This window comes from Melozone crissalis, unplaced genomic scaffold, assembly GCF_028551555.1.
Source record: "Melozone crissalis strain CALT ecotype California unplaced genomic scaffold, PUWL_Pcris_2 ptg000042l_1, whole genome shotgun sequence".
In the NCBI taxonomy this organism is placed as follows: domain Eukaryota; kingdom Metazoa; phylum Chordata; class Aves; order Passeriformes; family Passerellidae; genus Melozone; species Melozone crissalis.
Window position 1 is genome coordinate 54,277,267 of NW_026535820.1, and position 257,343 is coordinate 54,534,609.

At 39.5% G+C, this 257,343-nt stretch overlaps 2 protein-coding genes and 1 long non-coding RNA gene across 4 annotated transcripts in view; 2 read left to right on the forward strand and 1 right to left on the reverse strand.

Moving 5' to 3' along the window:
* LOC128942752 (uncharacterized) overlaps positions 1–9,599 on the forward strand; it is a 9,809-nt gene extending 210 nt beyond the window's left edge. Inside the window, exons 2-3 of the long non-coding RNA XR_008483640.1 lie at positions 5,521–5,600; positions 9,413–9,599. This is a non-coding gene — a long non-coding RNA (uncharacterized LOC128942752). The remainder of the gene's footprint in view (positions 1–5,520; positions 5,601–9,412) is intronic.
* Positions 9,600–73,454: 63,855 nt separating this feature from the next.
* On the forward strand, positions 73,455–198,800 carry EXOC2 (exocyst complex component 2). Of its 2 annotated transcripts, none has more exons than XM_054284963.1 (28): positions 73,455–73,517; positions 87,215–87,371; positions 92,028–92,204; positions 93,633–93,759; positions 103,806–103,919; positions 108,294–108,418; positions 119,948–120,028; positions 123,921–124,066; positions 124,164–124,245; positions 124,748–124,850; positions 127,845–127,963; positions 139,496–139,621; positions 142,780–142,904; positions 146,195–146,263; positions 146,526–146,683; positions 149,704–149,825; positions 153,045–153,106; positions 155,500–155,580; positions 156,508–156,567; positions 157,418–157,479; positions 158,396–158,462; positions 160,419–160,535; positions 162,414–162,555; positions 187,784–187,839; positions 190,816–190,938; positions 193,195–193,256; positions 195,101–195,160; positions 197,065–198,800. In XM_054284963.1, the coding sequence occupies exons 2-28, from the start codon at positions 87,254–87,256 to the stop codon at positions 197,156–197,158; spliced, it is 2,778 nt and encodes a 925-aa protein (XP_054140938.1). In that variant the 5' UTR covers positions 73,455–73,517; positions 87,215–87,253; the 3' UTR covers positions 197,159–198,800. The 2 variants fall into 2 exon arrangements, with proteins under 2 accessions (XP_054140938.1, XP_054140939.1); XM_054284964.1 differs by lacking the exon at positions 73,455–73,517 and adding an exon at positions 80,722–80,734.
* A 28,313-nt stretch (positions 198,801–227,113) lies between these two features.
* Positions 227,114–238,974, reverse strand: IRF4 (interferon regulatory factor 4). Its single transcript, XM_054285279.1, has 8 exons — positions 238,771–238,974; positions 238,106–238,292; positions 237,248–237,336; positions 236,559–236,700; positions 234,698–234,805; positions 233,449–233,802; positions 229,437–229,549; positions 227,114–227,487 (listed from the first exon to the last, which is right to left on the reverse strand). Exons 1-8 carry the CDS (start codon positions 238,972–238,974, stop codon positions 227,344–227,346), a joined length of 1,341 nt encoding a protein of 446 aa, XP_054141254.1. The 3' UTR covers positions 227,114–227,343.
* Between the last annotated feature and the right edge of the window lie 18,369 nt (positions 238,975–257,343).

Below are 257,343 nucleotides of genomic sequence, written 5' to 3' on the forward strand. Positions count from 1 at the left end.
CAAATGAAATCTGGGCCCATTCATTATTGCAGGGTGGAACCAGGAATTTCCATGGCTTTGATCAAAATCCTACAAAAGTAATGGTTGCGGAGATGGCTTGCTTTGAAGTTTTGAATTTGAATTTTGAGAGAATCCAAAATACAAGCTAGAATAGGCTGAAATTTGTTTCAATAAAAACATTTGGGAAAAAAAATAAATAAAGCCCCAAACTATGAACTCTCATGGAAATGAAGGTGTTTCTTAAATACTCTTTCAAACTTGATGGAAAATGTACATCATGTTGGAATCAACTTGGTGAAAAGATGGTAACAGTCTTAAAATGAAAAAACTGTAATATTTTCACTGAAGAGTAGACTGAATTTTACACATTATGTTTTCCCTCTTTTTTTAAATAAATATTTTAATTTCAGCAGAAAAAATACAATACAGACTTTCTTTTGATAATTCAGTGTTTTAAGTACCAAGATTGGGAATTTTCTCCCCGTTTTCCAGTTTGCAAAAGTATTGAAACGATAAATAAGCTCTCATATATTCCCTGAACCTTCCTTTGGGAAAATCTTTCAACCTTCCAAACATTTTTTTCTTCCATAAAAATTCTTTTGAGCCAGAATTATAACTTGATATCAATCTCTAGTGCAAATTAAACATAAAATCACTTTGTACAAACACTGCTGATCAGAGACAGCTGACCTTAGCCCTACTCTGTTCCTTTTAGGGATTACTGTAACTGTGGTTATTGAGGAGGTAGGAGAAATATTTTAATGGTAGTCCAGATGTGGTTTGCATCCATGTGTATACATGAAAATATTATATTTATATGTGTGTATGTATATATATAGGTACTGTATATGTGTGTGTGTGCATATATAAATTACAGGGATTTGTGTTTTCCACATAACTGGGAACTCATATTGAGACAGTGACATTTGATTGCATCCTGTGAGTTGAATAGTTTACACATAGCTGAAGAACAGAGTCACTATTTAAGCTGTAAAATATTCTGGTTTGCGCCGCTTTCATCTTGATAGACGTTAATGTAACTTTCTTTTGCCAAACTGAAGATAAACTGTTTGTCTTGCAGTCTCATTCCAAAATAGAGAAATTACTTAAGTGCTTCACCCCTAAGAGGAACAGTATGTGATGAAACAGAATATGCCTGAACTTATATTTAATTTTGCTGACAAATGTCTTTTGAGTGACTGACTGTTCCTCGGCTTCTTTTCCAGTCCTTTATTTTTATGAGTTTTTTAAAAACACTGATCTTTCCACAAACTGGTGACACAATGACATTTCAAGATTGGAATACGTCAGAACACGTTTGATGAAATATATTTAACTAAAATATGCTGCTACTTGGATGCCAAAACATGTTGCAGAGGTGCTGGTGTTGATGAATGGGGAGTTTTATGTATCCCAGGTTGAGGTCTCTGGTTATGTCTGATCTGAAAACTCAATCTCTCTAACTCAGAAATAGATGTTTCAACACAATTCCACATCCTTCCATTTTAAAATTTCTTGTTTTCATTTCAAGACCATACAAAAAAATTGGAAAACCTGAACAGTTTTGGAATGGACTTATTCCACTGTCACCCAGCCAGCTCTGCTCGATACCTTCTCTCCCACAAATGACTTGTGCCAGATTTCCAAAAATGGATGTGGGGCTACTGCTATAGGGTTTTCTTTTCCCCAGAAGTCACCTGTCATCTCACTGTAGCTTGAGCTTCCACAGACTTCTTTTTTTCCACTGAGTCAGGCTGTGAGAGCAGAGCACGAGCTCGCACAGAGCCAGGGCTGTGACTCGGCTGGTTGGCTCCGCGTTGCCATTCCAGCTGTCTGGGCTGCTTTCAGCAGGGCCACCACTGCGGGTACGTTTTAGAAACACAAACAAACAAACAAACAAACAAAAAAGTTTACAAATGTTTGTCTTCAAATTCCTGCACAAGGGCAACTTAATTGGAACCCACACCTGGTTGAACAGGGTTAGGCCGTGCCAAAGAAAGCCTCTGTGCCTGTTTCATTTGAAACCAATGGAGTGGAAGATAGTTCGTTAAGTCTGCGGTTTCCAGAAATGTCTCTGATGTGGAGTTAAACTTCTTATGTTTTGAACTCTTGTTTTGTTAAATGAGCGCAATGTTAGTTGTGCAGCCTGAATTTTTAATGACTTGTTTCTTGGTTTAGAAGATGGAGTCACATTTTCAACCTTTGAGGCTGTGGTTGGAGATTAGGTAGATAAGTTAAAAGTCTGACCAACTTCCCTAATTAGGTTTTGGTTCTTGCAGTATATGCTGAACTTTACAGGTCATGTTTCCACACACTGAACTCTCAGTCCATTTCCCAACACACCTTGAACTTAGAGTAAAACTTGATATTTCTTATCAAAAGTATTTTTCTTTGGATTTCCTGGAAGTCCTGGACTTGACTTACAGAAAAATACTTTTTTTTCTTTTCTCTTTTTCTTTTTCCCAAAATTAATGCATCCTTTGAAATGGTGAATAGTTTTGAAAAGTATCTCTCATGTGAGTCGAAGTAGTAACAGCAAATACTATGTTCTTCTGCGAAAAGCAGTAGAAACTTCTATCACACTTCTTCCATAGAGGACATTGTGTTGCCATTCTCAGAAATACACAAGGGGCAAATTTTCCAAGAGGTCATAACCAGCCAACCATATCAGGAATCAAAAGTATATAGTGCTTGGAGAGGTGGCCTTTGGAGAATGGAGAACTGGTACCTCTCTGACAGGCTGTGGGCTCCTGATCCTCCAGGCCATGTGTGAAAATGGGACTTGGGGTGACCAAAGAGCCATAGAAGAATGACCTGCAGACCTTTGGGAGAGGCATCCTTGGGGATGGGTTTGTGCAGATGGTTTGACACTGGTAGCTGTAAAATTTAGTGTGGCAGATTGTATGGGTTTTAGCAAGTTTAGACTACCTCACATGCGTGCTCCACAGTTGGTGGGCAGGAATCAAAGAGGAGCTTATGGGGGATGTCACTGAGATGAATGCAGAACATTAAGGCAAAAACATCCAAGTCCACTTTCTCCAAGTAGGAATTTATCATTGTGCCTAGCTGTTACAGTGGGTGGTCTCTGTACTACTAATATGATGTAGCTGTTAGAAAAGTATTTCCATCTCTCATAATTTTCTGGTGTTTACTTACCCTTGCTGTGACACCGCTATTGACTCTGAAGTTGTAATTATAACTAATAATTCAGTAATCCTGATGATATATTGCAACAAATTGACCAACAATTACATAGAAAATAGTATTGTGGCAGTCAGCAGGGACTGCCTGGTATAAAACAACTTTAATTAGAGCTGACTTACACCTTATCCTGCCTCCAGGGTGCAGCAGATTTTGAGTGCTAAATGCTAACATTTCTATTAATTTATATGATCTTAGGAAATGTCAGTTTGCTAATTGTTCAAATAAAGGAGTCTCCTTTTGCAGAAATAGCGTAGTTTACAGAACACGGAGGAAAATAATTTCAGTGACTATTAGCTGTAGCTGAAACCACCAGCATCCCGAGTTGCCAAGATCAATCAGTTCTGTAGGGAGGAGAAAAAGTGCTTGCAGAAGTGTCTGGCTCCCCTACAGGCACTAAGTTGAAATTTCTTCTTCCTGCATTCAGAAAATATTTTTAAATTCAAAATATGTGTGTAGCAATTTAAATTGGTTACCCAAAGACAAACTGTGCACATGAATTGGAAAGGAAAACTACCCTTTCCCACTCTAGCCTCTACAAAAATGGTGTTTCTATTCTGGTGAAATCTGTGGCATATGTTATTCCTTTTTTCAATATATTAGTGAGATGCAACATGACAAGCTCTTGAGATTTATAGGCTGCTTGTAAGGGATCTTTAAACCACAAATTAGGAAAAGACAGTCCTTATATTCTGTGTCCAACCTCAAAATACATATACATTTGCTTTAAAAAATGTGCAGTTTCCACAAGGGGAAATCACAGATTGCAACAAACACCACAGGAGAGATCATCAGATACCTACCTGTCTGTCATGTGGAGGGCTGCCATTCCAGGTATCCCTGTGCTTTCCTCCACAGCACCTCTAATACAGGCACTACCATAATCCCCTTCTTCCTCTTGAACTGCACTCTCAAATGTAGCTCTCTACAAAACCAGCCCCTCTGTGGTGGCTTCAGGGCAGTGGAAGAAATGCACTCAATTACACACACAAACATGGAAAGTAAAATGGGCTCAGCTTCTCCCATACCTTTCTTATCTTGCTTGTTTCCTAAGCTTTGCAACAGGAGCCTTGTTTAAACATAAGTTAGCATAACACCCTAATTTTAAATATGGACCTGTAGGCAGCAGTATAACATAAGTGTTAATGCAATAACTTTGAATGCAGACCTTAGCTGAACCCTAGAGACCTGGTGGTTCTGCAGTACAAATACAGTCATTCAGGGGTGATCCTTTGCTTGGATAAAATGCTTCCATTCAAAAGTAACGATAGTGTTTGAATTAATTAAGTTATAACTGAAGTTTTTCCATGATGCTATCTTAAAACAATAACCTAGCAGTGGTACTCACAGCCTAATCAAAATCAGGCTTTGTGGTTTTAGGTGATACACAAACACTTCTGTAGACCTGAGGTGAAAAATGTGGAGCATTTCTAAGGGAATTAAAAACCTCAAACTCACCTTCTGAAGTAATCTTGCTACTTAGGAGCAGCTTTTTCAAAGTGTTTATTGTCCCTTTCAACAGTAGCAAAAGGTAAATGATAAATAGAGAGCTGCAAGTCATGGGTAGGGATTTCAGAAGGCCTGAGGTACCAGTGCACATGTCTGCAGCTATTCACACCTATGTACTTCTAGAAACCTGAGCCTGGATACCTCCCTATCTTTAAAAAAAAAAAAAAAAAAGAAAAAAAAAAAGAAAAAAAAAAGGGAATTAATACCACAAAGTCTAACCATGAACAGAGAAATGTAAGTCTAACCATGAACAGAGAAATGTGAGCCAGAATACCAGAATACCTTTAGAAAACAATTTTCAAAGGTATAGTTTCCCCTCAAATTGTAAATAGGCTGCCTGGGAGAGTTTATTATATGAGGTTAGTTACAGCATTAACTTGACTCTAACAGGTATCTCTCTGTCTGCTTAGCTCTGTTGTTTAGCAAACCCATAGTTAGGCTCCCAAGCCACTGTTGAAAATTGTCTTTAGAGTTGCCCTGAAGCACCTGTACTGTACCTGGGAAAGGAATGCACAAAGGAACAGAGCTGTTAAAAGCAAATACTTATAATAAAATAGGTCTTTTTATGTTAAAAGAAATCAAACCCCTTGTGTAGTATGCCTTCAAAATGTTAGAAGCATTTCTGTCTGAAGCATGCTGTGAAGTGAACAGAAGGCAGAAGGAGAGCTCCTTAAAGGCTCAGGCTCACTTTGAGCTTTCACTGGTAGAACTGGAGTTTCACTGCTGTCTTGTATAAACTAAATTAATGTCATTTGCTCATGTTGTCTCTTGATCTTATTGCTCACAGACACTTTTCTTTGTGTACCAGAGAGACGAGATCACACCATTTAAAAGAAAGAGGCAGCAAGGATTCTCCCTCTTGCAACAACTCTTCAGCCACAGGAGTTTCTGTAAGTGCTGTTTCACTTCTCCCCTTAGCTTCCCAGCACTGTCCTACAGTTCAGACTGTCACTATCACAACTGGGTAGAGGTGAGATTTTAATTAATCTGGTGGAATCAGGAAGACGGCTTGAGCATGGCTGCGGTGTAAGATACAATTAAAAGAATTTTTTACTGTGTCTGAACCAAGCTTGAGTTAATCCTGAAGCTAATTTGAGATCAAAAGCACAGAGACTGTTTGAAATCTTATCTGAATCAGATTGCCAGATCATTTAAGGCAAACATTAAATAAGATTGCTTCAGTTACTCCAATCAGTCAATCTTGGTAACTGAGATTGAGTTCTTCAGTTCGGAGGCTGACCAACTACTGTTAGATTCAGGTAATAAATGGGGTAAATTAACTGGCATGTATCCCTTGCTGCTGTAGTTGGACTTCTGGAAAGAGCTCCTCCACATTTGGACCACACCATGGCACAGACACAGCTTGGGTTCACAGGTCCAGGGCTATTTTCTCCAGCATACAAAGGGCTCAGAGTCAGTGTTTGGGTTTTGACCTACTTTCTGTTTAGGCACAAAAAAATTCTCACCTTTCCAGGGGCACTGCCTTTCTTAGTAGACTTAGACCATTAGAAGAAGCAATACTGTATCACTCTGTGAAAATTGAGTGGCCATAGGAGATGATCAGTACAAAATGAGATACTTATTTAAAATGTTTTAACTGAACCTATAGCACACTAAAGTCTGGCTGAAATCCAGACAAAATCTGCTCATTTAAAAATGTACCTGTGTGTGAGGAGATTGGCTGTTTCATCTGCAGTGGTTTGTGTTAGAAGGTAGATAGCCCAGATATCAGGTTATATGCACAGAATTTTGCAGGTCTTTTTCCTAGCAGAGTTTTGTTTTTTTTTTTTTTTTCTTTTCTCTTTTCATGATTGGTTTTGGCTTGCAGTTCCCATGGTTAGAGTTCAGGTTGGGCAGCTGGAGCTCAAAACTGGAAATGTGGGGCCAAGTTTCTGGCCTCTGCTTTCCAGTGCCCGCTCCAAGTAAGGTCCCTGGGTGCATCCCAGCCTCTCTTCCCAGACTGTAAAATGACTGTCAAAGGGTTTGCCTGCCTCAAAAATGAGTTGAAGCCTCTGATCAACTGCACAGAGAAAAGGGCTTTTACTTTTCCCCATGGTTTTAAGCTGTTTAGGACTTGTAACTCCTAGTTATATCTTTCATTTTGTCATTCTCTTTCTTTTTTGGAGTAGGAAGGAAGCATAAAGTTGTTAAAAAAATTTGTTTGTGTCATAAAAAGACCTGTTGCTCTGAATTACAGATTTTTAGCTCCCAAAACTATACACTTGTGATTCAAACTAGAATCAGGCATAGGTATCTTCCTTTCCTTGCTATAAATGCAGCTATTTCTGTACCCAAAATGAGACTCAAAGTAAGACAAACAGATTCCTTGGGCAGGGTCTGAATTCAGATAAAAGGCTGAGGCCCCGAGCCACCAAGTCACCTCCCATGTAAAAGAGGCCAGAGGAATCAATAACATATGTACTTTACAGCATGGCAGTAATAGTGGAATTTTATAGTGGCTTTCAGTTATAGCCTTGAAATTGATTTCTTTACCTTCTGTGTATTAACTATGCATAACACTTGCTGGGAGCAAACCAAGTGATGTGCATTAGATCCCAGTACTTCAAACAAGCCCCAGAGTAATGTAGCCACCCATTTATTTTGGCTGCCTATGGTGTATGGTAAGCTATGCAGCTCAAATATGCTTGCCTCTCTTTCCACATATACTTCACAAGTTCACAAGACATTGCTTTAATATTATTAGCATATTGTTATTTAAGAAAAAAAAAAAGGCAAATTCTTCGGTAAATTTAATAAACATCTGGTTGTGATTGGGGAAGAGATTGCTATTTGAAGTCATTCTGAGAGGTTGATAATTCTTCTCCTGAAACTATCTAGAAAATCCCCTCCCTCTCATGCCCCAAGGCCTAAAAATATGTATTTCTTTTCCCCTTTGATATCCTGACACTTTCTCTCAGGAAAGGTCTAGTAGGAAACAATGCTTAAGATCCAAGGGAAAAGTTCTTATCTATCGCCTCAAACTACAGTTTTTACCTGCTTAACACCTGTAGTTTGATTGATAACGCTTTACAAGATGAGATAAAGACCCTAAATGCCATTAGCAATATTCACACCCTGGCAATCTTTGCTCAGAGAAATGTCTATTAATGTGTAGTATTGCTATTAGCAATATTCACACCCTGACAATCTTTGCTCAGAGAAATGTGCATTCTGTTATTACAGTAGTAGTTTCTATTTTCAACTGCAAGCTAATTTATCGGGGTGTGCAAACTTTGCTGAGGACATGCAGTCCCAGCACAAATATGACCAAGCACATTCTTGTTTCATGATTAGATCTGTATGAAAATGAGGAGGCAGTGCCTGCAGTTGTTTTGTGCTGTGGAGCAGCTGTAGACAGACCTGTTGCTGGGACAATGTGAGATAACAGTTGGGAGATTTGGCACACAAGCTCAGCCTGAAAATCTTCTCATTCCTGTCTGTGTCCTCTCAGATGTGACGTACAGCCTGGTGAGATCCCACACTGGTTTTCACACCAACTTTCCAACACCTTTGGGAAATGACAGATATTTTAGCAAAAGCACAACCCTGTACTTTGTTCTGCAATTTTCTTAGTTCACAGCCCCAAATTTTGGAATGTCATGCTGGCTCAGAGATCCTGGTTTTCTCTGATCTAGCTTCTTGTGCTGTTACTGTTTGTTTTCACAGAATGAGTGTATGCTGCTCTGTAGTGGTGTACATGAGCTCTCCCAGGTGCCAGGTAGAACATCAGAGGTTCAAACTAATAAAAAAAAGCAAAGGAAAAAGAGGAAGGAAAATCAGAAAGCAGGATCATTTTAATGTCCCTTGGAGCAGCAGTAGGAAAAGAAAACTTCATCCTGGTGGATCTTGAAGACAGGGATAGGTCAACACTATAGGACATCCAGAAGTGGAGGGCTATCACTTGGACTGCTGGCATTTAAGGGCAGACCTGCCAGATGAGGCTTAATAGCATTTACGCCTATCAGCCTACAGGACAGGACAAGGAAGGATTAGTTCCAGGTTCTCTGAGCATGCCAGGTTTGTCTATATTTGGTCTTCTTCCAAGGCATTGCTGATTTCTGTGCCTCCATAGTGTCAAATCCCACCCTGACAAAAATCTTTTCAGCCACTGGGGTTTTCTGTAGAAGCACACATCACACTGATCAGCTCCTGCATTTAGGTTATTAAATAAACAAGTATTCCTACACATTCCAGGTAAAATGGCAGGTGCCAGCTGGCTGGAGCTCTGTCCATGGAAGAAGGCAGAGTCTCCTTTCCACCACTCTTTGCAACACAAAAAAACCCCAAAAAAACTTTCAGGGGTTACAAAGATGGAGAATGCTTGTAAAGCTCTTCCTGATCACTAGTTCTGTAGGGAAGTGTTTTGAGACATTTTTTGGTGTGTGATATTTTTAAATAATAACATCAATGATCTTAGTAAATGACAGAAAGGGATGCCTTAAATACCTGTTCAAAAAGTAACTGTATTATGATCTCATCAGCAGGATAGTTGTGCTTTCTAATTGTTCACTTCCATTGCAGAGAGTTGCTAATTAAAGATGTCATGTAGACCCACAGGAAGGAAAGAATTTCACAAAATATCCTGTTTCCCACCCATCGGATGGGAATAGAGTGGGGGGTGAGAGAATGAATCAAAGGATGAGCACAAGAATATAAAGCTAAAGCTGCAATAGTGACAATAAGGGTTTGTTCTTTTCCACAGGAGCCCGTCCCAAGAAAGGATTCCTGATGGGACATTTCCTGTTCACATTGCTGTCTTTCTCATGAGAATCCACTCTCAGACCCCATGCCTCCTCGTGGACTCTGACAGATGGTGGCATCCAACTGGACCCTGACTGAGCAGAGTAAGAAAGAGTCAGGGACATGAGACAATACTGGTGCTGCTGGAGTGTGAGCCATAATCCACAGCCAACACTCGTGTTATAAGAGCTGCAACAAGAATAAAAAATACCTCTGTGATTGCTTGTGGCCACTCCAAATGAAAACAATGCAACAGATCTCAAGAATGCAAAGATGCTTCAAGAGATTTATTCCAATTTGCTTAATGCATGATGAATTATACCTATGGGGCCCTGTTCCTGTGAAAAGATTTCTCAGGAAGTGTTAAGCATATCTGATGCTTATCAAGAATGCCTAGGAATAAGCAAATATATTTGATACTCTGTATCATTGCCCTTGGAATAGATGTTTTGCCAGTGGCACTTTTGGTCTAAATCCCATCTGCCTCGAGGGTTTGAGAAAGCAATATTTGCTAAGCAGATATGCTAAGGATGCTGTTCAGCTGTGCACTGGCATGCTGTGCCTATGTAGTGGCACCCTGTATCTCTTATTGAGAAGGTGGACCCTTCCATTAGTAATTCATGCCTTCTGGGCCTAGAAACCTCTGTCATTAACTTGGTACCTCTTGTAGATGCCAGAAGAAACCTACTCAGACAACACCTGACCTATGGAAAACATTGAAGATTATTTTTTTTAACTGTTGGGTGCCCTTTGGGAAAGGGAATGAAATAAAAAAAAACAAAAACAAAACCAACAAAAAACCCAAAACAACTCAGACTTATTAACCAGGTATCTAACTCCAGGTTTCAGAAGTTCGATAGACACCAATATGTGGAGAATATAACTGGGGCATAAAACCACTACAAAAAGCATGTGAGGCGGAAATAACAGAGAAATTTGGTAGGTCTGATATAAAATCTAAGATGAATTTCCCTACTCAACAGGACTCTGTTGGTTCTATAGAAATAATCTAAAGGCCACTGAAAAAAAGCATTACTCTTTCCCCTAAAACAAAATTACCACTTTTTGAAAATAATTTTATTGCCCGTAAGTTGGCAGAAACTTTAAGAAGAATTGATAAGAGAATGGCAGTGCTGTTCTTTAGACTGAGGTACTCTTGTCCAGTCATGGTGATGTCTGCCTGGCTGAGTGCAGCCACTAAACCCCTTGGGTACCACATGAATAATAAATGCAAAGCCAGAGTCCTGTCCTGACAGACAGCACAGTCAGTGTTGCTCTGGAAAAAGCCTGAGACATAACCTTGGAATACTTATTGGGAAATTTAATGTATGTTTGAATTCCTGCTTCTGTTAAACTGATACTCTGTTCTTTTACATTTTATCAAAGAGTTTATGAATTACTAATCTTAGTTTATACCATTACTGGATAATTAATGCAGATGGTGGAAAATTGTGAGAGGGTGGATTTTTGAAAACATCATCACGTGCTCAAGTTTCCAGTTTTGTCTCTAGTGACCCTGTTCAGAACGCTGTGACCTTCACAGGAGCGAAAGCTTGGCCATGCACTTCTGCAAAAACAAGTTTGAATTTTCTTTTATTTTTTGGGCCTCTAGTGGTCTGTTTGGAAGGAATTAGTAAGGGCTATAAAATAAAGAATTTCTTTGGAATACAAAAAAGAAAATAATCAAAGGCAATGTAGAACACAAACTTCCACAATTTTTTGTGGACCTGAGGTATTCAATACGCTCATTGCACAATAGCAGCAACACAGTTTAGCTGGTTTAAATACACTTAAATGCTCTCTATTACATCTGAAAGAACAATCCCAGAAGAACTAAAATGGAGAGAGCTTTCTCAGTAATTCCTCTTCCAGAATAACTCTCCTACCACTGTTGTTCAGGAATAGCTGTACACCCTATCTGTGATAGCACCCACTGGAGACAAACCTGCACTGCCTGACACCAAAAGGAATATCATACATTTCCTTATCATATCTGTGAATTGCCCATCAAGATCATCTCAAAAGGGAAAGAGAAATTGCCTATGGGTTGTGAGAGGTGACAGCAAGCATTACTAAAGGCAAGTCCAAGGGATTATGTGTCTCACTGAAAAAATTCACACTTATAGTCTTGTATTTGAGTATTTTCAACTCCAAATCCTTCTCAGGAAATGTGGTTTAACTTGTGGTTTTTTTCTTTTTTTTTTCCTTTTCCTTTTGACTAATTGTTACTTTTTACCTGAAATCACTGTTTATATCATTCAGTAGTTTATCACCAAGAACACCTGTGTGGGAACTGGAGGTGATAAGGAAATTTTCAATATATCACTGTTTTCTATTAGCAAGGTGTGAGCATGTATAGAAGTTGCTATCTGTCTCCTATTTAAATAAGATAAGGGAATTATGAAGTGGGGTGTGTCCTACTCATGGCTAATTTGTAAAATCCCACCTGAAGAGATAAACACTAGGAAGCTGTAAATTAAATGCAAAAACAATGTCTCAAAAATGTTCACTAAGGGATTTTATCATTCAGGTTTGTTCCAGGGCAAATCTTGTATTATTTTCTTATTTCTATAAAACTTGTTAACATAGAGTTGCTTGGGGCAAACAAATTTTGAGGTGTTGTGCTGAGCAAATATGAGGGTTCATCTCTGTAACTTCACTGGAAGTAGAGAGGAAAGAGGATTTGTCCTTGGAAAATACTTATTTGAAAACATCCCTGAGCTGAGAAGGACACAAAGAATGAAGGATGGACTTTGTGGACAGCACTGGCCTGGGAATCAGGATACCTGTCATGTGTTTGTACATCTTTTCCTCTCCCTCACAGATGAAAAGTGCCTAAATAGTGCTGGATTCAGAAGCCTCAATTGTTTTGTAGGTCTGTTAATTTCCTTCTTGGTTTTGAGTTCCCTGATAGAATAACACTATGCTTCTCACTTCTTTTAGACAGAAGGCTTCTAAACTGCTCTTGCCCTGTGCATATTCCTGTGACAGTGTAAGATTGATCTGCCTCACCCAGACTGATGCAGTTGAGTGCCTGTGGTCAATCCTTCACGCACAGAGCTCAAAAGCACAGAAACACTGTTGCCTAACCTGAGGCATTCCCCTACCTCCACGTTTAGTATGCAAATATGGAGTCTGGCTTTTCGATCTGTTGAGTGCCTAAAGCATCTTACCTCTCTTTGAAGAGTTGATTTGGCTTATCTTACTTTTTTGAAACTTCTCAAATATCTGCTTTTCTCCAGCATATGAGGCAAGAATTCTCAATGTCATGATGCAGACCTCCTAGTGTGCTAGCCCATCACTAGCTGGGCTTGGAAAACCTTGCCAGTCTTGCTCTGCGTTGGTCAAGATTTATCACTGTAACTACACAGAGACTAGACAGTCATGTTTCCTGTGACATGAAACAACCAGGAGGCTTTTGTCTAGCCCAGAGATCTTGACTTTGCTTCACTGATCAGCTCTATGGGTTCTTCTCACAGCTCTTTTTAGGGTTCTTCTCGCAGCTCGCTTTGTTTCCAGTGTGGTTCCTTGTCTTCTGGTGACAGGACTGACAAGTCTCTCTGGATGAGCTTAGCTCTCTCTGCCCATGCCAGGCAGGCTCCATTGCCAGCAGCTGCTTTGCTACATGAAGGGACTTTAGTGTTGCTTCCACTGAGCTGAAAAGACTGGACTTGGCAAGCTCCTTGGCTTAATGAGGTCTGCAAAGTGTCTTTGAATCCAAGACTCCCATGATGGTAATTGTTAGCACTTTTCAACACAGCAGTCTTTATATGGAGTAAAATATTCAAAAGTGCTTAAGTGAAGGTCAATAAGACCTAGCTATTAAAATAAATAAATAAATAAACCCCAGACCCATAATTAACAGATGTTTGTGGTCCTGCAATAAGTGAAAATATTTTAACAGCCCTTTGGTAGAAACCAAACGCTGAAGTAACCCTTTGGTTAAAAAGCAGCATAACTGTGTAGCCTGGCAGGAAAGGCTCCTACACTGAGAATAAAGAAGCCTCTGGGTTTGGGGAACAGCTTACTACGCAGACAGACCAAAACACAGCCAAAAGGAGGGTGCTTGGAAGAGCTTCCACCTGCAGAGCTGTACCTTGGGGGAGCATCTTGTCTGCCGCAGGACAACCTGCTGCTTTTGAGGCAGCTGGTTCAGGAAGTGACACCTCACCTCATTTTCCCTCATTCCCCATGTCTGGGGCACCACAAAACAGGCAGCACAGAGAAAAAGGTGCACAACAGACTGGCTGCAGGGAAAGCCACAGCCTGGTGGTCCCCCTCAAGCTGAGGGATGGTAAGTGGCATCTTGAGGGAATGGACGTGGCAGCTTCAAAGACCTCCGGAAACCAAAGGATTTGTCTCTTGCATACTGGTTACTGAATCAGAATGGGGAGAACACTGTTTCTTCCTTTACGAAATTTAGCCTTTTAATTTCCTTTGCTTTTACTACATGTGTCCAAAAAACGAAGTGTTTCATTTTGGGGGTCAGAAGGAGTTTTTCAGTGCACATGAGGCTCTCCTCTTTTCATTTCATGGAAAAAATTAAGAGCAGAGGGAGAAAGGGAAGTTGCATCTGTTTAATGCAAGCTTCCAAAATATTTTGAATTCAGCAGTCACAGTGAAAATACATGCAATTATTCACACGGCTCTACTCACTTTGCACACAGAAGCAGGGAGATGATTCACAACTAAAGATTCTTTTTTTTTTTTTAACATTCATTTACACAGTGAAGTAGCAATATTGAGCATGGGAATATGTGTTTTGGATTCAAGACCTGGGTTTGTGAGCATATATGATAGAAATCGAGTCAAAATCCCACTTAGATTTGAGTTCCTCCTCCTGGTAAAGCCTGCAGCTTGTGCAGTCTATCTGATTGTTACTTGCTTTAGTAGTAATAACCTGGTGTAGGCTGGAATATAAGCTTTTCACAATAAACCTCAGCTCTACTAATCTGGCTAGCTTTGACCCAAGTATTTGACTGCTTTCTCCTGCAGGCTGTGGAGGTATGGTGCAAAATGAAAGAATCATTTGCCTTTAGGTTGAGCATATGAAACCCAATTTATGGCAACAAAAACTTTGGAGGCTAACTTGCTGTCTCATTTATCCTTCTAAACGTAAATGAAAATCACATGTAAAATTTTATTAATAAAACAACTGTCACTTTTGGTTATTTTAAGCCTGAACTCTGCCAAATGCAAATACAATAAATAATTTTAGAGAGAAAACTGGGTAAGCCAGCCCAAAATCTGCTTTTGTATTTTTTTTTATAGAGATGCCAAGACTGTTTGATCAGCATGGGAGAGCAATTTGTTGACTCATGAACCTAGCTCTCTCTGATTACTGCTTACATAGCACTTTGGAAAGGTTGGCCAAATACCTTCAAGTCAAGTACCTTGTTATTATGAACATGAGTGCCAGTAACAAAGAAAAAATAGCCTACATGTCATTGAATAATAAATCATGGAGGCAAATAAATGGCTTTTCTAAGAAATGCTCTATTTACATTCTGTCACGTGACGTGGCTTTGCTTATGCTTGTGGACGTGATAACACTTAAAAGAATACTTCCTTTTCACTGCAGCATCTTGGCATCAATCATCTCAGGGCAACTGCAGATTCTGGGATCTGTTTGCAATCAGGCAAACGAAGCAACAAGGGGGATTTAGTGGTAAGACCAATTGTGAGTGCTGGAGCTGTGTGGGTAAGCATCGCTGGCCTTGCTCAGCAGTCACAAACTACCTCCCTCACACGAGCCTTTGGCATAATTGCTCATAATTACTCATGCAGAACAGGTATTCATCCTCTCCAAGCACCACATAAATGAGGCCATGGTAAAGTTATGCAAAGGAAATATGTATCCAATCTGATAAGAAGTCCCTAATAATTGCTGGTATTTTCCATAATATTAGTTTAGGGCTAGGGCCACAAAAAAGGTTTAGGCATGTAAGCTCTGCCTAACTGCCTCGTAGGCATTTGTGGCCAATATTTAGATCCTCAAAACCCCTGTTCAGCTACTGCCTAACCCTAGAGGCGTCTGAAGTCTGCAAGTGCCTATGTTCCTGCCAGTAAAATTCCTGAGGTGCCCAAAGGTCTGCTCCTGGGCATGCCTGGGACTGCCTCTAGTTTTTCTTTCTTCTTTTTTTTTTTCTTCCTTCTCTTCCCTTCCTGTAAGTAGCTCAGTAAGTAGATACGCAGCTCGTGTTTAACCCCTGATGGCATCCACCAGTGGGAGTTCTGACAAATATCCTTTGAGAAGCCCCAATAGTCCCTTGACCACAAAAAAGCCCCTCCCTCCAACCAAAAAAAACCCAAAAACACAAACCCACAACCCCAAAAGTAGTGCAGCTGCTGGAAATAGTAGTTCAACCTCAGTCTAAGCTCTCCACAGTGACAGGACACCTGACATCAGGTCCTTTCCCTGCCAGAGAGGGGACGCTCCCCCTTTCTGCTGTGCCCCAAGCTAAATGCAAGGATTTTTATCTGTCTAGGGCATCATGAGGGTTTCCCCAGATGAGGCTGATGCTCTTTTGCAGGGTGCAGGCCTGCCTCTCTTGGCTGTGCGAGGGATGTCCCTGGAGCTCTGCCCCAGCTGGCAAGTGTCCCTGTGCCCTGCTGTCCAGCCAGCAGTTCTGTTTCCCTGTCCCAGTTAACACCCTGGGGTGCCAGGCACAGTGCCAGCTTCAGCAGGCAGGGCCTGGGAGCCCTGCAGCTTTCTGCCTCCAGCCTGGTGATCCAGGAATTTGGCAGGAATCTCAGGCTGTGCTTCTGATGGCCAAATCAGCCAAGAAGGGGTGGCCCTACTCCCTCACCCCACGGTCACGAGCCCTGCCCTCTCTTGTGGCAGTTCTGGCATCGCTGGCCTCTGCTGAGGCAATCCAACTTCCTAAAATGCCAGAAAGGTTCCCCCCCCCACCCTTGGCAGGTGTAGCCTTCTGCAGGTTTAGTGAGTTATGTCATCCCATGAAGGGATCCAGCCACCCCCAGAGCTGGCTGGGAGAAAGCCTTGTGAGCAGCCCTGCTGGTGGGGATGAGCTGGTGCCAGCTCCAGGAAAGGCTTTCTTCAGGCATCCCAGAAAACTAACTAAAAGGCCTAACCTTTTTCTTTCTTTTTCAGAGAAGAAATTCAGTGTCTGATCTGCAAAATCAGCCTGTGACCATCTTGCACAGGAGCTCATGTTCTCAAGAAGTGGCTAATGTGGGTACCCTACACCAAAAGAAGGAGGGAACCAATGTCAGACAGCTACTTTTTTGCCAGCAAGATACTTCTTCTAGCGTCTTTTTAACTGCTTTCAGATAAATCATATGAAAGCAGGTGTGGAAATGTGCTCCAGAGTAATATGAGTCAGGTGAATGGGATGGGGGTGTTTATCCCTTCCTGCTTCTCACCCTATCAAATGAGATCTTGGAGTTCAGCAATAAAGCAAATGCCCCATGGAGCAGGCAGGAGATTCAGCAGAAGGAAGGTGAGATGAAAAGTCAGAATATAGCTGGGGTTAGGAGGGAGAAGGACCAGGAAGCTCATGGCTTTCCTGGTGTTTGCTGGATTTAGCACCTCACTGCTTCACAGTAAGTGGCCACCTCCACTTCCTCAGTTAAAAAAAGCTAGAGAATCTCACAGAAGTTTTATTTGTGTCCTTCCTGTTGGGCTTTTAGGAAGGAGACCTCAGCCTGGGTGTAGCTGGGCACCAGCATTTAACAGGCCCAGATGGAGTGCAAATGACTCAGGTATGGAGCTGCGATTTGCCTTTCTCAACGTGCTAGGACTCTTTTGTATTCAAGTTCTTGTGCACAGGTAGGTGGCTACATAATTTCAAATTTGTCACTGATCCATCTTTTATTTTGGTGAAGAAGCAGCAGAAGAAATTTTTCTGTGGCCCTCCAGACTTGAATGAATTGTGCGCACACACACACACACACACACACACACACACACACATACTTGCCTGTACAGTTTCCAGTTCTTGGATGTGTTCTTTGACCCTGGTTGTACTGGTAGCAGTAGGAGATGAATCCACAATTTTTCAACAGACAGCCCAATACATAGCAGAGGTTATGTTTGGACCAGAGGGTGGCTGGGCACTGGAACAGGCTTCCCAGGGCAGTGGTCACAGCACCAGCCTGACAGAGCTCATTTGGACAATGCTCTCCAGCACACAGTGTGACTTGTGTTGTCCTGTGCAGGGTCAGAAGCTGGACTTCCATGATCCTCATGGAAGTGAGGATCAATGATGATCCAACTCAGGTTATTGTAGGATTCTAAGGAACTGGGGCAGTTGGCTGGGATGACTGGTGAGGTTGGACTTTGAGAGCAGTGTCAAACGCACATGATGCAAGTGTAAGAAGGAGAAGACTTGCACTTCACACCTGCTGGTGGCTCCTTTTTTCAGTGCTAGTCCAAGTATGTGGCATCTCTTATTTGGTCTCAAAAATATTTCATTTCTTTGACTTTTCAATATGTGGTCACTTCATATATATATCATGACTTGGTAGATACAGTAGAGAACAGCAGGATAATGCCCCCAACTCCTTTTCTATCACTTGTATGTTTATATTTTCTGTCAATGTTGAGTACTGTACATACTGAGCTGTACATATTGCGCCCTTCTGCAGATCTGTGAATTCTTACAGCACCAAAGACAGAGTCCCAACCACCTGGTTCTATATCACCAGGGGCTTCCTGGTGATACAGAATTGCAGAGCATTATTAACCAGCAGTGTGTTATATCCAGTAAGAAAAAAAAAACAAACAAACAAACAAAAAAAAACCAAACAAAAAACCCCCACAAAACAACAACAACAAAAAAAGGTTTGCTGTTCAAGTGTCTGCTCCTTCCAGCCTCTACCATGAGGTGGGCTTCAAATGCCTTGGATGCTTTTGCTCTGCTTTCTCCATATCTCACCCAGTTTCAAACATGGTGTAAACCATGTTTTTTCTCAATTAAAGAATTAAATGCAGGTTAAATAAATAGTGTTGTCAGCTTCTGCTGTCTTAAAACAGTTTGAATGTAAGACATATACTATAGGAGGTGTCTGGTGTTGCTGCTCTCTCCCCTGCTCTCAGCTTTGCTACTTGGTCTGTGAGAAAATGCGTCCTCCTGGTAGTGCCATGTTAGAAAGGAGGGGTGAGTGTTTCCTGTCTAGTGGAGCTATCATCAAGTTTCAGTCCAAACAAAGCTGAAAGAGTCTGCAGATTGGGAGGCTTTTCTGGTGAGATTTGCTCTGTACATTTGTTTTTATAGTACTATAGTTGCCAATCAAAGAAGCAAGCAAGTCACTGCTTAATCCAATGCAGACTAAACAGCAAGGGGACTGGTTATGGGAATTTGCTTACAAAGAGATTTCCTGTTCTGTTTGGAGGTCAGTCCCAGTAAAAATAAGATAGTAGATGTATTTACTTGGTCCTTCGATATCAAAGTGTACAAGTAATAATCCCAGGTTAGCATGTGAAAAACATGGGCAGGAATCTGAAAAATACCATCAGAGAGAGGCTTTTTCTTGATTGTATTGAGGGGGGACCCTTTCAAACTAACAAATGCCTTAGTTTTGTCTTGGTTGCTTAGTTTTCTGACCATAACAAGGGTGTAGATCCTTGAAAGACAAATTATATCAGGTTATTCTTTTGCAATCATACTGACAAGTATCTCTCTTAGGGATGAACAAAACTGTTAGCATGTTTTACAATCTCATTTTCTTTTGGTTATCCTGAATTTTCATGTAAATGAGGGAGTAGTCACAAAAATCCAGTCTCCAGGCATAATTTTAGAAATTAGTTAGAATATCAAATTGCTTCATCTGATGCAATCACACTCTTCCAAACGGGAAGACTAGAGTAGGTTTGTCATTTGTGTTGCCTTGGGGAATTCCAGGATGTTTTATGTAATCACACTGCCATACTATGGTGAAGTTAGAAAGATGCTGAGGTCAAATTCACAAACTTAGGACGCCCCTGAGCAGCAGTGCCCAGTTCATAAAGAAGCACAGCCTGGGAACTTTTTCCATGAGGCAGTGAGAGTTTGTTCCTTCCATTACCTTCAGAAGAACTGAAGTTGCTTTTCCAAAGGGGCTTTAAATGAACGTCCTCATTCTTCCTACACTGCATAATACAAGTTATGCAAGAAGGATGCTTCAAGGATGCTCAGACTGCATTTTTGCTTGGAAAATTCCTCATTGGAAAATTAACCAGTGACAATTTCTATGCAAGTTAGCTGGTGCACTGGGAGGGCTATGGCTGTCCAGCAGTGTGGTTCACGAGTGATACACTTGTTTGGTTTACTCACTCATAGGCCTGCCTATTTCTTCTGAGGAAGGGAGCAAAGATGGGCTTTTTCACACCTGCTCCTGGGTATGATAGTCCAGATGGGTATAGCACAGGCAAGAGCTACATATTAAGGGCTGGACAAAGAAAAGAGCCGCAGTTCTTAGAGACTTGAGGTGTTGGCACCTGCAGTTACTCCTGGCAATGAATTAACATAGAGGAAGGAGTTCACAGCAGTGGTCAGTCATGTCATAAGAACCACAGTTACAGCCACTTCCCTATAAAAGCACTTTTACTCTTTCTCTCATTTAGAAACAAATGTACCAGCCAGCATTTTTGAATGACTAGAGTCCAGTCATCTAAGCTTACATCACAGGTGAACCTTTCTGTTTAGATGTGCTACAGGCATGAGCATGGCCCCTGCCAGTCCAGTCTGTTTCTGGCTGCTCTCTGTCCTTTTTGTTATGAAACCCCATGAATTTTCCTTGTGTTGAGTAATGTTTTTTGGCCCTGCTCCCCTGTATATCCCTCTCCTAGCAGATGTTCTATATTAATTTTTCATGTATATCCTATACATTTCCTCCTACTCTTCTGACTAACTTTTGGTGGTTAAGCCAACAGAATCATCCTTATGCTTGCCATGGTTCCCTTAAATGTCTTTTTGCTTTCAGAAGTGCACAGACACCTGTTTTTATCTCTGATGCATTTCCAGCCTCCACTTCCATATATCCAAATGGAAATGTTTATTGAAAATCTGTAGTTTAGTTCTTAAGATACAGACTGTTGATGAACAAATGCAGCTTACTCCAGTAAATGTAGTTGTTGCCTGTTGTGACACTAAAATTCCTTTCACATTTTGAGTTCCCTTCAATGTTTCAAGATTCATGCATTTAGACTTAAGCTGGAGTTGAGGTCTGTGAGGATTCTTCTTTAAGGGTGAGGTATGTGATGCTTGTAGCAGACAATTTCTTTTCCAAATATGTTTGATTATTTTTTTGCAACCTTGGCCAAAATCTTCATCTGTACTTGTGTGTACACCACATTGTCAAGCACATGAGCTATATGTTATTATACTCACTGTTTCTGTGAGTCTCCTGGTGAAATGTCAAATCATGTGATACTTGTGTTGTGCTCATCTGCACTTTGTCTTAATAGAGACGTGGATGGCAAAGGCAAACAAGAGCACTAAGAGAAGGTGTCCTAGTTTGACAGTGAGGTCTGTGTTGCATTTCTTGAACTGGCAGATTGAATCTTAATATCAAATTTTGCTCATATCAATTATCTTTGATTGTATATGTTAACTTGGTCAGTAAGTGTCAATTTCTCCAGTTATTTGCTTTACTAAATCTTCCATTTCTTTATTTGGATATGAAATATAGTGCTTCATCATTCTAAGTGTTAATCTTATTGTCTAAGTCAATCCCTCCTTATGACATTGATCCATTTGGCATCTCTTGAAAGCATTCTGCAGATTTCATAATCCTATTCATCCTTACTTGGAGTGCCCTCATATGAGAACAATTACAGTTTTAGCCAAACACACAATGCTGTCATGTGGAAAGAGCTGTGACATATCAATATTGATTGCTGGTGGTGATTCTAATTGTACTAACTCAAATTTGTTAGTGTTTTCTGTTTGAAATTGCTGCATTTATGTTTGGTGAACCAGCTTGTTGCTGTTATCTTCCTTGGCGCTTCTTGGGTTGGCTGGCATTTTTTTGAAGTTAGAACTTCAATTTTTCCACATGTCAGTTAGAGTAATTTCCCATTTCCTCTATAAACTTAAATCCTGGAAAGATGATTCAGATTTCCCTCTAGAGCATAGGTTGGCCAATCTGGTTGGTGGCAATTCTGCCCAGGGAGTTCCATGCATGGGTGCTATTGTTTGGCAGCATTTGTCTTCCAGTTGGGAAGCAGGGCACCTGCCCCACTTCCACCAGTTTTCCTAAATTCTGAGTCCACCCAGAGCAGCTTGAGGCCTAAGAGGAGGTAAAATTGCAAATTGCCCAGAGACATGGCCAGGACCTGCACTTAACTCTGAGCTGAGAAAACAGAGGCACCACCCCTTCTGCCTCCTCCACAGGTGGGGAAGGCAAACACCAAGGGCATGGGAGGCACTGCCCTGCCTGGGAGGGAGAGGGGAGGTTTCTGAGGGACATTTGAGGGCTCTTAGCAGAGCCCAGCCCTAGTCAACTCTTTGAAACAAGAGCTGGCAGAGGTGTCACCCCTGCCGCAGGAACAGTGCAGTCTCCCCAAGTGCCACGCATCCCACCGAGTGCTCCTTCCTTTAGTCCTCAATCTTTCCCCTTCTCTTCTGTGGACTCTGTTAGTGTGCACATTAAATGGACTGCTTTTGTTTAGGTTAGTTCTCCCTCACTGCACAAAGTTGAATTTTGTCCTAAATTCTGTGCAAACTAACAATAAAACTTGCAACCTCTGGACTCATTCTTTCCTCAAGTGGCACAGTCTCTAGGTCTTTACAGAATTTATTGCACTTTATTCTATAAAGAACATTTTTACTTTCAATTTTTTGTGTGCCTAAAGTAGGAAAATATTTCATGTGATGTTTGGAAGCAAGAGTAGCTATGCAGTCTTTCAGAAAAAAATCTCTGTTGACAATTTCTATAAGCTTTCTGATATATTTACTTTAAAATTATTTTGGATTCATTATATGTTTGCTACAAATTAAAGCTGACGCAGATCATGTGTTGAATTAAGTACTTGATCTCCCCCAGAAATTCAGTTACTTTTTACTTACTGGCCTGTCCAAACAATGAATTAGTTTCTTTATTATCTGGATAAAAATGGCCAGCCAGAATGTATTTTATCTTATTCTTTTGAAGTACTTTCTTGAAAGCTTACATTTCACTCTGAGGAGCTTTTTGTAAACTGGTAAAAATCTGAATGTAATTAGGGAGTTTTAAAAGATTTTAGTATTATCACTATTGTAGATTTTGTGGCACACAGAACCAGAAACCTCAGCAAAACTCTGAAGTTAGGGGAATTAAAAACCAACATGTTCTTTTGCATGTGATTTTGCACCATTTCCTGAAATAAATCACAGTAAAAAGTGTCAAAAAATATGGCTTTGGCTACTAAAGAATGTTAGTGAATGCTCACATTAAAAGTTTGGTTCTCTTGATCAGAGTTTGAGTTACACAGAGAAACATGCATAAATAAATAAAATTAACATTTTTGTTTAAAATATGGTTATAGAAAGTCAGAACATGAATTGTGAGCATGAATTCTGGTAATTTTCAGTCTTCAAGATTCAATAACAGCAAAATAGAAGTTTTAAATATTACCTATGCCTAAATATTGAAAAAATGTGCCATGAAATGTGCCACACATAATGCTATAAGTGAGCTGCCTCTCAACAAAGAAATATTTTGTAATGTACTGCGTATCCTAATGTGCAGACAATGCAAATGACAAATAAGAGTTAATGAAATATGGATGTTGTCCTAGAACAAAATAGGATGCTAAAGTGCAACAGATTTTGGAACAGCTGTCCTGTGACACACAGTTGTGAAATGAGATTGAGGGTTTTTTCTGGTTTAGCTCAACAAATTTTGAAAAATTTCTCACTGTATTACCAGAATATGTTCTGCCACATATTTCTTGGCATGTACTTTGTACATGTATGGCCCCTGATGCTCCAAGATGTTCTGAGACCTGCACTATCTTCCATCTGAAAAGGGACAGTGTAAAGGTTGTTTCTCAGCTTTTAAAGGGGAGAAATTAAAGGTTTGTAAAATAACAAGAGTTAGAAAGAATTTAAATCTAGTTTCTGTTTGGTCATTCATAACAGGAGGATTAGAGAACACAGCCATGAAAGGCAACAAGTTTGAACAGCTAGAAGACTTTGTGTTGTTCTTTTAAAGAAAACACCAAAGCTACATTTTGAAAATATAGCCCTATTAGGTTGTTTTACCATTGAACTATGAGACAGAGCAGTCAGTGTACTCTCAGAGATGGTCACACCACTTAAAAGTAAAATTAATGGGTTGGATATGTTATGAGTCAGACATTATCTGATTAGTTGTTTGGACGGTGGAAAGGCAACAATTTGGCAACAATTGCTTTGAAGAAAGCCCCTGATCATAATGGATAAACCTGCTGGAGGGAGGTAGCTGGGCAGAAAGTGATGTGTGAGGCTCACCTCAACAGCCCCTCATCAGCTGGGGCAGTCTGGGATGAGAAATGGGCTAAAGCTGGGCATATCCCATCAGTTGCTGTGTGTGTGTGTCTGCCTCCACCTGCTTGTAAGTTGGCCAAATATGCTGGAGGCGCATCAGGGGGCAACCCAAGTGTTCAGGGTCCCAGAAACCCTTACCAAACTTACCAGTGAGACTGCCCAAAGAGCCCAGTGTGGTTCATGTTTCAGCTTGTGGGGTGGTAGGAAGTTTCTCTGAGAAATTACAGGTCATTGAGGTAGAAAAAAGGAACAACTTTGCCTGCAGCAGCTTGTTCTGACTTCACAAGTCTTTGGGTCCTCTTTCCTCCCACTCGACCATCAGAAGCGGTGTGTCTGAATCCCCCTAACTGCATTGTGGTGGAAGCTCCCAGAAGGTGCGTTTTGCAGCATTTATGGTTCCTCCACAGACCTTACTCCTTCCATGGAAAGAGCTCAGGCAGTCCAGCATTTGGAGTGCCATTTGGAGAAAATGTGACGGTCAAACCACTTCAGAGAGACAGACAAGAAGGAAATTACACAGAAGGTTCTACCTAATCCATATTCAGGAGAAAATTGTTGTACCTCTTACAAGCTTCCTTCAGTTTAGGGGGATAAAATTGCTGAACCACGCCTCAAACTTCTCAAAAAAATCCTAAAAAACCTGACAGGACAAACTTATTTTTAAATGATTGGAACAAAATATATCACTAAACTAAAATAAAAGATATAACAGTAGCCAAAGACATACTTTAGCCAACCTATCTGTAGACCATTTTCTGACCACAGTGAAAATGCATCACATCTGCTTTAAGCATTACATTTTTTCAATATAATAGTTCTTTCATGATTCATTTTTAAGCTGAAAAGATATATTATGAATGGAACAAAGGACTCCTACCACTGTGCTTTAACAGTACTCCATAAAATTCACCTCTGACTTATTTTAAGAATCTTCTGCCTTCTATTATTTTATAGGTGTTATTTATTGTGAGGGATTACCCCTAATTTTAGGGAATAACTGTGGATGTAACCACAACATACAGATTTTTTTTTGGTGAAAATCTTCCTTTGTTTACAATAGCATAACTCATACTAACCTCAGTTAATATGGAAAAAAAATCAGGACATTTTAGAACTCCTATTTGGATTTAAGACCTAAGTTTAGTTCAGTGAAAGTCCTAACTTTTTCCTATTTTAAGAATTTATTTTGAAGTTACTGCTTTTGATTGGAGCCATCAGTTTAAATACCTTTCAAAACTGTTAACCAATATGATATGCTTTAAGTCATACAGTCAGAATCAGCGCTGAGGATGACCCTGGATCGTTTTCTCCTGTTGATCTCTCTTCCTACCTGAGCTTTTAAACCTTTCTCCTGATGTTTAAACACTAATTGGTGACTATGCAGGCATTTTCATACTGAAGAAGTCTAACAAAAAAGCAAAGAATGCCTTTTTATGTTAGGCATTACTGGCTGACCTGGTATTCAAAAAAGAAACAAAATGTGAATGTTATATGCTAGATACAGATATATGCATATAAAAATGGAAAATGTACCTTCTCACCCCTTCCTCAAGAGATGAAATGTTGCTCCATACATGACTCAAAAGCAAATAGAATCCTAATTACAGCTCTTGCTGAAAGCAAATTACAATCTATTTTAATTTTATCACTGATAACAAATACCATTTTAATGTTCAGAACTGCTAGTGCCTCCTTTTTATTCTTTGCATCATGAAACAATCCCAACCCCTTCTCCAATCCCTTAGAAAGGTTCATCACCTGCATTTACAGGTGGAGAAGTTGTGGCAGGAGCTGTGCTGGAGCAGAGCAGGACAGTGCCAGGAAGGTGTCCTGGCTGAGTGAACTTTCCTTCTCCTCACCCAGAGCACACGGGCTTCCTTCACACACAGCTGGTTGTGCGCTCCTTAGAGCTGGGCTGTAACTCTGACAAGATTGCTGAAAAAGCCAAGTGTGCTTCCATAAATGGTATTTTGACCTTTATCACAACCCACTGTTCTTGTGGGTGTGGTAAAGCTCCTTTAAACACTTGGGCTTTGTTTCTGTTGCTAAATAAAATTTGTCCAGGGAGTGTGTTTGGGCACTGACTTCTGAGCATCCGTGCTGCCTAACTTTGAGTGTGGTCCCTGGTTGTTTTGAGCTGTGCTGTATGGTGCTCTCTAAGGCAATACCTACTCCTGGCACTGGGAAAGAGGGAGCAGAAATCAGTTTCAATAGGGAATACAGAAAAGCCTGAGCCACATTTAAATGCCTCTTGCCAGGACAGACCTTTGAGGTTGAGCAGACTCTGCACCCTCCAACTTCTCTGTGTGCTCATGAAACATGTGTCTTGTCCATCAGGCTCACATGATCAAAGCACTGTTTTGGTGGGCCTGCACATTATTTCAGGCACACTGGATGAAAAAAAAACAAACCTAAAGTTGTGTCCATGTCTTAGGGACATCATTGCACCGTGCAAAGGACAAAGGTGGGGTGGTAGAAAGGACCAAGGCCAAATACTGCAGATGCAGTCAGACTGGCCTTCAGGTCAGGAATATCCCTGAATCTGATTTATTTAACAGTCTTGACATAGCATTATAACTTAAAAACAAGTTCTTCCTACTTTTAAATTTAACTGTAGCAATTGCTAATACTTTTATTTATTTTCTGATTTCTTTAGACTTAAGATTCCTCTGCATCATGCCAGCAGACCTTCACAGAAATCTTGGGGAAAATTAATCAGATTTAATGTAAAACACCAGTGGGAGCTTCATTATTAGTTTAATACAATACATCATTATATTCAAATATTAAATATTTAATTAATATTTTTCAAATATTTATGTAATAGCAAACAGTCAAATTTAATTTTTCTTGAGCTAGGATGATAACATTTTCAAAATATGTTCTAATTTTTCTCTCTTTAGTTTTTTCTGGCATTGCCAGTACCTTGAAGATCTCAGTCCAAAAATATATTCAAATCTCAGGAAAGCATATACCACTTTCACTCTCTTAACATGTAATGTAGAAAAAACAATCTTCATTCATCATTCAGGCAAAACAAAGCTGTTCTGCCATTGATTTAGAGGTTGCAATGAAAGCATATTGTCTGATAGAAAACTAGGAGTGTTGCAGATCTGAGGTTTCCTCCTATTAGCCAGAATGCACCTTGAGAAAAGCTGTTCCTGTGCTTGCGGAATAGCTGCTGCTCCCAAAGTGGGAGGTGCTCATCTTCCTTCACCTTCTACCAAAAAGCAGAACTGCATCCAGCATGTAAATCTGCCAGCATCTTAGCCTGGTACATTCATAAATGCTCAAAAAGCACATGCACAGGCTTGGTACTTATTGGAACCAACGAGTTACTCATGCGCATCTGAAGGTAATTGAGTTTCTTTTCTGAGGGTTTGTTCTCAGGAGCCAAAAAGTTTTCTAAGCGATCTAATGTGACTTTGTAAAATAGGCTGGTGTTATAGAATTTTCTTGTCCTTTTGCCCGAAATAGCCCTGTAACTTCCTGAAACAAGTTTTCACCATTTGGGGTTTAAACCATGCCTTCCATTCCACTGCTGCACCAGAAATATGGGCTTGACTGTTCAATCTCCTGGTGCCCACAACATCTGGCTCATGGAGCCTTGGAGCAAGCTGCAGATAAGTGCTGGGGACTTCAGAGGCCTGGGCCCAAAGAAATGTTAGAAGCTGCCTGAACCAGCTGATTCAGGATATATTTTGAGGTTTGGCATTCTCATAAAGAACATTTCATGAACAGAAAGAAACTTTAATGGAAATGTTTGGGAAGGCTGAAATATCCTTTAATCAACTGTAGAAATTTATAAGAGAATAGAAGTCTGGGTCATACCACCAAAGATTCCAATTCTACACAATTCAATCTTGAAATCAATCTGAAATAATCAAAAGTTGGTTATCTCTGAGGTAAACCTCGTGACATTAATCAGTGTGTAAATTTCAGTTGTTTTGATTACTTTTAGTTGTTCTGGTGGGGTCTCTGTTTTTTTTAGTTTGTTTTTGTTGTTGCTATTTCAATTAATTATTGTTTCCAAAAGAACCCACATCAGTTTAAAAAAGCCCAACACTAGACCTTTTTACTCTAAACCAGTTCAATGCTAATGTATTTCACAGAAAGGAGCATGCTTAGGTCAAGACTGTTAAATCACATTAAGTATTAAAAGCAGTCTGTAATTCTACAATGAACAATACTAGCAATCACAATTTAACATCTGCAGAATATGAATCAGAAATATTTTATTTTTCTGCCAAAGAAAATGTGCAGGAAAATTAATTTCTCTTATGGAGGCAGGAATTTTGAAATGGGAAGTTAAGTGGCAAACTGTTTCTTATTTTGGATTTTTTTCTTTTAAATACAAACATTAAATAAGACCAGGTAGGAAACAGTGTGAACATGTTTCAAAAACCTCTTAGCATTTCATCTGGCACAGAAGGTGTGTTCTTTGTTGATTGACTTTTTGAATGGGTCAACACCAAGTATCCTAAATGTGGCAAGTTGAAAAAAGAAGGCAGTGTTGAGGCTCTTTCCAATCTGTAATGCTGAAATTCTTTGCTTTGTTGCTTCATTTCAAGACAAATATAAATATTTTTATAACAGTGCAATTACCTACTGCAATGCCCTAAACTCTATTTCTACCACTAGTTATTACATTTCCTGCAAAAATAGTGGAGTAAAATCCTACGCTTGCTGTTTTGCAGGAAAGAACTGTTGCAGATCGTGCTGTTGTCTTCTGGCCACAAATTTTCAAACGCTTGAAAAGTTTCAGCTTGACAAACCCAGCCTAGGACATTTACACTCATTTCTCTGACCTGGTCTTTTTGTAAAGGCAAATTTATTTATGCACAGGAAAGGTGCTAGGGCAGATTAGGGGCTGTTTTCTGATTTCAATGTTTTTGTCTGCTATGATGTACTTCTACATTAAGCCCAGATGTTATGTAGTAGATTTAATATAAATAAAATAAATGTGTTTCAGCTTGCCCAGTATTGGATTCCCTAAGCTCTGTGCAGATGCCTTGGCATAGAGAGCAAAATCCTTTTTGTGAAATGTGGTCACAACGGATGTGATTTGCAGAGGTAAAATTATGTTTAGCTTTATTCTGGAGACTCTGAAGTGTATCAGAGACTTCCATCAGTTTAAGTGGAGGTAGAATAATTAGGTCAACACAGATGGTTTCTGATGGACTGATTTTAAAGCAGTGGCTGTTTTCTGTAACAGGTCTAACTTTTCTGCCTTTGGTCAGAACTGGCTGTCATACTCTGAGTCACCTGTCAGCAGCCTAATGCTGCTTATTTTGAGGCATATTCTGGGATGCTTATGGACAAAAAGTGCTGTACCCACTGCACTCCTTTGCTTATATAATTTGTTAAAAGGAACCTGTGAGATTGTGGCTACTGCTCATAGGAACAAAACTTTCCTGAAACCATTGCCCAGATATGTGGTTTATTAGACCCTCTGCCTTCATACATTCATCTTCACTCCTGCACAGTACTGTTGTGTCTAGATCCTTTGGAAGTGTTTAAAAACAAGAGAAAAAGCAATATTTCTTTGTGTTGTCTTCAAACACATCCCCAGTCAATGGAAGGCATAAGTGAGCACCAAGGCCAGCTGCTTGATTGCTATGTATGACCAGAGTTTCCCATGAATGAGTATGGGTCAAAAATTAAGCCTGTTCTGGAATGTAATATCATGAGGTTCAGATGCAAACATCTCCCCTGAATAGCAGGAGTGCTATTTTCCCATTTTAACAAGAATTAGACTTCAGTGCTCATTCTCCATCCAGCAAGGCAAAACTACATGTACTACCTTCCATCCTCTTCAATAAGGTTGTCAAAATCAGGGCTGCATTATGAGTTAAGTTTCAATGTCGGGGTTTTTTTTTCCTTTTTTTGTCTGTGCTTTTGCTGTCCATAAACTGGAAAATATCAAAGCTACTATTCCCGAGTGTTTGTAAGGTTCCCTCCACACAAGCAGGGCAGCTCCTTTCACTCCCTTAGCAGGGGTTAGTGTTTTGAAAGCTGAAGACTATTAGGAGTTGTACATAACTGGCTTGTGTGATGCGTGTTTGTACAACACGTGGCTATTGAGTCAGCCAACTCCATCTTGCCCAGAATGTTTTCCAGGCACAGATTGTGGAGGCCAAAACAATTTTCAGGTTAAAAAAAGAATAGGCTAACCTACTTTATAGAGCCTTTTACACACATGATTTAGAGTTGCTCTCAATTCAGGTTCTAATAATTTGAAACTTTGAAAAACATTGTGTGAAAATCATGTGAGGGGCTCAAATGCATCGAGGTCTAGAGGCACAACTTAGAAAACTTGCCATCCTTTTTTTTTCCATTTCTAAGGTATTTTAATGTCTCTGAAGGGGGCTATTTTAAAATTCTTTTTCTTGCTACTCAAGCTTTCCTTGAAACTTATGCGTCAGAAGGGCAATTTTTGGAGAGTCTGGAAATGTAATCATAAATATGTAAATGTAATCTAGAAGAATGGGCACATAAGACATGTTGCTCACTTAGGTAAGACATGAGACAGAAATTTTCACTGTGCCAGTTTGAGAAAAATGTTGAAATAATGAATGGAAGCTAATATTAGTTTTTAAATTATTGTTTATGATTTTGATTAGCATATTTACCTCTCTAGTTGCAGTTACTAAGGAGGATCTATTGAAGGTGTCTGCTGTGTCCAGGGCTGTGCAGGTGAAATGTGCATCCTATATGGTAGTCTCTAGTCTAAACATATGATTTAAGACATCTCTTCATGTTATTCTAGAATACCTCTTAAAATCCACAGAGCTTCATAAAAACCTAACACTTCAGGAGCTATAACACCAAATTCTGAGCTTGACAGGTCTCAGTTCTCTGTTTCTGCCAACAAAATTTTCTATCTACCGATGGTTTGTGAGCTGTTGTCTGTCTAAATAGTTATGGAAAATAACTTATCCAGTGCTACTTACCTGTCTCCATTTAAGGTCTAACCCCTTTTAAGTTTTTAACCCTCTGAAATTACTCTTAGGCTTATGCTTGTTTTAATGTCAGCTCTCAAATAACTGAGATCTAGGCAATTTGAATTAATACAAACTGACTTTTTTATTCTGTCTCCATTTCTCTACTTTTTACATAGACCCCTAGTTTGTGTAAGTTAATACAAAATCAAATTGTTGCAGGGCAGACAACTTGCTGCCCGGCTCTTGTGCTGCAGAATTCCCCACAGTGACCCTTGCAAGCTCAGGGTTCCCGCATTAACAGGGGCTGGGCAGGCAAATGCACAGTGTGGACTTTGCTTTGGCTGACTCCACCTGAACAGGGCAGGGGCTCTTTCCTACTGCCCCTTCCCCTCTCCACGGTAAATCTGCGCCTGTCATTTGTTATAAAGTGTTGCAGGCTGTGCCATGGTGCCCCTCAGGTAAGAAACCTTATCAGAAAAGGCAGAGTGGTTCTCTCCTGGTGCTGTTAATAATGTGCTCACCTGCTCAGCAGTGCTGCGGAGAGCTATTCAAAGTGCAAATCAGAGGAGCAGATGGAATTTGGGTATTGTTTTAGTTCTTCTGGGTTTATATGGTTCCAGTGGTCTCTGCGAGATCATTCAGGGGCTGAGGTGGGACACGAGGTATGGTGCCATGCTCCCCTTCGAGACGTGGGCTCTGCCTTCCGGGAGCTCAGCCTCAGCATCCACCACCAAAGCACTGTGAGATGTACTTGGTGCTAGACACATCCAATTCCCAGCAAAGCACTGCAGCATGTGCTGAGGCATTGAGTGAACAGGGAGAGAATATTAAGATTTCAGATAGGGTTGTGGGCTTTTTTTGAATCAGGTTGTTGTTTTCTGCATGCTTTGCTTAGCTCAAGCCTGAGGGATTTTTAGAGATGCTGAGCACTTACTGCAGGAAAATTGAATAGGAGCAGCAAACTCAGGATGCTTTCAAAAATCAGACCCTTCCCAGAAAACAGAGAAAAAGAACTGGCATTTATAGATGCTTGTGTCCTTAATGAATAAAACAGAAGCTGGAAAAAAGGAATGTAGCAAACTCTAGTCCTAATCTACCAACAGGGTATCTCTGATTTCAGCCAGGCGCAAATAAGCATAAGAGGATACAAATTTCCTTGAAGCTGACCTAGGAGAGCAAGTGATTTATGATCATATTGAGGAAAAGTGGGCTTGAATGAGCTTCCACGCGCTGAGTAATCCTTTGGACTTTACTCGGGCTCTGCTGAGTTCAGAGGAAGTTTGACTGACTCTCACCAGGTCAAATTCTCCTCCTACAGATGTTAATGGCAGTCTTGCCTGGATGTAACTGGGAGCAGGCTCAGAGTTATCACCTATAGGAAAACTTCCCCCTTCCCACATATATATCATAGTATAATATCCAGCGGTTTAATTTCAGTATATATTTCCCAGGTCTCAAACAATGCTCTTATAATAAAAAGGCCTAATAAGAGACATATGTTTTTGTAAATATATAAATAAATTGCTGAAGTTACTCTTCAGTTGTGTTACCTGGCTTGTCCTTTCTAGCAACCAATCCATCCAAGAATTTTTCCCAATTATTTGAAAGGAAGGGTGAGGTACATACAGTCCCAAAAGCCTTTTGACCATAATAGCACAGTGCTTTTCTACCTTTCAGTGGCAACCAAGGGTCCCAGATGTCAAGCTATACTGGATATATTTCCCAAACAGCATCTGGCTGCCTGGCAGAACCTCCCAACTTGTTGCACTGACAGCTGTTAAGTCCCTTGGAGATGCTTCATGCTCCAGCAGCAGAGTGGCTTTGCTGCCTCTCTCAGTAACCATGCTCACATGGATGCTGCGTGCCTTTGACCCTCGTAGTTTAGCTCTTGGTTGTTTTCTCCTTGGCTGTAGAAGTATAGATTGGTCTCCTGCTGGCATTCTTGGGCAGCAGTTTTAATGCATGAAACATTCCAGCAGTCACCATGTACATGCTGGAGTGCCCTCTTTGTCAGGGACCTTTGCTTCAGCCCTGTGAGCAGCATCTCTAAACACTAGTGCCAGCCTGCTGTCCTAACATCCAGATTGTCTGGAAGGAGGCAGAATTCCTTACCCCAGCCCTGAGGAGCCACCAGGCAGGGTTTCTTTGCCAGGATGCTGGGAAGCAGAGGTCAGTCTGAAACAGGGCTTTTCTAGGAGCACTGGCAGCAGAAAAGGAAGGGAAGCAAAGCAAGGCAGCAGCTTTTAAAAAAATATCCACACACACAAGCATGTATATATATTTGTATTTTTGTATGCAGGCTTGCTATCGTTGAACTGTGCACTTCTCCTGCTTCATAAAAGCTTGGGTCAGCTGAGCTGTTGCCTTGAGCAAAAAAGAAAGCAGAATTGGCTGAAATTTTCCAATTTTCCACTTCAGACCTCGACTGGTTTTTTTTTTTTTTATCTTTGAAAGCTTCAGAGGTGTGTTTGCAATTCCTCTTTCCTCACCACCTCTTTTTCACAGTGAGCTATAAGGAGAAGGTATTACTACAAGGAGCAGAAGCACTTCTGGGTGTGGAAGGAAGGGTTAAGAGAGCTGGGGTCTGAGAGGGAAGGTGTAAGGGAGTTGGAAGCAGAACAGTGTGGAGAAGGTCCAACAGATTTCTCCAGTAGAAGAAAAAACTCATAATTTTTGCCAGTAGCAACTGATGTGTTTTGTGCCATGTTTGGGAAGAGAGGCACATTGCGGGCAGCAGATAGGACGTGTTCCTCCCCAGCAGTTCTGCTGTGACCAAGCAGTTAAAATTTAAAAGACAAACTTCCTTCTTCAACCGTTCAGCTGCCTCTGAACCCTGTTACAAACCCTGTGCACGGCAGTCTTGTTGAAATCTTGCTCTGGCACAAGTTTCTACACTGTCTTAAGTCCTCCAAAACTCCTAAAGTCTGCTTAATTTTATTTTAAAAGTTCCTCAATTTTGAGCCATTTCTTATGCAAACAATGTTTCCCAAAAAGGTTTCAAAGCTTCCCATGAAACATATCCTTCTAAAAGTACTGTGATTGTGTCCCTTGCCTTTGATGGAAAAAGGCAGTGTCTGTATGAAAAACAGCATTTAGAACATATTTGAGTGAACCCACCTGCTCGTATTAATTGGCACAACCCCATTGAACTGGCTCAGTCACTTATAGGAAAATACCACCTAGACGTTGGTTTCTCAACATTGTTACTAGAACCAAAGATTTATGGCAGTGCTCCAAAGACCTTATTTCTATAGCTGTGTAGCACAAAAACCTGTGCACATATGCATATGTGTCTAGTAGGGAATGGCTATTGGAAGAAATCTGAATTTTCATATATTAATTCAAGCCACTGTAACTTTAACACTTAGTGTCGACACACTCTTTAATCTACTTAGTGTGATTAGCTTTGAATGTATGTCCAGTCTTGGCAGGTATTGACCTGATCTATCTAATTCTACCTTTAAGTTGGCAATTGATACATTGATAGAATTATGGCTGTGATTTTTCTTCCCAGTCTTCTGTTGACAAACTCTGGAAATAGCATGGACTGACTCCAATTTAGATCACAACCATTGCTCCTGAGGAACAGGCAGAAATGATTCTGAATGACATCATTTTATGAGCACTTACAGAACTTCATAATCTGGAGGTCACCTTTTGTTGTCTCCAACACTGACATAAACAGTTCTAAAATAATTATATGACTGGTTTTTTAGTTAAGACAGAATAAAGCAATAACTGTGTTTTAGATAAATATGATATTATCCTGCACAAGGAAGCTGTATAGCAAACAATGTTTTATTCAGACTAAGTAGTCATTATAACTGAGAGCAGGAAAAAAGGCTGGATATGGAAAAGTTCATTATACTACAAGTATGTTATTATATTTACAGAGCTATTGCATTTAATAGTTTGTATCCCAGGAGGAGGGAATATGTAAGTGTTCTAAATTGTGGTCAAAACATACAAGTGAATTGCTTTTTCCGAGTACAAGCAATTATACAGTCAATCAGAAAATTAGCGAAAAAATATTAATTTATTTGCATTTAATTCATTTTTTTCTATTTGCTTGGTTATCAGAGACATTTTTTGTCTTATTATTTGTTCTGATAAAAAATTTTTAGGAAAGAAATCCTTCAAAACCCCACTTATTAATGTAAGGCAAAAATTGCTTATGTTGGGGTATGTTTATAAGCTTATATTTTCTTTCCATGAAAAATAAAACCATCTGAATATTAATTAAAATAGCTTGATCATTAAAGTCCTCTAACCATTACCACAGACACTGGCTGTGGTTCAGGAAAGTGTTTAAATACATGCTGGTTTATATTTTTCTGTCTCAGGGACTTTCCTAGGTTCTAGTATGTGTGCATAAGCATTCTTCCCAGTTTCAGATCCACTCCTTGAATTGGGGTTGCCAAACCCTCGTCTCCCTCCACGTGCAGACAAACCCAGGATTTGTAATGCAGGTTCAGTTACAGCACACAATTCTCATCTTCTGGTGCTGCAGCTCTTGACTCGTGGAATATAAGACTGAGATATTTTCCTATTATGCAAAGTTGCACGTTTAACTGGCTGTTGTTTTAACCCCCCTGGAAGCCTGAGACTGGAGTCTGTTTCCTTGCTGCTGCAGAAGCTTTGCTTTTCTATTGTGTGTGTGTCCCGGGTTGTTTTTGTAGGGTTGTGATCTCGGGCTGTTTGGCTAGCTGTGTTTCTTTTTTAGCTTTAGTTCAGTGAAACATTTGATCTGGAAAAAAGTGAGCTACATGTGAACTGAATTCTTAAAAAGCACAAGTTTGGCACCTGGTATGACTATATCCATAATTTCTTTTTTTTGTTTTGCTTCAATGAACTTGCTTTGATTTCTACTTCTCCAAAATCAGTTTCTTTTGAACAATTTACACTGACCGAGTTTCTTTTGTGCTCTTATAAAAAACCAAACCCAATATCTGTTGAAAATATGAAAAACTTCAGGTGTGAAAAGGCAAAAAGGTTAGGTATGCAGAGAGGACATAAATATGCATTTCTCCTCTATTTTTTCTAAGAAAACCTGAAAGAAGGTGCAGATATATTTTATGCAATAGGAATTCTTAAGAGTGGACACGGAGTTGCATTGCTACCTTTTCTGAGACAGTTTGGAGACATGAATTTCTTGCAAGGTTAAATATTTTTCTGTATTAGTTTCTGGATAATAGAGATACATTCCCCACACAATCAGTTTGCTGGCTGGTGGGACTGCTTTGCTCGCAAAGTAGCAGCCTGAAATACATCTCTAACGGGAGTATCAAAAAACCCCCAAAAAGCAAAAAAAAAAAAAAAAAAACAAAAAAACCCCAAAAAAAAAAAACCACCTTGTCGTGCTGTATCAGCACAAACTGAAACCCTTGCGAGTGGATACTGCAAGAGCAACGGAATCGGAGGGAATAAAATGCAGAGGGAATAATAAGGATGCGCCGGTTCTCCGCGCAGGCAGCAGCCCGCGGAATCCCCGCAGAGCAGGGTACCAGATCCCCGGGTTGGGGATGGATTTGTCACCGCCGCTCCCCCCGGGCACCGAGCGGGTTTGGGGAGGTCTCGGCTGACCCCTGGTGGCTGCGGGGCCGCTCCCGCCCCTCCGCCCTGCCCTGCATCCCTGCGCCAGCTCTGGGAACCGCTTCCCCTTCCCCGCTCCATCATCTTCAGCAGGTTGAGATCTCGGCCTACCCCTGCATGAAAGGCGACTTAGAATCCTTGTGCAGCTTTTTCTTGTCCTGATAGAATCTTTGCTCGTTTAGTTTTGTTCTTTTTTTAGTACTTTAAAAAAAAAAAAAGGTTTCTATATACACAAAGAAAAATATTTAATGTTTAAAGAAACTCCTGTCTCAGAAACTGTCTCAGAAAAGGTAGCAATGCAACTACATGTCCCCTCTTAAGAACTCCCATTGCATAAAATATATCTGCACCTTTTTCTTGGAAAAAATAAAGGAGAAATGCATATTTATATCCTCTCAGCACACCTAACCTTTTTGACTTTTCGCACCTGAAGCTTTTCAGATTTTCAACAGGTATTGGGTTTTATAAGAGCGCAAAAGAAACTCGGTCAGTGTAAATTATTCAAACGAAACTGATTTTTGAGAGGGAGAAACTAATGCAAGTTGATTGAATCAGACAGACACTTGCTGCCTGGAAAAGAAGGCAGAGCAGCAGTTACAGCAAGGAAGAACAAATGAAAACAGAAGAGAGGAAATGTGCAACAAAGAAAGATTACTAATACACCTTAATACCAAGATTTGCTCTATGGATGTATTCTGTGCAATGCTAAAGAAATGATCTTATTCTAGTTTTTGGAGGGTTTTCTTCTGAGTAAATCAGGAATGAATAGATGTTGTACAGAGTTTATATTATACAAATACTTCCAGATCCAGCCCTGACTTTGTACACAGACCTGAGCACATCTTTTGTGCGTGTAACACTTGGTTTCAGTCTCACAAACTCTAGCTGCAGTAGATTTGCCTTATGATTTACATGATGTGTGTGTAAATGAAAGAAGAATTAGGTCTTTTGTTTGAGTTTGATTTTAATAGAGAAAATCTGCAGAACTAAACTAAACCCAGTGGAATGGCAGACTTGCACTTATGAGTTCTGCAAAAAGCATCTCCCCATTCTTTTTTTTTTAATTTCCATTCAGGGTTGCCAAGATACATACAGTACGTGTAAGGAAGCCTTCTTCATCTGAATTAGCAGCACCAATTTTTTATGTCAGAATCTCCTATTTTTGAAGGGACTTGCGAAAAAGGAAATCCCACAGTCTTGTCACACGTTTAAAGATAAGTAACATTCTTACTGGACTCATTGTCAAGGAGATCAGTGCAGTTGAATTCTCACATTCCCATTTCTTCTTTCAATGTATTCCAAGTTATTTTCTTTTTTATTTTCCATCTGAAAGTGTTGTATATTTTTCATGAGACCTTTCTGACCAATTCCCACTAAATCAGAAGGGTGAAGTGAATATATCTGGCTACGTTACAAGCTTCTCCTAGTGGGCCCTTTGCAGAATATCTGCAGTCTTTGAAAAGAGGACTCTGAACTTGTACCCATGGAGGTGTAAAACTGTTCATGAGAAGCAGCCAAAGCACAAAGCAGAGGTTAGAGGGTTTGATGCAGGTTTTTTGCCTTTTTGGTCATTCTTCATGCCCTCTAGACGCTTATCTTTATACCAAGTGCCTCTACAGTAACCAACTCAACCAGTCATGTCACCTAAATGTAATCCAGAATTTGGCACAAAACTAAATTACTGAATTAGAAATCTTTTTTATTGGCAGTTTTACCCTTATTGGTTTTTTAATTGTTTTCTTAAGAGATGGAGGAAGGCTCTCTGTCCCTGCAAAAGATGGAGTTTCATTGTCTTCTTGAGGAACAATTCTTATGGAATAAGGATGAAACTGAAACCCCTTGGGTTCACCTCTGCAGGTGTTCCAGCTGCTGGTTTCCAGCTTTGTCCCTGTAGAGTGGATAGGCTGTTTGGGCAAGCATCTCTTATGGAAGGTCATACTCACATTGCAAAGACATATGAAGGATATCTTTGGGCACTAAAAATCCCAGTTTTATGGCATCTACCTATCCTGTTAGTTTTGAAGAATTGTGATCTTTGGTTTGTATTGCTATGAATTGATTTTGCTTTATAAGTCAGGCTGAAGTCCATGACTCACGCCTGCCATTAGGCTGCAGCCTGGGTGACAGGGCTGTGAACACCAGGCCATTTCATACCTGATGTAGACCAGGCTCTTTGCCTCAAGCAAGTCCAAAGCTGCTTTAACAGGATAGTTGAGGAATAGATGATTTGGCTGCACATAAGTCGGATGCAGCTGTGAAGTGACGGACAGAATCAAAGATGACACAGATTTTTGTTTTAAACAAGTCTTCAAATAGCTGAACAATTTTCTTGTTTGCTCTTGTAAGCAGCAAAATGTATTGGATCTTTAAAATGGTTCCAATTCAGCCATTATTAGGTGAGGATCTATGTAGAAGAGTATGAGGAAGTTCAGCTTTGGCTGCCTGAGGGGTTTACCTTCTGTCCTTAAAAAGTGTGAGAACTTGTGTGCTCCCTGATGGTGTGTTGATGAACAATGTTAATAGAATTTTTAATATAAGCTGCAACCAGTGGATTCAAATCTACCACTGCTTTGAAATATGAAATAGATACTTGCCTCATAAAGCTAGAAAGCTTTTCCTTAGTAGCCATGGCAATTTACAGGTGTTAAACTAGCCACAATGGAACTGCCTAGTTCCCTGGTGCAACAGAAATTTTTGAGACTTACCACAAAAAAATTATTAAAGTCCTGCAATATAGAGAGTATAAAGTTCAAACAAGAATGGAGAGTGCAAAGTCATATCTGTATTTCTATGAAATTTCATAAAATGGGATTTTACACTGCATAATACAACCTACTGCTTCAACCAAAATAAGGACCATAGTTTGATATTTTCATTAAATGCAAAGTATTTGTGGATACTGGTGGCAATTAGGTGTTGCAAATGTAGTCATCAGCTTGAAACTGAGCATATAAAATGGTATTTTAATAAAAAATACAGTCACCTTGGTACCTGAATCTACCCTTATTGTATTGCATGGCAGACACACTTTGCATTCAACTGCAATCACAGGTTAACAAGAAGGGAAATTTCAAGGCACAGAATTAGCTACAGGAAAGTTCTCCCATTATTGAATGAATGCAATAAAGACACGGCAAAATTTACAAGGAAAAATTTAATAAAATGTTGACTATAAAGGCTACAACATTCTATGTCTGCTCCAGAGCTTATACCCAAAACTGTGAGTGTTCAAAAGTCCATGCAAATTGGACTTAATTTACTTTGCTTCTATTTCCTTCTTCAGGAATATGAAGTGAGCACAATAATTTTCCTTTATTTTATCTATAAATGGTTTCCTATATAGGAGCTTATTAAAAAGGAGGCAGGGTTAGGCTGTCCAGGATGTTAGAGTGATTATGTCTTGGCAGCTCAAGAAGAGGCTGAGTCCAAGGCCCTGACTGTTTGCTAGAGCCTTGCCAACACTGTGGATTCCCCTGATCAGACTAAGAAGTGTATGGACAGTGACAAGTGGACTCTTTCCCAGCTCTATTTTTGTCATTGCTGCCAACTGACAGCTTTTGATATGATATTAATCTTTGGCTGTGTAGAGGGCAATTGGAATTTCCATGCCAAATTCTGCCATGGATCCCCAAGTTTCTCTGTTAAGTTTCCACATAAAAAAAGTTACTTTCACTGCAAATATTTCTATTGTGAAACAAGAGAGGGGAAAAGAGCGTTGCTAGGGAGGCTGTGCCTTCTGTCTTTTTTCCCAGGAAGAGCTCGTAAGGTGTAGGAGACACAAATGGCTGTTCTCCAGATGGCTTTTAAGAACATAAAGGTCCAATCCTAACAGACATAAGAATTAAGCTAATTTCTGCCACACCTCTTGGACCCCTAATAGATTTATCCAGATGTAATTTACTAATTGGTAAGGTATTGAATTTTCTGTTGCATTGTGTGGATGTTTATGGAACTGGACTGGAAATGGTTGTGAAAAACCAAGTTTGCCAGCTCCTGTCTCTGTACAGAAATTCTCTGTGTGCAGCTGTGGTGGAGTCTCCTCCTCAGGCTCTCCTAGGAGGGAGTACATCACACACACACCCCTTGAGCATCTGAAAGGATACATGTAAAGAGCTAAAGGTCCATCCAAGTTGTCCCAGAGAGGTCTGGACAATGTTCCTACTGAAGGTTTACTCTGGGTTGCAGGTTTTCCCCCGATCACAGTTTTCTGGAGAAATGTCCTATCAGGGCACCTGCACCCAGTAAATACCATCACAGGAAGGAACTTGCCAGCCAGAGATGGATGATGTGTTAGGGATAGTGGTAACCCTTTGTCAGCCATGGGCCCAGATTTCACTGCCTCCTTCCAAAAATAAAAAAACAAAAACCTTGGAAGTCAAAGGAAAGTTCTGGCCCAAGGGAGGTGCTCTGTATGAAGTGTTTTGCACAGTTTTACTTCTACAATAGCTTATAGACGAATGGGGGAACAACAGGAGCCAAGTATATTATTTATGTGTAGTATGGTCCAACTGCTTCTCAACCTTATCTGCCATTTCCCTGCATCCTTGTTATCTTACTACCCATGGTGGTCCACAGTGAGTTCGCCTGTATCCTCAGCCAGTAGGCAAAGTGACTTTTAGTTACTTCAAAACCTGTGGTGTTGGTGTGCCAGCATTGTCAGTGACTCCAGGCGGTGATTGAACACAGAAGTATTTTTCCCTACATTTATGAAACATAAAGATATTTGTTTTGATTCCATCACTGTCACCTCATTAGGCACCAGGAAAGTTAGGTTATACATTGAATCAGTTTTGCACTTGGTTTTGTTTACTTTTCATAAATTAACATGGTAATTCACTGTAATAAAATTCTTCGTTTACACAAAGATATCAAAAGGCATCGTCCATTATTCTCCTTAATGTTACAGCTTTAGAATGTGCCATGAAAAGCTCTGTTTATATTGCAGCTGGATGGAGCACTTACCACAGAGCGTCGCATCCCAGATATGCTCTGCTGCTCTGCAGCAGAGAAATGCCAAATCGTGAAGGAAAGAAAAAAGGAACTCACACAACTATCACCACCCCCAAAAAAACCACCTTCTCCATTAAAATGTCTCTCATCTCACTGAATTAACTATCCTAAACTCTGCCTATTTCCATTTGCATTCCTGTTTCTCAGCCTAGCAGGTAGCAATGAGGTGCACTCCTAAAGGCATGAGAAGGCTGAGTCCTATTACCTGCAGTGGTCACAGAGGCTGTTCAAAGTCATTAGAGCAAGAGCCATCTGCAGTGAAGGCAGAATTTGGACAAATTGTGCACTTTTACCATTGTAAACAACTGATCCTCTGCCATGAAAGGCACAAAATGGTCTTCAGTCCCTCTCTGCCTCAACAGATTTTGAATTCAAGGTGCTCTTCCCTACTGATTCAAAATGGGTTTGTTCTTTGAAGAGAAAATGGTTTGTACTGCCTCTAATTTCTGATGCTGCTTGGTGTTTGCAAACATGTTATTTCTTCCTTCTATGTAGCTTTGCTTTGGGATTTAAGGCCATAGAAAAAAATATTGTTCACTTCTCACATGTGGAAGTGAGTTACTGAGAGCAAAACAAAGCCTAGCTTAAGCTTCTGTTTCTTCTTTTTTCTCTCTTTCCTTTTTAAGGACTGTTTATGTTTGCATGACCTGCAGGGGAACTGGAAGTGCACTAGATGATCTAGCAAAGCACAAAACCTCCACAAGTATGTGTGCTTTATTTTTGCCTCCTCTGAACTTTTTTTGGGAAAAAAAATAAGCAGGCAGAAAAAGGAAAGGATCAGATGGGTTGAAAATTCACTATTGTGCTTTACATCAGATAACATTCTGGCCTACATTTGCACCAGGCTCAGCTGATGTCACTGAATGGACATCACAAGGCAAATGAGATCCAGCCACACTTTGCCACAGCACACAACAAAAGCGCCCACAAGAAGAGATTTTCTTCTGGGCTTTCAACTTTGATTCTTTAAAAAACAGGAGGCATATTTTAAAAGACCATTTTTATGGACAAAACTTTTCCAGAAGTTTTATGAGCATGTATGGAACATATATATTGAAAAATCTTCCAGATTTAATTTTTGGGATTAAAGAATAAAAATTATAGCACTTAGAAATAGGCTAATAATTAAACCTTTCATCTAAAACATACAAAAATCTTGTATCTTAGATGGATGGCATGATGACAAAGACTAATTTTTATTAACTTTTGTTTTATCATGCATTCAAGATAAGGGACAATAAATTAGCTGTGTTCTGCACAGCTTAGAGAAAGGCTTCTCACGCTGTTTCCAGCATGTGGTTTGTGGAGCACTGGATGCAGGTCAGCTGCTTGCTGGTGCTCTTCTCCCAGCACACAGGAGAAGCTGTAATGCAGGATGGATCCAACCCCCACGGTAGGCAGAAGTGGGCACAGCAGATGTGGTGGGCTGCCCTGGGTCCTGCAGAGGAGGTGTCACACAGCCACTGCAGCTGTGGTGCAGGCAAGTGTTGAGCTGCAACGGGAGGGAAATTGCCTAAAACTCATCTGAGATCTTCAGCCAGGTGAGGAAAAGCACGGAGCAAGAAGTATTGGCATATGAGGGAGTAACAGTACCCAGGGAAAGCTCTCAGCACAGCAAAGTGTTAATTGGTTTGGCAACATCTTCATGTGGAAGAAGCCTTCCTACTCCATGGGTCGTGTCCCCAGGCTGCCCAGAAGCACATTAGCAGGTGCCTGGGGCCATCCTCCTCCTCACAGATGGTCCCTTGCCTCTCTCCCGCTTCCTGAGAGACTCCTCTTGCCATGACGGCTTCTCATTGGACTTGATCCCAAATCCACACAGTTTATGGAAATGTTTCTATGAAGGTCAACAGCTTTGGTTTGAGTCAGTGCACAGAGGCACTCTTGAGTTTTGGGAGTCCAGTGTGGGTTGCTGAGGCTCCATCACATGTTGAGAGAGGAGAGGAGGATGGGGACAGGCGTGGCAATGCCTGTGAAGGGCCAGAGTGGCTTGAACTCATTCTCTACCTTCCCCCTCCTGCATTTTAGGGATTTTTATGGAAAACACATTTGTAATGTATTCAATTGCATCTATGCAGTGGAGAATTAGATTGGCATAAAGGTAAACAACTGGCAAATTATTCATAACTCAAAATCTGCCCAATGTCTCTTTGTTCCAAAACTTTAGAAATTAGAGACTGCTCACCAGATGTTATAAAAGAAATTACTAATTTAACTGCTAAACTGCTAAAAGGCTCACTCTAGTAATATTTTCTTGCAGAAAATGTCTGTGTCTTGTTAAATGTTTATTGAATACTGTAATTATATTACATTTGCTGTTAAATGATATTGACATTTTTGAATGAAAAGGGGGTTTTTTTGTGTGTGTGGGTTTTTTTTAATCCAAGCAGGATCTATAACATGAACATCTGGTTGCAACCTAATGTGTGGCATTGAAACAAAAAAAAACTCTCCCCACCCTCAAAGAAGAAAGCCTTCTGCCAATGTTTTTCTCTGTGTATTATTTTTTCAAAGTAGCTCCAGCTTTTGTAGCACCAGCTATGATTAAGTACCAGGACTTTCTCACTATCAGCAAATGTTTAAAGGCAAGTAACCAGCAAAGCTCCAGCAAGCTTATGGCTGGTGGAATAAGGATATATTTAGCAATGAAACAGCTGTTTCTTGAGCAATAACCCAGCTGTTTGGCTTTGAAAATACCTGTTAGAGTTATTAATCATATTAAAAAGTAGAAAAAAATGCCCTGACTCTGGAAGGCATGAAACGGTAATTTTAAATGCCTTTTTTTCCTTAATAAAAAGGTGGCTTTGTCACTCTAGCGAGCGTAAAGGAAAAAAATATTAAAATAGATGCACTTAATATTTCTGCCATCTGCCAATCAAGTTTCCTATCATCATTTCATGGACTATGCTCTTGTGAAACTCATGCAAAATGCTTTGTAGCACAGTAGTTTCCCTATTTGTTTCCTTCCCCTACCTCTGTTGAATTACTGGGGAGGGTTCAGATGTGATGCTGACTAACTGCACCCCTCTGTGTACATTTAATTTTTCCCATTTCCTATTGGGTAATGGAGGACAGAAATTTGGCTCCCTTAGGCCTTGGGACCTCTCCATAACTCAAAGAATGTGATTTCTACTGGAGGCTAAGAGTAAGGAATATGTATAAAATTCTGCCATCTAACTGGAATGTTAGAGACAGACTTTCTTTCATGGATTTTCCCTGTCATGCAGTAGATTTAATCAAGAGAACCAATTGCTGAGTGCTGGACCCAAACAGATGTGAGACACAACTCAAGTATTTAAATTGCAACTTTTGCTATTCATAAAGGTGTTGCTGGCTGGGAACATCTTCAAAAGCAAAAGTTTTCTTGTATGTAGCTAGGACCCAATCCTGGTTGCTGTATATGCATAAAAAGTAATTCTAGTGTCTCCATTGTTATTCCAGGTGGTCCTGCACTGCACAGCTGGAACCGCTGCAAGAAAGACCTATGTATGTACAAAGCACATGTTCTTTGGACAATGCATTAATTCACTAAAAAGCGGACAGATACATTTCTTTTGGATAGGTTTTTGGATTTTCTGATTTAGGGTATTTGTGTTTTCTTTTGCTTCATGTCTTTTTAAAGAAGAAAATAGAGTAAAAATCATATATGTTAAACATCATAGACCTGAGCTACTTTTTTCAGCTGGAACTGAATATAACAACAGTTTTAAAGCAGAATGCTGTATTTTGACCTGTTAAAATTACGTGTATCATTTACATGAATCTGAATTGGAGAAACTATGTATTTTATTTATATAACCACTTTTTATAAAATCACCCATATGAACAGAAATGTATCTGTCAACGACACAAATATCTCAGACTTCCATCAAGGAATTAACTCATGCATTGAAGTCTACATGGACTATCATAGCTAAAATCTGCTCCCATTTATCATGGTTTACATTTTTTGTATTAAGAGTAATCTGCCTGCTGTACAGCAGAATGACTTGAGGGTCTGGCACCATTCCCTCCCAGACTCACATGATACAGGATGAATGTGCACACTTTTGCCCTGGGGCTGGACATTCCCTTGCCTCACTGGATATAAGCTTACCTTTCTTCTTGCAATCCTGTCATTTCACCAGACTTGAGAAAGTTTTGGGAAGGAGACAAATAATTAGGAGAGCATATCATGACCCCTTTTTTGGCCACCCCCAGCATTAACCTGCTAATGACACCATGACATCCAGAAAATAAATCACCTCAGCAGCTAACCATATGAAAAAATGTGTTTGGACTCAGTAAATATTATGCCAAGGTATCGTGTCCACATATACACAAACAACTCACAGACCAACAAACTAGTGCTAAGAGAATTTTATATATAAATGGAATCATTCCTAGCTTGCAAAAAGTATTTTTGTTTTCAGATTCTCCATTTCCCCCAGAGCACCATAACCTAGCTTTCACTGCAAGGGTTTCTTACAAATCAAATTGAGGACAAAGCTTATGTTGCAGGCAATCAAATGCTCACATTATTTCAGGTGTGTGAATGTGTGCAGTTTAAGCCTGGTCCTTACCAGGATCAGGATGCCAAAGAGTTGTGGCTTATTCAGTAGTGATTTACATATACTGGCATTACAATACATCCCTGAAGGCTAACAGAAATGACCCAGGGAAAAGGATTCCATAGAAAAGGTAGCAGCCAGTGAGGACTGAAGCCTGTCTCCACCACTCTCTTTGCTGCTCCACATCCCCTTGCAGGGTTGTATGGTTTCACCTGGGGCTGGGGCCCCTGTGGCAGGGAGGTGAATGGGGCAGATGAGCTTTTGCAGTGGCTACTGGGTGCCCTGGTAGGCTCAGTGTGAGCCTGCTGCTGGCTTCTGGAAAGAGCCTCTGCCTCAGAAATAGCAAAATTCATCTCAAGGTACCACCAATAGCAACAGGCCTGACATGTTGGCTGTTTGTCCATTTTTTTCTCTCTCTTAGAAGAGCATGAAATGCTGATTATAATTTAGCACTGCATGTCATTATTAAACATTATAAAAATTACAGTACTATGATCACATTTATATTTTTGTAAATTATAATTATATTCATAAATACGCACATGCTATAGATGTGTGTACATATTTCTCAGAAAGATAAACAGAAAAATCTTGATAATATTTTCTACCTAAAAAGGTTTAAAGGAAAAAAAAAAGCAGTTAATTGCCTAAGTGTAATCCTTGAGAAAAAATCATTGCTTGTTGTTTCTGAGCATTTTCAACACTGTGGAGCAAATGTAGATGTCCATATTTTTTTTGGAGATGATATGGTGTGAATGTTTAAAAAGTTCTCAAGAATAATTCAGCAAGCCTAGTCATTGCTGAACAGCTATCCAATGGGCCAAAGGAGAATTAAGACACTTGCCAAGATCCGAAACAAATCTGACTAACAGCCTGCCAGAGTTCCCAAAGGAGCCCTTCCCAAGTGCTGCTAACTCTTTCTCATTCATTGTATGGGAAACCACAGGTGCATATTGTAAAGGTGTATATTGTCATCTTGACTACTCCTCATGGGCTGGGTCCCAGAACCAGAAGGGAGCGTCTGCGCTCATCTCCCATCCTAAAGCTGGATACTCTGCAATTGTCTCTCCACATGCCAGTCTATCAAGATAAAAATGCTAAAAAATTAAAAGATAATGACATAAACAATATTTTTTATCATCTGCAAAATGCCATCTTTTCTGATGGTAGGCACTCCAGAAAATTAACACTATACAAATACATGAAAAAAAAAATTGAAATTATTAGTTTCTCTGCAGTTTTAGCCATTTTGTCCACACATTTCCAGGCTGATCACAATTTGCATTGTGATAATAATCATAATTTTGCAGAACTGCAGTATTTATGCATTGATTTCTAATGCATAGCATTTGCCATTACCTTCTTTTTCAGTCGTTGTTGGCTCACTGAGAGCAGGGCTTCTGCTGCCTAGACTGGATTAGTGTCCTTGTGAAATATTTGTGATCACATCTCTGTTAATGACACTAGAATGGGAACAGAATAGTCTCCAAACAGTAAGCATTGATTTTTAAGACTGTTCTTATGTACCGTTTATTAAATTCCTGCTTCTTCATCCAAATTCTAACATTTTATTAGTGTTCCTATTTATTTATTGACTTTTACAGAGCAAGGATACCAAGTTAGCTTTCAGGACACAAAGCTTTGTTTTATATACAGTTACTAAGTGTCGCTGAATCCAAGGCAAAATATACTAGAAAGTAGAAGACGCCAACTCTTAGGAGCTTTTTTTCTTTTTTCTTGGGTAGTTTTTATTCAGATATGTTTTTCTTTTCATGCAGAATTCAAACATGCTTGCTTGAGCAATGCCATCTGCAGGATTTATAAAGACAGTGATTCTGTTCTTCCAGGTCTCCTATTTTTGAAGACTTAAATCCATCCTGAATGCATGCATCAACCAGCAAGGTGTATGTCTGCGTCCTAACTTCCCACTGCAGGTATAAAAGTACTGTCAAAAGCAGCCTGTCATGCATGAGGCTCAGGAAAGAGGGAAAATAGTCCTGTCCCTCACAGTGTCTGGGGACAGCAATCCCCAAACTCGTCACAATCAGGAGTCATAAAGGGTGCTCCTCTTGAACAGTGCAGACGATTGACAGGTTGCATGCCTCTTTTTTCCAGTAAGCCTGAACAAGGCCATTGACTGTCACCTTGCATTCATCTCTTTCCACAGTGTAGCTTCACGCATTTTTAAGTTGTTTTATTCCTTTTACCTGAAGAGCAATGGCATGTTCTAAATCTTGTCTATTTTTTCAACTATTTTAGTTTAATGAAAGACAATACCTCTCTCTACTCATCTGGCCTTGGTTTTACCCTTGGACCATCATTGCTACAACACTACTTTTGAAAAGCAATGCATCTAAAAATAATGTCCTTTTTTAAAAAAAAGTCTTATCAAGTATAAATGAAATGTCAACATTTTCATAATCTTTGAGTACCATGAGCAAAAACAGGATGTAGAAATGCTGGTGGTCCGCTCCCTAATTGATTTAAAAGGCAATAAAGATAGATTGTTTCTTTTAAGACTCTGCACTTTCTTTTCCTAACTCATAATCCCTGCTCTCCTCTGTGCAGTGCTAATCTCTATCACTGATAGTCCTTCATGGATCTCACTCCTTTAAAAGGTCCTTATAAGGCTTTGTATCTCCAAAACAGCTTTCTCTTAGTGCCTACATGTTCTTGGAAGAACCTTTTTGTCATGTCATGCAGAGCAGAAAATTAAAGTCAGTTCCTCTTTCTCTGCCATTATGTTTGTGAGCTAGAAGGATCCAGGCATGGATGATATATCATTAACTGTATGAGCATTGTAGTGTTATAAAGTGTAAATGACACATAATCCTGGAAATCAATGGAAGGACCACTGGGAGCCCAAAGAGGGCTAAGGTGCATATCCATTTTCAGTTGTTTTGTATATGCTGTAGTTGAAGTACTGATAAATTATATAAGGATAGAATTAAAATAAATCTGTATTCCCTGGTTTAGGAATTCAGGTGTGAACACTAAATCTGACCTAACATTAGCCCTGCCTCTGAAGGTTTAAATCATTCTGTGACTCTAAGTATCATCTTTTTACACTGAAATGTCTTTTGCTGGTCAGTTAAAAAAATTTCTACCACAAGGGAAATCTACATTGCAAGGATTAGTTTTGTACAGAAGTCTTTAGGATGGAGACCTGTGCACTAGCCTGATCAAATCTTATTTTGCTATTTTATTGCACATGCTCTGTATTGTAGAGCGTTTTTGTTTTTACATCTTGCAACCTTGCCAATTTCTTTCTGTAGCTTTGAAACACCTCTTTCCTCTTGTTTCTTTTACTTCATGTTGCATATGCATACACAAAATGAGCACCACTAACAATTCTTCCTTACTAATGTTATTTACACATAGAAAGCTATGCATCAGTTATGTTCCTTCTTTATAAAAACACAACTGCAGTATTTAGGAAGATAATGCTAAACCTAATTTCTTTCTTTCAAGGCTTGGAAGGACACATTGGGAGCTTGTAAAGACAACTGTAAGTCAGTATCGACCTGATGTGAATATTTCATGAAGAGCTATCAGCCCTCAAAACTTTTTGCTTACTGTTTGTTCTCTAGTATTGCAAAGCTATGTTGACTAAGATACATGGGAAGCTATAAAAGTGCCTCTCACCTGCTATTGTGATGTCTTCAAGATCTTACATAGGAGGGTGATCTCATGGTTGCAGCATAGAGCAGGAAGACCTTTCTTCATTGCCTGCCCTCACACAAATTTTCTGCAGAGCTTCAAATAAGTCATCAGAGCAGGTGGAACAGAATGGACAGTGGAGATTGTTGATCAGAGGTCAGCATGGAAAAAGCTGCAAGGGTAAGAAATGAGTGAGGTAAAATTTTGTCTGCCTTGGGCACCTGCTCTCCTTGCCTTAAAGTAATGGGATGTACTTTGTTGTTTCTAAATATATACTTAAATATTTCATGGTTATATATCTATAGTAAATGAATATTTTCTAGATTGCACTGCGTAGGGGTCTTTCAATGATCTTCTACAGATAAACACATATGCATTTTCCTTGTCTTTTCTCCTCTTCTCCTTCTTTTCAGGTTATGCAGGAAGTTCTCAAGAATCAAACCAAATCAGTGCTTCACCATTGATAAAATGAGCCATGTTGTTATCAGATATTTACGTAATTATTCATTGCTATTGTTCACATAAATATATACATGATTTTTTTTTTTTTTGCAATGCTTTCATAAATCTCCAGATGAGGTTGATTCCTTCTGCTGAGAGATTTAATTGTTCGTATATGTTTTCCATGGGAATGATGAAAGCCAGCTAGAATTACTGCTGAGTGAACTAGAGCAATCCTGGATTATGATGAATGGAAATAGTGAGTGATGTAAGCAAAACATCACTGAGTTTGAAGCACCTATAATTAGAGGGTCATGATACTTCAATTGAAAGTTGCCATGTCAAACATGGGACAAATACAATACTTGTCTTTTACTCCTGAAAGCTTTTGAGCAAGAAATTAGTTAATCACAAAATGGCATGTGGGTATTACACAGCAAGCTTGCATAACTTCGTCAGAACAGGTCTCATTTACATCAGGAACTAATTAAACAAGTGAGAGCTAAAACATTGGGAAATGTTCCTTTGGATGTTGAGCTGATCCTAGATACACAAAGTGCTGAAATCACATTAAAAAAATTTAATCTTGTCACTAACGAAGAGCTAAGCTTTTTTACTACAGCTCTCATACCTGCTAGGCTCCTGGCTTAAATAAATCAGGAAACATTAATCTGAGTTCAGGTTGCTGCCTGGAAACTCCTTGTTTGACTCGTTTAATTTGAATCAATAACTCATTTTTTTATTTGTTTGCCCCATAGAAGATTTGGCTCACAGACTACAGGGTGGTTACGTCAGGACATGACAGGAGGCAGCTGGAAAGCTTACCTCTAAGGACAGTATTTACAGAGATGATGACTGTACTTAAAAGGATCTGACCCGTGTACAGGAAATCATGGAGATAAAGTAGCCCTGTTTTTCTAGTAAAACTCATTTTTAATGAAATCTAAGAATTTCTGAGACATAACTCAAAACTGAGCGTGAGCAAGAGGAGGTTGTAAAAGAACATCACTTCTGGACAAGAAGCCAAGCAGGTCAAAATAATGGGCTTTAATTAGAGGAGACAGAAAGTGGACAGAATACTGGATTTTGGAGGCAAGACATCAGGGGTGCAGATCTTTGCCTCCTGTACAAAGCAGTGTATATAATCAGACTCCTGGTGGCACACAGTGGACCTTAGGTTCACCTCAGTCCTCATTTCCTGAGGTTCTTTTGACACCATTGAAGTCTATTAAAGACAATCTTCTCTGGCAGTATTTCAAGAGAGAAGGGATATTATGAAATGCAGCAAGAGCAGAGAAAAATAAATTATCATCTGTAATGTCCTTTTAACATTGTGTATGTAGAGGGGGAGTGTGAACATGTGCACACATGTAAGTAATCTGGATTTAAACTGATTTTTAAATTAAATTCTGTCAGATGTGCAAAATTAGAGAAAAAAATGTTTCTATTCTGCATTGTCCACATTTGAGTAAGCTTGACTGGTAATAGCTGTGAGTAAAGAGAAATAAGAGAAAAGCAATTCATAGTGGTGGTGCTGCTTTAGGAGAAAAAACTAGTAACCAGTTGTGGTGCTTCACACAGGCTTTGTTACATCTCTTTTCCTTTGCCTCTCTAAAGGGAAATAGATCAGGGCAAGCACACTGTATATATTAGCAGGTTAACATACTGGGCTATACTTGCACTTTATTGTAAATGTTTTTGGTACTTCTTCTAAGTCTGTGTTTACCTTGGGTATTTTCTTAGTTCACACATGTGAAATAACAGCTGGGACTTGCCAAAATATAGCAGTCAAGTGCTGTACATGTAGTAGCTTTAAAACTAACACAGGTGTCCTAGATCCCTTATGCAGAATAAACAGAAGCACACGATCAAGAGTGTGTCTAACTCCTCTCTTCTGGAAATGACGTGTCTTGAAATGCTTGATCTGACAGTCGCGCCCTCTCAAGAAAGAAGTATCACAGAGGTGAAATGCTGTTGATTTCTACAAACAAGTCCACTGTCTTTATTTTTTTCATATAAATGCATTATCATCATAACTTGGATCTATCTATTTCCACCCTTCTCTTTTTCAAAGGAAAGGCAAGTACATTTAATGAGCTCGGTTCACTGCTGGGTCACACCAGAGCAGAAGGACAAGACCTCCATTGCTGGGAAGACCACCCAGAGAGGAGGAAGCTGTGCTTGCGCAGGAGGGAGGTAAGACAAGAAGGTCCCAGCAATTTTCTTGCAGAGCCCAAGGCATGAGCACCAGCAGCCTCACGAGCAGAATCCTTGGGGCCCTGGCCTTACAGAAGGGGTCTGTTTCTTTTCAGTGTGAGCCCACCTCACTTCCTTTGTGCTGGAGAGGCTGTCTGTGAACAAAACAATACCATTGCATTGAGCTGCTCAGCATTTTTATGGCTTCTATTGTTTTTGTCTCCATGATTTTACACTTCACTCCTCTTTCTATATCTGAAAGAGAAATAAAATAGGATGGAGTAGAGCAATGGTAGCTAATATACACAGAGGAGGAACTTGCCATGGGCTTGTCCAGCTGTAGACAACTACAATTGCATAAATAATCAAGAATCCTGCTGATAATGCACAGGAGTCATGGACATTCAGGACAAAATTCAGGGAGCATGACCTACACAAGTGCCACATTCCCATGGGAGCACTTGTTCCATCTTGTTGCCTTCATAAAGGACTGAAGTAGATAAACAAACTCAGGCAAATACAAGAAAGAATAGCAGCAGGTTTCTGCTCCCAAAGAGGTTCTGCTTTGCAAAGATGCCCTTAGAGTAGCGTTCAAAGTACTATAACTGAAGACATTCACTTGGAAAGTTCAGTCAAAAGGAACTTGGATTTTTCATAGTAATTCCATTGACCTACACTTTCTCATGAAAGAATGTGATTCATACTGTCTGTAAGAATAGAAATTAAGTCATTGGAAAAGGATCATTGACCCTCTAGAATCAATGTGCTCAGTTTAAAAATCTGTGAGACTGGACAGAGGCTTCCAATACTACAAATATAACTAATTTTGCATCTGCAAAATGCATCTGCATCGTTAGTTCTAGCATATAAATTCCTATGGGTTGCTCTAATAAAAATAAAAGCTGAAAATTTATTTCTAATTACACCATGAGAATTTTTTTCAGAAAGAGTATAAAAGAAATTATCTTAGTAACAGTTATTAGTGTAAATTCCCAATGCTAAAAGACTTTTTTCACTGTGGGGCTAATCTAAACTAAACTTCTGATGTTGCCCGTAGTTGCACTGGGTCCCTGTGCCGGAAATGTTGTCTGCTTTTTCCAGCTGGATCAGTTGATCTGGTGAAAGATATTGCTTCTTCTTAGAGCTTACTTACCTTGCTGTATTTGTAGATATCATAAACCTTATAGAGTGTTTCATCCTGACCTTTCTGTAGAGGTGAAAGTGTCTTGGATTCAGATCTAGATTCCTGAATGCTTTTCTTGTAGATAATGTGATACATTTAGTTTTCCACATTGTGCGTGGCCAGCACAGGATTAGCATGGCATTAATTGATTGCAGGAGGATCAAGTAAGTGGATTAGAGCTGCTTCAGAACCAAGAAAGTTGATGACCTGAATGTAAACTCCCTCAACTGGGGACATGAGATGAAGAAAAGAAAATGTAATGAACTGTTCTGAGAAATGGGAAAAGCCAGACTATGTCCTTTTTTCCCACTATATTCCAGTTATCTCTTGGGATAACTGTATTTTAATAGAATGCCAACTTTCTTTTTAATATGATCCTTGAAATTTCTTTTAAGCCACCTAAAATGTCATGGCTTTTTCCTTCATCAATCAAAACATATTTTTTTTAACTGTGGGATGTTTGTTCAGTAGAGTTCGCTGTTTTTCTTTCATTGATTTTCTTTTTAACATGCAGTTGTTGAAAACTTAATTTTGAGTTTAGTCAGCTTTGTTCAAGATGCATTACTATTCCAAGTAGAATTTGTGGTATGTTTTCTGCAGTCCGGTGTAAGGGATGTAAGGCATGATGGATGATGTTTGGAATGGAAAGATGAATGAACACAGCCATTACCAAAGCTGCTCTCTTGATCTGAAAAGAGAAATCCATTTCTTTGTTACCTCTTGATAAGGAATTTACACCAACAGTGTGGTGGAAAAAAATTGCATCTGAAAAAAACTATTTTATTTAGACTTTGGCCTAAGATGAGTTTCATGGGGTTTGTCTTTGAAAAACCTTGTGAATATAAAAACATTTTAGAATTGTTGGTGAAGGGAGCGTGCTCCTATTCAACTTTATGGTATTTATTAATCTTTCTATGCAAATTTGGCACCTCTTCCCCTGGAAAATTTTTCTCCTAGCAGTATTAGTGTTGCCCACCCAATGTTAATAAAAAGCAGTGGTTACTCCTGCTTTTTTATCCCTGCCTAGAAAGGTCCATTAAGTTCTCAGTCACAGTGTCAGGGGCAGACAGGCCAGGGCTCAAAACCTCCTGACCAGAAGAGACGCAGCTCTGTAACACCAGAATAGCAACACATGGGAATCTATACACACAGTTTATTTTCTTCACATTCCCTCTCAGTTGTATGGGTGTATTTGGCCATGAAAAGCATCATAATATTTGAGAATGGAAGATACTAATGAAACAGAATCTTTCAACACCACATCCATCTGCATGCTTAATTTAAATACCGTAATTGTCTGCCCAGTGACTTAATTAGCATGGCATAAAATCAGCATGAGAACTGCAAGTCTGCTGTAAAACAACTCAAACAGAGGATCTCTTCCACAGCAACTACTTGTTGTAAATTAACTTGAATTGTCAGCCAGCATGAACCTGCATCGCCCCCTATTCCAGATGTGGCTTTACACCAGCTGAGAATCTGACCCAAACGACGTTATTTTTCCTATCCTAATGGTAAATGGTTCTTTACCACATGTCAAAGAAGCAATAACAGCTTTACAGGTAGGCAAAACATCAGGCCTCAGAGGTCCTAGAGCAAAAAACCCCATCTTTTGCTAAAGCAGTGAAAGGACCCTCATTCAACAGTATAATCTGAAAATACAGTGACAAATAGGATAGTAAACTAACGGCTTCATTCTGAATTTTTGAGTGCAAGCAGATTTGGCCTCTGTACCTGCAGGTTAAGTTGCTAGCCAATGAGATTGCCTTGCTGATAGCACAGAAATCTCCAAGGGAACAAGTTGTGCCTGCACCACCACACAAACCCTGACAGGTCTCCCCCATGCGCACCTCTCCTCTCACATCCGCACTCTCCTCCCCCTTTAACTTTCCTGGTGCTCATTGCCTATGGGTAGGAACACATAAACTCTGCATCTCACACAAGGGGGTATCACAAAGACCTGGGAGCTTCCCAGGGTGTGTCACTACTGGCTTGCCAGAGAAGCTTCTGACACAGTCACTGATTTTAGGAGGGTTCACTGTTGCTCTCCAAGAAACAGTTCTCTAACCTTTATAGCTGTAGAGAAAAACATTAAGTCTGAATTCCCAAAAGATAAAAAAAAAAGAAGAAGAAGGATAAAAGAAAGGAACTCCATTTTTATGTTAATTTTTTTTTTGTTTTACTTTCTTGTTTTCTCTCCAGCTGTGACTGAAGCCACAGGCTGCTGCTCTGTGAGCAAGAGGCAGCAGCTGGTGCAAGCAAGGGAAACTGGGATGAACCTCTCTTTTCTCTCCTCTTCCCTCTGTCTATCCACACCTGCAGGCAGGATATGGAGCAAGAAGCCCCCTTCCAGCCTCCCAGAGCTGAAGTGTGCCAGGGCAGAGAACTGGGGAGGTCAGTGTGGAGCTGTGCATGGCAGCACCACGGGGACCACAGGAATGTGACTGTAAGGTCTTGGCTGTGTGTCCTCAGACAGGAGAACATGCTGCTTCCCAGAAGTTTGTCTTTGGTAAGCTTTTGTCCATGGTAAGCCCAATGCCCTCTTTCAGAAAAGGCTTTCAGACACATACCCCCAAAAAGGAAAAAGGAAGTTTTGAAAGGTGGGATCTGAGGAGAGGAAGTGACTCATGGGCTCAAAGAGAGATGGCCAGGCAGTGACAGCCGGCCGAGGCAGCAGAAGCGATCCCCAACTGTGCCGAGTCGTGGGAATGGGGGTGAGGAGGGAGACTAAGGCTGGGGAAGCCGAGTTTCAGGAACAGCTACAGTCCTACACTTGCCCCCGGGCACAGGATTTTTAAGGCATCCCACCACAGCTGGCTCTCAGGCTCACCAGCGAGCCTGGCTGCACGGTGCCTGTGCCTTGGAGGTGACTCCAGCTGCTGTCCCAGGCAGCAGAGCCCTGTTGGGCCCCACGAGGTGCCTGTAGCCCCTGGCATGCCCACCCTGGGGTGGCCACCCTGCCTTCCCCACCTGCATGGACACATCACCACCTGTCATGGCACTCCAGCCCTGGATGCAGCCCTTCTGGAGATGGTCCAAGGGGAGGAAGAGTGTCTGCAATTTGCATGAAGAACATGAGATTTTTGCCCTCTTTTTTCCATTTTGAAAATTTTTTTTCACACCAAAGCAGTAAGAACAGATGTAGATTGAGTTTTATGGGGTTCATCAGAGATGTGATGCAAGAGTCATGTGTGGGGGTTTTGCATTGGTCCCTTGCAGAAAGATTAATTGGACTTAGTTTCCACTGGTGCCCTTTTTCACCTGATGCAGGCATGAGCATTTTTCCTCCATCCTCTTCTGCAACTTGTAATCTGTGTGCCCTCTGGTAGAGTAAGTTTTCTCTCCCAATGAGGAAGCTCTAGCGGTCAGGTCTTTGTGAACACTAAACAAGGAATTTCCTGGCTTTCAAACAATTTCCCCCCTTAATGATGATGTTCTAATAATATCCTCTTTTTTTTAATTAACTGATCTCTACTTGATCCCTCATCTGCAGAGTACTCAAATAATAAACTGGCTGCAATTCTGTCCTGTGTCTCCTAAAAGGAAGTGAACCAGAGATAACATGATGTTACCTTTTGTTCCTTTTATTTATTTTTTATTTAAGCATCTTTAATGAGTTATACTATGGACCAAGTAAGGTAGATCAGATAGAGTGCTCATTTTACTGTTGAATTAGACCCCTTTTTTTTTGAGATCAGTAGTGCTACAGGGCTCACTGGTGTATTCAAGATGTGCACTGCAAGAATATTATAAATCCAGGTTTTACTGGCTTTTGCTTTGTGGCATTGACCAGTCTATTTGTAATATGCATATAAACAGAACTGCATATTAGTCAAGCACTTCAGGCATTGCTTAAAGCAATTTCTTCCCCAGAGCACTACAGAGCTAAAACTGGGAACGAACTATTTCCTCCATTGCTGAGGTCACAGCAGTGAAACAAGTGGTAAGATTTGCAGTAATAGATGAAATTATGCTCTATGGTTACATCTGTAAAAACTGTGGGCAATTACATTCATGTTCACCTCCAGAACCAGGGTTGAAGTTTGGTTTGAAAAATGTTGCAATTAAAACCTGTGACAATTCATCAAGGGAAAGATGTATACAGTATCACAGCATCACAGCATGGTTTGACTTGGAAAGGACCTAAAAGATCATCTAGTCTCAACACCACTGCCATGGGCAGGAACACCTTCCATTAGACCAAAGTGCTCAAAGATGCTTTTCCTTCTATGCCCAAAATAAACAGGAGTGTGTTGTAGAGCCTTTCCTGAGAGCTAATAAAGGTAAAGGGTCAGTCCTTGGCACAGCAAATGCAGCTCATCTAATCTTCATTAATTTCACTTGGCTGGTCAAAGGAACAGGGCTTTCATGTGTCAGGTCCTGCTATCAGATCTCATCCTTTGTCCATCTTCCCCTTAAGCTTTTCTGCAAATTGAACTTTTAATTTTTTCCCATATCTACAAAACTAGAACATGCATCCTGAAAATACTGACCTGGAAAGGGGAAACAAATTATATGCCATTTCCTGTATCATCATGCCAAACTTCCTGGGCTTTTCCTAGGATCTACTTTTGTTTTACTCAGATATTTTTGAACCTTCTGGAAGAACCTTCATATAAGGTAATTGCAGCAAGAAATCACAACTTATTCTGAACATTTTTAGCTTTCTCTGGTGAGAGGGGTCTGGTAAGCCCACTTGTACCATCCATATAGTTCCTTATTTATTTTATTATCTAGTCAAGGTAATGCTTAGCTGGATCAGTCAGTGACGCTGATGAAAAGCCAAATCAGTAGAAAGTCATACAGTATGTCAGTCTAGATTTTGAAGTGCTTCTCTGTGATAGTCACCCTCTTATCCGACGAATCAGCTCTTCCCCAGTGATTACCTTAGCCACCAGCACTTATAAGGGAATAAACAGTGGCAGTCATGAGAAGCAGCCCTGAGGCCATCTCATAAATAACTTCACTTACTGTTTTTGCACCTGATAGCATTAAACAGATGCAGCAGTGGAGCTCAAAAGTATATTCCTAAATGATTATGTATTGTATGGTATATGACTGCCTAAACATTTTCATCCTCTGCTCTAATGTGTGTCTTTTGGCATGCTCAGACTATTCTGGGTTGTATTCTTAATTGTCAGGACTAAATTTAAAATACTCTTCTAATATAGTTTTATGTGATTCATCCATCACTGTCCAGAAGTTTTGCATCTATGTGGATCTTGGTGAATGAGCAATTAGTGTATTCCTTTGAAACCCAAAGACAGCTTAATTCTTACTCCATTTTTTTTCATTGCTGACTCCAACAGGCCTTTACTCATATTTATGAGAGGTTTTGGGCTCCCTCTGGTGGTTTTTGAAAAGAGAAAGCTTAAACAGAACGCAAATAAAATAAACAATGGTTATGTGCATGAGAAGTTCTTATAATTTGCAGAAGAAAGCTTGTCTAATTCCTCCTCTGGCTTTTACAACACTTAGTTTTGCGCTATTTTTTTGTAGAGGTCTTTTGCTATGGTGATTCATCTTGAGAGAGGAGAAAGGCATAGTGATATATCAGAGAGCAACAAAGTAGGTAATTCAGCTAAGGGGCTCTGCTTTCATTAATGGCTTCACAAACAAAAACTGCATGTGTCTGTTAGCTTTTCACCTATTTCTCCTATTAATTCTTCAGCTCCTGCACTGGATTTGAAATTAGTCCACAGCTATTTACTGTGGAAGAATATAGTTAAATTATTTCATTTTTGATGGCTACTGTGAAAATTAGGCATACCATAAATGGAAACTCAGACCCCACTCTCAAATTTTCATTTTCTCAATTTAGCATTTACACCAGGAGGCTGAAAGGAAAGCAAAAATAATAAAACATTGACCTCACCAACAGGCTTCTCTTTCTCCCCAGGCTCAAATGCATGGGTTTACCTCTTGCTGATGAAAAGCGAACTTGTATAGAAATGTTCCATGTTAATGCACAGTTAATTACAAGCATACAGAACACAGAAGGTGAAAACTGCTTCTGATCATTCTCTGCTTCTGCTGAAGTCAGTGCTGGTTTGCAAGCAGCCTGGCAGTGGGATAGGATTTCAGTGCAGGTGTATGCATGGGGGCTGTGGCCCAAAATCTGCAGCTGAGATGCTCAGGCGCTGGTTGTGCATCTGCTGCATTACTGCTGCAGGAGCGTGTGGGCAGCCAGGCGGCTGCCAGAGCACAGGAATGTCTACAGGACATTCCCCTCACCTTCTATTACCTAACCTTTCTTTAATTATTTTTTTTTCCACAGAGCAATTGTATGATGGTCTGGACAGGAAAGCAGGAAAGTACCTTTGATATCCAGGAGTCCAGAGGTATTGTGGTTATACTTCCTTTCGATTTTCCTGCCTTCCTAAATAGAAGAGCTTTTCTTCCCTCTTTTTCTTTTTCCCCGAATACTTGTAGGACAGGAAAGAAGGGACAAAGACATAGAATTAAGAAAGTTCTACCTGGGCAAAGGTGTGTGGTTTTGTTCAAAATACCTCTAAACTGGTGTAAATTTTTGGATGACTGACTTGATCCTTCTGTCCCATTTGCTTAAAATTCAGGAAACAAATCAGTTGCATTAAAATAACATGACTTCCTTTTTAATTCTTTTTAATTTTGATTGTATTAAGCAGATCTTATTGGATAATTTGGTCACCGGTCATAGGAAATTGCCATTTAACTTAATATTAGAGTTAAATTCAGAGTCAGAAGATGGCTCCAAATCAGCCTGTGTCATGTAAAAGGGATGCACAAAATTCTGGGCCCATGTCAAAAATGGAAATTTATCCCATTTGTTCCATGGAACCAGGTTTTTTACCCAAATGACTTCACTAAAAGTCTTGTTCGACTTTATGCATATAATTGTATTTCTGAAATCAGCTGGTAGATTGCATCAGGTGCTCCCCTTCTTCTCAGGGTTACTTACCTATTGCAGGGTTACAGGTGTTACTTACCTATTACAATTAGGAAATGTATTTTTTGGGTTTTTGTGCTTTTTTTGGGATTTTTAAAAACTTCTTTTTATTAATAATAACTTGTTCCACATAAGGAATTTGTTCGGTGTTGAAAGTCTCTGTCCTGAGTGCCAGCAAAGGGCTCAGTCTTGTGAGTTCCCATCCAGCAAAGCACTTAGGCATATCTTTAATCTCAAACACGGGTCTCATCCCCAGGACTTCACCAAATAGAGGCTAAAGCCCCTGCAGATGTAACCCCCAAGCCTCGTCTCCGCTGGTCTTCTGCAGAGCTTCCATAGATTTGTTATAGTAATATGGTAAGAATTAAGCCAATGGCATTTAAGGTATTGTTACAAAAATACTGCACAAAGATAATACATGCTGTATTGTACAGTGTATCAGTTTTCAAACCAGGCAATGGAGTTTTCTGCAAGCTTGAGCTCCTTTGTTTTCTCGTACAAAAGGGAACACTCTTGTAGCATCTTACATGGTTTTGATTATAGCATTTGTGATTCCTTAAATATTTATTCTTCAGCAGTTAAGAAACTTGGTGAAGGGGAACTTTATAAACATTTATCGTGGATTGAGTGTTCATGTGGAAAAAAAATGAGGTGCTTTCTCCTATAGGGAAGAAGTACCTTTTCATAAAATCTGTGTCCTCTGTTCAGCAGAGCATCCCGTTCAGGACAACTATTGAGAATATATCCAGCCTTACACAGAAATCCAAGTTTCTGTGAAAGTTGTCTAGACTCCCCAAATGCATCAATTCTGCCCTGAATTGATGTCCATTCCACATGGCTGCCCACAGATCCCTTCAGCAGTGTTAGATGTGCCGTTTGGCATTCACAGCATGCAGCTCTCCAGAAGACAGGCGAGGAAACGCTCCCTTCAACACCTGAAAGATTTATTTGCTTTGGGGTGATTGGTAGCAGTGTCATGTAAAGCACCACAGGGCAAATTCCATTTGATGAAATAATTATCACATATGACCAAACAATGTATCATTATGTGTGAACACAAATGCAAATTCCCAAAATTCCCTCTACTTCCTCTCTTGCTCCATTAATTTCTCTTTCTCAGGCAACTGACACAATTACTGACTTTAAACTAAAAAGGTTCCAGGGTAGGGATGGTACTCAGAACTTAAAATACTATGTGATGATTAAAATTTTTATCCAGCTTATTGAAAACAGCTTCCCTGAGAAGAAGTGGAAAGAGCATCACTCAATGGATCCCAAGCAGTTTTCAGCAAATTCAATCCCACAGAACATTTCCTAGGAAGAGGCAGGGACTGGAAAGGGATTGTTTCTGCCTCCTACTGCAAATAATTATAATGGGTCTCTTTCTGTGGCCCAGTTTTTCCAGGCTATATCTGGGCAGATTTCCCAATTACTTTAGTGCAATTAAAACTGTTAAAAAGACTTGCAGCACGGGCTTCCAGTTCTCTGAGCAGTGAACGACAATGAAACCGGTGTGCACCTCATAAATAAACATGATCAGCCACTGGAGGCACAGCCTGTGAGTCAAGTGGGTGCAGGGCAGCACAGCTGGGCACCGCTGGCTGCTCACTGTAACATGGGATCATGCCTGCACAAGTGTAATGGTAGAAACACACCTGCTGATATTAAGATGGATAAACAGAAAAATCTTGGCCTCACAGATGCCAGTGAAGAACCCACTATTTCTTCCCCACTTCCACTGGTGTTTTTTGTGTTCCTGTGCCAGCCACCCTCTATAAAGCCAGCAGAGGTAGAACATGGGTCTGGCTGAGGGGATGAGGGACTCCTGTGATGCTGCAGTGCCACCCTCAGCTGACACTTGCAACATCAGCTGGATAGAGTGACATAGGAGGACACTTGTAGAGAAAGCTTGGCTGGATTCTTTAGCTGGACTGGTCTTTCTCATTAAGTTTCTCTGCTTTATTAATTTTGCTCTTGTTTTAGGCACTTACTTTCAGGATGAGGGCCTGGCACAGCATCTTCTGTCACCACTGGGAGCCCTTCCTCTGACTTGCAGAAAGAGAGGTAGTGTCTTCATTTGTGATTTTCAATTCTTTGTTTTCTGAAGTGCTTTGTCCAACTCAGCCTTCAGATACCTTCCAAATACCACCTTGTCTGCAAAGGCTGTGCTAAAGGAAAAGTGTTTGGTTCCTGATACTGTGTGTATCTGCTTGACTGGGCAGTAATTCTTGATTTCAGGCAGGTTTATTCTAAAAGTGGCATCACTCCATCTTGGTGAGTATCTTTTGCTGGGATTACTCCAAACAAGCTTGACCTGTTGAAATGTGATGTTTCTCATACTAGTTTCCCAAACTAGTGAGGCTGTTGCTATTTCAGGTGGCTTAAAAATATGTGCACAGTTTGTACTTTGAATGTTTAATAAGCTTAAAACATGAAATATATAATGCAGTTTGAACTTTCTAGTGTTATTTCATCACCAAAAAAGCAAAGTCTTGAGGCTCAGCAATTGCCTTTGTCAGAATGTAAATTCCAGCATGTAATACCCAGGCTGTATGTTTCAGGAAATCAGTATTAACCTATTAGTATGCAGTTTTCCTTGGAGAAGAGCCATCTTCACACTGAGCCTGTATTCCTGCTTCAAACCTTCCTGTCACTGTTCCGTATCCACGACCCAGCCTAAGGCTGCCTTTGACGGTTCTCCAGCCATTTCCTGCATACTGCACTAGCACTAATTGAAAATTTGGGTGGCCTTGCTTATTTATTTTCCTGGAATGTAGTGGGTTATATTTTCATGGCACTTTCTCAGCAGTGCAACGTTTCAATTTCAAAACCACTGCAATATGAGGAAAAGTAACCCCCAAAATTAAAAAAATAACAATAAAAAGCAGAATATCTTTGATTAATTTTTACAGTAGTTCTTTTGTAAAAATATATAATGGAAAAAGAATTCAATGTTGCTTTTGTCTCTGAAGATCAGAGGCAAGAAAAGCAATTTAAATACATGTACAAGATGATCACATACAGACACAATGAGGCATGAAACTTTAAATGTACAGATGCCATGGAAATGAAAAGATAATATAAAGTGTGTTCTTTGCAAGTCTTGCAGAGTTCAATAGCTACACACATAATGTGTGTGGAGAGAAAGAGAAACAGCCCCCCTGCACTCTCTAGGAAAATTCCAACTATGTCTGGATGTGCCATTGGCACTAGCATTGTGCTTTGCCCCTCTGGATTTCTGCAGGAATGTAATTCGACAGCAGACAGGGTTATTGTTACCTCCCTGCTTGGAAATGAACATGCTTGGGCATGAATACCCGTTGCAAATTTCAAGTTTTTATCAAAAAAATTCACTGATCCCTTGACAAAATTTCAAGTCCACAGAATTCTTTTATCTTCATGCTCGTTTTATTTTTGTTTGATGGTAATTATTTATTGAGTGTGCAAAAATTAAAGGTTGGCATGATCCTGTTTGTTTTTATCCTGATATGCCAAGTGCAACTATTGAAGTCTTTTGGGAATTATGTTTTGTTCCCAGAATTCAGGCATAAGGAAATGTTTAACAATAAATATACAATTAAGCTGTTGATCTGTATTTCGGAAATTATTTGGAGGAAGAGTGAATTGGAGTTTTTACCTACAGGCACACATCTTTAGGATTATCCAACTATTTAAATTTATAAATGTTCCAGAATGGAGATAAAATTGGATGCTGGAAGGAAAAGAAATTTGAAAAAACTAAATGTCTCTCCTATTTCTGAGTTTTCAGGACACTATTTTGGTATTTTATCTATAACTCTGACATTTGTAGACCTTTTAGTCAAGCACCAAACATTTCTTGCAATTAAGTGAAGTAACAAAATAAGCAGGGTGGGATTTTTTTGTTCGGTTGGTTTGTTGTGGTGTTTTGTTGTGCAGTTTTATTTTGGGGTTTTGTTGTTTGTTCTTATTTGTGGTTGTTGGGGGTTTGGGGGGGTTTTGGTTTTTTAACAGAAGCAATCTCAAATCAAAATGTCAGCCCAAGCATTCCTCCACATTATCATTTTCTCCTTTGAAAAGTCAAGATCTCCCCACTGGGGAAGTTCAGATTTTAACTGGGCCTTTCCAGCTGGTTCTGAATCCTATTTTCAAACTCCCTCATGATACATTTCCCAGTGAGAAAGTTGATTTTGGCAGTTAAAAATACCCCAAGCTAAGGGTTGTGTAGTAATCGATCAAAGTGTATCTTGCATGCATATATTGTGCCTCGTTACAATTACCAGTGAGTTTTGCTTCAGCTGGATATTACAAATTCCCTGAGGTGAATGGCTGAGAGAACTGGGATTGCTCTACCTGAAAAAAGAAAACTCCAGGGTGATCTAATTGCAGCCTTTCAGTACCCGAAAGGAAACTTACAGGAAAGATGCGGCAACGCTCTTTTCAAGAGCATGTAGTGACAGGACAACAGGGAATGGGTTCAAATTAAAAGCTTTAGATTAGATATTAGGAAAAAATTCTTTACAGTGGGAGCTGTGAGGCACTGGCACAGGTTGCCCAGGGAAGCTGTGGATGCCCCATCCCTGGAAGTGCTCCAGGCCAGACTGGATAGGGCTCTGTGAAACCTGGTCTAGTGGAAGATGGCCCTGGCCTTAGCAGGAGTTGAACCTAGGTGATATTTAAGGTCCCTTCCAACCCTAATCATTCCATGATTCTATGAAGGGCAACACAAGTAAGTAACTGAGGACTTCAATTTTTTATTAATGGCTGGTTAATTTTGCCTTGTAAATGAGAGCAGTAATCAATTAGGAAAAATGGGTTGAAATGGAAGACAGTGCCCCTCCAGCTCTTTCTCTCCTCCATGAAGGTTTCTCTACCATGTTGAGGATACAGTCACACCATCAGCTTGGCATTTGGCACAACTGAGATACAGCACAGAGCAGGAGGGATGTTGCGGTGGGCATAGGGGGCACTTTTAGCAGTGGGTTTGCTGCACATAGAGGTTGTATCTATCACAGCGCTGCACAATAACCAGTGATTGTCACATTCACAAATGACCACTTCTAACTCCTCGAATTCTGATTTTGTCTTTTTTTTTCTGCAAATGTCTTTAGAGAAAACACCAGGATTTCTGTCAGATCACAACTGATGTTTTTTACTGCAGCTGATAGCCTTGAGTGGAATGGAATGGAAACTTCTCTAGCCAGTTTTCACATGCCCTCCTTTTTTTCTGTGGCTAGAAATACTTATACAATCAAAAAAAAATTGTTTACTCCTGCTGCTTGCTCACAACTGAATCATGACACAAGTCCTAAGTGGGCAAATGTAATGATATCAGCATAGAAAGCCAGCCAGTGCATAGCAAGAGCAAACACAAGCCTGATGTCAAAACTTAAAAGGCTCACAGAGCTAAAAGGCACCTTTTGAATGTGCCTAGTACATCCTGCCTCTTAAGGAAAGACTATAGCTCCAGGAATAGAATTGTTCTTGGAGGTGCTTCAGCCACTTCTTAAAGGCTGCCAATGAACAAGGTTCCATGGATTCCCTAAAAAATCTCTACCAGTATTTCCTTGTCTTCAGTGTCACAGTTCTTCTGAATGCCTTTGCCATAGTGTTTCCTATTCATCATCCTGTCCCTCCCAGACACGGAAAACTAACTCTTAACCAGTGCAGTGCAACTTTGATCCAGCTTTCAGAAGTGGATGATTATTTCCCACATGCAGGATTTGGGTATGCAAAACACTGTTACTATTATTATTATCATTATTATAGTTGTTATTATTATATAATAGGAACATAGAAACAGGACAGAATATTAATTATAAATGTATTTAAATATTGACCACATTTTGAAATTTGTGTCACAAAGAATAAAGTGAGTCAGGGTCTCAGGTATGAGCTGACCTTATCTGGGGACTGTATAAGGCTAAGTCCAACAGGCTACTTAATGTGCATGCATAATTTTGAGTTCAGTTCTTTTGGTAAAGTGAATAATAGACCTGAAAGTGTTTTCAAGTTAATGGGAACTCATAAGTGCTTTCTTGGATCACAGCCCAAGAGCTCAGCACATTGCAAGGCTAAATACAGATTTAACAGTCTAAATTTAGGCCTCTGTGTTTTAAAACATTGGCTAACATTCTTCTCAGAAATTTCTGTGGAAATTGCTGAAGATCTGAAGTCAAGGCCAAATACCCCTTAGACTTCTGTGTCTAAGAATAAATGTCACTAAGAAACACTAAAGACTAGAACTGTAGTTCATTAAAATTAAATATTGTCATATTTTTAACAGGTTTAAGATGATCATGCATTTAAGGTACAGACCAAGATTCACATTTTAATGTTAATTGCTTGTCTGAGATACTAAAATATTTTTTCTCTCTGAAAGGAACTTAATAATATATCTAAATTATGTAATATGCAACCTGTTGCTAACAGCATAGTTGTGATACTAATCTGAATCTAAATTACCTAAAAAGGTAAGTTTTGAAAAATTAGTTACACTTGGCCCATTTGCATAGTTTATCTATATACTTTTTACCATTCTCATCACCTTTTTCTGAACCCTATTTTATAATTTTCCTTTTCTTTTTCACCCTAAGAGACTTAGAGACCAGTTGGTTAGGAGAAACAAAAGAGGAAATAAGAGAGAGAGAGAGATAAGGAGAATAATGAAGAAAAGAAAAAAAAGTAAACAAGAAGGTATTTAGCAATAAAGGGAACCTTTATTTGTAATATTAAACACAAGAATTCCTGTATAATTTCCTTTAAAAAAATACAGTTTTGCAGAGACACTGAATGGGACAAATAAGGGAAACAACTTGGTTCCATCAAAATGAGTGAAACTGATAATTAAATAATAGTTTTTTGTTACTCAAGTTGATTTTCACTAGAACACATTAGGAAGTGTTAGCTGCTACTGGAGCAGAGATGTGCTCCCTTCCAGTGGAGTGGACCTGGGGTGCTCAGGCAGCAAGGAATGGTCCCATGAGTACAGTTCAGTTCACAACTGAGATCTGATCTCTGTGGTCACTCAACATCATTTCAGAAGTCTGAAAAAATATCTGATGAATAGCTTTTCCCTGCTTATTCCCAAAGTATAGAAATTAAAGCATTTGTGCCAGAGTTTATTCTTGTGGAAAAGAGAAACAGGACCCCACCTGGAATTTGAAGGACAAAACCTGCCAAACAGCCTTTGAAGTGGATTTTTTTTTTCCCCTTTGAGAAAGAAAAGGGGCAAAATTTCAAGTTGGTTTTCAATTTCAACTTCTCCCCATCCATTTTTTTTACAGTAACCACAGTACATAAAGGCTTGCCCCAATAAGTATTTAAACTGATGCAACTTACTAGTGACACCCTTGACAGAGCTGTGGCATCCAGCATTGAGTATTTTTAGCTGCACAAAGTAATTTAGTAATTTGTTTCATTCGTGCTGTTTAGAGAAACAATGCCTCTGGGTCAGTAGTGCACAGATTCCTTGGATAAGTCTTGAAAGGGAAGAATTAGGGTGGTGTTAGCCAAGAAAGTAAAAGAGTGAGAGAATTTTGTGTACTGTTGGAAATGGTTGAAAGTGCAAAGACTATATTTTTTGTTTGATGTGGAAAAAGTGATTGTGCATGTTCTGGAAGAAAACTCAAAATACTGTGTGCATTAATTTATATGTTGTTTCTCTTGAAGCATACCAGAAATCATCTGGGAGAAAACACTGATCAGTAAGTTGTTTCTTTCTCTCTCGCCATTCAGCAAAGATAAATATATTTAACTTCATAATGAAAGTTTCTGGCTTAAGTTCACGAATAATAGCCAAATGCTGCCATGGTCAAAGAATTTATTTCTGCACCTATGTATTAAAAAAAGAAATAGAGCCATAAGATTTAAGTAAATCAATTCCTGGATGCTGGTTTGACAACACAGACCCAGGTGATTTTCAGTTTAGGAGGAAGCAGAAAGCAGCTGGTCTTGGGAGCAGCATATAATGCAGGAAATCTGCTTGGAAATTGAAACATCTATATGAATTTTTTATAAAATCTGTGGGAACTTCTAGAAACCAACATCCACAGGGATGTTACATTGATGGTTCAAGGAAATAAAGGCAATGAGGTGAAGAAAGGCTGTGCAGTGATTATAGATCTGTTAGAGCAGCCAAGGATGAGTTGGGGTTCTTGGCTCTGCTCCTGGTTCTACTGCCATGGCTTTGGTGGGTTACTGATCTCCAACTCAGAAGACACGACATGGTCATGGAAGCAGACCTCTTAATTTCAAATAGGCTTTTGGTTATGTACGCACAGGAAAACAGGAGGAGCTGGTGAGTTATAAATCAGATAGGTTCAGTTTGTGGCAATTATGAAGCATTTGAATTATCTGTGTGCATTTCAAGACAGACAAATAATGATGACTATGGATTTGTCAAGAACAAATCCTACCAAACCAATAAGATCTCCTTTTAAAATAAGATAATAGGTGCTATACAAAGAAGAGAAGTATTAAAAAGTCATATATCTTCATTTTAGTAAGGCTTAAGTCAGTGTTTCTTGTGCATAAGCAAAGACAATATGGTCCAAATTGAAAACCCCATGGTGTCAGAATAGTCAGGACCATTTCTGAGGAAGAGTTAGCAAAATGGGGCCATTATCTAAAGGAGAGATTTATTGAAAGAGGTTTCTCAAGGGTCTACCCTATATCTGATACTCCTTATAAAACACCCAAAGAACGGAGTAGAGACCAAGCTTGATATATTTGAAGAGGACATGAAGAAGAAAGCAGATAAAAGATTGTTAGAGAGCAGGATTAGTATTCAGAGGGAATTTGTCAAACTGGTTATGAGGGTTTTTATTAAGAAAAGCACAAAAAATGGTATTCAATAGGTGCAATAGACATAGCATCATCAGTTCCCCAGATACAGGATGGGGAAAAGTAAACAGGATTACAGTTGCCTGGAAAAAATGTAGAGTGAATCACAGGCTAAGCACGAGTCACCACTGTTGTGCTGTTGTAAAAAACAAAATGCCATACAAATGGGATAGACACAGGAAAACAGCCTGCAAAATAGGCAAAGCAATTATTTTGCTCTGCTACCCCACAGTGAGGCTTGAATTTTAGTGTTTTGTTGATGGTTTTTTTTTTTTTTTCAAGTTTTTCACCTGAATCATGCTTGGCTTGGGGAATTGTGTTTCCAGAATGACATTGGGTGTCTGCAGAAGAGTGCAGGGGAGTTAAAGCTTGATTACCAGTCCAGACAACATTAAATATCAGGATATTAGCGGGACTGTTTGGAATAATGAGGCAAAGAAGATAACAGGGCCTTTAAAAATGGAAAAGACTGCTACAGGGAGGAAGCAAAGAGTCTGTTCTCCAGGCCAGCAAAGACAGACCTTTCACTAATGGACTGAAATTGCAGTAGGGGACATATTTCGAGCATACATTGGAAAAAAAGACCTCTAGTGATAAGGGTAGAGAAACCCTAGGAAAAATTGCCCGAGGAGATGGCAAAAGCACCATACTGGGAAGTCTTTAAGAACAAGATTGAAAAAACAGTTATGTTACAACAAAAGAGTAGTTGATCCTGTCGTGGGGCATGGAAAATAACTGGAAAGGGTGATTTCTTAAGATCACTTTACCCCTTAGGCTTCTTAGTATTTCTCTGTTCCTCGGATTCCCCTGGTTATAATACTCACCTCACAAATTTAAACAGGAGCAGGAGAAGATCTGGTTTGGAAGTCTACATGTCAAAAAAAATTTAGGGAATATCTCTAAGGTTGAAGGCATTCAGAGAACAGTTCTGGAAAGGCACTTATACAGTGCAGAATCAAAGCTAATCCATACAGTTTGTCATGAGAAAGTGAAGGAGTAAATCTGCCGCATTTCACAAACATCTTCAAAAGGAAGATATTTCTGTTAACAAGAAGCAGGCTTGCAGTGGACAGATGCTGCAGCTAGATGAATTTACCTTTTCAAACAACATTTATATTTCTATCAGGGGTTTTTTTGCACATTAAGGTAGTGTGGTACATGTTAGCATAACCACTGAGAAATCTTCAAAAGCAGAATGATTGATTTGCCATTTCTCCAAAATAAATAAATAACAAATTTTATTCTTTGAAATAAAATGAAGATGCCTTTTTTAAAAACAACTACAGAAAGGCCTTGGTGTGGGAATGGCTGGAGGAAATTCTACAGCTTTCAATATTCAGGTTAGACAAGATGATCATAATAATCTCTCTGGCTTTCAAATCTGTTTACCCAACTTTGTAGAGAGATGTAATGTTTACAGATCACTGTCAAATCTGCATAAATGGATTAGAAAAAGGCATGAATGAGCAATTACTCTTGTGACCTCTATGAGGTATAACACTTACTATTTACCAGGTCATTACATTACAAATTGTCACTTCTTTCCTCAGTTTTAACTGCATAGATTAATCTCTTTAACAGCATCTGGAGTTCTATAGAGTAATATATTTATATTCACAGCATTATATATGACAGCAAATATATACTATATATTATGGTATACACATCATAAGTTATATATATATGACAGATATATATATATATATTTTAACCACACTAGTTTTCTTCCTTTTGTTCCAAAGAGATATGCAGGGTGGTGTTTCTTCTCTCCAGAGGGTCACATCTGCAGTCAGTCACTGTCAGCTTTGTTCTGGAGTCACTGAAGGGGTAGGTGATGGTCACTGAATATCAGCTGGGGAAACCACCCACAGCAGATTGAACAAAGTGCACCACACAGGAAGTTCTGCATTGGCAGTGTTATCCAGGGCCCTATAGATCATAAGATTCCTGGATGCTGCTTGTGGAAATAGGAGGATTCGCCTGTGTGGATGCCAGTGAAGTACTCATGCCTTTTATAAGGTTTCTGTTCTTGCAGAGTTTAGCCTGATTGTGCTTTTCTGACAAATTCCCAAGGACCACAATCTGCATAAAAATACTGCTGAGCAGCCCTTTAGAAACAGCAGCTTAAAATCCCTAAAGGCTAGGTGACATTTTCACAAGCAAAAGGTCTGTCAGCTTGTCCTCACTTAGGGGTTTAACACTGGGGTGGCTGACTCTTTTCAAATTCAGGTTCCCTCTTCCTAATGATTCACCTATTTAGGGTCCTTTACAACAGAGGTGAATATTCAATCAAATCTGCAACCCTACTGCAGTTTGGCACTGAAATTTATCACTTGAGCTAAACCTAAACTCATGGTTGTTTATTACAATACCTTCTGGGTACACCGTTCCCTTCATGGAGCCCCAGAAAAGTCAGTGGGGTTTTTGGGCACAGTCTCCCCTCTCAGAGGGCGCTGGGCTGGGACCCAGGTACGCTGGGTGGGGCCTTCTGATCCCACCAACCTCTCCAGGAGCAGTTTTCTCTGGCACAAGCATTCAATGAGACAATTCAAACAAGCTGTCATGGAGGAAAAATATAATTTTGAAATGAGTGGCAAATGGTTGCACTATTTTTTTTTAATCTGATGCCAACTTTACTTTTCTTGGAGGACCAAGGAGCTCATTTTCTGCATTGGATCTCAGCAGAAAACTGCAGTTACTAGTTACAACTATGGAAACAATTACAGAAAAGATAGCTATCATCTGCCTTTGTTTTTCCCTAGAAAGATACTGGGTAGTGTTTTACAGAGAAGAGGAAGGAATCAGAAGAGTATTGCTTATTCATGGTATGCCTTTTTTAAAAACAACTACAGTCTACTAATTTAACCTGAGCAGCTTTAACCTGTGAAAAAAAAGTTAGGAAAGTTGAAGTTTGGCCATAATGCTTTTTATGGTGCTTTAAGGTTTTATCCAAGGTAATTTGCTTTCCCATTAATGTCCTGCTTTGGGCTGGGTTAGCATAACTGAGGAATTGATTCCTCTTTTCTGTTTTGTTTTTTTGTTTTGGTTTGTTTGTTTGTTTGTTTTGGTTTGGGGTTTTTTTGTCTCATTGCTTTTTCTCTCCTTCCCAGTAAGATTTTTGTCTGAATTTGGTTTTTGCAACCAAAGTTATATATATCGAACAGTAATGAAAATGAAAAAGGAGATCTCCTGATTCTTTCCATAAGGTAAAGACTTTGTGTTTAGAATCCCCCCGGGCAGACAATGGGTTTGAAAAGAAATATTTTTACTGGTGTATCACGAAAGGAGGATGGATTTATATTTCCTGGGGCTGACAGCACTGCCTGAGTATTTGTGTCTGGGATTTTGCCCCCCATCCATCCTTCTGCACCTCCCCTCACAGAGTCACTGAATGGTTGGGGTTGGAAGGGACCTCTGGAGACTGTCCAGTCCAACCCCCCTGCCAAGGCAGGGTCACCCGGAGCAGGAGACACAGGAAGATGTCCAGGTGGGTTTGGAATGTCTCCAGAGAGGGAGACTCCATGACCTCCCTGGGCAGCCCCCCTCGCACCTCAGGCTGGAGTCCCAACGCTACTGCTGGGTGAGTTTCTGCCTGTAGGGACAGTGATGATAATGCTGGGAGCATTAATTATCCGCTTGGGAGCAGTTTAGTAATCATTTGTTACTGTTGTGCACAGAACAACAAAATATGCTGAGCTGGAGAGGACCCACAAGGATCACCAGGACCAACTCCTGGCCCTGCACAGCACCGTCCCCAGAGTCACACCATGTGCCTGAGAGCATTGTACAAGCACTTCTTGAGCTCTGCCAGGCTTGGTGCTGCGATCACTGCCCTGGGGATCCTGTTCCAGCGCCCAAACACTCTCTGGGTGAAGAACCTTTCCCAGATACCCAACCTAAACCTGCCCTGGCACAACTTCAGGCCGCTCCCTCGGGTCCTGTCATTGTTATCCTTGCTGTACTCAAGACCGTCATAATTAAGTTTGTATTTTTTCTTTTGCTCCTCACCCATGGCAGAATCAACCCGCACTCCTCCCGGAGGCCTTCAGAGACGCCCGTTCGGCGTTGGGAGGGAGGGAGGCGGGAAAGGGGCGGGGTTTCCGTGAGGGGCGTGGCTCCCGGAGGGGCGCGGCTCGGAGCTTGGCTGCCCCCCCCGCCCGCCTCGGTGGCTCGGCGCTCGCTCGATGTGCTCGGGCGGCGGCTGGCGGCGCCTGGCGGCGGCGGCGGGCGCGGGGCGCTGCCGGGAGCGGGGCGGCCGCAGGTGCCGGATGCGAGCGGCGGCGGGCGGTGAGTGACCGGCCCCGGCCCCCGCCCTGGCCCCCCTCGGGCGCCGCGGGGCAGCTCCGGCCCCTTCCCTTTCCCCCACCTCCCGCCTCCCCGGGGCGGAGGCCGTCCCCCTCCCTTCGGCCTCCCCCCGCCTTCCCCTCCCCGGGCGGGGTCGAGCGTCCCCGCCCCGGCCCCGTGGGGACCGAGCTGTCGGCGGTGGCTCCCGGGGCGCAGGCGGCGTCGCTGGGCTGCGGCCGTCTGCCCCCCGGTGACTTCCCGGCTGCAGCGGCTCTTCCTCCTGGCCAGCCCCCCGGCAGGGCGCTGGGCGCTGCCGGCAGGGCGGGGGGTTCCTGCCGCCTGCGGCTCCCCCGGGGCTCTCGGTGTCCCGCTGGGGGCCGCTCCCTGCTCGGGCGCGGTCGGGCCCGGCGGTGGTGGCGCCGTCCCTGCGAGCCCGGCAGCAGCAGCGGCTCCGTGGCCTTTGCCTGTGTGTCCCGTGTCTGCCAGCGGCCCGGGGAGCGCCGGTGCCCGCCGGGCTGCACGGGCTGGGCCGGAGCTGTGCGAGGTGCCAGAGTCAAATGGGTTGGAAAAGACTTCCGACATCACCCAGTCCGACCCATGTGAAGGGATGGGGTCGTTCGGCTCAGTGAAGTGTGGGTGTGCTGGGTCGGGGATAGAGGAAATAAGCAGGGTAGAGAGGTGAGTCGAAGCTGGTTGCTGGTAGGACTTGCTGAAAAGGTGGTTATTTGCAGGACTGATTTTATTTTTTGTTTTAGTTTTTTTTCTTTTTTGTCTTTGCATTTAGTTGTGCCATCAAGTTTCAGATACAGCTCCCCAAAATTACTGAGTACCTAGGCAAGTGCAATAGGAAAATAACAGGGTAAGGGATGTGGGAGGAATTGAAATAACATGTTGGTTGAGAGATGGTTGCTTTCATCCATATCTGTCTGGAGATATTACGCTTCTCTGAGACTTCAGATTTATTTTTTTTTAACTTCCTACCCAGTGCTACATTTCTGCCTCATTTGGACTGCCTTGCAGTCCACAACTGTCCATGAGCTGGGTGACCAAACATCTTTCCTCCTTGCCTCATCAATATCCTAATTAAGAATCTGAAAATGTTCTCTTAGCAAGGTGTCAACATCTGAAATTTGGGATGATCTTACTTCCAGAAGAGAGTTTCCCATTCTGTCCAGTTTTACTGGTTTTTTTAATAGTCTTCCTCCTGCAATTTCCTTGCTTGTTGCAGGTACAGTTTCTAGCCATAGACTCAAAAGCTCTGAGTCAGAAGCCAGTAGAATATTAAGCCATCCTAGCTCTGACAGAACATCAGATTAAACCTAAACTCCAAATATTCATTGTTTAAAATGTAGTTAAAATCATAATCTCACTTCAGTTTTCCAGGTTTTCTGATCATTCTTACAACAACTGAACAGTCTCTTTTCTCTGTTAATGATTTCTCTGCGTTTCACTGCTGTAAACTTTTTTGGTTTTGTTTCTGCTTTTGCTGATTTGGTTTTGCTTATGATGAAGTTGTCAGAACAGTTAAAGAACTGTGAATAAACAAATTCATGGCTTAGAAAAACAAGTCCCTTTTCTTCCTTTACATTTTGCTCACCTGAAGAAGGAATGCTCTATAATTCTTACTTCCCTGTTTTTATTGTATCTTATCCCAACTTGCACTGGCCCAGCAATAAGCAGCAAGAGGCATGTCTTGTTGCTGATTTCTTTCCTATGGATAGCTTAGTTTACAATTCTTGTGGTTTATGCCCACTCCTTGGACACCAGTGTTTTTATTTAGGTGCAATTTCTGTTGTCTGCAACATCATTTAAAACAGATGCAGTTATTTTCATTATACTGGTCGGACTTACCTCAGTGAAAATTATTTTAAGTTGTAATGGTAAAGGTGGTTTTCTTTATGGAAAACATATTTTAGAATGTGTCAGAGGTGAAGCAATTTAATTAAAAGATTGCTATCCATCAAACTTATGTTGGCTTTTAAAAAAAAAAGTATAAAGTTGTGTTGTATTTTTCTGGTCTTCATTCAATAAATGGAAATGTTTTTACAGACTTGATGGTTTGGGGGTGTTTTTAATGCTCTAATTGCTTCTTAATATTTTAGAGCTAAGTAGCAGTCTAGGTTAATGAAATTCCAAATGAATTTTAAAAAAGTAAAGTTCTAAGTCATGAACAGTACAAGAAATCTAAAATTGCAGGATTTCTTGTGAGAGTCATCAAGGGTTTTATGCTAGCTGTTGAGAGCATTTGGGGCAAAACTGGACAGTAAAGACATTAAAATCTGTAATTCACCAGTTGTTTTCCTGAGGTCCTATTAGAATGAAACTGTATCCACTGATGCAATCCATTCTTTATTACACTGCTCTTCCCAGAGAAGCTGGACTAAAGCAAAATAAGTAGGTTGACTAGAAAGGCAGAGGCCACTGACCTCATTTATTAATCAAAACTTTCTGTTATGTTATATTGAACCATATTTAATCAATTTCTTTCAATGTAGTGATATGTTTAGCCGTAAATTCAGTAAGCCTTAATCACTGTACTTGAAATGAAACATCAGTTTTGAGTTAGTTTAATTCTGTTTATTCTGCACTTTTTGGCTTTCTGACTTCACTTAAAAGGAAAAAAAAAAACAACAAAGAATGAAAAGAAAAAAGTATTTATCTTGCTAGGATGGTGACAGAAGACTGAATATAAAAGGTGTTCTTAAAACATAGATTCTGACAACTATGGAAGATATCCATGAAATAATACAGTTAGAGTTTTGTACATGAGGAAAAAAAGCTTGTGAAGCACATACAGACGCTACCTGCATGTATTTTGAATGCCTATAGGTCACTATTTATTTATACAAACAGGCAAAGAAAACCTTCTGCAAGAGAAGTCAGAAGTACTTCATTTTACTGTCAGGGACTGGAAAGTAGTACTCAGAGAACTGTAGATGTTTCAGTGAATTTACTTTCTGTGTGAGTTTTTCAGACAGAGCGGAACCTACTGCTGTACTTGAAGCCAGCTGAATGTTCGAAATCCGAAAACAGCTGAATTAGTATCTTTCAGCAGAAGTCAGATGTTAGCTCTTCAGCTTAACTTTGACCTTCTGTCTTGGACCACCTACATTCTGTAAATCTGGGCTGTGCAACATTGTCTTTCAAATTACTTTTCCCAGGGGAGAAATATGGTGTTTGGTAATGGAGGGAATCTTGTTTGTAAAGGTGCTTGGAGGATGAGGGATGATGAGACAGCACATGCACAGCGCAGTCACGTCAGATTTATTTTTCATCTTTTGTGCTGAACATGAAAGCAGAGGTCTGTGTTTACAGCTTGCAAAGAGTGAGTTCAAAAATCTGGCTGATAAAAAATTTCGTGCTTTACTCTGAAAATTATTTTAGGGAATTTCAATCAGTATTTCTGTTCAAAAGCATATGAATTATTCTCCCAGTGTTGAAAGTTATAAAGAGAAGGGAAAGGCAGCAGGGAGAAAAAAAAATCATTTTTCTTATACCCTGGAGAAGGAAAAAAACCTCCAAACCCCCCTGAAGCAACTTCCCTAGACACCAAGAAATGGCAGAAATGCTTGCAAATAATTATTTATCGCGTGATTGCCGGGTTACAGGCTTTGCATAGGGAAAGGTAAGATACGTGTTTACTATATTAAACAACACCAGGTTCACCACTTCGCTCCTGTGGAGAAATTCTTTGTAATTGTACTTTTTATATTATTTTGGAAGTATTTAGTGATTTTTCCTCCAAAAAAATCTTGGTCTGTGTAGCCTTTTCTTGACTACTGACGTTACTAATCTGCAGAAAGTATGTTCAGCATTTTCATTAGAAAATACTGTGATTACGTCTGGTGATGAGTGTGAAAGCCCATGTTTCCTTTCTAATTTTCCTTGCTTTGTTTTTAAGGAAAACAAAGTTTCTGAGACACCAAGTCCTTAAGGAGTCTGATTTTCCCTTGACCTTAACAGAACTGCAGATTCCAAGATTTTCAGTTTTATTCTCAAAGACTATGCTTAAGCTATATTGTGCAGAAACCAGTGGGGTCTCTGGCAGTGTAAAAGTGTCTGTGGATCAGATTACAGTATAAATCAAGGATTTTTAGGTATATTTAGACTTGTATTTTTTTTTCCTTTGACACTGTTGATAACCCAGAAGCCATGTACCCCTACGTTTGGAGGTTCAGCAAAAAGCCTGCGTTAGTTAAAGATTAAGACTATTTTAAGTAAAAGTTCCTTTTTAAATAGCCACTTTTGCATTGAGAATAAACTGAGCTAATTTTTTTGAGATACTCATGAAATGTCTCAATTAAAAAAGCAATTACTTTCAGTTTTCTGTTTGAGAATACTGTGAGTCTTGTGACATTTCAAATCTCACAGCGGTTTTAACAGGTATACCTTGGTTCTTGCTGGAAAACTAAGCATTGGATTTTTGGCAAAAAATCCAGAAGCTATGTGTATTGCAGATGGGTTCTTTGCATGTTTCCTTGGAAGAGAAGGCAGGGGAGATTGTGTTTCTCACAAGACAACCTCACTACTCTGTAAGTGTGATCACTCCATACAGGAGATGGGATTTTAGGCAGACAAGTAGAAATGAAGACTCATAAGGCAAAGAGAGGCTTTTGTTAGAAAAATACCTGTGCACACAGTCTGTCAGGGAAGTATTGAGTGTGTGTTGGACCATGTGAATTGAGAAAAACCGCTCTAGCATATGGCTTGAGTACATCCCTGAGCAAAGGCCAGAAAGAGGTGTTGGGGAGAGACCATGAAAAATTCTAGAATCTCAGTAACACAAGTGTATGTCTCATCTTTTAAATATTTTTGAAACAAAAGGAACTGCTAAAATAGTCACACAGTAAGTGTAAGTGTTGCAGCCTTACATACAAGCATCCAAATTAAAGCTTCGACCATGTGAACTGTGTAATTACAGTGGTTATATAGTGTTTTTATAAAGAATATTGTATATAGTTACAGGGCTTAGAAAAAAAAATCTGTGGTGTCTTGTTTCTTTTTTCTAGAAAAAAAATTCATCCCTTTGGGATTCATTTAGTTTATTTTTCTGAACTTCTGGATCTTTCTGAATGCATTAGCATAAACATATTTGAAAGATTTTGATGCTTGAAGTATTGTTTTGGAATTTCTGCCTGTGAATAACATAAGATTAAATGATAATGAGATATTAAGATTTTTTACCATTTTCCTATTAATTAAATGATGTACAAAAAATTAATGATAACTTTGGAACAAAAGAGGGATGAATGGCTTAGCTGGAAGAGAGTAGGATAATGACTTCTGGATGAAGCAAACGTTGCGGAATGTTGGAGGTGGAAGCAGATGTAGGAAGATGTGCTTTGTGAGAATTTAGAAATTAATGGGAGATTTATGGCCATCTGTGATATGGTTTTGTATAAAGCTGAGCTGACTTTTTTATATATATGTTTATATATAGATGTTTAGGACTTTACAATGTTGCTAGATTATAGTGATGTGTCACACAGTAAATACGGAAGCTTTTAACAAGTAGATGAATTAGTTTCTGGGGAGTTGCAATGTAATTTATAAGGAAAGTAGCGGAAATTTTGGGGAGAAACATCTGTGCTCAAACTTTCTTTAATTATATTTTCTTCTATGCTATTGACCTTTTCTAGGCAAGCCAGTATGACCAAAATAGACATTCAGAACACTTAAATTGGTTTGACTTGAGTCTTGGTAATGAATAGGTGCTGTTACATTGAATACATCAGCAAAACCGTTCATTCAAGAGCTGGTATAAATCAGCATATTGATCTAATTAATTAATTGGGGGAATAAATTATTTTCAGTGTGAAGTTACAGAACTTTGAAGCTAACATTTTTTAAAATGTATTTGGTAAGGTGAAATATTTTTTTTTATTTTTTTCGCAAGGTTTTTATAAACACAGATATATTCATCCAAGTTTATAGGGCTGTTACTGACATTTGGATTATTGCAGTTTTGATGGTTTTGTTTAGTAGTGGCACTCGGAGATTGTCATTGTCACTTAGGTAAAAAGATTTTGAACTGAGGTGAAAATGTGACTGTGGTTCTGGGCTGTCCAGATGTATATGTATGAAATTAAATTTGTGTGCTGGTGAGCTTGATGGGGGAGGTATGTGTGTTCATGGTAGCAGAGCAGAGGGAAAGAAATCTTTTTTTAAAGTCAACTCAGTGAAATAGATTTTATGAGTCCTCAAACATTTTATTCCGCTTTCTCTGTTTGAACAGATGACATAATTGGCACATGAAATTATTTGTGAGCTTAAAGAAACAAAGAATTCCCCCTCCTTTTAAAAGTCTCTGTTCATCTGTATTATAGACTATTGTTGGTTTTAATCTATTTTTAGTGTTTTGCTATTTTTACTTCTTGCTGCTGGTGAGTTACAAACTCAGTGTTATATGTTGGCTCATTAACTTCCTTCAGGTTGTTCATGGTATATGATGCTAACAAATAAAACTTCATTTTACAATGGAATGTTTTTGGAGAAAATTCAGCATTTTGATGTCATAATGTCATCTGTGTGGTTGATTTTTGTGGTGAATATCTCTCCCCTCTCCAAATAAATAACATCTCAGAACTCCTGATGTAAAAATAGATCAATATATAGGTATTTTTCACATTGTAATTGACAGGATGCTGTAATTTAAAATGTACAAGGAAATGGATTTATACTAGTCTAATTTTTTTTTGACGTGTGATAGATAGAAGGTTAATTGATGTTAAATGGATGCTTTGTTAGCCCTTCATCAGCTACTAAACTAGTACAGGAGGAGTGCAAATCATTACTACAAAAGGCCAAGGCCAGTGTGTTTTCTTAGCAAGCTTTATAGGTCTTTTTTCTTATCCCTTCCTTCTTTCCCTCCTTCCCAAGCACACAAAACATAACCAGCTGTAATGATAGGAGGAGAGAGCAAGCAGCTTTTCTAAACACACACACTCGCACTCCGGCCCCCCTCTCTCTCCCCTCCCCATACCCAGCAGAGTGACAGCTTCTAGATGTTGCGTGCGAGTGAGTTCAGCTGGTGCTGTGTGGTCTGGGTGTGTGGTCTCCAGCTCAACCGAGAGGCTGCTAACAGGGTGGATGAGAGAGAGCAACACTGTTTACTTTAATTTATTTCGGATGCCGGAACTGTGCCCGGAGTTTCTCCCGAGCCGGGTTCCACCGTCAGCGGTGTCAATCCCTCGCAGCTGCAGCCCAGGCGGCGGCGGGCGGTGAGCCGCTCTGCCGAGGGCTCTCCCAGCATCTGCCCCGGCTCCGAGCCTTTTAATCCCTTGTGACTGAGAAAGGGTAATGGCATCGCTGAGTGCTGGGATTATTTTGCTTTAACTCCGTCAAGGTACATGGCTGTGAAGATGTACCTTGCTGGGTTAAGGCAAGCGGGACCTCTGAGATACTGAAGGGAATCTGCGAAGATTGTTGTGGTGAAAGCAAAACTGCTGCGCTCATTCCTTGCCCACCCTAAAACTAAAATGTCTAGTGTACCCTTTGTGGCTGATCAGAATATTCAGGAGCCTTTTGAAAAAGCACAGAGTATCATATTATGTTATTTAATACTGCAAGTCTTCTTTGTTGTTGCTTGCCCTCTCTGTCACAAAACTTGCACATCTTCCCAAATTGGAACTGATTTTTGGCATGTAACGTTGTAGGTTAACATGTTTGTCAGTGTTAATATTGGCTTGAATCAACACGCCGGATATGACAGGGCAAGACAAATGAGGCTTTGTTTTTTCTGTGTGACAGTGAAATTACCCACTTTTTTATGTTTGTTCATCTTTTCATTATAAGTAGCTTAGTGGTGTTATGAAGAGTTTCTTTCCCCCTAAATGTAAGATTTGTGAGCGCTTCTTGTTTAAATTGACAAGTCTTCTTTTATTATTTAAATAAACATGCATGGATTCTTAATATCACTTGGAATTTCAGCATTGTTTAGCTTATTCACTTCCCAGTCTTTTCTGGCAGGCTTGCAGGAATGGACTTAATATTATTAATGCAGTGTTGAAGGCTGTGGCAATTCTGGGGCAATGAAGATCTCCAGAGGGGTTAATAAATGTCAGTTATTTTCACAGTGCTGCTTTTTGGATGCTTTTAATTCTTGGTTTATGTAGATTGTCTGTCTGAATTTATATTGTTGGGAAGATAAAGCGCAGAAAAGGTTGTAGTAGTGTTTTTCATCATTTTGTAATGGTTTTGAGTACAAACATCCAGGAAGCATTTTGCTTTGTCGTTCTCCTTGGGGTCATTGGCCATGTCCCTTCACTGACTTTGTCATAGTGTGTTGTACTCAGGAGACTCTCTGGGTTTTCTAGTGAAAACAAATTATTAGATTTATGTACTACAAGCACAAGTTTGTGTAGTTTAAGGTTAAAAGGCCATCACCTACATTCTGGGATCTGAGTATTTATTGCTTGTTTAAAAAGGCATGTCATAAATCTTTTCATTTGGGAATTATTCAATGCTGTGATGTTAGTGTAACTCACTGTTTTCATGTTGGTTTTCTTGTGTTTTTTGTTTTTAAGTAAACAAAATCTGAAGCATACTGTGATTTGCATATGGGTGATGCTTTGTTGTTCCTGCCTCACCAATTTTTAAATTGTATTCTGTCACATATCTATGATTAAGAACAAATAAATATCTAATACCTGAAGGTTTAAACACTTTCTTGTAACTTAGACTTTCTCAATGATGACAAATTGGGTTTTTCTTCCCTCCCTTCTTGACAGCTTTGATTCCCTTTGCTAGATGACCATGAAACTTGCATTGACTTTGAGTCTGCCTTCCTCCAAGAGAATCTTTTAAGTTCAGTGTCTGTAACAAAGTATCACTGAAAACTTTATTTAAATTGAATTTGGAGTCCCCGGAACCATCTTGCTATTTTGTTTTAGAAGTCAGAAACTCTGATTTAAAACACTTCAAATGCTAGTTTTTCCCAATCGCGAAATTTGTCAGGTGGCAGCATACTGTTACTCGCCTTCCAGAGTTCCATGCCTTCAAGATGTTTGTAGTTTCCCTTTGGGATTTGAAATTACCAGCCAATTTAATATCCTTCAATCCTGATCTTTGGTTGTTCATGTATTTCTTATTTTGGTGGTACTTCCAGAGTGTAGTAAAATGTAGAAAGTAGTTTGCTTAACAGAACAGGTATGGTAGCTCTTGGCGTTTTATTTTGGGTCCCTTCTGTGTTTGCCATTGAAAGTTGAATGAAGAAACCTGTATAAGAACTCTTCATTTCAAAACAACATAAAACTGAAGGCTTACAATAGGAAAAAAACCCCAAAACCAAATAGACTTGTGCTTTCCCTTATGCCGGGGCATATTTCATTGGTTCATTATTTATTTTCAAGTGGGTTTTCTTAGGATAAAGATGGAAGATGTCCTCTCTTTATCAAGCTTTTAATGCTCAGAATTGTCTGGATTTTTTTTTAACCAAACCTTTGTGACAGGACAGTTTATTTGAGAAACTGGTGCAAAGACAAAGGTGTTGTTTATGAAAGGCATTTTTTCAAGAGGACTTTGTAGTAGGTGGTCTTTGCAGAAGTTTTCTAACTCCTTGTGCTTTTATAACAAGAATTATGACAGAATAATAGAATGGTATGGGCAAGATCATGGGAGCAGTCAATCAGATATCCACATTAAATTGTTGGGGAGATACTGTGAGGAAATTAGGTTTAAAAAAAGGGTGGAGAGAAATAAAGAAAGAGAGAGAGCGCTCTGCTAATGTAGAAGATTGTCCATTGTAAAAAACCGTCTTGTTGAAACCTCTTCAGTGAGTCTGGCTCCTGAGAGGAAAGATCTTGTATAGAAACTGTCTTTCTGCACTCTCCTTGTCTGCATGAGAATCAGTCTTTCAGGAAGAGGAGGAAGAGGGCTGTTTTAATAAAAATACTATTTTATGTGTAATACATATTTCATAAAGAATAGATTTTATCTTTAGGGAAGCATACAGAATTGCAACAAAAGCTCAGAATTAGGTGGTTGTCATGTTTTGTCAAATGAAAAAGTAATTTTTTGTCAGATTTGCCTTAAAATATTTTTAAAGAAATTTAGGAACTTGCCACAGCAGTATAGTGGCTAGGCTCCCCAGTAAGCACCTCAGTCATGTTAGCTATGGACATCTGTCCTAAGAAGGAGAGGAAATATAAATGAATTGAAGGCTCCCAAGCATTTGTTTGATATTTATAATAATGGCATATTACAAATAGTTCCAGTCTTTGAAATAAATGAAAGCATTTGCTGTTTAAAAATAATAATCATAGAGCATCTCAGTGTTGTAGTGCTTTGAAATGTGTTGAGATTTACTGTGGTATTCTCATTCCAGTGAGGTATTTTAAAGCAATTCTGCAGTAAGTATGGAAATACTTTAGAAGAAATACTAGATCTCAGGAGGCTCAGCGTTTTTATTACATTTATTTAGCTCATCATGAAGGGGGATCTAGTGCTGATTTCTGAAATCCAGAAAAAGATGTTGTAATATTACTTCTGAGTTTTGGTATTGAGACAAGCCAATTACCTGTGTGCCTGGGTATTTTGGACGCAACAATAGCTGCAATGCAAGGGAACTATAACGTTTGGGAAGGGGTCAACCAAACAATACCACACAAATAATACCACAGTAGCTCCTATTTTACTTGTTTTTCTCAAGGTTTTTTCCTCTCCATATTACCTGATGTTCCTGAAGATGGCGTTTTTACATCACTTTTACTGATTAATATTCCACATAAATATTTACAAAAAATTGCTCCAAAATAAAAGAGGTGTTTTATATTGAGTAACTGGTATCTAGACACATGTTGCTTCCTGCAGAAGGTGGTTGTGTGCCTGGAAGGGCCTAACACCACTGTTCCTTTACATCTGTTGTGTATCCTTGAGCTCTGCTGAGGATCTGTGAGAAAAGCTGCAAAGACTACATAGATGAGATTGTGAGGAATAGATGCAGCTTATTCTCCTCCCTCCTGCTAAAATTATAGACCTTATTTTTCTCTAGCATCCTGTTTCTCTTGTGCTGCCCGCTGTTTTGTTGGGCAGTGGTATAGTTTTGAATGCAGCACAGATGAGAGGAAAGCTGGGCAAGGCTTATGACTCCAAGATTAGGGATGTTGACAAAAGACAAGGTCTGTCCTTTTCACGTGTGCTGAGTAAGTGAGATAGTTGTGCAGATGATGTGTCTGGACAAGAAGGCTTGGAGTAGGCAAAGCGAGGTAAGAGAAATTACCAAAGTGTCTGGATTTGAAAGGAGGATGGAATAGTAACATCCTTCTCCCTCCCTGCTTGAATTATGGGTAAAAAGTCAGAGGGACAATCGACAGGATAGGGGCAGAAACAGTTTGTCTGCAAGATGAGGACCTGGCTTCAGTTTTGGGGTGAAGCAGGGACTGTCTGTGCGAGAGAGGAGGAGGAGGAGGAGGAGGAGAAGCCAGTTCAGTGAAAGAAACACGGGAACAGAGCACAGCCTTCTCTTCCATAGCTGGAGATGACTGTCAGCTGATTTCTTTGTAATCTGGTGATACAGTTCTTTTCTTCAGTGCTGTTCTACCCTTATGGCCTCCATTTGTTGACTACTTGCTTCTCCAGTCTCGTGTTGGTTTCATGTAAAATGTTCCAATAGTTTACATGTAAGACTATTAAGAGTACCTATATAACTTAATTCCTTTTTCATAAGTTGATTATTTGCAAAAAAACCAGAGAAACCAATGATTTATTAAACACATTATGTAATTTTTAATGTCAAGAAGTATAATGAGGTTTGCCATGGAAAGATACAAAGCCAAACTAAATACGCATTGTGTGTGTTATCATGGGCCCTTACCAGCCTTCCTTCCCTGCCATGTCCTACACTGGACATGGCTGACATAGTGCAATTTACTATGTTCTTGCTTGTTCAATGTGAATTTACATCTGTTATTAATTGCACACTGTTCAGTGTGAAAAGCTCTCTGAAGATATTAATACTTCTGTTGTGTTCAGGGTATCTAAATGCCTTTTCTTTGTTAATGAATTTGTTTTCAAAAGTAGCTTTTGAAATGAGTGATAGTATTCCTATTTTAAATATGTAAAACCAAGAAACAGACATTTGAAAACAGACATATTTATGGAATTGAGGTGGTTGTTTAGGACCTCAGTATTTCAGAACATTGTGCAGTATTCCCTATATTCAGGATGCATTTCCCACTGACTTCAGGTGTGGCTGTGGACTCTGAAGTTGGATCCGAATTCAGAGTTTTGTTATAGGTGACCTGCTATGCATCTATGGTATGGACAGACAGAGACAGGAGACCCTGTTCTGAGGGTAGTATTTGATTACTTTTAGCATAATATCTTCTTTCCTGTTCCTGCCTTGTCTATTTCCATCTTAATTTTCACTGTGTGTTCCAACTTTGGATTGTGAAGAATTAAATCAGCTGGTGGGAGCTTCTTTGATTCTTGTGTCAGATCTAGATACTATCAGTGAAAAATGTGGGGAGGCTGTGTAGAAGCATGGGGTATCTTGGTACAATGAAAGTGTTTTGTATATGCAGAAGCAGCTGAAACAAGTGTGTCTTAATTCTAGTATGTCTTAACTGCAGGTACTTGGAAATTGCAGTTTTGCTGCTATTTATTGTTAGAGATGGTTTAGAGAGCTTCTTGATTTTGTGGACTTGACATTTGCAAATAAAAGTAGAAAATACATTTTGATTAAAAAAAACAATAGCTAAGAGGAGCCTTATGAAGCTTGACTTATATTCCACATATTTTTTACCAACCTGAACTTCCAAAATTGTTTACACTAAAGTGGTGTGTGTGTGTAACTGAGGTTTTGGAATGGTGGTGGTTTTTAATAAGAGTCGTAATTCAGATTATACTGATCATATATATATATATATATATACTCAGCTTCTTATAGGTGTTTATAGCTGCAGAGCTACACAAAGGAAACTGCTAATAAAAAATATGAATTTGCAATCAGTTCCATAGTAAACTAAATGTAGACCACATTACATCAGTACCATATTTGTGTTTGAGCTACAGAACTCATTAATGACACAATTAATTAAACTGGTCTGAGTTGACTCAATTTCAGGTGCAAAGGAGCACTCTTCTGGAAATGCTTCTTCAATAATTTTACGTACATTTTTTGATATGTTGATATGTTTGGGTATTGTTTGTTTTGTTGATGATCTCTGCTAGTGTAGTATTTGCAAGTCATGTTCTAATTTTCTCAGTGCATGTTAACATTGATGCTTTATACAAATAAGTGCCAAGTGCTTCCTCACATGGGACTGTCTATGTCAGTAGGTCTTATTTTGATGGAGAAGTTGTCCAAATATGTAATCATAGTCTATTACTTATCATAGATTAACAGTTCTGAACTTCCTAAGGAGTACAATAATAATTTTCAAATAGAAGTTGTCAGAATTCAAATGAGTCTGTTACATAAGTAATTTGAAGTCTGTGTCTACATATTCATTAAGCATTCAGAAAGTTTAATATTTCTCTGAATATACTTTTTCTATCAGAAACTTATATTTAACTTTTTAAAAAGTGCAAAGAAGGTATAATTTTTCTTTATTGTTTTATAACTGTGTCAAAAAAGACTTTGAGTGGTGTTCCATATTTACATTTGTATTTCCCTACAATTTGAGAAGAACAGGTTAAAATTATTTTAATAATTTTTATATAATTAATGGAGTTTCAATTTATTGTTTCTTGATAAACAGATAAAAGCAGCTCAGATTCAGATGAACTGAAAATTCATCATGTCTCGAGCACGGCAGCCCCCACTGGTAACCGGTATCTCTCCCAATGAAGGCATTGCGTGGACAAAAGTGACAATTAGAGGAGAAAATTTGGGAACTGGACCTACAGACCTCCTAGGTAAGTTGAAAAATCACCCTTTTGGTATGGCAGAAGGTAACATTTTGGATATGATTAGAGATTAATTTTTTGCATGATAGAATCTGTGTTGAATGCTCTTTACACTAATATGCACTTGAATTCATAAATTCAGAGATACTACCCAATGTGTAACCAACCAGACTGACTCTGGCTTTTTACATGAACCCTTAATCTGAGACAGCATCCTGTGCTGAACATGAAATGCTTTTTGCAGTGTACTAGAAGAGGATAGATGTAATGAGATGCTCTTTTGTTACTTGCTCAGGAACTGAGAATTTCCTTTTTGAAATGTCAGAAGTGTTTTCAGTATATTCAGAAAGTCATTGGGGATTTTCTCCCATATTTGCCCTAAACCAAAACATTGCTATGCCTTGAGTTAAAGTCAGTTTGTATATCTGCAGCAGTTATGATAAAGCAGGTTCAGTGATTTAGCTACACAATATGTGAAGAACCCTTTTCATTACTGTTTTGATTTTTAACATGGTAATTTCATCAGAATCATCGTAGCTCCTGTGCTGGAGGAGGGGAAAAGATCTTTTCACTGATTCTCCTGGTCACAGACCTTGTTCATTACTGCTCTCTTGCTTCCTTTTCAGGCTGAAATGTCTTAGCTTATTTAATTTTTCTGCATGTATCCTTGGCCTTTCTTCTTGCTGTTCAGTGAATCTCTTTTATTTTCACTGCCAGTCGTGGGTGTCACATCTTGGTTGTGTGCACTGTTCAGGATGTGAATGCCCTGTGGCATAACGCTGTACTTTCACTTTTGTTTTGTGTTTCGGCCGTAGAGTTCTGTTTTCTGTGTAACTCCTACTGAGAATCAAGCTAATGTTTTTGTTGTTCTGCCTACTATAGTTCCATGATTAAATGCATGAGGATTAGTAGTCAGTTTGAGGGTGCCATCTATGAATTTAAAGTTTTGCCTCCGTGCATCTTGTCGTTGTTCAGTGAATTTCAGCCGTTGTGTTATAATATCTACATTATAGTGCATCACTCAGTCTAGTAAGTTCTGGCTTGCATTTTTCTGGGATTTATGGTCTTCATGCTCTGAATAAAAGAAAATCATCAGCAAACTTTATAACCTCTTTATCTTGTCACGTATAAGTGTACTGAACACAAGTGATCTTGGCATATACCATGTGGAACTTTGCTCAGTCAAATCACATCTTATACTGTAACCCTGTTTCTATGTTGCTGAGCTATTTATCCAGTAGAGGTTTGTATCCTATAGCTGCATCATTTTTTTAAGCCTTTCAAGAAAGACTCAGTAAAGGTTCCTGGAAATCCAAGTTAACTATAACTACTGGAATTTCCCTTATTTTTTTTGTAAGTCATACATATGTGTACTTCAGTAGTCATGTTAGAGGCAATTTGTCTAATTTGTTGTGGAATCACGACTCCTCTGAAGGCCATTGGAATTTTGTTTGGCTTTGCTGGAAAAAATATTTCGCTTCATGGCTGTAAACCAAAGTTCACAAATTCCATTCATGGCCACCACAATGAGCTTTATGGCCAAGCATAAGCTACTGCATTTTTCACTCCATTTCAGTTTGCTGTCTCTCACCAGAAGAAATAGTATTTTCCTGAGCTGCTAGGTGAGGTTGCGGTACACCATAGAATTCATATTGAGAAATCCTCAAGTAATTGATGATGTTAGGGGTGAGTATATTTCTGTGTATTTGTGTGGCTGATGTGCTTCAATAGCCTCGTTAGTTCATTGGTATGATCCTCTTAGAAATGATCAGTGCTATGTTCTTGGAAGGAAGATGTGTCCTGAGCTGTACCTCGGTATTACAGCTGACCAGCTGCTGATAGTTCTTCTTATATTTCTTTCAGAGTAATATTTGTAACACGCAGCTGCTAATAATTTTATGCTTTGAGGTAAAAATAAATAAGGCATTGCCTTGTTTTCTCCTTAGCTCAGTTGTCAGCTTTCTCCAGTAAGTGACTAAGGCCCCAGATGGGTAAAGATTTCTTTTAATGGTTAAATTAGTCGTGTAGAAATTCCCTATTACTGAATGAAAGTACTTGGAAAAGTGAGGCTTTGTAGGCATGGGAGTTAAGCAAGTTTGAGTGAGGTCTTTATAAAGTTTAAAAAGTTTGAGATGCATTAGTGTAAAATAAAAAGCAAGAAACTTTTTTTCTGTATATAAACACAGTATCACATTATAGAAGAACATTTTTTGGTGTCTTTTAAGAGAGAACCTTATAGTAATCTCTTTGTATCTTTGAAAGCAAATGAACTTTTTATTTGTAACTCTGTAGCTCATGGTACAAAATGTTGGATCCAGGAGGAACCTGTAACATATGTGTTTTCATGGTTTAACTTGTCTTTTAAGACATTTGTAGCTGTATTTTTCAGACTTTGTAAAATTGTCCATATATGAGCTTAAATAAAATCAGAAAGTCTCCATAAGAGTATTACTTATGGCTATTTATAGAAAGGCATATAAAAGCTAGAAGCTGAGAATGATGTTCTCAGAGATCTTTATACCATGCAATGGATTCAAATTAAGTTTTACTTAAAGGGGAGTTTCCTATTTCTGGAGAAAGAAATGTGGTAACTGTGCTATCAAAACTTTTCCCCCAACATGCCTTTATTTGTTTTAGAAATTGTGTTGTGCCATTACTGTTTCATATGGTATATAAAATCTTGATAGAGACTTAAGTTCCTTTTGCATTTTTAAGATATAGGCAAAGGCCATTTCCTACCATTTCAAAAGTATTGGACCTTGTATCTTGATGTCTTGAGAGCTTTTGGAACCTCTGATGAGTAGACAATAATTGATACAAGGATCTTGAAACAGTTACTATAGCTTAGTTCTGGATTTTAAAGTATTGTTCAATTGAACCATAAATTCAGAAAATACAGGGTGAAAACATCTTTATAAATTGTTTGGGCAAAGTATTTCAGTTAGTGTTAGTTCCTATCACAGTCTTTTTTCCTTTAGAGAAGATGCAAGCATAAAACTGTAAGAGATGTAATAATATAACAATATAGCATAAGGTTATATTATTGCATGTATGTAATATGCATTCTAATATATGGGGATTTTTCTTTCTCCCATGAAACTAAAACCTGATTAAAATTTTATGAGTAAATAAGCAAAATATTTTTTAAGCCTTTCTGTTTGTATATCGTATTTCATCCCACTCCCCACATTTTATTCAGAAAGAATATTTAAGAAGCAAATCTACTGTCCTTTCTCAAGTAAAATTAATTTCAGTTGTAATAAGTTTCAGTGCCTTGCCATTTTTTTCATTTTTGGATTTCATTTCCAAAATAGTTTTTGGCAGGGAGTAATGCATTTTTATGTCTGACAGCCATGAAAACTGCCAAATTTCTCTGCTGTGTCATGTCAGAGACTTAAATTGTGAGACAAAATAAGTGTGAAGCTTTGGTACTAAGCCACATATGCTGACCTTTTTCTGTCTCTAAGTATTTTCTAAATTGGTCAGAGCTTTCTAGAAATTAAAAACAAAAGTCAAGCCAGCAGGGGAGGAACTGCTCTGCCTGACTAAATTATACTCCAGTACAGCCAACACACTAGTACAGCCTTGTTCTTTTGGACACAAGGCAAAATGTTTCTGGCTAAGGGTGTTATTTAAGAAGAACCTAATGAAGTTGTTCTTCAAATTGATACTAGGGCAGTTAGGATCTTGCCAGTTTTCCAGGACAGCAGAACTCCAGCTATGAATATGGAAATTGTTCTACATCTGAGAAAATAATCCATCTATTCCAGCATCCAGGGTCCTGATCTGACCAGAACCAATCAGTTGGTTGTGATCAGTTCATGATTGATTTGATTGATCAGACCGATTTGATGTGAAATCTCAGGAGGCCTTGGACCTTAGATTAAGGTGCACCTTGGCTCTTAAGTCATGAGAGGTGTTCTTGAGCACTGAAGCTTGTCAGTCTCTTCCTATGAGAAAAGACCTCCTTGTATTTCATAGTTTGTCATCCTTCTTGTGAGAAAGTGTAGAATAGGGGATAGATGAGCATTACATGATTATTCTTTTATATAACAAGGACAGTTTATTAATCAGAATCAGTCTTGCATTGTGGATTTTTTATAGAAGAGGTTGGGATGGAATATTTGTCAATTAATACTACTTCAGCCAAAACAGCCTTCTGCATCCACTGAAGTACTGCTAAACAAATAAGGTTGAAGGAACATTGTTCATTGTAAATATTTTACAGAGAGTCTTTTTTTTTTTCTGTGCAAAGTCATATAGACTGAACTTGTGAAAAGTTTGCTGTGTGCAGCTTTTAAGGGAAGTTTCACAGAAATGCAATACTTAACAGCAGTTCTCCAGTGTCTTGCAGACTGAAAATCTATTGTTCTATGTGAAGTAAAAGTTGCAGTAGCCCAAAAGTGGTGGAAGAGATTAAATAAGTTTCAAACTGCACTGCTTGTATCTCATGAATTGTCACTGGGACAAAAGACCTGAAGTCACCTAGGAAACATCTGAAAAATGTATTTGTGTTTTCTTGACTGTAATTGACTGTAGGGGACTGGTGAAGGATTATATATTTATGTAAAACACATGTAGCATCATAAATGAATTTGCATTGCAGAATTTCAAAAGATACTTCTATTAATAGAATTATGTTTCTTTTTTTTTTCTTCTTCCCAGGTTTAACAATCTGTGGGCACAACTGTCTCCTCACTGCAGAATGGATGTCTGCAAGTAAAATTGTGTGTCGAGTTGGACAAGCTAAAAATGACAAGGGAGACATCATTGTTACTACAAAGTCTGGTGGCAGAGGAACTTCAACTGTTTCCTTCAAACTTCTTAAACCTGAAAAAATAGGTACATTTCTTGTTCAAATCCACATCTATTTTCTTTGCTAAGAAAATATATGACTGAATGCCTTTGTATAAAATGTATGTTTGAAATGGATACACCTCAGGACAATTTTCAGTTGTTTAGAAAATGCAGAGTATATAAATGAAATATCCATATATATATATATAGAGAGAGAGAGAGAGATAGAAACTCAGAGTATAGGTAAAATTATTCTTTTCTCAATATCTTGATAAAATCTGCAGCGATGAAGGATCTTTATCCTTTTCTTTATGGAATAGTTCTAAACTTCTGAAATTTTAGAAAACTTAATAACAGATCTAGTAATTACTCCTAAGTGTAGTAGATAAATACAAAGTCTGGACCAGCTCATGAGCTTTAAACCTAAATCCTGAGCTGACAGTTAATCCTTTAAAGAAAGTTGAGTCATCAGTGACATTTCTTATTTGTAATTCAAACCATCCTGCAAGACAAGGTCTTATTTCTCATGAGATGCTTAACCATTGAAATTATTTTGCCAAGCGGTCTAGGACCTCTGCTTAACCTAGAATCCAGTCTAAATACCCTGTGGATTGAAAATGTTTCTCTCAGAACCCCTCATTGATGAGCTGGTTATCTTTCCTAACACAAGAGTTCCCACAAGAACTGTTTTAGGCTCTTATTCTCAGCCCTTCAGTGACTGTTAAATAACATGTGATTTCTCCCAAGCTGCACTAATATCTTAATAATAGAAAGGTGAAATGTATAAGTGCAAATGTTACGCAGTGGAGCTTTTGGTGATGTGAGAGAAGAATTCATATTTGAAAATGTGGGGTTGGAGTAATTTCTGGTGTTGCATCTGATAGGTATGTTAAAGGAGGGCAAGGCCAAGGGTATGGCTGGCTCCATTTTCAGCTGAGATTCCAGGACATATTGTGCCTCACCTTTATGCATTGGCTGTGCTAAGGCACTGGAAGCAAAGTCAGTTCTGTGTCCTTGAAGTCATTTATCTTGGCATGTGGCCAAAGTTCAGTTACCTTTTGGATAGCAAATGGGACAGAAAAAGAATCTTCCCTAAAATATGCAAATGAGAAGACTTTCAGTTAATTGCTCTTTGGAAAGTAGCAGATAACAAGGTTTGGACAGAAACCAAAATACTTGCAGGAATGAAAATACTAGTACTTTGTGGTCAGGAAAAAGCTTCTAATGTACGTGAAACTGTGCGCTCTGCAAAAGGATAATGTTTGATGCCCAGCCATGAATACCTTTTCAGCAGCTATAATAAAATAATTTAGCATAATTGCATCCAGGTTGTTTTGCCATGTATCTTTCAATATATTACCTAGGCATGCATTTTATATTTATCAGGATTTTTCAAATTAATTCAGTATGTTAGAAGTTGATGGTGCTGGACTGCCCTTGTTGTTTTAAGGATCTGTGCTTTGTTTTCTCTAGGTATCTTGGATCAGTCTGCTGTCTGGGTGGATGAAATGAACTATTATGACATGCGCACTGACAGGAACAAAGGGATTCCCCCCTTGTCCTTACGTCCAGCTAATCCGCTCGGTATTGAGATAGACAAGTGAGTACCAAATGCCTTTAATCCACTTCTTTAGTGCTTTTCTCTCTATGTGTCTTTGTGAATTCCAGGGAAGTTTAATGGTCTGCAGGGCAGGGAAAGATTTAAAAACACATACATCTATTAGCTGCTAGTATTCTATTCAGTACTCTGAGTTGTTAGTGGAAGTTGTATCCTACTTGATAATCCTCTATTTTGGATCATCAATTAGAACTGTAGATAATCTAAAAGCCTAATATATTGAACCTCAGTGATGTTTAGATTTTGAGGATTGGTAAATAACCTAAGGCTTCAGATTTATTCATTGTAGTTATGGAATACCTACTGTTGCATTTGAGTTTCATGGGGCTTTTAAGGATATTAGATTGCTATCTGTTGCTAAAATTGCACTGTAAAATGTGATTTATTATACCACATCAGCTAGTTTATTTTATTGAAATACTAATATTGTTTTCCAGCACACAGTCTTCTTTACTTTAGTTCTTAAGTATGGTGGAATTTATGACATTTTTGTCTGAAATAGTAACTTTATAGCGAATGATAAAGGGAATTAGGGGTCTTTAAATGGGACACCCTTCAAACCATCCCAACTCTTAGAAATAGCATCAGGAATACTTTTCTCAATCAAGATGCCAGCTCTACCAAACAAAAGGCTATTTAAAATTAAATTATTACTAAGGTCTCATCTGCTGAATACTTTTGTTTGTGAGGGGGAGTGCATTGGAAAAAAGTCTGCAGTGTCCATTGTTACCTTGTTCTGATGAGAAAGCTGCACTTTCCCAAAATCCATATGGGATTTCTAGCAGACCCACACCACCTTCCAGCCTCTGGCTGTGCATTTCTTTCCTAGTTTGAATATATATTTTTCTTTCTTTTCAAAGTCCTAACCCAATTTTTTTTAATAAACTGGAGATTTTATCTCTTAAAGTATTTTTCTTTAGCCTTTGGTGTAACTTCTGACAGGTAATTCTTTCATGTTCCTCAGTTTTCCAAACCCTGACAAAATTTGGACCATCATACTATGGACAGTATTCCAATGTGTTACTAGGAGATTTTCTGTCACTCTTCCACTCTTCCTCACCTTTTTGTAAATTAAAAACCCCATAACAATCCTTTTAACCACTGTGCTACACAGCAGCTAGCAGTGAGTGCTTTGTTAACTGATTCTCTTGAGTCGCTACTTATGGTTAAGACATTATCCATATGATAGATTAAGAATTATCATATAGAAACTTAAACTGCATTAGTTTAGGATTTGCTTAATTTAGAGTTGTCTATTTGGATGTTTGTTCAATAGAAAACCAATCATGTTATATTTTAAATGTTTTTTCCTGAAAACATTAGAAAATCTATTACTGAAACCTAAAGTTTCATTTGAAAAGAAATAAATGAGAAACATAGATACAGCTAGGAAGTAATCTTTCATTGAGGGAGAGAATTAGGAAATATTTGGGCAAGCATATCAAGCCTAGTTCATTGTTCTTGATCTCCCAGGTTCATTGCAGGAGAAGCAGGAAGATTATGGCAAGCACCAGTTTGAGAGACCTATCACTGAGCAGTAAAACAAGTAGTTGTGTGGAGGAATTGAGGGGCTGCATTGTGCAGAGGGGAAAGAGAGGAAAAGCCTGCTCTGCCCTCGTGCTATGGTTGACAGCACAGTTCTGACTATAGATGAACGTTCTGGGTTTAATTAAAGAATGCCTTCTCAATGGAAAATCTTCCATAATTTTCTTGATAAATTAGAGCAGTGTGAGGTTTATTTCTATAAAATAAACTTTAATACCATGTAGTTTAGCTGAACTCACATTTGCAAATGGAATAAATGAGTATTGAGAAGTTGTACAAGGTAGTGAAAAAAGGCAATTATAAACTAAGAAAGAGAGTGAATAAGCAAAAAATTTGCAATAGCCATTACTAGATACAGGAATGTTTGTCACTACAAGTGATAAAAGCTATTAGGATGCTTTAAAATAAAAGACGTCCTGATATGATCCTAATAATACTGTTGTGTATGCAGAAAGGCTCTGCAACATTATGGATCTCTCTTTTATTCAGACCTTTGGTTTCTTTAAATGTTTTCTTCAAACATGTGCAAATTGATACGTATTTTAATTTTGTAGCTGAAGCATTTGACAGTGGTCTGACTTGTTGGGATTTACAACCCTTGCAGCCTGATGGCTGAGAAGGAAGGGAAAGGAGTGCCTTGTGTTGATTATGCAAATAGTGGTAAACAAAAGAAACATTAATTGAGAAGCTCAGGGAGAAAAGCAGTGAAAAACAGATGTGATAAAATGGAATAGGAATTAAATATATAGTAGTACATTAAAGAGAAGGCAGAGGAAGGTGATTAGACTACAAACTGCAAGAGAAAAAGGCTCTCCCTGTAGAAAGTGATTATCAGGCATTAGCAAATGATACAGAAAAGACAAGCTGCAGCATGGGAATGTTTTAGGGGTTTTTTGGAGTGATTTTGTTGTTTTGTTTTGTTTTTTTATATGGGTTATGCTTAGCTTTAAAAGTTCCTTTTGTGGCTTTTTAAAACATTTTTATAGCACTTTGTCCAATTAAAATCTGTTTTAAAATTCAAAAGTTTTAACCATTTTGGTTAACCATTTTGAACCATTTTTGAACCATTCAGGTGGATGCTTTCAAGGTGCTGCAAATGAGACCTTGAAATAAGAGAAAAAAGACCTTGCATGTAATGAAAAGAAGAGCTTCAGTACAGCAGTTTGCTAAATTATTAGGCATGGACAGGGACAAAAAAATTATTCAGACTCAGCAGACAGAATATTGGAGTTTAATTGGGAGTGACAGAGATTTAGGTGAACAAAAGGTTTGAAGTATGAATTAAGGGAAATCTGTAATAGTGGGTCTTTCTATTAATAATTAGAATACTGCCTATGGGTGTATTGTAGGAATAACATATATACATACTCAGAATATGCACTGGAATTGTCCGTTCATATTCAAATTCAAATGTTGCAAGGATGCAAAAAAGACAGCAATGTCTTTTTATAGTCATCCTCCTGGCTGTTCTTTTACTTAATCAAGATATTTTAAATGTTATATATGCAGTCAAGATATTTTAACTCCACAGGTATACATAATGTTCAGGCCATCATCTTTCAGCCTGCAGGTTCAAGAAGTAGTAAATATATGTAATTGCTGCCTGATAAGTCCTTCACATTTTCCAAGTGTTAATTGGAGTTCCTGTGTCATGTAACTAAGAATCTCACTTGCTAATAAATAAAATCAAGTATATTGTAGTGAAACTTGAACTTGCTGGTCCATGTGTTTTGGTGACCCTTGAAGTCACAAATGTATTTGCACAAGAGTTTTTGCACACTTTTGTTCTCCTCCCTTCCTAAAAGTTGTTCATTCATCTTCTAAAACACAGAGCTGATTCAGTCAGATAAGGGATTTTTGGCATTGATGTAACTTAGTGTCTGTTGTGTGTATGCTGTGAGATAGTTGATTCCCACCAGAAAATAGGTATTTAAAATACTTAATCTTTGAATTCTGCTTTTTAATATTTAGTAGGGGGTTTAGTGTCCTATCACTACCTTTGCACACACTTTCAGTTCAGAGCAGGTCTGTGCCACCTTCCTCCCCAGGGAGTATTCCTGGCTGTGGTGTTATGCACATATAGCCAGGAATCCTTACAGAAACATTGAATCATAGAATAGAATCACAGAATTGTTACAGTTGAAGAAAATTCTCAAAGTCATTGAGTCTAACTTTTGACCAGTCCCCATCTTGTCAACTGAACTATATCCCCAAGTGCCACGTGCAGCCATTTCTTGAGCACCTCCAGGAGCAGTGACTCTATCACCTCCCCTGGGCAACCCATCCCAATGCCTGATGATCCTTTCAGGAAGAAAATCTTCCTGATGTTCAACCTGAACCTCATCTAACACAGCCTGAGGCTGTGTCCTTTTGTCCTGTCGCTGGTTGCTTGGGTGAAAAGACCATCTCCCACCTGGCTACACACCCTCCTTCCAGACAGCTGTAGAGAGTCATAGGGTCACCCCTGAGCCTCCTTTTCTCCAGACTAAATGCCCCCAGCTCCCTCAGCTGTGTCTCACAAAAGTTACTCTCTAGACCCTTCACCAGCTCCGTTGCCCTTCTTTGTATGTACTCCACCATCTCAATCTTCTTGAGTTGAGGAGCCCAGAACTGGACCCAGCACTCAAGGTGTGGCCTCACCAGGGCCGAGTTGTCGTGGTTTGACATTGGCTCAATGCCAGTGCCCCCATGAAAATACTCTCTCCCTGGTGGTCTAGTGGTTAGGATGCAGCGCTCCCACTGCATCCCAGAAATCCCATTTCCTGTCAAACCACCACACGAGTACAGGGGGACAGTCACTGCCCTGGTCCTGCTGGCCACACAAGTGCTGACACAGGCCAGGATGCCCTTGGCCTTCTTGCCCATATGGGCACACACTGGCTCATGTCCAGCTGCTCTCAGCCAGCACCCCCAAGTTCTTTTCTGCCAGGCTGCTTTACAGCCACTCTGCCCCCAGCCGGTAGCTGCCTGGGGTTGTGACACAAGCAAGATTCAGCCTGGTTGAGCCTCATACTGCTGGCTTCAGCCTATCAATCCAGCCTGTCCAGATCCCTCTGCAGAGTCTCCCTACCCTCCAGCAGATCAATACTCTTACCCAGCTTCTTGTCATGTGCAAACTTTATTTAGAGTACACTCGGTCCCATTGTCCCGATAATTGATAAAGATACTGAACCAGACTGGCCCCAGTACTAACCCTTGGGGAATCCCAGTAGTGAACATCCAACAGCTGGAGGTAACTCCATTCACCACCACTCTCTAGGCATGGCCATCCAGTTTTTAATCCAGCAAAGAGTACACCTGTCCAAGCATTGGGTTGCCAGCTTCTCCAGGAGAAGTCTTAAACAGGTTGCAGAAAGAAAAACAAGTGTGCAGAGTAGCTGTCTCAGTATGAGAAATATGGAACTTGGTGTGAAAATTCTGACCTTAGCAGCAATGTGGCAGTACTTTATTGGTTTTAACAATTTAGAGCTGTTACAAAAGCAGGTTGGTAGCACAAGGTCATTCAGAATTTTGTGTGGTTCTGGGAGAGACTATGTCTCTTAGACACCGGTTAAATATGTTGATGGAAAATTTGGATCTACGTGATATTTGTGAATGAATTGCTTGTTCTGATGTACCACATACTTCGTCCTCCTGCACAACAAGTCCTTGTTTAACCAAGGGTTCCCTGACTCCTCTTACTACTCTGTCAGACTAAGGAAATTAATTCTCTGCAAAACAGTAACATCAGTCAGACCTAGTGGTGGTTAGAAAATTTTTGAATAATGTTTGTTGTTTTGCATGTAGCAGAGGTCACTCTGGTGGATCCATCTCGTACATGAAAGCAAAGGCTGACATGCTAAGTACATTCCACATACTTCTGTATCCACCCACTCAATACAGATGCTTCCCTCTTCCCACGCCAGCTTCCAAAACAGTTCATTTGGGAGAAGGAAACAGATGATCTTACGCTGCCACCTAATGGTAAACGTCAGCTTGCTACCACGAGATAGGAAAATACTTTCTGGAGGCCGAGATGTTTATTTTTAAATGGCTTGTATGGAAATGCAGTAAATTTCATCATTGAATGTGATGGGCGTGTGGAAACTTGATCACAGAGATGCATGCAAAAAAATTCTGAAAGCTGCAAAAGAGAGTTGCAGTATAGTCCTGGCTTTATGATATTAAAAAATAAAGTAGCACTTACTGCTTGTTAGGTTGATGCATCAGCTGCAGCACACAGCCTATAATCTCTTTGTAGATTTCTCATACCACATTCTGCCAGTTCTAAAATACAGTTGCTACTTTGTTTTCATATTTCTAATGAACTCAATGCTACTAGGAAGGAATTGCCAGAGTGCACCCTTGCCTTGTTGCCATTGGAGAGACCTTTGTTAGCACCTTCTGATTTGTCGTGTTTAGTCTACACCAGTGTCCCTTATGCTGATCTTTTTGCATGCATTATTAACACAGTGCAGCTGGTACAAAGCCAGCTTCAAGGAGTCTGACTGGTACCAGACAGTGGGGGGAGTGTACAGCAGCTCTAGCTGGAGCTTATTTATGCTGGTTGCTATTCAGAATCTGTGTTTATTTAAAGTTGCTCCTTTTGACCTTTTAGAAACTCCTGTGGAACTGAGCTTCAAGTTAGCTTTTGGTGTCTATATCTTGCTTTGGGATGCACCTTTAATCTGCAAATATGGTCAAAAATGCTGAAATTATGACTATAAGATTCTGAAGTTCTGGGAGCAAAACAAATTTTACAGAAAAATTACTGCTTACTAAACTGCATTCATTGTCAGACTTTGTTAATTGGTATCTGTTGCATCCTGTTGCTCATATTTGATTGTGACTGCTTCGAGGCTGTGATTACCCATGGAGATTTCCAACTAATCTCTGGAGAATATAAATGCTGTATATGGACACAAGTTCTGTAGATTTGTAAGAGCCCGTGTATCCTTTACTGTGAAATTATGTTTATTGCTATTAGTCTATACAGAACCTGAAGTTTGGAGTAGTGCAAGGAGGGACTTCTCTTGATGGGCACTTGTGGCACAAGTGTATTGAACGCTGTTTTAAATCCAAAGTAAATGTGCATGACCTTTACATGGAAGCAAGGACCACTACATCTAATGTTGTATGACTTTATTAACTACACTCAACGTGTGTTTGAGGGAAGTGAAAGTGTATCGTGGCTTGTAACCAAATGTATTTTTATTATACTTCTCATTAATATAACCACTATGTGAAGTCTCAAATTCTTTTGTATTTAAAATTGTTGCTGAAGCATTTATAAGACTATTCTAAAACGTTAACTATAGGTCTAGTATCAGATCTAGTTCTATTCTAGGTAAAATAGCGTGCCAAGCAGAAAATACTAGTGTACAAATCCAGTATGTGTACCTTTGCTGAAATTTTAAAGGTAGTGTAATACTTAGGGTTGTCATGGGTAGTAAGCTTCACTCTTCCTTTTCTGAAGTTTTCTGGATTCAATTTGTGGTTCCCAGTATCTTTTACAATGATCACTTTTTCATTAAGTGATTCTTGTATAATGAGCAAATCAACAGAGAAATTATTTACAGTTTAATTGCATGCCATGATCTAAGCTTTTGCTACCGGTTCATCTTCACCCTGTAATGTTGGAAAGAATAAACCAGAAATACTTTCTCAAGTCACAAATGGGCTTGTTTATAAGTAAACGGTAAGCAAGTTTTCATGAGAAAAACTTCCAAAACCTGACTTATTTAATTTACTAATGGAAGTTTGTGAAACAAACTTGTGTGTATGTGGAGTCAGTCTCCTTTTAGATGCATCTGGCCAGACATTCTAGAAATACAGTTGTTTTCAGTTTGAGCATTTTAGTGTGCACTTCATTTTGAAGACAGCTGTAGCAAGTCTGTATGTAGCAAGCTGTAGCATATCTGTTAGTAAGAAAACCACTGGTAAAATGTATGATAAAAATAAGAGTACTAAACCATACAGTATAACGTATTGCTAACATACCTCACACATTCACGATTATGTTTCTAGTCTGTTGTGACTATGTCTAAAATATGTCTGCACAGATAAAAGCATTGTTAGTTTATGGTTCTACACAAGTACATCTGCTGGAAAAAAAAACCCTCCTAATAACTTTTCAAGGCAGCCAAACATCAAATTGAAAAAAAATTCCTTCATTTGTGTCCCTCTGTCTGTAGACAAGATTCATTTGCAGTAATTCATTACAAGTCTATCTTGCTCTCTCTCTCTCTATATATATATTAAAAAATAGTTTCATTTTTCCCCCTAGGAATTGCATAGCTCATGCATAAGCCTAAATTGTCATGCATATCCCTTACAAACCTGCAGTTATGAGTAGCATTTGGTATTGGTATGTTTTAGTGTGTGTGCTTTTTGTGTTACGTATCTCTTTTGGGTTTGGAGAACATACATGGAAATTCTGAAAATATGAGCGAAATTCCACTTCTGTATCAATTGCATTCACTTAAATAGTGCTTGCACAGAATGTCCAAGTCTCTCCCGAAAACTCATATTTGTTTTCTTGGTTTTGTTTTTTTGCATTAAAAATGCAGCTGTCTACAAAGAAGTCACCATGTGTGGATTGAATATAAGTCCTTTTTTGTACAGTTGTACTATGTATTGCATGTGAAGTACTGTCCTTCAAGTTCATGTTCCTACTGGGCATTTTTTACTAATTGGAGGGTAAAATAAAGTATCTTAAATTGTCTTCAAATTAAGAATAAATTGAAACTTTCTTCTTACATCCATCAGCATTTTCTGCTTACTGTCATTCATGAAATTTAAGGTCATTTAAAATCCTGAATTTCGCTACTTATGCCTTAAAGTTTTATTGTAACACCATCACTTTTTCATTGAACACAGGCAAATGTTGGGACCCTCATTTTTTCTTGCTGCAGTTGTTTCTCGCACTATTTTCCTTGTATCTCGACTTTTCATATCTGTCATCACTTTTCCTTGAATCTCATTTGATTTTTTTCTGGTTTTTAAAAAGTATTGTTTCATACCCCTGCTGTAATCAGGTGCTACTGATGAAAGACTTCTGTGCCATGTCATTGTGTACGTAGGTCCTTTGTACCTGCTTGTGCTAATGGCCATTTAGATATGAAAAAAAACCTCTAGGAAACAACTCCTCTCTATATAATTGTACTTTTTAATGTGCCTGCGTTTAGATTTGTTTCACTTAATCTGCTGTTTGCTTTTTGTAATAAAAACAGCTTTAACTATCTTGAAACATGTTTAGATTACAGAAAAAAAACCTAAAACTAAGACATCACTGCTTTTGTGTCCATTTAAATGGCTTTCCCTGTGTGTTAAATGTAATTTTTATAACTGACTCTGGATTGCTACTCCCACCCAAGTTTGCTCTCAAATGCAAAGAATGGCAGATCTTCATTTGCTTACAGTTTATTGTACAGCAAATCTCACCTAACTTGTGAGCATCAGAGAGGGACTTCATTGTCTTTTGAGTTGGGTGTTGTGATCCAAAAATGAAAAATTTTACTGAAAAAACGGTAAATTTTTGGAATAGATGAGAATATTTCACTTGAAAGGGGCATAAGTCCACGAAGTCCAACTGACTGACCCATTTAGGGCTGACCACAAGTGAATTTGTTTGCCACAATTAGTCTCTGAGGATGGGATGCAGCTGGTGGTGAAGATGAGAGGAGGGAGTGCACCTGGTGATGTATTGAGTGCATGGTGGAATGAATATGGCCAAGTGTTGAGTGTGTGTCCAGACTGAGGGATGAAGTTTGTCGTGTTTTCATCAAAAAGTGCTTCAAATATTTTTATTACACAGACTTAAAGTAAATGGAATAAATTTTCTGGGTGAATATCTTAGAAACTACTTATAGTTTTAAAAATGCTGTTGTAGAGAATCTGTTTTCACAAGGAATTGGCTCACATGGTTTCTTCATGCATTTGTAAGACGAATAAAAACTTACAAAACCTGCTGTCTGTCTCTTGAGATAAGTCTGTTTTTTCTTTGTTTTGTGTATGGTGAACAGACAGATCAGTGTGTTCTGTTTTGCAAGAGAATTGTTTTAACTCAGTATTATACTTTTTCCAGTGTTTGTATATAATGGAAGTATATTCTGTGTATCTCTCTTTCATGTTTCTCTGATTTCTGCTGCTCAGGAATCAATAGACAATAATTGTGTGAGATAATTTACAAGCTGCCAAACTTCTCATGCCCTGCCATTTTAAAGTTAAATAGAAGCATTTTGTACAGACAACATTTCTGTCTTATGTGTAATAGTGAAATCACAATTGTGAAATTAGTTTTAATTAGAATAGATTTCAGTCTCTCCCAGTCACATCTGTCTGTAATAGCAGACTTAATTCCAAGCTGAGTTACAATTTAATGTTCCCATCCTACAGGGAAATTATTTGGTGTTTGTTGTTAGTTTGGGGTTTTTGTGAACGTTTTCATTGTAAACTGTTTACAAGGCTATGTTTCACTGAAGAAAATAATATTCATTTTTCAGGGGCAGATTTCCTCAAAAAGATTTGGAGTCACTGTTTCCTGGGATGAGTGCTGATTTCACAAGTGAAAACTTTTCTGCTGCCTGGTACCTGATTGAGAATCATTCAACAACAAGGTTTGTTGTTGTCATATAAGTAACTGTTTTAAGTGCAAGTCACTGATGGTATTTCATTATGCAGTAGATGTGTCAATGGTGGTTTGCATTTACCTCAAGTGGTTACAGTTGTTTCTGGTGTGTCTGCTTGGCCTGAAACTTGAATCTACCAGTTTGCTTAATCTGCTTCTGAGAAAGACCTTGTTTTTAACCAGACCTAATTTATGATGGTTTTTTGGTTTTTTTATCCCCAACACCCAATATCAGATGGAAGCTGTCTTTCTTCAAACTGTAGGAATCAAGAAGTTAGTACAGTCTTGAGTGGAAACTCCAGGTGTTAAGTCATGAACAGAGACACAGGTTATGGACACTGAACAGATTACTAAAATTGTTTGTATCAATTAGGTTGTAGTTAACACTTTTGGAAAACACTAAAGTAGGATCTTTGAGGTAAATCCCTTAAAATTTTGACAAGATTTTAATTTAGAAATACAGTTCATAGTATGTATTTACATAAATGTGTTATATAAATGTATTTTTGCATGTATAACCAAATTCCAAAACTTTTATCTGCTATGTGTTCTCATAATACTGGAAACCATTTTTAATAGAGAAGATGAGCTTCTTTTCTTATTTTCAGCTAGATACTCTGATTGGCATTTTAAAGGGAAATATGAGTTTACAAATTGTTTTACTTTTGTTTCCTACTAGTAGAAAAAAGTATGTGTTGCTTCTTGGTTTTGGGGGTGGGAGGATTGGTTTTTAAAGCTCCAGAAACAGCCATTATTCTGCTTGGGAAATACTTAAATTTCCTCTCAAAATGGTGTTACTTTAAAGGGCCAGAACAGCAACAGAACATGATTACCTAATACACATATAATGACAGCATCTTTTGAAATCAAGTAACTAAGAGGAGTTATTCCAAATTAATTCTATCTGTCAGAATCTGATAACTTTGGGGATCTGATAACTTTGGGGATCAAGATTTTTAAAAAATTTAGGAGATAATAAAGTGATAAAGAGTAAACAGCTTTTGATGTAGGTCTTTGTAAAAAATTTTCTCTATGTTTGGCACTTGGACTGTTTCCACTTTGTTGCTCATCCATGTGGGCACCATTGACACTGCCCAGAGGGAATGCAGAACAGATCACAAGTGATGGCAGACTGGGGACAACAGTGAAGAATGTGGGAGCGTAGGTATTCCCTTTGATTTATATGTGAAGGGGAAAGCTTTGGGTAATAGGGATGCATCCTGTAGATTCACAGATGGCTGTACCCCTGGTTTCAAAAGCTGCACTTTTTTCTTCTGTAGCTGGGTCCATGACTAAAGAAAAAAGACTGCTAGTGAGAAATTGAATTAATTTGAAAAAGTAGGATGGGAGAATGGGAGCATCTTTGCCAGCAGGTTTGCACTTCGGTGTCAAAAACTTCAAATTCAGGATATCAGGAGATAGTGATAACAGCCTGCAGTTTAATGAAGGGAACAGAATGCTTCCTGTGGGTTCAGTGATGGCATTAAGAATGCTGCAGGTAATTAGAAAACTAGCTGGAAGTGTCTAACCTTAAATGCCTTTATACACTCATGTGCTCTCTGAGAAGCAAGTAAAAGACATGTGGAATTAGACATACTACTGGAATAAAGTGGGATAGCTCATGTTCCTAGTATTTTGGGATGGATAGCAAGAGGATACCTGAAGAAGATACCCAGGAAAAAAGAGAAGGACTTGACCTTCATGTGAAGAACGTCTGGAATAAATATATGGGCCCTGTTGTGGAGCAGGATGGTTGAGATCTTCAGGAGTCTGAAATGGGTGACATTGCAGTGGCATGAGGAAGTGAACAAAATCCTCCTTAAGCAACTTAGGGAAGTTTCCAGAGAGCAGACCCTGATTTTTGTACAAGATTTCAATATCCTTCATATTTACAGGAGGGGCAGCAATCCCAGGAGGCTTGTGAGCAGCTCTGGGAATGATTTCTAACATAGCTGCAGTGTGGGCCTTCAGGGGCGCTACTCTTCTGAGTAGGATTCTTGTAGGCAAGGCAGAGGATGTGATAACCAGTGGCAGCTGTGGCTGTAGCATTTGTGAAATAGTTGAATTCAGGACTCAAAGGGGTGTGGGGAAGGCAGATAGGAGAGTACACACCTGGGATTGGAAAGCAGTCCTACAGAAGACTAGTGTTTGTAAAAGTTGACTGTCTAGTGCAAATCACCTTCTGGGGTGTATCACCAGCAACGTATTAGGTAAGATATGAGATTATTCTGCTTGGCATTGTTGAAGCTGCAGTGAAGTGCTCTGCCCACCTATGACCGCTGCTGTAAGAAAGATGTGAGAGCTGAGCCACAAGCTCAGAAGAGGATAAATATTGGCGACCATACAGCTTGAATGAGTTAGGTGCTTTTAGAAAAGAAAAACCATTTTTAACACTTTGTCTAGTATGAGCTTAAGTACTTCATTCTACTGCTGAAAAAATTCCATCAATTTGTGTCTTTGCATGTCAACAGTTTCAAGTAATGATCTCCTCCATCCAATGGCATAAAAAGTTTTAATTTGTACTTTTAAATGAAAGCTTGAGTTTTTTGCATATTAACTCCATTTATATTGGTTTATAAAATCCAAATCTTAGTGTTGAAGGTCCTAGAGCAGTGTAAAACTCAACAGCGATCAACAGGCTCAAAGGGTAGGCTGAATCCAGTTATGTTTTGAATCTAACTATAAGTATCTCTTTAAATAAAGAAGCAGCAAAACTGTTTTGGTTACTTTTCTTTTTTTCCCAATTCAACATGTGTAGTCTTAAAAATTTTCTGGAATTGTATAAATATCATCCCATATAATTTGTGCTGTTTTTCTGGAAACACAGCAGTGGTTTAGTTCTTGTCCTCTACATAACCCTAGCTATTGGAAATGGTAAATGTGTGGTGCACTGACATTTCAGTTAGCTTACATCTGTTTTTTCCTTGAAGGATATTCTTTTAAAGAAATCAGTAGAACATCCTTTTTTACTAATTCTTTTAATCCTGGCAATATCCTGTTAAATAAAAATAAACTATTTTGACATTCTGTGAGATCATCAGGTAACATGAAACAGTGCTTAAAAGGAGAACTGTACAGATTTTCATTATTTTGAAAATGCTTCTGGTAAGTTCTTCACATATGCCCAAGTGGACCAATCCAGGTAATGAGTAATGTTATTTCTGTCCAGCAGATGGAAACAGAAAATTAGGCAAAATTTTGTAACATCATGAGTATAAAAAGAAAAGCACTTTTAAATGCACCAGTGTGCTTTTTCTCCCAGCAGGTGGTGATAGCCTTTTCATTGCCTGTTCTCTTAATGTGCATTATTGTATACCAGCTCTTTTTAAAATGGGCAGAACATTGATGGAATTGTCTTATGTCTTAGTTTCCTACTTCCTTGATCCCTCTCCTCACAGAGGTGTAGTGCAGTTTTTTGTTTCCTTTTTTTTAGTGAGATAGCTTTGGCTGGCAGCTAGAAAGAAAGATTTTAAGTATGAAAATCATGTGCTATATTTGAATTTCTGAGCTTGTTCATGGTGGTGTTTTTATAGTTAATCAAGTAATATAACTATGAGGTCATATTAATCATTATCAACCAAAAAAAATTATATACAATTAATGAAGATTTATTCACAACATAAGACTTCTCAATTAATTGCAGGTGCTTGCAAAAAATAAAGATGTGAAATCAAATGTAAACTGGCAAAAATGAAGAAATATTAGGAAAATCAGATAAAAAAGAAAGCTACCACACAACAACAATGACGAGTTGGCAATTAGTACTGCCCTATGAAGTGTCTTTCAAAAATATTTCAGCAGATTGCATATAAAAACCATACCTTCATAAAGCAGCAATCTGTTTAGCTTTTCTTTTTTTGAACTAATATTGTATTCAGTTCTGAATTGTATGTCTAAACCAACACAAAAATATTGAAAGAATTCAGAAACAAAAGTGAGAAAGAATTGTGAGTAAAGCTGCAGAATTAAACAAATGTCGTTATCAAAGAGACTTGTAACATCTGTTGGTAATGTACTGTGTACTATGTGTAGTGAATTCTACTGTCACCTATTTAATATAGTACAGTTAAAAAGAGCAATGTTGCATTTTTAGAAGAAACATCTTGACCAGGTTGTTATTATGAAGAAAGCTCTTCCATCACAAGTGATAGGAGCCCTCCTGTTTAGGGTTGAAACTAAAATACTGAGATCTTTAGACTAAGAATCAACTCTCATTATTGAAATGTACGCTCATTAGCAATTACTTTGCCCCTACTAACTGTTCTGAAAGTAAGTGACTTTATTTTCTGAGTAGTTTGTTCTGTTTATTTATTAGCTGACCTTATTGTCTAAATGTCTCTGAGGTTTTCTTGTTTGTTTTCAGTTTTGATCAGCTCAAAACAGCTGTTGTGAATTTGAAGAAACAAGCCAATAAGAAAAATGAAGGGAGTCTAGCTTATGTCAAAGGAGGTCTCAGCACATTTTTTGAAGCACAAGATGCTCTGTCAGGTAAAGATGCTTTGCACTTACTAAGTACAGTATAAAGGAAAATATGTGCATATATGTTTGAATTTAATACTAAAAACACTGTTTCTCTTCACAGTCTGTACTAAAACTGTATAATGAGCCCAAAATCTGTGCTGTGTTGGTCACAAGCTAGAACTGACTAGCTGATTGATGTGGTTTATTTGCAAAAGATGTCACCAACTGTATCTTACATTGAAGGTGTTTGGTCAAATTGCTTAGCACACAAATGCAAGAAAGAGAAGTGTTAAACTGGAGTTAATATTAAGATGACTTGCAAACTGTAGCAACAGAAAAGATTTGATTTTATGATGCCTTTTTCAACAATGAGATGCTAATATTTATATGAATATACAGACACTTGTTACTTTGGGAAATCAGAGCCTTTCTGTTCTGCTTGCCACTGGCAGAATGCAACACACTAGTGAGATTATCACAGTTGCCATTTATATGTACATATGTTTAACTGTACAGAGACACACACAGACACACTCTTAAAGCATCAAATGTCTCGCATCCCTCATTGTGGGCCACTGTAGTCCTGTCTAGTGAGGCTCTGGTCTGGGTGAGAGAGCAACAGTGCCCAGGAAACCATCCCCGATAGGTTTGGCATTTACCACCGTGCTGATTATCCATCCTGGTCATTGACCCCTTTGGCCAAAATCTTAACAAGGTTCAATAACAAAAGTATTGAAGAATTTAGCAGGAAATCTGAAGAATGTGGTGTTACTCATAGGAAAAGACTCTAAGAAGAAGCATTACTTGGCATTGTTTCACCACTTAAAGTTGAGTTTTCATTAAATGCTAGGAAAAAATAATAGGCTTTCCTTGTAATTCTTACACATCTTGAAAATACTGAAACTCTGGGTTTTTTTCTTAAATTGTCTCAAACATAATCCCAAATAAATATTGAAATGTGGCTTGTTTTTCACAATCAAATCTGCTTTGCATATGGAATATCACATATGCTGAAAAACTGAGAGTTCTGTTTCCAAGAAGTTGCTACTATGGAGAAAAAATAGTGGTAACAGTATTACCTTATAAGATTATTTTTTTGGTGAGCAAATACTAGTAGGATTTGAAGAAAGATAAGGCAAACGGTAAATGTTGTGAGGTTTTGGAAAAGCTGAGCACAACTGAGTAATTTTCTTTTGTTCCACCTCTTAGTAGCATTTTGCCTTTGGAGACTGATTTTTTGATATATTAGGAGGTCAACAAGCAAGTAGTAATGTGAGAAATATTAATAAAATAATGGTAGGGAAAGCAACCTCATTTATTTCATTAGCTACTATAGTCTCAATTTAAAAAAAATTACAAGGTGTAATATTGTTTTGTGTCTTTTACCTTTATCAGTGTTATTTTTACCTAAAATCAGGGTTTGTCAGCGCAGTCCTTTAGCTAAATTATGAACTTAAACATGGGATGACTCAATGGTTCTCGATGTCACTTTTTGTCTGTGACTATACCAATATGGCTTGGCTTTGTCTTGTCCTCAGTAATCTCCCCTAAGTGCTCAAAAGGAAGCAGACTTTCAGCTTATACAGTGAATTAAAGTGGTAGCATGGAAGAATGCCTTGATGCTGTTGATAAACACTTAATGAGGATGCAGTATGGGTCACAGCTGCCTTCTCTAGCATTTTAATACACATTTGTCTGTTGAAATGTCATCCTAAGTACACGTGCAGAAGGGTTTTTGCTTCTTTTCAGTCAATAAACCCACTCTTATTGCATATGAATTTCACTTTTTAATGCAGAACTACGTATTTGCCTGTTCTTCCTGATGCAGGATATTTTTGGAAGAGTATAGCTGGAAAAATTGCATAACTTTTTTAAGACTTGAACTTGTGGTAGGTACAATCAACTGTTCAGCTGGATGTTGCTTCCAGTAGCAAGAAGAAAAAAAGGACTTCTTTGGTGCCATCATCCAGCCCTAGTGCCAAATGTCAGCTTTCTCCAGAATATTTGATCACTGTAGTTTTCTCAAATGAAAGATGCTGAGAATTAAGAGCAAGCATTGTTAGCATTGTTCTAGAGAAACAGCTCAGATGCAGATTTTAAAGAATCAGCAACAACAAACCACCGAACAAAAACCACCAAGCAAACAAACCCCCCATTAATTGTTCATTATGCAGTTATCAAATTCAAGCTTTTAAACAAAAGAAAAATACATTAAAAATATAATCTGGCTAGACAGTGATTGTGCAAGATGATGTGATGGCACTTTTTTGCCCTTACTCACCTAAGGGTGAATTTTTATGTCTTATTTTCTCCTTTAAAAAGTGCAACTAGATTTTGTATGGATTTCACAAAGCTGAAGTGAGTAGTAGTTTAGATTTGAAAGCTGAACAATTGTTTCAGCACAGACTCTTAGGGACATAGCCATTGTTCTGCAAACTTTTGTTATTTGATGCTGGGCATACAACTGTCACAGATGAAAAGGGACTTAAGGGAAAACCCTTATTGGATACATTTTGTCTGTCTTCCAATATGATTTAAATTTTCTGAGCTAGCTCATTTTGGTTTAGATATTTTTTAACTCTCTTGCTTTAGGAAGATTTCTAAAATCTAATTTATTTTCTAAAGATATGTTTTTTTTGAGGGCAAAAATTTAGACTCTCAGTGTTCCCCCTCATATATGTTAGAACACATCTTCTAACCCCAGTGGTTATGCTTCATAAACTCCAGGTCTGTTGCACTGTAGTTATAGAACAGAGCTACTTGTGAGCAGTTATTTCTCTTAAGTCTCCCAAAATTAGTACAGGATAATTTTTCATAGGAGGATCACGATAGGAGGTATAACACTTGCTTCTCCAGTTACTTCATACTCCTCTACACCTTTTATACATGCCTTTTTAAAACTCATATACATTTAACAGGGTTTGTTGCAAATGTATATTTATCTTGATTAAGGAAACACTGAATTACTGATTATTGTGCAGCTTTTTTCATTAGTTAGGATGAGTAAATTCTGTCTGATCTTAAGTGTACTATCAGACTCTATTACACATTTAAATGACTATTAATATTTTCATAAATAATCAATGGAAAGCATAAAAAACAGTCCTTAGATGTTTATTGTATTTTGTGATTTAGAAGCTGTTTGCTAAGAAAATAAGAGCTCAAATAGACCAGAACCCATCCTTGTTTGGTTTAATTTCTGGGAAAATAAAATAACCTTATCAGATCCCCATGTCTCTCTGCCTGTTAGCTTGGCTGACAGTTTGACAGTGACTCTGCAGAGGAGATGTTCAACAGGAAGTTTGTTTCGTCAGCTGAAGGGAGCTGTAAACTGAGCTGAGGAGAGCAGGGTTTATCTCAACTTGACCTACTTGTCAGTGTCAGGGAGTTCAGCTGGTTCATTTCCTGTAACTCTAATTGCAGCCTAGAAAGTAGCATTCCTAAAAGGGTGCCTGTTTAAGTGGTTTTAGTTAAGACATATTTTACCATCATGAGCAAATCAAGTCCCACACAGAAGTTGTTAGGAAAGTTAGCAAATTAATTTTCTCTCAGTATATTTTTTTCTGAAATACTCTTTGCAATGAACCTAAGGCTGCAGTTTCTTCTTATTTAAATTACAGGAAAAAAATAGTGAAATGACTACTTCAGTCACTCACTTATACAAAAACAAGTAAGTACGACGTCTCTATTGGCAAGTAAAGAAGATGCTGTAATGTCTTTAAAACACAGATATCATGAGCAAATTTGAGGTTTAGATTTGGCTCTCTAGTTTGCCATGGCAACAGTTTTTTTGCAATTACAACTAAAAACACATTTTTTGTGATTTTCATAAACAAGTCTGTACACAAGAAGCGCTGCTGACTATTCGAGCACTGTTCCTTTTGTCCCTTTCTTACTCCTGTTCAGATACATGGCCTGTGGGAATACCGGCATGATAGGGACCTTGGACTATAGTTGGCCTTTTGTCTTCTACCTTTATTAGTACATAAGCTAGGATGGTGTGGCTGAAATGATCCTAATCTGGCCAATGCCTGCTTCTTTTATTTGGTCTTGTTTTTTTTCTTTCTGTAGACTATTTTTACAGTTCATTCCCTAAGGCTCATTCTAGTTATGAGCATGTTAGTAATCCAGAGTTGGAGTCAGGCTCTGCTGCTGCTATTATGTCTGTTAAATTCATTTTCTCCTAAAGTAAAACAAAAAAATCACCTGAGCTATATTCAATTCTGAGTCAGACTGGAAAATTGAGAAGCTAAAAACTGATGCTAGTCTGTCTTAAATGTGTCCCTTCGCTTCAAACTTTTGAGGAATTTTGTTATATTTGAATTTAAAGAGATTATATAGAGCCAATTTTTCATTAGTGATTCCGTTTGCAAACTAGATTGATGATTAATTTTGAAATTATTTTCTTTTTCCCAATTTAAAAAAGCCATGCAGGCTAGTGCATGACTGGTTTTGCTTGGTAATATGGGATTGGGATGATGTACCAGGTTTTGCTGTTGTCACATTGCTGTTTTGTAGCAAATCTAATTCACACTTTTGCTTTACTTTACTCTCATGTATATTTTTTCAAAGAGTATGGATTTTTGGTAATCTGAGTAAATCAAATTCAAATATCCTTCTCCTCCTACTTCAAGTATAGAATATTGATAGAATATTGATAGAATATTGTCTTTGCAGGGTAAGAACATTCTGCTGTTACAGCTAGTGATTTCAAAGATGACCATTTTTAGAGCATAAGAAAGAATAGGGCCATGGAAACAAGCTGGCAAAAAAATGATGCTGCATGTATCAGATACATATCTGAGAGCATGCTAGTCTCTTCAGAGAGGCAGTTCCCCTGCATGTGTGTGCCCCATAGCAGGTGCAAATTACATTATTTCAAGTTAAGAATTATGATCATGCCTCCATGTAGTATCATGAAGCAATAACTGATATGGTCTCTGCTCACTGTCCAGCTTTCCAAGTGGGTCCTCCTATCTGAATACTTGAATCATCTTTGTGCTACCCTTACAGAGAAAAGCTGAATGAGAAGGATAAGTACTGTCATTGCTTCATATTTTTCCTTACATTTATAGACCTTCTCAGTATTCAAACTAAAAAAGTAGATGTGCTAAATTAGGCATTCTAAAAATAGCCATGCTAAATTAAACTTAATTTAATTTTGCTTGTTGAAAACTTGTGTTCTGATCTTTCACCACTAGATAACAAGAGGAACATTAAAATGAGAAATGTATTCTTAGAGAAAGATGACCTGACAAAGGGGTGCCATAAATTATGTAAGTGGTGGTAGATAGTTTAGTCTTGGGTGAATGCTTCCTCTTCATGCAGCTCTTAGGGTCAATTTTTGTAGCACGCCAATTGTTATCTTAATGCAGTTTTATAAAAGCAAAAGTTACCACAATTGATAAAAGACTCAACTTTCCTTTGGTGTAGATCCTAGCATGGTATTGTGTAGGGAGTTGGGGTATTTTTGTCTCAAGCAAGAGAAAATGTGGGAAACAGCAGCAATTGTCACAGGTCACAGTGAAAATTGTCTGCCCAAGCTCTGCTTTTGTGCTGGCTGCTCATGTATCTTCTTCATCAGTTACTGTTGTAGAGATGTAAGCTAATTACTGGCAGAATTTCTCTAAAGGGATGTAATTTTGAGAGCTTATAGTTACTGTGTGGCTGTCATATTTTATCAACTTGGTTGTGGTTTTTTTAGGTAGGTTAACTCTTTTGTTTGAATTTGAAAAATAGTAAAGCATGTAGAAAGAGAAATACATTTTGCAATTGCAATTTTCAAACAGCTAATTCTGCAATTGATTGCAAGTGTGCAAAAAATTTACCTGTGATTAAATTTCATCGAGATTTATCCTGCAACCCATAAAACCCCCTTACTTCATGCTACATTATTCCATTTTGATTTCCATACCACCTTTTAAATGCAACATTTAGAAGCTTCTCTTTTTTTTTACTATTTTTACATTTCACAGAGGCAGAAAGTTAGCGCCAGTAAAGAGAGAATAGCATTTTCTGTACTGTTTAATTCTGAACTGTTCTGGCAAAGGATCCATTCCTGGAATTTTTAGTGCATCCATAGGCAGAATAATAAGCCACATTTTCCTGCCTATTTCCAAGATATTCGCCCAGAGAAATCAGACTTGCTTTAATATAAATCCATCTGAGAACAAGTTTTCTGGTCTCATCATGTTTTTGGATTAAAATTTTTGGGGTTTATATATTAATAAAGCCTCCCTTCCTAGCACTGTGCTTCAATTACCTTAAAATATCATGTTAATTCTGTCCATTTTCTTCGATTTTTTCCACTGTGTTGGATAAACAAGCTTGAGGAAGTAAATGCTAAAATGCTAGAGAAACAAAACACAAAAAGGCAACTTAAGACAGTACTGTATTTAGTTCAGTATTTTGTCATTTTTGCTAGGATTAATAATGTTAACCAAAACAAAGTTGAGTTTGCTATGCCAATTCAAAAATACCTAGAATTCTCAAGGGGCACTGCAGGAATGACCAAACCAAACTAGACTTAGCACTATTAACCAATGGCCAAAGGAAAAAAACTGCTACTTTTTTTTTTTTTTTAGATTTTCATAGGGTAATGTATTAGGAGCTCCATTCATAGCATGCTGTCTTTATTGCTTTCCTCTTTATATGCAGTCCTGCAGTCCTTTTAAATTCATTAAGAACAGATTTTACCTTACATAGGGATGCTCTCCTCATCAATGACCTTCTTATATTTTGCTAAAATTACAAAACATTGTTAATTTTCCCATAAAGGAAACCAAAGGCATTTTTATTCCTGCATTAGGCATAAGTCCTGGCTATGTTCTGACGTGTTCTTCATTCCTCCATTACTGTTCTTTGGTGCCAGGTTCTTAGTTACCACATCAGATCTTCTTAAATACTTTTCTGAGTCGGCCTTGCACTTCTTGTATTTTTCCCCTCCTGATTTCTGCATCTGACTAAAAGGATGTGATTTATTTCAAGTACTTTTTTCTTTAACCGCGATTCTATGAAAATGAGTAAGATTTTGAGATATGCCAAATGCATTTCTAGCCTTCCTTTAGTCAGAAAATGGTAGAAAATGTTCATCTGTGTTTCTTTGAGCTGAGAGGCTGAGGAACTTTTGAGAATGCCAAGCCTGGTGCCTATCTCAAAATACATTTTTAAAATGTCTAATAAGGAAATCAAGTATGACATTTGCAAATGAAAAGCTGTGTGATCCTGGAAGTGTGGTTTAATTTACTAGATTCATGGTTACCATAAATCTAACAAAAATCCCCATAGCCTTTCTTAGATTAAATAAGATTGTTTTCAACACAAGTAGCAATGAATTAATTGCAGTTTATTTTAATACAAAGCCTGTATATTGGCTTATTTACCAAATTAAACTTTGCATGTGTTCTGGTGTGTTTAGTTGCAGTTAGAGGTTGTGAGTTTTGAACTTAGTTTCTTCACTATTTTTAATCAGTATCTGCCTGCAGCTGTGAAGTTTGCAAGCCTTTAAATATCCTGACTTAGGGAAACGTGAACACTTACTGGCAAAGATGATACAAAATACAGTTATCTGGCCTTAGTTGAAGCATCCAGATGTAACCTTTCCTCATTTTTAATTATTGTATGCTTCTTACAGTAAAGCTCCTAAAAACAGATGCTCCTCGGTTTCCAACTGCTTTTCTGGTAAATCTGGTGTCAGGTAAATCCAGGGTAACTGGCAGTTCAAGAAAAATCCCATCCATCCTTTACTTCAAGCCTTCAAAGACCTAAAATTTTCTCCTTACTCTTCTTATTGCAGCCAGTGATGAGTTGAGAGTAAGAAGTTGCATTTGAAGGTCATTTTATGTACTGGTAGTGTGGAAAGAATAGGATGTCTTTCCACCTTCCCTTGGCCATATGCACCTTTCCTTTTACTGTAGTGCTCCCACTGAGGCAAGCTCACTGATCACTAAAGCAACATTTCTTTTTTACTGAGTTAGTTTTGCACCAAATTATCTCACTGCAGCTGCCCTGCAGCTGTGTGACCGCTAGATCCAGCAAAAGGAAGAGCTTTGGGTACAGGAGAACAGGGTTGTCCCAAACAGTATCTTCCCACTATTAGATGGATTTAGTGCTTTCAGAGAAAAATATAACTTGACTATCTCTAGATTCCTTTCAAAAATGAGGTCTACAGATACTTTTCATGACTGCATATAGTTTCACTTGTCTAAACTTCTAAATCAACCACTTTTTGTCTGGTCTCCGTGGAAGGAACATGCACTTTCAAAATCATTTGATGCAGATGGAGTAAGCTCAGACTTTATTAGAAAGACTTTTTCACTGTGGAAACTTAAGACTTTTTTTTCTTTTGTAACTCAGCCTTGGAACACAATAAATGTTCTCTCTCTATTGCTAAATCGGAATATCATGTGTAAAAATAATTACAGTAAACAAAGTAGCTTAAACATGTAGAAGGAAATATAACAAATTTATTGTGTGAACACAGAGTAATTTAAGTAGGTTTAGACTTTACAGAATGTCCTAAAATACCTTATTTCAGACAAATGTTCAAAAATTTTTACACTTTTTTTACACTCCTAGTTACATATGCTTAATATGCCTTTATCTGTACTCTGCAGTGCTTTCCACATTTCTGAAACTCAACACCTTGGTTTATTTTATTTTTTTTTCCCCACTGACATACTTTCTCTGTCTGAAAGTGCATTTTGAATTGATTTAATAGGACCTTTCTTCCTGGGTTTACAACATCAAAATTTTCAAACTAAGATTCATGAATACTGTTTTCCAGGTTGTTATGCACAATAGCTACCAATGTGAAAAGAAATTACTTTCTGCCTTCTAAAAGAAAGGTGAGGGAATAGTATATTGCTATTGTATGTTCTTTTCTGAACGAGATGAGAAAGAGAATTGCTTTCAGCAACTGGTTAAAGATCATGATATTTTAATATCATCATCATTTCTAAATAAGCTGCCTTCATAATAAGAAGCTACATATTAAGGCTTTTTGAAGTTTCTAACATGGTAGGTAGTGCTCGTCCAAAACTTATGTATGAGGAAAAAGTCCTCATCATGTTTTACCTTTTGTTGCCAGTATGTATGCTTTGATAGAGGTTTAGATATTACAGTTCTTTTTTGGAAATGCTTATGTGTGCCCCCTTCAGAAGCTACATGATATTGCATTGGTGAGCAAGTAATGGTATGTAATTAATGGTTCCAAAATGCCAAATTTTAAAAACCTCTGAGGCAGTGTGTAACTTAGATTTTTATCCATGTCTATTTTTGAAGTATCTTTCAAGAGTATGTTTCATAGAACGACTTCAAAATATGTAAATTAAAATCATTACAGTTTGATGTGATTCCAATAGCACTTGCAACATTTGGCTTTAAAATGTCTGTTTATGTTGTGGTTGCCGTTCTGCTGAACTTGCTTTTCAGTATGTAAAGTTAATTGCACTACAGTAATTGGCTGCCTCTGACTGAAAATGATATATAGAATATATATATATATATATATATAGAGCCACTAATGCTTTTGTTAAAAAATTCTAGAAGTATTCTTGTTGGTAAGTGCTGTCCCCATTGTACACAAAATATCACACAAAATAACACACCATCTTGTAAGATAGATAGACAGATAGATTGCAGTCTCAAAAATCCGTCAGTTTCATTTCAGCATTGATTATCTTAATAAATATGGTGTCCTAATTAGATTTTTTTCCCCTCTGATGACTTTAAGAATGAAAATAGAGTTGCTATTGTATTTTCATGAGAGCAAGACTTCCTGTAATTCTTTGTATATGATCAAGGGATTGAAGGGTCAAATTTGGGTGTTTGAGAATAATGTCATTTTCCTTCTTTTTTCTCTTTTCTTTTTTTTTAAATTACTCACTGGTTTTACTCACCTGTCTCCTCTACCTGCCCCCAATGAAAATTCCTCCTTTGAAAGAGGCTGGAGACTATAAGGGCCATTCTCTTTCAGAGTAGCCACCCTTGCTCACTCCTTACAGTAGGACTGATGCCCCAGGGTTCCTGTCCATGTTGACTTGTCAGCTTGCTACATGGCATGAGCAAATAGGGATGGCACTGGAGAGGAAACCAGTTGGCAATGGCATCTCTGTATGCATGGTATGTGCAGTTTATGGCAATATTTCAGACCTAGTTCAAACTTCACCCAGTAGATTGAATTCCAGGTATCTCTTTGAGCACATCAGATGTAGTCTTGGAGTGCTTCTTCTAATCTTTTCACCTTAAAAGAATCCAGCTGAGGAGCTTAGGTTGCTCTGCCAAACCAACTGGAGCAAGATAAACTGGAACAATTGAGAGGCTGCTTTCAGAACTGTATCTGTGTTTTGAACTAAAATATATCATTACTTGCTTTTTTCAAAGCACTGAGTATCACTGTTTTCAAGGGTAGTTTAGCTTCACTCCATTCTATTGAGAACCAGCAGAAAGCAGTAGGAGGTTTTTTTAAGCCTCAAATATATCTGAAGCAATAGGAGCTGATGGATATTTGATAGAGCAAATTTTACACGTTATCAGATTAAAAACTTGAAAGAGAAATCTTATTTTATATGTACTGCATATATACAGGAATAATACTTTAAAAGAGAAAAATACTGGTTTGTGCTGGTTATTCTGAACAGTAGAAGAGGGACGGAGGGCTGTGTGATAGAGAGGAAGTAGAAAAAAGGACTACCTACACTACATTCATTGTTCATATTTTCAGAATAAGATAGTGTCATTAGGCTATGCTAGTAAGTCTCCCCCTCCCTGTGAAAGATATTAGAGTAAATTATAGTAAAATAATAAATTAGTACTGGCACTGTGCATTTCCTCCTCCATTAGTAATACCACACAGAAATAAGAGTTCAGGATTTTACCATTTTAGGACAGGAGAAAAATAGCATCTTAAAAAAAAAAAGGCATCATGAAAAAAAATTAAACCTCTCCTCTGTTTTCCTGTTGTTTTGAGCAAAATTACACAGCAACATTGTGATAATGGTTAATGCTTCAAGAAACTCTTAAATTGTATTTTAGGAGTGCCTTTTTATAGATGAAGGGAAGTGGTGGGGGAATGTTCTAGCACTTGATTTTGGGATCATCCAGGTTCCCAGTGACTCCCTTTCTACCCTTAAATTATTGGTAATTTCTTTTTTGTGACATCTGTGACTTACAAAGCAGAAGTATTGTGTTTAAATGGTACTTTTCACAATACAAATTTTAATTAATACCTGTACAGGATGGCTAATTTAGATTATAGTAACTAACAGATTGTTCTATCCATATGTTTGTGGGTTTTTTCCCTTAAGCATTACTCTCTTGCTCAAGAAGATACAGGAAGTCTGTGTCAAAGTAATGGTTAAAATTCTGCAGTGTCTGGCTCTAAGCCGTATCTTCCACTAGGCTCTCCTGCCATGAAGCATCTTTGTATTTTTTTGTGTCTAAAGAGAAAAATAACACTTTATTTTTAATTTTAAAAATGTTTAAAAGTGTCACTTTGATGTAATGTGTTCCCACCTATTAAAATGTTCTGCATTTTAACTAGACTCTTTATTCTAGCAATCCATCAAAAACTGGAAGCGGATGGAACGGAAAAAGTAGAAGGATCCATGACGCAAAAACTGGAGAATGTCCTGAACAGTAAGTTTTGTCCTTCCAGCAGCAACTATTTATGGACTTTGGACTTTGTAACAGGCTTTAATATTTTCCTAGGAATATTGTAGAAAGTAGAAAACAGTCTCTCGTCCCTTCCCTGTCTGGTGATAGTGGTTCCAAGGTGTGATAATGCATCTTTTGAAATAAGTAGCAGCGGTTGCCACGACTTTGGGCAGTGTCCGTGATAACAAAGCAAATAAATATCAAAATAAAGATGTTCTAAAGTATTTACTTTAGATTCATTTTGGTTGGCTCGCAATTTGAGTGGATGAGGAAAACGAAGGAATTACATGGATAGACAGAAGTGTAGAAGGGTGGGCTGAGCTAAATACTAGGAGATGTTGTGAGATGTTCAAGTAAAGGCAGAAAAAAACCCAGTTATAAGATATTTGCAGAAACAATGACTATTGACAGGATATTTTATTTTTCACTTAATGTGCTGGCATTTAGACTATTTGGCATGAGCATTCTTTCTAGAAACCATGAAAAGCTGTCAGTATTTTGTTTTCTCTTTCTCTGTATTAGCTGTAAGGTTGCATTGAGAGAGATGGCTTGAATTTGCTGCAGTTTGGTATGTGTTTCATCAGATCAAAAAAGTTCCTTTTTTTTTTTAATTCTGGGACTTCTGCCAAGATAATTTTACTTTGTTTCATTGTGATTTTTTTCACAGAGGAAGGGATGTTTCCCTTAGTGCTGTATCAATAAGCAGGAATGACATGCAGATAGCTGACTCAGTGTTGGAAAGTCTGACTGTGTTTTATGAAATCAAGAAAGTGACATGGAAGTTCACTGTTTTTCTTCTCTTGTATGAAGAAAGCAGTGACTGTATGTGTGTTTGTGTGGGGAGCACAAAGAAAGCAGGGGGTTTTGTGAACAGCTCTAGTCCTTTTTAGTCGGGATTCCTTGATGCTCACAATAAAGATGTACTTTGAACATTGTTATTCCCTCATTTTGATGGCTGAAATGAAAAAAATCAAACTGCCAAAAAATTTTAAAATCACCAAAAAACACCACATAAAGCCTCACACCTCTATATAAAGACTGTAGCGTGTGTCTGTGTGCAGAATATTGGTACATCTAGGTAGGAGAAAAGAAGCATTTGTTGAAATTTTCCAGTGCAATCCTCAGTGCTCTGTATTTAAGCCATGTCATGCTCCAAGCACAGATTCCTTGGAGAGTACTTACCCTTGTATTAAATCATATAAGAGATTTTAAATAAAAAAGCAAAAACTTAGGTCTGTGTTATTTTCCTATAGACACTTATATAAGACAAATTTACCTATAATATATAATTACTGTTTCATTTGATAAATGGTGGCTGAACTCTCTATGTAGACAATGCAAGCTGTCTTTTTCAAGCTGGAATGGTAGAGGAACTTGTGCCAGACACTTCAGAATGGTTTGAAGTTTGGCTCTGCTATGAAAAGAATTGGCTGCTTTTCCTCATGATACTTTGCAAGTCATGATGGGTGGGAGGCAGGGAAGTAGGAATACAAGGATTTAAAAAGAGTAAATAATATTATGCAAAGTAGTTTAGGATCAAAGCTTTGTTTCTTGCCTGACCATTGAAAAGCTTCCATAATCCATGAGTAGCAGGGACTGCTTTCAAAGATGACTTTAATTCTTTAGTTGAATTGTGCATTTTATGGACTGTAGGTGCATGTTTTGAGAGACAAGCTCTGTTGTGTGAGCTTGGTTACAAACCCTTAAAAATTAGCATGTTTTCCACAGCATCTGAATGCATGTTAAGAGAGTTCCAAATTCGTGAATTAAAGTGGCTTGTTGTAGTGAAAGAACAGTTTGGTGTTTTAGCTGGAATTATAGATGTTATAATAAGTATATATGTAACAAATATACAATAAGTATAGATGTAACAAGATGTTAAATTTATTTTATTAAAAACATACAGTGCCTTATAATTAATTTAATGAAGAATGTATATTAAAGGAAGTAAATCAAATTCCTTTATGTAGGGTTTTTGTCAGGCTCTAAGACAGACAACTGTTAAATAACTAGAGATTTATTTTGAAGTAAAAAAATTCATGCACTGTAGATGAATCATCCATTTTGAAAACATAATTAGTCCATATAAGAACTGAAACTTTATCCATGGATGGTTCATCAGTAATCAAGAGATAAAGATTGTTATTGTAGAAAGAATTTGGAGGGATGAAGAGGGAAGAAATGTTACGATATTTTAATTCTAAGATAGACCTGTTTTGCATGAAGTATTGAATTTTATGAATACATTATTAAGTAATTTGATATATTTCAATTTCTTATAAAACAGGAAAAAAAATAGAATCATATTCTATTAATCAAAAATACTCTAAAAAAAATAGAATCATTTACCTGAATTGAGGATTTCATAAAGAGTTGAAAATAGAATTCTCTGTGGTCTTCCTGCAGCTGTCAATTACCTTTTAAAAAAGGTTTGCATTAAATAAAAAAAAAAAAAAACAAAAAACAAACCAAAAAAAAAACCACTTTGTGAATATAACTTTAATTCCCAGGTAAAGCACATTGCTTCTGGAGTGTTAAAAGAATGCACAAGAAACATATGAATTCAAACAAACAAAATGTTATTTACTAGAAAGATTTACAAAACAATCATTTCTTATAACCTTGAGAAAAATCATACTTTAACAGTGATCTGTATTTAAATGTGCAGCTAACTGTTTTCATTGTGCATTTCTTCTTAATGGATTAAAGTATTCTATTCCTGAATAGTATGTGGTGGAAATAGATGTCCTGACAAAACTTTTTTTACATCAAGGCTTCAAAATTCCAACAAAGTTTAAACATTATTTAGATATAACAATTATTTTACAAAGACTACTTTTAACATGAGCAGGCCACCCACAGTGTTGACTAGAGAAAATGGCATGCAAGCCACCCAGTGAGACTGATGTAATTTTTTTCATCTTTGCTTAAAGTATAGTCACTAGACCAGATAATGTAGAAACTTCTACACGCAATGAAAAAAAGGCTAAAGCGGTTCCCCCTTTTTTGTTTTGTTTTGGTTAATTAAAAGTAAGTCATAAGTTGAAAAATGCTAATATTCATATGTAGTGTAATTCTTCTCTACTATAAATGAAATTTTATTATTTTGTGTTACGAAACAATCTTTATTAGAAAATAGAAGGCTTTTTAGTTTAGGATAGCAAAGGTTTTAGGACGATATTTAATGTATTTATTGAAGAGTGTTTGTAGATAGTATAGACTTAAATACATGAAATTGTTGATTAAGGCTTCATCCTGTGTGTGATGAGAGTTTAAATGCAATGTGAAGACAATTTGTATTCATTCTGTTACAGTGACCAGCTAGTTAGACTTTTTTAGTCATGACGTTGTCTTTGTCTTGACCATCGGTACTTTTAAGTGGGTCAAATATTGTTAGTAATTTTTAAAACTTGACTTTAAAACATTAAAAACTTTTTTGCAAAACCCAGTGATAACTTTAGAAGCTCTGACATTAATTACCAAAATGTAATTATACTTATTTTAAATGTAAAGCTTTCTATGACTTTTTCTATATCCTGAGATGCATAATTTGATTGTAAAATGTACATCTGGAGCCAAAGCAAACTGTAAAATATCTGCAGCAAAGCTAAGCATTTGAAATAGGAAAGAGTGATTGTTTTTAATCGCACAGGGGTCTTACCACATTAAAATGCTAAGTGGTTCACTTTGAAATAGAATTTCAGCAGTTGTAAAATTTTAACACAGTTGAACAAAAAAGTATGAAAATCAGCAGTAATTACTCATTTGCTCTAAAAACACCTTGAATAACTCATTAAAATGAAGAAAATCTGTTTGTGATTTCAACTGATTACTTACTCTACTTTTTCTTACTGTCACCCTTTTTTTGAAATAGGAGCCAGTAACACAGCAGATACCTTATTTCAAGAAGTGCTGGGTCGCAAGGACAAAGCTGATTCAACAAGAAACGCGCTTAATGTTCTTCAACGCTTTAAATTTCTTTTCAATCTTCCCTTAAACATTGAAAGAAATATCCAGAAGGTATAATGCTTTAAAAATAATTTTCTGTTTGCTGAAAGTAGCCTTTTGACATTGGTCTTTTTCTTAACAAATGTAAATGCTTGATTTTGTTTTTAAGGGCGATTATGATGTGGTTATTAATGACTACGAAAAAGCCAAGTCCCTCTTCGGAAAGACAGAGGTTCAAGTGTTCAAAAAATGTAAGATGCAGAGTCTGTTATTTAATGGTTTTGGGGTTTTTTAGCTTTAAGGCTAAAAAGCACATAGGAAACCAAAGAGCTTTTTGTGCTTTTGATACAGATTTTCATCCATACAAATTATGGATTTATAGGAGCCAGTTACTCTAAGCAACGTATCTGGCAAGTTTTCTGTGTGAGGTACATACTACAAAATGTGGAATCATGGCCAATTTTATTTATTTATTTAGGCTTGGTATTACTGGACATAAAAAAAGATTACAGCAATTAAAATGTGACTTTGAGTATCTTTCTCACGTATTGTTGAAAAGACTTGAAAGTCTAATTCTCTGGTTTTGTAAAACTGTCGTGTATAATATGTTCATATGTGGCTTGTTATAAAATGATTTATATTGATCTCCACATTAGCTCCAGAAATGTCAGATACCCTAGGAAACTAATGTAATTTTCAGTTCATGACACTGCTTAAGGACACATTGGATTTATTCCTGCTCCCTACTCCTAGATTATGCTGAAGTTGAAACCAGAATTGAAGCTTTACGAGAACTTTTGTTGGATAAGCTGCTTGAAACTCCATCAACATTGCATGATCAGAAACGTTATATAAGGTAATCATTTGCCTAGTGGCTTCATCAGACATATGGTGTTTAATGTGTATTTAAATGTTTCCTAAATAGGGTAGTGACTAGTTTTACTATGGTTTAAATACTGATTTTAAAGATGTGAGTACTTTGAGACTTCATGATTATATAAATAATGGCAATAGAATGGTACTGGATTGTTTATTGAAGGACTGAAAACCAGTTCTTGAATGAGAACAATTTAATGCAGCATAATTGAGATTTGAATTTGATTTTTTAAATTTAGAAGGCATGTTGAGATTTTGTTGCATTCTCTAAACCCACATATTGCAAGTTGTGTTTGAAATGACCAGTCCTAGTCTGCATACCTCAAAATAGATTCCTTATTAACTTGTCTTATGCTTCAGTTTGACTTGACATTGAAATGGAATCATCCTGAGTCAGATGACAGGGAGGCTTTAATGCAGACTGTTCTGTTGTTTGAAAGTGATATTGGCTCTTTTATTGCTCAGCCTTAACAATGAAGTTCCTTTGTATTTCGTGAACATGAACCAGTTTCCCAGTTTTCATTAACATTTACAGATTATCTATTTTTCACAAAACTGATGTCTGTTGTAGGGCTGCTGAGATGAGCTGATGATTCAACTTTTCAGTTGTTGGTGCCAAACTTTAGAGTGCTCTGGAACATTTGATGGCTTTATTTAGAAAGCTTTTGAGATTTGGGTGCTGCCAGGGCATCCTGGTGTGTCTTGACAATCTCAGTGTTTTTATCAGTTATCGTAAAAAAACCAGACCAAATGTGCTGTGCAGGAAGCATTTGTAAAATTCAGACACCTACACAAGGTCTTGAGCGTTGTGTGTGTACAGGCCCAAGTGTGGTATTGGTGTCTTAGGTCCCTTTGCATCATGTGAGTTTATGACTACAGTGACCTGTGTGAATTTATGCAGAGCGCTTCTCATTCTTCTGGATGCTCTGTAAACATTGCCTGTTCATTGGAATTCGTTTTTAAGATCAATAGTTCAGCATTTTATGTCTGTGAAGGTGGCACTGGCCATTCCTTTTCTCTGTGACACTTGAAAACTTTAAAGAGCAGCTGTTTAACCTAAGCCAGGTGTTAGGACCTTTTCTAAGGGTTCTTTGAAACACTTATAGTTTATAGTATATGTACAACTTATAGTTGTACATGCGCTTGATTCTGATTTTCCGTTTCTTGTGGGGTTTTTTTTGGTTGGTTGTGTTTTATTGATTCTTGCTTGAGTTTTTGGAGTTGGTTGTTTTGGTTGATTATTTTTAAGGTGTTTTCATTTCCAGCCACTTACCTTGAACTATTGAATCTTTAAAAATACTCCAGCCTATGTAAAAGCATTTGTTAATGTAACAAAATGTATTCTGCATGTAGAAGTATAATAAGGCAGAGCAGGGAGTGCATGAATGTGGAATGATTCAGTTCTAATGAATCAAGAGAATCCCAGCTGACAAAATTGTTAAATTGGTTTCACTATTCTAAGTATACATGGGTATATAAGTGTAAATTTTCTGAATGCAAGGTATGAAGTAGATTTTCTTCAGGGGACTTCAGCAAAAATGAAACTAACAAAATCCAAATTGTAAAATAGTTTGCATAAATCCTGCCCTTTTTATGAGGGTTTTTTCTTCCTTGATACACTTTTTTTGTATTTCTCTGAAGTTGAAGGCTGACCAAGACCTAAAAAACTACCTACTGTGGTTTTCTACTTTAGATGTTTAATGTTTATAAATGGGCTTCAATTCATATTTTCCTCTCATTGTATTAGAGTATTCACACTGGTAATTATTTTATACTGTTCAGAAATAGTTTACCATAGCCCTTAGCATCCAAGTAGATGTACGTATTTCAAGACCAGTGGTAATACTTTTTTTAGTTTTGTGCCTAAGACTAAAGTCCCCTGTAACACTGAAAAGGACTTGAGCTCATAATTTATAAATATCACCCTGTCAAAATGGTTAGTTGTATAATTTTCTCATCCATCCAACCAGTCCTACTTTGACAGTTTATTTTTTCTTCAAATGCTGCAGACTTTCGTCAAAGAAGACAGAATTCAACATAGTCCTAATTAACATTAGGTATTATTGTAGTAAAACAGTTTTTGTGAGGGAGTGAACATTCCCTGCGCTGCTTAAGATAATTTATCAGTATAGTTCACCTTAAGCATCTTGGCTTTTTTTAATCTGTCCTGAGTCTCATTCATGCAAAATATAAGAGTGCCTCAAACAGTAGAGCAGCCAGCACTTTTTGAAAATACTCTTTTAGAAGTCCTGTTGTCAGATAGTCTTGAATGCCATACATGAGACACATTCTTTTTGTGTTCTTTTCGAAATCACAACAGCTGGCTTCTAATGCTCCTCTCTCCCTAAAGACAAACAGTATTTTGCTTCTGCAATTTAGAAGCCACAATCCTTTTTGTTATCTCCCTCACTTCTTTTTTTTCAGACTGTGCGTGGACTAAAAACCACCAGCCCAAAATAAGTGAAGAGCCCAGGAGCTTGATTTACATATGTTTGTGCATGCATGTGCTAAAATTAATGAGCTGCCAGAAATTAATTCCTTCTGTAATTACTTGTTAAAATTACATGATGATACAATCATATAATATCAATTGGAAGAAAAATACTATATTTTATATACTTGAGATGCCATCACTATTTGCCCTCAAATCTGGAGCACTAAACTGCAACCTTGCAGATTAAGAGTTTGGTTTCCTGCATACTCTACTAGAGACATAACTGGAAATGCATATTAATATGATATTAAAGAGTTTTTTATCTATAAATTTTTTGGTGGAATTTTTCCTTACTAATTGAAGAAGGGCAAATGCAAAACTTCTGTTTGCAGTGGATGTGAGCATATCTTAATACATATTCTTGAATTTTTAAAATTATGTAAAAAAAGTACAAGTATTTCTTAGTACATGCTTAGTCTGTTTTAATGAGGCCTTCAGTGTGTCAAGTCAGAACTGTGATTTTTGGACTGGATTTTACAGATATCTTTCTGATCTTCATGCACCTGGGGACCCAGCTTGGCAGTGCATTGGTGCTCAACATCAGTGGATTCTGCAGCTCATGCACAACTGTAAGGAGAGCTATGTTAAAGAACAAAAAGGCAAGGATACATTTTTATTTTATCTTTATATATGGATATATGTATATATATACACATTGACATGTAGGAATTTGTCATTGCCTTTTATTTGATTCTAGTGTTCAGAGGATATTTTAGGTTTTCCCCATCAATTTAGGTAGCTTTTTACAAAGCCAAATACTGACTTAATTTTTTTCTTTATTCTGTTATAAACACAAAACAGCAGTTGGAGTTTTCTTTTTGCTTAATTTATAACTTTTAAGCTCTATACATGGGAAAAGCATTCATTTTCAGTCATTTATCCATGGTTTACTGTTCTCTTGAAACATTTCTTTGCGGTCATATCAAGTTTGGATTGTTCTGTGAATCTGCTGGTTAGATTACTTTGTCACAAGATATTCCGTTAATATATGGATACCTGGGATATTGGGGCACAGTGGAATAATGCTTAATTCCTTGACATGTAGTGAATGATATTATGGAGTCCTCTTCTTCTTTGTGTGCAGTTTCAAAATTCAGATTGCACTGAATCTGCACAGACCTGGGAGCTGGACAAAAGGGATATTTAGGCAAAGTTGTTATTTAGACCGATATGAATACATAGTTATATTCTGTCTTTGACAACGTTGCTCCTCAAAGAAATGTTTAGGTATTGCTTGCAGGTGTTGCTGCAATTTAGCTACAAATTAACAAGATCTATCACAATGTATAAGTATGAAAAGCCTTCCAGCAGGTGGAAGGCTGCTGGCCTGACATTTCTAGTAGTAAAATCTGAAAACTGGATTTTCAAATTAGGACATAGAAGCAGTACCTTGTTTCTTAAGAAGTCTTACAGAGTTTGCTGCCAGTTCTGAAATGAATAGGCATATTGGAATCTGGCATCCCTTGGCTTACAGGTAACTCCCATGTTTAGTGTTAGTGCATGCATATCCCAAGCCAAATAAGGTTTCTTTTTTTTTTCTGAGAAACCACAACAGTTTTACTGAGTTGGAACTGCTGTAGAAATGTGCTGTAAATTTTCTGCAGAGGCTTTAACTCTCTCTTGCACACGTTGTGACATGAGATAAGGAGTTCACAGGATGCATCACTTGTGACAGCAATGTCAGTAAGTTTTAGCTTAAAAGTGTGCACAGACCATCGTTGTTCTACTACACAGTGTGAAGTGCTGTGGAGCCAGCTGGAATGCCACACTGTTTTCCAGGTATCTTGATCAAAATTTACAATGTTTCCAAACCCCATCTTCTTTCCTTGTCAAAAGCCCTCATGAGGCACTGCCACCAGCCTCACAACATCAAGAGCAAAACTCACTTGTGAAAACAGCCATGGTTAATAATTTGAAGCTTCTTTCTTCTTTCACTTAAAAAATTTTGTATGACCATTTTCCATTTTTTAGCAAGGCAAATAGATGCATGATGATACTTAGTGCTTGATATTTTTGTTTTAGTAGTCTCTGTAATTCTGCTATGCAGGCTCCAGTGAATGAGTGGAAAAAGTGTCAACATTCCTATATTTATTTTGAAAAATCTCTACATGTTTGGTATTTTTCTTGCAACAAAACTGCTTTCCTCAGCCATCATGTCAGAGGGGCCATTATGATACAGTTTTGTTTGACTCACAGAAGAGGGAAGTTAAATAACTTGAATGCCCAGCAAATGCACGTATCAATAGTTAATGTTTTGTGCATGTATGAAATAAATGCTAACAGCTCATTGAATGCCAATCATTTTTTTCCAGCCTTCTATGTGGTGTTCCATTGGTAATAGTTTTTTGTACAGATTTTAAAATACTCAAGAATCAATCCTAGCTGATTGAATTTCTCACTTAGTATCTAGTAGGACAAAGGAAAGTCACTGAGCATGATTTTAATTTTCCACAGATGTTTAATTTTGGCATGCACCAGGTAGGAGACAGAAAAAAGAGAATTCGGAAGGATTGGTTTTAACTGCCAAGTAGAACAATGCTGGTTGTGATCAGAGGCACGGCATGCATTTTAGTCTACTTTCATAGGTGTATGCTTTTCAAACAGGGAAGGTGTGGAGATTTGCTCAATTTGGTTATGCAAGACTGTGGGATCTAATCAGCTCAAACAAGTTAGAAATGTTATTTATAGGTTCATAAATTCCTAGGCCCTTTTTAAGATAAAATTATAATAAATTTTCAAGCATATAAGTCATCCACTTAACACATGCTTCAAAAAAAATATTTAGTTTTTTGTTTATCGAGCATTTGGGGGAGGAGATGGATCATAAGACTGGTATTCTTACGAAAAGAATAGGTTTCCATTGTTTCTAGCAAATGGCAGTTTTCATATTATGAATGCTGAAACAAGCAGACAGCAATTACAGTTCTACCTTGGGCATACCAGCCATTTCTGGCTATTCTTACCTGCGTTCTTTTGCCAACTGAATCTGTGGGTTCAAACTGATTGAGTCAAAACTTTTCGGCATAGTAAACTTAAACCTCAGTAGCAGATTGTATCTATTTTTACATTTCTGTGAAATTTTTCACCTTTCAGCTGAGCTTTTGCCAAAGTATTTTGCTACTATTTTATTAGTTTTGAAAGGAGAACTGTGCTCTGAGTCATTACACATGACTTTTTCTACTTTAAATAGGTTTTGAATTAGACAAAGTGTCTGCTTTTCTTACCTGGATATGGCTGGGGTTTTTTAAACCATTAGACATTCTGGACAGGATTTTTGCAGATGATTGTCAAACTGCAAATATTCTAAAAGATTTTACTTACTGGCCGTGATGTATTCAGGAAGGGAAGGCTTACACTGCAGTTATTTGTTAAACAAGCTAAAACACAATCCTAAGTAAATTCAAGAACTTACTCCAAATTTAGTCACTAGTACAAGTCAACACTGTATTACATGAGACAAAATTGTTCCAGTTGTCTCCACACAACAGGAAGGCTGACACATTAGTCATTACAACTGAAATAATTTCATTTTCTTATATAGAAATAGCATCTTCTCCTGTTGTCTGTAAGAGATTTTGCCTTATCCAGAACAATAATAATGGCAGTCAGGAAAAATCCCCAGTACTGACAAGAAGTCAGTCTAGTTTTCTACATCCTCTCTAGGGTCCTCACCTCACAATTGTGTTCTTGTTAATAACTTCCAAGGATCTCCAAATTGAAGGACAGGAGGGAGCTAATTTAGATGCCAAGGTATTGCAATGTGCTATCAGAACTTTGTGTATTAAAGATATATTTAAATACATGTTTGTTTTAGGTTGATAACGAGGTATGTATTTTTGATCTAAGTGTGAATCCTTCACTACTATCACAGATTTTTTTTAAAACAAACCTCTGAGCTTGTATATTACTAGAGATGAACTCCATTTTGTAAGAAATACTCAGCAATTGGAGTTATGTCCTAGATGTGCAAAGTATCATTTAATATCTTATCATGGTGCAGTTTCTGACACAACCTGAAAGAAGAAACCGTGGCAAGTTTACATGACTGTAATGATCCTGGAGTTCTTTCTCATATTTTATTTCAGGGGTCAGCAGAAATCTTGTGTGTTTCCAATACTGTCTGTTTCCAGTTAATCCAATTTGTGTTAGTATTATTTCCAAATACTGAGAGCATTTCCAGCTGTGCTAAGCTTTGTCAAATAATTGGCATTGTGATTTAAGTAGCTGACAACTGCCAACAGCAAATTGTTTAATTGAATATTTTCTTTGATTTTAATAGACATTGATCATCTATTACAATTTGATCATTAGTTAATTAGTTGCATTTATTTCAATGGGTACAAGTAGGATGGGGAATTCTCTCAAGTCCTGTGTATGAAGTACTTCACAGCAGCATTTTGGAGTGTATTATTTCCCTTGAGGAATAACTCTGTATGTGCATGGATGTAGTGTTTCCCCTCAGTCTAAACAACCCTGTTGGTTTGCTGATTAATCTTGCGTTATGTAGATTAATGTTTCATTATGTGCTAAAATATGACTGTTGTTACTCGCCCATCATTGCCTTTAGCCTATCTGTTTCTTGCTATAGCAGACCTTCCTCATTTATGAGGCAAAAAAAATGCAGGCATGGGATGTTTGTATTGTGAGAAACTGCTTGATTCCAAGCCCACATGTTTTAAGGAGTGAGTAGAAGTGCAGATAAGAGAGCAGATCACAATTCCTCCTGTGCAGAAGGATAAGTAGCCAGGACAGAGACCAAACAGCATTGCCAAAAGCATAGTGAGGCAGTACAGGGGATGCCAGAATCATTAAGCTCCCTTGCTCCCGTCTTTGTTGCATTCTCCTGCTTCTCTGATGGTCAGATTCTTTAATTAAAGGTGCAGCTGTAGATGTGGGACCCATGTGTAATTGGCTAGAGCTCTGGCTCTGCTTATATAGTAGTGCTTCTAAATATATGGATTTATTGCATTAAATAGAAAACTTAAAATGCTATCTGCCTTACTCATGGAATAGGCAGTTGTGCTCCTTTGTTGTTTTTGAAACTTTTGTTATGAAGTTCTCCTAAAGCATAGATTAATTAGTGTTATCTATCTAGTCATATCCCACTGTTCTGTCCACTGGGAGGACTTTGAGTAGGTCAAGCCAGGTTGCTGCTGTTGTTTAGTATGTAGATATGTTAAGGAGATGCATGAGACAGAAAAGAAATGGAAAAAGAGTGTTTTTTCAAGCCATTGAAAAATCATATGCTCACCCAAAAGTGTATTTATTAGATTTCTAGTAAGAAATATTTTAATAGTAAACTGATTTGTGCTGGTATTTTATGCCTTGTCTTGGCTAAAGCCCAAATTGCTGCTTTTGACATATGATCTTATGATTTGTAGACATCTAGGGACTTTCAGATCTGGTACCTGGATACTAAATGGTTTCCTTCAGTTAAGATTTTACGTATTTTTAAATTGCAACTATACTTGGCAATTTATAATTAAATCATAATTGTAATTTTTCACTACGGTTTATGCTTCCCAGATTTGTTGGAGTGCAGGAAACATGGAGAACATAATGACATAAGATGACATGAAAATAAATGTAAATAAATGAGGTTTAGTTTAAAATTTTCCTGAGGCACCGGGCAGATAGCCAAAAGGAGTTAAGCAATGGGATTCTTCATGCAAGTATAAGGGATAGAAGCTGTGGAGGTTAAGACTATTTTCTGTGTGGCCAGTGGTTATTTGCTTAGACTTTAATAGTGGCTTAGTAGGTTTCATGATCCTTTGAACTAAAATGGGTATGAACTGCCATCCAGTTATAATTAAACTAGCTGGAAAATCTTTAATTTCTTAACAGGTTGTTGCAAACTTTGTCAAGTCTCACTCCTACAAATTCTTATTAAAACCACTTTTGCCAATACCTTTGATGGTGATTTGAGTGACCTAAATCACTCATTTGTGATGCAAATCTTTGAGATTTCATGTAATATTATTGAAAATAAGCTACCTGTTAATAGCTAACCTGATTAGAAACTAAAGCTGTAAATGGAAACATTGACATGGTTGTAGTGTGATCTTCTTTCTGCCCTTTGATTTGCAAAATATATAATACACAACCCATTAAAGTTCCCAATGTAGACCTAGCTCTCCGAACAGGAGTATGATACTACAGTCTCTAATAGTACAGTCTTTGTGATTTTTTTTAATCATTATAATTTTTTTTTAGTTCTTGTTGCTGAAAAAAACCTATAATTTTTGCAGCATTGAGTATGATGCTCAGCTCTCCAAATATTGTAAAAAATTCTGCAGGGTTTTTCTGTGCCAGAGTAACAGCAGCTGTACTTGGTGTGAAAGAGAGAAATGGATGCCTTGACCATGTTGCTCTTTTTTTCTGTGCCACACTGAGATTCTATTCACCTTGCAATGAATGATCCATCTTTGTTAGATCAGACAGGCCGGCAAGGCTTGTGTCAAAAGGGCCTTTTCAATTTGTTATCCTAGCAGCTGGTTCTCTTCCATTGCCTTTGCTTACTGTACATCTGGAAGAAGAATTCTTGCAGCTGGGAGCCATTTCATGTCTAAACCACATCCCCTGTCCATAGCAGAAATACCCTTTTGACAGCAGATGTCAAGCAAACCCTTAATGGGTTATTAATTAAAAAAAAAAAAAGTGAGAATAGAAATTGATCAGTACAAAAATGGATAGCAGACTCATTTTCCTCCTTTACTACCTGTATTTGTAAGTTTCCTGTAATGTAGACATTTTAGTAGTATGCAGCATGTTCAGAAGTTCAGGGGGCATTCTTATTTTATGTGCTATTTTAATAATATTAAAGTACTGTAAAGAGAGTAACTATTGGGATTAAGAAGCAACACAGGTAGCTTAAAACCAAAATTTTACAGATTATTATGAATGAAGATAGAATGAAACTCTTCAGTGGCCAGAACTTTATCTTTGTGTCCGCTCCAGTCTTCAGTACTTTTTCAGGAGGAAAAGTGAGTTTTTCCAGAAGTGCTGATGATCTTAATGTCTGCTGGAGATAGTAAAATGAAGTAATCTTTATTTATCTGCTGAACTTGAATGCTTGGCTCTTGTTTCCTAATTTTTTGGTCTGAAGGGCTGACAATATGGAATATCCTTAGGCTGTGAAATACTTAGAACACCACTAGAATAGGCCCAGTTACCCTTTTTGTAGTAAACTGAAAAACAATTTCATTATAAACACATTTACAGTAATGAAGACTAGCCTTAAGATTTTTAAAAGCATTCATTTCTAAATATCTCCCAAAACCAATTTTTTCTATAAATTTTAATCTTCCATGCTCATCTCTTTTCTAGAAAAACAATCCATTTTCTTCTTGATCGCTATAAAATGTCAAGTGAGAAAGAAAAAGACCTTAAGAAAAAGAATAAAATTGCTATTCATCTGCTGAATAATAATAATAGTAAATATTATTCATCTGCTAAGCAGGTTAATTTTTCAGTAATTTCTGCTGCTTGCCTGATTTCCAGCCTAGCCAAATGGAAATTCTCACCACGGTGTCCTTGAAAGGAATCTTATCCTGGTTGTGTCGGTGCAGCTCCAGGCACTGTGTGTTTGGTCAACAAGCAACAGTGGGTGGTCAGGCTGTAGCACAGGACAAGGGCCCGCTGTGCACAGGAAAAAGTGTTCAAAGGTGTTTGAGGCTGGTGAGGAAGTCTGCCGCCCTTCAGAGAGCCAGGAGGCTGCAGATCAGCCTTCCTTGCTATTGTAGCCTGTGAGAAAATTCACTGTAAGATACATAATGGGTAGGAAAACAGAGTAGCTGTGTTCACCTGGTTGCACATCTTGTCGGGTCTTTTTTTGTTTTAATTATTCTTGCTCATATACGTCATGTATGTGTTGTATGTACATGTACATGTTGTATATGAGCAAGTCTGTGTAATGACTGCCATTTGACTTAACATGGAAAATCTCACTTAAAAATTACTTAATCTAAGATTGGTCACTTGTTAACAATTTTCTTTGTCCCTGAAGGAAGTACTGGCACAATATTAATCCCCTGATCACCAGTAGCTTTTGTAAAAATCTTTACTGGAAGTCATGTAATTGATACACTGGGCTGGCAGAATTGCAGAGTGGCTGAGGCTGGATTATCGAGAGAGGCAAGAGATCTGTGACTCCTTCAAGAAACCTCTGCCTACCAGACCTCAGAGGGGGGAAAAAACCCAGGCAGCTGTGGAGCAATGGATATTGCAGAACAATTTTTACACTCAGTTTGGTAATAATTTAGGAATATGAAGGTAAAACAGGTTTTAAAATTTTAAATCATTGACTGGTTTGCATATCATTGAAAAATTTATTTTAGGCAAATTTCTTTTCAGTTGTCTTTTTAATGGAGGTTGTAACACACTGCTTGCCAAGAGCTTGCAGGTAACAATCCAAAAAATGGTGTCGAAGTTTGTACTGTACTGGTTGTTTGATACTGTAGGAACCTATAGTATGATAAACCTTCAGTGCAGGTGGCTTTTGATTTACAGAGAGTTAGAGAAATAATATCAAAAAGAACTGTACTTTTACTGTGTTCTTTAGATTCTTATTTTGGTGAGATCTTACTGCACTAGAACAGAAGAGAAGTGAACAAAACCACTGAAACATTTTTATTTCACATAGCCTCTGAATGCACACCTTCAAAATATCAGTGCACAAAAAGTTGAAACCCACAAAAATCCTTTAAAAAAATAAAATTAAAGCAGCACTGAAGTCCTTAAAACTTCATATTTGATCTTTATATGATTATATAATTGTAAATGTAATAAGCCATTAATTATACTTCTGTTTCGTCATTACTGCTTGGTAGAAGAAGATAATCTTTTCCTATGTTTCCTTGGTTAAATATACACTTGGCACTGGAGTCTCTCACAGATAATGCTCCATGCAGATGCTGTATTTTGGAAAAAAGTACTTTTGTAGCTTCAAAGATGCAGTGTATTTTTTAAAAGTAAGGATCTACTGGGAATTTTTTTTCATGTTGTTTATACTTCTTGAAACCTGTTAGCACAGTAAAAAGTTACTTTCTCAAAACTTTGCATTGTTGCTGTCCTACATTCAGGATCTAGGAATGTAAAAATACACAAATCAAATACTGAGTGGGCAGTAAATTAGTATTTGGTTAGTTTATTTAGGTTTATAAATATTATAGTCTCCAGTCCATACTACTATTAATTCATTGTATTGCATTATGCTGCTAAATTTAAGCTGCTGGCTCCAGAGAGGGAACGACTTGGGATAGGAGAAAAATTGTTTGTAAGTTAGCTCTCACTGTTTTTTACAAGATTTATGTGTTAGTGTGCAGTCTTCATGCGCTATCTTCTGGTAGGGTGAGAGCAAGATCAGCTTTGCTAATGTAGTCCAGATGGTTATTAGTCCTGAGGGTATATGTACTGTTGTAGTTCCCTGCTGCTGTGTTATACTTGCTTGTAATGCTAGACAACCAATAAAGAAATTAGTTCATGTTAAACTTTCTTTTCCTGGTATGCCAGCAAACTGATGATGTGGTTTTTCTGGTGGAACAAGAGAGTATTTTTTACATGTTTTCTGTTACATGGTGAATATATAAACCATTCAGACTGCATGGGCTTAGTGCATCAGCACCAATACAGTTACCTCAAGCAAGTGTTTTTAATTGAGCTAATTCACATTAAGGTGTTTTAGTCAGTGTCTGTTTTTCTTAATTCTGAGGTTTAATTGGCACTGTCATATTTAGAGACCATCTGTTTACAAGGCATTCTTTATATTAACATGCTGTCTGAAATCTGAGAACTTAAATTGTATGCAGAGAGATCAGAGGAATTTTTTGTTGTATTTTTTGTGAAAATAATGCTGCTACACTCTTGCCAGTGTTTTTTTTTATTTTTTAATAAAATATGTTTTAAATAGCAATGCCTGTGACAATTTTGATTCAGCCTTCTTGACATACTTTCTTTTTTTTTTTTCAAATAAAATGCAAATATGTTCAATCTCACTCAAATGTTCCTGAAATCCCAGGAATTGTGTGAGACACTTAAATTTTTTCAGGGTTTTCTACAATTTTCTTTTCATTCGGTGTAGAATTTCTGTAAGATAATGAATATTTATATTTATTTTTTTAAATCTGAAGAGGAATTAATTTGTTTTGGTTTTACTTAATTCTGTAAGATGGCTGGATTGTTTCCCTGGATGCTGATTACTGCAGAGCTTTGGTTTTTTGCTTTTTCATTATTGTGCATTTTAAATTCTTTCAAAAGGGAAAATCTTTCCACAAATTCTTGTTCAAACTCTTGAACAAGATCTACATACTGTAGAACATACTGTAGATCTTGTCTGTGGTGACGGTGGATAATCCACCTAAATCACTGCAGCAGATTCTGTGTTGCTGAAAACTCATCAGTTTTAAAGCTGATAAAGATGAGCTGTGTTTAATAAGTGGTGTAGGAGTTATGCAGTGAACAGAATCATAGCACAGCCTGCAGGCAGGGAGGCTGAGTCAGTAAATACAGTGTGTCAATCACAATTGTGAGTGATGTAGCACATCGGATCTATTTACTTATGTGTCCTATACTATGAACTGTAAGATGATGAGTAGAAGAACTGACAGTTATTTTGGTAATGATAATGCTGCTGTGAAAGGCCATAGGAAATTTCTTTAAAAGCCTTTAAAGAATTATAAGAGAAAGAACTTCTTTCAAAATGAACTGAAACCCAATACTGTCACCTATTGGAAGTTTGTGATAAGTTTCACAATACTTTATATTGCTCTTTAAGCCCCAGCTGTTAAAAGGATTAGGTGTATCTTTTCTGCCATGCTGCTCTGACACTAAAATAAATGTGCTTTGAATAGTTTTTGCTTTGTGTTACTCCTGAATCTGAGTATTTCAGTGTTACAGCTGGTGGTCATCCTCTGTGACCTTGTTGTTATTTTAAGTGAATATAGGTATCAATGGAAAAGAGCAACAGTATAAACTCAGATGCTGAGAGTCTCACTACAAAATTCAGGATTAATTACCAGGGACGGTTTCATCTCAGTATTAGAAAATATTTTTTTGCCTTGAGAACAATCAATCACTGAAGTAAGCTTCCCAGTGACATTGTAAAGCTGCCATCACTGGAGGTTTTCAACAGTGAACTGGACAGAGTGCTAGATAATCTCACCCTGGCCCCCTTTCCCATGAAAGGTTGGACTAAATGGTCTTCTGAGGTCCTTTACAACCTAGGATGTTGTATAATTCTGGGAATTTTGATTGATTTTAAGTTTACTTGTTACAGCTCAGTTGAGCAATGCTGAAGTAATTTTTAATGACTACTTTCAGAAATGTCTCTATAAGGTGAAATGCATAAAGCAGCAATTTAGACTTTTAAAAAGTTATTGGCAGTGTCACAGTACATTAAAAAATTATCATAATCCTCTTATTTTTCTTATATGACTGTTTTTCAAAATGCATGTTAGACTCCAAGTATCTACCTCCATCAGATAAGACCTTTACTTAGACTTGTGAATAGGGACCTACATGTGGACAGGCACCCAAAGTAAAAAAAAAAAATGTTTGATACACTGGAAAATATTTTGTGGGTTTGTAGTTATGTATGAATAAGAACATTTACAAAGGAAACGTGCCATAAGTTCCTCTGATTCTGATGGATGGATTCTCTCTACCTGAACTTCTTAGAGGCAAAACAGCTAAGTAATAGTTGAACATTCTGTCTTTAACTGCTTCAGCTAGACACAAAAGAAACTTTTGCTGTTGAAAAGTGTGTTTAGGACATACACCAGAAAAAAAGCATAGGCAATGTCATTAATGGCATAAATACATTTTTTTCCATGGCTTTCAAGCAACTTGTTAATTTACCTGTTAGTTGTAGGGCATTAATTATAAACAGAGAAAGATACAGTTCAAAGAATGGCATTTTCCCCATGGTACTTGTGGTTTTGGCTTTGCTACAGGAGTCGGTAGTGGTGGTATTGAATAACATTGATACAGATGAACTGAGAGTCTAAATAAAGAATGTTTTTGGAAGATAACATTTGTATCACGGAATTAAATTAGAATTCCACATGCAGCATGCACATTCATGTCAGCTGATGTGCAAAATTATCCTAACTTTTGGGTTTTTCCCCTCTCCCCAGGCAGTGCATTGCTTCACAGCCCCATGCTGGACCTGGACAGTGATGTGCGTCCATCGCCCATCGGCCATCTCAGTCAAACTGCGTCACTGAAAAGGGGCAGCAGCTTTCAGTCTGCCCGTGATGATGGTAGGCATCTGTTCTATTTGAAAAAAAAAAGGTGCAGGCCCCACTGTCCACTCTGTGGTGTAGTCAAAAAGCCCAAACAAAAACCCACATACTGTGTGTTTGTTTTGAATTGTTACAAAATACAATTCTTTCTTCTTATATACCATTGTTGCTTACTGAAGAAGTCCTCCATGTTTTCTGCAAGCAAAGAGCAGTTCATAAAATTCAAGTTCAAGGTTTGCTTCTTAGAATGTAGCTAAAGTAGTAAAAGTATTTTTTTCTACAAGACCAGATCTTTTCTCCTGCATGCATGGCCACCTACTACCTACTACATTTTGCTTGTTATACCTTTTGTGTGTGTTTGCTAAGATGGTTCTCTTTGCAATTGCACCTTCTCTGTCTTCACATATCTGGCTCTCTGATTCTTTAAACCCAAAAAGGGAAACAAAATGTTTGACTAAGCTCAAGCAGTCTGTCTCTCCACAACCTGCTGAGGCCTTCTGTGTTTTGTCATCAATACCCTTGTCCAAACAACTTCTTCTCAGGAATCTTTCAGTGATGACATCACAGGAGACAGAAAACATGCTTTTCACAGAATAGATCATTCCTTACTGAAATAGCTGTCTTACTGTTGTTACCCTTGTCATTTCTCAGCCTAAAGCCTTGCATGGAGGTGATTAACAAGTGTTACAAAGCAAAACACTAAATTGCTGGTTGTTTTTGAATGCCATCCACTAACAATATGAATACCACACTTAATGTAGCAAGCAACACCCAAAATCCAGTTTATTTTTAAGTTGTTTGAATTCTTTTGCATGAGCAGGGATTTAATTGCATATACGACTGACAATTCCACTTCAGTTATTTTACTTTTAAAGTCTTACTTATAGATCTGTTACCTTTTAGAAACTGAAAAAGGTAAAATTTCAGTAAGTTTTGTATATTCTGTAGACACCCATTTATACCAAGATTCAAAGGAAAACTGGAGAATTGGAGCACTTTAATAATCCATCCCAATAATAGGTGCCTCTGACTTGAGTTCCTTGGTGCTTAGATGCACATGACCACTGATAACTCTGCCATGCTTGTTCTTTTCTGAGTGGAGAGACAAAGCAAACCTACAATTTAGGATGCCTGTGCAAGAGCTGCCATTCCAAATGTGCTGTGTTCTGTCTTCAGTTTGTTTGTGGATCTTTTTAGTCTTTGGTGAAATTAGGGAATGGCATCTCTGGGCTTTTTTTGTGATTTGGTGTGTTTGGAGCTTTTTTTTCTCCAATGTGTTTGACAGTGATTGTCCAAGACATTGATTAAATAAATTACTATGAACTCAAAACTGCAGTGTTCAAGTAACATTCAGCTCTTGCTTGAGCATATGTTCATGAGAATATGTAAACAATAGGCAATAGCTCTAGTTTCCTCTTTAGAATGGTATAGCAGAGATTATAATAAAATCAATGGAATAAGATATAGATTGGAGCTTTCTCTTGTAACAAAGTAAAAATATCCTGAATTTATGGCCATAAACTTTTGATATGATGTGCAGTAGCTTATTCAAATAGGTATCTGCTGTCTGCAGGCTTGGGACTAAGCCTGAAATATGCTTCCTCAAGGGGAAAATAATTTCAGAGATGAAGTAAATCTTGCCAGTATGTTGCCAGTTACCAATAGACATCCCTGGTTATAACCTTGGATTGATACTGGAGCTTTTGGCAAAGATTAAGTGGTTTCTCAAAAGAACTGAATTTTTTTCATTAGAAGTTGGGGTCTGTAGAAGTTCCAGAGCCTCTGCTGCTATAGCTCTGTTGACACAGCTTCCTGGCATTGTCACAGCTTGTTAATGAAACTTTTTCTGCCACTGAGTTTAGACCAGTTCTCTGGCAGTCATAACCAAGCTGGTGAAAGTATCTTATCTGTGTCCACACTAGGAGCTTTTCTAGTAGAGCTTTGATGTTTCCATGCCTCCTAAACAGATATACCACTCTCAGCATAGTTGCACTTGAGTTATGTCAGACCCTCTTTCCAAATATTGGACTTCCATTATGATTTTATTTTCAAATACTAATTCAAAATGCCTAAACTTTTTGGCCATAAGAAGAAATGGGTAGGGCAGATGTTCTATTCTCCAGTAAAGAAGTGGAGCAATACATCATCCACACCTCAAGAAATGGAAGCTGCTGAAGGCAAGCTGTACTTCAAGGAGATTCAAGACTGTCTACCAACACAATAAAACAGTGAGGCTCTGGTGAAGCCCACTAGTATGTAATGGGCTATTGGGCAGCTGGTTTTGCCTAACTCGTGAATTCCTGTTGTGTGTAGGCAACATTCTGTAGCAAAGTAGATATAAAAAGTGCTACTTCATGCAACATTTTTCTGTATTTCCACAGTGTTACATAGGCTGATATCATATTCTTAAATGTATCATTTGTACAAGACCTGAGTTTATACATAAAAAAAAAACACCACATCAACAAACGTGTCATTTTAAAGTGTTTTGTGGGCTTTGGTGATTTGTTTTGAGGTTTTTCAAAAAATATACGATTTCTTTGTCCATGTGTTCCAAGGCAGACTGTAGTTCCTGAACTGAAATACAAGTCTCTTATCTCTGTTGTGCTGATACCCTGTTTTGTTAAACCACTGTAATCATGATGGTTTCAATGGAGAACATAGATGATTATAGAAGAGTATTTCACGAAGTCTCCTTTATTTTCTGTGTTAATGACTACATCTGCCTCTGTTCAGCTTTCTCTTTACCCCCTTTCACCCATTGGAGGGGAAACTGAAAAAAGTCATCTGTTGCCAAGACTTCATTTGAAACTTTTATAATGTCTTGGTTACTTTGATGTTACCTTACATTTTAAAGTGTTTTGAAGACAGAAGACTGTCTGAATGGATTTTTAGGTGGGTTTTCTTAGATACTCCCACAAGGGGAGCTATTCTGTAGATACTGCCATAGTGCTGGCACCTTGTAAGCATACAAGAGGAGAAGAAAGAGCCTGTATGTGTACAGGTTGTGTACACGTGTTTGGACTAGGGTTTAAATTCTTTTATTTTTACTCCAAAGGTTTTATATATAGTGTATAGTCACTTGTGAAATACAGTGGAGCAACAAGCTAGTAGTACATTCTTGTTACTTTTTAAAATGTTAATGTTGCTTTTTCCATTCCCTCTCTCCCTTTTAGCTTGGCGATACAAAGCTCCTCAGCAAGTTGTATTTGTTGAAAAGTTGACAAAACTTGTTGTAAGTCAGCTGCCCAACTTCTGGAAGCTCTGGGTTTCCTACGTGAATGGAAGTTTATTCAGTGAGGTATGGATTCTTCTATATAAAGGGCTTAAAAGTAACAAAGGTCTATAATAATTATATTTGAAATATTTCACTGGTAGAAGTAATGACTTATTTTAGTAAGAGATTTTTCTTTTTAAAAGAACGTAAGCATACAGTGGAATTACCTTAAATTCAGACAGTGGGGATTGTGTGTGGCTGTGTCTGTGTTCCAGTTGCTGGACTCAATAATATCTGAGTACTTTCACCTCTTACTCATAGCTGGCCCTTCACTGGTGATCTGAAGAATTAACACATTGCATGAAAGGTAGAGATATGTAAAAAGCAGAGTCATACAGAAAAAATATTGCTTCCTTTCTTTGGAAAAGGAGTACTCATTTCTTGAGTTATAAGTATTTGGAAGTGAGGTTAGGTTCAAGATCAGAGATGCATAATAACCAAGGCACTTAGCAGAATTCACAGACACATTATAGGGAGTCTAGTCTGGAAGATTAGTCAGCTGCAGCTACCTGTGCTAGTACTCCTTCTTGCTCAGATGATCTGATTTTTCCTAATCATCCTGATTTGGAAGGGGAAAAGCAAAAGTGAGGATTTATGACACATGCTCTTTTTACATGCACACTTCTAACAGATTTTGAAAGAGTATCTCTCAAAATTAATTTTTTATAAATTAATTAATTTGTTGTATACTGTGTTCTGCTGTGTTTAAATTCTGAAGTCATCATGTCTATCTACTATTTTTTGCAGCTTTAGTATGAAAAACAAAAGCCTTTGAGAAAGAACATTTGGAAGCTTTTGTTCTTATTTTCCAAAGAATTAATTTCTCTATCTATTGCTGCTGTTTATAAATCAATATACTATTCTCATATGATGATACTAATAGATACTATAGCCCTTTACATGTTGAACACAATGTACAGAGCATTATAGCTTCAGTGACATAGATGCTAGGTGTGATCCTCATTTTACATTATAAAAATCAAAAGAAAGACATGACATATACATCTAATGTTCAGTGCAGGAAGTAAAACCAAGAATAAACCTTAGTACTGTTGACTTTCACAAAAATAATTTATTTCATGAGGGAAATGTCAACCTTTCTTTTTGACACCAGTACTATTGAAAATTAAACTTTACTAATTCACCTGTTAAGTTTACTGTGATTTTTTTTTCCTGTGTACAATGAAATAGAAAGCAGTTTCTAGAGAAATGAAGACTTGAACTGTAAACAAGGTTAAGGAGTCCTGCTCATGGACATGACTGCAAGTGGAAAATGTAGTGATCCTCTGTCTTGCCTGAACAAAACATTGTTTCAATATATTAAAAAAACAGAAGAGGTAGTTTTGTTGGTCTGTAAGGTACATATGTTCTTCTATGTCTGGGCCTAATTCTGAACTTCTGGGAAATGAATCCCCATAGATTTGATTTCTTCCACTCCTTTGATCCTTACAGAAGCCCAACAAGTTCTTGGGGAGATAGGAAGGAATCCATTCCTCCTGTGTGCTCTGCATGCCACAGTCAATTCAGGATGAATGCAAGGAGGGGGTGGTATAAGCTGGAAGACTTGTAGAGCACCTAAGAGTATCTGTCATCACAGTGCATCCAAGACTGAAAGTTTGTGTTTTGCTGTCAGAAACAGTACAAATTTTAGTTGTCCACGAAGAAAATTCTTTTACCGTGTTGCATGGTATATATCATCATTCAGGAAGCAAGGCAATTGCTGCTTTTTTTTAAGAAACATCCTATAGAAAATTGTATACAGGGTTATTTCAGTTAGCTTATTTAAGTCTTCAAGACATTTAAAAAATGTAGAAAGAAAATCTCCACATATGCATTTCAAGATGGATTTTATTTTGTTTAGTGTGTAGGGTTTTGCCAGGGATGGGGTTCTTTTTAGCTCTGAAAGATTAGCTGCATGCCTTAAAATATTGTCAGTTAAGATGTGTGTGGTATTTCAACAGTTTGAAAAGTTGTGTTCTTTGAATCACTCTAGGTGAAGTCACAAATGTGAGTAGTAACCGTCGATCTTACCACAAGATAGTTTTGGTCTGTCTGTGCAGGAAAGGTTTAAGACTGGTCTTCAGCAAAACCACTGAAAAAAAAAAAATTGTATCAAGGATCTATGAATTTCTCTGTTTAATCCAGCTGTAAACCAGTGTGAATTTAAAGTTGCTATCTGAAGTTTCAAGGAATACAACTTAATTTCTTTTTAATGCTTTAGAAGAGGGAAGTAGGAATTAAATACAGCAATAATTTGAAGGTTGTTCTCCTTGTCTGAAATGGTATAATTCAGAGCTTTAACATACAAGAGTTTAATAGCTATGTATTTTCCAAAACTGCTAAGCAGTTTGATTTTTCTCTAATTTTTGCTCACTTTGAATTATTTATTTTATTTTAAAAAATCTTAAATGCTTTAACTAAAGAAAGATTTTGAAAAACACAGCATTTGAAATTAATCATTTGCAAGTAAACTGATTGTCTTTGAGGACACTTCTATCATGTTATTGCACTTGTTGTCCAGTAGATGTTGCTGTACAAACATAAAATAGTCGATTTTCTAAGTATAAAATTCACCTGCGCTTCGCTTAGGATTTGAAATTACTTTTTCAATGTATTTTACTGAGATCTCAGTACTCTTCACAGAAGGGTAGAACTACAAACAGGAAGACTATTAGTCAAATCATGTTTTTCTTCAACTGTAACTGTCTCATGCAAAGTGTACTCATGTTCCGCTGTTCTCAAAGATGTGACAATAAAGGTGCTGCTTATTTTGCAGTCTCTTTTCTAATTAGCTGAATTATTTAAAGAGCATTGTTACAAAATACAGTTCCTAAACTAAACAAAAACCCTGCAGCCCTCCCCTTCACATCATACATTTCCAAATTGCCTTCATTCCAAAATTTGTCTCCCACTTCACATTGATGTTTTTCTCTGGTCAGCTTCCATACTAAAAAAATACAGTTTCTTCATGTGAACTTGATGCAAAAATTGACTGTATATGTTTTAGATCTCACTAACACTGCAGTGAGAAAACTTTAACCTCAGGAAGTTTGTACTGCTTGAGCTACTCTTATGCTTGTCTCTGACTTTGTCTTAAGCACACATTTTTCCTCAGAGTTAAACATAAGGGTACTTATCTACAGTTTGTTGAGGTATATATAATCTTTGCTTACTGAAATGCCCTGAGTTGATTTTTATAATTACATCATAAGCTCACCAGTTTTCACTTCTTCACTTTGAAACCCCCTTTTTCAGAATTATTTTAACAGTGGTTATAAGATACTTACACTTTTCAATTTTCTCATTTTCACAAGACTGCTGAAAAATCTGGCCAAATGGAAAGATCGAAGAAAAATGCTAGACAAAGACAAAATGATTTCAAGGTAAGTAGTTGGGGGAGATGTGGTGAGGAGAACCCTAATTTCTCTCATTTGTCCTTCATGGTAAGATACTTTAGTGTCACCTTGAAAAATAAGATTTCCTAAATAATTTGTGTACCCTCATACCTCCTTTTCCTCCCTTCTCTACCATATGGAGCCCCTGTAAATCTAACATTTCTACCTGTTGTATATAGCAGGTACATGGCTGCTTAAACATCTTGGTAGAGATTTTTCCTTGATTTTTCTTCCCCTTCTTCTGATGCAGAAAATGATTCAGGAAGTTATGCACTCTCTGGTAAAACTTATACGTGGAGCCTTGCTTCCATTCAGCCTCAGAGAAGGAGAATTAAGACAGTATGGTGGCTGGGAGATGAAGTCTGAACTTTCTGGCCAGTGGCTAACACATGTTATCCAGACCGTAAGGTAAATGCATCTCTGGACCCATAAAATCATTCTGTTAATGGAATATGTGTACTTTAAGACAAAATGTTTTGTTCATTGTGTTAAATACCCTGAATTTTGAGAATGTTAACATTTTCAAAAGTAGGATTGCAAAAAAAGAGGCTTATGTCAGATTTAGGATTCTATGTGCAAGTGTAATTATCAATGTCTCATGGTACAGTCTTATTACATAATAATATATTCATTTTTTCACATAGCATCTTATGGAAGAGTTTAAACAAAATATTTGCCTGGCACAGCTTAGAGCATTAGGCACTCAGTGAATTAAACACAATTTCATTCTTTAGGGTATAAAGCAATTATTTGCTGCATTTGCTACACGTCTTCCTATCTTTGCCAAAATGGGTGAAAATATCACGTTTTTCACTGTAGTTATTCTTAGATCACAATTTACCATTACAGTTGTTTAATGGAAGGTGATATTCCTGCTTATAATGTCATTCAGCTTATATTTTTTTATAAAATCAATGATGTACATTTCATTAATTGCAAAATGACTCAGTAATATACAAAAATTTCTGTGGGGCCTACAAGAATTGTCATTACTTTTTGAAAAGTAACTACTCCTTTTGAGTAATACCTGGGTATGATACTGTACTTTTTATCTTGAATTTTCAAAGCAGGTAACAGCACAGATGAAGAAAAGAAAGGGGTATAATCATGTATAGATATTCTTAGTGCAGATGGGGTGATACATACCTGTTGTGAAGTCTGTTTGACACTTTCTGTCACTCTGTTGTCACTTGAATTATCTGCACTGTAACCACATAGAAAAATATTTCCATCTGAAGTTTGTTATTCTGGCTGAGTTTTATGGAATGCTTTCAATTTAAGAAGGAACTGACTTGATGAAAAGATATAAAGGGGCACCCTTATATGAGAAGCAAGCAGTGAGTTTCCCTCAAATTATAAAATTTTAGACTTTAGCACTTGCACGTCTGTAATACTGACTTGGAAGTATAAGCAATGGTTCTCTAAAAGTTAGCTGTGCTCCTGCCATCTGAGATAAGATCCTGGCTGAGGCTACAGACTATGAAGACATTTTTTTTCAGAGAATCTCCTTTTGCTTTCTGGGCACTACCCTTGTAATGAACAACTGAACTGAGAGCTGGGGAAATCCTCTCTCCCTCCTACTCCTTTCCCCACCTTGTTTACTTAGTGATGGCACTTGAGCAAAGTGGGCTAGACTTTACTGCAAAGTGATCAAAAGTAGAGAATAAAAGGGGTATCTGGAGAAGAGGAATGGAACATATCATAGAGTATTGATCAGTTGTGACCAAGTCAGAAGCTTGTACAAGTGCTGAAAGTAGGTTAATTTTCTAGCCCCCACACTTAGTCTGCAAAATTCTTGTGACTCACTAGTGATGAAGGTGGGCTGTTCCCAAGAGGAATCTACACATTGCCTAAGACCTTTATTTGTTGCAAAGTTATATAATAGCCTAAGCCTTATTTTCACAGCTCCTAACTAAAAGTCATTGTGAAGCACATGATAGAATTTTACTCTTTTATGTCATCTCACAAATGATTTACTGTTTTCTGCTTGTATTTAAGAGTGATAGAACTCACAGCATTAGATAACAAGGAGTTATCATTACATCTGTGTGATCTTAATTTTTCTGCTCCTTTTTATGTCTCATGCAGCTGATATCACACATAGGTATTTGTGTGTATCACACAGGTGGTAGCACAGTCTTTATCTTGTACCTCATCCTCTCATTGCCCAGTATGAATAGGTGCCAGAGAATAAAATATAACTATGCAATCAAGTGAGCCATTGCTGATAAGATTTTTGTCTTACTATAAAGGTATGAAAGGTATGTATTTGGTAGGGTGTATTATAAGAGAAAAAAGATGATTTTAGGGATGTGACAGCTGTGTGCTCAGTGGAATCAACTCTAAAGTACAGGGCTTCTGTGTAGTCTAAAGTAACTTAAATTTCTCACAGATAGGTATTTTCATTCTTTCCTGGCTGGTTGAGATAGTACAGATTTTTCTAATCTACTAATTCAAATAGTTGTGCTGAGTGGAGAGCAGCCTCATTAATGGTGGGAGTTTGGTGGTTTGTGCCCAATACCAGGGGCATGGAACTGGAGCCTACAGATGGATGATTGGAAATGTTCCACCTGTTTGCTTTGTGCCTTCCTATTCCTCCACTTTGGCACTTCCTATTATCTGTACTTTGCTCAGTATTAGCAGCAGGGGAGATGGCAGTCACTGCCTTTGAATTGTCCTTGCTTACATATCCAGGAGTTGGATAAAAGTAGTGAACAACCCTCTGTGTCCCTAAGTCTGAGTGCAGCTACAGCTTTTTAGTTGAAAGCTGAAATGCTAATTCTTGCAAGTAGCTGCTGTGTTACTATTTCTAAAGGAAAAAGCCCAGAAATTAATGTCTCAATGTCTCCATCCTCACCTGTAGTACCAGTGTTTTGTGCCTGGTGAGAGTTGGAAGCAAAACAGTGAATTAATTTACTCTGCCCATGGTGCAGTATCTGTATTTTGGCTCCTTGAATATGCATATTCTTAGCTATCTGATGCACAGCCACATCACCATTCCTGGCAGCTTAACTGTGGTTACTGTTTTCATGCAAGTAAAAAAAAATCTCAGAAACCCAGTTGTGGATCTCATATTTGAGCTAGGCATTCATCTAAAGCAAAAAAAAACATTGCTTCTGCTCCAAAAGGATTATTCTTGGATCATAGGACAGGAGATCAAGCAGAGAAGTGTAAAAAGATGGTAGAAAAAAGATGGCATGTTGCTGTAATGGCATTATTGTCATCTTAGAGAAAAATAAATCTGCATTTACAATCTTCTTATTTAAATAAATAATTAATCTTCTCAGAGTGGGATAATTCGTTTTCAAAGATACACTGAGCTGTTGTATTTATATATGCAGAAAATGTCTGCAAAATTCAATGTGGTCATATATCAGCTTAAAAAACCTTCAGATTTACACTTCCACCTAACTTTATTTCTTTTCTAGGCTTAGTTCTGAGTCTCTTACTGCACTTGAGATACCCAATGACATGCTTCAAATCATCCAGGATCTTATTCTGGACCTTCGTGTACGTTGCATTATCGTGACCTTACAGCACACAGCTGAAGGTAATGGAAGGCTGCAGGTGCCCTTGCTCACTGTCGTTCTTTGTGCCCCTAATGAGGCCAAACCATGGTCTGACAGATAACTGTGTTTGTTACAGTTGTTGTAGTGGCAGTGCAGTCATCTGATTCTGTAGTCTCTCACAAGGGTTACTCAGATACCTGATTTTTCTGCCAGAAATAAGTAATGAGTATTTTCTTCCCTCAGTCTAATAAATAAAGTAGGTTAGACTTGTTTCTTTTGGGTTGAGACAGTTCTACAATGCAAATTATTTATTTCATGATGCAGCTTTTCCATGTTGGAAATAAAATTTATTTTCTTTCTTGAGAATTCTTCTAACATGAAGAATTAAATAAGCAGTGTCTCATCCCCATGGACAAAAAAAAAAGCCCAAACAAACAATCCACAGCCCTTATATTAGTTGTGGGGTTTCCAGGGCTTTTTACTAACATTGTAATCCCCAGGTTTCCTGCTGTGTACACAACTTTTGCCATAAATATCTGGATTGTGAAAGCCAGTAACACATTTTCTAGGTCTAGTATGACTCTATACCATCAGAGGCCATTCTTCTTGCTGTCTTGTATTCAACTCTGAAACTTAAATTTCAATTAAGTAGATCTCCTAGAAATAAATGTCTCTCCTAAAATTGGGGCAGATTGATCTACTAATTCTCTTAGCAGGGCCAAGGATTTTTTACCAAAAGGCTACTTACCCTCAATGTTAAAAAAAATTATGGCTTTTTAATATTACAATTTAGTCACTTTTAATCTTTGGCATATGATTCTATGTAGGCTAAGAGTTTTACTCTAGGCTTAAGTATGCCAAGCATAGGTGGCTATATCAAGCAAGTTTTTAAACTTTTGGTGACAACAAATCATTAGTTATCTATGGTTTATTTGTTACAGTATTAATATGAATTGCATTCTTGGCTCTTGTTTTATTAAATCCCATTCCACAATTAACTTTTTATTTTCTGCATTAATATCAAGCGAGCTGGCTGAACAAGTTTATACATTGTCTTGTCTCCTTAAAACTCTGTAAAGTCCTATCACTATTTCAGGTTTCACATAAAGTATGAGAAAGTCTTTTTTGCTTTTCAGCCCTTAGCACAATTGAGTTCAATTATTTTTTCTTAATGGTGTAAGAGATTTTTTTCCTTTTAATTGTGATATGAGGATGATCTTATTGGACTGACTCCTGTCTGGGAACTGTGAGGGAGTCCTCGGATGTCTTGCTGTTTCAAAGCAAGGAAGTATTTAGTTCTCAACCATTTTCTTGACAGTCCTCAGCTTATCCAATCTCTGAGCTACCTACCTAACTTCTCCAGCGCAGTGCAGAGAGCTCAAATATGTGGCCAATGATGAAAAAATTTGCTGTTTGACTGGTTTTACCTACTTGTTGCACCAAGGCAATAGCCCAGTTCTTTTTTCACATGCAGAGCTTCTGCTCCTTTTTTTTTCTTTGCCTACTAATGAAAATTGTACTTCTGGAATGTATTTAAGATAGTGGGGATTTTTTTTCGGCACATGACGAGGTTAACTGGGCCCTTTAATAAAAAAACTCTTATTATTGGGGAACAAGTGAAAGTACAGGTAATGGATATTCTTATGGAGCAATGTAAATGTATCTCAGAAGTAGCTATATCTGCAATATGTAAGTCAAAAAGTCAACTCCTGGACTTGAATTTCACCTCTCTAACAACTCTGAAATATGAGTAAAGTGCTGATATAAAATTCAGTCTCATCTCTTGCTGCATGTTTTAAGTTGGAAAGGCATTCAGATGTAGTTAGAATATTCAGATGTAGTTCAAATATTCATTAGAGCGCTTTAGCTTTTCAAATACGATAAACCTGCCCACACACAGGAGTTTTTTTGTTGTCTTTTGATAAACACCATGTACACACACTGGCCCTGTGAGGCAGTCTGTGTTCTTTCCCTCCTGTATGTGGTCACTGGTCATAAAGGTCATGAAAGACAAATTGTGTGAATGCCAGACTAGACAGTGAGATTACATGAATGTATTTGACTGGAATTTGATGAGCAGTGAAGTATGAGAAAGAAATCAGGTGGATTTTATAGTTGTATTAGCTAAGAGCAGAATGCAAAAGTGAGCAGCCACAAAAACATGCAAAGGCTGCCCAGTGCAATCTAAGCCCTTAGAAGAATATCAATTGAATTAAGTAGGAAAGTGAACAGAGTCATTATTCTACACAATCCCTTAATGCCTTTTATCCTTACTGAGTCTATACTTGTCTGAGTTGCAGAGTATGACACTATAACTAAGCTTCTTAATTTAGCTACAGAAAGCACTGAAATTTTGAGGATAACTTTTAGCGTGCATTAGTTATTCTCTTTTCTTGGATTTTTAGAAGAGATGGTAATTCACTGCAATTTTTATTCATTTAAAAGAGAATTGCATGATATGCAGGCACTTCTGATGAGCAATTTCTTCGTAGGAAAACTGTATGTCAAAGCTCTGCAAATTGCACACAGGTCGTCTTTGTTCTGTTTACACTTCAGTTAAGCCCAAAACACGGTGATGATGCGTGATGCACCCCATCCACAGAAGAATTATGTTTTATAGTGCATAAGTTTTGGATTCACATCCTAATAAATAGTTATGTAGTAAGCCTGTATAAGTTAACACCTTCTGGGTAGTGGGCGAGAGTGCTTTTTGCATATTTGTTCATGTACTTTTGAAGAAAATCTAGCACCATGGATCCTTGACCCTGACTTGGGAACCTGTGCCTCTTTTAGAGTTCTGAATATGAATTACATGCTGTCCTTTCTGTCTTTGCTAAAATGCTAGGCAGTTTTTCTTTCATTTTAAATGCTAGAGCGTTGCAGGCTAGAGATTTGGATTCTTAGTTGGAGTATTTTATATTGTGATTAAAAATTTACAAAGCAAAAACAAACCCAAAGCCTTTGCAATATTCCTTTAATTCTAAGCTTTCCAGTAAACGATATGCTTCATGCAAGTCCTGCCATGTACAATAGATGTGCTTCTCTGTGTGGTGTCAGCAGACCATGTGTGAGTTCCATTCTTAGTCATTTGAGAGTACTGAAGGCTTTGAAGCTTGTAGTGCTATTTGCTTGTATGCCTAGTCATTACAGTTCCAGTGTCTGTGGTTTCTTTTCAAGTTCAAGAGTTTTTAATAATTAAAATTTATACCTTCTCTCCCCACCCACCCATCCCATGTTTCCCCTATTATTCTGTCCTACAGATATAAAAAGATTAGCTGAAAAGGAGGACTGGGTTGTTGATAATGAAGGTTTGACATCGTTGGTGGGTATACTTGGTGTCTTGTAGACACTTCCGTTGCTGGACTTTTTCTTTCTTTTGCATGTGTAATGAAAGTGATTTCTACATTCTCCAAAATTTAAATTACTTTGGACTTTATCGGTTCTTGAAAACAGGTTTTTGAAAACAGGTCCTCAGAAACTAAAATGGCATCACAGAAATCAGTGAAAATAGCACTGGTGTTAAGTCACCTGAGGATCTGACTTTTGATTTATTACCTTGTTTTAGATTAGAATCAGTGCATAGTGTCTGTAGCTTTATTAGAATATGGGACACTAATTTTTTTTTTAATTGTTTGAATGGTTACCTCTTTGAATGGTTTACTGGAGTAAAAAGTCATACTTGAGGTCACAAGTTCAGTTCACATCAAAATGCTTCATAACTTAGTAGGCACACTACCATGGAATTGGTCTGTAGCTGAATAAATAGGTCACTTATATGTTATAATGAGAAATTGAACTGAAAAGCAACTAATTTAGGATATTGCCTACATGCAAACAACCAATGACTTGAAACCAAATTCAGATAAATTAGTGAGATGCTTTCTGGAAATAAACAGTAATGAGTAATGCCTAAAACACAGCAAGCGCACTGTAGGTGTGACTTAAATACAATCTGCGAAAGCAGAAAAGGCCTGTGGGAGGGACAGTTCCTTTGTGTATGTTATCTAAGGGAATGCTCCACAGACTTTTTTAGTTCTTCTTATTTGCTTCTATAAATATGTGTTTGAAGTTGAGTAGGAGGACATTAAGCAGTCACAATATGCATACCGTAGGAAGGAGTGTTGTTGTCAATTGTAGTACTATAACCAGATTTACAGCTTCTGATCTTGATTTCAGTTGCTGCTGCTATGGGCAAGTCCCTATCACTTCTGGTTTTCACTGTGTTTATCTGCTGAATGAAGGCAGGGGGGAAGTTCTTCCACAGAAATGTTGTTTCTTTATGCTTGTGCTGTAGCCTAAGCCATCTTTATTTAAAAACTGCTCAAGTGATTTTTGTGCTTTGAAATCACCCATCCATTCCTTGTATACTGTACTTCACTAGATACCTTTTGAGACCATGGTTGAAACATGCCAAATTTTAATGGTGGAAGCTGTGTTTTGTCATAGAGAAACTGTTTACGTACTGAAGTATAGTTCATTGGGGTAATATTAGAGCAAAAGTTAACCAGTATAAAAAAGGACCAGGCAGTCTCTTTGGGGACATTTTAGGCTTGAGGTAGAAACTGTATTTTAAGTTTGTAGAAAAGGTTGAAGACCTCTCTAGCCTTTATATTCCAGACAAAAGATGCAGTGAAATACAGAACCAAGTTGTTTTTGGGTTTTTTTCAGCTTCATAATATCCAAAGAATCATACATCTAAACAACTTTCCTCTCTTGAGATGTGATGTTTTATAGTGTGGAAGTGAAAACCCAAGAGCAGCACTTTACTGCTAGCCTTCTTCTATTAAGGGATCCAAAAATACTAAATACAGATGGTCTTAGTGGCTTTTTCATGATTTTCATTATGCCATGTGAGCATCAGTTTCCCTATCCACTTCCATCATTTACAGAAATAAAAGTTATTTCTAAGCCTAAAGTTGGTGGCATGCCATAAACTATCTACTGAATGAAAAGCAACTTTACAGGACTTAAAAGCATTTTTGTCCACTCCTCTTCTTTAAGTCAAATCCAGTAAGATGATGTCTCACTTTGCTGGAGCAGTGACTGCTTCATGTTGCCCTGCACAACAGTTTCCTGCCCAGTGCCAGCAGACACATGCATTAAAAAAATTAGGTGTGGCTTATGGGAGAAGAGAGAAAGACAAGGAAAAAGTGACTAATGACTCTGCTGTGAACTTGTTTGCACTTTCAGGATGAAATTGATACATGTTATCCAAGACATTCAAATTTCAGGTTTGGAAACCTGAAGGTAACAACAGGCCCTCAAACCGTTTTTGTTCCATTTGAAACAAATTTCAGTGTGATTTTTTTTTAGAAACATTTTGCTGAAATACAATGCAGAAATATTGGACATCCCAGGTGAAATTCTATTCCATCTTGGATCAAGGAGTGGAGGAGGGAGTGTGTCAACAGTCATCTGTAATGCTACCAGAAAAAGCTCTAAATATCTTTCCTACGGCTTTTATATGGGGCTGTTGGATGTAAAAGTACATTGATCTATGGTAATAATTCTGTAGATAATTTACATTAAAAAGTACATCACTATGAAAGGATCCTCTGGTAATACATGAAGTGTGATTTTTTTTTTCCCTCAAACCCCTTATTTGGAATAATTTGGAAATAAAGAACTTACTATACATCTTGTGAGTTTTTTATCTATTTGTGTAGTGTATATTTAACATACTTATCTACAGCTAACAACTCGTTTGACTTTCAGCCATCCCAGTTTGAACAGTGCATTATTCGTTCCTTGCAATCTCTTAAAACTGTGTTGGACTGCAGACCTGGAGAAGCCAGTGTAAGTTTTGATTTATGTTTTCATTGTTGTTCTTCTGAAACCCAATAGTAATTTATGTGAGAAGAACTTTCAGAGAATGATCCAAGGTTATAACTTTCCTCTGTATTTGTTTCCCATGTACACCTTTTCACTTGTGCTAGCTTTTAAACTTCTGATTGTGCTTCATTTTTTAAGGGTAATTTGTGGTTATGGGGCGGATGGAACTTGTATTGAAATCCTTAAAGCTGTTCTTCTGGAAAAAAAATGCTACTCATGTACTATTCAGATAGCAGTAGACATTACATCTAAAATAAAAAAGGGAGAGGCTGTTCCTAGGAGTTACTCTTCACTCACTGTTAGATTCAAATTATTTGAAGAACTTAAATTCAATTTTTTGTCCCCATCTGCTCAGTACCTTGAGGCCCTGATTGATTGAAACATTGATATTTCTTTCTTAGGGAGTTTAATACTTTTCCAAACTCTCTTGGGACCTATGTATAGATATTGTTTCTCTCTCCTCATTTACATTAATCTTTCTGACTAGCTGGTCTGTTTTCTTAATGAACATTTATTCAAAAGAATCTGCAGTGAATTCACCTGCACGATGAATCGTCCTTTTTAGGACATGAAGACCTTGAAATATCCTGAGAGCTTTTGCTGCAATTCCATTAGCCAGCAATGACACATACCACATGTGCTAGGTTTTTCTTCCTTTTACTTCCTTTTACTGTGTTATCTCCTCATGCTTATCAAACTGTTTACTGGGACTTGTATTTTCTCTCCCATTTTTAGGATGGAGAAAAATTGAAATTGATCCATAAGAAAACAGTGGCCCAGCAGCCATTTCCTTTAATTGTGTCATCTCTTTAGGGATAAGTTACTCAGGTCTTCCTTGAAAATAAGGCCATGTGAAGTTGTTCTGCTGAAATAATATGCTTGCATCCTCAGGTTTTCCAGCAGCAGAAAACACAGGAGGATGTGTGCCAGCTAAGCATTGGGATCATGCAGGTATCTTGATCTCTTTGAAGTATGAAATTGTCAACACCAGTGACGATCAAAAATGTGTGCATTGTACCTTACCCACCTCCCAAAAGGTAGCTTAAGTTGATGACTCTGTTATTCCTGTGCTACACTCAGGGATTCTGAGAAATGTTTGACTTTAAAAGTAGGTAGAGCTGACTAGCTCAATCCAGTGATGGCAAATCCTGAGAGAGTAAGTGACATATTCAAGTATTTTACTGAATGTGATTGTTCAAGATTTTACTGACAATGAAGCTTCCTGAGCTGATGCCATCTAACATCTATATACTGCAGTCAGAGGAGAAATGCTGGTTTTCATCAGCTGAGGATCTGGCTTTTAATTTCTTTAGCAGAAAACAGTGTTCTTTGTAACAATATCTGATTTTTTTTAAATTTATTTGAAATTTAGTAATAGCATTCTTTAGGTTTTTGAACCATTTTAATAGTCTCCTCAAATAAAAAATGGGGAGCCAAAGCAACAAAATGATTATAGTGAGGCTTCTGCAATTTTTACTTGGAATCCACTGTTCAGATTGAGCACATAAAAACTGTTAACCGTGCTAATCAGCAGATTATCGCTGCATAATTTTAAACATGCATCATGAAAATTACTTATCAGGGTTAAAAATTACTATGTTTTCCTACTAGTACGCTATGATGCATGCAAAATAGAAAATATGCATTCAAAATTTGTAACTAAATGTTACTGTATTTATGTAAGGTTTAAGACAAAACCAGGTGATGATTGCTCTGCTTTTATTGAGTGTAGTAAAAGTGAACTTGAAAATGTTTTTTTAGTTCTGGCAGAAAATTTAGACCTTGCTTTATTATTTTCTAGGGCTTTATAGATTGTTTGGAACAACTGAGCACCAAACCTGATGGTGACATAGATACATCACAGTAAGTAAAAAGAAATAAAATTTATGTGTAGTATTCTGCAATTGTGTGTGCAGTCTTACATTTCACCGGGGTTGTGGTTTTATCCCTTCTGTATTTCATATTTCTTGTGAATACTTTTGCCTCTGAATACTGATGCTTTGGAATAAGAGCAGGTACTTTTTATGGCAAGATGTTGTGTGGCTTCATGTAATAAAGATCATATAAGATAATTAATGTTACATTATTTATACTATTTCTACAGTGGCACAAGTTGTGTGCTGCTGTTGAGGCAGATGTGTTGGTTTTGACATGACTTTACATGGAATCAGTTGTGCTTGTCACTAAGTAATGTCCAGTCATGGTGAAACATCCCCTGCCTTTCTTTTCTTCCCTTCTGTTCTTTTACTGATTGTATTGGTATTTCTGCTAAATTCATGAAAGTTGTTTGTTCAATAAATTCTTATGAGCCACTTATTTTAGAGATCAAAACAAGTCAGAGTAACCTGAGCTTCTAGGAGTTACAAACATTTGTGAAAAGCCAGAGACTTGGCAAATGTAGCAATATGCATTGGAAAGGGCAAATTAACTCTGGTTTTAATGAGGTTTGTTTTTTTTCCTATTCAGATGACCATTGGCTGGATAGGTGTAAAAACAGAATCTGTAGCAAAACAGAGAAATTATATTAAAGATAAATGCTTAAGGAAGGAAAGGTCGGTAGCTAGAACAGTACTATCAGACCACCAAGCTCCTCCTGCAGGTTTTGTGGGCATATTGGAAAAACTGAACAATGTGGACTGCTTTGTTATCTGGTGTAAGGTGGGGTTTGAAACAGAATTGCATTTCATTCCTTTTGATTGAATCCACTATGTATCACATAACCAAAAGCCCTATACTTTTGTATATACTTACTTACTTACTTTTTAAACAATATTCCTAGTCTTTCAGTTGATGTTTCATCTCCAGATTTGTTTGGAAGCATTCATGAAGAATCAAGTCTTTCTTCAGTAAGTTTGGTTTCTTTATCTAAAAGTTGATGTGAAAATATTTCTCAAAGATACAGGAATGTGGCTCTTTTTTATTGTTGCAATACTGTAAATATAGTTTCTTTTGTTTTCTTTTTTATAGAGAATAATTTTGTATTCTGTAGGCATTTCTCTTGTTGAAAGCACTGATTTTTACAGTATCTTAGTGTACCATGTTAAGGTAACTCATGAAAGTGATATTTGAAAACAGGTCCTCAGAAACTAAAATGGCATCACAGAAATCAGTGAAAATAGCACTGGTGTTAAGTCAACTGAGGATCTGACTTTTGATTTATCACCTTGTTTTAGATTAGAATCAGTCTGATTATTAGTTACTTTTTGAAACCCACAAAGATACAGATATTCAATAATACTACTTTCCCACAGAAAATTTACTGAGAATAAGTACTGATAATTTGTTTGGCTTGTTTGATTTTGGATTTTTAGGAAGTTGGAAAAATAGTTTTAATATTCTTAATGCTTTGGTTAACGTACTTTCTTCCATTTAAGCAGCTGATGAAAAAATGTAGGTTTTACCTGCAAGAAACCTACTGAGAACCTCTTGTGAAATTAATATTCCTTAGTACAGGTTTTAAATGTTGTCAGAAGCTCAGCTTTGCTGAATTTACAAGAGTAATAAGCATTTCTGCTACAATAAATAATCACAGATTGCCAAACTGGGGCAAGTTTCTGAATTGTAGACTATAATAACTAGTTCTTTATATCATTTTATTCTTGCAACACACAGATTTGGTATTAATTGTTGACTTGTGGCTTCTTCCTATATGTCATAGGTATAAATACTTAAAAAAAAGAAATCATCATTTTAGGCAATGTATGGCTTCTAGGGCTCCATGGTATTATTTTCTTAAGTAAATCACAAGACATTTTGTCTTCTCTGTCTTGAATGAGAACAGAGAAAGTGAGTGATTGGACTAAGATTGGTCACTGTATTTTTTTAAATTCTCATTTTTCAAATAGTTTGCATACTGCCTGATTATAACTTAAAGTAGAAGGCAACTCTCAGTCCTAGTCATTGTATTACTGAAATACAAAACTGTCCAGAGTTCTGGGTCCGAAAACCAATAACATTTTTAATCAGATCAGTGCTGTTATGGTGACTTTACTGTAAAATAATTTTGTTTTCAAAATATTTTCTCAGTTGATTTTTAACTTCCATCTGAAGTAGAAAAATAGTTTGAAATGAAAAGGAGGAGGGGGAAGAGGGAAGACCCAATCGATTTAAATAGTAGTTCTGTCTTGTTTGGTTCTTTGTTTGGAAGCTGTATCTTCTATCAAGATCAAGGACAGGCAATTGTAGTATCTCAACTCCAGAATGTATTTGACTCTCTTGCAGTTAAAAAAAATCATTGTAAAACAGACATAAGTTATAACCACCTAGAATTTCTTCAAACTGCTGAAATTATATAATGCAGTTCAGAACCTTCTAGTATTTTAGAGTCAGTGAGTGCATTTGTTCAGTACCTGCTTCCCTTGTTTTAGCCAGGTTCGGGGGAAAAGATGATCTTCAGTTGATTTTTATGATGGCCATAATTCTTAGTATATTTATGATGGTCATAATTCTTAGTATATTTCTTGAAACGAAGTAAAATCCAGAAACAGCTTCCTGGAAAGCCGTCCAAATCTAATTTTTGTAAAGTCTTAACCACATTTCTGTATTAGTCATAACTATTCCAATGAATGCTCTGGATCATATAAGAGGACCTATCAGAGGAAGCATCCTGTACAATCATCATACCTAATATTCATTCATTTCTCAGTAGTTTGTTGACAAAAGTATTTGTAAACCCTACTTTATTTATGAGAATGTTTATTATGCACAGAGAGTCAGTAAAATACTCTATATACATTTACATTGTTGGTTATGATGATACTTCTTTTTTCAACTGTTATGCTCTTTCTTCTCTTAATCTTTAGGAGCAGAGACTTTTAATTGCACTCAGTAATTGCCGTTACCTGGAGCGCCATACCTTCCTAAATATAGCTGAGCACTTTGAGAAACATGGCTTCCAAGGCGTTGATAAAATAACTCAAGTAAGTGAGAGCCCTGGAATGAAGCATCATTGCTTTAAGGTTTTTATTTGTTTTACCTACTGTGAAAAGTAGGTGCAAGTGTCCAGACATCCAGAATGACTCCTGGGTGAGCCTTCCACGAATAGGTGGGACTCCAAGCATTGGTTGGACATAACAACAACAAGGATATGGTTCTGTGTGTTCATACAGGGCTTGAGCAGCTGGGATAGAAAATGTGAGCTCTTGTTCAGTGTATTCAATGGCAGAGCTTATCTGATTTCTTAGTAACACTGTTTAATGTCACTGTGTTCTCTCAATGCAGAGAGTAAAAGATTGTTATCTCAGGAATATACTTGATAAATTATTTCATCTGGAAATCTGCATTACTGATAGCTCTTGTTCGTGAACTAGTTCATGGTTTTTTTGTTGTGTTTTGGGGGGGGTTTTGTTGTTTTTTCTTTTTCAAAGAATGAAAATGTCAAAGTGGGTGGCAGTAGCTGTCTCATTTTCCTGCCTTTTTGTAAAGATTAATCACTTCTTATGAGAAATGTTGTGACTTAATCCTTAGGACCATAAAGCTAGTTTATTTACAGAAATATTTGTTGGTTGGAAGTAAAATGTTATCTTTTCCAGTACTGAGTACAGTGTTTCACTCAAACTGATTGTTCAACTATGTAGTACATCCTTAGTCCCAATTATGCCTGAATGTTGCTTGAATTTCTACAGCCTAAGTAGTTTTGAATAGCATTTGAAAGGGATTGCTAGGATTTGTGGGGTTAGTACAATATAGAAAATTACTCTGGATATTACCAATTTTTTGCTACTGAGAGTTGAGCTCAGTGCAGTTAGAAGCAGCTAAGACATCTGAGACCATTTTGTATGTGTTCAACACCCTGCCTTGCACAGCTACATCAAAGTATTGCCACTAAAAGTTTGATACATTTATAAATTACCAAATTCAGATGTTGAAGGGGCAGATTAATTTCCAATCTGTGTTAACCCTTTGAAAACTCTGACTGATGCAATACTGCATGCATGGGACACATCAATGGGTCATTCCAGCTGGGGGGATCTGGGTAATTAGATAGTCATCATAAGAGGGCAATTTTTGAGCCCTTTATTAATTTTAAATGAGGATGGAAGCTCACAGATGTTTAGAGGGGTGAATTGATTGTTTCAGTTTTTTGTTCTGTCACCTAAACTTCTGAAAGTTTTAAATTTATTTAAATATTAGATTTAAAAGTTGTAATAAAGAATTGGCAATTTTTTTAAATACTAGTTTTTATCTGAAAATACTGAAACTAAATCATACTTTTGAATTTTGTCAGCTTTATAAATCTAATTTTAAAGTGAGTTTGGTAGTGTGTTTTAGTAAAAAACTATCTGTTCTTACACTGGGCTGTTTTTCTTAAAGTTGCCTTTATTAGTAGGGAAATCATTATTGTCTAATATTCTGAAGTACCGAAATTATAAATGGTAGCCAAGAACATTTCCTTACATGTTTCCTTCATGTTTAAGGATTGAAATTTTTATGGGTATATTTTAAAGCATTCACAAAATGCAGTTGTTTTCTTTGCAAGATAAAGACCTCCTGAAAAAAATCATGCCAGTAGACAGTTACTGAATGATCTGCCTGCTTAGGCATTCCTTGTATTTTTTGTGAAAATGTCTACTGCTGAATACAATCAGGAAAAAAATTATACTGGGTGGGATGGACAGATAATATGGAAGTTTTGAAGTTTTTATATACATAATTATGAATTGAAATATGTCAGTAATTGCTGGTTTTTTCTGAAATTAAAGATGATGTTATTTTTTGGGTAGGTGATTAAATTCTTTTAGTTAATGACTATTTACTATGTTCTTTCTCTTTCCTTTTTTTTTTTGTTTAATTTTTAGGTTAGTATGGAATCCTTGAAAGAGCTGGATCAAAGACTGTTTGAAATGTACATTGAATTCAAGGCAGATCCAATAGTTGGGTCATTAGAACCTGGCATTTATGCAGGATATTTTGATTGGAAAGATTGTCTCATTCCAACAGGTAAATATCTGCTTATTAAACTCAAATGATTTTAACAGTGATTGATAGGAGCTAAAATATACTGTACAATTAAAAACTTTTTTCTAGTCTGTATTTTTAACTTTTGACATGTTCTCATTATGAGTTCTTTCTCACAGACTTTACTTAATTCCTAAATCATTTTTCAAATACCCCCAAATGATTAAAGCTTCTTTCATTATTGATAATCTCTTTAATACTTGTTTTTTGTGATTATTTTGCTTCATTGCTTGTATATAATAGAAAGAATTATAAAAGCCATCTTTGCTATTTTCTTATGAAATTCACTGAGGTTGTTTGGGATATTTTCCAATAGAATCTGGCTACTTTGATAATAGATGTAATTATAGTTCTCAAAAGGTAAAATTATGAGAAAATGCATATTGTAACAGTAGTTCAGCAAAGAATGGTAAACCATTGAAGGGCAGGTATAAGATGTTTAAAATGACTGAGATGTTAGTCATTATTGAAATGCTTTAATGTCCTCTGTTTTGAGGGAGCATAATATATAAATGGGTCTGCCTTTTTCTTTTTTTGCAGTGGTGAATAGTGTGCACACTTAGGTCCTTTGAACACGTAATTTGTCCTATGAAAAATTGATGCATTTGAATTTCTTATCACATAAATGCCTGGTTAATACCAAGTAGAAATTAGTTACAGTGACTTAGTACATGGCATTTTGAAGGTGATCTTGTCCTAATCAATTTGTACATTCTTGTTTTGATTTTTTCATGGAGTTGTATGTGGCAGACTCAGTAAAAATTCTGTGGTACTTCAAAACTAGATATGGAGGTAATTACACTGGTAATCTGTAAATCAAGAGCAGAAGGTGCTTATTTGCTCAAAAGCAAAAGGATCTTAGAGTTTATTACTTTAGATAAAAGTGTGTATTCCATCTCTTGTTAATACTTTTGTGCTCAGAATATATGCTGTGATACAACATACTGCAGAAATAACTTAGATACTCATCTTGCACATTCAAACACGTTTCTGAATAATACATAACTTGTCATCATATTTGAGGTATGTTTTCACTTGGCACATTTGGATTACCATCACCTAACCAAGACCAAGACATTGTGTCAGCTTTTTATATGCTCATTTTCTTGATCTACTGCATTGGCATCTACTTTCTAGGCTCACATTGCCTTTAGGATAATTCTGCAGTCTTTTCTTTGTTTAAAGGGAATATTGCATTTCTGATACAGGTAGGCCTCAGCCTTCTTGTTGTCTAGTTTATTTTTGGTTTAATGTACTTTCTCTGTAACTTTGTGGCAAAAATTGAAGTGAAGACTGTGAATATTAGAGACACTTCTTCAGGTTACATATCATAGTGTTGACCAATTCAAAATAGTAGAAAAGTTGTTTGGGTTTTTTTTTATTAACCTGCTAGCTAGGCATGTTAAAAAGGAGCATGTAGACACTACTTCTGTACTTCTCCACCTTGATGATTAATTACCTTTCCAATTAATTAACCTCTGTTAAATGTTAACTCTGTTGACTACTGGTCTAGAAGTATCATGATTTAACATAAACCAGCAACTAAGCTGCTCTCCTGCCCTTCTGGAATGAGGGAAAAAATCAGAACGGTAAAAGTAAAAAAGCAGATGTGTTGAGATAAGGACAGTTTAATAATTGAAATAAAATAATAATAATAAATTCTAATGGAAAGGAAAATAACAAAGAGATAAACCACAAGGAAGAAGAAAGAAAAACAAGTGATGCAAATGAAAAATAGTCACTCACTCACCAGCAACTGACCGATGCCCAGCTTGCCCCAGCCAGCTTTCCCCCTAGTTCACATGTTGTCCTATGGTCTGCACTATCCTTTGGCCAGTCAGGGAAAGCTGCCCAGCTCTGTCTCTTCCCAGAGTTTTATGGATTTCCTCCCCCCACTTGCTGGCAGGGCAGCATGAGAAACTGACGTCCTTGACTTAGTGTAAGATTGCTCAGCAGCACCTGAGTCATGGATGTGTTATCAACATTATTCTCATAGTACATACAGTAAATACTATACAAGCTACTAGGAAGAAGATTGACTCTATCCCAGCCAAAACCCAGACAGAGTAGCTTTGAGGAGCTTCAATTTGTTTGATTATAGCAATAGTTCATTGACCCTGGAAATATTTGGTGCTCTGAAGATAAAATTATGAAGTGATTAATTGGTAACCTCTTCATGAAGGTAGAGGAACTTCATAATTGAAAAGGACTGGATGAAAAAAAGCCTTTTTCTGGGGCAAATGAGAATCAGATTTTTTCCAGTATTCAATCAAAAAAAGAAAAAAAGATCACCCAAGAGCCATATAATTGATTTTTTTTTCAATAAACTGGTATTCACAAACAACTTTAAATTGTACAGTAAGATTTAATTGAGAAAATATACATAATCTAAACAATGCAGTTAATACTGCAGTAGACATGCTATCTTTTTTGTTTTCCTTCTAGGAAAACCCAAAACAAACAAAGCTCTATGTTACACTTAATCTCCAACAGCATTGAAAAAACCTACTTTATTAAACTGAAATACCATACATATGACGAGGAGCGGGTCTAACTTCAGTCAAACACATTGTTCACTCAAGGAATTGTTAAACAGTGACATATTGATTTGTTAAGAAAAAATTGTGTATTGGAAATTATTATCTGTTTTCAGTAATCTTTATGTCTGCAAATTGTAAAGATTTGCATTGTTTCATTTTCCTGGTTTGGATTTTGACTTTCTAAATCTTAATTTGTAAATAAAAGAAGAAAAAATCATGGCAAGGCAAACTATTTGTGCCTCAGTTGTGTTGCTGAGTGATGCTATCAATGATGTGTATTGTTGTATCCTTACTGGATGATTTCCAGGACATCAGCTTTTGGCATGAAGTTTTTTTATATGCTCTTTCTGCTTCAGCTTTCAAATAGCACTAATGATGATAGTAAAAAGGCAAATTTTGACAAGAACAGGTTTTTTTCTAAAGGGAAATAAGAGATCAAAACATCAATTTGCCCATATGTAAAAGATAAGGAAAAGGTCAATTACTTCCCTGATTCAGTCTGAAACTTTCAAGCCATGTAGCTATTGAAAATCTGACCAGAACTGGAGGCATGTTGATGCCATGATGCATCTTTTGTAAAGGACATTTTTGAAAATGTGCATATGAAAACACTCCTGATTTGGTTAGGAACAAGATGAAGAATTTTCTGGTGGTGAATTTCCTGTCCAGTCCAGAGCTTCAAGACTACAGCTGTTTCTGAACAGTTCTCTGCAGAAGCCCCCTCATCTGGACTATTGGAAGTAATGCTTTTGGGTAGATGGAATTATTCAGGAGGAGGATGCTAATGCTGAGATAGGAAATAATGTAACTGCAAGAGAGGGAGAAACTAGAACAAAAAACTTCGGATGAAGACTGGTATCAAGCAAGGAATGGACATGGAGCAAGGTGGAAAACCAGGACTGCATGAGCAAGTTAAAAAAATAAATTAGGGTAGGATTTAGAAATTAAATAGAATTAACCCATTTTTATTTAGAAGTATAAATGGATTACACAGGATTATTCAAACAAGAGACAGTTTGAAGTGCAAATAAAAGGACATAGAAATCTGATATTCACTAGACAAGTGAGCTTACCAGAGGCTGCTGTGTGATTTAAGAAATCCCCTCAATCTTGCACTTTCATTCTCTAGGGGTAACAGCCTATTAATATTACTGATTACTTTCCTTGCACAGCTAGCATAAGTTCTGTATGAATTTCTGTATACTTGGAGTACACTACAGGCAATGCTGTATATAGGCAATACCACTGGGTAGCACAGCAATTACTTAAATGTTTTGCCTTGGCAGTGTTATCAACATTGTTTCTTTCTGAGAATCAGGGCTTCAAAAGTCAAGGTCTACATCATGAGCAAAATGACTAAAATCCACGTGAATTTCCTGTACAGAAATTTCATGTCTCTGTTGCCAGTATTGTTGCTGAGCCATGTAGACCAATGCAGTAAGAGAATTTTCTGTTTTCCAATCTGATTTTTGGTTTGTTTTCTTTTCCATATCGGTAAAAATCATGCACAAAGAAAAACTACATGAATGCAATAATTTATAATTCCATCTTTAAATAATATTTTTTCCCACATGAGTGCACTTGATTTGCTTCATAAAATGACAGCTGATTTGGAAATACAACTAGTTTTTTATATTAAGTGGAACTGATACAGGCAAAAATCTATCCTGAGCTGTTACAGAATTTGAGAAGCATAATCTGGGTGAGGAAAAAAAGGTACAGGTAGGTTTCTGTCCACAGAGTTTGCTATGTCATGTAAATAACTCACTTAAGCATTTTTCTCTTTATATTTAAACCACCTTCTTTGAATCCTGTCTGTTTGAACATTCATTGTTAATTTGACTAGCTAAAGTCTTGGAAGTTATAGAACATTCAGAAAAATCTCATCCAAAAACCTTGACAGCTCTGCAAGCATCTGGCTGTAAGTACTGGAGACAGCAATTTCTTGCATCATAAAATTCATAGGAAAATACAAATATGAGAAGAACTGTATTAAATGAACAGTTCTGAAGAAGAATTTTGAAAAAAAATTAAGAAGCCTGCCTTTTGAGCAAGCTTTGAAAAATATATACTATTTAAGAGTGGTACCCTGCTTCTGTCAGTATAGAAGAAGTTTATGCCTTGTTCATATAAGCAATTGTCCTATAATTATTAAATATTTCCTAATACATATGCTTTTTGTTACAGTTTCAATATAGAAAAGGATAAATTGTTTGCATGGGGCAAACTTTCATTTAGCCTATGTACTAAAACATTTACTGTTTAGTTTTTCAACATGCATGTGCTTTTCAGTAAGAAAGATCTGAATCTCAGAACTTGTGCACAAAGTGATTTTATGTTTGGCTCTTTATTTTGATCTAAGGTGTGACTGCTGGTGTTAGAAGGCAGTTTTATTAACTTAATTAGATTTATTGTTAATAAATAACTCATTCAAGTTTTCACTTTAATTTCAATGTAGATTTCTGAGTCTTTACAAGACAGACTTCAATTTTAACATGCAGCAGCAGTGAAATCTAGTTTAGTTCTTGTCTCTTGTTTGAAACATTGTTCTGATTTATTCTACATTATTAACATAATTAAAAGAGATGAAAGGAACAATAGGAAACATAGTGTTAATCAGTTGCCAAGTGTGTATTTAGATTGTTTTTTGTGTATACTGGTCAATCTGATAGTTTAACATAAAAGGGGTTTTTTTGTTCCTGTTCATAGATCTCCGTTTTGGTAGTAAATTGTGTTTTGTTGTGAGTTTTTTATTTCTAATTTAAAATGCATACGTAATGTCTTAGTCGTATAACAAAATGAGGCAGTTTTTTATTTATATTTTTGCATGATTTTTTATATTTAAAAAATTGATCTTTTTCACTTGCAAGGCTATAGACTTTTGGAGAGTGAATGAGGTGGTTGCTCTGATTTGGATGGAAAGTATTTCTGTGCATTACAGTTTGTGTAATACAAGTGAAGGTAGTTGTATGTGGGTATTTAGTCTTTTAGAATATTAATGTGAGCTTTTCCATGCAAATGGCAAATTACTTTTCATAATGTGGCAAGTTTGATTGTATTTCATTTGTTTACATATGCAACTACTGTATTAATTTCTCTAAGACAGTAGTATGCGAGGATTTGTTTACCGCAAAAAAGGTCAATGTTCGTTTATTTTTCTGAACAATTCAGATAATGGTGATATCTCTTTATAACTTGCTTTTGAAATGCTGGCTGCTGTGCAATCTAGCCAGCATTCACTCAGAATTCACAAGCATACAGATTTTCAGCTGCTATTCTAACAGTCTTTTTTAAATATGTGTCTTCTGTGTTTCACTTGTCTTGTCAGATATTCGGGGGGGTTGAGGTATTTAAAATTTCGCATTGCTTTGAAAGTTTTAGGTGATTTTGCACTTTCAACTGAAAGGTGATTGTGGTTTTTAGATATTCATTCTGTACTTGGCATAAATTGAATATAGTCAAGTTATATCTGAATTTCTTCCTTTTTGGTGTGTTAAGAAATCATTGTTTGAAACATTTCAAATATATGAAATGCCACTATCACAGTAAAAGATTAAGTGCGTCACATCTGCTAAATCAGATTTTTTTATACTTGTCACATCTTTTATCTGTTATTTGTCTAATTTAATAATCTAATAAAAAACTTCTAATGGCAATAGCCTGATGAAAAGGTACTCAACAGTTAAAAATTAAATATCAAAAGGCATATTTAATTTGTAGTTACGCAGCGACATACTTGTCAACCCTAACTTTTCTTCTTTTGTTTAATTTAGGGCACTAGCACCCTGCTTACGTGAAAGATGACAAGTGCATTTACATCTTAAAAACATTTGGATATAGTACAAATCATTTTCTTTTTCTTTCTTTCCTTTTTTTTTTTTGTTAGAAATAAGCAATTACTTTTTGACTGAAATGTGCAAAATAGTTTTGTTGGAAATCTCTGTAACCCTTTAGATTTCTCCTAACCGTTTAAAAGGATGGCTTCAGAATTATCTTACTTACATCAGGTAGATGATTTTAAACTCCAGCAGTCCTCAAATTGTTGCTGTCCTATCTTTAGGAATTATCTGAATTTTTTGCTTTAGTAAGGCCAAAGTCTGATTCCTGCAGGGATATGATGTGCCATGTATGTGAACATGAAGAAAATTATGTTTTGCAGGTCTGTTGCATATAATATTAAAGGAAAAAAGTCTTCTGTACTGGCAAATGAAGTTGCTAAAGGACTTGTCAGTTTGGGGGTTTTTGTTACAAAATACTAGTAGTTTGTTTATGACACAAGAGGGTTCTTATACACAGCAGTTAAAATATGCTGTTTTTCATTTAAGCTAACTGCTCTTACAACATGCATTAGTAAATTGATGTTTTGTGCTTCTGGTAAGGAAATACCAACTATATAACAATCAAATTTGTATTAGGATGAGTTGAATTCATCTTTAAATGAGCCATTTAATCAGCAAGTGTGACAATCCATGCATTGAACGACTACAGTCCTTGCATTTGTTTTACTAGACCTAATTCTTCACAGAGTAGAATCATGTACCAAAATTGTAATGTCAGGGGCTCTCATATTGCAGCCTTGTCATTTTTTGTATAAAATTATTTTGTTGCTTGAAACATAAGCACAAATTTCAATGCATGTTTCAAAATACTTTCATTTGTGTAATTTCATTTTAACCTGAAATTTTTCTTCAATTTCACTTTGAGGCATTTAGGTTTCATTCTATTTCTCACTTCTCACAAGATTGTATTCTCATATTATATTCATGTCTGAATTTAAAACGTTAAAGATTATTGTAGCTGATGAAAGGGAATGCCCATTGTCCTTGCATAAGATGGCAACAGAAGGCGGCAATGGCCCTTCAGCTTCCTGTAGTTTCTGCCAACATGTTACCTTTAATTTCTGACTATTATAGAAATCCCATTAGAAACCATCTTGGAGAGGACATCACATTTTTCAGTTCCTACTTGCTACACACTGAGTTGCACTTGTATGTTGACTTTATTAGATATCTTCTTATACTTCCCCAGCTTCTTGCATGCAAGATTTTTTGCTGCTAATTGTGATTTTTGTTGGCTGGTCTCAGCAGCCTCTAGACTGTTTTGCAGAGAAAAGAAGAAACCTCACAACTTCATAAAAGTTGTAAAGCTCGGTATCTTTATTTACAGCGCTGGACACATGCGGAGAATGCTCTCCTTAAAAGGCATGCGTACCTCTGAGAACTTCAGGTCTCCTTTTATCCCCCTCTCAAATGCATATGCATACAGTTTCACAATAGATTCATACATATTCATTTTTATGGGTTTCGTGTGACTTTTACCACTAGTTCCTTTTTATCAGAAAGAATTCCGAGGTCAGGCTGACTTGCCCTTACAGCAGTCCCTGTCACTCTCTATCATCTTCTGTCTCCTCCTCTTTATCTCTGTCCTTCACTGAAGTAACTTCACTGAGCTTAGGCCTTGCAGTCTGGCTAAATAACTATGATTTCTTACCATAGACTCAACTCAAAAATGCACATTTTACCTAAATTAAAATGGATTTCTATCCTGGAAAATTTTCACTTTGCTTCAAGACTCTGCATGTATAAGCGTTCATTAGAGTTTATCTGCATCTTATCTCGTTTATACCTTATGCTTCCTCTTGCTTTTTACATTTTCTCCCTCACTCACAATTCTGATTTTATGGCATTTTCTTCTATTAAGCCTACCAGTAGTTGTTTACTAGACTGCTATCCATCACTCTTCCAGCTTCTCTTTGGCTTTACCTGTCAAACTTCTTGCTAGGATGCCTTTTGGCATTTCTGTCTGTGTCTATGCCTTGCTAAAGACTAAAGACTTCTAAAATGAAGTCTTGATGCGATTCCTTGGTCAGACAGCAGCTTAATCTTGTAGCTTGAGAATTGTTTGCTCAGGTACCTGTTCTAACTGATGGTATGACAAGTCACTCTAATACCTGCCTGAGATTACAGCTACTGCAACCTCAGAGGATTTACTTATCAGGCACGTCTGACAAGTCAGAAGTCTCTTCTGACTTGTCTTCTGTTGACTAGCCAGTTGTAGGAAGTTGTATGATACTTGTCATCAGTTCAGCATTTTCTTGTTTATACCATCAGCCTCTGTCATGTGAGGATATGTGTTAATGTCAATTACGTTTGTTTTGTTTTGGTATTGATTTTGTTACAAGGAGACTCAAATTTTTTAGCTCCTTAAGCATACTCTTTGAGAAACACTTAAAATCTTCTAATACCATTTTTTATTTTTGACTGTCTTTGGTAATAGGATCTAATCCCTGCATTGCTCAAAGCAGAAAGCTAATTGGAGATTGGAATCAATGCATAGAGGAGAAAGGGCAAGCATTCTTTCCTCCCTTTTCCAGCACTCCTTATTTACAAGCACGAATGAGGGTATATCCACACGAGTTTTGTACTGTCTCAGCCCTTTCAATAAAACAAAAGTAGTAATAAATTGTGTCATCAACAAAACAATACTCCATGGTCTAGCTTGTTGGCATAGTGAATGCTTTCATGTTTCTGTTGCATTTGATATGCACAAATGGCATGTTTATGTTCCCTGTCCAATTTACTGAATTTTTTGGGTGCCCCAATGTTAAGGCATTACGCAGATTTGGAGCACAGGCAGGTTGGGTTTGTGGGTTAGATAACTGAGGAGAAATAAATGAGTGGAAGTGTGTGAGAGGAAGAACTCATTGGGGTTGGTTCAGATAGATTTGGAAGTCAGAGCTGAAGTCTAGGGAGGTGAGGGAGGTAAGAGAAGATCATAGGCAAAAAAGCTTAGAATTCCAAGTCAATAGTCACTGTTACTACTACTTGGTTTTATTTCATTCCTAGTTGGATTGTAAGCCAAAATAAATTCAAAACGTGTGTGAATGAGGTGTTTGAGTGACCTATGTTAGACTGCTCCTTCAATTGTTGCTCTTAAAAACCAGATTATTTATTTTCTTGGTAATGCTCAAGGTAGTTTCTGTGGCAATGTTTAACAAACTGATGTGTAATGAAACTACTGGAGTGGCAGAAGTAAGTCACAGGAAAAGTAAAATTACCTGTAGTCCCAAACTATGGTATCAGATCTCCTCTGGAGTTCCTGTTAGGCTTTTTTGCTTGGATTTATTATCTTCCTTCAGTGATTTATTTCCACAGATTTGCTAATTGTACGCACTTTTCTCTTTCTCAGAATATGCAGCTGGGTAGTGTTAGCTGCTAAAAGGTCTTGTGCCTGCTCTCTTCTTCTACCCAGAACTGCTTCCAAGTCCCTCTGGCAATCTTTACCCACATCTCACTGGGGTCATCATCACAGTTTCAGAAGGCATGGGAACACTGTGAGATCAAGAAGCATTTACAGGTTATGATTAATATTTAGTGAAACTTATTTGTGTTGTTGCTACCTCTTCATAGTTGAATGTGGCTCCCATTTAAGGTTGATCTGTAGGAGAGGTTGGTGTGCTGGTGTTTGTAGCTAAGTCATAGTCCTCTAGCTGAAATTATAAAGGATCGGGGATTTGTGTGTGATATTTAGATGGAAAGTCCCAGGTTAAAACCTGGGTATTGGTCCAAATAAACTCAGCTCTGTTAAAATTACCCAACTTTTCTGTGCATGGAGCTGCCTGTGTAGTTCCTATAATTCATATTGTCCTGCTTAGAGAATGGTTTTGTCTTGATAACCTTTAGCATGTAGGTGCTCTTTAGAAACAATCCATAACAGTGAGTGATCTCTCCTGATAAAGATGCTTAGTGTCTTGTGGTGGAGATTCTTCAAGGGCCATATAAAATACAGCATTATACTGCCTTCTGTGCAGATGCAGACAATCATCTTAAAACATCTTGAATTTGCCCCAGACAGCACAGCAGAGGAGGTCCAATAGCCTTGATGCCCTTAGTGAGCCCACTGGTCAGTTCACATTCTCAGTTATGGTTTGAAGTTTTGCGTAAGGGGTCTGTGGTCAAGCCTAAAATAATGCTGATTTCAAGATGAAGGAGGGGTAGTAAAAAACTACTATTTTCTAAACCCTGAATGTATGCAGTAGTTAAGGATGCTGTTGTTTTTAACATTTTAAAAGCACTGATGAAAATAGTCTCCAAAATGAACATTGCAACTGGCCAGACTTGCAGAGTCCTACTAGGACAGTGGGGAAAAGCTGTCTCCTCAATACTTCATAACACTTTCTGCCCAAGGGTGTGTGCGTGTTTTTAAGTTAAAAATTTTAGTGTAAAAAAAGCCTCAGCTTTCTCCATACAAAACTTCTATACAAAATTCAGCCTGGAGCATATTCTCTCAGTAGCCAAGTTATCAAGCCCTTGAACTCTTACTTTTTAAGTAGGAAAATATGATTGGCTTCTAACAGTACAGCAGATCCATTGTAATAAAAAACATTTCATTAGCTTAAAATTTCTTTACACAACGAATAGCAATTTAAATTTAATGAAACACTTAAACTTTATTGATGTGTGGATGAAATTAGTGTTGGGCTTGTTCAGCAGTTGAAGTAATTCAAAAATATTAAAAGCCTTTACTTTGAACTGTGAAAAGTCTTAAGCTTTCCAGTTATTGTGGGTCACTCCTGAGTCAAGATAGCTTCCAAATGTTGATTTTGAATTAAAGAATTTTTGGGAATCTATTGTTCAGGTCATGCAGAAACATTCCTCATTTCAAATCCATGCCCTTTTCAAAATGCCATAGGGATTCAGTAAAGCTTGGAAGTGAAAAACAGTAACTCTGGAAGTCAGTGCAAGTTCTCACCTTCACACTAATAAATAGGATTAATATGTGATCTCATAGAATACTGTACGTTTCCTACAACAATTTTATCTCATTTTCTCTTTTTTCATAGCAGACTAGAAGATAGTAAGGTATGGTGGGGTTTTTTGTTTTGATTGTTGGGGTTTTGGTTGATTTTCTTTTTCTGCAGCAGACGGATAAATAAAGCTATACATAAAATTCAGCTTAGGACATTTTTTGCCATAAATTGAAAGTATACTCTTGTGAGTGCTGAAATGTTGATCTATGTGCATTTGACTGCAGTACGTGTTGCAGGTTTTAAATACATACATTGGTAGAAGTAAGAGCTGGCTGAAAGGCAAAATGGTGATTCCTTCAAGGTCATCCCAAATTACCAAGTCTATGGAAAAAAACGGACAAACAACAACCAAATTTTGCCATAGAAATCAAATTTGAGAATTTGGTGAAAAGAAGCAGAGCACAACCCCCTACCACATTTTCCAAAGAATCCACTGAATCTGTAATCAAAGTCCCTTTCTTCAATCAGCTTTTTCCCGTGACTGGATACTTCCATCCTGCCTACTAAATGCTGCTCCCTATTAGTGTTTGTAAGTTAATACAGTGGCTTTGATTTGGTTGCCAATTTGCTGAATTTAGTTACTAAAGACAAAAATTTCATATACTTTCATGCATTTCATGAAACATGAACAATTGCTACACAAAGCAATTTGGAAGAAAGTATGTAAAAATATTAAGAACTGGTTCTGTGCTTTTTTTCAGTGTGGTGACTGCTTGCATTTTTTGAGTTAAGAACACTCACAGACCTTTGCTGAATCAGGTTCCAGAAGTATTGGGGGTTTTATATTATTCATTGCCACCTGCTTGTTATCATTATACATTTGTATAATTCAGTAGAAATAGGAACTTTCAAAAAAATCATCAAATTTAATAACAAAACATACTGTAAAACCATGAAAATTGTGCATCTTAGTGCTGCTCATAAGCTTTTTTTCAAAGCACCACTTTTGAAGTTGCTTACTTTAAAAAAAGTCTTTTAAAAGGTCTGTACTTTCTCTTGCCAGTTTTGCCTTTTCTTTTACTTACCGAAGTATATCTGTTGTAAGTCACTCTAATAAATGCAGGACATGTTTCATGGGTAATTAAAATTTTTTCAGTAACTTGAAGGTTAGAGGCATACCAAGCAAAACTGGGCACTAAAATTATTAGTGTCTGTATTGTTCCAAACACTTTATTTGTGAAATTAGTCTCTTTTGGATCAGTTGACTTCAGTTTTCTCATTTCTTATGATAATAATATTTGAGTGACAACCAAAGTAAATTCATAAACATAGTATATCTCTAAGCCCATTCTTCATTTATGAAATTGCTGTCATTTTGCATTTGACAGGCTATTATTACAGTACCAGTGACTTAAGGAATTATGAGAAGAACACACAGTTTCCTGAGTGAGTCTGTGTTTTGAAAGGTTTTAATAATTTTAGGTTTTATAAAATCATGAAAGGACACCTTCAGGGTGCCTTAAAATTGATGTGTTTGAAAGAAATAAATGAATATTCTTGCCGACTATGCTTGGTTTGTGTTAATGAAAGGAAATACTGCTTGAGATTTTGGATTCAACTGTTCTCAGTTTTGATAGAGATGTTGGTTTTTAGTCTACCTTACAATTAAAGGAGTGACTGGCTTTTCCTGTTGAATTGGTCATCCTGTATCTTTATGGCGTGAATACAGCTGCACACTTTTATCTGTGAAACACCTTTTTAAATTGGCATTCTTGTCATGACATAAGTCTTCCTGTGTGGGGACCTCTGGGGGCAGTCTGAAGGGGTTTGTCCATGTTGCTGGCTTTGACCCCCACTGACACCACGGTACATGTGACTTCTCTTCTGTAAAGTGAGAGAGGTCTGGGAGTGGCAAGGACCCCCAGGCGTGATGAGTTACCACACTGACTTTTGGAAGCCTATGTCAAAGTTGTCAAGGGGTACAACTGTTTGGTTTTTTTTCTTAAGAGGCTCACTTGTGAAGAATTTGGAAAATAAGTGGCAGACAGGTTTCAGTACTGGAAATGATGTGAGTGCCAGGCTTCAGAGGTATGTAGGCACTAGTTTTACAAGATGATGATGCTCTTTGTTTGTCTACCACCCACCAGCTGGTCTATTTCACAGTTTCTCAATTATTCTTAAATCTGGAAAAAAAAATAGGAAGACAGCTTTTAAGCAGCAGAGCAGTTTATTGGTCAGCATAATCTAACTTTATTTCATGAAAAGACGATTTATGCACACAGCTGTTTGAAAATATGTCCAATACATAGCAAATATTTATATACACTTTGTACTCTGTTCCCTCTTATGTGCAATATAGTGTTTTGCCTCAGTGTTTCTTTCGCCTACAAATTTTGGAAACTTAAGAACTTTCTGTGACCAGGAAAGAGCCATTAAGTGTCCACTCTGCTACATTTCCTGGACACACACAGAAGGATTACAATCCTGTCTTACAAATTTCTAAAATCAGTAGGAACCTAGTCATACCAGGGACATGTGCCCTGTTTTCAGCACACTGTTTTTACCTGTTGGCTATAAGTAGTCTCTGCTTTATTGAAAGAAAATCATTTAGCACTAAAATTATTTTTATAGTGGAAATGTAGTGATAGATACATAATTAGATGCATATGACCTTTATATGCTAAAAATCAAGGGGGGGGGGGGAAGGGAAAAAATCGGTTTAAAATTTTTCTTCTGGAAAATGAAGCAGCATTCTACAGCAAATGGATTGCTGGTAGATAAAGTTCAGGTAATACTGAGTCATCCTTAGATGTATTCATTTTCGTGTCAAGAAGGAGTGTTTGTTATATCTGAGTGTCTCACGCATAAATTTCATTCTTTAGAACCTGGGGTTTTTTTACATTCAGGAAGAAAAATGGGTTTGGTTTAAATGTTGTGTTTTAGTTGGGTGAAATGTCTTTTCTTGTAGTGCAATTTTTTTTCATCTTCCTCAAACCACCTACTTTAATATCTAATAGTCATAATTAATTTCTACTGTTGGGTTTTTCCTTCAGTCAAAAATATACCCACTTTATTCAGCAACAACAAAAAAAAGACTCAACATCCCCAAAGCTGTTATTGCTGAAGTAGAAATGGTAAGGTATTTTTTAAGTAATGCTAAACCTATAGAGCAGCACACTTCTGGCTTAGTGAAGAGTTTATATTCTTGTTCTGACACCAAGTTGCTTTTATGAGTTACAGCCACACATTGGTGCTTGCACTTGTAGAGCACTGTAAAGCCTGTAACTCTGCCAGACCATGTTGTTCTTATTTAAATGACAACAACAAAAAGACAAATTTCTGTGGGTAATGTATCTCAAGTACTGGGTTCATCTAATGATCATCAATGCATTTCTTTACCAGTGGGGAGTGAGCTGAAACCAGTGTATGCTTAGATGGAGAGGTATGAATGGCTATGACCTCTGAAGTAGGTGGTTTTTTTCATTAGTGCATTGGAATTCTTTCTTTATGGGGTTCGGGGCTTTTTTGTTTGTTGTTCTTTCACCATTTACATTCTTTGTTACCTGATTAGTGGGTTGAAATTTGGCTGATTGTGCAACAATTTGAGTAATTTGAGAGTCTTCATGGTTCAATTCTAACTATGACATGCAGCATCTTTTGCTCAAGGCCTTCATGCCTGCATTGAAATGCCCTTTATGCTTTGTTACTGTGTTTGGAGGAAAAAGTGAAAATAAATCCATCTCTGAACAAAATCCTTGCAAGAACATGCATACATATCAAATTGGCCTTCAGCTACCTTTTGATGCTAGCAAACACCTCTCCTTTCCAAGTGAAGCACTGTTGGGTTTTGCATTTTTTGTTGTAGTCTTTGACATTTACAGATTTTGCTCCTTCTTAGTAATAAAGGAAACTGTATTCTGTCCTATCCCAGAAGCAGTGGAGTTTAATATCTGTAAGGGAAGCAGCAGTATTGGGTAGACTTCTTCAACAGTCCCTCAGATCATTCTGTGGTTTTTGAATGGGGTAGCAGAAAGTTCAGAAGAGCCTCAGCAGCTTCAGTTTTAAAGATATCTCAGTTTGGGCTATGCAGGAATGCACAGAACCAGTGTTATTCTCTTGGTGTTGTCCTCTTGTAGACTGAAGTTAATGCATAGACAAAGGTATTAATCAAAGGATTGGCAATCTTTAGAGCTCCTGCTACTCCAAGGTAGCTGAAGCACAGAAACTTTCAGGTTCTTTGAATGTCATGACATAATTTTGATTGATTGAATTGAAGTAGTTCAAAAACTATAGGTAACATAAGTCTGAAAAGCAGACATTTTAATATTTTTATTAAAATATTTCACATTTTAATATTTTTAGAAATTAGTTTTGTGGCTACTTGTTTCAGGTCCTTCAAATGACATTCAATGTGTCAGGTCAACACACTACCATGGCTGAAAATAAGTGCAAGGTGACTAATTCAATGATGTAGCATTTGGGCCTTCAGATCTCAAAATATTTAGAAAGGTTGTGACTTGTGTGATCAGCCTCTCCCCTTGCTTCAAAACCGTTGTTTGTAAAAGCACTTTGTCACATAGGTTACCAGTAATTTCTTCATTAAATTTCAATTATTGATAGCTATTTTTTAGGTCACTATTAGTTCTCAGGACTTTTTCAAATTTCAAGAAAACATTAATCTGATTCACAGTTTAATTAGTATGGAGCTAGTAAGAACAATAGATTTATCAAAACATTTTCAGTTTTACTGAGAAAAACCTGCTAATGAACTATTTATAGCACACTTGTATCTATTTTTGTCAGTAGTCTAAGGAGTGACTTAGGACAAATGGGTTAAAAAACAGGAAATGTGGTTAAATAAGTGGGTAATCTCTCCAGAGAGTTTCCAGTTTGCCTACACGTTCACATTTTCTTCTTAATGTACTTTCAAAACAACATTCAGTACAGTACCTTGAAATCCATCTCCGTTTAAAGGAGGGAATGTTTCCAGCAATAGCAGGAAGTGGCCTAGTGAGAAATTTCACATTCTTGTTTAAACTGAAACGAGATTCTGGAGTCCCTGTTTTTAAGTGGGTTTTTCTTCTTTAATGACAATGGAGCAGTTGTGTGACATTTAACTTGGCTCAGGTGTGTCATATGGATCCATAAAATTCTGTGAATGCTGTAATTATGTCTTTCATTCTAGACTGGTTTTAAATAATTACTTTCCTCTAACTTACCTTTTTCTTTTTTATGGTATTTATTTTTAATGGTATTATGGTATTATCTGTATTTGTTTGTTAATATACTATGCACACATTTAAAAAATATTTTTAATCATGTTCAAAGGCTATAAAAACCTTCGAACCTGATTATAAAAATTGTGAAAAATGATTGTAAAAATAGTGTTATTTATGAGACTGCATAAATCTTACTGTGAAGTAAGGAATTTACTGAATATGATAATGTCCATTTAATTCTAGAGAATTAAATGGACATTATCATATTCAGTAAATTCTAGAGAATTAAATGGTGGTGTCTGTATTTCTTTGGGCAAACAGAAGCAAGAAGTAAATGAAAGCCATTATTTGCACTGCTTATTGTTTGGTTTTTGACAGCTACTAATTATTAACTTTTTTTTAATCAAGTTGAAAAGTACTAGTGAGTCAAAACAAGGAGGGAATATAATAAACAAATAAGGCCACTTAGTAGGTGGTAAAGGTTGTGACCTGGTGGATCTCCTGTATTTTGAGAGCTACTGCCAGACATGTGTTCTGCTCTTAGCATCTTGCAAGCAGTTTTCTGGAAATGTTTTTATCCAGGGCAAACAACAAAGTATGATAGCAAATGTATTTTTAGTAATTAGGAAGAAACAAGCAGGCTTGTCTAGCTGCTTTAATTTAGCAAACAGGCCACTGGTAGTACTGTTAGCAGAAGCTCATTTCCTATCAACTGTCCTTTAAGGGGCAAACCTTGGTGCTGCTGTAAAGTATAAAGGTGAGCTGCTTTGTTATGTCCATGGGGAAATTCCAAGTCACGCCTCTACTTTTTTTAATATATATATTTTTTTAGCATCTGTGGGGTGTCAGGTTTGATGATATCACTGTGTGGGTGGGGGCACTTCAGTAAAAAAGCATTAAATACTCATATACCAGTGCTGTAGTTCATGGAAGTTTTATGCATGCAAACAAGTTAGGTTTCTGTCTATTCCTATAGGTTAGGGAACTGTCTTGCAAGGTGCAGGCTCCTTGGAAATTAAAAGACTACTTTTCTAAATGGGGTATCACATTTACTGTAGAAATTGCAAATAGTTGCTAGCTTTCAAATTAATTTTCCAGAAACATTAAATAATTTAGGGCATTTTCTAATGAGGCAAATACAGTTTGTTGTTCTGGGAACATAAAAGGTTAAACAGACTGTCAGTCCCATAAACTTTCCCTGGTTATAAATATTAGATTTCTGAATAGTTTTGAGGGCCAACACATTTCTTCAAATGCATTTAATGCAGCCTCAGGCATGCTGTGCTGTTGGTTCTCGTAGATAGATGTCAGCCTTTTTCATGTCATCCTGGGCACTCCATTCTAAATCCAAACTGGTCTATTTTTTTTTCAAATCCAAGTTAAATGCTCTTAAAAATTCAAGTGATAAGTTTATTCCTTCATATAGGGAATATTCCTTCATAAGTACCTTCCCAATACCAACATAATGTAAATTGGTTTTTGCTATATGTACTTCACAGTCCAGTACCCTGAGTCTCTGAAATGCTTTATGTGTAAGGTGCATTATAAGTCATGTTTATTTGGAATTCCGCAGCCTAAAAATAAAAATATTTTGGTGTTCATTTGAATTTTCACTTTTAGTCTGTGCTGCTTCCTGTTCATTTCTTGGGATAAGGTTGTTGATAGATCTTTGCACGCACTGGAGGTGTCAGGCAGTGATCCGTAAGTATGGGAAGCTGGAGTTATCTGTAGATCTTGTAAATTAAAATTTTTCTACCAAGACACCTCTACACAGTTAACCTTTCTTTAAAATTGTTCCAGCAGGCTTTGCATGGAGGCAGTGCTGACTGCCCTGCTGACCTGCTGTAACCTCAGACAGTGTTTTACTCTGTAGAGCCTCTTCCCCCTCCCACCCATTCTGCCTTACCCGTGTAAACGTTTGGGGTTTGGAAAGAGATTACTTGATTTTAGGTGGAAGTTATTGTTTAGGTTAGATTGAAAAGTGAAATTCTGTGGGGTATGTGTGGGGCAGCTTGGTTTATCAGGAGGCATCCATCTAAGCTTGAAATTCCCACATGGACTGCACGGGCAGGATGGAGCTCACTTGGTGTGTTGCAGAGCACAGACTGCCTTTTCAAGAGCTGCAGAAATACAAATTAGTGTCTCTGCCATCCCAAAAGGAATCCTGCTAGCCCCTAGCACTGCTTCTGCAACAGGAGTTGCATTGGGGAAGAATGTGACCGCACTAGAAATTGTGCCAGGATAATTTTAGTTAAAGCAGGCATCAAATACTGCTGTTGCAGCTGCAATGCAGCCAGAACCTAGAGGAAACTTAACAGTTAAAATCAGACTGTTTAAAGAAGTTACATCCACATGGCTTTGGATACCATTCATTAGTTTCTTTTTTAATGTGCACTACGCAGCACTGATTAACGACTTGCAGGAGATGTGTGCAGCTTTTTTTTTCCCAACAGTTTCACGTAGCAGATTAAAAACTTACAGAAGAGCTGCGAGGGCTTAACTGACATACAGTTCAGAACGCTTTGAGTGTGACTTGCTGTAAAGTTTGGCATGATATATCTGGAGCTTAGAAATTAACATTTCCAATACCATTTTGCTTAAATTTGGCAGTAGGATGTAATGTAAGTAAAAAGAATATATATTAAAAAAAATTTAAAAGCCAGTTCCTTCGTTAGAATGGAGCAGATTAAATAATTTTTTGCATTCACCCTCCTCTAGCAGATGGAATGTCCAGGAACAGGCAATTATTGTTGTTCTGCAGCTAGGCATGAAAAATATTAACCTCTTTGGATCACCAAATTCTGTACATTGTTATTTTTTCAGAAAGTTTTCATTCAAAACTAGTCAGGAAAAAGGTTTCAGACTGATTGACTGTTATTGGCGTAACCCACCAAATAGAACAATAAATTGTAAAAACTACTGCGTACAATTGGATGTGTCTTAAAATACAAAATTTCAGACTCCAAGGCATCAGTTTTCATATCTCTACCAAGTCATGCTCAAGCCTCAAGGCCAACAAATTTAGAGCTCTCTTTTCAGAAGCACTAAGAAACATTGCTACCACCAGCAGTGGTTGCTTGCCCAGTTAAGTACTGACCTCCTACAGAATGGTCTCAGAATGCTCTCTGTTGTTCCTAAATTGGTGGCTCTGTGCCTACCCAACACTCATTTCTGAGCTTAGGTTTCTAATAAGTCGGTCAACTCAGTCGTGAAACAGGACTAGTAGCTTAGTCAACATATTAAGAGCTGTTCAGTCTTCTCTGCTTTATTTAAAATTAAAAAAAAAAAAAAAAGTGGCAGCTGTCAAACTGTAGAATTGCCTGTGGATGGCTTTTCTAGCTCTTCCAGAAAGGAACAGTAGCTTTCAGTATTCCTGCATGATTTCTCTTTAACTAAATTTGCTTTTTCTTTTCTTTTGATCCTTCATAGTCTCTCATCCTCCTGTCTGGTTTACTGCTAATAAGCAGAGGTACCTGCTGACATCACCTGCTTTTTCTAAACAATTATGCGCATTTATTCTCTCCTCTTCCTTTTTGCACAAGAGGCAAGCTAAAAGGCTGGTTTGGTGAGAGGCAGCAGCAAGGCTGGATTCCCAGCTGTCCATCTCAAATGAGATTCCAATCTCACAAAAGTTAAAAGTGTGTCAAACCCCATCTGCCTGGGTTAATATTTCCTGTGTGTTTCAGTTGTCCTCACTGAACTTGAGCTCATTCTTTGAACTTGAGTCTGCAGAAGGATTAAAAAATGTTTGAAGCTCATATCATCCTTGACACTATCAATTTACTGTAGAAGGACTGGGAGCATTTGAAGACCCAAGTTGGCTTCTGTCACAGAAGGAGCAGCTGGATGAGTTCTGTTTTACTGTGTGTGCAACCTTTGCTCTTTTCTTGCATGCAAGTTTTTGTGCCTCTCTGTGTTTTAGAATTACACATGTGGTATTGGAGTCCCAGCTCTTTCATGCTTATTCAGTCACTTTGGGGGTTTCGTAGTATAACGATGTCATATAAGTACTTGGGGGAAACATATCTCTGAGAACTAACTACAAGTGGGACAACTGGTAGCACTACACCATCTGAAGATCTCCTGAATGACTCCTGTATTGGCAAGCTAAAAGTTTGGTTTCTGTTACTCCTCAGAACCACAAACCTTTTTCCCTTCTGCTTTTCCCATCATTCACACAGTCATCCATGCTACAGCTTTACAGTGTTGCTAAAATTGCTTTGAAATGTAGACTGACACATTTAAGTTGTAAACAAAACAAAAAAAGAGAATAAAATTAATAGGTGGTGTAAACTGGATATTAATGGATAATTTTGTTATATGTTTCTCTGGTAAAAAGTACAGTGACGAGTCCAAAATTGGAAGATGCTATTTTAAAGTTTCTGTCAGCCATTGTAATAGTTGATGGCTGAAATTGTCCTTCATTTTTATTTCTTAAGTCTTCCCATTCATTTTTCTTTAAAGCAATGCTGAGGCTTTGTTAGTGGCAGCTAGAATTCCAGCAAGTCAGTCTTTGGTATTAAGAATAGAGTGGGAGTGGAATGCATTTATGTTGTAACAGAATAATAACATTTTCCTCAGAGAAATTGCAAGGGCTTGTTGAGACTTTCTGTAACACATTTCTGTCAGAAGCAGTGGAAAGGCATTGTATTTGTCCTTCAATATGCTAAATAAGAGGTATTTTAGACTTAAGAATGTTATGTTTCACTTGATTAGCCTAATAGTTGCAATCTACAGTTACATGGTGCATTAGCTTTCAGTGCTGTATAATAGGACTGGCAGCATGGTGTCCCAAAAACTGTAATTGCGTGGGCTGCTGAACAGTTGTAGAGAAAGCTGTACAAAAATTCTATTCTAGACAGAATTTTTTCATTTTGAAATGAATTTCACAACAAATTCACAGTTGGATGCCACTGCTTGTGTTTCCAGTGAATCATATTCCAGAAAAGTAATACTTTGCTTCAGCAAAGCCTGCCACAAACAGTACAGTGATATAAATCAGAAATGGGATATTTTTTAATTGTAACTTTTCAAAATATAGTACAGTTATTAACTATGCCTGCAGGTCTTGACATTCCAATATATTTGGCTTTGTCCCCACATCCAAAATTTAAATCCTTCACAAAAAAGACAAAAGGGAGGGGTGGGGGGAAATGCCCTTTTTACTTATGTTCTATTTGTGGTAGGAAAATGACCCCCACCAACATCAATGATTGTCATAAAACCACATCTTTCATAGCTCAGTTAGAGCAAACCTTTACACAGTGACCTGTAATTTCCAGTCTAAGTTCACTGATGACCAGTTCATTTATACCTTCCTTCTTTCTTTCTTGTGCCTGTGTTATTCTTCACCTTACACAGTTCTCCCTTCTATCCCTGTCTGGTTCCACTAACTGGAATTTTTAGAGTGCAATTGCATGTTCTTTCTGGTTTTGCCTTGTTTAGCTTACCAAGACAAGGTCTTCCAGGTTATTAAATGCTGCAATTAAGGCAACTGCAGTTTGATATACATAGACTGTCTGTAAACTGCATAGCTTTACACAGTTTGTGCTGAATTATTTGCTCTTAAATTGTAAAACCTGTTGAAGAAACAAAGGAAATATTTGTGCTGGTATTGAGTTCCCTGATCTTGGAGTCATTGCAGGACTGAGCCTGCTATGAAAGGTCAGGAACACCTAATTATTTCTTGCAATCCCAGTAGCACTTATCTCCTTTAAGTACTTAGCTCACCCATTCGTCCTTGTGCATGGTACAAGGATGGAAGATAAAATATGTCTGCTTATGCTCTTTCACTGAGGTTTAAATTAACAATTTTGTCATGCAGCTGGGATAGGCTAACAATATGCTATACTAAACTAGTCTCACTTCATTTTTACCATAGCTTCCATCTCCATTCCATTTACTGAATTGATTCTGAGCTCTGCCATAAATGACCATTTTACCTTAGCTGAGAACCATCAGGCAATGGTGTTCAACACCTGGTGCTAATGTTGCTGATATTGGTATTTCATGCTTTTAGAAATTAACAGTACATAGGTAGTTATAGCAGTGATGGCAACTTGGTAGCTCACTCTTCATGAAATATGTTATGTAAAGTTTCTGCAGATATAGTGATAGGCAACTTTTACTAGCACAGTCAAAAGCTGTTTAATTTGAGTGCTTGCAGCAGTAGACAGAATTAGCAGCTCCTACCCTGAGCCAAGTTGCACAAATGTGTGAGAAGAGGTTCACTACCTCGGGGGTTTAGGTGAGATAGGTGGGAAATGAGGATTCTTCCTTGGAACCACATCACCCTCTTACACAACCCATTTCAGTCTCTATCCACTCCAGTTTCTCACTCACCTCCTTGATAACACTTCTTCCCAGCTCAGCGTGCTGGCCACCTCTGCAGGAGACACACGTGCCCTCTCTGTTTGACATGGCAGCCCCCTCTCTGTACTTTCCTTACTGCTCCCCAGCAGTAGCAGGGTTTGAGTGAGATACTTCATTAGGAAACACCTGTTGGGCCAAAGAAATGCTGCTTAGGTAACAACTGAAATTTTGATTGACGAAGGAATGTGCTGTGGCAGTGCTCAGGTATCCCTAGAGAAGGGAGACTGTCAAAGTCTTAATCTTGTGCAGCATTTGTGCAAAAGTAAAATCAAAGTTTCCACATGAAAGATCCTACTGTCACAAGATGAGACTGGGAGGCAGCCAAAAGCTGAATACCACATAGGTTTGCAGACCAAAAGCAACGCTTTGCACCCAGAGGTTAACTGCAAACCAGCTCCCAAATTCACCCTGATGTGATATGCACACCACTGTTCAGTGTCTGGTCATATTGTATGTGTTTCTGGGGTGTGATAGAAATTTTGACCTCTGTGATATGAAGTATGCAGAGGATTTAAACAAGGTCAGAGTGAAGTAAAAGAAGGAAAACAGTACAAGAGGAAAAAGGAAGGGGGGTTGCACTTCCACATATACCTGTGATCTTTTGGTGTGGTTCGAGTATTGGTGTGTAACATTCTTGCTTTGTTTTGCAACCTTACAGGGCAGGAGAAAAAAGTCAGTTTCATAAAATTTCTGGTGTTGCTTTATTCCTCCCTCACTTCCTCACTAAGATGAAAGAAATTTTAGGTTTGCAAGCTGGTATACAATACTGTTTGACTTGTCTTTGGATTAATTTAAACGGAAAAAAAAACTGCTGAGATTTTCAAGGGGAAGAATAAAGGTAACGAGAAAAGGCACTAGAGATGTTTTGGAATGTGTGGAGAAAGGCTTGTATTTTTCTGACATCCAGGCTGCATCCCATTGCACATCCTAGATGCTTGTTCCTCATACAGGACAGTCCTGTGCTGCCAAGGACAGGTCATCCTTGTGTCCTGCTTTTATAAAATTTTTATCCCTAATCGTCTAATTAGGGAAGAAAGAAAAAGTGTCACCTTCTTAGATCTTGAGGCAAGTTCTGGGATCAATGATTAAAGACATGAGCATGACTGAGGTGGCAATAGTGAGACACTACTCTTCTCACAGAATAGCTCATTTTGATGAGCTCTGGTAACCCCTTCTAAAGCTGTTTTTTGTAGCAAGACTAAGTTTCTGCATCAGTGTTATCTGAGGAAAGGTGGAGCAAGTAAGATTAACTGATTAAAGGTTCATCTTGTAATTTTTATAGCATTAGCCTTAATCACACTGTGATCTCTGAGCTGTGTCTTTGTCCATGATTCTTGTATTTTACTGTCAATTTACTATATCGAAGGGAGGGATGGGGTCATTGCAGTTTCTCTGACTCGTGGTAGACTAATCAAAATCAGAAGCTGAGGTCATGTGGATCACTAACCCTCTCTCGTTACTTTGTTTGTACTTACAGCATTTGTACATACTTTAATGAGCTGAATGCTTTCTAATTTTCCTTTGCCTAGAGTGAATAGGCCATAAAATCAAGTGAGGCAATTTTAGATTTTTGCCTATTTTAAATCTTAGATGACTGGAGTACCGGCTGGGAAAGTTACAGAATTACAGCAGCAGAGAGTACTAAGAGCCTGTCCTAACTAAAGCACATGCTGCTGGATGTTCTGTTTAGAATTCACTTCTTAGTGTAAATTGACAAGTGTTTCATAAGCTTGGCAAGAAAATGCTTATTTAACTTCTCCACCTTCCCCAAAAGGAAATTTCTACTAAGGCATGACATCTCCTATAAACTGCCATGAGTAATATATTCTGAACCACTTTCAGATAAACAAGAGACCTTGCTATTCCTATCTGTAATAATTCACAGATAGAGAAGCTGATAAAGTAGTAAGAGCTTGAAGACTGTTATACAAACAAAACCTCTTGACTTTGTTCTTTAGAACTTATCAAACTGTGGTGCATGTTCTGTGCCATGGTGTGTATTCTAGCAAAGCAGCCAGAATGTATTTTTTAATAATGCTATTTTTTTATTAAATTGCAAAGTTGGTGAAATTATCTTGCTAGAGAAGAATACTAAAACAGGAACCTACTGGCTTTTTTTAACCTTCTGCTGTAAGGAAATGTGCCTTTCTCCATTTGATTTGAAAAAGGAAATAGTCTGGTGGTGTGGCTATGGAACTTTCTCTTTCTGCCTCTGATTGCAAAAGTAGTAGTAAAAAATGAAAATAAAAAGTACAGTATTGAACAGCAGAATATTATGGTGGTGTTGAGACAACAGAATGAAAGTAATTATTTTGTTTCTCTTGTTTCAGGTGTCAGAAATTACTTGAAAGAAGCATTAGTGAATATCATTGCTGTGCATGCAGAGGTGAGGAGAATCTTCAGATCATTTCATGCTTAAATTCATAGGATTTCAGTGTACTTTTGCTGGTAAATCCCAGATTTTTTTTTTATTGAAGTGCCTTCGTTATAGATGTGGTCTAGATTAGGTTTAGCCAACCTGTTATGCAACTGATAACTTTTTTTTATGGGCAGAAGGAGATGAGTAGTTCCTGTTTATCCTCTCTAACACTCCATTACACCTTTTTGTCTCTATTATCTGATAAAGAGGAAAGCCAAATGCTAAAGTTAAATTCTCCCTTTCCATACAGATAATATATAGCTATATAGCTAGTTATGATGCTTTCTTTCTCTGATTACCTTTTTTTTTTCTTCCAAAACATCTGTAAATTACCTTTGTTTCACCTTGAAGGAAATGTTCAACACATGCCACTCAGAGTGAAAAGCCAAGATATGTCAGTCTTCTACATACAATAGGAAATAGGAAAGCTAAACACAGAAAGTTTTATAGTCTTTGTAAGCACAAATACTGTTTGAAATACCTAAGTAGGTAATGGCTACCTAGGCTAGGAAGTGCATGTTAAAGCATTGCTTATAACATAATAAACTCAGAGGGGCTGCAATTATTTAGCCTTTTGGGATTGTATGGAGGAATTTTCTATGGTTCTTTAAGTTAGAACCTGTGTTTTACATAATCGGTCTTCTAATCATCAAGAGTGTTAACACATTACAGTTGCTCCTGGTAGAAGCATTGGTAGTAATATTTCTCTTACCTTCCAAAATACCACAAGTATGGCTGCTCGACCTTTTCCCTGTAATTAAAATATAATGAGATTCACTTGAGGCTTTTACTTATCTTATTCCTTCTTAAATTACAAGGATTCGTATAATTAAAATGTTTTCAGGAACTTCAAATTTGACTTGCAGTATTTTTTATACTATTTCAGCGTTAAATTATAGCAGAAGCATTGTGATTTTACCAAATGCTTCCAAATGTGGAAATAAGAAACACTAAAAACATATACCAACATGATAACAATTTTAATAATGTTTTTCAGTGTAGTGAAAATTAATTAAAATGGAAATTAGAGGTTTTGCTTTAAAAAATTCAAAGTAATTTTTGACTTATTGAGCTAGGCTTGTAAACATGCATACTTGTTAAAATGCTGCAGCAAAGGGTGCATTGCTGTGCTCTCTTCATTGAGACCGATACTGAGTCTGGCCTAAATAGCATTGCCTCTTAAATTTCTAGATGTGAAATATACAGAAACATGAGAATGTGTGTCAAGACGAAACTCCCATTTCCACTGGTGAAATTCTGTTAAGCTGGGTCAGGTTTAAGTTTAGTTAGCTAAGCAGCAAGTTTCTGTCTTTTGAAACAGCAAAAATTAACTATCAGATGAACAGCAAGGATTGACTGAAATGGAAAGAAAATTGTTTCTCGACCTTTGAATTCAAATTTAGCTGAAATCAAAATAAGGGCTTCTTACTGCAAATTTGTGATGATTCACCCTTGCTGACAATTATTTTTTCTGGATTCTGTAAAGTAACTTCAGGAGTGCTCATTGCAGGCAGAAATATTCTCTTCTCAGTAGAAGATCTTTGGGCATGTTCCTGGTATGTTTGTGTTGAATTGATCAGCAGTGTTTGGTGCTGAATAAGATGACCTCTTTCCAGCACTGGTAACAGCTGGTAGCTGACATTTATGGAGTCACTGTGCTTGGCCGGTGGTGCAGACCTGCCTTTTGGAATGATCAGCCTTATGGAATGCCTGTTACACAATTCTTTATTTAAATCACTGAAAACTCTGTAGGCATCTTTGTTTGGTTGGTTTTTTTCTTGTTGATTTTTACACATATATATTAATATCTTCTGTCAGTTGCTAATTTTCTTTGTCAGACATGGAATCTAAACTTTGTGTAAAAGCAAAAGTATTCCAGCAAAACAATTCACTACTTAATTCTTTAGAATCTTTCAAAGCAGAAAGTGTGGAAATGTTTCAAAACTTTATACATCTCATTTTCCTTCTTGTACCACTCCAGTCACATACTTAAGCTTACATAAACCACTCCAGCTTCATGTGTCATCTTCTTTCCCAGCCCTGTGCAGTTTAATGCAGTTTTATCATCACCTTTAAGCTTTGACACAAGTTTGGTGTGTCTAACCTGTAATCTCACTTCCTCCTATATTCCAACCTCTTGGCCTGCATTTTCCTGAATTCATTATAGAAAAATCATACTTTCTTGTTTTTTAAATCCACAACAATTTCTCACTTCTGTAAAACTCCCTTTAAGGAAAATTGGTATCTTCATACTTTGCTTCAAGCATAGATTTAATAACTTTGTGTTGCAGTTCTGAATATGCAACTTTTACAAGTTATACAAATAAGTGGTTATAAAGATTGTTTTGATGCATGGAAAACCAGTAAGGTTTAAAATTTTTTTCCAGTTAACTAATAAATGGCAGGAGTGGCAGAATCTAAATGAAAATCCATTGACACCCTCATCCTCACACAGGCTGTCAAATGTTTATCTCTGCCACAGAGTATAACAATACTAGCCATTGGACAGTGGTCAAATATAAAGGAGTCTAGAAGAAATAGCAGAGTATATGGGTAAACAGTGGCTGAATGTGTAAGTCAGACACACAACTCTGAATTAAAGGTGCTATCTACAAGATGGCTACCTGTTACAGACACCTGACTACCTGCATCCATCAGCCAAAGGTGCATATTTTGAAGTTTAGCTGCTTTTTTGTATAGCAAGAAGGTTATCACAAATCGCATAGCCAAATTTGCTGCTAACAGAGGGGACTGGTCAAAGTGCAGGGCAAGCATCAAAAGACATCCTTCATATTCAAGTCTCTTTTGAATTTTTGGTATGTTGATAAAAATGAATGAGACCTTACAGTCAAAGATGTTTATGTTTTTATTGAAATGTTAGTTTTGAAAATACTTCTGTTAATGCAGGTGTTGTGTTCATGGTTCTTCTTTCATTAAACTTAGGTGTTTACCATTTCTAAAGACTTAGTTCCTCGGGTAATGTCAAGGGTTGTAGAAGCAGTCTCTGAAGAACTGAGTCGACTGATGCAGTGTGTTTCATCCTTCAGCAAAAATGGAGCTTTACAGGTACCTGAATACTTTGTACTGTCACACATCTGAATGTAGAAAACTGAGAATAACAGACAGAGGTATAATCTGGGCGTTCGATTTATTGTAGCAGTGAAAGCAAGGAGATAAAAAGGATTCATTTACAACCTATTTCAGATTTATGAATGAATACCCTTTGGGATACTGGTTCTTGGGTTTATTGTATTTTAGGGTTATCTTTGTGTTAGCATTAAAAGACTACCTATAGTCTATGAAATAAAAAGCATCATAGTGGTATCTCTTTGAAGTGTTGTCAAATATTCTCTTTGGCCTGACATAAAAAATCACTTTAAAAGCAAAAAACAATGTAAAGATATTTTGAGATTTAAAAATCCCTAAAACAGAATGCAGTAGGATCTTGTAAGACTTTGCAGGACTAGTCACTTGTTTGCTTTACTCTCTCTAAAATACCATGTTGTTGTAACATGGGCAGAATAGCTTTGCTGTCTTTATTTACAGCTGGATTGGTGTTGCTATTGGGTAAGCCTTAAAGGACTCTAAGAAAAACACTTTTTTTATAAAAAATCCCTTTGAGTCAGATTGCTATGGCTGTAACAGAAAAAGAGCAAACTCCCTATTTTCATTGTACATGACAGCATTCTTGCATTATGATGGGAAAATAATATCCAGTGGTGAGCCTTGTTTTCCAATTGCTGCTAGTAATGGCATTGGACAGAGAATTAGTATAGGAAGATCACAGCTAAGTGATTGACTCCGTATTTAAACCAAATCCATGAATAACAACAAAGCTGTGCCTATATCCTTTTTGTCTGATTAAACAACTGTAGGGACTTGCTGCCTAAGCCTGTAATTGAAAGGCTTTTTTCTCCTTACTGTAAGTTTGTCACTCATGGTCATTTTCTGTTCCTCTGAACATGGAAAATCCTGTCTAACAGACAGCAGCAGTGTGAGAGTCATCCAAGCCTTGCTAGACTGAACAAAAAATTCTCATTCAAGCCTCACTCTGTATTCCTACATCCCATGACCCACAGTTTTGCAGGGCTTGCCCTTCCACCAGGTTCACTTAGGCTGTGGTACTTGAGAAGGGGGTACTGGTACCTCCTAAAATGTAGAAAAGACTCCAGAATCTTAGGCGTAGTACTTCAAAAAGTCCACAACTCCTGAGCTTGGAGCACTATATAAAAAGAGGTAAAATACTGTGTGTTGAGAAAAGCATTTCTGATGAGTATAAAATTTGAGGTGGCTATGTTATATTTTGTGCCAGAAAGTTCTAGCTCTAAAAAAGCATGCATTTTACTGGTCTTCCTACCTGGAGGAGGGATGAGGGAGATACCTAAAAGCCAAAGGCTTTCATTAGATGTGGAATTAGTTGTATGTGTTGCATTGTTAAATGTTCTGTTTTGGAAGATTAATGTTGTGTGTACATGTACATAGGGTAATGTAATGTCTATCTGGATTAAATTTCATATTTATGCCTAAAAGAACAAAATGTTATTTTTTATGAAGTTTACTTTGTATTTTTAAATGAAATTATTTCATGATCTACCAGAATGTTTCTATTTCATATAAAAGTTGTGATGATCGTGCGGCTTTTCAAAGACCAATGGATGATCTATGAAGTTTGTTTAATCTGTGAGTTCAGTCTCCTCCACAGTTTGCCTAAGTGAAAATTAATACCTGGGCACACAGTACAGTGCAGGAATAAAATCCCCAGGCTCTTGTACCCACCAGGTGACACAAAAGAAACAAAGTACAATCATTCTGCTTCCTCATATGATGGAAAAAAATTAATTCACTGGAAGAACCAAGCACAAAATGTATATTGGCAGATTTTTGTACTTTTGTGTTTCCTTTCTCCCTGGCTAAGCAGTGCTATGAGAAGTTAAGCTCACTGTATTTAATTTTTTTAAAAAAGAAGGAAGAAGTTGCATCTGTCTTTCTATCACAGTACAGAAAAGGTGAAACAGAACTGAAGATTTGTTACTGTTACTGAGAGACAAACCAGTGTTTTTTAACTACTACGCAGTGACCATGTAAACAGTTTGACTTGAATCAAAAGTATGAAGTTGTTCCTTTGAGCAGTCTCCTGACAGAGTAGCATGGCAACAAAGAATACAGGAAATAAACTGTTAAAAGCCAAGGCTGCTTACAAGGGCAGCGTGTAATAGTATTTGCCTCTCAAGAAGGTGAAGCTTTGGGATACTTGTATCCTCTTGGTGAAAGGGCATTGTGTCATTGTTTCAATATTTTCAATATTTGTATTTCTGTCTTTAGGCAAAACTTGAAATCTGTGCATTGAGGGATACCGTGGCCATATACCTAACACCTGAAAGCAAGTAAGATGTGCTGTAATGTCACTTTTTGCAGTGTAATGGAATCCTTGGTAAACATGCAAAAACACATACTGTAAATTTAGAATGAGGGAATTTTGCTTCAAATAGAATATGTGATCTACTATGTAAATATACAAAAACCAGAAACCTAGCAAGATTTTATCAGTTGAAAGAAAATAGGGGTTTTTTTGTTGTTTTTTACTTGGACTTTTAGACACAAACCAATATTTGCCACCAAAAACAAATTGTAAAACTTCTTTACAGCAGTACAGCTGGTGAGGATAATTATGCTAAAGCCAGACACAAGCAGATCTTGATGAGTTGTATCCATTTTTTCACAGCAATCTCATAAAACATAAATAACCTGCCAGATTGATCAGAGGATCTGCAGATCCAGCTACTGGCAGGGCCCCCTTATAGGGATATGGAGAATTAGGGCTCTCCATAGGCTTATGCAATACCCTGCTCCACACACTAATCAGGGAAAGGGAATTCAGCTTGACAGTCTCCTAGAGTCAATGCCTTCAAAAGGCTTTCAGCAGTTTATCATTTCTCACTGAGGCAAGACCAAAGATAAGTAGTGTGGGGGACACTCACACACATTAATATAGAGGGAGAAGGAAAAGCATTAGCACCATCAATGGTTGATGCAGGCAAGGCATGTAAAAACAGGCTGTGATAGCTCTCAGCAGTTTTGAGTAAAGCTGATTGACTGAAATTTCTAGGTAATTATGGTGGGGATTAGATATGGGCAGATTCATTCATTATTTTAATTACCTTCACTTCTTTTAAGATTGGCATTATATGTCCCTGCAGGTGGTGATTTGATCAACAGTTTGATCAAATTTGATCTTACAAATCAACAGTTTTGTAGGAGACATTGCAGTCTTAATATGTCTTCATAGAGTCACACATAGTGTCCCCTGGTGTCACTGCATTCCAATTCAGAGTACTCACTTCCCTATTCTGATGGTGACAAAGGCCTCTACAAGCAAACTACTACTACTAAAAGAAAACTACTGGGCAGTGGCTCAAATTGGATAAAATTGAAATTATATTGTCTGTAATAGGGCAAAGTACAGTGAACCCTGAAAGCCAGAGCTTCCTGGAGGTGTTTTTTATTGCTGGACTTGTAACTAGTTGCCAAAAGTCACCATATTAATCTTTTGCTGACAAGATTCTACCTATCTGTGCAGGTCCTGCATTGTTCCCTCATTTCTGTTCCACTCCTGTTGCCCAGAGCGGGGTGGGAACCCCATCTTTGGAGTTACTCAACACTTGACTGGATAATGGCCCAAAGAAACCTCCTCTAACCTTAAAATCGGCCCTGCTTTGAGATCAGGGTTGGACCTAAAGTCCCTTCCAACCTAAAATATTCTACGACTATGTTACCAGTGCAAACCCACTGGAACACTCTCTGTAGGCACCCTTGTGTAAGGCAGACTGCAGCGGTCTGTCTGCTAAGCACAGAGAGGCAAAATCAATGTTTTATCTGTTCTTCATACACTGATTGATGGTCACTTAGTTTTAGGCAGAAGGCAGGCTAGCCTCTACCTGTTAATTTTTGAACAGTCCAGGATGTGACAGTCTTCAGTGAGCTGCTGATATAACATTTCCTGTTGATATATGATGTACATCACATTAGGAATATCAAGACATATGCTTGACCCCATGACTATTTTATGTTCAGTTTGCATATGGATGTCAGGTCTCAGGTAAATATTTTGTCAATTTATTGAAATAAAGGATGTATAAAATATAGCATCTTTCCATAGGATTTATAGAGAGAAACTGTAAATGCTGAGTATTGTACTAGCAGAATATGAGTATTTTTGTTTTCCTTGCAGATCCAGCTTTAAGCAAGCTTTGGAAGCCTTGCCTCAGCTCTCAAGTGGAACTGACAGAAAGTGAGTACATTGCACCCTCTTGTTTCCTTTATAGTCTTTGGAGCCATTGCTTTTTACTCTTGTAAGAAAACTCTCATATAAAAGGGTTAACTTTCACCATATTTGGCACTTCTGAATTACAGAGCAGAAGCCTTTTTGGACAGAGTCAGGAAAAAGCTCAGTCCTTGCCTTGTTCACGGCCTATTAAATTACCCAGAGGAGCCAATGGCTTTGTGACATATCCTGCTTGCCCATCCTGTCTTCTCAGTTCAGTGTCGCTTTGTATTTGTCTTGTAGTATCTGTCTTCTTTAGCCTTCCTTGTTAATCCTTAAGGTTTCTGTCAGTTCCATTGTATTGTTTTACTGAATTAAGTAGCAATTAAAAAGATGGCCAAGAACAAAGTTCAGGCTTTTGCAAGCTGATGGATGGGGAACTCATAAAACTGGCATGTTTCCTTTAAAAAACAAATAAGGAGGGTCTGTGGCTCTTTCTTAACATCAGGAGGAGGAATTTTGGGTTCTTGCTTTTCCACCACCATGACCTTAGACAAACAGCCAGATACCTGATAGTCTATTTTACAACCACAGCATAATGAAGAGTACAACTAGGACAGATTTGTAATGAGTAGAGTAGTGTAAGTACAGATGGCTTGAACTAGAGATTGGTTTCATTGTACTTTCCTGCATCAAATCAGTTTGCACTTAGCAGTCAGAATTTAGAATATTTTGTAGACACAAAGAGACTGTGCAGCTCATGGTCTATGGTCTGTGCCTTCTTCCAGATGTCCTCTATCTATGTAGTCAAACCTGCTCTTCTCTAGTCACAACAAGTCTCGAGATACCTCCTCATCTTACTTAGATCTTATGCTTTATTAAAGTTAAAAATCAGTTTTGAGTAAGGAGAGATCTTTTAACTCAAATTTTCCAAAACACCTGTAGAAGTTCTTTTTTCACTTAGTCACAGGCATCTGAGCTTCATGAGACAAATGAGAATCAAGAACTGCATCATTATTACATCTGCCTCAGTGTTTTGAGCCCCAGACAGTGCAGAACTTGTTCTGTTTCCCAGGTCACTACATGGCAATTGTCATTTTTCCAGGCAGCTGATTGTAATCTACATGTATTTGTGTAAAATAGCACATTTGTGCTCTGACTAAGAGCTGTTTGTGTGTGTTCATTCACAATCACTACTATGATGCTAAATTATTACATGGACATGATCCTTTTCCAGAGGACCTGCTGAAGAAGCAGATACTGATTTTCTGGTTTAAGTTGCTATTCTTGGACTAGTTTGGTTTTTTTTAACACACAGTGTAATTTTTTTTTTCTGTTACTGGGCCATTCAGTAATGCAGCATGCTAAAAAGTTCAGGTGATACATGTCTGCACTATATGGCTTGCTTTTGAAATAGGGCAGAAAATTCAGAGATCACATTATTCCCCAGATTAAGGAGAAAATAAAAGACCCAGCCAACAGTGTAAAACAACATAAAGCATCTCCAGTGTTGCAATCAATATTTTCTACAACAGGCCCGTCAACACCGTTGCTCCCACATCTGTGGTTTGTGGATTAAATACTATCCCCTGCACGAGGTACTTTCTTGACAGCTGGGTAGATGTAAATTAACTATTGTTATGCCCCCAAATGAACTCATACACAGTTTATCTGTTAGGGACAAAACAATGTGACTGTGGTGAATTAATGTTTCTCCTGGAACAGTCATAATATCTCTGATCTTTCAATTGTAATACTTAAGAGAAATCTACAAATACCTTCCAAAGACAAGGCCAACAACCCAAATTTGCAATTCAGCTACACAAGAAAAGCAGACAGCATACCTGAAGTCACAGACAGAATAATCAAAACTTGTAGCAATTTTTCCCTTTCCAGAATTTTCTAAAGTTGTAACTGTTTTCCCTTTACAGGTTACTAGAAGAGCTGCTAAACAAATTCAAAAGCAGCATGCACTTGCAGCTGACCTGTTTCCAAGCTTCTTCATCAGCCATGATGAAAACATAGACAACAACACAATGCAGACAAACGTGCATAAACATTGTACATTTTTCTGGACTACTTCAATTCCTTTGAACACCCTAAAAAAGCTAAAAAGAATCCCACTGGAAAATAAATTGAGATACAACTTTCTCAGTAATGTTATGGGGTGTCCTGCTGAGTGAGACTTGTGTTCCTGCATACTTTGATAAAATGGTTTTCTGTCTACTGTATTTCACTCTGTGGAGGGAATTAAGTCAATTTTGTTTACATACACTTGTTCATGAAGAAATATTCATTACTGTTCTGTAGTCTCAGTTTCACTTGCTAAAAATACATTGAAATGTATTTTTAGCAAATGTCAAATTTGAGTATTAGTCATATTGTTCAGTGTATCAATCTTAATTTCTGGGTGTAGAGTGATACTGAAGTGACTGGAAGACACAAATTCTATAAACTATTGAAAAGTATGTAATAAGCATTGCCCCCTAGAGCTGACTAATTAATGTCCAGATACCATATTAAGTACACTGCTTCTTTTGCATTTGAAAATGGTAACTTTTTTTTTTCTGGTCTCATCTATAGTTTTGGTGTTTGTAAGTCTGATTTCTTGGGGGCTTTTATTCTCTTACCTATTTTTAATTAAACATGTTGCCACCTTTCATGTTTCTCCCTTCTATTTGAGTATTGATAGTGACCTTCACATCTGAAATCTACTTTCACTGGCAATTAACAGAAAAGCACTCAGAGTTTATAAGATCAGTGGAAAAAATGTCCAGGTAAAATACTCTGTGGTGTTAAGGAGTAAAATAGTTAATAGCTTCTCACATAGTAAGGAGGAGCACAATACATCATTCATTTTGCTTCTTCCTTCTTACTCTTCTTGTCTTTCCTTGCTCTTACTGGCCTATTACCACTGTCTTCCTCTTGTTAGTCAATCTTCTTTTCGTCTTTTCTCCACTAGTTATTGGATTTATATGAGGGGAAATAGGGATTCAGGAGAGAAGAACAGTTTTGCTGCCGTTGTTTTGGGGGGTAACAAATGGGTTTTATTTTATAATTGATATCATGGCTTGGAATTAAATAATGCAGTAATAATATATTCTTTCTGTAATTACAATCATTTTGGGTAAATAATTTCAGGAATATTGCATAGTTTTCAAACAATTTCTTAATGTCAGCTCATTTATTCTGCCAGTTCTATTATGTACTTTAAAAATGCAGCGTACTATTCCTATAAAATGTAGTTTTGGAGAAAGTTTGATGCACGCATAGTTACTTGTTAAAAAGTTTTGTGTAAGTAGTAGAAGCATGTTAAATGGAAGTGTCGGGCTTCAAATATATATTATCATTAAGCACCTGGAGCAATGTTGTTTTGTTAAGTGTTGTCCATTCTGCGGTGGTCATAGTCTCAACTGCTGATGTTAACTGAAATAGTCATCCATTTCTGTAAAATATTTCACTTCAGAATAATAAAATATTAAGAGATATGGTCAAAAGCTCTTCTTGAATTCCTCACTTTCCAAGAAATATTATTTCTTTGAATAGTACTTTGAATTTTGCCAGTCTACAATTTCTGTATTCATATCGAACATGTTCTAAGTGTTGAAAACCTATTCTGTTATCTGTACTGTCTTAATATATATTCAGACATCTCTTTATTGAAAAATCATTCTCTTACTCATCTTTTACTGCAGCAGCTTGTTGCTTGTCTTTAAAACCTGAAGTCAGACTTTTGTGTAGGTGCTTCTCTGAAGTAACTTACGCTTCAGAACATCTCGTTGATGGCAACAAGAATAATGTGGAATCGATCAAAACATTCCTTGACTCCCATCTGATATGACTGAATGTTCACAGTCAAGTCAGAGCACTGCTTTTGAATAAATCCACTTTGTGGATTAGGGAAGTCAGTGAGCATCGTGCTGCAACAAGAGGTATTGGAATCCCTTTGCATGGAAGGGATGTTGGGACTGCTGAGGCTTCATAGCCAATGTACAGCAGGCTGCAGTTCCTCTGAGAAGAACATTAAAAAAACAAGAAGTGGTCAGTGTGGGTTTTGCAATAAAAAACTGTTAGAAGATACAATTAAGTTTAAAAAGGGTTGTTGAAAGTGGGAAAGACAGGGAGACCACACCAGAATACACCATCAGTTACAGCTTACAGAGAAGAGACGCAGCAAGGAAATCAAAGTAACAGAAGTGAAAGGCTCTGACATTTAAAGCAAAGTAAATGCTCAAAACAGTACAAGGGAAAATAAAGTGAATTATTACATGAACCTTGAACCTCTAGAAAGATCTAAAATGGATACAAACTGGAAAAAATTGTCGCTGAATTAAAAGCCTAGAGTGCTTTATTTCTTACATAAATGAAAAATATAGAAAGTAATAAGGCTGTAAAATATATCTGACTTAAAGACTTACAGCAAAACTCAACCATAATATGCTGTGTTGAGATATTCGGCCTCTGGAGATGCTGAGGCATTCTTCTATTACTGTATTTTGACATTTATTTTGAATAGTCATGAGTAGTTCAAGAGGTAGACAAAGAGAAAATAAAAAACAAATGCTGCATTAATGTAATTAAGGAACAACACAAGAAAAAGAGTTTTAATCCCCCTGTAAAGTGGTGGGGAAAAAATACGTAAATATAGGGAAAAGTTATTACATATCTGGGGGTTGACTTAATGAAATAACTCAAATAAGTAGCATGAAAGAATGAAGAAATCCTGTTCCTTCTCATTCACAAAAGGTTTTCTTAGTTGACATTCTTTAGAAATCATTTATGAAATGTGCTCATAGTGTGTCATTGTCCAAGTTTAACATCTTCCTATAGCTTTTTAAAATCCATATGGTTTATTAATATAGAAAGAACCACAGTCCCACCACTTTTCATGCCTCTGCTGAATTTTAAGGATAAGAAACGGCATGAGATGACTGAGGATCAAGCAGATTGAATTCTGTGTGCTAAACCCCTTACATCTTCCCAGCACTCTGATCAGTTTAATTTCACTGTATGGCAACAGAGGAGGAAATAAGAAGCAGTTGTGCTTTGCAGGGGGCTTTTGGCTGCTCCGTAATGTGTGACTGTTGGCCTTGTAAAATAGGTCCAGTCTCTCTCAACCTTTGCCAAACTATTGCATCTCCCTGAAGAGAGGGAAGGTGAAGATTGATTTTTTGGTGAAGGTGAGATTGATTTTTTTTGTTTGTTTTTGTTTTTTTGTTTGTTTGTTTTTGTTTTCTACCCAGGCAGCCTTTCTCCATCCAGAACCAAAAAACCATTTCTGATGCACTAGCATGTTTCCCTGCTCTATTGGTAAGTAGTGAGATACAGATAGAATAGACCTATGTATATTCAGGGCAAAAAATAATTAAGAATTGATTGTTGCTATAAAGGAAGAGGTAATGGCAATATTCTAAGATATCATGATAGAAGAATTTCATGGAGCTCTTTCACCGTGGAGCCTGAGAAGCAAAAAATCCCTCACCTGCAAAAGTCTAATACTTAGCTAAGCGATGCCCTAAGAAATTTACCTTAAAAGTATTCACAAACTCAACTCCTTTTTAACATTGAATGTATTGAAATCCAACTCCTTTTTAATGTTGAAGGTACTGATAGGCATTTTCTGTTTCTAATCTAAGAGAAGGTAGAATATTGTGGTTTCCTAGATACAGTTTTGGCCCCATGAAGAAGGAAACTTCAAGAATCTTTTGCCATGGTTACCATGATCATCAGAGACAGTCCTGCACAGGGGATTTATACTTCCAAACCTACTGCGAGACCACATTCAAGTCAACTCCAGACCACAGCCTTGGATGTGTCCAGCTAAAATATTCTTGGCTGTATTTTTCCTGAGGATATTAAATATTGATTGCATCAATGGATGCAAATACTGATCTTTGTATGCAAACAGATTTCTGGACTCACTAGAAATGAGGGGGTTTACATGTTTTACACACTTTAAACATGACTGTTATTTTGCTCTTATCATTGCATAATATCTATAAAAATTAGAAGGAAAATATCGTTAATATCTTTAACCTCATCACAACACATTGAAACTGAAAATTGAATGCAGTGCCCCTGCTGAAGTCTGAGATTCAGAATTCACATCTGGATCTTTCACCTTGTAAAGCTTTGGCTCTCTGGATCTGATTGATGAGATGCATCTTATCCAGGGATAGAAGGAGAGACCCCTGAGGATATTTAGCATCTGCAATCTGCTTCTAGTTCTTAGGAACTGTACTTCCTGTACCGCACTTAAAACTGTAGCATTAGTCAGGAGTTAGTAATAGACTGACTACTGTCAAAACAAGCCCCAGCACATGCATTATTTAAGTAGTAAGATGCAAATATGATTTGAATTAGTCAGCCTTCCAGACAGGTTGAAATATTTGGGAATTTGTTTAACTTGATGATAGACTTCAACTAGGACTTCAGTCCTTTGGCATTTTTGGCCTAGCTGTGTAACTGGGAGAGTTCTGGGTGACTATGCTCATCTGAAAATAAAAATAATCGTAACTTGTAAATTCCTTTAAAAGATTTGTAGGAGAGAATTTGGTGTGTTTACCATTCAAAGATAAAAACATCCTTAGTTACATTCCAGCCTGTCCATATAGTGATAAAGAGATGGTCCAATTTACCTGCCATGGCCTCATTAGCAGTTCTCCTGTTTTTCTGTATCAAACATTAATGCTAAGTGTGCACACGTGAGTTTGCCATAGCTAGAAATGCTTCTACAGTGCTAACACAGGACACTTGGCTTCTTTCAATATTCTTGAAGAGAGCCATAAAAAAGGGAGCTAGATGGTTAATTATTGGCAAAAATAATTTTGCACAAGCTGTGTTACGTGTTAAGAGTATTTTGGCTTCATGTGGTTGACAGGCTGTTTTCTGACTTAGCATCACTTACTAGAGTTCTTTTGGAATGAAATGAAAGGCAAAACTGGGAGTAACAGGGAACACAGTTTCATAAGGGAACACGATAGCCATTTCTGTCTTCACCTTTTTTAAGTTCTGGTTTTATATAGTGCTGCCAAGGGTTAAAGAGGAGATATGTGCAATTCAGTTCCATTTCTCTTGTGCTGTTTTGAGCTGCAGAGATCTGAAAGCTTGTCTTTAACAAAGGTATTAAGAGAGTGGGTCCAAAATGGTGTATTTATTTCAGAACAAGGTGTTTATCATGTAAATTATATACTCCTTTCAGTATTACATGACAACCCAAGGGGGCTTTCCTTTGGAGAATCATCAGTACAACCTTGAAGTCTTTTAAAACAATGCCTTGGTGAGTAACTTAAATGTCACACTTTGTGGCACTTATCACTGCACAGAACAGCTTTTGGAGCAGCTGCATTGACAGATCTGCTGCAGGATTTTTTGGGGAGCAAAAGAGGGGAACTGGACGGGCTTCTTTGTTGTACCTAATTGCTCTAGGCTGAACATCCCAGAAGACAGCTGTATTCCTTTCCTCTCACAACCCCACTATTTAAAGGCTTGTAGTAGGTTTTGTATGACTCTTCTGCAAGCAGCCCTCCTTGAGCTCACGACCAAGTAAGGGAAATCTTCAGCCAAATTCCTTTTGAATTGGAAAATTTAAACAACTTGAGGAAAAAGGAGTAAGACAATGGAAAGTGGAATCCAGCCTTATTTGCAACAGATGCTATTAATACATGCTTAGTTTTATAGCCTATTCTGGCAGCCTTTCACCTCTTTCTTGTGAAAAAACTTTTAATATTAAAAGTTCATTGCCAGTCCCAGGCAAAAGTGCACAAATAAAATGGGCTGATGGTCTCAATATAGCTCATGAAAAATGCATTAAATACCAGTTAAGAGTTATCTTTTCATTCATTTTATCTTTTCCTTTATTCCTGAAATGGGGTGCAGGTAGGGGAAAGGAAAGCTTTGCTGCAGGCTTCCGTGCTTTGATGACACCTGTGTGGTGAAATTACTGCAGTTCTGATGTGACTGCAGATAACCAGGGGGCTCAGCATAAACTCAGACCTGAAGCCTGGCGTACCCAGTTATTTCTAAATACACAGCAATCTAAAAACAACCATGAGAGTCTTCATTTTGGTGGCACAGGGTTTCGTGCTGCAGTACTAATGCAGCAATATTTTTGCAGCCACAGATTCTGTTTTGACCAAGTGGAGCACATGCCTTGCTTTTCTTGGTTCATAAGCAGATTTTTAGCACAGAATGTCAAATCAGATAATTTATAAAGTAAAATTAGCGAAATGAGACAGTTTTTCTCACTGCTCATTACTCATTTTTTCTGATAAATTTCACTCATTTTAACTAGATTGTACTTCTGCTCACAGAGGGGCTTCCCGTTCCACCTTATCTTTTTAGATATTCAACAGATAATTCAAATTCAAAATGTGAACGGTGCCACTTATTTTTAGAACCTGACATAAATACAGACAGGCAGACATAGGTTTGAAAATAAGTTAGGAGAGACCAAACAACTCTGAACCATTTGGGTAAAAAATATTGGTAGACACCTGTTCTAGCTCTCTTTGGTACAGCCTGCACAGGAAAGGGAATCTCCGTCTCTATCTCTTCAGACATCTCCACCTACTCCTGCTGGAGAACAGGAGAATGTGATATCATGGTACAGAAGGTGAGATGATTCTTTGTAATAACTAAAAGTGCTGCAAAACTGAATAGAATGAACTCCAGCAAAATTTTCTGTCTGACAAGGACAAAACCTACTCTACATTTTGAAATTTCCAAAATGAGCAGCACAGCTGGACTAGTTCCGATACCATCTCTGAGGAAGACGTCTCTTGCAGGCATGTTTTATCCTTGCACTGCAGTGCTGCCCAGGTTGACCTTTTTGGGTCAGTATCTAAGCGTTGAGTCAAATGGGAAAACTAATTTCTAGCTCTTGTAGTCAGTTTGAGCTTTACAAGCCCAGGTGGTTCATGGGTTAGCTCATGGGAAAAATAAACAATTTTTCTTAGGGTCCCATATTTGTGAATGTTGAAACTTTTTCTAAACTCTGATAAACTTGTCTCTCTGGGGACCCTGTGTGCCAGTGCCAATATATTCTGTGTGTGGTTTTCTGCTCCTGAGAGTACTCATTGCACAGACCACCTGAGTTGTGCTAATCCATACTTCAGTCCTGCCTCCTGAATGTACTTGGGGACCTCCCCCATAGCAGATCCAGGACTTGTGCGTCAACTTTTCCAGTACCAATCCCATTGTTTTTTGCACCCAGCTACACAAGCAGATATTGACACCTAAGATGAGATGCATGCTGCTGTATGTTTTACTATGGTAAGGAGTCCCAATTCCCATGGTTTAAGCTGTGCAGGAAGGAACTGGTGGACAAGAAGCTCCAGCAATGTCTACTCAAAGCCCAGAAAGCCAAGCGTGTTCTGGGCTGCATCCAAAGCAGCTTGGCCAGCAGAGCAAGGGAGGGAATTCTGCCCCTCTGCTCTGATGAGATCCCACCTACAGTGCTTCATCCAGCTCTGGGGCCCTCAACACAAGATATGGACCTGTTAGAGCAAATCCAGAGGAGGACCACCAAGATGATCAGAGGGCTCCTCTGAGAGCACCTCTCCTATGAAGACAGGCTCAGATAGTTGGGGCTGTCCAGGCTGGAGGAAAGAAGGCTCTGAGGACACCATCTAGCATCTTGCAGCACCTAAAGTGGGCCTGCAAGAGAGCTGAACATTTTACAAGGATGTATTGTGGTAGGACAAGGGGGAATGGCTTAAAAATTAATGAGGAGAGGTTTAGATTAGATATTAGGAAGAAAGCCTTTACTGTGAGGGTGGTTAGACACTGGAAGAGGTTGCCCAGAGAGGTTTTGGATGCTCCATTCCTGAAAGTGTTCAAGGCCAGGTTGGATTGGGCTTTGACCAACCTGGTCTAGTGAAAACTGTCCCATGGCAGGAGGGCTGAAACTAGATGAGACCTAAGGTCTCTTCCAGCCTAAACATTCTATGATTGGGTGCACAAATTCAAGACTTCTTTGGTCAGAAAAAAGGAGCCAAGTGCTGTTTTGCTGCTGAAAGTGAGAATTGAGGACAGGTGGAGATCAACGTCTCAATTTCGAAGACTGATGAAGTGTTGCAACTAAGGACTGTTTAAATATGAACTTCTGACTTCTAACAACTTGTGTAGGTGCCTCTTCATGCAGTTGATGTGCTCTTGCAGCACACTTGTGCTTTTCTTACAATTGTTCAGAATGGATTCTGCTGTGGGGCTGAGGAACTGCAAAGCTGGAAACAGCTGGCTCTGAGGAGTATGAGGCTGCTGCATCACTCCCCTGGCCAAGCGCTTTACCTTTGCCTCAAATTCGTCATCTGTGGCATCAGACCACTGAGCAGATGAGTGCCAAACACAAGGGCTGGAACAAGGAAGAGTGTAGGGACAAAGAATGCATGTTCTAGGGCTGGAAGAGTCAAAAGCAGCACCGCTTGAGGTGGAACAAAGTGTCCAAGGTTCCCCTCCTGACATGAGATCAGCCTTGGTGAGTCCCCTGTGGCCACATGCGTTGATGCAAGCGCAGAGACAGGAATCTGAAGTCCTCCTGGAGCAGAGTCAGGGTACATCTGGGTGGCTCATATGTGACAAGCCATGCTTGATGCTACAATGAAGGCAGAGGTGCTCTCACTCCTCTGCCACCCTCACATGCAATCTATGAACATACTGAAAATTCGATTTACAAATCCAGCGTAGCTTCTTGTGGCACTGTCTGACACCTTTGATCTCTGACTCTGAGTGCAATTTGCAGGGATGAACACCAGAATTTGTGAAAGCCAACAGACACCACCCATTGGCTTTGACAGCCCCCAGGCCACATGCCTGGCACTGGCTGTCTTTAATAGCAGAGCTGTCCCACCCGGTGTGCCATCACATCCCCAGGAGCTGTGGAGCCAGAGGTGACTCACCCCCAGCAGCCAGCGAGTCAGTGCCAGTGGCAGGGATGGAAGTGAGATACTCAAAGCCCTGGGCCTCTGCTCTACCCAGCAGACCGCACCCTCCAGGGTTTCCTGCCTGCGGTGAATTGTGTCGGGTTTTATCTGTAAGACAGGCTTAAAAGCAAAAAACAAAAGAAAGAAAAAATAAAAGCCCCCAAAAACAAGCAAACAAACAAACAAACAGTAAAACCAACTCAGTTCTCATGAATGAAAAACTACCCAGTCTTCAAAAGCTTTCTCAGCCTTTCGGGGAGCAGCACGTCACTCAAATAACTGAAGAAATGTTGTGGGTTTCCTCTATTTCTTATGACCTTCAGTCTCACTAGCGAGATTTTACCAATGATAGTGAGTGATAAACACTCACTGATAAAAATGATTCCACCTTTCTGCGGAGCCTTTTTATCAGGTTGCCCACTTTGGGAAAAACAGCTCAGAGATTCTAGTCTAAGCTGACTACTCCATTGTGCTACAGAAATGAAGGGCGAGTCAGAAACACATCCCCTCTCACTCATACACGCCTATATTTGAGAAAAGTAAAATTGATACACCGGGGCTGTAATAATCAGACTTGTACACGACATGGTCAGCCACAACTGACCACATGGTGGTAAACACTCATCTAGAAATAGGTGTCTGAGGCTTGCTGGGAGGTGTTATCTGTATTCATAGTGTCACATTCTCTCTAATGGAGTGTTTTTCCCATCAGCCAGATCCAAAATGAAGTGTGCTTGCAAGATCAGTCTGGTTGCTTTACACATGTTATTCATATTTTTTTTGTTTCAGCTTATACAACTATGAGTGAATCTCACTAAATGACTCTCCTTTGAAAGGGCCCAATGGCCAATTTGCCATCAAACATCCTTCCTATGCTTTTATCATGCTGCAGAGAGCAGGGAGGAGAACAAAGACACAGTGGGCTGGTGGAGCATCATCTGAAGTGACTCATACCACAAAGTGTGGGCTCTTTGGAATGATGTCCTGAGTGTTTATTTCCTTCTATTCTTCATCTTGTTGGGGTGTTTTTGTGTTTTCTTCCCACTTCCCATATCTGCATTTTGTTTGGGTTTACATCTACTCAGTTCCTCATATTCCAATAAAACCCAGTTGCTGCCATTTTGTCAGAGTCTGAGGTCTGGTTGGTTCTTTTGGTGTTTGTTTTTCATGTGTTTTGCTCAGTCTTTTATTGGGAAGAGGTTTTTTTACATATTTGATTTATTGGAAGGGGGTGTTGCCTGAGGGGGATTTTGCAGTGGCAATGTATTTTCTTTCTTAAAAAAATTTACACTTTTTATTATGTAATATTTCAGCTTAACTTCAACGTAACAAAGGTTTTCTCTGTGGCAAAACAGAATCTGTTTTACACATCCTGTTATATCACATTTGAAATTGTGCCATTTTAGCCCTGGAAAAGAAGAGGATGTGTGGTGGGAGCAACACCAGCAGAAGTTCAGGGTGAGCAAAGGTTCAGTCTCCTCAGACCTGTCTAATAGTAGATCCACCCCTGTTCACAGACACAAATACACATCTTTTTGCTTATATGTCTGTCCCACAGGATGAAAGCTGAAGCTAGGACTGCTTTAAAAAGCATAATGCCTTCCTGAGTGTGAGGAGTAAGCGCTCCAGCTTCATGGGACATCGTCTGCCCTGTCTGCATACCTGGTGGAAGAGTCCACTGCAGCTTCCCTGCAGCTCTTACTACCTGCACAAGACTGCACCAAGATGGTTTTTCATCTGTTGTACTGCTCTGCTCTTCCCAACAGCCATACAGATGAGGGGCAAGGGGCTGACTTACCAGGCTTTTAATTTTTCTGTGGAGCTTTTGCCTCAGCAATGCTTTGTGGCAGTGAGTCCACAGGTTAGAGAGAGAGAGCAAGTTTGGGGGATTTTTACAAGTTTTAGCTCCTGTGCTCATGTGACCATTCAGACTATTATCCTAATCCATGCAACAGTTTATTATTCACAGTTGCACTGCTTTTTCCTTGCTGGGGAGAGTTTTGCTGCTCATTGAGTTATTGAGTAGCTCTAAGTGTCCTGAGGTGCCTCCATTCCCACAGGGAGCCTTCCCTCATGGGTATCAGCTGTTCCCACGCACAGTCACAGTGGCCTTTGCTCACACTCTCCAACACCCACCCATGGACTCCTGACTCTCTTGCTTGCCCAGAGGGCCATGCAGGTCATGCTGCATGTGTCACCTTGCTCTGGCACGTCTATGAGGGTTCTTGTATACCAGAATGCAGAAATTCTGGTACTGCACTTCTAGTACTGTACAATTCTCCCACTGGAAAGAGAAACCATGGGCTTGCAGCCCAGGAGATTCCAGAATCCAGCTGGGTGCTCTGCTTCCTGCTACAGAGGGCAGTGCCATGGAGCTGGACGTTCCTGGGATTGCTGATGCAGGGAATTCCGGGAACTGAAACTCCTTAGCACTTTCCACCCTTCCTGGTGGCACTCTAGGGCAGTAGGGGAAAGAGGGGCTAGGACACAAAGGGAGTTCAGTGAAGCAACAGAGAGAGTGAAGACTTGGAGACAAGTGATGGAGATGAGTCAGAAAGCCTAAGGAGGAGTGAGTTAGCCAGCAGCAGTCAGGGCGAGTGCAGGTCATACCTGTGAGCAGTCCAGGGACACCTTACCCTACTCTGGTCTGGGGAACCAGAACCCTTTGTGTCCAAATGGGGTGGTGATGGTACCCAGGCAGCCAAGACTTTCCCCTGGATGTCATGAGGATGGTGCACTGGCTGGGATTGTAGCCCTGTGGTGTGACAAGGGACACGGCCCTCCTGCAGCCTCCCAGATGTCCAACAGGCCCTAGGGAGAAGTAGAGATAGATGAGGTTTGATTCTGAAACTGGGGACAGGCAACAAAGAGAGTGACATGCCTTTTCCTGGGGCTGCCCAGAACCTCCTCAAATGCCCCTCTGGGCTCTGCCTGGCCAGGCTGACCAGGACAGGATGGTCCCTTGTCACCTCCCAGCAAGTTCAGAGATAACAACAAAAGGCTCACAAATACATTTCATGGAAGCCAGCTCAGAAGAAAAAGCAAACCATCATTTCAGGAAACCTCATTTTTCATTTGTAAAACACTTTCATTCAGAAAAAAGGGAGGTGGAGGGAGAAGCAAAGCAAAGCAGGGTGCTGCTTCTTCCCAACCATAGCAAATACACGGTACAGCAATTTCAGTCTTTGAAAAATGCAAAAATGGGACACAAGGAAATCCAGTAGTTGCCTCTTGCTTCTCAGTTACAGTTGCTTGTAATTTTGGTCTAAAATATCCCAGGTTGGAGTCTGCCCCGGTCTATTTTCTTTGCCTGGAAATTTTAAGTAGTTGCTGATCATTTAGCTGGAAGAAAATATACTCTATGCTTCAAGAAACTTGGTGACCTTTTCCTCATGTCCCCAGGCTTTGAAAAAGGACTTGAAATGTGGCAGGACTTTGGCTTGGGTGTCAGGAATGTGCTGCTTGCCTGCAAAAAACCTCCATCCAAATTTTGCCAAGTTATAAACCTGTGAAGAAATAAATTATCCTGCTCACAGCACTCCCTAGAGCTGGACCAGAGCTTAAAAAATACTCCCTAGCTTTATTCCACACCCAGGGCTCCCCATGAGCCCCCCTGGGGTCTGCACCTGAACCTCCCTGCATGGAACTTTGTGCTGCAGCCCCAGGGAGTGGGTCTTGGTGGGGTCTCACCCAGGAGGAAGCTCCCACAACTGCAGGCACCAACAGTGCTGGCAGCAGCAGCCTAAGCCTCAGAGCTGCTGGAGACAAGGCAGGAGCTGGGGGTGGAGGGGATGGCAAACATGGATTGGGGTCAGATGAGGGGTGAGAGAGGGAGAGAGAAGTTGTGCCTTAGAGATGGTGGTGATGGGAAAGGGAAGCGCCTGGAGCATATCGGGACATACTGGATGAGGACCAATCTTAAGGATGGCAATTCAGAGCACGTCTGGGAGGTGTAGCATCAGGCTACAGCCAAAAAGGGTCCAATGGAATGGGCTCCCATCTTGTTGCTTAAGTTTGCTGTCCCTTCCATTTCTGTCTCCCTAGGCTAAGGGAAACGCATACCCAGGCACACAAACACTGCACAGACAAGTCAAACGCTGGCATCTTTTAAATTTGCCCATGTGGCCATCATAATATTCTCCTCTGTCTGCATAATACTGTAAGTGAGGTGCAAAATAGGAATAAAAGAAAAACCAACCCAAAGCAAAAAAAGCAGGGTGAGACTTTTGTGATTAAAGAGATTTCCTCTGAGAGTTCAAGGCAAGGTACTTTCATCAACAGGCTTTGTAAACAGGCAGGATTGTAAGTGATGAGTGGGTTTGTAAATAAAGGGTTGGCTTTCTGAGAAGCTGAACACCCACCACTTCAGACAGCGCTGCAGCGGTGACCAGCACCTCTGAATCATGGGCCATGAGGCTTTTCTGTATTCTGAGACCTGTGCCAAAACCATCCCTTATCTCTGCTCTTTTTCATGCCCTGTGCTTTCATTATTCACCTCTTTTAACCTCCTTTTGCACCCACAGAAGCACCTGGCCCTGGGAGGACGTGGTGGGTAATCACTCTAGTGAATCCCAGTCCTTAGTCAGAATTCTGGCGTCTCCTTCTTAATTAGGATAATGGATGCAATTGCTCACAAAAATAGGTTGCTGAGGCCTGGGGTTGGTTGGTGTTACTTTTGATAGGTATTGATGGCTGTTCTGTCCAGTCGAGAGCAAGGTGTAGGTCTGGAAGGTGTAGGCCTACAAAGGTGCAGGCCCTGGGCCTACACCAGCCCCTCACGGCCACCACCAGGCACCATCCCACCGTTGCTCCAGCCGGCTCCTTGCAGTCCTTGGCAAAGTGACAGGTTGTGAATTGATGCCACAAGCTCCCCACAAATACCTCATCTCTGTACACTGCATTGAGACTTTGACTGTCAACACAGAGCTGGAAAAGCCTCCTGACAGCCCTGTCTGCAGCTGTGCTGATCCTTCGTTTCTCATCTGCCTGTGAGCAAGGACAAATACGGAGCAGCATCCGCTCCTGGAAATGCTCCTTTCACCACCAGCTAGGACAGTGCTGCCTGGGCAAGGGGGAAATCTGAGATATGAGCTCATGAGGGAGTTATGGGCCCTCCTGGAACTGGGCACCCCAAAGGCTTCTTGCAGCAGCCATGAGTACCCAGGGCAGGTGCCAGTCTCATGCCTAAGACTGTAAAGGGGTCGATGATGTGATTTCCAGGTCTTGTAGGCATATAGCTCCATTCAAAAAATGCTTTCCTTAATTTTAATTTTTTTTTCAACTATCAAAACTGTAATGTTTTTCTTATCAACCCTCTCATTATATCACTTTTTCAAAGGTGGCGGGGGAGGAATCTAGTTAGTAATGTTTCCACTCTTCTGCCACTTGCCCCATTGACTTAAACAGGAAACTTCTGAGGGCAAGAAATGTCATTTATTAGAAGCTACTGCAGCTGCCAACATCATTTTGGTTTGGTGTCTAGACAGTAAAGCAGAAGAGAGCATTAATAAAAATTGAGCAACCAAATGCCTGAAAGTTCTTGTTTGATGGTCTCAAGCTTACCTTCACATGAGGTGAAATCAAACCTGTAAGTTTTTTGAGGGTTTCTGTTGGGTTTGGGTTTTTGGTTCTGTTTTGATTTTGACTCCAACATGAAGATGACCTGATTTGTGTGTGTGTCTTCTGCATACACGTGTGCTGATTGTGCCTGCTTCTAGTAATGGAAGTAGGAAACTTCATATAGGATGTGCTAATTTTTCAGAAGTTACACTGTTAGTGCTGGAAAAAGGAAAATCAGGTTGATTCTTAAAGTGACCAATATAGAAAGATATCCCTTGTTTTTAAATTCCCTAACTCCAAATAGGGTAGCCTCAGTGTTTAAAAGGAGACAAACATTTCTGCTTATCTCTTCTTATAGTCACGTGGGCCAAGGACTCATGTCTGTGTGAATCTTTTCTAGGAAAATACTTCAGAATGCTCCATTGAGCTCTCTTCTGGCTGTTATGAATCCCTGTTTATGTTGCCATGGCTTTACAAAAATGACAGGAGAAGAAGAAGCCAGGCCCCCATTTATATATGTTCTGAATTGCTGTCATTAACAGAGGTCTGGATTCATGGGTTTGGGAATCCTTGAAGTGAAAGCAGCACCAATTCCCATCACCATGCTGTGTGCTGTGAAAGAGCAGGAACGCTGTGGCTCCTTGAGACATTTGGTTGGTGGATCTGGGGATCTTCTGAGTTTCAGATAAACTGGGAGGCCTATTGCTGCCTGCAGCACCAGCGTTCCTGGAGGTAAGGTCAAACCACCACTGCTCTCTTTCCTTCCCTCTGAGCACAGGTTTTGAGCAAATGTACTTCCTGGCATCGGACACCTCCCTTGAAAATAATAATCCAGGAATAATCCATGATCTGTGTCATGCTGCATTGCAGAGAAACAAACCTCTTAGTTTTGCAGCTTGGCTATGTTTCTTTAAAAAATTGGGGGGTTGGGGAGGAGGGAAGGAAATCAGAAAAACAGCAATGGTAAGGGAAACTAATAAAAATGTTCTTGGTCTATCCCTGAGGAAAAAGAAGAGCCCCCACTTTCATTTAAGGTGGCATAAGCCACTCACTCCCCCCAACAACCATCTGGAGGATAAAGTCTGCTCTCCAACATGGCCTTTGCAGACAGAACCCCACATCCAGGAGCAAAACAGCAGCTCCAGCTTGGCCAGCAGCACTCAGCTGTCCCTGCACCCCCTGCACGCACTTCACAGCTGCAATTCATACAGCGACTGCTGTAGTAAAAACAGGAGAAATGGGGACTATATATAAAAGAGCTGGAGTAAAGGCAAGTACTGGATTCTGCTTCTGAGTAAGTCTGCTGTTTTTAGAAGAAGCCAAGCTTTGCACACCCAGCCCCTGAGCGGCTCAGCCATGAGCGCCTGCAGTGGGGCCCCAGCCTGCAAGGAGCAGCTTTGCCTCCAGGGTCTGCCTCGCTGCCTGAGCACCCAAAACCACACTCCAGCTGCATCTCACAGGCCAACCCTGGCTCCTGGAGTGCCATCTCCTCTGCTGGGCTTTCTCTCAGCACCTGTGGAGCATAGCTCTGGAGAGCCAGGAGTACTCCCAGCAGGCTGAGGGCTCAGCCTTGAAGTCATTGATTTTGGCAGGGGTGAAGATGTGTCCTCCTCATCAGTGAGCCTCTGCTCCACCAAGGTCAAGCCTCCTTTGCTCATCCCTGGCTGCCACTTCCAGGGACAGCAGTGTCTGGGCATCTCAGAATCTCTGCTGAGTCACCTGCACCCGTGCGTGGCACAGGTGTCAACACCAGAGCAGGCAGGTGACTGGGGAGATGGGACTGGGCCAGGTCCCCACTCCTGATTTCAAGCTTTCTTACTGGTGTGAAGTACTTTTGAATGGCTTCCCTTAGCTATTATTTTATTTTATTTTGGTTTTAGTTTATTTTAATTGTTTCTTGGAGACTTTTTCCCCAAGAAAAATCGTAAGGAAATTTTGCTTTCCCCCCATTCCTTGGTGAATTAAAAAAAAACCAAACTAAACAACAAACAAAAGCCCAAATTCCAAATGTCACAAAACTCCCTGTTTCTTCTGCAAAACAGAATTCTTATTGTCCCACAGCCCCAACTTATTGACAGGCAGAGGCAAAGCAGACAGACCTGTGGCAGCAGTGGGAAAGAAAAAAAAGCGAACAAGAAGGAAAAAACACAAACACTTCCACTTGGGATGCAGCTCAATTCCTGAGGTGCTGCTGCTGTGAGCATTGCCCAAGCTGCAATGAGGTGATGGAGAGTGTAGGGTAAGAGATATTCCCACCACCCAGGACAAGAGCTTTTCACATGCCATGGGGCTGGAGAGAGGTCTAACATGGGACAGGGCCATGAAAACAACACCAAGGAGTTTGTTTTGCTGTCTGTCAAAGCCAAACCAGCACAGGCAGTGACAATAGAGCTGTTGCAAAAAAATGAACACCAGGGAGCCACCTTGCCTCCCTCAGCCAGTGCTTCTGAATTACTGGGAGGCAGAAGTACTAAGTGAGAATAAACAAGCAATGGGGAAGGAAGAGTAGAAGGCAGCTCCATTCAAACTGGGTAAGAGAAAAAAACAACTTTAAAAAAAATCACTGGTGTGAAGTTCCTGATGCCAATCACAGAACAAAAGGAACTACCCTTTGGTCTAAGTAAATGTGGTCAAGTAGCTGCTCTCTCCTCCGGCAGGTTCCCAACAGGAATGAGGGTTTTACCTGCAGGTGGGGCATCCAGGTCCCTCTCAGCAGTGCCCAGCCCATGCAACCCCCATTTCTGAGCAGCAGGAGCTTCCCTTCTCAGGAGCAGCTGGAAATGAAAACTATTTCAGACAGACAAAACATCCAGTACCATCAGCTGTGGACATGCTTTGAGAACACAGGGCTGCAAAGCCCTGGAATGGCAGGAGCTGTGTGGTGTGGACATGTGCATCACACAGCCATGCCTTTATTAGCTTTGCTTGGGGCACATTCTTGGTTTATGCTGTTGTGAGGGTTTTTAATATCCTGGAGAGGTTTTGGGCACACATCTAGTGGCATTAAGGCATCTCTGATTGCACAGGAGGCTCTCTGCCTCTCCTCTCACTGTTTTCCTGGGGATGCCCCTGTGGCTGATGGTAGAGGATGTTGCAGGACACACTTGCAGGCTCTGTCTTCCAAGGCACCCAGCATGGCCAGGATGGCTGTGCTCTACAGGATGCCAGCAAAAATGTGCTGGTGCATTGTGTGTTGCAGGATGAGTTGTAGCAATGCTACTTCTTGGCTGCATTTGTTATATTCACCCTGCCACCTTCTCCCAGACTTCGTAGTGCGGCACCACACAGAGTTCCCAGCTGGAGCCACCAGTGCTTAGTGACAGAGAAATGCCCACACACTGCCAGAGAGCTTGTGGTCTGATTTGAACCAAGACAAGACACAGACAAAAAACTCACCAAAACCAGCATGGGAACATCAGGATGGGCCAGAGGTAATGCCAGTCCAAGTATGAGCTTTTCTAGATTTATGCTGTTCTGTACATCTTTGGAATGACAGAACTAAGTCCAGAGCATATCCCCTTGTTTCTGTTGACAAAATATATTAGCTGGTGCAGGGCAGGGAGAATTTACATACTTTATTTTTGCTGTGATTTGTTTGAGGAGAAACAAGACCTATTAGAAGGCTGAGCCTGACTTAGTACGAGGAGTTTGGTGCCAGCCAGGCCTGGCAGACACCAAATCAGAGTAAGAGCTGTGAGTAGGAGAGCAGCACTGCAGAGGAATCCCTGCTCCAGTGTGAGAGGCATCACATACTTGGGAGCCCAGAAACTGTCCCTCTCTATGCTGCATCTCAGTTCCAGCTCTCTTGCAAGACACTGACTGAAAGATTAGGCCATCAAAAGGCTGGAATTAGTTATTTATGGGCAAATTTCTTTTAAAGTGAGTTTTGATACAGAAATATTTTCTCCTCATGCAAAGTCATCTGAGGTGGTCAGGAGGGAATTAATATCCTATAGGCTGTCCTGTAGGATGGAACACCCAGAATCAGTACAGGTGGCCTTTTTATCTTTGTAATGATAGAAAGATGAACTCAGACCTGCAGAAACAGAAGAAGGTGCTATTAGATACTTTTGGGTTATCATGCCTGATACAGCCACCAGGCAGAGTCTGATTCACTTCTGGAAAAATGTTACACCACAACCAGACTGCCGAGCCCTTGGCTGCAAAGTGGGCCTGTGACTGCTGCAAGTACAAAGTGAATCAGCCACACCACGGGCAGGCTTTTTTAGGTACAAGCCTCCAGCTGACAGCAGGCAGTGGGAGCCCGGCTGCCAGAGAGAGAGAACGAAGGCAGCTCAGCACTCCCGGCAGCCAGACCTCCATCTCCTACCTGCCCTGTGCACAGCCCTGGTGTCTTTTGCTCTGTTTCACCCACAGCAGTTTTGGGTACCTGCCCCTCGCACTCACGGGCACTGTTCCCATGGAGGCCCCCCGTCTATTCTTGTAAAGGAACTGATTCAGGTAAACTCTGACTCTATATTCCCACCTTTGCTTGACAAACAGAACAGGGAAATGCCATTAACACGCAAACCTTCCTCAAACCACCTTGTTTTTGCTGCCAGTCAGAGTGGAAACAACACCACTTCCTCCCACATGCTGTCAGTGCCTAGACTGTATTATTTGCTTTTAATTGAATTAAAAGCCAGCCCATTGCTTTTTTGTTATCCTATACAAAGCGCTAAGTTCTGCAAACACCTTGCCGGAGTGACTAAATCAGATGGTGAGATAATTATTTCCACCACATCAATTGCTTCAGTTCCAAATTGGCCATCAAAACACAGGCAGGTGGTTGTGAGGTTCATGGAATGTCCTCAGCAGTTAGGTAACACCACAGACCCACTCCCAAATAACTGAAATCATCTCTGGTTTTTTCAAACATAGACTTTTCTCTCAGGGGTGACATCTCAGCCCACAAAGTCAGTGGAGTCAGAATTTTGAGCCTCCACCCCAGCCCTGTCCTTCTCCAGTTTCTTAGATTGTGTTTCACCAATACCTCAATTTCCACTGAAATAATATTTATTCTGTGGTTGTTACTGCTGTCATTAACATGATTGCACTCAATTCACATTATTCCTTGCAGAGAAAAGAAAACCTTTGCTTTGATCATCAGCATAAGAAGTGATAAACAGCACATTTGCTTTGTGTACTTCTCTTAAAACTCATCTTCCAGAGCATTTAAAAGCAAATCTGAATGATTTCTCACAAATAAGCACAGGACCATTTTGGGGGTGGAAGAATGGCTTTGGGTAGCCTTTAATCATGGGTTTACTCCGGACATACCCCAGACTTTTATTTGCCCCTTAGCAAACCTCAGCAGGTGTTTCCTCACTCACTCTGGGGGCAGGTTACCTTTCCCTCTTGCCAGGCAGAAGACCTTGTTCCATGAATCCTTCTCAAGCATTGGGTAGGTGACCTTTGCCTGGTGCATTTAGCCTCTTCCATCCACCCATGGGATGGGGGAAAGGAGAGGTGGCTCCCCCAGCCCAGCCCACAGAGGGGCTGCAAGGGGCTTGGGGGGCAGATGGAGACAATCAATGTGCAAGGCTTGGCTTTGTGCTCATGGAAAGGGAAGGACATCTCTGCTGGACTGTGTGATCCAGAGCAATCCCAAGCATTCTGGGAACATAGCACTTCCTTTCACCTGTGCAGCTCACAGCAACACCTTCTTGCTGGAGCATGGTCATGGCAATGGCAGTACAAGCAGCTGGGCTTTCCAGAAAAGAGGTGTTGAGTAGCAATGGCAGCCTGTGCTTTTGCATAATTGGCAATAAAGTCAATGATTAATTGAACTATTATTCACTACCTAAAATCAGTCTTCTTGGCCCATTAAACCCATGGCAGTCTTGACAAGATTCCCTGGTGGACTGCACAGGAACTGTGCAGAACTGTTCCAAAAGTAATACTCTTCACTTTCTACTTCCAAACATGGAGCTGGAGATGGCTGGGCAGGAGCAGGAGCACGTGGGTGTCTGTGGGGAGATACTTACCTGAAGCCAAGGAAGCTTAGCTTGACTTTGTTGAGGAACTGAGGAAATATTCAACATCCCACTTTCACTAAGGCTTCACCACATCAGGACCACTTGCTAACTTTCACTCCTCTCAAAAACGTTCTTCAGGCTATGCTCTGCTCCTTATCTGATCTCTGGGCTCTCAGTTCCCTCTCTATGGCCACCTTTGTCTCTCCCTCAGCATCATCTTCTTGTCTTTCCACCTGGCCTTGCTGTGACCTTGGCTATATCACTGCCTGTGGCTTTGCTGCTTTTTTCAGCCTCTCCTTGTCCCTCTGCACAAAGATCCTTCAGGTCCTCTCCAATAGCTCTGAGTCGCCTGATTTTATCTCTCTGTAGCACTGTGTTTACTCTGGCTCATACTATCCCAGGTCATGAGCTACTTTTACCCCATTCTCCAAGTGTGGATGAAAGCCTCCTGGCGAGGTCTTTCAATAACCCTCTCCTCCAGCGCCTCTGGACCCAGCCAGACACCTAACATTGACTCCTCTAAACACAACCAGATCCTTACTTCTGACCATCATCATCCTCTATCCTCTTCTTCTTTCCTGGCCTCACTTCCTTCTGCTTGCCAGAGCGCCTGTGGCTGCAGCATCCCTCTTGCTGCACTGCCTTCTGCTCCTTTTCTCCCTCCAAGCTCTCCCTCAAGCTTCCTGCCCTATTCCAATCACAACTCAAGCTCCCCCTTGCTCTCCATTTACACCCACACTTAGCAGCCCCACTGTCACCTTCCCTCGTGGTCAAGGCCCCACTACTACCCTTTGAGGGGCCCTTTCACTCCCTTTTTCCTCCTCCATCCTCCCCTGGGATGGTCTCCAGGCTTGCTTCGGGCCCATCCTTATGGTATCCCTCTCTCAGCTCTCACTGAGCTCTTTCAGACCTGCCCTCATAACAGCTTCCATTCTCCTCACACTCCCCCATAACTGACCCTGTGTGGCCACAAGCAGCAGCTCATACCTCTATACTTGCCCACCTCTTTTCCCAGCCAAATTTAGCTTGTCCTTCTTTTTTTTTTAACTTTCTTCTTTTTTTTTTTCTTTTTTTTTTTCTTTTTTGAGGGGAAGACCTGTCTTTACACACTGATTCTTATTTTTACTTTTTTACTTTTTTATGCCTTTCCTGCTCCCCATGTCTGCACGTGCTGCCTTATTTCTGAGAACTAGCTGACTTCTCCTCGTGGCCAAAACCCACTTCTCTACTTCAGACTCTTGCAAAAGGCAGAATGCACTAAATGGCCCTAATGAGCCCCAGCTATACCTGCAACTGAACTGAACTGTCCTCACCCTGCTGTCCTTCTCCACACTCTGTCCTTCCATTTACTGGGCTCATGCCTGCAGCCACTGTCCTCTGCCTCCTACATCCAAAGATGCAGAGCTTTTCCTGGGAAAGACATGTTTCGGCTGGAATGGTAGAGAGCAGTGGTGATGATCCTTACATCCTGCCAGACTAACTTCAGTACTATCCTATCCCACAGGGGTGTGCCAGAGGGGCTGGAAGAAGAGGCTGCACATGAGCACTCACCTTCCCCTGCCCACCGTCAGCCTGCCACCCAAGCTGCTGGCCAAGGGAAAGCATTGTTAGTGCCAAGAGCTGCAGCCTTCATCCTGGGAACACCTGGCATATGGAAGGAGGAAAAATGGATTTATTGGGCCCTAGGGGTATGTGCTTGGTTTTCCACAAGACCTTGCAGGTAAGGTGGAGCTCTGGAGCAGCAGAATTAGTCTGCAGTACAGTGTCGGGGGGTCAATAAGGCACAAGACATCAATGGACACTCCTCCTCCGGTGGAGTCCGAAAAATTAAGTGCCTAATATGCGTTGAGAACCTGCAGCAGATGCTGATTTGCACCTGACCTTTTTTCCTCTCCCCAGCTCAATATTTTCACAAAATGTTTAGGGTGTCATTAGCACCTCCTTCAGAGGAGAATAAACCCTGCCAATTGCGTAAAAGATTATTGAAGAAGGGTGAGAGTGGCTTGGTAGCTGCACACACACACACACACACCCACTCTCTCTGTATGCAATATCTTCATTTTTCACCTAATGACTCTGGCTTTGCTATATGTTTTGCAATCAGAAGAAGTCATCAACCTTCACAATAAAAAAAATGAAGCCAGGCCAAACAACTTAGCCAGATATCTGCAGCTAGCAGGCTGCAGGATGGTGAGCAGCACAGAAGTCATGCTTCAACTTCCTGCATTCATCCTTCCTGCGCTCCCCTGCGTGCTGGAGCACTGCCCACCACTGCCTCCCCGAAATGAACTCATTCATTTCCAGAAAGCGCCGCACCGTCCCCGTCCCTGCGGCTGGGACCCCGGCTGCCCGGGGTGCCTCTGGCTTTTGCGGGGGTGCAGGTGCCCCCAGGGCACAGATCCAGCCCGCTCCCCGTGTGCAGCTCCCCGGAGAGCGGCGGCACAGGGATGTGCGTGCCGGGGAGCCGGGACGGGCTGGGCAGTCCGGTGTCACCGCTGGAGCCGAAGGTGCAGGTGGGACCGGGTCCCTGGGCACACGCAGCCTATCACAGCTCCAGCCTTTCAACTTCCTTCTTGCGGTTTGCGTCGCCTCGATTTATTCATTTCCTTGTAATTCGCAGATAGACATCGATGCTATATTTAAACGGTGCCTGTAACTGTGTGGGGATTGCAGGTAAGCCATTTTATTTGTAGAGTGATGGTTTTAAAGGAAAATGAGACTTCAGAGTCATCTTCCAGGCTGGCGCTGTCTGTGGGTACGGGTGACCCGCATCCACGCCCAGTGACACCAGGCAAACCCCCTCCCTGGGCCGCGGCACCAGGCACAGACAGCTCCAGCTCCTCCAGCTTCCTGCCACCACCACCGAGAGGGCCCTTCTGCCTCTGCTCCACACAGACTGCTGCACAAAGCTCAGCAACCAAACCAGCTAATTAGCTCAAATAATAAAATTGCAATCAAAACTTCCAGGATTCCGTTATATTGGGGGTGGAAGAGGCTCAAGAAGAAAACACTGTGTTTGGTTTTAAAGGGTGAAAAGGATTTGCAGTATTCCCATGCAAACATCTGTCATTTCACCACTTTCCTTTGGAAAGTCCATGTTAAGCAACGGAACATAGGATGGCAATCTATGTTAAAAACCACAGAGCAGCCAATTCTCTGGATGGAGGGTCACCAACTAGTTCAGGAAAAGATGAGATAAAGGGTGAGGGCACCACGAACTCTTCAGACAGAGTCTGGGTTTTTTAGCTGAATTGTGAAAACCCCATTGCTCTAAACAGCTCTGACCTTTCCTATTTCTTGGAGACTGACGTCTCCACAGTAGATGAGGTCACTCACCCTGTTTTTGAAGTCTCTCTCTCACTACTCCTTGCATGGGTTTTTTTCTGTGGGAGGGGACAGTCATGAAGAGGGCTAAACCTCTTGATCATGTGTGAAAAAAGGAAATGAAAATGAGCTATTGGAGATGTATCAAGCCCTGACCCATAACTTTAGTTTCTGAGGATATAAAATCATGCAACCCAGAAGTTTGAAAGGAAAAAAGTAGGATATCTAGCTCTAAAAGTGATTTTATTGGAGGCTATATGCTCTGTGCTAGAAAGTAGAAATGCTCAGCCTGTGCTTTTATGAGACAGTTATGAGTGGCTCTGACAAGAGCATGAGAAATCATTGGTTCAATCACCTTGAGAAACTGCAATTTGAATGCGCTGCCTTGGGTGGAGAGAAGCTGCACACCAGCTTCCTACAGGAAAGCCTAGCTTAAATGATCACCATGGTTATATTCTGCACATCAGTTCATGGGCTTGAGGGTCAGAATCACAACTGGGAAGACACAAGAACATCCTACTCACAATTACAGAAATTGTGGTGCTGTCTAGAGACTAACCTTCAAAGGTAGTGCCCTGTCCTGCTTGGCAAGCTCAACTAAGAGGCACTGTCTGCCTTTAGGTCTTGCTGCCAGTGTAGAGGAAAACTGATAGAGGACCCAAGAGAGAATCAAAAGGGTTAGCTAGACCACAACAAGGTACCTAGCAATGCACATTACTAGATGGCTGCAACCACCAGGAAGAAAAGGGAATTTCTTGATGACCATTTGCTGAGGCATATTAGTCCAGGAAGAGAAGGCATAAGACTGTATGAGACAAATAGTCCCTGATATATGAGTAGGAGTTATCCATGGACAATGACAGGCTAACGCATTTTGGATACACACAGCAGAAGTGCTTGAACCTGAACACATCTGACCACTGCCTGTGCTGCACTGGCCATTCCCAGGTCAGAGAGAAGCAGACCTTGCAGACCTGAGGAAATCAGGGCTCTCTATCTGCCTGATCCAGATTTAAACATCTTCATGAAGGAAGTGAGAAGGAGCAAGATAAACAATACGGTGAAGATGGGAAGAAATGTGCTACATGAACACACTGCACTTGGACTGCCATAGCCAGGAGAGCTTGGAAAGCATATTTCACGTAAGATGCAAGTGTCTGCTCTAACCTCACCAGGTTCACATGGACATTCACAGAACTTCCTCTGGCAGGTGGTTTCATTGATACTACATAGACATAATTTCTGCCTGGCTAGGAAAGGTAAGAAGAAGGACAACCAGAGCCCCTAAGTTTTTGGATTTCAGACATTCCTAGAGCAAGAATTCAGAAGCTGGTCTCAAAATCACAGCCCAGAAAGCCTAAGGGTCAAAGACGAAAACACTTCCCAGAAATATGGAGGGAATGCATTAGCTGTGGTTTGTGAAAAGTCACCTGGATCTGTCTATTCTCTTAGCTTAAAAGACAGATTTTTTTGCATAATTCATGATCTGTCTTTTGTAGGGAGCAGGAAATGATAGCTGAAGCCTGGAAGACTGATCTGAGAGAAATACCCAGCACAACAGGTCTGGCCCCAGCAGGCAGCACTGTAGCTGGAGTGGCAGGAGGCTGCCAGCTGCTTGCAGAGACATGCAAGGCAGTTGTGCTGTGCAGAAACAATAAAAATGAGTTTGCAAAATGAAGTCCTGTGTTTCATTGCCATTGTTTACCAGACACTACTCCTATCAAAGAGATGAAACCTGGACTGGGCTCTTGGCACCCTTGATAATTGTCTTTTTGTGGAACATCACCCTGGGCAGATGTGGGATCTCAGTCTCTCAGAACTGGGGTGCAGGGTGAACAAGACCCCCCCTGGGGGGCTCAGGAGTCCTGGAATGCTGCCAGAAATGTCTGGTGGCTGGACTTTGATCCCACATGGGAGATGACATCAGTATGAGGACGGGAGGATTTCACTGGGGTGAATGGTGAAGGGACAAGTTAATTGGAGTGTGAGATACAGGGTTTAAGATCCCTGTACAGGGGGGTCTAGAGAGGCAAGATGGAGGGATTGGGGCGTGCCCTTCTCCTTCTTCTTCTTCCTCTAGGCCTCCATCTTCTGTGGTGGAGTTGGCACTCCGGGATTGGACCTTACTAGGGGAACACTGGTTAATAAGGATAGAGGGTATTGGAGAAAAATGATAAATATTGTATACGTAACTCCGGGTATAAAGATAGGTGACCGCCCCAGGGGCTTTCAGTGTGTGCCCATGGCTGACTGCTGAGCAGAACTCTGTCAGGCCAAGAGAAAATCTTTTAGATAAGCAATTAATAAACACCAAGACCAAGAACAAATCTGAAGCTTCCTCTCGTCCTTTCGAACCCGGGGGCCCAAGGCCATCTTTGGGCTTTTTCCCAGACCATCTAAACAGCCGAGAAATCCAACAGGCAGAACCACTCAGACATCAGCTGTCCAGGCAGCCTCTGCTTGGACCAAGCAGAAAAACAAGTCCAAACCCAGAACCAAGGCATCTAGCCTGCTTTTCAGTTTCCACTTGGGCACAGGTGATTGTCTTTTCCTATTACCAGTTGGCAAAAGGACAGCAACAACCCATCCAATCAGTGTGTTTGTAAGTTATTTACCATCTATCACCGCAAGAGCCTTATTCTGAGACACCTAAGTTAGCTCCTCCTTCACTGTCATTTCAGCACAGCCAGGGCATGGAGCATTCCACAGGCATTGGGCCAGCTGGCTCCTGAAGCCCAGCAGTGGAGCTGGTTGTGGGTCACAGTGGATGCGACCGCTCCTCTGGGATGCAAGGAGGATGTGCTCACCGGACTACACCCGTGAAAGTTAAGTGCTGGAATGGCTGCACACAGCTACCTCACAACTACTCCGACTCACAGGGACCTGCTGATATCTCTTCTGAGCCAACCAAACTCATAAGCATTAAATCAAAAATCAGTAGCTCTCAGCCTACTACCAGCCAGATCAGAGTTCAGATAAAAACCACCCTGGCAATCTTTATTATCTTTCCATCCAAGTTCATCTAAATCTGACAGAGTTCTGCCTGGGAAAGGAGATACGATTGTTTCAATTTGCTTGGCCTCTCTGGTGAGTGCTCTTTCTCTTTCTCTCTTCCCTCCCCCTTCCTCCCCCCTGCCTCTCTACAAGTGTACACAGACAGCGATCTGAGAGCGTGCAGGAGAAAATGCTTTACTTTTTCCTGAAAGCCCTGTGCCGAGGGTGGTGTTTCCCCACCTCCACGCTGCTGACAAACGTTGATGTAAACACCATGAATGTGCCCGTCTAAAGGCCACAGGGGTTTTCACGTGAATCCTGCGTTTTTTCCACAAAACCCATTACACTGTACTTCAGCTTAAAATATATCTCCTTGTTTCTGGTTAACCTACAACCCCTCTAAGGCTAATACAGTTTACAGACAAACTACTCAGCAGAACCAAATTTGGAATATAGGCGCTTCTCTGCTACAAAATCCTTTCAAGAAACGGTTGCAACTGTGGCTGTATTAAAATCAGAAAAACCAATACTGACACAAAAAACGTTTGAAAAAAACCCAAACAGTTATGCCTTCAGTGTTGACAGGAGTAAAACATGTCATTTAAAATGCCACCGAAAACATAACAGGAAGGAAGCAGACCTCAGAAACTATAAACAGAATTTAACAGAGGTAGGAAGTACCTCAAATGCTTTCACGTAGTGACTGTAAAAAAGATACTAAAAGGAGAAAATGTTTCCAGGTTTTTTTTTTCTTGTTTGCTTTTTGTTTTTTCCCCACTTTAGAGATTCATAGGTATTTTGAACAGTAAGAAATGGTCACAGAAGTAAATGCAGCTTTAAGTTGCAAAACAATTTATGGTACAAATAACAGCTTGATTTTCCTTCCACTCACCCCCCTGTGCCATTCCTCCAAGCAAGTTGTGTTTGGCCAGAAATTAGACGGTGCTCTTCTAGCTCCTCTCCTTCCCTGCCTCCCTCCCTCCTTCTCCACAGCTGCTGGCTTTAAATTATGCTACTTCAAGGACAATCATTAAAAGCACATTCCAAAGCCAAAAATTATAATTCACCTTGATAGTTAATAGGAGTTTGCACAAAAAGAGAAAATACTCTCCCCCATCTTCAGATGCTTTACAGATTTCGTGACTGTATTATTTCACATCTTGCTTGCTCTGTAAGCTCTTGCACCCAAAAACCCCTCAGGACCCTGATTTTCAGTAAAGAGGGGCTACCTGGTAAACTCCCTCCTATTTGCAACTTCACTACTTTGGTTCACTTTACCATCCTCCTTTTCACCCTTTCCTAGCTTTACTCACTTTAAAGTGCACTGGAAACTCTAACAACCAGGAACCAAGGGGCAGGTCAGAGGATCCCCACGTGCTGGGCTGGGCAGGAGAGGACCAGCCTGGTCCCCAGCCCCAGAAGCCCTGGAGGGGCAGAGCATGGCAGCACCAGATCCCCAGCTGCCGGGGCTCTGCTGCACTGTCCATGGACCTGGAAACCAACAGCCAAAGGGGAACCTCTCTATTTTCCTTTTTTCTGCTACCTGTGGCTAATATTGCAGACATTTCTGTAAACAAAAATCCTTACCTTTTGACCTTTCTCTGCACTTTTGGCTCAGAACAGAGTTCCCCATAGACAGCCAGCAGTGCTGCCCAGGTTCACAGTGCAGAACCACACGCGTTAGATTTGTCCCACTACTGAAAACAACACATACGCACCGAGTTGGTAGGGAAATAGAACTTTATTCCAAGACGTGAGCTGAAGCAATGAGCATATGAAGCAACAACCACTAGAAAAAAAGTGAAAAACACATCAAATATTTGTATGGCCCCAGTTAAGTCTGAACACAGAAGTCCCTTCCAGTAAAATGTACGCGCAGGACAAAAGCACATGCGAATCTCAGATGGTCACCCAGAGCATTGCTTTTAATGTCCAAGGAAGAGGTCTCCCCTACAAAAATCTTTAAGCCAGGGAAAAAACCCTTCAAGTAACAAAGTAGAAATGATCTGTTCATTCTGCTTGGCATTGTGGAGAAGAATAAGGATAATATATCCCAAAAGAGTATGCATCTTTAAGATGTATAAATTCAAAGTCCCTAACACAAGTCTGCTGCCAGACCAAGTACCGTTTTTTCTTCCTCATTTAGGAAGTCAAGTGAAGTATGCCTGCTAAGCACAGGGGGATCATGTTCTGGAGTGAAACCTACTAAGACCACATGGTCTGCCTGCCAGCAAGGAAACTTCATTGACACACACACCCAGCAGACTTCTTTGTCTTTCTAACAGCACCCTACCACTGAAAGCTGCAAACTGCATCAAATTCTGCAAACATTCAAACAAGTATTTCCTTGACTGCCTTAGTACAAAAGGCTAAATGCTGCTCTCCTTGAGCTCTCCTTTCACATTCATCTCAGTACCATGGGAAGAAAGCTGCAAGTGCACACGAACAGCAGAGTTGGCTCTGTCTAAGTCACAGGTGGTGTTATTTTAACCTGGCTTATGTATGTGACATCAAAAAGGGCTAGCTGGACCATTTCTGTGCTATTTGCAAGGTCTGCCAACTTAATTCTAATGCATACATACATACATACGTACGTACATATATATATATGTATGTATAATGCATGCATAGTAGCTTACAATTATAAGAATAAACCAATTTGTTTATAAACCTGCTCTTTGAGACTCTAGAATTTTAGTGGTTAATCCACTGAATCCACAGGTAATATGAGTTGAATGGTCACTCTTCTTAACACAGTACCATAAATGCACTACTTTAGAAACTGCTATCATGGAGGCTAATCCAATAACAACAACGGCAGCAACAAAATTCATTGTCAGGACAAGTGTCAATCGGACATTAAAAAAATATGTCTCTGAAGAATTGCATTGTTTTCAAAAAATACACTGAAATATTCTATACAAGAAAATAGGCATCACACTTACGAATCTAATTTTATAACCACGTACATGTATTAGCTATCCTCAATAAACCATCTACATTTGCTACCCATCTACAGTAGCTACAGTTTCAAATTGGGAACACTGCAAATTTATGTACTTTCCCTGAGATCAGTAATCCAAAATAAATAGCCCTGCAAAGGTAACAGTGTAAACTCTGGATTTAAGTCTTCGGTAAGGATCAGTCCTCAAAAGCCAAGAAGAACATTAAGCAAATGTAAACACAGCAATCATTTTGTCAGTTTTCAGTTAATTCTCAGCAACAGTGGAACCCCATGTGAGACGTAGCATCCAAATGTTGAAGACCTGTCTATTTTATTGTACAATACAGTTGTCCTAGTTGCTCACTTTCCTATCATTGTACCCTTGAATGCATCCAGCTGGGATTGTGGATGTCCAAATCGTGACCCAGATCTGCTCTTCCACTCTGCACAATCTTTACAGTGCCTGTAAAACCACTCCTTCTGAGGTTCTTACTCTTGAATAGAGGAATGGCGAATAGATGTGTGATAATCCTCTGGACTAGTCACAAGTTCTGGTAAATCATAGCCTCTCAGCAGATGTCCACTGTTTTGTTGAGCAAAGTAATACAGCTGCCTGGCAAACATTGGTTCAACCTTAAGAACAGACAAAATGTTAATCAGACATGTGACAAAACTTCACGCTCCTCATCTTAGTTATTCAGGGTGGCTTTAAGTTAAAAACAAGTTGAGGCAGAACAGTTCTGCTTCCCAGAATGGGAATACAATTTCAATGGTTTCAGTAATTTCTGTTTTAAACCAGGTCTTGCCACGCCTAGCCCTGCTGCCAAGTGTCTCACTTCCTGCACACACTCCTTTCCTTCACCACCTTCATTATAAGGGACTGTAGCAGTGACACAAATGATGTATCAAAAATTGCAGTCCCTTAGCCAGCCCCAGGCTGTGAGCAATGCCCACAGGACACACATGCCCACAGCCACTCCAAGGGTTTAAATACATGTTGAACGTGTCAAAAGTCTTGTCTGCACTGCAAAGTACTTTGAGGACTTAACTTGAAATGTTGCAGCCCTCAGGTAGGCTGATATATGTCGCCAAATGACTGTGTCTGAAGTCAGATTTCAACCTAACATTTTCGTTTACTTTTGTTTCTGTTCATTCAAGCTCTGATGAGAAATTTGTTCAACCACCAAGTGGGATTTGTATGAGTTAACACTGCCTCCACTTCTGTCTCTTCAGAAACCACCACTCCCTCTCAGGGCTTTGGGCTCTGACTGTAAATATTTGAGCTGTACACTGAGAACAAACACCTGAAGCTCTCCTTACTCTCAGTGAAGGACAGGCTGAATGACACTTGTCCACAACCCTCTCCTGCTGGTCAGCCAATCCCTCCATGTTAAAAGACACAGGCACTGTTTTGGAGGAAATAAGTGCCAAGGTGGAGATGGGGAGGCAGTGGGACAGGTGCCCCAGGCAGCTTTCAGTGCATTACTGTTTGGTGGGATAATGGGGTCCCACCAGCCCACAAGCCAGGACAGATCAAGAGGATGAGCAAACTGAGCAATTGGCAGAGGGGAAGCAAAGCTCTGGAAAGAGCAGGAAGTACAGGCTCACAGAGAAGATACCAGGACAAGAGATGGATAAGGGGGCTGGAGGGAGGATGCTACAAAGCAAGGATGGAAAGCTGGAAAGCCAAAATAAGAATGGGAAAAAGTTGAAGGAGAGACAGGGATGGGCAACCATCTCCAACTAGTCATTGCACAGCTCAGGATGGATTTGTGAGCTTCTCAACTTCCACCCCAGAGATCTGCCAGGCAGCAGTGTGGCAGCACAAAAGCTACACAGCTAAGCAGAGGCCACAGCTTATGGTAGAAATCTGACTTGGCACCCATCCTGCTACCAAAGGGGCTTTCGAAAAACTTAAAAAGAGATGCCAGTTTTCTTCTCAAGGATGCAGTAAGCAAAGCCCTGCCACTAGTGTGAGCATTACCACCTCTCTTGTGGTTTTATTGGCCAACACAGCCAATTCAGAAAGTACCTGGTCTCAGTCTCCGCCCTCATCCTCTCTCAGAGAGCATCCCGAAACAGCAGCTTTGAGTGTGTGTGAGCTGAGGTCAGCCAGCCCATGAGCCTGACAGCTACTGAGCCCTGAGGCTGCACAGGCAGCCCCTGCATCCCATCAAGGGCTGAGGCCCTTGAGATGCAAGCTGGGATTCTGGAGCACCTTGAGTGCAGTGGGTGTAAAAGCACCACATCCTGCAGCGGCCAGGCAGCCCAAGCAGCTGCACAGCTGTGCTGGTGCCAACAACAGCACAGCCCAGCAGCTCCAGGTACATTTCAGCTTTAGATGGGATTTGCAACAGATCAAAAAATGCTCTGTACAGAAGGAAAATCAGGTGCTCTGCCCTACTGAGGGCTTCCAGAGAACCCTTGGCAGATCTGGGGATTAAACCTTGCTCTGCAAAGTGCTGCATCTTCAACAATTTACCACCTCCCTCATAATCTACATGAGGCACAAAAGCCTGACTGGCAGATTCATATCCTCCAAGGAGTGTGCTTGTTTTAGGTAAGGCAGAAATCCTACTTACATGGGCTGTAATTAGTTTCCTCTGCCTCTGTGGATCTGGAAATTCTTCCCCAAAGCACAGAGCGACCTGATATCTCGGCAGCGGACGTCCATGGTGGGCAAAGGCTTGCAGCTCTGGGAAGAGAGAAAGCACAGTGCTGTGGAATAATCAGGCAAGCATCACACAGCTACTCACTCACTCCCACCACCAGCATGGGAGAGAAAAACAGAATGGCAAAAGGAAAAAAAAAAGTGTGGGTTGAGATAAAGAGAGTTTAATGGGTAAAAAGAAACAAAGAAGACAAAACAAAGAAAAACAAGTGATGGAAAAAGCAATCACTTGTGACTGGTTGATCTACACAGGGCCAGTGCCCAAGCAACAGTAACCTCTGGCAAATTCCCCCATGCCCTGTTTTACTGCAGAACACAAGGCCGTATGGCATGGAATTTTCCTCAGCTGGGATTGTTGAAGCCCTGACTGTGCCCCTTCCCAGACTCTTGTCCACCCCAGACTGCAGCCTGTGAGGGCAGAGTGAGACAAGGAGAAAGCCTTGACATTGTGCTTGCACTGTGCAACATCAGCTGAACTGTCCCTGTGTTATCTGCACTGTTTAGGTCACAAATCCAAACCACAGCACCACAAGGACCACTGTGAAGAAAATTAACCCTGCTCCAGTCAAAACCAGTGGAGGCCAGTAAGACAGACTTTGGGGATGACCTTGGAGCACAGTGGAGAAGACAAAGTAACTCCAGGGATTGATGAGAGAGGTCAGGAAAAAGACAAAAGGTAAGCACAAGACACTGAGTTTGGAGACCTTCCCTGGGATCAGGGGGAGCTGGTTACAACACTGCAACTCTTCTGTGTACTTTGTCTCACGATTAATTTCATATGCACAAACCAAGAGGTCTTCCAGTTAGTACTTCTATGGGACCCTGAGAGCAGAACCCCTGGAGCAGACACCTCTGGTACCATTCAAGGGAACCATTCAAGCAGACACACAAGAGCAGCACTGAAATGGCTTGGTAGTGCCAGAGACACAAAATACTGCCAGGCCCAAAAATTAGCCACGGCCAGACTGTGACAGAGGTGAGGTCACTGCCACACTGTCTATGTCACACTGAGGTAAGAAAGGGGAAGAGGCTCTACTTCAGCCATGTACTGAGCCAGCAAAAGAGCTTTCTGTGTCTTCTGTGCCCCTGCACTCTCTTTGCTAACCCATAACCTTGTGCAAAGTGAAATGATGAAATATTGTTATTCTAATAGTCAGTGTCCCCTGTGAAAAGTAGCAGGGGAAGCCTTTATAAGGTACTCCCACTCAGACCAGAATCTCCAGTGTTGTGGACCAAATGTTGTTGTTTTGATACTGCATTTCCATCCAGAAAAGACAAAATTCAATCTAACACAATATCCTTGCTGAAGTGTGTGTTGAGTGCTGTGTTTCTACACAGATGATAGGTAAATATTCCATTTTAATTTATAGCCCTGTCCTTGCTTTCTGGAAAAAGCTGCATTAGTATTAAAGCCAATGTATTATAATGAAGCACCCTCCCTGCTAGAAAGGGAAAGGAGAGCCTTTGAACTTGACATGACAAATGCATCTTTTCCCAAAACACACCCCTGCCATTCCTACTCCAACTGCAGGCTTTTCAGACCAAGGTGTGGATTCAGTGGTCATCCCAAACCTGGCTTGGACTACAACTCCTACTGAGAGGGCCAGTAAAACAAGTAAAACAATGGGCAGCTTGCTTAAAACATGGAGTAAAATGTAGTTTTCTCCAAGGTCTCCCCAGAAACCCCTGAAGTGTGCCATACCCTCTGGGGATAAGGCAAGAAAGAAGAGATTTTTCTGTGGAACTCTCCTTCCCTCTGTGCTGCTACAGGACAAAGAAGGATGACCCACCCAAGGCCAATCCAGCTGATGTGCAACTTCTTTCAACTTCCTCTTTCCCTTGCTTTACTTGGCCTCAGCAATTCTCCAAGTCCTGAGTACCTGTGGGAGTGCCCATAGCACAGAGCTGGAGGAGAAAGCCCTTTCTTTCCCACCACCAGGACAGCCATGGCTTGAGTTCAGCCCTGCACTCCTCCAAAACCTTCTGCTCGCTCTGTCTTCCTTTCCAGGCCCAAGTGCATCATCCAACACCAAAGGGCTCCCCCTGAGCCTCCCCAAACCCTTCCCACCTCCTGACACTCCTGCTCCAGCTGCCATTCCTTCTGTCCCACCAACTGTTCTCTGGCTGCTACCCTCACACACCAAGCTCTCTTCCTCTGTTCTCCTACTCTCCACCCAGCCCAATTTACAACAATTACCATGAATTTATCTCTCTCCACAGAGAGCATTCCCCTGGTTTCTGATTTATTGTCCCATTTTAGCTTTCTCAGCAGCAGAGGCTTCTCAGCCCAGGCCCCAGTGTTACAGTGCAATTTGCATTTAGGGTTCAGCTTCCTCAGTGGTTCCCCAAGAGCTGTGGCTGATTCACAGCACTTCTGCATCTGTCCCTTTCTCTGCTGTTCATGATTCCCTCTCCTGGCAGAGATCACCTGTCTCTCTTCCCAGGGGAGTCCCAGTTTCCCAGGGTAGGGGAATCCCTGAGTTTCCTTGCAGGCTGGGACCCCAGCACATTCAATGTGTCAGGCCCATGGCAACTCACTTCCAAACTGCACTGAGCACCATCACATGCAAAAACTCACTTTGCACATGCCACAGACCGTGACTGCAACCACACACTTGGGTTTGCACAGGCACTGGTGCATAAGTAATTTAGGAGGGGTGAAAAATAACTATTGCTTGAGCTTATCATTGGGGTTAGGTGTCTAAAAAGAGATGTCCTGTCAACCATTTGGAAGAACCCAGAGCACATCTAAAAAACCACCTGAGAAAAGGGAAAGGGATTTCCAAAACCATCACAAGGCACAGAATTATACATCTTTAAATTAGCATGTGATTGAAGCCCAGCCCAATGCCTGACCTCAAATTCCCCTTTCTAACTGTCAATTCTCACATCTATATAAGATTTCTCTCTTTAAATGCAATTTTTTCTTGGCTGTTTCTCTAGGACAGCGTATCAACCTTGGAATATAAAGTATGCTAAAACTGATGATTTGGATTTCATTTGTTGGGTTTTTTTTTTAATTTTGCAAGGCATTATTCTCCTGAGAGTGTCATGCCAGTGCTGATGCCCTGTTCTAGTAATGAAACACACCAAACCCTAGCAACTTAGTTCACCTCTAAGTGATGCCAGAAATATCCAGAAAGGACCAATATCTATTCCTGCTGCCCAAGCTGTCCTCTGGGACAATGACCACCTCCCACCAGTTCCTCTGAGTGGACAGCTCTCCTCTCTCTAACTGTGCAGGTGTGCTGGGAAGTGGGGTTGAAGCTTTGCCCCTTCCCTTCACAGGCTGTAAGGAGAAGGCACTGTCCTAAAGCACTGCCCTGCTCCCTCTGCACTGCCTTGTGCAAAATGAGACCTTTCAGAGAGCTCTGTGAGGTATGCACCTCCTTGCTCAGAATATTAGGCAGTCCTGAAATTCCAGAGTTTGTGAAACCCGTTTGAATTCCTAGGTATCTTTTAGACACTGGCATAGACTGAAAAGAAGGTTTGCTACTGAAATTTGTGTACTTGGGGCAAGACCTCAGGCTTGCTCTGGGTCAAGCTGAGAGGAGTGCAAGTGCAGCCCACAGACTTATCCAGGACTTAGACTAGCAAATCCAAGATGAGGATCCAGTTTTCTGTGTCAATTTATGGAAAAACTATTTTTGCTAGGTTCCTTCTTATGCTTCATATAGAAATGTGAGAGATTGGGTGTCACCAGCTGAGCCTCAGCTGACTCCTGCTGGTCTGTGCAGGGGCATTGAATGTGCAGAGAGCAGAAATTTACAGGATTACTCAGGATTCAAGCACCCCTTGGCTGCACTGCCCAGAAGCATCAAGGGGCAATTCTCACTTGAATGAAAAGAGCACTGCCATAAAGCTGATTTGGACAGTGACAGGTGACGTTTCCAAAAGGACATCAAAGCCTCAGTGGGAATTACCTGCTAAGAAGCGCTGAGTGTCAAAGAGCTTGCACGTTTGGTCCCGCTCCAGCTTGTTGGGTCGGTCACTGCAGAGCGCCATCGGCCCATCCCAGTAGATCCTGCTTTGGCAAAGTCTCTTAGCGTAGAGGCCATCAGGTGCCATCCACAGGATTACTCCTCGCTCCAGGTGGCTCAGCAGTTTCTCTATGTTCTTCCTCTGGCCATTATCCTCTGGATAAGGGAAGACAACTTGGTCCAGGCTGCTGACCTCGTAGCTTTGGCCGTGGGATATCCTGCAGCCCTCAGGGCTGGAAGTTGTCACCTCCTTCACCAGTATTTCACGGTAGTACAAACAGATGTGGAGTCGGCAGTCTACGAGGAGAAACAAACAGACAAACAAAAAACAATCCCTGTGATAAATTAGTATGGATGTTAAATGTTTCAGATCTGTGCTAAGGCCAAGAGACAAGTTTACATAAGATTTCTGAGCCCAGCAGTCAGCGCCACCCAGAAGTGCCAGCTGACATATTAGTCAAAAAAAATAAAAAGAATATAAATACTGAAATTTTAGGGACACAGTAGCATTAATGTTCACTCATCTTATTAAAAGGGCTACTGATGCGTGGGAATTTGGTAGAACTAAAATCCCACCAAGTTCACATTTCCATTTAAAAGGAAAAATCAGCACAGAAAAAGTTGATGTTGGTCACATTTTCCAAGCTCACGTCACAATTAAACCCACTGGCTCAGTACACTTCCTCAGATTTAACAAGGAAGTAGCTGTGTTTCCCCCCAGACTTTGCATAGAAAAGGCTCCTGCACAGGGGACCTGCAAAGCTGCACTCAGCTGCCCCGAGAGAAGCAACTGCTGGCTCCAGCTCCAACAGGGCTGTGCTCAAAATCCCCTGCCTTGCTTTCAAATGGCCATTTGGTTCACTTGGCTGACTCCTATGAATTCACACAGCACTGAAAATATATATATAATACACACATGTGTGCACAGTGTATGCTCACACACACACACAAAGACACACACATCTACACACCACACTGACCCTGACTCAGTAGAGCAATCCCACTTAAGAATCCCACCAAGCAGCACTCTACAGGTCTATCCACTATCTCCATGAAAAGCACATTCCCACACCTTTTCTTTTTTTTTCTTCTTTTTTCCTTTAATCTGAAAGGAGAGATGGTGCCTGGGCAAGGCAGAAGGGGGAGTCTCTTGCCAAGCTCCCCAGGAAGCCTGGGGGGTTGTGGACCTTACCTGAGAGAGCGAGGGCTTCACCAGACCTTATGCTTGGCTCAATCGGGATGCCAGGAGTCTGGGACTCAGGAGGAGCACAAGCATAAAAGGTTCCTGTCACCTGACAACCTGTTTTCACAAACAAAAGTCAGTGACAGAGGCCTAAATCCTAAAGGAAAAGCCAGGGCAGAGATCACAGCAATGCAAAAGTGAGTTTTCCTGGGCCCCAACAGGAACTCTCTCTCTCTTTCCCCGTCTTAAAAAGGTCCTATTCCCCAATTCCTCCAGGCAGGCCAACTCTACCAATCACTCCAGATGTTACCTGGACTATGTTTTCAATTGGATCTGCATGAAACAATCCCTTTGTGCTTCTATATTCCCCCTTGTCCTTTTCCTTACTTAACATGTTATTCCATTAAAGAAATAATTTACATTTTTAACTAGACTACAGTGCTCCTAAAAGTCACCTGCATGAAACAATCCATATTTCCAAAAAACTTTACTCATGATGGGTATAACAATAAAGCTGGGATTGACACTGTTTAAATGTAGGTGAAGAAAAATGTGCAGCAGAAGATTATTAGGGTTTTATTAGCAGAACTACTATTTAGAACTACTAAACTGTTCCAACAGATGCCTTTGAGTAGGTGGATTATGCCATGGACAACTGATGTTTTTCCTGTTTATTAATGCCAATATAAGTCTTTGGAGGATGATGCAAGTGACTGGCAGACAAGAACACTTTACCTTTCCCAGTGGCAAAACTCACCACAACCAGGAGCTGGAGCAACTGGGATAAAAAACACCCACGATCTCTTGATTTTATAGCCCAGTGAGAAACACAGTATCAACCCTAACAACAGCCTACAAATTCAGCAAAGGATCCAAATGTGCGCAAGTGCTGCAGAGGATGTACTTCAGGGCAGAGTTCACTCTGCTTGCTTGATGTTTTTATTAGCAAATAACTGAGCTAAAGAGCAAAACATTCTGCCTGATAATTCCAATATACTGCCAGTAAAGTTGCAGTGCACTAAATATTTACTTTTTAGCAGACCCAAAGATTTCTCTGCACTAAAACCAGGAGAGAGCTGTCCTCTGAAAATATAGCACCTGCTCCAAGGGTCCTTTCTTGCTTTCCATCCTTTCCCGTCCTTCTGAACCAGGTGGTTCTCCTCAGAAATCAAATGCCTGCATCCTCAGGTGAGTTACCCTGCAAGGGTCTACAGCACACAGTTCCCTTTCTCTTATGTTTTATTCCCTGCAAGCTTCAGCACTGCCAATTTTCACAGTTTGGGCTTTTTCCTACAGATGCAGAGCTTGGAAAGCCATGGTTGTGTTAGGCTCTGGTACTGTGAGATCTTTGGGGAAGGAAGCATTCCTTTATTCTGTTTCTGCTGTACCAGCCCCAAGAGAGTCTCAATCCATGACAAGTTGTCCCACTGCCACAGCACTAAAATAAAGTAATAATTCTAGCTTTCCCCTAGGGAGAATAATGTCAGTGTAACCCACAAGGCTGGAGGGAAAACCTCACTGGTGTATGCCTCAAAGTCCAAAATCAGAGAGAAAAGCTAAAGAACATATGTTCCCATTTGGGGTTTTTGTGAGGGCTGGTTGCCTTCTTTATTGCTCAGGGCTTTTGAGACAGCTGAGGACTTTTGGGGGCTGATTTCTATCAATGCAGAGAACTGCACAGCCCACACACCACACATGCAGTGGCAGCGGATGCAAGAGCCAGGACAAAGGTGGCTCCCTTTCAAGGGAACCCAGCACTCCTCTACATCCACATCTGTTAATTCCAAAGCCACAAATAACGAGCCTGAGGAATCTGGGGTCCCTCCAGGTGTTCAGCCTCAGCAAGCAGCCCCGAACAGGGGTGTCTTACCGTTCTCACAGGCGGGCCCCTGCCAGTGATGGCCGCGAGCGGCAAAGGGGATGCTGGCGCACTGGTACGGAATGTCGGGATGCGGCTGCTCCGGGGCAAACTCCCTCCAGTTCCGCTCATGGGGCACCATGTAGTTCGGCACCTACTCGATTTAATGAGGCATTCTTTCAGCAGGCAGCTGTCACAACTAATGCTATGCATTGCATCAGCTTTCTCATCTCAGCTCCTTGATTTTCCCTGCCAAAGCCCGTGGAGGTCCGAGCCGTGCCCAGGCTGCGTGGATGGCACTTGGCCACCGCCACCAGTGAGGCTCTCAAATGAGCTTCTCCCCACTGGTGTAAATAATAAGAGGAGTGGAATGACAAAAGGCAGTCAAAGCACTGCTGGTAAATGTCTGCTTGAAAGAGCAAGGCTTCATTGGGTGCTCGCAATCTGGCACCAAGAGAATGGCAGTGCACTAGGAGCTGCTGTCCCACAGAAAAGAGCTATTACTCTGGGATAAACAACACCAAGGGAAATCAATTGCCCTGTGGCCTCATCTGACATTAGAAAAGTTGCTTCTCAATTTCCCAGTTCTCATAATGAAGTTTCTTCGCAGGAAGAACCTGAGAGCCCCCCCAGCAAGGACAGACATAGCACAGAAATTGTGCTGCTCAGAGGCACCAATCAAAACACAACTATTGCCATACCTGGGATGGTAGTGCAGTGTAAGGAGATGTTATTGGAAAGGGATGGTTCATCATCAATGGCTGTTCCTCCATGCTGATCTGCTTTGCACCTGTGTTCACCAGAGGGATGAAAATAAATTATGTCAACCACATCTTAAGGAAATCCGAAATCGGCACAATAAAGGCAAATCCATACAAGCTGCCACTGAACAGAGAGAGGACCAAAATGCCTTCCAGTGCCCACTTGGACTGGATTCCCTGGCCCCCCTGGGGCAGCCTGTCCCTCTGGGCTCTGCAGTGCCCCACAGCACAGTGTGTCCCAGCCTAGTGCACAGTGATGCCAAGCCTTTCCTCTCACAGGCCCTGCCTGGCACCAGGGCCTTCTTGGAAAGCAGGCATGGCCCAGCCCCTGCCCTGGAGGCTGCAGGCTGGGCATCCCTCACTCCCAGCTCTTTCCCCCCAAGGCAGTTACCTACAGTCTGCCCCAAAATTGCTCTTCCCTGTATTCAGAACCTAGAACCAGCATGCAATTTTTATTTGGTTTTTTTGCCTGTCCCTTGAGCCGCCTGCTTGGCTCTCACTACACAGAACTGGCAGGGAGGCTCCAGCTAAAAGAGCAATTCCTGCAATGATGTGCAGGCGCCTGTCTGCATCTTCCTGCAGGGGCTCCCTCTCAGTGCTCCAGCTCAAACGCCAGCAGTCCTCCCGCAGACACAGCCTCTCAAGTCACAGAACAAGCTGCACTTGAGCCCTCATTTTGGTCCCTTAAAAGACTTAAAAAGGCTGCAGGGTCATTCCAGAAAAGCACACTTCAGTCCTCATATGCTTGCAATGAGACATTTTCACATTCTGTAACACAGGGAATTTGAGATGCTTTACCTTTTTTGGCTCCTTCTGGCACTATTCTGTACACTTTATAGGGATCTGAGATGTCCAGCTGGCTTCTCTCCACCAGTTCTTCAAAGTCATTGCTCTTGTTCAAAGCACACCTTAATCTTGTCTTCCAGGTAGGGGGATCTGGTTTATCAATGCCCTCTCTGAACTTTCCTTTAAAAAGAGCCCAAGCCTGGAAACATTTCAGATAATCAAAAGAGCAGGAAAATGGAAAAAAAAAAAAAAGGGAAGAAAAAAAAGAAAAAAAGAATCAGGTACAAGGCATAATGCTTGAAACAGCATACAGTGTGTGTGCTTACATGTGTGTGTGCTTACATGCGCATGAATTGTTCATGAATTTACTCCCCACAGGTTTAAGCTAAAAAATAGCAGCATGGTACGGTACAAAAAACAGTTTAGTGGGCATAAGAAAAGGGAATGAATGTGGAAACAGATGTGCTGTGGTCCCAGAAGCATTTAGCTCCACGCAGAGAACTGGGGAATGGTGGCTGTCCCACAAACACAGGGACACCAGGGCACAGCCAGGCAGTGCCCAGCACAGCCAAGCAGCAGAAGCAGCCTGCAGAGGCAGGTGGCAAGGATGGGATGGTGAGCAGCATCCCTCCTGCCCTGCCAGCGCTCCACCACCCCCAGCCCAGGCTGAGCCTCACCTTGAAGAGGGCGGCGTCCTCCTCGCGGTTGTAGTCCTGCTTGCCAGCGTGCTTCCAGGGGATGCGGAAGATGCTCTTCTCGTCGTTCTCCCACACCAGCCCGGGGTACTTGCCGCTGTCTATCTGGTCGATCAGCCACTGGCGCAGTTTCCCATTGCCGCAGCTCACCGAGTTCATCCCGCACTCGCCCGGCTCCAAGTTCATGCCACTCCTGTCACAGGTTGGGCAGGGGGGTTCGGGGTGCCCCACCAAGCTGGCCTCTCCACGCAGGTCCAAGCACCGGCTCTCTGGGAGCTGCTGAGGAGGGGGAAATGGGCAGGATGTGGGGAGAGGCCAACCCACAGGCTGAGCGCTGGGCTAAGTCCCCACCAGCGGTGCCCAGTGCCTGGTGCCACACACGCCGCACCAAACACGGCGTGCTGGGGGCCCTGGGGCCCCGGGAAACACGGTACAGAGCCTCAGGAAACCGGGCACAGCCCCCCACGGCCCTCCCCAGGCACTGCCTGTGCTGCAGACTCTGACAGACTTCCCCCTGTCCCGATGCTGTTATGCATGAACACACATCGGTCGTTGAAGTTTTTGTTGTAAGTGACTTAAGGCACAGCTCCCTTGTCCTGCTGAGAGTTCAACTGGGAGTTTACTTTTCAACCAAACTAGTTAAAAATAACATTGAAATAGGTTTGCCTATCAGACATGCCATGCACACGATTCAGAGGGCTTCACACACACTTATGGTTTACATGGCATCTATCTATAACACCACAGCAGCTTCCACAAGCTCCCTTCAGCAAGACACACTTGAATACATGATGTCCTATACATATCCACCCCTCCAACTGCTCCCAGCACGCACACATGGCAACATTCGAATCTATACGCTGCCTATACCTAAAAGTGGAAAGGCAGCAGCCCACAGAGCCAGGCATCAGGGCACTCATGTCCCGCGGGACGTGGGAGCTGGCAGCCCAGCCCACCACACGGAGCCCCAGAGCCGCCCGCAGGCGCGCACGGAGCGCGGCGCGGCTCCGCAGGGATGGGAACGCGCCGGGAAGGGCGAACTCCGGGACACGGGCACCAGGGATTGGCGTCAGGTTTGCCTCACCAACCTCGAAAATGCTTGGATGCCCGAAATCCTAATTTGGTGGGTTCCCACTCCACCCCCATATAACATCTAACAAAATCAAGCGATTCCCCACCAGGAACCTTTGCCTCTACCCACGGGGAGCCGCTCCGAGACCCTCGCCCGACAGGCGCACACTACTGCGGGCAGACGGGCAGCGCCGCTCCGCACCCCTTGCACCCCCCGCAGGGGCAGCATCCCCCCGGACACCGAACCCCGTCCCTCGGCATCTCCCTCGCACATGGCGCGTCCGAGGGATGGGGCGCGTTCGGGACCTCGGCTCCCCAGCGCGGAGCCCGCCGGAGACCGTGAGAAGACCCCCAAAGAGTCGCTTTCCCCCCTTTCACTGCGCACGGAGCGCATCCCTCCCACACATTCCCGCGTCCCTTCCGAGGGCAGCGGGAACCGGCCGGGCTGGGGCCGGTGCGCGCCCTCACCTCGGGAGCAGATAACGGGCGGGTGTTGTTTCGTTTGCTTTAAATTAAGGAAAAAATAGAATGAGGCGGGGGGAGAAATAAAAGGGGGAAGAAAGAAGGAAAAAAAAGAGGCACCGGGCTCCCTCGGGTGCCGACACGGAGCCACAGGAGAAGCGCGCACCGGGGGAAGCCGAGGCGCCCGCACCGCCCACCCCGCCCGGAGCGCCGAGCCCGGCGGGGCTGCCCGGGGGTCCCGGGGCTCGGCCGCCCCTCGCTTACCTCCGTCACCGTGCCGGGAGCGGGCAGGGCCGCCGGCTGCGGGGGCCGCTGAGACGGGGCGCGGAGCGACTGGGCCGACGGCACCGGGAAGTTTCTTTATATGATGGAGGGCGTCGTGCCGGGCGGGGGGAGGCGGGCCCGGGGGTGGAGCCGGCGGAGGGGAGCGGGCCTCGGCGAGCTGGAAAACATCTGAGCAGTGACACATAGCCATTGCTGGTAAACACGGTGCGGGCGGGCGGGCGTGCAGCCCGGCGCCCTCCTCGTCCCCGCTGGCTTGGGTTTTTTTAAATCTTTACAGACAGACGCACGTACATAAATAGCCCAGGGAAACTCCTACCAGTGAGAGCCGGGCGAATTTTCCTGTAAAGACCCAGCTCGCTACACCCACCAGCACCGTCCTAGACGGCGCCGGCCGGGCCCCCGGGATGCTCGGGGAGACGCGGGGGCATCCGCGCACCAGCCCACGCCGTGCCCGGTCGGTGCCCCCGGCCGGCACCCTCTGCCCCCCAGCCCCTCTTTGCTCGGGCCCGGATTGCGGGGTGGAATGAGACACACACCCGCCTCCTTCCCCCCAGGGCTCGGCTCTCCCCGTCCAGCCCGCTCCGTGTTTGGCAGCCCGAAAGGTGTGATCAACTGGGGGGCAAAATGGGGGGACACCAGCGGCGCCGGTCCTGGAGGCAGCGAGCCCCGACGGGGCGGCAGCGGGGACAGCCACCAGCCCCGGGGAGAGCGGCTCCCTCCCCGCTGGGCCAGGGCACGCTGCCTCCGCAAAGCCCATCCTGAGGCGCCAGGGCTGGAACCCTCTGGCTCGCCTGCCCTCGGAGCCTCCTGCCCCACGGTGGTGGATGAAGGAGCGAGCTCCGGGCTCGCATGAAAGTGTCTCTGGCGCCTCTCGGGTTTCAAGCACGTGCGTCGGGGTGGCACGGCACTCTGGTTTTGGTCTGCTCTAACGTCCCCAGCGCGCTTCGATCCACATCCTCTCTGTGCAACGTCTCAGGTCACAGAATCTGTCACCGCGCTGCGCCGCAGGTTTAGGATATTAATTGCAAATCTTCAACGCCATCTTCTGAAATTTAAATGTAATTATCGCCGCGTTCGGAGGGAGAAGTGAGAAGTGCAGGCGTTTTCAGGTATTGGGTTTGTAACACACCATCCATCCTCCAAAAAAAACATTGGCAGGGCCAGTATGAAATCCTTTCAGTCATGAGCCAAAGCACCTTTGGAACATTGGAATGCCTCTTTGATATTGGATGTGACTGCTACCATAAATCAAGACAAGTAACCACAGCTTTACCAAAAGGCATCTGAAAGACTTACTAGAAATCCAATTTCAATTTGCAGGGTTAAGACTGTGTGGTACTCAGGGTGCCAGCTGAAATTTCACTAAGTATAAAACCCTTTTGAAATATATCACTGTAAAAGGAACACTCCTCATGTCTTCTCTTTTGTGGTTTTTAAACCAGGAAATTTGGGACCAGGGTGAAACATGCAGACTGGACCTGTACTAGGTCAAATCCTTCATGAGAAAAATAAAAATCTTCTTTCTCAAATACTGGAGAATATTAAAAAGAAAAAATAGTTGTTCTTGTCCAAAGAAATCCCTGTATAGATGCAGAGGTAAGTAAGTTGCATGTCAAGAGAAGATAAAGTCAGTCATAAAATCCTCAGAGAGTACCTGTGTAGGAAATTACCTGGCTGGGAGTTTGGCTGCTTTGCAGCAAGAACTCTATTAGAAAACTGTCTCCAGTTGCCTAAATGTTAGAGGAGATGATTAAAGCCAGACCCCTACATGCACACTCAGCCTTTGCAAATCAGTCCTCTCATGAGTAAGATATGTAGGACATATGTAGGACCACGATTTTGGTCTGCAAAGTAGAAAGCTCTGATCAACACCTCAGCTGTGGTGTCCCCATTAAATGCTGCATCTCTGGGTGCTTTTTGCATATCCCAAGAGACTATTCCTCCCTAACCAGCCTTGCTAGCACAACAGCATGGCCTGTTCATCCATTTCTGGTGTTTTCCACACCATTGTGAGTGTCTGACTCTTCAAACCTTACCGAAAAGCCCTGCTGCCTTCATGGAAGTTTTCTGAGTTAATGCCTGAAGTCCTCTTGTGAAAATGCTCTTGCTGCTGTTTAACCACGGCAGTTGCTGCCGGGCCCCCTGTTTTTCACACTCTTAAGGTCACACTGACTAAAGGCATGCCAGGAAAAGTGACTGTTTCTTCTCAACAGTCTCTAATAAGCCCTCAGTGCACAAAAAGATGGCTTCTGCTTTCACCAAACCCCTCTGAAGTCCCAGCTGACTCACCTGCGAATTGCACACAAGGTACAAAAGCAAAGAGAGACAGATGTCATGTCAGAGAAGCTCTCTGAAGTGGGTCCCTACAGAAAGGGGCAGTGCAGAGCCATGGAGGACACATTAAATGCTCTTGCACCCAGCAACTTACTCCTCCTTTCCTTCAGGAAGGTTTCCCTCCCTCCCTGGGTACAAAGGCTCTCCTCTCTGCCTAAAATACCACTGGGTGCACTCAGTCCCTAAGCCAAACAGGAACCTGTTGTCCCCTATATGCTGGGGACCATAAGTCTGGCAGCAGAGACCTTTTGTTGGACTGTGGCTTGTTCAGGGGCTCCCTCTGCACCAGGACCGAGAAATCCCCTCGGGCATCAGCACAGGGGGAGTTCCACAGGGCAGAAGAGGAACCTGCAGAGTGGAGTGAGGGGCACCCACTCTGTGGCACTGCCCTGGGTTGGGAGGGCTGCCCTGGGCTGTCCTGGGCTGTCCTGGCAGCTCTGGCTGCCCTGGCTGTCCTGGCTGCCCTGGCTGTCCTGGCATTCCATCTGCACGTGGGAGTTTGCTCATGGGGGCAGCTCCTGGTGCCCAGTTAAGGTCTGGCCCTCTGGGCTTTGCCTGCAGCCCAGAGCAGACCCACCAGCGAGCAGGAGCTCCTTCCCCAGGTCTCCTCTCAAGTGGAGACCCTGACCAGGCCTCTTCAGGAGCCCAGCAAACCTTGGCCTGAAGCCCTTTGACAAATGACATTGGTAAAAGCATTTTCAGAAGTGCATTAAGCCCCTAAAAGTATTTTTGGAAAGCCTGCAGCTACCTGTGTACACCTTTAGCTGTCCCAAACCTGTTCCCTGAGATGGAGGTTGCTGGTGGCACAGGTTTCTACCATGGGGTTTTCATCCCTCAGAAGTCCTTGCCAATCCCTGGTTGCAAGTCCCTGTGGAATGATGCCTTCCACTGCCCAAAGCAGCAGCACAGCTCGGACCCAAACAGGGGCACTGTTAAAACCTCACAGCGTTACTCTTCAGTCAGCAGCTCTGAGGCGTGGGGTTGAGTTCAGAAGTGATTCATACATCCGAAATATGTCTGTGGATGTAACTGAATGAATTCAGAGACACTGTGGATATTTGGGGCAGATTTCTGATTACTTTGGTTTATTTGAGCAAAGCACCTGCTCTGCAAGCAGTCTAACACGGTTCAAACAAAAAGAAAAAACAATTTTACGCATCTTTTATTGTAGCAACTTCAATTTCTGGTGTCATAAGAGCTGCCTTCATGTTTTGGAAGGGTATTTGCAGTTCCTCCATTTAAAATAGTGACTCCTAAACCAGTATTAGTCAGTTATATATTTTCCATAATACTAATTTCAGAGACATTTTAAACTACTAGAAACAAACTGGCAAGCATAGTTATGCCTTTCAAGCAGAAGAGCCTCACAGCCCAGTTGACATTATTTTAGGTGGATTTGGTGGATGTATTCTTTTCTTTTCCTGTACTTCCCCTCTCCTTCATAGCCAACAATATTTCAAACCAATTCCCATTAGGCTGCTTTCATGCCTCTGTACATCAGCCTGTGCATGGGACTGAAAGAGCCCTTCACCACCTGTCCTCACTCCTAAGTCATTACAGAATCATGGATTCAGTTACCTTGGAAAAGCCCTTGAAAATCAGCAAGTGCAACTGTTAACCAAGCACTGGCCGTCCACTGCAAGATGGGAAAATACATTAACTGCAAAATCTATTTTTTAGAAAAACCTGCAAATTAGCATCACATAAAAATGCTATTCTGTGGCTTTCCTTTGGAGAGAAGAAGTTGGCAAGCACACCCAACCAGTGTGGCACACAAACAGTGTGGTGCCCTTCCCCAGGGCCCAGATGTAAAGCCAAGAGCTTGGAAACTCTGGGCAGACACTTTCACCTCTGAAAACCAACAGCAAAGTGTTTATTTATGGACTTCCTGCTCCTCAAGGAAGGAGGCTCCTTGCCTCCTGATTGAACAGCCCACCCACCTCCCCAGAGCATTTCAACCTTTGGTATTCCAGCTATTTTCATCAGCAAGCAGCAGTCATGAATCTAAAGAAGAAAAAAAAAAAAGAAGAAAGCTATAGAAAAAGAAAAAAAAATTAAATCGTTTTCAAATTAAAAAAAAATAAGGAAAGCACCTACCTGATGCAGGCCAGGAGTTGATGAAAGTAACCTCTCCCTTAACTCAGATAATCTGAGCCTTCCATCTCCGCAGGGCAGCTAGCAAGGACGGCCAGGGACTGCTGCCATGGAGGGAATCACGGTCCTCTGCCAGCCATGTGAGGCACAGTGTGGCCGTGTGACCCCCATGCCCTGGAGCAACAGGCCCAGCTCACCTGGGAACCTGTGCTACCCTTCATCCAGTGGAAGAGGCAAATCCAAATTATAGCATTTATCTTTTATTCATGTCCAACCCCCTTTATTTGCAGTAAATAATGGGGTGACAGGTAGGAACTTCAGTCAAACCTGACCAAATTTCATCAACTATTTTGTGTCATCCGAGGATTTCCCATAAAGGCAGTTTACAGACTGCACTCAAAGACATCCCAAATATGATGACAAAAAAACACTTACTGCAATTTGATCACAGAAGTAAGGCCAAACTAGGGATGGACTCTCACCATACTGGAGAAGTGGGACTGCTCCAGAGGTGGTACCTGATCTAAATGTGATTTATTACAGCAAAGAACAAGGTAAAGACTGAATTCCTGCCTTGGAAACATTCCGTGTCTGGAGCCTGTTTCCAAGCTGTGGGACACACAGGGAGAGGGCCAGGCTGACTGTTGTGGGACAAATAAAAAGCTGGTGACAGGAGTGCTGTCACCTGTGCGCCTTGCTGGGGACGCCCCTGGGATCACTGTCTTAAATACAGTCCTCCAGCAAGGAAGGAGTTTCCAGGGAACTGGGGAGCACTGGGCACTGTGGGCTGACACATTGTTTGATTCCTGGCACATTCTGAGCTTGTCAAGAGTCTGTGGCTGGATGACACTCCAAGTGCTGGACACCCTGGGACGCTGTGAGAGCCCCATGCCCTGGGGAAGGGAGGCTGCATATACAACCACTTTAAATACTTTAACCAATTGTTGCCAGCTTTCATACCAGGAAATTTAAGAAATGTGCTTGGGTTCCTTTTTGTCTAAGCTCAAACCCACATAATTTACTGGGTTCAAAAGATCAGCTTGGTTTTGTATAATTTGGAGGTGAGGTTCCACTTCCAAGGAAGTGAGCTGCAAGGACCTCTGTTAAAAAAGAAAATTACTGGGAGAGGGAAGGGATTAGGGTGGCACAGCAAGAAAGCTCACTAAAAACTAAGCACTGAATATTTTTAAAAACCCACAAAACATATACTGCATAGGTATCATCCATTCTGCTCCTGCTGCCTACTACAATTGTCCATTAAATTTAAAACTGTCTGGGCTTTCTGTCCTTTTGAACTGGAGCATCTTTCTGAAAAGCAGTGCAAAGCAGGAATTAAAATGATAGAGAAAGGAACTCAGGTGGAAGTGAGCTTTGGGAAGTTCCACAAAAGTCATTGGTGTGGGTGCCACTAGGATTTCCCTGCTTTAAAGAAACTGGGAAGATTGCCAGTGGCACACTTGGGGCACATGCAACACTGTGGAGGGGGCTTCACCATTTCAAACATAATTTGGTTTCATCCTGTCTTGATTAGCGAGGGGTAAATCCCCAGCCCTGATTTACTGAACAGATGGTGATGACATGCAGATCGTTGTGAGAAGGAGGTGGTGATGGTCTAGCAGTTTGCTACATTCTTCTTTCTGATAGACAAAAGAGGAACCCAGAGCCCCAAAGGAAAAATACTTAGTGAGCAAGGAGGGCTATAACTTAAAGTATTTAAAGAAAAAACCATTACTCTATTGCTCTTCTTTAGGCAGCAACAAAAATAATATGCCTACATTTTTGTGTTGAGGAGAGACTTGCTTCATCATTCACAGGGGCACAGTGTGAGTTTGGCTGTGATCTACAGGGAGTGAGCAATCAAGCCCTAAATGAATGTACCGTGGTATTTCATTTTGAAAAGAAGCAACTCGGCCCTATTAGATGTGCAGGAGAATGATTTAAAAGGAAACAGGTTTTTGTACACAAGGATTTCAGTGGAGAGAGAGAACAGAGGGTAGCAAGTCAGAATTTCTCCTGCTATCAGTGATCAGTCTAGCACGTACAAAAACTAGTGAAGACTTTTTAAGTTTTCAAAAACATGTAGCAGCAAATCCAACCAAAAATGACTTTACAGCACAATGCCAGATGAACCACTGGATGCTCAGTGGTTTCAGTTCTAGCCCTTGGATCAGCAGGATCCAAGGACAAAGCTCTCCACTGCCAGCTGTCCTGGGCAGGGGCTTTAATGCAAGATGCTTCCTGCAGGAGGGAAGTAATCCTTCTGCAGTCCTGTGACAACTGGGACATCTGTGTTACAGTCCTCCTTGGCAGGTACCTCTGTGAATGAGAGGGAATGAGACCATGGAGAGTGCTTGACATGCTTGAAGTAACCCCTCTCTCCTGGGATGCCAGCATCTTTCAGCCCAAAGCAGCTTTGGCACCTCTTGCATCCTGGGTGATGGAGGATAAACCCACTAAATGTGAGGGGAAATTCATAAGAGCTGAAATGTTTTCAGAAGACAGGAGGAAACTCCACAGCATTGTGACATGGTGGACACTTCAGAAAAAGAGACTTGGCTGCTTTTGGAAATGTCTCCCAGAAAAATTCATATGTGAAATAAAATGATGTTACACTATTACATCCCCTCCCACCTTTCTCCACCCCAGATCACAGCAGCTTTTGGCATCACTGGAAAAGCAAGGGCCATGGGAAGTGCAGTGCTGTATCCACAGCTGTCTCATGGGTGGAACAGCACCTGGGACCACCAAGGGCAGACTTACAGAGGTAGAGGGGGAAGTTTTCAATGGCAGTGAGCTGCTGCCTTCCTTCCAGTGGCATGGGAAATACTCCCCTTATGAGACACACTGCTGGCACGGCTTTATTTCACTCTATCTCAGGAAAACTGAAAATTCTCCTAATTTTGCCCAGCAGTTGATGCGGGCCCCCGATGCCTTCTGAGGCCTGAACAGCTGCAGTGACTGTTGACAGCTGATGCTGCCTGGATGGCCTCTTTCATTGACTTTTGTACCACGCAGCTCTTTTTTAGTGGTGAAAAAGAAGAGATCTTTGCATGCATGGCTACTCATGGTTAGCATGAACAGGAAGGATGCTCTGAAGGGTGACTTACTAGCATGGGGGAATGCTTCCCTTTTGAAGCAAAATATTTTTTTTCACATTGTCAGTGATGAAAGCTCAGCCACACACACTTTTGCTGCAGGTAGCTGCATGCTAGAAAACATCAAGAAATTCCCTCACCCACTCAGCATTACTCATTTTGTTACATAATTCTTTTTTTTTTTCCCCCTTTTGCTGTGGATTGGGTCAATAAATACACTGGCCCTTAAAAAACCCAGCTGTCTGTTATGCTTGTTTATAGCAAATGCAATTTTGGCTGTTACTGAGTGGGAAGGCACCATGGGCTACTGGTCCCAGCAAGATGGTATGAATACCTTGCCACTGGTTTTATTGCAGCACCTCAGGCCCATCGTGAGACAGCTTACCTCTGCATATTCAGACCTTACAAAGGCCTTCAAAATCCTCTTGCAGAGCTCCCCAGTTCTTGCTGTCCAGAAGGACACAAGTCACTAGCTGCTGTAAGAAGCATATTGTCAAAAGCGCTACATTGTTTTAAAGTTTTTTCTAACCCTTTCCTTTCATTTAGTCCTTGTAGATGGGAGAATTTATTGATGATATGAGAAGTGAGATGAAATCTCATTGGATCTCTATGTAAAGCAAAATCCTGTTATATCTCTCTGTTGCTACTTGAGCCTTTCCCCCACGCTGGTACTGCAGCTGGCTGCCTTGAGAAAGGGGGAAAATTTTTAAAAATTAAAGAAATGACCATTTGGTGGCCTTAAACTGCTACTCAAAGCACCAAAAGTCAGATCCTGGTGTCCCTGAACTGGGGAGGATCCCCCCTCTTTGCTGGCTGGGAACAACGTGTGCAGGCCAGGAGCTCTGCCTGTTGCACAGGGCCAGACAATCCCAGTGCTGCCAGTGCCAGGGGCTGCCTGCTGCTACACTGCCCCAGCAGCTGTGAATTATGAGGTTTCCCTCCACAGCTGCGAGGCAGTGACTTTTTAAAAGACTTTTGTAAAAGGACAGACAGCAGCATTTAAGGGGATGCAAACAAAATTCCCTGCTGACACAGTAAAGCTTCTTGAGTAACAGTAAATGCTCCACATAAAATGGCAGATGGATTGGGTTTCTGAGGCACCTCTGGGGCAAGGACTTTACTGCCACAGTAACTTCCAAGTCACCACAGCACTGACAGCACCATACGACTGACAGCAGTCCCAAGACACAGCTTCAGTGATGTTGTTCCCAATCCATCTAAACTCCAGCCTAGACCAATATCCATTTAGTGTGCAATGTGTGACAGAGACCAGTGCCTAGGTAGTCCATGTCTGGGATGGGTGTGTGCTTCCACATTAGGCAGTCAGATAAATTCCTGTCATGTAGATTCTGGGAAAGCTCCAAGACTGGTGTTTATTTATCGTAAGGCAAATGAGGAACATATCATAGAGTACTGGAGAAGCAGCAGGACAGGCTGTCCTCATTAGGGAAAAAAAAGTGTTTGACAGAGAACTCAAGAACATCATTATTGCTGCCCAAGGCTCATTTGGAAATCCATATTAAAAGGGCTCTGCTTGGGACCAATTCTCTCCTCTTCCCTCAAAGGTCCCCTGGAATCATGTTCTCTTAATTTTGACACTCGCCAGAGATCAAATAGGATCCTTTTAGCAACTCTCAGTCAATAAATTTACACTTCAAAATACTAACTCACATTTCCAGAGCACAGAAGCCATTCAAAGAAGGTCACAGATGCCTCCAGTGCCTTGGGGTGAGGATAGTTGTTGGTGCCACTAAAGAGCACGAGCAAAGGATCTGATGTTATACCTGCAGAACTGAGAAAAACTGTTCACCTTGGTGCACTTCCATGAAGCTCCTCAGAGCTTAAGGGAGCAGAGGTTGTTGGTTCCTTTCACCTCTCTGCATGGGCAGGAGTTTAAAATATAAAATATCAGTACCAAGTGGATCTGCTCAGGAGAACATTGGAAGTCAGCATGGGCTCACGTAGCCCAAGTCTGTAAGTCCTAAACCTTACCATGGAATCACAGAGTCCCAGTCTGGAAGGGACCTCAAGTCTCATCTGGTCCAACCTTTCTTGGCAAAAGCATGGTCTACACAAGATGGCCCAGCACCCTGTCCAGCTAATTCTTAAAAGTGTTGGAGAATTCACCACTTGCCTGGGGAGATTATTCCAATGCTTGATGCTTCTCACTGGGAAACATTTCCCTCTTGTGACCAATAGTAATCTCCCCAAGAGTAACCTATACCCATTACCCCTCATGTTTTCCATATGACTCCTCTTACAAGGGGGTCTCCACCTTCTTTGTAGCCACCCTATAAACACTGGGACACAGTGATAAAGTCCTCTCTGAGCCTTCTTTTCTCAAGCTGTTTGTCCACCAGGACCTACCCTAGCTCTGGGTAGATTCCAATTTGTGATACAATCTTGGATTATGTTTTCAAAGAAACAAGGTATTACACTTGTCCTTCATAAGGTTCTTGTTCACTTGTTCTTTCAATCTATCCAGCAGGGTGGCTCTCCCTTCCAAAGTGTCCACTTCCTCTCTCAGTTTGGTGTCATCACCAAGTTTCATCAGGGTATCCTTGATCTCATCATTCAGATCACTTATGAAGATATTGAACAGCATTGGGCCCAATTTTCTCTACCAATGCATCCATGCTCCTTCCTCATATTCCTGCTCCACAATTTTGGAAAGTTGCTCTAACCATTGGCCTGTCAAGTGCAGCTCACTGGCAGCTGGTTTGTGTATTCACTTTGGACCAGAACCATCAGTTTGGTCATGTTTTCATTATTGGGTTCTGGGGGGCTTTTTGGTGCACTGAAATACAATAGTCAATGTAATTCTCCAAGGAAGTGTCCTTTTCCTTTCACCTTTCTGATTGCACACAATATTAGCCATCTTTTCTGCCCTCTCATTAATTCCAGAACAAAGCCTTTACCTCACTGTGTCTTTCTTGGGAAACTTACACAATTCCTGAAAGTTCCTCCATTTTTTCCTTCCACCTCCCATAAGTGCCACTATTTGCTTGTAGAGTTTTTCCCTTGTGACAAAGCAGCAGGAAACCAGAAGAACAAAATCAAAGCCTGACTTGGCTTTCCTCTAAAGATGTCATTATGTTTTTCTCCTTACCTTAACTAGGCTGGAGCACTATAAACCCCCTTAAGATCAGCCCATCTGTTATGACTGTTCACCTCCAGGGGCTTAACAAGTGTGCACCAACACACCAACAGTGACAGAAACCGAGAGTCACTGATGCAAAGTTCTAGAGGACCATAGGCAAAAGAGAAATTTGATGACAGCCAAAGTCCTATGAGCAAATGACTATGAGCTTTTCTACTAAATGTTATATGTTATGTTTAAAGATGATCCAGCAGATACCTGCATAACTCGAACCACTTTCTTGTTTCTTGTTTCTGCTATCAGATGTCAGGATACACCACCTTCCTGGAAGATCTTTTGAAACCTTAACTTTGGGCTATACTCCATCAGTAGTCTTGTCTAAATAAATAAATTATGCCTCTCTAGAGGGGATCTTCATAATCTCTTCCCACATCTAGTTATTACTGACAGGTGGAAGGGAAGATATATCATAGCAGAGGTCTTCCTTTTTGTGACTGCTCTGACTCCACTCCAGGAATGACTGTGTACCTGCAGGGCCTGGCTAAAGTCATCCCTGAAATGTGGAGCTGCTGTCCCATGAAGCTGCAACAACATGTGACAGACCACGAATATTGATCACCCTGCTATGAAGGATGGCCAAAAAGCAAAACTGCCAAAAGCATAGTTGACTTGTGAAAATGTGCATTAAAGGCTCATCTTGGGGTTGCACTCAAATGTTTAAAGCTTCCCCTGCAGGTGGTCAGGATAATCCTCTCCCAAACTGAACTAGTGCACAGTCAGCTCCCAGCTCCCTGGGGTCAGGCTCATGCACTTTGCCAGTAAACCCCGTGGGTCTGTCCCAGCTCATCAGCCCTGTGGGAAGCCAGGGCATGCCGTGGCACAGCTGGGATGCACAGCTGGCAGCTTTCCTCACTGTGCAGGTTTCACTCAAGGTGATGCAGACACGACCCTATTTATTACCATCTCCCAGGAGAATGCAGCCATTTTACACAATTCCATTGTCAAGTATTTCCTTCAGGCATCATCTTGGCATCTGCTATTGAAATGGGGTTGCTAATGTGTCATTCCATCCCTTCTCAAAAAAATACCCAGCTGCAGCCTAGCACTACTTACAGAAGGCTCCTTCTTGCTTTAATCGCAGCCTCTTGTTTAAAATATCCACTGCCCATCTGCCCTCCCTCCCTCAGCAAGAACACAGGTCGAAATTCTCTTGCTCAGATTCTCACGGTACTTCATGAAATATTAAATTAGAATATGGCTGGTTTAAAACAGCTACTAATGCCTTTCTTCTACAGCCCACAAAGCATTCTTGTAACCAAAGCCACAAAAAAGGAGGTATTTTTAAATGAGCTGTGGGATTGATTCACCGATTACTGTCTCTTCCTCTGCTTTATTATTTCCCATCAGAGCTGGCAAATCACTCTCAGAGCATTCACCAAACCATGCTCTCCCTACTCTTATCTCTGCTATTTCCACAGCCTGGTCCCCATACGAGTTATTTTCAGCTAGGCAAATAATCCCTTCGTTTCTAATCACCTAATATACATGCTCCCAATTAAAAATGGATTAAACTGTTTGGCTTTCTTGAACAAGTGATCAGCACAGAATCCAGCAACCACCTCCATTCAGTCTTGAAGGGAGGAAGGAAAGCCTGGAGGGACTAATAGGATCCCAATTACCCAGCTCAGTGCTCAAGGAAACCCTGGAGAGGACAAGGAGACTTTGGCCATCAGTAGAGAGACAGGGCCTTCTCCAATACACAGTTTGCATCTACTCCGGCTGGAAATGTAAGGTTTTCTTTTTTAACTGAGGTGCCCACATCAAGCACTGCAAGTTCCCCAGCCTGCATGAAGTTCAATGTGTTTCAGGCCACTGAGGCTCCCTGATCACTCACTGAGTCCCCACACACTGACCTTCCCTCAGAAATTACCTGAGAGGTGGCACTGACAGCATTTCAGAGAGTGCAATGCATTCAGAGAAAATCAGCTAAGTCAAGGGGGAGTCCCTTCCTCTGCTGCCTGGAGTTTCCAAGCTGTCTTTGGAAATGAATCAAATTCATGTCTTCCATGAAGCAGTCCAAAAGTAGCAGCAGCAGCTTGGCCAGGGAGACACTGATTTTGTTCTTCCTCCAGTTCTCATCTGCCAGAACAGCCTTTATTAGATGTATGCACTTTCTTTCCAGAACAAGAAAATCAGAAAAATCAGGTGATTTTTCTATCACCATAGCCATATATCCAAAGTATTGTGGAGAATCCCTTTTATTTTTTTTAGCTTGCAGACATTTTCCTGGAGTACATGGAAGATATCGGGACATGGCTCAGGAGCTCTAACCACATTATCCTTAGCTATTCCAATGTTTTAATTTTTTTGCCATGTGCTATTCCTCCTTGGCCTGCCATCTGCTGCTCCTCACATCATTCTTGACATCGCAAGCACATTACGTATCCCAACCATTTAATTTTTACCTGTGATTTTATGTCCAACTGATGCACCAGAGGGATTCATTCCACCTAGGACAGTCACAGCCAGAATTGCTCTGGGCCTCTTTCTCTTCACTCCATGTTTTTCTCATTTAGAAAGTAAGAGAGCTGCACTTTATTGTTCATGTTGAACACAGTGTATGGTTCCCGGGAGAGTAAGATCTCGAATTTTCTCCCATCTACATCCAACCACCATCCTGAGCACCTTCATATGCAGGTGGGATGAAGGCATTGAGACCCCCACAGCTCCTTGCCCTGCCTCAGGACCTGTTACCAATTTTAACACCTCTGAGATGGAGGGCAGGTGCCTCAATTGACAATACACAACCAACATTGAGGCAGTGCTTTTCACTGGGGGCATCTCAAAGCTTTACCAGGGAAAGTTGTGGCTGCTTCCCCATTTTACTGGGAAAATGAAGCAAACCAGACTGAAACAACTTGCATAATCACACAGCAAATGGCAGGAGATTTGGCAACAGAATCCTAAATGCTGCTCAGTCCAGCATTTTATGGATTGAACAAAGGTGAGGGACTCAGTATGCCTTCTTGGCAAGTCAAAACCACAAGTCCTTTGTTTCAAAAAGGATTATGGAAACTCGTAGCCTGTCCTACTGCAACACTGGTGCTCTTGGCACCCTTTCTATAGCATTAATGCAATTTGTGCATTATCAGGGAAGTATAATTCTAAGGGAGAGAAGCCCAGCTAGAAATATGTGAGATCTCCCAAGGGAAACATGTGATGTGTGTATGGTGATCAACCCAGGGGAATGAAGGTCAACTCTAAAAGAAAAGAAAATATTGTAAAGTATCTAAGACTATTTCAGTGACAGCAGAGCACAGAGTGCATTTCCAATGAATTACTATATTACATTAATACCCACTGGAGGTTATAGCTTTTCCTATTCATCCTCCAGACTTATTACTAATGATTAATTTCATACAGCCTTACCTAGCTGAGAGATGACAGAGGCACACTTGCACAGCCTCCAAAAAATATGTGCAAAAATATGAATTTTTTGTTTGTTTTTTTCTCTTTTCTTTCCTTCTTTTGAGACATTGAGAGATTTTATAAGTTGTTTTGCTAGGAAAGTCATATGCTGCAGACTTAACTTGCAAAGACTTCCAAAATGCAATCCTTGGAAAAATACAGAGTGAGCATGCATATACACAGCTGTAATTCTGACATCTTCAACATATACTTTCTCTAAACACAGGACAGAGTTTTCCCTACTTAGAAACTTTCAACTAAGTCCCATCTTACCTTAAAATGTAAGAGAGAGGATCAAGTAAAATGTTTGCAATTACTAGTAACCTGCACAGGATGCAGGTCCACCAATGAACACTGCTTTATGGCATACAAATCAGAAATAAAACATCCCTTTTGAATGTTTTCAATGACAGGCTCAACACTGCATAGATCAGTGTTACTTATCCAAAGCATCCAGTAGTGTACAAGACCCAAAAGGCCACGGAAGATGACAACATCCAACAAAAGGCACATCAAGCTTCGGAGAAAACCACCCCAACCATAACAGAACAGATAGACAGACAGCCAAAGTGTATTTGTTAATACAATTAAGTAAATCAGCAACCTTTTAACAAAAGCATTTGTTAACATAAATACATACTTACAGGAAACAAACTGAAAACACAAAAACCCAAACAAACCCACACACAGAAAACAAAGGTAAAAGCATGTAAGGAGGGGAAGAAATGCAATAAATTAACAAAAATCCCATTCACTGTATTATCTGCTGACAAATTAAATAAAAACTCAGTTGCTTCCAGGCAAAGAAGGGGAAAAGGAGAATCAGAATTCAGACGTTCAAAAGGTCCATTTGTAAATGTCTTCTCCCAGGTCTAACACTGTGTTGTCAATGCCTGTATGAATCATGACCAATCAAACAATTTAAGAACACTTCACATTTCAAGTAGCTTCAGTGTATTGGTTTTGATCTCTACTCATAGTTCAATAAATCATGGAGGATACAAACCTGCACATTCATAATTGTCTCATATGAAATGGAAACTGGGCTCAGGTCTGGCTGAAAATCCCACTTTTTGAGGCTGCTTGCAAGTGAGTTTTAGTCCTGGTTCACTGCAGATGTGTTTGGCTCACATGGGCAGAACCAAGTCTCCTACAACAGCTCAGTCTCAGGAGTGAGCTATGCAGCTGCTCAATGGCAAAATGACACCTCTTGCTCACACTTCACTAATGCCCATTCCTAATATTTCCACTAGAAACTACATGGAAAACTACAGGAAGTCACCTGTAGCTACTCACAAGCCTCTCAGTTTTGGTCAAATGAAGCTGGCATAATTCACTAGAACAAAGCACACATTCAAATATATAAAGAATTTTTCCTTGGCTGAGAGCAGAATAATAATATCGGACAGAACAGCTAAATGTAGCAATGAAATAGTTAAGTACAGGGGCTGGGCCACATGGAAAACAAGACCCACATTTAAAGCTCTGCTGGGAACAAAGTATGAAATTAGCTGTTTCTGTCACATGCATGGTGTCTCCAGGGGTATCTACAGAAACACTGCACAGTGCAACATCATCTCCCTCATGCTAATATTTTCTACAGACCATCATCATTTTCCTCCTGCCAATGCAATCTTCTTGCGGAGGTGGAAGGACTCTCATAATTTGCTGGCAAAGCCAAAACCCCTTATCAGGTTATAAGCACATCTAAGGACGTGCAGGTTTGCCCTCTACTTCCCTCAGCTGACTGCATGGTAGGACAGGACTCCAGGAATCAGATCAAAACTGCCACTTTCCAGAACTCACAACAGTTCCACAAAACCCGGGAGGGAATGAGATACACAGTCAGGAACAGCAATATAGAACCATGAACCCAGCACAATTTTTGCATGTGATTTGGTTAAAAATTACCCTTGAAAAGTACTAAGTGGTCAAAAGGAAGATTAAGCAGTAAAGCATTTTTCATTTGGAAATTGCTGTTTTCCTTTAGGCAGAGGAGAAGTCTTCTCTAAAGCTTATGAGGTTTCCCTAGATCAGAAGGCATTATACTTTAAGCATGTTTTCTGTCTCATCAGTGTTGTAGTGTTGTAGCACATATGTTTAAGACACTTCTATGGATAACAGATGGGAGAAAGAAGGTAATCACACTACTAATTCAAGTGTCACATAGCAGGCTGTATTGAATTTAAAGACATGAAGAGGACTGAAACACACATTAAAAAAATCCGAGCCGTCCCATTTACGCTGAAGATGAATTATGTATTAGGAAATGTATTTGAACAAGAGGCATCTATCACTTCAGAGCTATCTGCAGACACACCTACTTTATTCTAGTGGAAGGTATTACTGATTAGTTGAATGCCCAAGATTCCTTAGGAATCACCATCCACACATTCCCAACAGTATATAAAATAACAAATGCTGGGAGAGGAAGGAGAGGGAAAAAAGAGAAGACTCAGAACTCACTGTGCCTGAGCATCTAATTCTGCCTTCACGATAAGCGAGTCCCACTGCAAAAACAGTTCAGCCTTCAGCAATGATCAAAATGGACATGAGATCTGGCTATGATCTGACTGATAATAATCTCAGGTTGGTGGGCTATTTGGCTTAGGTTTGGATTTTATTTTTTCCAATTGCCTCTCTAAG

Excerpts from the sequence above, each read along its gene's own strand:
- IRF4 (XM_054285279.1), bottom strand. The coding sequence starts at position 238,974 with ATGAACTTGGAGCCGGGCGAGTGCGGGATGAACTCGGTGAGCTGCGGC. Across the intron at positions 237,337-238,105 it reads GCCAGAAGGAGCCAAAAAAG|GTGCAAAGCAGATCAGCATG; the intron begins GTAAAGCATCTC and ends TGGTGAACACAG. Across the intron at positions 229,550-233,448 it reads CACTCAGCGCTTCTTAGCAG|AGCTGCAAGCCTTTGCCCAC; the intron begins GTAATTCCCACT and ends CTCTCTTCCCAG.
- EXOC2 (XM_054284963.1), top strand. The coding sequence starts at position 87,254 with ATGTCTCGAGCACGGCAGCCCCCACTGGTAACCGGTATCTCTCCCAAT. Across the intron at positions 149,826-153,044 it reads CTTACAGCACACAGCTGAAG|ATATAAAAAGATTAGCTGAA; the intron begins GTAATGGAAGGC and ends TCTGTCCTACAG. Across the intron at positions 162,556-187,783 it reads AGATTGTCTCATTCCAACAG|GTGTCAGAAATTACTTGAAA; the intron begins GTAAATATCTGC and ends CTCTTGTTTCAG.